This window comes from Macrotis lagotis, chromosome 1 (genome assembly GCF_037893015.1).
Source record: "Macrotis lagotis isolate mMagLag1 chromosome 1, bilby.v1.9.chrom.fasta, whole genome shotgun sequence".
NCBI classification, from domain to species: Eukaryota; Metazoa; Chordata; class Mammalia; order Peramelemorphia; family Peramelidae; genus Macrotis; species Macrotis lagotis.
The window spans coordinates 582,535,902-582,775,368 of NC_133658.1; the positions used below are offsets into that span (position 1 = coordinate 582,535,902).

The window sequence follows — 239,467 nt, forward strand, 5'->3', positions numbered from 1 at the left end:
TAACTTGCCCCACTGGTGAGTGTCTGAGTCTGGATTTGAACTCAGGTCTTCTTGAGTGTTTCAGTGCTCTAGCTACTTCACCATCCCACATATTCCAGAAGAAGTCACTAAGGCCTGTATTAGGAGCAGTGACTTGCCCAAAGTCACACAGTGGATTTAATGGGCTCTGAAACTGAAGAGTCCTAGTTGCTATCCACTGTTCTTTCCCTTAAATCACATTGCCCCTGACTTTTATCTTATTGGGACATTAACAAATCATACATGTATCAGCAGACAATGATGCATAGAGGGAAAATATTTAATGCAAACACACACAAAAAGTGCATTTCTAAAAGAAAAAAGGGGAAGTTCAGATATCCCCAATTTAGGAAGTAGGCAGTTTCCCAGACCAGACCTCAGAAGCCTATGTTATTGAATCACTCTACCCCAGCCCTACCTTTTAAAAATGAGAATGGAAGAAGTTTTGAGGGAGAAGAGACCAAAGGAAAGGAGAAGTGAGGTCAAAATTCAGTTAGTAAATATAGAGCAGCAGCATCTCTCAAGGCAGGGAGGCAAGTGTGGTCTGGGGGGACAATGAAAAGGCAAAGTTATGGTATCATGCAGAGGATGCTGGGATTTGGAACCAAAGGGTGTGGTTTTAGATACTGACTCTGCCCCATGACCTCGGGCAAATTATTTAATCTATATAGGCCTATTTCCTTCTAGAGGAGGTTGGGCTAGATATCCTTTAAAATCCCATCAAATTGTAATACTCAAATCCTTTGATCCTATTAATCAATTAAGGCCAGTGAGTCTATTAGTAAGGATTCAGTTAATTTGGATTCAGATAAAAACTTTCCAAGAAAGAAAGGAGTTCTAATCCTGGAGAGGCTGCATCTGGACCATGGAAACAGCTTTTTTATTATTTCAATCAAAGGGCCTTGCATATACAATGAAAAAAAGGAAATAATTTTAGGAAAGCATTTGAAAACCTTTGAAGTGCTAAATCAATGCTGGTTATTATATTATTATTATTATTATTATTATTATTATTATTATTATATAGTCACAATGGATCTATATTAGGATCTTAGGATAGTATAAGATCCATAAATAGTCACTGACCCCACATATGTGCAAGACTCTATTATATAAATTTTGGGGAACTATAGACTGATACAAGTCCTTCTCTGGAGTTTACAAACTAATGATAAAGACAGGTCATATTCCCATGACAAGATAACTGATAATATAATGGATTCCCAGATAGCCCACAAGGCCTGACAATTTATTCAGGCTTAGAGAAAATAGGAATATTTTTATTCCCATTTTACAGATGAGGAAACAGAGGTTCAGAAGGACACATCAGTGGTCCCTAAGTAGCAGAACAGACAAATTCATTTTACTTCCAATGCCCTTTCTATTATACCATAGTGCCTTTCTACAAAGCAGGTGCCTTAGGGTAGGTTTAATGAAGGAGCTGTCTTGAACTGAACCTAATAAAAAGAATAATGATGGGTTGCATTTATATAGTACCTTAGGGTTTGCAAAGTGCTTTACCAGCATTATCTCATTTTATCTTCATAAAAACCCTGGCAGGTAGATGTTATTATCATTGTTATTACTATCTCCATTTTTATAGATGAGGAACCTGAGGCAGACAGAGGTTAAGGAGTTACACAATAAGGGTCTGAGACCAGATTTGAAATCAGATCTTCCTTGCTCCAGGTCCATCCATTGCAATACTTGACTACCTAGAAAGATAGTCAAGAAATGGAAAAGTTTAGAGGAGCTGTGAGGAAACCTAAGGCATAAGAAAAGACATGAGCAAGGTTCTTTAGAAGGGCAGTGTATAGATCAATCTGGGTGAAGAGGTGAAGAGGATCAGTCTTGGAAAGTAAAGAGAGTGTGGAAAGGTCTTGAATGCCAATCTAAGAAGTTTAAGTTTTGTTCTATAGGCAATGGGAACCATTAAAGGTCTTTGGGTGGAGGAATCAAATGATCAAAGAAGTATTAATCTAATAAAAGTAGCTAACATTTATACAGTCTTAAAATTTGCAAAACAATTCTCAAATATTATTCCTTTTGATCCTCACAACAGACCTGGCAGGTAGGTGGTATTATTGTCCATATTTTACAGTTGAGTAACTGAGGGAAACAGAAAATTGCCCAATGAAAAGACTGAGAGTTGTATAAAGAGATTAAAGGAAAACTCCTGACACCTTGGATTGATCCTTTCTGGAGAATTGATGGAAAGACATAGATCAGAAATAGGCCAGGTAATAAAAAAAATAGGTCAGTGGTCATATAGTCAATGGTGGGAATACTCATAGATATCATAGAAAGAAAAGTTCATAGATCAGAGTGGAGAATGGAGGCAAGGAAGTCAAGATAAGAGACTATTGTGGGAATCCAGACATAAAATAAGAAAGATATGAATTAATTTAGTGATAGTAGGAATAGAAAGGAAAGGAATAAAGGGGAAAGACCTTGTGATGGGAAAATTGACAGGGTTCAGGATTGGTGACTGGATGTGAGACAGAGGAATCCATGATGCCCATCAAAGCATGATTGAGCAAAAGGTAAGTCTAATTCAGTTTAGCTAAAACAAACAAACAAACAAAAAAATTCATGAAGTGTGTTCTAAGTACCAGCCACAGGGGGATACCAAGACCTAAAAGAAACACTCAAGGAGCTAAATTCCTTTTTAAAAAGAAATCTTAGTAGTATTTTATTTTTTCTAATTACATATAGTTTCCAACAGTGAATTTCATAAAATTCCAAGTTCTAATTTTTTTCCCTCTGTCCCTTCCCTCCCCTCTCCAAGACAACAAGCAATCTGACATTGGTTTATACATGTACGATCATGTTAAACACATTTCCACATTAGTCATATTGTGAAAGAAGAATCAGAAAGAAAGAAAACCATAAGAAAGGAAAACATTTTTAAAAAGGTGAAAAGTCTCCAATTTACATTCAGACTCCATCAATTCTTTCTCTGGTTGTGGATGGCATTTTCCATCATGAGTTTTTGGAACTGTCTGAATCATTGTATTGCTAAGAAGATCTAAGTCTATCATAGTTAATCATAATACAATGTTGCTATTGCTATGTACAGTGGAAGATTTTATATTTTAATGAAGATCTAGTTTTGATTATATTCTAGAAAGACATTTGGACACAAAGGGTAGAACTAGATTTTATTTATTTTGCCTTTGTACAAACAGAGAAAGGGAAATATCAATGTAGCCTGTGATGCGGAAGGAAGGTTTCTTGACAGAGAGACGTTCTGATCCTCTAGTCAAGATCTTGAGTCTGAGTTCCAATTCTGCTTCCAGTCCTTGTACAGCTATGGGTCCACGGGGAGCAACCTCAATTTCCTCTTTTTTTTTTAAATTTATTTTTATTAAAGATATTATTTGAGTTTTACAATTTCCCTCAATTTCCTCTTTTGTAAAATAGAGATCATATAATAAATGAAAACCTACCAGATAAGGTTATTTTGAGGATCAAAAGGAGATAGTGTCTATAAAAAATGCTTGAAATACTACATAAATGTCAGCTATTATTAATCCCCAGAACTCAACCTGAAATTGTGTTGGAGGGAACAGAAGGGATGCTTTAATATAGCCTTGAGTAATAGGCAGGAAATTATCCACAGTTCTGAGGAGGAATGGGCTAGGCTGCATACCACCCACTTCAAACACCCTTGCAGATGTTATGGAACAGCACCATGAGGCAGTGGGCAGGGGGTTATACAGTATTAGAAGAGGGGAAAACCCCCATGCAAGAACACTAGTCAACCAGCCAGAGTAGGGGAGGATTCCTGGTTTTGTGGCTGTCCCAGAAACCAGCAGAAAAACAATCCTAAAATACGCCTGTAGCTTGGCTTCAGGCTCTGGGTTTGGGTATGTTATTTGTTAAAAGATGGGACCAGGGAAAGTGATGGACCCAGAAAAGGGAGATAGTTTCAAGATAAATCCTTTGTTACAAGGGAAGGTGATTGAAGGAGTCATTGAAAAGCGATCCTGTGGGGAAGATTGGAGATAGGAGAAAATATCAATAAAGCATGTATTTTTTTAATGAATAAATCTGATTTACAAATAGGCTCCTCTCACCCCACTTCTGCAAGCCTATAATCAAGATGGAAGAAAAACATCCCAGGAAAGCTATTCCCATGAGACTAGTGGGTGGGGGAGAGAAGAATAGGGAAATGGCAAGTCATTCTAAACCAGCTAAACAGGGAGTCATGGAAATCTTTGTGCAATGTGATCTTTGGGAGGGTAATAAATGCAGAATGAGTGGGATAGAATGAAACATGTAGGGAAGGTTCACTTCTTCATTTAATAATAACTGACATTTGCATAGTCCTTTGAGATTGCCAAGGCATTTTTACACTTGAGCCTCAAAAACTATCCTGTAGTTGTGTGTGTATGTGTGTGTGTGAATATATATATATATATATATATATATAATGACTACATAAATACTAAATAAGTGGCAAAATTGATTAAGGCTAGGTAAGAAATGAAACAAAAACAAGTTAAAGATCATAGTTTTAAAAGGTCAAGGTCTCCCACTGCATTTAGGGCCATCTCCAGTCATCCTGATCTTTATCTGGCCATTGAAGCCCATTGACTTTAGAGGAGAAAATGAGACTGGTGACTTTGCACAGCTCTCCCTCATTTTTAAATTCAATTTGCTTGCATATCACTGGCACCATCTCTCTGATGTAATGTGTCCTTTGAGAACAAAGGACAAACAACAACAGTAAATATTACAATTATTCCAATTTATAGATGAGGAAACAGGCTGCTGAGGAGAGTTTAAGTCCCCTTTCTAAGGTTCACACAACTACTGAGTTTCTCAGGTGGGATTGGAATCCAAGTCTTCCTGATTCCTTGTTCAGAACAATATCCATAACACCAAGTTGCCTCCCTGCCCTAGGCAGGAGTTAGCCTGGATGGTTTCATTTCATGAAGGTGATGACCAGTCGGAGGATCAAGAGACCTAGGTTCTGGCCAACTCTGCCACTAACCTTTCCCACTCAAGATCTGTTTCCTCCTCTACAAAATGGGGAGGTTAGATGGGACAGCCAGCATTTGGGCTCTATCTATGAGTCCAAAATGTGTTTGCGTTTTAAGTCTTGAAAGAAACTGAAAAACTGAAAAAGGTTTCTGTGGATGTTCTTGCTGCCAACAGACTAGGAAGGAGGAGGTTAGTGCTTCCATGCTTTAAACCCATGCAAAGGTAACGGAATAAAATGGCATTGTGCTTTGTGATGTTTGTCTGTAGCTAGAATTTCCTCCCTGAATGAAGGAATGAAGTTTTAAGTTCTTAGTTTAAATCACACACTTTACTAAGCTCTAGGGTTACAAACCTAAGTAAACGGGGCAGACCCTTGCCCCCGGGTCATATGTTCTATCTAATATGTTTTAATAGGGGAAGGCCACCCACAGAAAGGAAGAGTAGCCCTGGAAGAGTGTTTTGGATGGGATATTTAGAAGCATAATGATTGGAGTTCTAGGGCAATTTAATTGATTCTGGAGAAAAGCTTAGTTAGGCATTTGAATGAATAGTGAACTGGATTTCTCAGGTTGGGAGAAAGGTGGCCCTGGAGTAGAAGAGAGAAAGGAAAGGGAGTGGATCAGTGAAGTTCACTTGTCTTTCATCTTCTGAGTAGATAAGCCCCGGGAGTTCTCTTATCTACACTTTCCCATACATATTCTTCCTTCTTCATTGGCCTGGAGGGATGCTATCCTTTTCTCCGCCTATCTAAGCAAATCAATGCACTCTCCCTAACTTCCTCAGCTTCTCCCCTTGAGGCAGCAGCAATACCTTTTCATCCCTCCACCCACTGACTTTCACATTCAAGCAAAGAGCTTCTGACTCTTTGAGGGATTGATTCCTACACTTCTCCTTTCTAAAGAACCAAGTACAAAAAGTGGGGAGCTGAGGCCAGGTGAGGCCCTACTCTTATAGAGCTTGAGGCAGCCTGGAGCAATGAAAAGCCCAAACGCTTTTACTACCTATCTCCTGGCCGTTGTAAGATAAATACTTTTTAAAGATTTAAATGATTTGGAAATTGGAGTTCTTATCAACTGGACTTTGCTTGAAAAGCTCTCTTAGTTCTCCATGGCTTGAGATAAAAGTTTGACTTTGTAGGTCCTCGGAAGACTGTCTTTCCAATCTGAGCCTTGGTTCTGGGACTTTTTCTGTCCCCCCCCACCCCACTCCTCTTACTTGTTGTTTCCCTTATAAAACTGACATGTATTTTTCTTGTACATACTTAACATATGTCTATGTTGTCTTCCTTAACTAAACAAAAAGTTCCCTGGAGACATGGGCTTTCTGCTTTGTCCTTTTTTTGGTCTTGTTTGATGCCTGACACTTGGACATTTAATAAATATTTGTTTATGGATAGATGGTGACAGGAGATAGAGCGCTGGGCTTGGAATCCAGGAAACATCTTTGTGAGCTCAAATTGAGCCTCAGACACTTACTAGTCCTGAGACTCAGGGTGAGTCACTTTACCCTCTTTGCCTCAGTTTCCTCATCTGTAAAATGAGTTAGAAAAGGTAATAGCCAACTACTCCAATATCTCTGTCAAGAAAACTTCAGATGGGGTCATGAAGAGTCAGATACAACAGAAACGATCGAACTATTTCTGACACAAGCCCTCCATCCCTACTCCTCCGCTATACTTATTCAAATCCTATCACTGAAAACCGAATCTGAGTCCCATATCCTCTACAAAACCTTCCCTGACCATTGCAGCCTATGTTTTTTCCATCACTTTCTTAATTCTAGACCACCCAGACTTTCTGATTTCTGAAAAATAAATGCTCACATTGAAAATCTAACAATCATCTTTTGAGACCCGTTCAAGCTGACTCCAGCCTAGTTCTGCTTCCACCCCAAATCTATGACCCTGTGGATTAAAGAACTGTATTATATAAGTATATTGGAGTGGGGCCAAACATAGTGGTCTGAGGGGAAAGGTTGCTACGGACAAAAGTCTTAGCAATGGTTTTCTGAAGATTACATCTCAGTTTGATTTTAAAGCACGTATAGCAATTGAACAAGCAAAGGGGGAAGGAGGACATGCTGGTCAAGGGATCAGTCTTCATAAAATTATATAGGAAGAAAAGAGTAAGGAATTGGAATAGAAAATTCTCCAATTAGGTTAGAGAGTAAAATAAGTACAAGATAATAAATAATATAAGGTTGCAAAAATAAAGTGATGTCAAATTGTGGAAATTCTGAATGCACAGGAATTGTTTTAGCTTATAATTTTTGTATATATTTTTGACCATTCATTTTTAAAATATAAGTACCAAATTCCCTCCATCCCCTCACATACACACACTTTGATAAGGCAAACAATATAACATCAACTATACATGTAAAATCATGCAAAATATTAGCCATAGGGTCGGCTAAGTGGTTCAGTGGATAGAGCACCAGCCCTTGAGTCAGGAGTACCTGAGTTCAAATCCGGCCTCAGACACTTAATAATTATCTAGCTGTGTGGCCTTGGGCAGGTCACTTAACCCCCATTGCCTTGCAAAAAAAAAAATCTTAAAAAAATATTAGCCATGTTGCAAAAAATATCAAGAAAAATAAGTGAAAAAATTATAGTTCAATTTGCACTCAGTGTTCATCAGTTTTCTCTCTGGATGTATATAGCAATTTTCATTGTGAGTCCTTAGAACTATATTGATTAGAGTAGTTATGTCTTTCCCAACTGATCATTGTACAAAACTTCAGTTACTGTGTACAATGGTCACTCCTGATTTTGCTCACTTTACTCTGCATCAGTTCTTATAAGTCTTCCCAGGTCTTCTAAAAGCATCCTGCTCATCTATTCTTACAACACAATGGTATTCCTTTATAATCGTGTATTACAACTTGTTTAGCTATTTGCCAATTGATAGCCATCCCCTTGATGACTAATTCTTTACTGCCTCAAAAAGAGCTGCTATAAATATTTTTGTATGTATGTATTCTTTTTCTTCTTTGATCTCTTTGGGTTACAGACCTAATAGTTGTATTGCTGGGTCAAAGGGCATGCACAGTTTTATAGCCCTTTGGGCATAGTTCCAACTGTTTCTCCTGAATGGTAGGACCAGTTCCACCAGAATGTTAGGACCAATAGTGCATTCAAGTCCCTATTTTCCCACATCCTCTCCAGGATCTGTCATTTTCTTTTTTCTGTCATATTAGTCAATCTGATGATTGAATTGGTATCTCAAAGTTATTTGAATTGAATGTATAGGAGTTTGACTCCCTGATTAACAAAAAAGAAATATGGACTTTTTTTTTTTCTGTAGATGGTGACTTCTATAGTTTTCTTCCTGAGTTCATAAATTGGGTACAAAGGAGTCTTTGTGACTATAGGGTCAAATTAAGAATATTTGTTCTTCTTCACCTTACAGTAACTAAAATAAGAAATGGGGTAAGGATTAAATCTACTGATAAATCTACTGAGCAAAAGCCAAAAAACCACCAAACAAACAACGGGTGAGCAAACTCTCTCTTCCTGGGCAGGTCAGCCCCTTTTCTGAACCTTAGATAGTAGTAGAGAGAACTACTGAAAAGTTAAATGACTTGCCCAGGGTCACCTACCCAGACTGTGTCAGAGGCAGACCTCAAGCCCAAATCTTTATCTGCTGCACAGTACTGCCTCTTGGTGCTCTGCCCAAAGGAATGCACATTTTTATCTTAGGGGTTCTCAGGTCTCAAATCACTCTGGCTATCATCAATTGGCCAACAATATGTCCTGGGCCAAGTTCCACTTGGTCATTGTTTCAGTCATGATTGGCTAGGAGTGAATGTAAATAGCAATTGCTTCCATTTGAACCAGAAACCATGAGGATCTTCTCCTCCCAGATTATTATTATTTTTTAAACTAGGTAAAAGAAGCCACTCTGCCTCATTTCTTACTTAGCCTTAATCACTGAATGGGCATTGATTGCTTCAAACAAATTGAGACCTGGGAAAGACCTTTGCTTAAAAAGGCCAAGGTCGTCTTCTACATACAGGGTCATCTCCAGTCATCCTGATCCATATCTGACCACTGCTCCCAGATGGTTCTGGAGGATAAAATGACACTGGTGACTTTGGACAGCACCTCCTCATTCAAATTCAATTCACTTGCATGTTGTGGTATCACCTTCCTGATGTCATGGTCTTCTTCTAGAATGAAGGACAAATAACAACAGCTGCATCTCAAATTACAAATAACTGTTTTCTAAAAAAATCCAATAAGATTAATATTTGCCAATGATCATGAATTAAAAAACAATCAGAACCTAGTCCTTAACCAGAGTGTATGGGATGTAACCCATGTCTTGACCCTCCCTCCTACCCTGCTCCTGCTCCATTCCCTGAATATTCTGAGAACCCTGACAGGAGGCTTTAATCTGATTATTTTTATTATAATTATTATAACATTTATTATATTATTATAAAGAGCTGGCAGGCACCTCTCGTGCTTTCATCAGAGACAACCCTCTCTTTCTGCTCATAGTCTCATAGGTAGCTTAAACAGAGAAGGATTTGAATCTATACCCTCTGAACTCAAATTCCAGTGCCATTTTCCCTAGGTTATGCTTGTTCTAGAACATTTTTTCTTTTTTTCCTTCTTTTATCTTTCTTTGACCACTCCACCCAAGACTCCCATACACTGGCATTACACTGAACTTGCCATTCCTACAAGACTGTTGTTTAGTCATTTCAGTCGTGTATGACTCTTTGTGACCCCATTTGGGGTTTTCTTGGCAGAGATGCTGTGGAGTGGTTTGCTATTTTTTCTCCAGTTCATTTTACAGATGAGGAAACTGAGGCAAGCAGGGTGAGCTGACTTGCCCAGGGTCACACAGTAATATGTCAGATTTGAACTTGGATCTTCCTGACACTAGACCCAGTGTTCTATCCATTGCCAAACTAGCTGCCCTTCCTAAAGGATATTCAGGTGGAAATGTCTGTAGGCATTTGAGAATATAAAAGTGGAGTTAAAGAGAGAGTCCAGTGTGCCTAAGAAGAGAAAAGAGCAAAGAGTCAAGGACAACCTTGGGGAATGTCCACAGGTGGATGAAGATGCCGAAAAGGAGTGGTCAGAGAGGTCACAGAAGAACCAGGGAAAGGCATTGTCAGAGATGCTAAGGTAGGAGAAAGCTTCCAGGAGGAGGGAGTACTTCACTGGGTCAGCTACTAAAGAGTTCAGGTAGGTCAAGGAAGGCCCTTTTTTTATGGTCCAGGTCAAAGAGACTGAAGGAAAAAAAACTACCTCCTGAGGACTGGCCAGGAGAGGAGCTCCGGGATGGAGGGTCTGTGTCTCTTACAGCAACCCAACCCTCAGGGAGTCTCGGGAGTGGCCCAGAACATCCCACTGGTCAAAAGGCTCTTGCTGCTAGTGGCTTCACTCCCCACTGGGCCAAAACAGGGTGTAACATAAACCAAAATGTTGCTCCTTTTCCCTCTCTTTAAAGTAATCTGACATCTGTATTTCTTGGATGTTTTATTTTTTACTTCTCTTTCCTGCCACAGGATATTGGAGGGGGGAGGAAGGAAACCCACCTAATCTTAACAGACATCTGAGTCTTGAAAGCAAGGTCCTCTACATTAATAGCCTCAGTGCCACCTAAGGATCCAGTCTTTGCTCTCTGACTTAGATCCAACACATCACGACTGAGATGTTATCCCTAGCATGACCACAAACCCTTCTCTCAAAGCCGCAGACTGGAGAACCCAAGAAGCTGCATCCCTAACACTTTAGAGGGGACTGGGGGCAATTAGAATGTCCAATCAAGGCAGTGATTTTGAGCTTCAAATACTTGTAAAAGAATGAGTATTAAAAACTATCTTTGCATTTAATTGGGGGGGGGGGGAGAGTTTTGATGGACCAGCAGCCTTGTAGTGTAGAAGATGAAGGTCAGAATTCCAAAGAGGGAAACACATTAAGCAGGTAGAAGAGGCTTCCTGGGACTGAGCATATCCACTTCCGGATGACTAAGGGTCTATCATAGGCTCATGGTTTTGGAGATGCAGGGGACTTTTGATGTCATTTAATCCAACCCTCTTCATTTTACAGATGAGGAAACTTAGACCCAGGAAGGTTAAATGACTTGCTCCAATTCACAAAGAAGTAAGCAGAAAGAGGCAAGATTTTTCTCCGTACCACAAAACATTTCACCAAGCTCATTCCCTTTAAATCAGAGCTTCTTAACCCTTTTGGTGTTCCCCTGTGATAGTTTGGTGAAACCCATGGACCTCTGCTCAGAATGTTTTCTAAAATAAATTAAAATAATAAGATTATAAAGTAAATTAATTTTATTAAAAAAGATCATTTTTTTTTCCCATTCAGGTTCACAGATCCCCTAAAACTTATTCACTGACCCAGTGAATCCCAGGTTAAGATTCTATGTACCTAGTGGACTCCAGTTTAAGAGCTTATGGACCTAGTGGACCCCAAGTTAAGAACCCTGTGACAGATGAGAGGAAAGCAGTAGGTACAGGTGGAGAGGAAAGAACTAGAGATTAGATTCTGAAACTCATAGTAACACATGATTATAAAATGCATCCCAAAAGTCTTACTGAAGTTTTAAGTTTTAATAACTGGGGTTAACTAATATAGAATGCCTAAAGGAGTAGAGGCAGTTTGGTTGGTTACTTTTTTGTTCTGGGGAAGCAACTGGTCCTGCTTGGAGTCCTTGCTGTCCAACAGCAGTGATTAGGGGTTGATTAACTCCTTCAATTCTCTGGATCAACCTAGTGGGTCCTCACTCTTTGAACATTAAAGGAGAATTCAAAAGGCAGGAGGGGGCCTTGGGAATCATCTGATTTAATACCTCTATTTTAGCTTTTATTTTTTTAAATATAAATTTTTTATTTATTTTCCCATTATATACAATAGTAGTTTCTACCTATTTTTTTCCAATCAAAATTAAATGCATTGTGAGAAAAAATGTATCCTTAAGGGAGAAAGAAAATATTAGAGTTAGTAAAATTATGTAAAACACAAGATGACTTTTTTAAAAATTGAAGGTAATAATTGTTCTTCATTGAAACTCCATAGTTCTTTCTCTGCAGACAGATGATATTCTCCATCATAGATCCCCTAAAATTGTCCCTGATTATTGCACTGATATTAGGTTTTATTTTTAAAAAGTTTGCTGATGTCTTTTGTCTACATCAAAATTATTTTTACATATAAAATATCCCAATTTCTATAATCAAACTCTCTTTTGTAAAAGGGGAAAAAAAGCCATACAAAATCAAACAATGCACCAACAGTTTCTAATAGTATATGCAACATTTCATATCCTTCCCTAGAAGGAATTATTAACCTAACCTAAGGTCTGTTAATGTGTGTGTGTATGTGTGTGTGTGTGTGTGTGTGTGTGTGTGTGTGTGTTTTAATATTTTCATAGTTGCATTCCAGTATATTTGGTCTCCTTGATAATCAAGTATATTTTTATTGTATGTATTTGAACAACATTCCCAGATGGTCAAAGGGATCCAAGGCCTTTAAAAGATTCCCTTTACCCTCAAAAGGGGAATTTTTCTCATTCCCTGTTCTCTGAGGCCAAGACCAATAATTCTAATCAATCAGATCCATCTACATGCCTTTCACTTTAAAAAAAAATCCATCATTATAGTCATTGGGTATATTCTTGACCTAGTTCTGATCACTTCATTCTGTATCAGTATATGCAAGTCTTCCTATGTTTCTCTGAATTTCTTATATTCACTGTTTTTTTTTCTTTTTAGTAGTACAATAATACTCCATTAAAACCATATACCAGATGAGTTAGGTGGTGCAACAGATAGAGCACTGACCCTGGAATCAGGAGTAACTGAGTTTAAATCGTCTTGGATAATTACTGTGTGACCCTGAGCAATATACTTAATCCTGATTGCCTCCAAAAAGAGCTCCAAAAATTATATTATATAATGTATTCTGCCATTCCCTAAACAATGAGTATACATTTTGTTTCTAGTTTTTTCTTGTCTTAAAAAATTTTTGCTATAAATTTTTTTTTGTATATATAGGATCATTTTTCCTTCTCTAGCTTCCTTGGTATCCAATAATAGTATCACTGGATCAAAGGATATGAATAGTTTTGTGATTTTGGGGAAATAATTATAAGTTGTTTTTCAGCAGGCTTAAACCAGCTCCACCAACAATGTATTTATGTGCCTCTTTTTCCCATTGACCTTTCAACATCAACTATTTGTTTTTAATCATCTTTATCAATTTGATAGGCATGAAGTAAAACCTTGGAGTTGTTTTAATTTGCATTTTTACTATTATTATAACATGGAGCATGGATGTTGATAATTTGTTGTTCTCTGACCTGCTCTTTCCACTCAATTGGTTGATCTTTTTAAAAGTCATGTACTGGTAAATAAATCTTGGTTCTTTGCATTTGTATCAATTCCTTGTTTATCTTGGATGCCATACTTTTATTGTAGAGACTTGATGCAAATTTTTCCCAATTAATTTCTTCTTTTTTCTAGTTGTCTTGATTTATTACCACAGAAGTGTTACAAATTTTATACAGTTGAAATTGTCAACTTTGTCTTTTATAATCTCTTCTAGCTTTTTATCTAGTTTAGAATTGTCCCCTGGCCACATAATTGTGAAAGGTAGCTTTTTCTATTATGCTACAATTTTTAAAATTATTTGATCTTTATATTTAGTTTGAGTATCAAATTGAAGCTTATCGTGAAATATGATATAAGAATGCTGAGGTGAACCTAATTTCCACCAAACTGATTTCCAGTTTTCCCCATAATTCTTGTCTAACATGGTGTGCTTTCCCCAGGAGTTTGTGTTCTTCGCTTATCAAACATTAGACAAATTTAATCACTTGATTCTGGGTCTTGCTTATCTAACCTGTTGCACTATTTTTTTTTTTTTTACAAATAGGAGCAAGGTGAGGACCAGAAAGATTAGGTAGCTTGTTGAAATCCAATTAATCAGTTAGTTGGTCAGCTGAGACTACAATCTAGCTGCCCTGATTCCCAGTCTGCTAAATCTGATGAGATCAGTGAAGAACTCATGGAATAGCCTGAAAAAATACCTTCTTTCCTTCTCCCCATCCTTCCATCTTCCATCTCCCTCCTCATTCTACATGTCTTCCTATTCTTTTGGCAAATGACCTCTGAAGGTTACAGGCCAGAAATATGATGGCATTCCCCCAGACAGAAGAAATCATCAGTTTTCCAGTTCTCCTTGCTCTCTTTGTCTCCTAGATTCTCACTTGTTCAACTGCCTCAGTTCTTTTTAGGTCTGGGTTGGTCTGTTACCTCTGCCACCATTGCACCAGGTCTATAAAGGAGTCTGATTTTCACTGATTAGGTATACTTGTACTAGGTGAGAAGTTGAACTGTATGAACTCAACCAAGGCTCCCAATTCTATAGATAAAGAGACAAAGATAAATTCTCCATTCCCAACAACTCCCTAAATTGTTCACTAAATGCATGGGTTTATTTTTAGTTAACCTTTCTACCTTGAGACTTTCTCATCATGGCTTTGCTATGTCATGAGGAGACATAAAAAATTAAGGCTTTTGGGGGAGTTTTGTGGAAACTGCAGATGATATGATGGTTAGCAGATGACACAGAAAAAGTTTAGAACCTCAGAGATGCATAAATATATGTTCAGTATAATATATGTATTATATATGTATAGTTTATACTAAACTATACATATAATGTAAATTAGTATAAATTTAGTGTAACACAAATATATTATTGTATAATATCAACATTCTATCTTTTAATACCATAATAATTCATGCTTCTTCTCTGGTACAAAGGAAGTACCAAAAATTTTACCCAGATTTGCTAGATCAGGGGGTGGTGGGAGGAAGGAGACACATCCCTCACCCCCACAACATGGACAAGAAGGGATTTTAGAATGTGATTTCCAACTGTCTTTTTTTCTATTGGGTCACACAAGAGATAAGCATTTCCCATCCTAATATCATTTTAGGATACCTTTTCCTCCTTGGAGAAGGAGGAAAAGAATTTTCATCTTTAACTCAGTTTCCTCCTCTATACAAAGAAGGGATTAGATCTTGATGATTCCTAAGGTACTTTATAACATATGATTTACTGTGATTCTATGAACACTGTGACAAATGGATATGGTCTAGTGGAAAGTGAAGCAGCTGAGTAGTTCCATAGTGCAAAGAGCCCCAGCCTGGAGTCAGAGTCCTGAGTCAAATTCAGCCTTAGATACTTACTGACTGTGTATAAACCATTAATTGTGAAGTCACTTCACCCTGTTTGTCTCCGTTTCTCCATCTGTAAAATAGGAAGGAAATGACAAACCACTCTAGAACCTTTGCCAAGAAAATCCTAAATGGAGTCACTGAAAGTCAGACACATCTAAAATGATTTAACAAAATGGTAGAAAGAATTCCAGATTTGGAATCAGAAGACCTGGGCTTGAATCCTGTTCCTCACTAGCTGTGTGAGGCATCTTCTCCAGGCATCATCCATAAAATAAAGAGATTGAATGAAATTAGCAAAGTTACTACCAATTCATTTAAATAGGCCTTGTTTTTCACATTATAAATTGAGGGGGGTCATATTAGATTCTGGGGTTAGGTGACACAGTGGATGGAGCACTGGACTGAAAATCAGGAAGACTCATCATGAGTTCAAATCCAGCTTCAGATACTTGAAGTGCATGACCCTGGGCAAATCACTTAACCCTGTTTGCCTCAGTTTTCTCATCTTTAAAATGAACTGGGGAAAGAAATGGCAAATCACTGCAGTGTCTTTACAAGAAAACCCCAAACGGGGTAATGAAGAGTAAGACACATTTTTGACTGAAAGGGCCCTCAAATGTCCCTTCCCATCCATAGGATCCTGCAACAAGAAAACTCTTTGTTGCCTGTGGAAAAAGGCAAATTAATTCACTGTTGCTGGAACTATGAGTTGGTCCAATTAATCTGTAAAATAGTTTACAAATATACTTCAATAGATGTATATAGAATAAATTACTAAACTGTTCATACTTTTTTTTTAAGGTTTGGTTTGTTTTTTTTTTTTTTTGCAAGGCAATGGGGTTAAGTGGCTTGCCCAAGGCCGCACAGCTAGGTAATTAATAAGTGTCTGAGGCTGGATTTGAACTCAGGTACTCCTGACTCCAGGGCCGGTGCTCTATCCACTGCACCACCTAGCCATGTTCATAGTGCATACTTTTTTAACCCAGAAATTCTACTACTGGAGTGGAGACTATTAACAACAAGGAAAGAATCATGTGTACAAAAATAATCATAGCAGTATTATTTATGACAGCAAAAACCTTGGGGTGGGTTGAAGTGGGTGCTTTCATTGGGAAGTTCCTGTAACATCCAAACAGAATGTTATCATTGGATTTAAAAAAAAATAGAAAGAAAAAGAAACAAAATGAGAGACTAAAATAGATGACTTCCTTCTCTGGGGTCTCATGATACTATGACTCTTGATCTAAGTTGGGAAATCTTTGTGTCATTTATTCATAGATAAAGGCTATGGTTTCTGTAAGGGGTTGGAATCCTGCCTTCACCTCTAAAAGGTTTCTTCCCCTTTCTGGGTTTGATATCTTGCCAACTGGCCACATACCCTCTTTGTCCAGTGACTCCCATGCTCAGCAACCTTCCATGGCCACTGTTGTTTCTTGCTTCTATCTTTGATTTCACACTCAGCACCAAGCAAAAGCAAAGAAAAAAAAAAACATCTAACCATCAGATAGAAAGCAGAAGCAACAAGGGACTTTCCTAAGGACAAAATTTCCCCCTTCCTTCTTCAATGACCTTCTTTTCCTCCACTAAATCTTCTCCCTCTCTCCCCTAGAGGCAAAAACCTCAGGAAAATGTTTTGTAAGCTATTCTCAATCGTTTTAGTTATCTGACCCTTGACAGATGAGGAAATAAATATCCTTATTTATCTCCCTCTTTAAATGGAAGCTCCTTCGACATTGTACACAATAAGAGCAATGTGGTAATGATGATTAAATATGAAAGTCTTTGCTACTCTGATCAATACAATGATCCAAGACAATTCCAAAGGACTCATGATGAAAAAATGCTACAACTCCTAGATAGAGAGCTGATGAACTTTGAGTACAGATTGAAGCATAATTTTTTCATTTTATTTTTCTTGCTTTTCTTTTTTGCAAAATAACTAATATGGAAATATATTTTGCATGACTTCACACAAATAATGAATCTCACATTGCTTGTCTTTTCAATGGGTGAGGGAGGGATGGGAGTGAGGGAGAGAATTCAAAAATCAAAAATTTATTAAAGATTCTATTTATTTTGAGTTTTACAATTTTTCCTCTAATCTTACTCCCCCCCCAGAAAGCAATTTGGCAATCTTTACATTGTTTCCATGTTGAACATTAATCCAAATTGAGTGTGATGAGAGAGAAATCATATCTTTAAAGTATAAGAGATATCAAGATCAGACAAGTTAGCAGGTTTTTTTTCCTAAATTAATGTGTTCAAACTCCATGGTTCTTTATCTGGATACAGCTGGTATTCTCCATTGCAGACAGCCCACAATTGTCCCTGATTTGTTGCACTGATGAAATAAGTGTGTCCATCAAGGTTTATCATCAACCCCATGATGCTGTTAGGGTGTACAGTGTTTTTCTGGTCCTGCTCATCTCCCTCAGCATCAGTTCATGGAAATCCCTCCAGGCTTCCCTGAATTCCTATCCCTCCTGGTTTCTAATAGAACAATAGTGTTCCATGACATACATATATCATAGTTTGCTAAGCCATTCAACAAATGAAGGACATTTACTTGATTTCCAATTCTTTGCCACCACAAACAGGGCTGCTATGAATATTTTTGTACAAGTGATATTTTTACCCTTTTTCATCATCTCTTCAGGATATAGACCCAGTAGTGGTATTGCTGGATCAAAGGGCATGCTCATTTTTGTTGCCCTTTGGGCATAATTCCAAATTTCTCTCCAGAAAGGTTGGATGAGTTCACAATTCCACCAACAATGTAATGGTGTCCCAGATTTCTCACAAACCTTCCAACAATGATCACTATCCTTTCTGGTCATATTGGCCAGTCTGAGAGGTATAAGGTGGTAACTCAGAGAAGCTTTAATTTTCATTTCTCTAATAAGTAATGAAGAAATCAAAAATTTAAATGAACATTAAAAATAAAAATGCATTTAAAGAAAGAAATCAGGGGTAGGGGGAAGTTCATGGGCAAGAAGAATGGAAGTTCCCTGAAAGTAGGAATTGTTTTAATCTTTTCATTTGTATCTCTAGTGCCTAGGAGATATCTAGAATAGAAGAGTTACTTATTAAGTATTTGGATTTATTAGTTAGATGAAGGAATGAATGAATGGAGTTGAAGGTCACATAGTGAGTTAATAAATTTGCAACAGGACCAAGACTAGAATTCTAATCTCCTGACTCCAGTCCAGAGCTTAAGTTTGAACACATTTTCTCTGTCCACTGTGATTCCTGGAACTGGGTTTCATTAATATCAGCCACAACTGACCTTTACTAGGGGCTTGTTGTGGGCAGGGCACTGTGTTGGACCCTAGGGTACAAAAGATAATTGTGTGGCAGACCCTGCTTTCACTGAACTGAAAGCCTAAAGTCCAGGAGAGGGAGAGAGGTAGAAATGTCATGTCTACAGATAACTGCCCAAAGTCACAAAGGTTTAATACATCAGAAAGCCAGACCTTGTCTCCAAAAATCACAAAATCCTGGCAGTGGCGAGATCAGTTGGGGGGGGGGAGTCCTGTCTCCTGCCCCCTCACCCCATGGTACAACACAGTCTGTGCCCTGGCTGGAAGAGGGTGGGATGCATGTCTAAACTTTTCATGAAGAGTTTACCATTTTCTGACTCCTTAGACAATATTTCCTACTGACTACACTTCTCCTGCAGAGACAAAGGCTGAAATAATACGCTCATCCTTCCTCTCCCCCTCATTTCTTCTTAGCACTCATCTTCCCCCCAGAGCTACACCACATTTGTGCTAATGAGGCTTTCCAATAGAAGAAAGAGGAAACAACTTTTAAGAAGGCAGTCCCAAGGGTGGGGGGGTTGGCATCAGGGCAAGGCAGGGCAGAGGGCAGGGTAGGGGCAGGGCTGGATTATCAGGGCCTTACTGCTGGTCAAATGCTAAAATGTCTCTGGGAAATTGGCCAATTTATTATCAGAAGTGAGCCTCTCTCTAGCTTTAGGTACTTTTGGGGGGGGGGGCGGTGCTCATGGCTGATCCAGTGGTTGCTCCTATCATCTCTGCTCCGTTTTTGGTCCTCTTGAAGGGCCACAGGAGCAAAGCCAACTTTTCTGGCTTTGCAAGAAAAAAAAAAAGGAAAGGAGGTAGAATGGGAAGGAGGAAGCAAAAAACAAGAAGGGAAGGGAAGACCCATCTGGGGTTGTCTTGGCAAAGATGCTGGAGTGGTTGACCATTTTCATCTCCAGCCCATTTTATAGATGAAGAAACTGAGGCAAAGAGGGAGAAGTAGCTTGCCCAAGATCACACAACTATAATGAACACATCCTGCCGATTCCAGACCCAGCTGCAGGACCCTAAATTCTCTTGCCTGTGCTGCTGCTCTGCCACTTATCATCTGCTGCCATGTACCCTTTATCTTTTGAGGTCTATGCCTGCCTCTCCAATTAGCACCCTATCCTGGCTTTAAAACTAAAAATAGGCAGCATTTATAGAGCTCTTTAAAGTTTACAAAACATTTTACAATGTCAGCTCATTTGATCTTCACAAAAAGCCCATGAGAAAGCTACTTTTATTATCCACACATTCCACATGAGGAAACTACTGGATGTAGAATATTTTTTTCCTTCCTCCTTTCCTTCCTTCCTTCCTTCCTTCCTTCCTTCCTTCCTTCCTTCCTTCCTTCCTTCCTTCCTTCCTTCCTTCCTTCCTTCTTTCCTTCCTTCCTTCCTTCTTTCCTTTCTTCCTTCCTTTTTTTGTTTCCTACTTTTCTTTTCCTTTTCCTTTTTCTTCTTTCTCTTCTTTCCCCTCAATAATGAGACGATTTTTAAGTTCCCTGATCCTAAGTCTACCTTAGAACAATGGTATATTAGAGTTGGAGAGGATCTTGGAGATCTTGTTCAATTGTTTTACTTTACAGACAAGGAAACTGAGATCCAGAGAAAAAATTAGCTTTCCCAGTCATATAGCAAGTCATCAAAAGAGCTAGGACCAGAAGCCATGCTTCTTGGATCCTAATTTTCCTTGTTAGTATTGTACTGTTTCCAGGGGTATACTGCAGTCAGTTCAACATGCCTTAGGGAAAGCTGGTTAAATTTTCAGTGTAAACTTTCAGCTTGAAAATCAATAAATGATATAAATTAAGGTTTGATTTATTGTTTTATTGTCTAGTCTTCTGAGTTCCAGGCCCAGAGTCAAAAAGACTCATCTTCAAATTCCTGACTCAGAAACTTATCATATTAGTGACCCCAGGGCACATCACAACCTTATTTGCCTCAGTTTCCTCATCTGTAAAATGAGCTGGAGAAGGAAATGGCAAACCACCTCAGTATCTTTGCCAGGAAAAATCCAAAAGGTGAAGAGTTGGACACAACTGAACAGGAAAGTGGTTTTAAAAATGTTAGCAATGCAGATTAAATTTAATGCAAACATCTGTTTTTCCACCTTTGGAGATAGTACCTTTAAATTTTTAATGACACACCTCTGGCTCTTTAACTTTCCAGGTTCAGTTTCTTGGGAAGCCTAAGATACTTCTTTTTAGCTAAAGTGTCTTTTTCTTTCCAAGGAAATCAGGATTGAGAGCAAGAGCGAGTGAGAGGGCGTGAGAGAGAGAGAGAGAGAGAGAGAGACAGAGAGAGAGAGAGAGAGAGAGGAAGAGGACGAGAGTTCTTTCTCTACCCAAATGACTTTCTGCTAAGGGGCAGAGGAGAGTAGAAGGGGTTTCCAATGGGAACCCAAAGCACTCACTCTAAAGTGTAAGAGAGGTTAGAGGAATTATCTACCTGGGTGGAAAACCCTAGGTGGAAAACTGTTTTACCAAACTCCCCAGGACCAGACAAGCCATGGGAGCTGGTATGTTCATATGATTGTTTAGTTTAATCTCATTTTGTAGATTAGAAAATTGAAGTTGAGCGACTTGCCAGAGGTCACAGTGAACAGCAGAACTAAACTAGCCTTCTGAACCCCCAAACGAGACCAAGTTGTTGGGAAGAAACTTGCCCCAACCTTCTCAGAGGTCTTATTTGTTTGAGAGGGTTTGAGGGTTGGTTTGGACCTATTGGGGGGGAGGGGGGAGGAGTGGAAGTGGGAAGAGATAGAACTCATAGTCCTATGTATGCCTTATAGGTATCTTCAATTCCAGGGATTAAGCAGACAATTACTGTCACCGTAAAATTAAGGATTTACTGCTCTCTCTTGGTCAGAATACCTCTTACATTTCTATTGGGTGGGAGGTGGGGGTCAACAGAGTTTTCTGGGCCTGGTCTGGGTTATCAGCCCCATAAAGGCTGGACTGTCCTGATAATTCTCCATTCTTATCAGGACCCAAGGAAAGATGGGTGGGGTGATGTGAGTCTAGGGGTTGGAGGTGGAGGAGAGGAAGAAGTGATACTGGAGGGGGAGGATTCTACACCCAAATTATCCTCTCCAGCTTTCAACATGGAGACCCAGAGATTAATTAAGAATGGGTTTTCAAGTGGACTGAACCAGCATCTACCCTGGGATGGCTGAACAGAGTAGGCTAGAGAGTCAGAAATTTCACTTCAAAGTGAGGGAAAGTGCTTCCAAATGAGATTAAGGAGATAGAACTGGGGCAAGGTGAGAAGATCTCAATACTTTTATACCAAGTACTTACTGCACAGTGAGCTGTAATGTACATTTTTTTTTTTTTTAGTTTTTGCAAGGCAATGGGGTTAAGTGGCCACACAGCTAGGTAATCATTATGTATCTGAGACTGCATTTGAACTCAGGTCTTCCTAACTCCAGGGACAGTGCTCTATCCACTACACTACCTAGTGGCAAGATTCCTAGGCTTACTAGGAATGGGCACTTGTTAGAACTTCTCCACGGGGAGAACACCTTGGGCTGGTCCAAGTAATACAATAATTATGTGATTTTGCCAGAGGATTGCTTTTATTTCAAACTCAAGGCACAATCTCCTTGGCAGGCCTTACTCTGGAAAAACACAGAGAGTAATGGGAAGGTCTAGGAAGAAAGTTGAAGTGGAGCTTTATATAGAGAAGCCTAGGATTCCATTACTGTCCTATAAGAAATGACGACCAGGAGGATTTCAGAAAAATTGAGCAAAGTGAGCAAAAGTGGGAGAACATTGTACAGCAACAACATCACTGCGATGAATAACTGATAGACTCAGCTTTTCTCAGAAATACAATGATTAAAGACAAATCTAAAAGAATTGTAATGGAAAATGCCATCCACATCCAGAGAAAGAACTATGGAGACTGAATGAATATCAAAGTCCAATATTTGCACCTTTTGAAATGTTTTTTCTTTTTCATGGTTTTTCCCTTTTGTTCTGATTCTTTTTTCACAGCATGACTAATATGGAAATATGTATAACATGATTCTGCATGTAAAACCTCTATCAGTATTTGCTATCTTAGCATGGAGGGAAAGAAGGATGGGAGAAAACTACAAAAATGAATGTTGAAAAGTGTCTTAACATATAATTTGAAAAATAAAGTATAGAATTCCAAAAGGAGATTAGCCATAATATGGCTTATTCTTTGGAACTATGACTTGGAAAGTTTGAACTTTTGGAGTACAAAGTAAGGAGTCCAAACAATGTCAGCTCTCCAAAGTCCCTTGACAAGGTGGCTAAAATGTTTATGAGCCCAAGTTTGGAGATATTTACTAACTACTTTAGGAGCCTACTAGATATTCAGTATTTTTCAGTTATGTCTGATTCTTAGTGATCCCATTTGGTGTTTTCTTGGCACAAATACTGGAAGAGTTTACCATTTCCTTCTCCAGTTCATTTGACATATGAGGAAACTGAGGAAAACAGGGTTAAATGATTAACCCAAGGTCACACATCTAGTGTGTGAGGCTGGATTTCAACTTAGTTTTTTTGACTCCATGCCTGACTCGACTGCATCCTTTAGCTGTCTACTACTGCACATTAGCAACCCTATGATATTGGCCCATGCTATAGTCTATAAGTCAATCAATTATCTCAACTGGGAGATAAAACTTTAGGAGATGAAGAATTTGGGGAGGTTATGAACCCTATCAAGCCTGGATTGAGGTATCTCAGGTCACCCCATCTTCTCTCCTTCATTCCTTAGCCTAGGCTGTTACTGGGGTTCTTGGACCATTTTTTCCTTCTCAAGACTCCTTCCTAGGCTAATTTTAGAAACTAGAGCTCCCTCCTTTCCTAGGTTGGTCCCCAAGCAAAGAAGAAGATATAAGAACAATTTTGAGCATTGCTCCTTTCTAAGCCAAGTCCTGGTCTGAATGTAGTTAGGTCCTGGTGTGTGTGTGTGTGTGTGTGTGTGTGTGTGTGTGTCTGTGTCTGTGTGTCTGTGTGTCTGTGTGTGTGTGTGTGTGTGTGTGTGTTCCCTCACTCTTACACAGAAACATGAGTATGAAATGACTCTTAACTACTAACAGGATATTTAGTGGTTTCAACTTTACAATGTAAGCAGAGGAGTCAGGTATTTTTAAAGTATTGTGGGTTTTTTTTTTAAAGTAATGGGGACCTCCTAAGACCAGACTGGGGTTGCTTTTTATCATGAAAATATGTATAGTGAAAATGTTTTATCTGGGTGACAAGGGGTTGGCATGGGGCATGGCTCAGAGGCATCTTGAAAGGGTTGGGGCTACAGACTCAGGGTCAAGGGAGAAAGGGATACCTGACATATTGATTAGAAATAAGAGATATATTGGTACATTGTGCCCCAGCTCAGAGATGGGAGGGACCTGGAAGTTATGAGGTCCAAGCCTCTCATGGATTCTTAGGGGGAGACACTAGTTGGATAAAGTGAGATGGGTGGCTATTAGAACAGGTTACAAAAAGGATGATCCAGGAACTCATAAAGGACCTTACACCTGTGGAAATCAAGAAGATACTAAAAGCAGAATTCCTACTGGAATTGGAGGTTCAAAGGTGCATTGAAGTTCCCAAGGGACATCTGTGATATTAATGGAAGAAAAATGCTGTATTTAGATCTTAAGACATGTTTTGATTTTTTTTAGGTTTTTGCAAGGCAAATGGGGTTAAGTGTCTTGCCCAAGGCTACACAGCTAGGTAATTAGCGTCTGAGGTCACATTTGAACTCAGGTACTCCTGACTCCAGGGCTGGTGCTCTATCCACTGTGCCACCTAACCGCCCCTTAAGACATGTTCTGATCCTGACTCCACTACTTGCCAATTGAAATACTTGATGTTTCTCCTTCTGGAAGAAGATTATGACATCAGGGAAGTGATGTCATGACAAGATGTGAATTGGATTTGAGTAAGGGGCTGCTGTGTTAAGTCACCAACTTCACTTTCTCCTCCAGGGGCATCTGGTCCAGTAGCCAGATATGAAGCAGGACTAGACCTTACTCTTAAGACTATATTTGATGAGACTATTTTCCTTTGCAGATTTTACTTCTTAATTGAAGTCAACCCACTGTACTTTAGCTATTTAAATTTGGGGCTAGATCCTGAAATTTTAAAATATTGACTCAACTCACTATTCCTGACTTCCATACCACCTCAGTTCATAACCTTCCCTATCCTTAGATTTTACAGGTGGGACCAGCCCTGATCCTCTACACATCACTATGGTTAACTTTTTTTTTTGTTGGTTTTAATATTTGTATAAATCTGTTTCCCTCCTTTCTGGACCAAAGTCAGTTCATTTATATTTTATTTCACCTACATAAAAATGGGATGGAATTGAGAACAGTGGGATTGATTTTCCTGAGTGGACTGACTGGCATAACCCTGGGCTTCCTGGCCAGGGTCTGGAATAAATGTAGAAGAAACCTAACAAGGACATGGAAAGGACCTTTTGTTGTTCGGTTGCATGTGACTCTTTGTGACCCCATTTGGGCAATTTGTTGACAGAGATACTGGAGAGGTTTGTAATTTTATAGATGAGGAAACTGAGGCAAATAGGGTTAAGTGACTTCTCTAGGGTCACACTACCAATAAGTTATCTGAATCTGGATTTGAACTCAGTCAAATGAATCTTGCTCAATAAAAGCCCAGTACTTTATCTATTGTGTCCCCTAGCTGCTTTACAGTGAAGCCATCTCTATCTAGCTCAACTTCATTTTACAGGTGAGGAAACTGAGGTCTAGGATTGAGTCTGAGGTAGGATTAGAACATAGGTCTTCAAGACTCCAAGTGCAGCCCTACACCACATGTAGACTCATGGGTATTCTTTTGGGTGTCTCCCCCACCCCCCACCAAAAATAAATCACACATTTTTAATCTTGTGTTGTTGATGCTAACAGTGACTAGAGGGAATGGTCTCCGTAGCTGTGTGTAAATCCCAACAGAGGTAAACATGGTGGGAATGGGAGACTCAGTAACACCAAGCATTTCATAACCCCCAAGGTCCTAGACCAAGAATGAGATGCACCATCCTGGCAGTCATAAATAACTGTCTGCTGCCCCCTTCAGCCAGAGAGTAGCAGCAGTCACATCAGTCAGGAGAGGCAAGTGTTGGCTGTCTCTTGGGACAGTGTCGATATTCTTCTTTGATGAATATTTAAGAACCACAAAATATAGGAACTAGAAGAAAGGTTTGTTTCAATCTAAGTTATTCTCATTTTACCGATAAATAAATGTGAACTCAAAAGAGTGACTTCCATAACGTCTTCTAGGCAGTAAATGACAAAGACTGATGCATCCATCCAGTGTCCTTTCCACGTTGCTCTAGGAAGTTAATCAAAGGATATTTAATAGGTTCTCCAAGGGAATCAAATCCTCCCATCAGTGGGAGCCAGAATAGGATCTGAGAATGGCCAGTCCATCATACTGTGGCTCAAGGGAGAGAGCCCAGGGAAGCGTGGTCTTGACATAACACAGCTTCTTGGCAAGGGCCATCTCCAGGTGAGTGTCTCCCCAAAGCTTGTCTCTGGACCTCTTTCAGTGGAGGAATAACACTCACACTCTGAAGCTGAACAAAGAGGGAGAAACAATTGGGGACATACCCAAAGTGCTCTGAGAATTCCCCCCACCCTGAAACTCATCTTCCAGTTCTCATACACACAGACAGACACACAGACACAGACACACAGACACACACACACACACACACACACACACACACACACACACACACTCCCTTTTCAATATCTCAAGGTTACCTTCATAGAGCAAAGGATAGAAAGGGACCTTAGAGTTCACTGTCTTCTTTTACAATGAAGAATTTAAGACCCAGAGAGAGATTACTTAGCCAAGATCACATAGCTAGTAAACTGGAGAGCTGGGGCTAGAAACCATAGCTCTCGGCCACCAATACAAGACCCTCTCCTCTCTACCTGGCTGCCTTTTCACATCCCATGAGGGTCACAGTGAATTAGGATAGGGTGAGGCTACTCCCCCTCTACTCCACTTCCCTCCCCCACCCCGAGTCTGGACATACTTCAGGCAACCTTTGTGTTCATCCATCCTTTATCATGGATAGAGAGATGTAGTGACCAGTCTGGACCTTTGCATCGGAAAGACCCAATATGCTCAGCAGAGTCTGTCACCCTAAATTTAGTATCTCCTGGGGTCCTCCCTTCCTGGACCTCCTCATAATTACATACACCCTTCCCCTTCATTCCTTACCTTTTTTTTTTTTTTTAGGTTTTTGCAAGGCAAACAGGGTTAAGTGGCTTGCCCAAGGCCACACAGCTAGGTAATTATTAAGTGTCTGAGGCTGGATTTGAACCCAGGTACTCCTGACCCCAGGGCTGGGTGCTCTATCCACACACCACCTAGCCGCCCCTCATTCCTTACCTTTTGCTGAGAGGCTGCTTCCCCATCCTCCAGTGGATCTCTCCCAGACCTCCACGGTTTCATGTGGAAGAGTGGGGGGGCCAGGACAGGAGCAGATTGGGAGCCTGAAGCATTGACCAGGTGAGATCTTGGTAGGTTGGTAGGGTGAAGGCCTGGAACATCACTAGAAGAACGAAGAGTGGGCACAGAGATAGTGTAGGGACAAGACACTCTGGCTGAGTGAGAATAAGACAAAGGAACCGGACAAGGGGCAGCATGCCACTGAGAGGAATGTAAGCTGGGGATTCGGGCCCTGCCTGGCCCCACCTCCCTCTGTAAACGGAGAGCTTCTGCCATGTACCTAGAAAAAGGAAACAACACATCTATGCTCTCTCGTAGAACTCTAATGTCTTGGCCCTAAATATTGGCATTGCTTCAGGATGAGTTGCTTCCAATATCCCCACCCCATCCTTTGAAGGTAAAGAGCTACTTCTAGAGAAACTGAGTCCAGGGAAGACTGGGAGGGAGTGCAAAGCCAGGAAGCAACTCAGCTCACAAGCCACATCAGGTTTTTTTTAGTTTCTTCTTTTTTTTTTTTTTAACAAGGCAGTGGGGTTAAGTGACTTGCCCAAGATCACACAGCTAGGCAATTATTAAGTGTTTGAGGCCAGATTTGAACTCAGGTACTCCTGACTGCAGGGCCAGTGCTCTATCCACCACACCATCTAGCTGCCCTCTACACTTGTTCTTTATGAGAAGCCATGACGAGAGGCTTGAGGAAAGGAGCAAAGAATGCAATTTGATGACTAGAGAAGGGAGGGGGCCAAGGAAGGGCTAGGGAGCTTGGCATGGCCCTTCCATCTCTGGAATGACCCACTCAGGTTGGGGCCCCAACTCACTTAGGTCCCAGTGGTGCACAAAAGGTTAAATACCAGTTGCTGGCACAGCCCTGGTCAAATGGATTATATCCCTGCAGATATCGGCACTGGAGGGGCAGGAAGAGAGGGGTGGTTAACTTGCTATTTAGTGAGGTTGTCTTGTCCTTCTAAGTCATCTGATACACTTGTCTTAGTTTTTTCCCCCACTTCCCACAAACTTCTCATTAGAATATAAGCATCTCAAAGGCCCTAGGCTCATCTCATCTTAGGGTCATCGCCCCAAAGCAATGCCTTCCTTGCAGAGAGACTGGCTATGTGTGATGAATATAATAAAAACTGTCATTCTAAGATCTGCAAGGCATTTCATATGGTATCTCATTTTGCTTTCAAGGTAAGGAAGGTAAGCATCCTTAAGGTTCCCATTTTACAGATGAGAAAACTGAGGCTAAGAGGAGGTGACTTGACCAGAGTGCCACAGGGCCCAGGACAAACTTTGACCTCGTTCTTCCAGATTCCAAGTGCAGCATTTTAATCATTGGGACACTTCTTGAGAACCCCCCCACCCCCACCCTCCCACCCCCACCCCAGCCCCAGGCCAAGGCTCAAGCCCCAGTTGGCCTCTGGTACCTTGACCTCATAGGAACGCTCAGCGGAGCTCACCGACAGAGCCTGCATCCCCAGTAGCAGCAGCAGCGGCAGCATGAAGGCAGCGGCAGGGATGGCCACCACAATCCTGGGGCTGGGCTAAGGGGGGGAACTTGTACCTCCTCGTCCTTCCCTGCTGCCCTCATCTCCCTTCCCCGTCTCCTTAGTCCCTTTCCTGGTTTCTTCTCTGGTCCATTCCTATTCCTTCTGCCTTACCTGTCCCTCCCTCTGACCCATCACCCCCCATTTTCACTGCCCTCCTCTCTGATCCCTCCCCTTTTTCTCATTCCTCTTCCTGGGCCATAGTATCTCTCTTTAAACCCTTGCCTAGATTTACTCCTCTTTCCTGACCACTCCTTGCTCTCCCCCCAATTCTCTGATTGGTCCTCCCTCCCTCACCTATCCCCCAGGATCATTAACCCCACCTTCCCTTTCTATCCTCATTGCCCTTCCCCATCTTAAGCCCCTTTCTCTATCTGTATTCCTCTCCCCTGGCCCCCTTCCTTCTGCATAGGCCTATGTCTTGATTATCATCCCAGTTTTGCCTGCTGCCCCTTCCCCTCCTCTGCCCTTCCCTTCAGACCCCATCCTTTTTCATGAAGCCCCAGCCTCAGTGGCCCCGAAGAGGATACGCAAAGGCCTTATCCACGGAGAAGGGCTGTTGGGAAGTCTGGATGAGGAAGAACAGGCAGCTGGAAAGCAGGGATCCAGTGTAGAGGCAGAGGGAGACCACCAGCAGCATGAAGCAGCGGAAGTTGCGTTGGCCAATGCAGTTGTTGACCCACTTGCAATGGTGATCAAAATCCTAGGAGGAGAGGATGGAGGGGAGTTAGGAGGCTCAACTAAGGAATACCCAAAGCTCAAAGCCCTCTCCCTTTCCTTACACTTCCCCACTTTTAAACCCTTTCCTTTGAACTCACTTTTTTTGCCCTTCTACAAATAGAAAGAGAGACCAATTAGTCCATAAATTTAACTCCTTGGCCTGGTAAGCCTGGGGTTGTGAGTTCATTCTTTCAGAAAGGTAGCCTAGGGCCATGAAGAGAAAAGTCAGACCAGAAATCAGAAGACCTGGGCTCTGGCATAAGAAAGTATGCGACTCTGGGCAAAACCCATCACCTCTCAGAGTTTTGATTTCCTCAACAGTAAAATGAGGATGCTAATTACACCTTTCCTGCCTATCTAACTAGAGTTGGTATGAGGATCAAATGAGAAAATATAATAGCTAGCAATTACATAGAATTTTAAGGTTGAGGTTTTCTACTCATTATCTCATTAGAACATGAATGAAAAGTCATTTGATAAAAAGTGTTATAAATGAGTTTTAGATTATTCTGAGAATGACTCTTGGCCTGGAATTCTGGGTTTTGTTTCCCAAAGACTTGAGTCAGCAAGGAACAGAATTTTTTTTTTCCTGGCCCTACACTGCCTTCCCCATTCCTTGCTCCCACCTTACCCCTTATGCAAACTCTCACAAGCACCCACACATGGTTTTCTCAGTTGAGAATAAGAGGAGCAAAAGCCCTAGCTTTCTCCTAGTCCCAAAAGAGAAATAAGTGCATTTGTGGAAATATAGAATGTAAGAATCCTAAGTCATAGGTTCTTAGCACAGCATCTGCGGTAATTGAGTAGATTTTACTTTGGTGGAATAAAAATTTTTGTTCAGTCAGGTCTGATTCTTCATGATCCCATTGGGGATTTTCTTGGCAAAGAGACTGAGGTGTTCTATAGTTTCCTTCCTCCATTTCATTCAATAGATGAGGAAACTGAAGCAATCAGGATTAAGTGACTTGCCCAGGGTCACATAGTAAGTGTTTAGGGTTGGATTTGAACTCATGAAGATTAATCTTTCTGACTCCAAACCCAGTGTTCTATCTACTGTCCAACTAACTGCCCTGGATCAAACTTACATTCCCATTTTTCATTGCCCCTCTCCCTGAAATTTATCATTTCCTTCAATTATCAATTTTCTTAAAAAAACCACAAAGATCAAAAGACTTTGCCAAACTATCAAAGAAGGGTGTCATTGACTCAAAAAAGGCTACAAACCCTTGTATCCTAACCCGTCTGAACCCTTAAGGAGGATCCTTATTGATCATCTCCCTGATTCAGTCCTCTCATTTTCCAGATAAGGAGGTGGCCTTCTGGAGAGGTGTTGGGAGCCAGGGTCTCAAAGCTGTTTGACATAGTAGCAGCAAGAAGACTCAAGGCAGTCACATTGCCTGATGGAACAATATTTCCTTCTTCAACATATATATATATATATATATATATATATATATATATATATATATATATATACCATGCATACCAATATTTATAGGTCTATTATTGATTACAATACTTACTCATCCTAATAGTGGAATGACTATAAAGGAAGGATTTCAGAGAAATTCCTTGAATAAAACAGATAGTAAACTCTGTCCAAATTTAACAGGACTGCCTCTCCCTGAGACATACAAAAGGCTTCAACATTATGAAATCTCTGGAAAACCCAACACTGGGAATTCCAAGGAGGGAAAACAGATACAAGATGGGTCAGATAGAATTCCAGGGAAATTAATAGCTTTTCCCCCCTTACCATACACAGGAATATATGAAAAATATGGTGAGAAAATAGTTAGTACAGGTGACTGATATGTGAACTCCAGCAGCCTTAGTTTCATGGGAAAGAATAAAAAAGTCACAGAAACTGTGGTTTCCACCAACAAGTCCTGAAAGAAAAATTGGTTATTGTAAGAGTTAACAGATGGGTGGACAAGCATAAAGACCCTCACTATAGATTGTTAAGGAAGTATATCGAAAAACATTACTTACAGAAAATATAAAAAACTTTCCATTAAAAGAATTGCTTAATTAATAACTTTAAATGAATTAACTATTATACAATATAGTAATAAATAAGGTAACAGACAGGTTGAGGTCATCATGGTTTGAGTAGGGATAAGAAATTCAATTAACTATATGATTATTAATTAAACTTGTAATCACATGATTAAAACTTGTAACCATCTGAACTATATGATTGATGATGAAAATTGTACACTTTTGTAACCAAGGAAATGATCTCAGCTTGCTTGCTTGAAACATACATGATTCTGAGACTATAAAAATAAATCCAAGCAGCGGACAGTCACCCTGCTCCTGCCTTTAACCCCTGTGTTGACTCAACTCATTTCACGGACTCTATCCCTCCTGTCAGGTTCCAAGGACCCCGCGGAGGCTGGACCCCTGCAGAGAGGAATCTAGAGTTTAAGACTAGGAGGATTCTCAGGCTGACAAGTACAACTCCCTCTTCATAATTTAGAGATGAGGAAACTGAGATCCAGGAATTATTCCCAAGGTCCCACAGGTAGTGTGTGTCAAAGGTAAGATTAAATCCACATCTTCTGAGTCTAGACTCAGTGCTTGTTCCACACCATGCTGCTACCTGAGGTCTCATAATTAGTGACAGGACTGGAAATCAAATCCAATCTCCTGATATCCAAGGCCAGGGATCTCCTAACAGCACGATATTGCATCTCTGTTTTTTATAGACATACCCGATATGTATATACACAGCTCTCCTTCTGTGGTGGAGCTAGCGGATATGTGGAGTGTTTTGGAACAGTCTTAAAAGCTTCATGTAAATGTATTTATGTGATGCAGTGGGAAGCTGGGCTAATGTATAGAAAAGTCCACTAGATTTGCTGTCAATAATCCTTTCAATGTCTTACCTCAATGAGATTATGTTGAGGAGGAAATGTGAGCCATTGATAATCCATTTGTAATTTGGCTTACAGATTCTGTAGGTGGGGGAGTCATGAAAACAGCCCAGATGCCCATCCAGAACTCACCTCCACACAGATGTTGCACCAGGGACAATGGTAGGTCCTGGGAGGACGGTGGTAGCAACACCTCTGGCACCATTGCAGGCGGAAAGCTCTCCTGTTCACCCACACCACCTTGATAGACAGAGGGCACTGCCATTCAGAGCCTAGGGATGAAGAGAGGGAGGAAGCACCCAATGATGCTTACATCCCCACAACCAATTGGTCACCAGTGGACTAGAACCCTGGAAGCTTCCATGGAAGGAGGGAATAGTTCACGGAGAAGAGGTAGAACAGAGATAGTCACAGGTGGCATCCAGGCCCAGGGGACATCCCTACAGAGACACCTGAGTGTATGAAGCATGTGGCTTTTCCAGCAGGAGTTGTTTTGATTTAGAAACCAGACCTTTAAAGTCATGGTTGGCCTGCCCTTTAAGGTGGAGTTGAGGAGATGAGTGGGGCAGGTAGGCAAGGGGAAAACAAAGAAAAAGGGGTATTGGGAAGGAAAAGCAGGACCCAGGATGGGAGAAGGAACACGTTTTCCTTCTCAACCTGATTCACACCTACTAGGTTTTTCTTCTTCTGTTCCACCTAATACTCCTTTTACTCTTTTCTAAGAATCAACAGGAAAATCATCCAGACCAATTCCCTCCTTTTACACATATAAAAACCTATTCCCCAAAAGGGAGAATGATATTCTAAGCTCACACAGTCAAATAGTGATTGAGTCAGGAAGAACCCCTAAGTCTCTTGGTTCCCAGTTCAGAGCAGAACCTCACTTTGGCCTCAGAAGTCCCCTGAATTATAACTTGAAATTTTGGGTTTCTAGAGGCAGAAAGGGTAAGGGTAAGTGCTCTGGGGAAACTGAGGCACCAAGGGGGACATTTCAGATTTCAGTGACTTGCCTGATCCATGGCCACCAACCCTCCTCCTTCCTGTCCCCTTTTACTTCTTGGAAGACAAGGTCTCAGGCAGGCAGGGGGGACCTCACCTCGATGGAGAATGCCAGGGTCAGAGAAATTGAGAAAAATGAGACTGACCAAAGTGGGAACAAAAAGGAACCCGGTGATGATGGGAGACACCCAGTCACCATGCTGAGCAAGCCACCTGCAACTGAAAATAAAACCAACCTCAGGCTAAATTTCTATTCCAGCTTTCCCTCCATTCCCCTATGGATTTTCCCTCCCATCCCAACTCATCCCAGCCCCCAGGATCCAGTAGGACTAAAAGAAGATGTATTGAAATAAAACTTCCAGAATTGGATATTATCTCATTCATCCCACCTAAGTCAATGTCCTAATATAATATTAGAAAGGAAGTGGGCTGTTCTAAGGCAATAAGGGAAAGAGAATTTTCTTTCTTCTTGGTTATTCTGATGAACAAAGTTCAATGAGTATGGTCCATTTCAGTATAATGGCCATTTTTTACTCACCAACCACTCAGTCAAGGTCTTGAAGTATCTGGAGAATGACATTGAGGTTACCCTGGACCAACCCAGATGACTAAAGAGAATAGCAGGGGCATTGGCTTGGAGGAACGTAAACATCTTACTGATTGGGAGCAGTCAAAGATATCTGTGAGATGCTATGATCTCCATGAGAGATGAAGAACCATCTAGTAGACCCTCCCTATCTACTCAGAATTCCTTCAAAGGGGAGGGGTCAGCCAACTGGGCCATGGAAAAGGCAAGATGCCTGTGAGATTGGGAGCAGAGAATCAAGAGAGATGCACTCACGGAAAGGAGAAGAACAGACCACTGATGGTGATCAACAGCACAACATTGAAGGCAGCAAAAATGCTAGACATAGCCCAGGAGTGAGGAACAGTCCTATGAGGTACTGCCATCCTCCTGGCATGCATAACCAGGCCCCTAGGGCCCCTAGGGGAGAGTAGAGCCACTGCTTGGATCTCTCCCCGCTGCTGGCTAGCCATGACCTGTGTCTGAGCTTCAGAATTCTATGACCAGAAGTTACCAAGTCGATGAAGACCAGAAGGAAGAAAATACTATGTGACATCATAATGGTCAAGGAAACTCCTAGGCTAGAGAGAGAGAGAGACTCTTAGATATTTTCATCTAGTTCTCCTGTTTTATTTGCCTAATCTGTATCCCCTACCAAGCCCATTGTCCAAGTTCTGTTTCTGTAAGGGATTATTCTCATAAGAATGAAGAAAGAAAGATAAAAATAGAGAGCATTTATTAAGTGTTTACTAAGAGTGTCATTTTATTTTATTTTCATTTTTTATTTTTTTAGAGTAAGTCATTTTAAAATGACAGTAGGAGGGGCAGCTAGATGGTACAGTAGCCCTGGAGTCAGGAGGACCTCAGTTCAAATTCAGTCTCAGACACTTAATAATTACCTAGCTGTGTGACCTTGGGCAAGTCCCTTAACCCCATTGCCTTGCCAAAAAATAAAATAAAATAAAATGACTAGACAAAAATACTTGGGAGGCTACTTGCCAAGACAAACCCAAGAATTATATGAACATAATTACACAAAGTCAGATCTAATCAACTGGAAAAATGACAATAGTTCATGAGTAGGCTGAATCAATATAACAAAAAATGACAATTCTGACTAAATAAATTTATTCAATGCCATACCAATCAAACTACCAAAAATCATTTTTTTAGAGCTAGAAGAATAGTAAAAGGTCAAGAATATCAAGGGAGTTAACATAAAAAAAATTATGAAGCAATACCTGTACCAGATATCAAACTATATTATAAATCTATAATCATCAAAACTAACTGGTCCTGGATAAGAAGTAGAATTTGATATAACCAAAGACCCAAGATTCCTGGTTAAGAACTCATCTATTTGACAAAAACTGTAGGAAAACTGGAAAAAAGTATGGAAAAAAAACTAGATATAGACTGATATTTTACACTGTATACCAGGATAAATTCAAAATGAGTACATGATTCAGATGTAAAGGATAATGCTATAAGCAAAATTAGGAGAGCAAAGAATTACTTGTCAGCAGTTAGAAGATGTATAATGAATAATTTTTATTTATTTTTCCAACTACTTGCAATGGAAATTTTCAATAACCATTTTTTTTGCTAAGTTTTGAGTTCATTTTTCTCCATTCCTCCCTTCCTTCCCCCCTCCCGACAGAAAGAAATCTAATATAGGCTAACATATATAACCATGTTAAACATAGATCCATATTAATCTTGTTGTGAAAGAAGAATCAACAAAATGGGAAAAAATAATACCTAAAATAACTTTTAAAAATTGAGGATAGTTAGCTCTGATCTGCATAAGAGGAATAATTTTGATCATATTAAAATTAAGCATTTTTACATAAACAAAACCAATGAAAATAAGATTAGAAAGAAAACAGAAATAATTTTTATAGCAAAAAGTCTTTGATAAGACCTCATTTCTCAAATATATAGTTGAACTGATTCTAATTTATAAGCTATCAAGTCATTTCCCAACTGTTAATGGCTCAAAGGAAATGAATGGGCAATTTTCAGAATGCTCTAAACTACTATTGAGAGAAATGCAAATTAAAACTACTCTGAGATACCAGCTCAAACCTATTGATCAGATTGATTCATATGACAGAAAAGGAAAACGATAACATTTTTGGAGAGAAATTTGGAACTATGCCCAGTAGGCTATAAAATTGTGTAGGCCTTCAATCAAGCTATACAAATACAGTTCAAAAAAAAGGAAAAAGACTCCACTCATACAAACATATTTATGGCAGATCTTTTTTTTTTTTGTGGCAGAAAAGAATTGGAAATTGAGGGGATGTCCATCAATTGAGGATTGGCTAATCAAGTTGTGGTATAGGAATGTAATATAATACCATTGTATTTTGAAAAATGATGAGCAGGATGCTCTAAGAAGAACCTGTAAAGATCCATACAAATGATGCAAAGTGAGCAGACCCAGAACATGATGATCAGTTATGCATAACCTATCTATTCTCAGCAATATAGTGATCCAAGATACTTCCAAAGAACTCATGAAAAATGATATTCACATCCTGAGGAAGTCTGAAGAGATGAAGCATACTATTTTCAGTTTATTTTTTCATGTGTTTTCTTTCACAACATGATTAGTATGGAAATATGTTTTACATACGCAAACTATATCAAATTGCTTACCATCTTAGGAAGGAGGGAAGAGAGGAAGGAAGAAAATTTTAATTCAATTTTTTAAAATGAATGTTAAAATATGACTTTACATGTAATTGGAAAAGTAAAATACTATTTTAAAAATATAAATGGGTCATTTACCTACAGTCTAAACCCTGAAAGAGTTTTTTGGGGCATTTGGAAGTCAAGAGATTCACCTACAGTTATATAACCAATGTATTCAGAGGCATAACCTAGAACTCAGATCTTCTTAAATTTGAAAGTTGAATCATTTCTTTTTTTTTTTTTTTTAAGATTTTGGCAAGGCAAATGGGGTTAAGTGGCTTGCCCAAGGCCACACAGCTAGGTAATTATTAAGTGTCTGAGACCAGATTTGAACCCAGGTACTCCTGACTCCAGGGCCAGTGCTTTATCCACTGTGCCACCTAGCCGCCCCTGGATCATTTCTTTTATAAAGATTTTATTTATTTTGAGTTTTACAATTTTACCCCATTCTTGCTTCCCTCCCCCCACCCCCTACAGAAGGCAGTCTGTTAGTCTTTACATTGTTTCCATGTTATACATTGTGGATCATTTTTTGTAATTATGGTCAAATTGTCTCAGTCGTGTCCAACTCTTTGTGACTCCCTTGGGTGGGGTGGGGGGTTCTTGGCAAAGATACTGGTGTGGTTTGCTTCTTCAGATTATTTGACAGATGAGGAAACTGAAGCAATCATGGTTAAGTGACTTACTCAGAATTACACAGGTAGTAATTGTCTCAGGCTAGATTTGAACTCAAGAAGAGGAGCCTTGCTAGTTCCAGACGCAATATTCTATCCACTATACTACCTTCTACCTGGTTGTACTATCTCTCCAATATTGTATCATAGTTTTTTAAACTTTCCTTGATTCCCCACTAACAACCTTCTTTCTAACTCCACATCATGTAGTAACATTATTATGCAAAACTAAGTGTTATGGATGTCTGTGCTGCTGTCTCATACCCCGTTCTAGACAGTAAGTTCTATTGGGATTGGTCCTAAACTAAATTTTATATTCTTCCCAGTAGCTACTTCAATTCTCTTCCCAAATTAAGTGCTGAGGAAAGTTGAATTAAGTTGAATTGAAATAGAATTAAACTTGATTACAGTCTCAGTTAATACAATGTACAGAATATGTAGTAAAATTTCACATGAAACCATAGAATCTGATATTTTTATTTTTAGTTTTTAGTTTTTGCAAGGCAATGGGATTAAGTGACTTGCTCAAAGTCACACAGCTAGGCAATTTTCAAGTGCCTGAAGCTGGATTTAAACTCAGGTACCCCTGACTCCAAGGCCAGTGCTCTATCCACTGTGCCACCTAGCCACCCCTTGATTTTTTTTTAAAAGAAAAATAATATTAGTTTTATAGATGAGTCCCACAGGATGGAAAGGATGCTAACATGGATGAGATCACAGTTCCAGTGAAGTGTAGGTCAAAAATATATATTTTAGTAAAATGATAACAACAATTTATTTTCTCTACATTACCTTCTAATCTCTTTTCTGTTTATAAACTTGAAAAAGTATTGTTCTATAGTCTTATTTTTTTTTCTTCACTTTGTGTCACTTTGAATTTTCTCACACTTCTCTATATTCTTCATATTTTTCTTTTTGCTAACCAAGGAGCATTCCATTTCATTGATATACTGCAGCTAACTGCGTGTTAGAAAAAAGACCATGTTAGAAACTCAATTTAAACAGTGGGAGAGAAAAGCAAGAAAGTGCTTTGATCTTATATACAGACTCATCACAATCTCCTTTAAGAATGAAAGATCATGAGAGGGGCAGAACACACTGAAAGACTGAGTGATACATTTTCCTAATCCAAGATAACTAAGAAGTTCTGGGGGAAAGGTGTGTTTCACCAGGACTTGGGCTTGGAAAAAAGCCCCAGTTGCAGCTCAGCGCAATCCAGCCCAGCCCAGTCCAGGGATCACTGGGAACAGCTTGAAGGGATGGTGAGAGAACTCTGGTACACCAGAATGAGTGTGGAGTGAGGAGCACTGGCCTCAGAGCAGCCCTGCTGGGAGAACCTGCAGCAGGAATCTGGGGAAACCAGCCTGCACCTCCAAAACACAGCCCACAGATGGTAAGGGGGTCATGGGAGGCAGCAGAAATCTCTCTGCTCTCCCTGGGGCAGGACTCTGCTGTTTGCTCACACTCAGATCCAGGTTGCAGTTTGGCTTTCCATACTAAGATAGCAGGGACCCTCCTCACAGCTCCAGGGCAGAGGGGAGCACCTATTGTCATCTATGTATCAAAGCACAGGCAAGAGAACATAAGACCTTGGAGGAATAAAAGTCCCAGTGGGGTGTCCCAAAAAACTCCCCAAAGCGGGTGTCCCAATAATACTCAAAAGTTCAGGAAGTACCCCAAAACCAGGCACAGGCTGGATAAATGAGTAAGCAGAGAAAAAAAGAGGAACACAATTGAGAAATTCTTTGTCTATGATCCCAAGAAGGATCAAACTACTCAATGTGAAGATGAGAAAGTACAAACTCCTGCATCTAAAGACTCCAAGAAAAAATGGAAGTTGGATTCAAGATATGATAGAGCTCAAAAAAGATTTTGAAAATCAAGTAAGGGAGATGTTGTGGCTTGCTTAGGTCTTTTGGGGTAGAACAAAGAAAATGAGGTAATTGGGGGATACACAAGCAATGTGTACATGCAGCATCTTGTGTTACAGGATAAGGGGGTACATTGGGGGGGAGGTGGTAAAACACAACTGTGTCTAGCGCCCTTGGTCTGTGGGGTGGAATGTCCAGCTCCCAAGGACTCTGGTGCACCTTGTCTCTCAGGTCAGTGTGCCAGCTCCTGCCAAGTGGCGGTCTGTTAGAATAGCCTGTGTTCCCACAGGGAGATAGAAGAAAAATTGGGAAAAGAAATGAGAGAGATGCAGGAAAAACATGAAAATGAAGTCAGCAGCTTAGTCAAGGAGATCCAAAAAATGCTGAAGAAAATAAAATGTTAAAAATCAGCATAGGTCAAATGGATAAAACAGTTCAAAAAGTTATTGAGGAGAAGAATGCTTTAAAAAGCAGAATTTGCCAGATGGAAAAGGAGATAAGAAAGCTCTCTGAGGAAAACAAATCCTTCAGATATAGAATGGAGCTAATGGAAGCTGATGACTTTACGAGAACTCAAGATACAATACTTCAACACCAAAAGAATAAAAAATTAGAAGAAAATATAAACATCTCATTGAAAAAAAACAACTGATCTGAAAAACAAATTCAGAAAAAATAATTAAAAAATTATTGGGATACCTGAAAGTCATGATCAGGAAAAGAGCCTTGTCATTTTTAAAGAATTCCTACAGGAAAATTTCCCTGATATCCTAGAAGCAAAGGGCAAAATAGAAATTGAAAGAATACACTGATCTCCCCTGGAAAGAGATCCAAAAAAAAAAAGCAAAAAAACCAAACCCAGGAATATTATAGCCAAGTTCCAAGACTCCCAAGTCAAAGAGAAAATATTACAAGCAGCTAGAAGGACACAATTCAAATATAGTGGAGTTACAGTAAGGATCACACAGGACTTAGCAGCAACAAGATTAAAGTCTTATAGGACTTGGAATATAATATCCTGGAAGACAAAAGAGTTTGGAATGCAACTGAGAATCAACTACTCAGCAAAACTGAATGTCCTTGGGGCAGCTAGGTGATGTAGTGGATAAAGCACCGGCCCTGGAGTCAGGAGTACCTGGGTTCAAATCCGGTCTCAAACACTTAATAATTACCTAGCTGTGTGGCATTGGGCAAGCCACTTAACCCTGTTTGCCTTGCAAAAACCTAAAAAAAAAAAAACCCCAAAAAACCTGAATGTCCTCTTCTAGGGGAAGAGATGGGCTTTTCAATGAACTAGGGAAATTTTAAATGTTTCTGTTGAAAAGACCACAGCTGAACAGAAAGTTTGACCTTCAAATACAGGATTCAGGTGAAGCATAGAGAGTGGAGGAGAGGGGTAAATTATGAAGGACTTAATGATGATGTACTGCATGTATTCCTGCATAGAAGAATGAAACTGATAATACTCATATGAACCTTCTCATTTAATAGAGCAAGTAGAAGGAGCTTTTATAGATGAAGCATGGAGAGAGAGAGCTGAATTTGAAGATATAATATATTGTAAAAATGGAGTCAATGGCTAAAAGGGAAATGCACTGGGAGTAAGAGAAAGGAGAGGTGGAATAGGCTAAGATATTTTGTATAAAATATTTTTTTTCAATGAGCTTTTGAAATGATATGGAAGGGGGGGAAGGTGAGGGGGAATGAGGGAAACTTCACTCTCATCAGAAATGGCTCAGAGAGGAAACAGCATATACACCCAATAGAGTAGAGACATCTAGAGTAAAAAGGAGAGAAGGGGGAATGGAGGAAGGTGGGGGAGAATACGGGTGATAGAGGAGAGGGTGGATCATAGGGGAGAATAGTCAGACATAATACATTTTCTTTTTTACTTCTTGCAAGGGGCTGGGATTGGGTAGCCTGCCCAGGACCACGGGGCTGGGTGGTTTCTGGGTCTCAAGGGTGGTATGTGGGTTTGGGGCCTCTTGGCCCCAGGGTTGTTGATCAGTCCGCTTAGCCACTCAGCTACCCTACAGCACATTTTAGAAGAGAGACAGAAGGAAAGGAAAAAAATATATAATATATTATAGTGGGGAGGAATGGATAGAGGGAATTACAATCAGCAACAGCAACAGTGGAAAAATATAGAAGTAACTTTTATGATGGACTTATGATAAAGAATGTGATCCACCTGAGACACAGCTGATGGTATCAGAACACAGACTGAAATACATTTTTTTCTCTTTCCTTTACTTTATTTCTCATGAGGGTCTATATTTCTTTGGGGGGGAGGGGGTATTATGTCTACCCTTTTTGTTTTCAAGTTTTTGCAAGGCAAATGGGGTTAAGTGGCTTGCCCAAGGCCACACAGTTAGGTAATTAGTAAGTGTCTGAGGTCTGATTTTAACTCCTGACTCCAGGGCTGGTGCTCTATCCACTTCAACACCTAGCCACCCCTATGTTTACTCTTAAACAAGAATAGTTTAGTAATGTTTGTGGTGGCAAAGAATCGGAAATTAAGTAAATGTCCTTCAATTGGGGAATGGCTTAACAAAATGTGGTATATGTCTGTCGTGGAACACTGTTGTTCCATTAGAGGCCAGGAGGGATGGGAATTCAGGGAAACCTGGAAGGATTTGCATGGACTGATGCTTGGCGAGATGAGCAGAACCAAAGGAACTTTGTGCACCCTTGCAGCAACATGGGGGCCTTGATGGACTTGCACATTCCATTAGTGCAACAGTTAGGCACAATACTTTATTTTTCTTCCTTAAGGATATGATTTCTCTCTCATCACATTCAACTTAGATCAATGTATACCATGGAAACAATGCAAAGACTAACAGACTGCCTTTTGTGGGGGGTGGGGGGGGAGGAAGCAAGAATAGGGGGAAAAATTGTAAAAAATTCAAAATAAAATTTTAAAAAAATCATAAAAAAAAAGAACGGAAGATCATCAGATTTGTGGGGAATGCATCTTTTTCCCGTCTTTCTTTTAAAAGAAATGCTTAATGATATCTTTTGTTTTCATATCACTTTCATTTACAAATGTCTCTTCCTATCAATTCTTCTCAGGGAGTCATCCCCAAAGATTAAAAAAGAAAGGAAAAAGCAGTTTAGCAAAATATCAATATATCAACTCATTCTGAGAGTATATGAAAATCTCTAAACCCAAAGTCATATGTGCAAAACTGCTAAAGGTTAATCTGTGAAAATAATAGTTTATGGAATATAGTTGGGGATGACCCAGTCCAAAAGGTGAATAGATCACTGGACTTGGAATCAGGAAGACTTATCTTCATGAGTTCATATCTGGCCTCAGACACTTATGACCATGGGCAAGTCACTGAACCCTGTTTGCCTCAATTTCCTCATCTATCAAATAAGCTGGAGAAGATAATGGCAAACCACTTCAGTATTTTTGTCAAGAAAACCCCAAATGGGAGTCACAAAGAGTGAGACTCAACCAAGCCCTAGTTCAAATAGCCAAAAGTTAGGAAGAATTTATGAGAAATAATTATTTCCATTAGTCTAGTGTGTCTCTGAGGCAAAACCTAAGGAATGCCTGAGGAAATCTGGCCAATATTCTTTGGTCTCTCCTTCCTTTGAACCTCACTGGTAGCTAGGCTCTACTCCTACTCAATAGGCACCTATATCATTATTGTTTCTATAAGGACAACCTAATGTAGTGGAAAGGCAAGGACCAGAAGACAGAAAATGTGTGCTCAAGTTCTGACAATGACACTCATTAGTTGGGAAATTGTGGGTTGGTAGAAGATGAGAGGCTATGGAAAATACAGATAATTTTCAGATTTGGCAGAACCATTGCTAGGCAGAAGATGAGTAGGATTTATTCTTTGTGAGTTTTATTACTTCCCAATCCCCCTGGAAATCGATGTGATATTAATTATAGAAATTCCATAGTCACACAATAGGGAGGAATCCACAAGGATTTACATCACTTTCGTGTCCCCTAGTGTATACACAAAGCAAATCCACCATAACACATACAGGGACCTCAAAGACCAACTGGTCCAACCAATGTTGAACAAGGATCTCTTCCACAATATACTCAACAAGGGATCCTTTGCATTTTTTTCCTTGAAAATTTCCAATGGGGGAAATCAGTCCTCCTAAGACTGCTCATTCTACTCTTGGAGAGAACTAAATGTTATACACTTTTTCCTTGCCTCAAGACTAAAATTCACTTCTTTGAGAATGCCACTCCACCCTTTGGGGTCTAATTCCATGGGACAACTTTTCAAATATTTGAAACCAAAAGATTGCTTTTCTCCAGTTCCTTCCAAAAATCTCCATCTAGCATAAGCTCAAGTCAAGTCTTCAGGGAATCCAGGTTATCTTCCTCTAGGTATTGTGCCATTTATCAGTGTCTCTCCTAGAATATGATGCTCAGAACTTGGAGGAGGGAAGGGGAAGGGAAATAGCATGTTTTAAGCTCCTATTATATGACTGGTGCTGTGCTAGGTATTTTTTTAAGTTTTATTATTTCATTTGATCCACATAACTTTGTGAGGTCAGTGTTATTATTTTCTCCATTTTATAGTTGAAGGTTTCTTCAGAAGTTAAATGAGTTGCCCAGGGTTACCCAGCTAGTAAGTGCCTAAGGCTGATTTTGAAGACAAGTCTTCCTGACCTCTATCCACTAGTCCCCGCTAAGTTGTTTCAGAACTGAGCATAAAAGGGCCGCTAGATGGTGGAGTGGATAGAGCACTGGCCCTGGAGTCCAAACAAAGAATTGAGTATAATACTCTAAACATCATCTAACCAGAGCAAAGTAGATACCAGCACCTCCCTAGGCTTACACATGATGCTTCTCTCAGTGGTATGCATCTTGGTTACCATGTCTCATTGTTGATGAATTTATTTTGAATTTAGGATTTGATCAAATTCTTTGATCAGAAGTTTTTTGAAAAACATTTCTTGGGGGACAACTAGGTGGCTCAGTGGATAGAGCACCCACCCTGGAGTCAGGAGGCCTGAGTCCAAATCTAGCCTCAGACACTTAATAATTACCTAGCTGTGTGGCCTTGGGCAAGTCACTTAATCCCATTGCCTTGCCAAAAAAAAAAAGGCAAAAATAAAAAAAAAATTTCTTGTGTCATGGACCCCTTTGGCAGTCTTATAAAATAATGTATTTAAATGCATATAAGATCACCTAAATGAAGACACACCCACAGGACATGGGGAGGGGTACAATTTCTAGGAGAATACCTTCTGCTTTCCCCCCATCAGAGGCAAAGAATAACCTCTTTTCAATTGGCTTAGTTACCAGACTGGTACAATTTCTCTTGCCATCTGTGTCCTGTTCACCTAAAGACAGTCATAATGAACTAATTCAAGTGAGGAGGAAAGCCCTTCTCCTTTAGGTCCTGTGACCCCAAGAAATGGGTTTCATTCTAGTCTGGTTTATTTTTTTTGTTATTCAGTCACTTCATGACCCCATTCAAGGTTTTCTTGGCAAAGGTACTGGAATGGTTTGTCATTTCCTTCTTCAGTTCAACTTAGAGATGAGGAACCTGAGGCAAACAGGGTTAAATAATTTGCCCAGGGTCACACAGCTAGTAAGGGTCTAAGGCTAGATTTTAACTCACAAACATGTCTTTCTGACTCCAGGCCTGTCTGGAGAGTTAAGCCAAATTATTTTGAGTGACTATTTAAGAAGCTCTGCAATGTTTTAGGACTTGGCGAAAAGTGCCATTCATCTACCCTCAGGATCATCTGGAAGACTTCATCATATACAGAGGAAATTATTCTTCAATGTGGCCTCTTTTCTGGATCTTCTCCATGGCGGTAAGAAGCAAATACTTTTAGCTAGCAGACATTTCCCTGCTTTATGCTTAGATTGATATTAGGGATCAAATTAAGAATCAGACATTTATTGAAAGGGACTATTTCTAATTACAGATTTCCAAAAATCTTGAATAATTTTGACAAATGTACAGGACATACCTTCACAGAGAAGATCATTTATGGTGGAATTTTGCTTAACTAAATTAGATTATTTTTTAAAGGTAACAAAAATAAGGATATTAGAATCAAAGTCTTTCATTAAACTGTGATGGTAAAGTTGAGGCTTATTGTGGAATATCATTTGTGAAAACTTTCAGGGCATCTAGGTGGTACAGTGGATAGAGAACCAGCCCTGGAATCAGGAGGACCTGAGTTCAAGTGCAGCTTCAGCTACTTAGTTATTGCCTAGCTGTGTGACCTTGGGCAGATCGCTTAACCCCATTACCTTGAAAAAAAAAGAAAACTTTCTTATATCCTTTTATTTCCTCATTAAGCATACTCTTTATTTAGATGTAAATTATTTTCATAAAATTTAGTCTACATGAGTGTTGGTTATTGATTTTTTTGACTTTTTTTGAAATAATAAGGTGTCAGATTTTTTTCCTCTCTTCTGATATGCTCCCCCCCTTTCAGTTAGTTTGAATATTGATCCCTCATTACCCTCAAAATTATGTGGATATCTTCTTTGCATATTTGGTATAGTCCTACTGGTTTTTATGTCTTTTTTCCCCCAGTGACATTTATACTTCTTTTGGAATACTAAGGACTATGTGGTTGAGTTCAGATATGGTGACTCCACTGTCCTAGATAGGATAAAAATGTTTGTTATAAATACATTTGAAGATTTTTTCCTATCATTTTTCTATTTTTGTCCTTCCTCAAGCAGCAAAGAGATGAAGATGTTTACCTATAATGGATGTACAGGACTTGTAACAATAATTTTGATATGCCCTACTCATAATTGCTCAGTTTATATTGATTTGATGAGTGTCAGTGATTGTATTAGTGAATTAATCAGAATAGAATTAAGATTAAGTTGATTAAAGGACAGCTAGGTAGCTCAGTGGATAGCACACTGGCTCTGGAGTCAGGAGAACTTGAGTTCAAATCCAGCCTTAGCCATGTAATAATTACCTAGCTGTGTGACCTTGGGCAAGCCACTTAAACCCATAGCCTTGCAAAAAGTAGAAAAAAAAGAAAGAAAAAAAGTTGATTATGTATGTATGTATGAGTTATATATGTTAGGATCAAACAACTTTGTGTATTAATGATATTGATATTCTGCATTAATGGTATCATTGTAGATTATAGGATAAAATCATTCTAGTGTCTATCATAGAAAAGCAAATTCATTTAATCCTGAAACTTGCGGATTATAACATCAACATCCCTCAACCCCATGAATCACTATCACTGCTCCATTATGACCTTTCCTTTTGTCTACCACTTCCTTATTCCCTAGGATACCCCTGACCAAAACACTGGATATTTCATTTCCTATCAAAACCTCTGTTGAGGTGGTAGGCAGAATGCCTTGATTAGGTAAAAATTGCAACTAATGACTCAGAAGTCATTTGTTGATACCACTACTGGGTCTCTACCCTGAAGAGATTATGAAAAAGGGTAAAAACATCACTTTTACAAAAATATTCACAGCAGTCCTGTTTGTGGTGGCAAAGAATTGGAAATCAAGCAAATGCCCTTCAATTGGGGAATGGCTTAGCAAACTGTGGTATATGTATGTCATGGAATATTATTGTTCTATTAGAAACCAGGAAAGATGGGAATTCAGGGAAGCCTGGAAGGATTTGCATGAACTGCTGCTGAGCAGAATCAGAAAAACACTGTACACCCTAACAGCAACATGGGGGTGATGATCCACCTTGAGGGACTTACTCCTTCCATCAGAGCAACAATTAGGGACAATTTGGGGCTGTCTGCAATGGAGAATACCATCTGTATTCAGAGAAAGAACTGTGGAGTTTGAACAAAGACTAAAGACTATTACCTTTAATTTAGAAAAGAAAAAAACCATTATCTTATTATGTAATCTTGCTATATCTTATATTTTATTTTTCTTACTTAAGAATATGATTTCTCTCTCATCACATTCAACTTATATCAATGTATACCATAGAAACAATGTAAAGACTAACACTGCCTTCTGTGGGGAGGGGGAGGGAAGGAAGATTAGGGGGGAAATTATAAAACTCAAAAAAAAAGTCTTTTAAAAAAAAGTCATTTGCTGACAAAGTGATTGTGATTGATGACATGCCCCTCAATGAATCATAGTTTTCCCAATTTCTGGTGTTTATCAATCATGGAACTGAACTGCTTCATTCTATTTTTAGTGTTCTCTCAAGTGTATAAAAGTAGCTAGTACCCAAGAGGGAGATCTGATCATGAGAAAGGTCTTGGACCTAATTAATTAGAGACATCTGGACTCCCAGATAAATTGAAAATGCTTGGAGTACTTCAGTGTTCTTTTGTAGTACATTGAATTGGAATCTTGGGGTCACAGGGTCACTCCCTAAAACATTTAGATATTTAATAGGTTTAAAGAATGTATATTACTCCAAGACTGCGCACAGATCTGTCCTTCCTGGACTTGATTCATTTTTTTGCCTCAAAGGTTTATCACTAGTAGTTCTAAGGGTATAGCTGGGAAGGTCTAAAGATGTGTAAAAAATATTTATAGCCCTATTTGAAGTGGCAGAAAATAAAGATCTGGGGGGATACCCACAAATTGGGTATTGATTGAAAAAGTTATACTATATGATTATGATGGAATACTATTGTGCTCTTATTGTAATAACTGACCAATATTCCAGAGGACCAGTGATTAAACATGTTGCCCACTTCCAATAAAGAACTCAGAGTACAGAATGAGATTAAATATTTTTTGAACATGGCAATGTGGAAATTTGTTTTTTACTATATATTTTATAATGGATTTTGTTTCTTTTATGTTTTCATTTGGAGGGAGGGGGTTAGGGTGAGAAGATAAGAAGTTATATCTTGGATGAGTAAAGCAAAGAAAAAAATTTTAAAATATTGAAGCTGTGGCAGCTAGGTGGAGTCAGGTTACTTGGAATCAGGAATACCAGGGAGTTTGAATATTACCCAATATGTGTGACTCTTGGCTAGTCTGTTAACTGCTCTCAGTCTTAGTTCCCATGATTGTAAATGAGGATAATGAAAGCATCTAACTTACAAGATTGATGTGAGAACCAAATGAGATAACATATATAGTAGTGATAAATACTAATAATATTCTGTTTTGAGTGTTTGATAATCAAGTTGAGATCTCATTTAGTCTGGTTAGTCTAAAAGAATATAAATCTGATATTGATCTCAATTCTATATTGAAGGATTAAGAATCACTTTTGGAGTGTCTCTCAGTTTAACTTATCTGTCTGCTTGTCATTTGTAATTACTTCATTGTTTTGACTACTGAGTAGTTCTGGGCTGGGTCTGCTTAAAATGTGACATAAATCTCACTACTTCTTTTAGTGGGCAGTGATCTGATCAATCTGGTTTGTGAAAATTGCCTATAGATTCAGAAGATAAATCATTCTTGATTGAATCTACTCTTGATTTGGGAGCTCTAGTGTGATTAAACTCTTGTGATAAAGAAAAATGAACAAGTTGTAAAAACAGACAAAATGCTACATCTTTGACCCGGGAGGCTCTCTTTTTAGTATGTATTTTTATTTATTTCATTAAATAGTTTCCAATTACTTATAAAAAAATAACATTCTTTTTTTAGATTTTGAGTTCCAAGTTCTCTTCCTCCACCCCTCCCCTATCTTTTATTGTTGTTCAGTTGTGTTCAACTTTTATAACTCCATTTGGGATTTTCTTGGCAAAAATACTAGAGTGGTTTTCCATTTCTTTCTCCAACTCATTTTTTTTTTTTTTTAGTTTTAGCAAGGCAAATGGGGTTAAGTGGCTTGCCCAAGGCCACATAGCTAGGTAATTATTAAGTTTCTGAGGCCGGATGCTGCCCCTCTCTAACTCATTTTATAGAAGAAACTGAGATGAACAGGGTTAAGTGTTTTGCCTAAAATCACTCAGGTAGTGAGTGGCTGAAGCTGGGTTTTGAACTCAGTTCTTCTGAACTCCAGGGTTGTTCTTCTATCAGTGGAGCCACCTAGCCATCTTCTTTCTCAAGAAGTCAAGTTATTGGATATCAGTTATATATGTGAAGTCATGCAAAACACTTCTTTATATTAACCATGTTGCAAAAAGAAAAAACAGACAAAAAATCCCCAAGAAAAATAAAGTTTAAAAAGTATCTGTACTCAGAGTTTATCAGTTTTCTCTCTGGAAGTGTATAGCATTATAATCATGGATCCTTTGGAATTGTCTTAGATTGTTGTTTTGATCAGAATAGCCAAGTCTTTCATAGTTGATCACAGTTATCCATATTGCTGTTACCATGTACAATATTCTCCTGGTTCTGGGGAGGATCTTTTGGAAATGAAATCCCATTAAATGAAAAAAAGTGCAAAAAAAAAGGTGGCTTAGCTCTACCAGAGCTAAAATTATATTATAAAGCATAAGTCATCAAAACTGTCTGGTACTGGCTAAGAAACAGAGTGGTGGACCAGTGGAATAGACTATGTGCATTAGCAGAAAATGATTATAGTAATCTGCTGTTTGATAAATCCAAAGAGTTCAGCTATTGGGATAAAAACTCTCTCTTCTATAAAAACTGCTGGGAAAATTGGAAGTTAGTATGGAAGAACCTTAGATTAGATCAACACCTCACACCCTATACCAAGATAAGATCTAAATGGATACAGGATTTAGACATAAAAAACAATGTTATAAGCAAATTATAAGATCAAGGAGTAGTTTACCTGTCAGATCTATGGAAAGGGAAGCAGTTTATGACCAAGGAAGAGATGGAGAACCACTAAAAACAAACTAGATGATTTCGATTACATTAAATTAAAAAGCTTTTTGCACAGACAAAACCACATCAAAAGAAATGTAGTAAACTGGGAAACAATCTTTACAACTAGTATTTCTGACAAAGGACTCATTTCTAAAATATACAGTGAACTGAGTCAAATTTTAAAAAAAAGCCATTCCCTAATTGACAAATGGTCGAAGGATATGCAAAGGCAATTCACAGATGAGAAGATCTAAGTGATGCATATTCATGTGAAAAATTGCTCTAAACCACAACTTACTAGAGAAATGCAAATTAAAGCACCTCTGAGGTACCACCTCACACCTCTCAGACTGACCAATATGACCAGAAAGAACAATGATCATTGTTGGAAGGGTTGTGGGAAATCTGGGACACTAATATATTTTTAGTGGAGTTGTGAACTCATCCAACCTTTCTTGAGGGCAATCTGGAATATGCCCAAAGGGCAACAAAAATGTGCATACCCTTTGATCCAGCAATACTACTACTGGGTCTATACCCTGAAGAGATGATGAAAAAGGTAAAAACATCACTTGCACAAAATTATTCATAGCAGCCCTGTTTGTGATGACAAAGAATTGTAAATCAAGTAAATGTCCTTCAATTGGGGAATGGCTTAGCAAACTGTGGTATATGTATGTCATGGAACACTATTGTTCTATTAGAAACCAGGAGGGATGGGAATTCAGGGAAGCCTGGAGGGATTTGCATGAATTGATTCTAAGTGAGATGAGCAGAACCAGAAAAACACTGTACACCCTAACAGCAACATGGGTGTGATGATTAACCTTGATGGACTCGCTCATTCCATCAGTGCAACAATCAGGGACAATTTGGGGCTGTCTGCAATGGAGAATACCATCTGTATCCAGAGAAACAACTGTGGAGTTTGAACAAAGAGCAAGGACTATAACCTTTAATTTAGAAAAAAACTGATATTTTATTGTCTGATTTTGCTATCTCTTTTACTTTAAATTTTTTCCTTAAGGATATGATTTCTCTTTCATCACATTCAATTTGGATCAATGTATACCATGGAAACAATGTAAAGACTGGCAAATTGCCTTCCGTGGGGGGTGGGGGAGGGAAGTAAGATTAGGGGGGAAAATTGTAAAACTCAAAATAAATTTAAAAAATCTTAAAAAATGAAATCACAAATAAGCTTAAGTTAACTACTGAAGCTTCATAGACAAATTAGTTGAGATTATTTATAATTATTGAAAATCTAAAACTGATTTCATCTTTTTGTCAAAAAGTGACTTCCACAGTGCCCCTGGTTAAATAATAAGAGATATAAGTTTCAATAACTAGAAGAAGAGACCAAGAATTTGTTTCTCATCTTTATGCTCCTTATTTTGGTCAGATTGGAATTATAACAAGGGAATGGGATAGGAGTGGGCAAATATTTCCCTTTCGCAGAAATTCACAGGAAATCTGTTTCCCAAACATTAAAAATTCATGAAAATATGGTTCAAAAACATTGAAAAATATTCTAGTGAGTTTTTGCAGTAAGGGATTCTTTTGTTATACAAAACATCCCATTAAACTCTTTATTCCCTGGAGATAGTCTCTTAGAAGAATCACCAGAGAAGAACAAAAAGGGAAAAGAAAAAAGCTTTATCTGATGTTCAATGTCATCTCTTCTTTCCAAAATAGCTTGTTTAAATAAAAAATAAATTATAAAAATTTTATTAGAGAAAAAGAATCCTTACCTTTCCATTGTGAACAATTTAACAAAACTAAATTGTCTAGGTAAATTCAAAGCAAATTCCCATAATAGAAATTGAAATAGACTTTGTTTCTGTGGGAAAATTTCTGAATTGTAAAAAAGGTCCTAGTTAATTCCATTCAGATAGGGTAGGAAATCTCTTAACATAGTGGAGACCTCTTTTAATATAGAAATATTTGGTAATTTGCTGACTAGGACCAGTCTATATTTGTACAGTCTTGTAACAGGTCTTTTGATCTCTAAGGAGTATCCATTTTGAATTGTGGGAAAAGTGTTAACAATTTTTGTTTAACTGATATGTTGCTAATTCACAAAGGAGAGATTCAGTGGAATGAAGAACTAATTCTGAACCATAATTGGGAAATATAAAAATATGAGGAAATGAGAAATTAGTAAGCATGCTCTGAAATTGTTTAAAGTGTTAAGTTGGTAAGTTTAAATTAAAGTCCATAGAGAGAAAAGGAAAAAAATTTCAGAAATTTTGGGTCCCATTGAGATCAGAGAAGAATTGGAAGATTTCTATCCTAGAAAATTTGTGAAAAATATTTGGAGATGTTCTTTTAATCAATTTAGAAGTGTCTCATGATCTGAGAATAATTTTCAGATCTTTGGATTTTCTTGTTGATATAGGAAAATATCTGAAATTGTAGTATGATTAAATTTAGGCAGTTACCAAGGGAAGTTAGCCACGAGTTTGCGTGGAAGAACTTTATTGAATTGTTTGAATCTAGCCTTGGGTATGGTTTAATGCTTAATTGAATCACTTGCAAAAAAAAATTGACCTTTTTTTTTTTTTTTTTTTTTTTTTAGATTTTGAGTTCCAAGTTTTCTACCTTGTGCCCTTCCCCTACCCTTGTTGTTGTTCAGTTGCATTCAACTCTTTGCGATCCCATTTGGGATTTTCTTGCCTAAGACATTAGAGTGGTTTTACATATCTTTCGACAGTTAATTTTATAAATGAGGAAACTGAGATGAACAGGGTTAAGTGATTTGCCTAGGTTCATACAGCTAGTAAATGTCTGAGGCTAGATTTGAACTAAGGTCTTCTGAACTCCAGGATTTCTACTCTATTAGCAAAGTCACCTGGCTGCCCTCTAGAAACCTTCCAGAGGATTGGACTTCCTTTTTTGGGTCTCCTCTCTACTGGATAACTTCTTAAATTTTTTCTGTTTTAGGATTGTTCTCAACTGACAATTTGCTGAAAAAAAATTGCATCCCTAATAGTCAAATATGAGAAGTCAAAGATTCACCTGGTTCATGGATGATGAATAAATTTCTGTGATCACAGGATTGAGGCAGGTAAGACCTGACCTACATGGGTTCAATTTTATAGCAAGAACCCTAATGAGTACCTTAGAGTTGGAGTGGAATTACAGATAAATTGCCCTTGACTCCTCATCTCAGTCTTAGTACCTTCTTGACTCAATTTCTTCCGAATAGCAAAATTTTCCACCTGATTAATCATGAACCTGGCTAAGATACCCAATGAATAATGTGAAACTGTTGCATGATTGGCTATTTCAAAATAAAGGTTAAATATGATTTTTTACAGAGCTAAGGAAACTTTATCCTGTTATGGTTATGTCAGATCAGTCTGCACCTTCTTCTTTCATATCAATATTCTATAACAAGGGTAGGTGAACTGTATGATGAATCCTATTGTTGCAATATGCAAACATCTCTGAATTACAATAATGAGATGCAAATATGGAAGGCCTTACTGTTTTTAAATTTTCTAATTTGAATTTGTGGTCCCTAATAGTTATATACTCATGAATAAGATTAGGTTCTTAAAGCATCTTATTTTTCTGGATGATATATATCCCTTAAAGTGGGGATAGGACAAAGATGTGAGGTTAATTTGGAGTAATAAATTTCACTTTGGGAAAGCAACAAGATTAGATTGTTTTCTCTAAGAACTATGACATAAGACAATATTATACTTTTGGTCATTATTCTTAATAAAAACAATTGTTAGCCAATCATACATAGATATGAATGGAAATAATTATTTATATGCATACATATACATATGTGCAGATGTATGTATACACATAATTGTCTTTTAAACCTAGTTAAGCAGAGTCATAATTTTATATATTCCCTAAAGAAATGTACCTAATTAAAAAGATACAATATGTAAATTCTGGAATAGGTCTCATTCTCAAAGTAGTTCTGGAGAGATGTCCTGGAAAATCCTTTTCAATGATTCTAACTCACTTGCAGAAAGTCTCTAGGCAATATCACTAAAACTTGCTAATGATAAGACAATATGATTTAGTAAGGTTAATACAGTTTCTTAATTTTGGTTTTCCAGTAACTAGCTCATGTGGGGAAAATCAGTTCAAATCTTATGAAGCTAATCTTTTTTTTTAAATAATCCCAAACAAACAAGTTTATTTACAGGGCAATTATACAATTTCATTCATTCCATTTGTTTATCACATTTATGAGAAAATTTCCCAAGTTATAAATCTTAAAAAATACCCGAAACCATCACAATAATAAATTTTTATTTTTCACCTCATTTAAAAGTTCTTATTTTAGACAGATTCTTGAACTGGTGGTTCATAGCCATCAGCCCTTTCCACTTTTGTTCCTGTTTCATCTCCTGAAGGTTTTCCAGAGCCACCACCTTTACCATGCAGCTCCATTAGCTTTCCCAATTCAAATTTGGGCTTCTTGAGCATCTTGACTTTTCGAACAAACACATCATGGAGAGGGTAAATGGACTGGCAAGCCTTTTCTATGTCTTTTCCAATGCTGTCTGGAATTAGTTTGTTGACAACTTCTTTCAAGTCATTTGTCTGCACTTCTCAGGTCATGATTTCCATCATTTTCTTACAAATTTGACGGACCTGTTGGTGCTGGGCATAAGAGGTCTTACGGATCTGGTTGTTGTGCTTTTTAGTAAAACCAACACAAAAGAGGCAGAGCAAGTAGCCATTGGTAGTTTTGACATCAACATGGGCTTCAATCATGGTCTGCCACTTTTTGACCATAGAGCACATCTTGTCCCAGGTAAGATCCATCCCATGGAAATTTGTCAAACATTTTTTACCCTGAACATCTTCAGTAATTAACTTGAACTTGCAAAAAGCAACCTCATCATTCTGCAAATCAGCAAGGCTCACTTCAAAAACTCGACCCTTGAGACCATCAGAGGCAATTTTTGTTCCTTGAGTTCTTGTAACCAGTGTCTTGCCGATATTGCGAATGTTGAACATGGCTGGTGCTTTCACATCATACCAATCCATCTTTGAAAATGGATCCACCACTTTCTTCTTGGCTCCTTTTTTACTGCCTTTGGTCAGCCGCTTATTCTTGCCCACCGCCATGATCCCGCTCTGAAAGCCAAAAGCTGAAGCTAATCTTGTACTTGACCTTTTGTCCATTTTTCTGATGTCATGGTCCTCTTTAAGAATGAAGAACCTGGGTGACTAGGTAGAACAGTGAATAGAGCACCAGCCCTAGAGTCAGGAGTACCTGGGTTCAAATCCGGTCTCAGACACTTAATAATTGTTCTTTCCTGCTATTGCTTTCAATTCCTGGGAAAACTACCTGTATTGAATAGTGCATTTGCACAAATCTAAGCTCCTGATGCTTACTCAATTTGATCCCTCTAACTATGAAACATTGAAGAAAGTTCATTATCAATCAAGATTTCTATTCCTTTTTAAAATAATTCTGTCAGGGTGGCTAGGTGGTGCAGTGGATAGAGAACCGACTCTGGAGTCAGGAGTACCTGGGTTCAAATCCAGTCTCATACACTTGATAATTATTTAGCTGTGTGGCCTTTGACAAGCCACTTAACCCCATTTGCCTTGCAAAAAAAAATTATTCTGTCAAGCTCTAGATAAAATGTGTGTTTGGAAGGGGGGCATGGTGGGGGATGGTGATGTTATGGCTCTACTGACATTATTTTAATAACCTTTCTTTGAAACTTTAACCTGGTTCTCTGTTTCTATAATTGTGCTTCCCTTGTTTAGGAAAGCTAAAAGCATCAAAGAAGGGAAATTATGAGAAATTTTTATCGTATTGTTTATTGCAATTATGGAAAATTTTTTACTACATTAACCCTATATGAATTAGAGACCAGATTTGTTTAATGCTCCAGAAACCTTCCAAGAAATGGATCACCTGTTTTTGAATCTCTCCTCTGATGGAAGACTTAAACTTCTTTCTAAAACTTTCTTTCAGGTTTGAGTTTGTTCTTTATTGACATTTGCAGCATGAAATATTTGAATATGTTTAACTAAAATTCTGTTCTTGAAAAACCAACAGAAAGAAATATTTATATCTTTATGTAGAAACTATAAAAATCATGATTTTGTGACTATGTAACAGAATCAACGGCTTGACAAAGGAAACAAAATAATACTGAAGAAAATAATACTTTAAAAAACAGTATAGTTCAAATGGTAAAAAAAAAAAAAGAAGCACAAAAATCCATTTAAGAAAAGAACTCCTTAAAAGTAGAATTGGTCAAAAGAAAAAGGGGGCACAAAAGATCACTGAAGAAAACAATTCCTTAAAAAGTAGAATTGGGCAAACAGAAGTTAATGACTTTATGAGACATCAAGAAACAATCAAACAAAATCAAAAGAATGAAAAAATTAAAGAAAATGTGAAATATCCCATTGGAAAAACTTGGAAATTATATCCAGGAAAGATAATTTAAGAATTATTGAATTACCTGAAAGTAATGATAAAAAAAAAAGAACCTAGACTTCATCTTTCAAAAACTTATTAAGGAAAACTGTTATGATATTCTAGAACCAGAGGGTAAAATAGATATTGAAAGAATCTACTGATCACCTCCTGAAAGACATTTCCAAAATGGAAACTCTCAGGAATATTATAACCAAATTCCAGACCTTCCAGATCAAGGAGAAAAATACTGCAATAGTCAAAAAGAAACAATTCAAATATCATGAATCACAGATAGAATAACACAAAATTTAGCAACATTAAAGGATTAAAAGGCTTGGAATGTGTTATTCTTACGGCAAAAGAGCAAGGATTTTAATCAAAAATCATTTAGCTAGACAAAGTGAATATTCTACTTCTGGAGGAAAAAAATGGACATTCAGTGAAATAGATATGTGCAGATGTATGTATACACATAATTGTCTTTTAAACCTAAGACATCCTGATGAAAAGAGCAGAACTGAATAGAAAATCTGACTTTCATATAGAAGACTCAAAAGAAGCATAAAAAAGTAAAGAGGAAATTAAAAATTATAAGGGATTCAACAGTTAAACTATTCATATTCCTACGTGGGAAAATGATACTTATAATTCCTAAAACTTTCCCATTAGAGAGTTGCATGTGATGGTATGATTATCTAAAAAAAATAAAATTAGGGGATAAAAAAGAAGAATGCACAAAGGGTGAAAGGGAAAGAGATAGGTAGAGTGGGTTAAATTATTTACATAAAAGAAGATGAAAGATTTTAAAGGAGAGAAGAAAATAGGGGAAGCAGGGAAGGGAGCACATGAAACGTATTCTTATCAAAACTGGTTCAAAGAGGGAATAATATATACACTCAGTTGGATGTAAAAATCTATCTTACCATACAGAAAAGTAGGAAAGGGAGGGGGGCAGAGCCAAGATGGCAACAAGAAGGGATCCAGTCTTAGGCGCTCTCCAATAAAACTCAGCAGCTAAGGACTCTAACTAAACTTTCAAGAGACAGAACCCACAAAGGGACCCAGTGAGGCAGTTCTCCGACTCAAGGTAACCTGGAAAAGAGCAGAAAGGCTCTGCAACCCGGGGTCGGAGGGGTTGCCAGCCAGAGGGGTGGCCCGCCAGAGCCAAAGAACCTCAGCCTCCCGGAGCCAGCCCCAGGGCGCTGGGAGCTGCGGCTCACAGCAGCTGGGGAGTCCCCTGAGCTGCACCCCGAGGAACACCAGGCACAAAGTGGGGGAACAGCGGGACCTCTGCCAGAGTGAGCACATGGAGCCCAGCCCTCAGGGCACACAGCCAGTAGCTTGGTTTTTCTGCAGCTCAGAGCCGGAAACAGCAGCAGGCAGAGCCTGTAAGCAGGAGCCCCCAGGGCATGAGCCCATTGAGCTGAGGGAGGGGAGTGAAGAGAGACTGCAGAGCTCTGTCCTCTGCCCCTGGAACAGGACTCTGGGGCTCTGAACACATTCAGATCCTGATCCCAGTGTAGGCCCCCCCAAAGAACAGCAGGACCCCCCCATCTCGGCCCCGTGGCAGAGGGGGGCGCTTATGGTCATTCACAGACCAGGAGGGAGGACAGAGCCTCACATATTGAGACCCTTGTGGGAGTGCCCCAAAAGCTCAGGAAGCACCCCAAAACCAGGCCCAGGCTAGGAAAATGAGCAAGCAGAGAAACAAGAGGAAGACCATTGAGAAATATTTTGCTCATGAGCCCAAGAAGGATCAAAATACTCAGTCTGAAGATGAGGAAGCACAAACTCCTGCATCTAAAGTCTCCAAGAAAAACAGAAATTGGGCTCAGGCTATGACAGAGCTCAAAAAAGACTGAAAATCAAATGAGGGAGTTAGAAGAAAAACTGGGAAAAGAAAGGAGAGAGATGCAGGAAAAACATGAAAATGAAGTCAGCAGCTTAGTCAAGGAAATCCAAAAAAATGCTGAAGAAAACAGCATGCTAAAAACCAGCTTAGATCAAATGGATAAAACAGTTCAAAAAGTTATTGAGGAGAAGAATGCTTTAAAAAGCAAAATTAAAAAATGCTCTGAGGAGAACAAATCCTTCAGACAAAGAATAGAATTCAGGGAGATTGATGAATTTACCAGAAATCAGGAATCAATACTTCAAAACCAAAAAAAATGAAAAATTAGAAGAAAATGTGAAATAGCTCATTGAAAAAACAACTGATATGGAAAACAGACTTAGGAAAGATAATTTAAAAATTATTGGAATACCTGAAAGTCATGATCAGGAAAAGAGCCTTGACATCATTTTCAAAGAATTACTACAGGAAATTGCCCTGATGTTCTAGAAGCAGAGGACAAAATAGACAAAATAGAAATGGAGAGAATCCACTGATCCCCCCAAGAAAGAGATCCCAAAAAACCAACCCCTAGGAATATTATAGCCAAGTTCCAGAACTCCCAAGTCAAAGAGAAAATATTACAAGCAGCCAGAAGGACACAGTTCAAATATCGTGGAGCTGCAGTCAGGATCACACAGGACTTAGCAGCAACTACATTGGAAGCTCGTAGGTCTTGGAATACAATATACCGGAAGGCAAAAGAGCTTAGAATGCAGCCAAGAATGAACTACCCAGCAAGGCTGAATGCCCTCTTCCAGGGAAAAAGATGGACTTTCAATGAACTAGGGGAATTTTAAATGTTCCTTTTGGAATGGCCAGAGCTGAACAAAGGGTTTGATCTTCAGATACAGGACTCAGGTGAAGCATGGAGATTGGAGGAATGGGGGGAAAATATGAGGGACTTAATGATGATGAACTGCATGTATTCCTGCATAGAAAAATGACACTAATAATACCCATATGAACCTTCTCAGTTAATTGAGCAGGTAGTGGGAACTTTTATAGTTGAAGCACAGGAGAAAGCTGAATTCGAAGATAAAATATGGTGTAAAAATGGAGTCAATAGAAAAAAGGGAAATGAAATGGGAGAAAGAAAAAGGAGAGGGGGAATAGGCCAAGATATTTCACACAATAAGATTTTTTTTATTACAATGAGCTATTGCAATGATATGGAAGGGGGGGAGGCAAGGGGGAATGAGGGACCTTTGTTCTCATCAGAGGTGGGTAGGAGAGGAAACAGCAAATATACTCAATGGGGTATAGACATCTGGAGTAAGAAGGAGCGGGGAGCAGGGGGAAGGGGGGGATGTGAATAAAGGAGGAGAGGATGGACCATGGGGGGAGAGTGGTCAGATATAACACATTTTCTTTTTTACTTCTTGAAAAGGGCTGGGATAGGAATGCCTGTTCAGGACCATAGGGCCAGGTGGATTCTGGGCCTAAGGGGTGGTATGGGGGCTCAGGGCTTCTTGGCCCCAGGACCAGGGATCTGTCTGCTGCGCCACTCAGCTACCCTACAGCAGAGTCAGAGTAAAAGGAGAGAGAAAATAGAGTACATGGTAGTGGAGAAATACGAAAGGAGGGAGTCGCGATCAGCAATGGCAATGGTGGAAAAATATGGAAGTAACTTTTGCGATGGACTTATCATAAAGAATGTGATCCACCCACAGCAGAGTTGTTGGTGTTAGAACAAAGACTCAAGCACATTTTTTATTATTACTATTTGGGGGGTGGTGCAGGGCAAATGGGGCTGGGTGGCCACATAGCAGGGTGGTCTTTGAGTGTCTGAGGCTGGATTTGGACCCGGGTGCTCCTGGCTCAAGGGCCAATGCTCTGTCCACTACCCAGCCACCCCTACTATTATTACTATTTTATTTTATTTTGGGTCTTTTTTTTCCCTCTTTTTGGTTTTTGCAGGGCAGTGGGGATCAGGTGGCTTGCATGTCACACGGCTGGGTGATTGTTGGGTCTACAGGGCAGGATGTGGGCTCGGGTTCTCGTGGCTCCAGGGCTGGTACTTTGTCCATTGCGCCACCTGGCCATACCTACAATTATTACTATTATTTTTTTTAATTTTAATTTTTTCTCTCCCCTTTACTTTATCGCTCAAATAAGTCTATATTCATGAGGGGGAGGGGTATTTTGTTTACTCTTAAGAATATTTTATTAATGTAAAAAAACATTTGTACAAAATGAGAATAAAAAAAGAAAAAAAGAAAAAAAGAAAGAAAAAAGTCAAGGATGGGGGAGTTGATATAAAGAAAGGTTTGGGGGGAAGGAAAAAGTCAGAAGCAAAACACTTTTGAAAATAGGGTAGAAAGGGTGGTGGTGCAGTGGATAAAGCACAGGCACTGGAGTCAGGAATACCTGGGTTCAAATCTGATCTCAGACACTTAATTACCTAGCCATGTGGCCTTGGGCAAGCCATTTAACCCCATTTGCCTTGCAAAAAAAAAACCCTAAAAAAAATAGGGTAGAAGGAGAGAGAGAGAGAGAGAGGATAAATAGGGAGAAAATAAGATGGAGGGAAACAGTTGATAATCTTTACTGTGAAAAAAATTTATAGTGAAAACATTATAAAAATTTATTAAGACTTCTCAAACATATAGAAAACTAAGTCAATTATGGAAATAAGAGTCATTTCTCAATTGAAAAATGGTCAGAAGATATGAACAGGTAGTTTTCCGACAAAGTAATCAAAATTATACTCATATGAAAAAAATACTCTAAATCACTATTAAGAAAGAAATGCAAATTAAAACAACTCTAAGCTACTACTTCACACCTATTGTATTGTTTAATATGATATAAAAGGAAATTTACAAATGTTGGAGAGGATATGAGAAAATTTAAAATCTAATGTACTATATGATTGTATATTGATTGATTCAGGTATTCTGGAGAATAATTTGGAACTATACACAAAGGGTTATGAAATGTGCATACTCTTTGACCAAAAAAACCACTACTCGGTCTGTATCCCAAAGAGATAAAAAACAAAAAGGAAATGGATCGTTGTGTACTAAAGTATTTGTAGCTGTTCATTGAGTGGTAACAAAAAATTGGATATTGAGGGGATATCCACCAACTGAGGAGTGACTGAGCAGGTTGCTGTACATGATTGGGTTGGAATGCTTTAATTGTGCTTTAAGAAATGATGAGCAGTATGTTCTCAGAAAAACATGGAAAGACTTACATGAATTGATGCAAAATTAAATGAGTTGAATTAGGAAAATATTGTGTGATGAATAACCTATTTTCAGTAATACAACGATCCAAGACAATTCTGTAGGCCTTATGATAAAAGGTGCTGTCCATCTCCAGAGAAAGAACTGGTAGAACCTGAATGCAAATCAAAAATACTTTATTTTCTTTATTTTTCTCAGGTTGCTTGTTTTTTTTGTCTGTGTTTTCATTTGCAGAATGACTTACATGGAAATGTGTTTTACATGACTCAAAATTTGAAAACAATGACAAAATTACTTTTACATGCAATTGGGAAAAATAAAATATTAAATAAGAAGAAAAAGGAAAAAAGAAGACAAAAATCTGTTTCCCTCATTTTGGAATGTACCTCAAAATTTGTCTATGGAGTACTTATTTTAGGAAAGTACTGAATTGGGAAATTATCTCCTCTTTGAGTACATGTAGTGGGTTGATGCTGCCTAATTAAAGCTACCACGATGCAGAAATTATAGAGATAAAAGTCTCGATTTTACTATGTTTAAGCACATGTTCAGGATGCAGAAAAACATCCCTGAATAAAGATTAGGATTCTAATGAAGCTTTTTATAGACTAAATTCTGTCAGAAAGGCAGAAAAATAGATTATTTTACAAACTGCTTTCTCATACATTCATTTAGGATATAAAAGTTTAAAAGACAAGTTCATAATCCCATGCTTCTTTCAGCATTAAAAAACTGAAAAATTTAAACAGAATCATAATCTCATACATCCCTTATAAAAACAAATCTAGTTAAACAGGCTCTACAGCTATTCTAAATCAAGTTACAGATTAAACTCTGTTTCTAGTATTTGCAACGAACTGATTGAGTCTTTCCATAATAACTTGATTACTTTGGGAAGTTTCTTGTCTTTGGAATGTCAAAAAAGTCTTCCCTTTATTTTATCATACTATGGGACAGATTTTAGCCAAGAGAGGTTAATATTAACTGAAAACAGTCCATTAAATAAAAATGGCATAATAAAATGTACTAAAAGGAAAGTGAAAGATTCCTATCATAGTATCCTATCTGTCCTTTTATCTTAATCTTATCTGAAAAAAAAAGGTTCTGCTTCCTTTGGCCTTGAGTAAACTATGCTAACTAAAGCCATATTCTTTCCTTTGTAACAATTTAAACATTCTTTTTTTTTTAAAAAAAAAAAGATTTTATTTATTTTGAGTTTTACAATTTTTCTCCTAATCTTATTCCCTCTCCGCACCCCCCACAGAAGGCAATCTGCCAGGCTTTTCATTGTTTCCATGGTATACATTGATCCAAATTGAATGTGATGAGAGAGAAATCATATCCTTAAGGAAGAAACATAAGTATAAGAGACGGCAAGATCAGACAATAAGATACCATTTTTTTTCCCCTAAATTAAAGGTTATAGTCCTTGGTCTTTGTTCAAACTCCACAGTCCTTTCTCTGGATACAGATGGCACTCTCCTTTGCAGACAGCCCCAAATTGTCCCTGATTGTTGCACTGATTGGAATGAAGGAGTCCATCAAGGTTGATCATCACCTCCCCTCCCTGCATGTTGCTGTTAGGGTATACAATATTTTTCTGGTTCTGCTCATCTCACTCAGCATCAGTTCATGTAAATCCTTCCAGGCTTCCCTGAATTCCCATCCCTCTTGGTTTCTAATAGAACAATAGTGTTCCATGACATACATATACCGCAGTTTGCTAAACTATTCCCCAATGGAAGGACATTTACTTGATTTACTATTCTTTGCCACCACAAACAGGGCTGCTATTTTTTTGCTGAATATTTTTGTACAAGTGATGTTTTTACCCTTTTTCATAATCTCTTCAAGGTATAGACCCAGTAGTGGTATTGCTGGGTCCAAGGCTATGCACATTTCTGTTGCCTTTTTGGCATAGTTCCAAACTTCTCTCCAGAAAGATTGGATGAGTTCACAGCTCCACCAACAATGGATTAGTATCCCAGATTCCCAGAACCTTTCCAACAATGATCATTGTCCTTTCTGGTCATATTGGCCAGTCTGAGAGGTGTGAGGTGGTACCTCAGAGAAAGCATTATCTTTTTGCTTATAAATTTTATTTTACCTTTCTGTGCTTATTTCTAGGAAGGATCCTGGAAACAATATTATAATGAGTCTCACTTAAAGTGTTATTTTTCTTTTTCCTCTAAGAATGATTGTGGTATTTAACCCTATATAAGTAAAACAGATCTTAATGGAAAATACATTGAAATCTGGCATTAAAGTGAAATGTTAATCAACTGTAACAATAAGAACCACTTTTGAAATCATAAATGAAAATGAATTTTGATTATTATATGCTAATCTTCGATTACATCTGGTATAGAATACCTAGCTAAAGAAATAGATGAATTGATTTTTTTGCTAAAATAATTCAGAAATGCATTCAACTGGATTAATATAATTTTCCTGGTAATAACTTTTGATTTAGATCTATGTTTTAAATTTATGTTATTCTGTTATTCTGCTTAATTTCTTCTATTGTGCTTTTGGGAAATCATTATATAGGAAATACTGGTAATTTGTAGTAATTTTACTAATCTGGATAACAAGAGTGCCCTTCTGATTTAAAGACTGCCTCTAATACATAGAAAAGACTTTTCTTTTTTCCTTGGAAATTCCATTGGAAGACTAGGGGATATGAAGAAAAGTGAGTTATGACACTAAGGGATTTAAAGATGATAAGGAATAAAGAATAGGTTCACTGTGAAAGTCCTTAATTTTCTTAGTAAAGTAACAATCAAGTTCCTAAACTGAGAGGGGTAAGTATGAGAGCCTTAAGGAAAGAAAGATTGTGTTTTAATAGTTTCTATGAGGAGTGTGATAGGAAATCATTAAGAAGACATAAAAACATTGGGTTCCTGTAGTGATGGCCCAGTTGAAGTTAGATAACACAAATTTATGATGTATTCAATTATCTCATTTATATGATTTCCTCTTTCAATATTCAGAAGCATATGAGTAGGAGTTGAGGAAGAAGATGATGGCTATGGTCAAAGGAATGTCAAGAGTTTTTTGATCAATGAAATGGAATGTGAATAATGTGAATAATGATAAGATCTTGAGGTCATCAAGACATAATAGAAAGGCAGCTAGGTAGAAGACAGCTAGGTGGCACAGTGGATGGAGCACTGGCCCTGGAGTCAGGAGGATCTGAGTTCAAATGTGAACTCAAATTCTTAATAATTGCCTAGCTGTGTGACCTTGGGCAAGTCACTTAACTCCACTGCCTTAAATAAATTAAATTTTTTAGAAAAAGAAATAATAGAACTATTCCAAGTCCTTAGTCCTTCTATTAACCCTGATACATATATACATATATCATGCCTCACTACATTTGAATGTAAAAAGTTTACCCTTGTATAATCCTTTATCACTGCTCATTCTTGTTTATCTTTATATGTTTCTCTTCACTCCAGCTTCAGAGATCCTCCACAGTTCTGTTCTTTTCATCCAGAATGCTTGAAGATCCCATTTTCCATCTGTCCTGGATCTGTTACCTGGACCTGGGCAGTGGGCAGCAAAACTATCAGCTGGAACTTGTCCCTGTTACAGTGCCCTGGTATGGGTCTGGGGTTGCCTCATTCAGCTCTTAGACTTTCTCATGCAATCATTCTCAGGTTCTCTCTGGATGCCATTATCCTTGTGCAAAGAAAATATTCATGGTCTGTCAATCAACAAGTATCTCATTAAGCATTTATTATATGTCAAATACTCTACTAGATACTGAAAATATAAGTACAAAGAATGCAACAGTCTCTGATCACAAGATACATTCTAATTGGGGAGAGAAGGACATAATATATATATATATTCATAGTTTTATTTATTTTACATATATAAATATTCAATTGTATAAATGAATAAATTATGTGTGCATATACATAGATACATAAACTTACATGTATATATATATAGTAGTTAAATATCATAATTCTAGAGGGAGATAACTAGCAGCTTCATGAAGAAAATGATGTTTCAACTGCTTCTCAAAGGTAAAGAAAGACTGAACTGGAAAAGTGATGACCTCTAAAATGGTTGATGATAGGAACTAGCAAGAAATAGGGAGAAAGTCAGTTTGGTTTGATTGCTTTTCTAGTTTTTCCTGTTGTATTCTGAATACTGATGCCTTTATTACTCAGTCAATCATTTATTGGTTCTCAAACTTTTTGGACTCAGAACCCCTTCTTACTCTTAATTTTTTTTTTTAGGTGTTTTCAAGGCAATGGGATTAAGTGGCTTTCCCAAGGCCAGTTAGGTAATTATTAAGTGTCTGAGGCCAGAATTGAACTCAGGTACTCCTGACTCCAGTGCTCTCTATTCACTGCACCACCTAGCCACCACTACTCTTAAAAATTATTGAGGAATTCTCAGAGAGCTTTTGTTGATGTGACAGGGTTTGCCTGTTTAGAAATTAAAACATATTAGTATATTGCTGTTGAAAAATGAAAGAATTCAGGTAAAAGATCAACTCTGACCCAGAAGAAATTTTAGGGACAAAAAGTTTTAAGTATTGTTGTGATTAGCAGACTCTAAGGAGCAAGAGACTAAAGATAGGAAACCACCAATCCCTAAGCAGCCTAAAAAGCCACCATGAAGGATTGAGCAGTAAGGAAAGTTATAGTAATAAGATCAATGACATAAGCTGCCATGAGAGGATGAGTAATAAGGAAAAAATAAAGGAGCAAGGGATTTGGGGGGGAGGTGGAATTATGCTCCCCAATAGCCAGCTAGCTTCAAGGAAGACAATTCAATTGAGGAGTAAATAAAATTATAAGGATGACTAGGGATAGGTTGGGGGATGGGGGACAACTCAAAGAGTTGAGATAAGATAATGAAAGATATATTGATGAAGGGTAGTAGTTCAAAAACTTTAATTCTTTCAGGGTAAGAAATCACTGAGAGGTCAGGTTCTTCACTAAAATTTCATTGACCTCATCTCACTAACTTGAACAATAAAATAGAGGTAGGGGAAGATTCTTGGTCAGCCCAGAGGGTACAGATTAATAATTATAAGAGATATTACTCTGTCCAGTATTTCCTCTATTTCAAGTATTGTTATAAAAATAGTTTTTTACCTCTGAGCCTCATGGAAAGATCTTGTGGGTCCCTGGACCATATTCTGAGAGTCACTGATTTAAAGTATCAACCATTAAGTTTTTTTAGACTTTGTGATTCTTAGTATGCTCTGTTGCTTTTTCCACCACTTTTTCACCTTCACTGAAGAAATAATACACCCAGGATGGAGGACTAACTTGCATCTTTCTTTAATCTGTAACAGTGGCAATTAAGTGGCAAAGTGGATAGACCACCAGCCATGAAGTCAGGAGGACTTGGTTCAAATCCACCCTCAGACATTTGCCACTTACTAGTTGTGTGACTTTGGGCAAGTCACTTAGCCCTGATTGCCTTGCATCCAGGGTCATCTCCAATGGTCCTGATTCACAGATAACCACTGGATCCAAGTGGAGAAATTGAGGCTAGTGGTTTAATACAGCACCCCTTCACTCAAATCCAGTTCTCTTGCTTCTCATGGCCTCACTCCCTGATGGCATGGTCTTTTTCCTCTTTTTCCTCTTTTTCCCCTTTCTACTCTAGACTAAGTAAGAAAAGTTTTTGAAAGCCATTTAATGAAGTGAAATAACACCAGATAAGAAATCTCTCCTTTTAGATAAGGGATTTTGTTATTGAGAAGATAAAGATTGATCCTGTATCATTTTCTTATTGATCCTACTTAAAATTAATTCTTTTCTCTTGAAACTGTTTAAATCATGGTTCTTTGTTTCTGAACTTAGTTCAGAGTTCAACTGGTCTGTAATAAGGTAAGTTTAAAAATTCAGCTTTCTTGCCTGTAGGAATTTAACTGATCTTGGAGAATGTGTGCAGACAGAAAGGGAATTTGGACTTGATATCTTTAATCCTCCAAGCCACCTTTCAAGGATGTCTGCTTGCTGTCCAAAAGTCTGTATCACTCTTTTGTACCTGAACTCAAATAAAGAGCACTTCTTAGTCTCATGAGAAAAAAAAGAAAGTCATTGCTAGTCCCCACTATCAAACTTCTCATCAATCATATTATTCCTGTATCTCAGCTCTATAACCAACTGTGTTGCCCTTAATCCCATGATATCGTCTACCTTACTCTGATCTTTGTTCTATTCTCCCTAAAAATTGTAGCAAAGGAACTGTCCTTTGGCTTGGGGTCTTTGGCATTGATGGAGGCAATCCATCAACCCATTTATTGACAGGTAGCAATGCCCCTGCTAATAAATGTTCTCTTGTGCAGAGCTCCACCTCAGTTTACTGTTTTGTTAAAATTCAAATGTGACATTGTGTTTTCTGTATTTTTTCTTTTTTTATTTGTTAACATTTTGTTTTTCAATTATATACTTGTACCTAACATTTTTTCAAGGCTTTGAATTTTACAATTTCCCCCTCCTCTTCCCCCCCTAGAAGACTGTCTGATAGTCTCTACATTGTTTCCATGCCATACATTGATGTAAATTGAATATAAGAGTAAAGATAAACCTCCTCCCCTCACCAGGAACATGAGAAACCTCAAGAACAGAGAGAGAGAGAGAAAAAAAAAGTACTTCAGTCTGTGTTCAGTTTCCAGTGGCTTTGTTTCTGGGGTGAGTTGCTTTCTTTATCATAAGTCCACCAGAGAAGTTGCTTCAATATTTTTTCCCACAGTGGCTATAAGTAGCTGTACCTCCACTCTATTTCTCCTCACTCTCATTTTATTCTATTCTCTCTCTCCTTTCATCCTGTCCCTGTCCAAAAGTGTGTTGTATCTGAGTACCCTCTCCCTCAATCTTCCCTCTCTTCTATCACCTATTCCCCACTTCTCTCCCCCATTCCCCCTTATCCCATCCCTTTCTTCTTATTTTTCTCTCCAGGGTAAGATAGATTTTCTCACCCTATTAAGGGTGTATGTTATTTCTTCTTTAAGTCATTTCTGAGGTGAATGAAGGCTCACTCGTTCCTCCTTGCCTTCCCCCTTTCCACTCCATTGAAAAAGCTTTTTCTTGACTCTTATATGAAATTTCTTAGCTTCTTCATCTCCTTTTCCTTCCACCCAGTACTTCCTTTCATCACCCACTGACTCCATTTTTTAAACTATATTATACCATTATATTCTGCTCCTTCCTATGTCTTGTCTTTATATGCTTCTTCTAACAGCTCTTATAAATGGGAAAGTCCATATGAGTTATCAATATCTTCTTCACATGCAGGAATACAAACAGTTCAATATTATTAAGTTCCTCATAGTTAGTCCCTCTATGGTTCACCTGAGTCTTGTACTTGGAGATTAAACTTTCTGTTCAGCTCTGGTTGTTTCAATAGGAAAGTTTGAAAGTCCCCTGTTTCATTTTTTTTTTTTAGGTTTTCATAAGGCAAATGGAGTTAAGTGGCTTGCCCAAGGCCACACAGCTAGGTAATTATTAAGTGTTTGAGACTTGATTTGAACCCAGGTACTCTGGACTCTAGGGCTGGTGCTTCATCCACTACGCCACCTATCTGCCCTATTCCCCTGTTTCATTGAAAGTCCATCTTTTCCCCTGAAAGAGGATGTTCAGTTTTGCTGGGTAGTTGATTCTCGGTTGTAAACCAACATCTTTTTTTTTTAATTTAATATTTATTTATTCTCATTTTGTACAAAAAATTTTTTTATACATTAATAAAATATTCTTGTTTAAGAGTAAACAAAATGCCCCCTCCCCCTCAAAATATAAACTCACTTGAGCGATAAAGTAAAGGAGAGAGAAAAAAATTAAAATAAAAAAAATAGTAATAATTGTAGGTATGACCAGGTGGCGCAATGGACAGAGCACCAGCCCTGGAGCCAGGAGCACCCAAGTCCATATCCGACCCCATACACCCAACAGTCAGCCAGCTGTGTGACATAAAAGCCACCCCAACCCCACTGACCTGCAAAAATAAAAAAAAAAGAAAAAAAAAGACCCCAAATAAAATAAAATAGTAATAATAGTAGGGGTGGCTGGGTGGCGGACAGAGCACTAGCCCTTGAGCCAGGAGCACCCGGGTCCAAATCCAGCCTCAGACACCCAACAATCACCCTGCTATGTGGCCCCAGGCAGGCCACTCAGCTCCGTTTGCCCTGCAGCCCCCCCCAAAAAATAATAATAATAATAATAATAAATGTGCTTCAATCTATGTTCCAACACCACCAACTCTGTCGCGGGTGGATCACATTCTTTATGATAAGTCCATCACAAAAGTTACTTCCATATTTTTCCATTGCTGATCGCAACTCCCTCCTTTCGTATTTCTCCACTACCATGCACTATATTTTCTCTCTCCTTTCACTCTGACTCTGCTGTAGGGTAGCTGAGTGGTGCAGCAGACAGATCCCTGGCCCTGGGGCCAAGAGGCCCTGAGCCCCCATACCACCCCTTAGACCCAGCATCCACCTGGCCCCATGGTCCTGGACAGGCCATCCAATCCCAGCCCCTTGCAAGAAGTAAAAAAGAAAATGTGTTATATCTGACCACTCTCCCCCATGGTCCATCCTCTCCTCCTTCATTCACATCCCCACCTCTTCCTCCTGTTCCCCCCTCCTTCTTACTCCAGATGCCTATACCCCATTGAGTATATATGCTGTTTCCTCTCCTAGCCACCTCTGATGAAAGCGAAGATTCCCTCATTCCCCCTTGCCTTCCCCCCTTCCATATCATTGCAATAGCTTATTGTAATAAAGAAAAAACTTATTAAATGAAATATCTTGGCCTATTCCTCCTCTCCTTTTTCTTTCTCCCATTACATTTCTATTTTATCTATTGACTCCATTTTTACACCATATTTTATCTTCAAATTCAGCTTTCTTCTGTGCTTCATCTATAAAATCTCCTTCTACTTGCTCTGTCAATTGAGAAGGTTCATAAGAGTATTATCAGTGTCATTTTTCTATACAGGAATACATGCAGTTCATCATCATTAAGTCCCTCATATTTTCCCCCTCTCCTCCAATCTCCATGCTTCACTGAGTCCTGTATTTGAAGATCAAACCTTTTGTTCAGCTCTGGTCATTCCAACAGGAACATTTGAAATTCCCCTGGTTCATTGAAAGTCCATCTTGTTCCCTTGAAGAAGACGTTCAGTTTTTCTGGGTAGTTGATTCTCAGTTGCATTCTAAGCTCTTTTGCCTTCCAGTATATTATGTTCCAAGCCCTACAAGCTTTTAATGTAGTTGCTGCTAAGTCCTGTGAGATCCTGATTGCAGCTCCACAGTATTTGAATTGTGTCCTTCTGGCTGCTTGTAATATTTTCTCTTTGACTTGGGAGTTGTGGAACTTGGCTATAATATTACTAGGGGTTGTTTTGTTTGGATCTCTTTCTCGGGGAGATTGGTGGATTCTCTCCATTTCTATTTTGCCCTCTGCTTCTAGGATATCAGGGCAATTTTCCTGTAGTAATTCTTTGAAGATGATGTCAAGGCTCTTTTCCTAATCATGACTTTCAGGTATTCCAATAATTTTTAAATGATCTTTCCTAAAACTGTTTTCCATATCAGTTGTTTTTTTTCAATGAAATGTTTCACATTTTCTTCTAATTTTTCATTCTTTTGGTTTTGAAGTATTGAGTCTTGATTTCTCATAAATTCAGCAATCTCCCTAAGTTTTATTCTTTGTCTGAAGGATTTGTTTTCCTCAGAGAGTTTTCTTATCTCTTTTCCCATCTGGCCAATTTTGCTTTTTAAAGCATACTTTTTGTTTAATTTAAATTTATTTTTATTAAAGATATTATTTGAGTTTTACATTTTTCCCCCAATCTTGCTTCCCTCCCCCCTCCCCCCCACAGAGAGCACTCTGGCAGTCTTTACTTTGTTTCCATGTTGTACCTTGATCCAAATTGGATGTGATGAGAGAGAACTCCTATCCTTAAAGAGAAGAGAAGTCTAAGAGGTAACAAGATCAGATAATAAGCTATCTGTTTTTTATTTCTAAATTAAAGGGAATAGTCCTTGCACTTTGTTCAAACTCCACAACTCCTTATCTGGATACAGATGGTACTCTCCTTTGCAGACAGCCCAAAATTGTTCCCTATTGTTGCCCTGATGGAATGAGCAAGTCCTTCAAGGTTGAACATCACTCCCATGTTGCTGTTAGGGTGTACAGTGTTTTTCTGGTTCTGCTCATCTCACTTAGAATCAATTCATGCAAATCCCTCCAGGTTTCACTGAAATCCCGTCCCTCCTGGTTTCTAATAGAACAATAGTGTTCCATGACATACATATACCACAGTTTGCTAAGCCATTCCCCAATTGAAGGACATTTACTGGATTTCCAATTCTTTGCCACCACAAATAGGGCTGCTATAAATATTTTTGTACAAGTAATGTTTTTACCCTTTTTTCTCATCTCTTCAGGGTATAGACCCAGTAGTGATATTGCTGGGTGAAAGGGTATGCACATTTTTGTTGCCCTTTGGGCATAGTTCCAAATAGCTCTTCAGAAGTGTTAGATGAGTTCACAGCTCCACCAACAGTGTAATAGTGTTCCAGATTTCCCACATCCCTTCCAACAATGGTCATTATCCTTGCTGGTCATATTGGCCAATCTGAGAGGTGTGAGGTGGTACCTCAGAGAAGCTTTAATTTGCATTTCTCTAATAATTAATGATTTAGAGCATTTTTTCATATGGCTATAAATTACTTTGATCTCCTCATCTGTCAATTGCCTTTGCATATCCTTTGACCATTTGTCAATTGGAGAATGGCTTTTTGTTCTAAAAATATGACTCAGTTCTCTGTATATTTTAGAAATGAGTCCTTTGTCAGAATTATTAGTTGTAAAGATTGTTTCCCAATTTACTACATTTCTTTTGATCTTGGTTAACAGTGATTTTATCTGTGCAAAAACGTTTTAATTTAATGTAATCAAAATCATCTAATTGGATATTGATGATGTTCTCCAACTCTTCCTTAGTCCTAAACTGTTCCCCTTTCCATAGATCTGACAGGTAGACTAGTCCTTGATCTTCTAATTTGCTTAAAGTATTGTTTTTTATGTCTATGTCCTGTAACCATTTGGATCTTATCTTGGTAAAGGGTGTGAGGTGTTGGTCTAATCTAAGTTTCTTCCATACTAACTTCCAATTTTCCCAGCAATTTTTATCAAAGAGGGAGTTTTTATCCCAATGGCCAGACTCTTTGGGTTTATCAAACAGCAGATTACTATAATCATCTCCTGCTTTTACACCTAGTCTATTCCACTGGTCCACCACTCTATTTCTTAGCCAATACCAAACAGTTTTGATGCTGATGCTTTATAATATAATTTTAGATCGGGTAGGGCTAAGCCACCTTCTTTTGCACTTTTTTTTATTAAGCTCCTGGAAATTCTTGACTTTTTATTTCTCCATATGAATTTACTTACAATTTTTTCTAACTCAAAGTAATTTTTTGGAATTTTGATTGGTAGGGCACTAAACAGATAGTTTAGTTTTGGTAGAATTGTCATTTTTATTATATTAGCTCTACCTATCTATGAGCAGTTGATATTTGCCCAGTTATTTAAATCTGATTTAATTTGTGTGAGAAGTGTTTTATAATTGTTTTCAAAAAGATTCTGAGTCTGTCTTGGCAAATAGACTCCCAAATATTTTATACTGTCTGAGGTTACTTTGAATGGGATTTCTCTTTCTAGCTCTTCCTGCTGTTTCTTGCTAGACATATATAGAAAAGTTGAGGATTTATGAGGGTTTATTTTATAACCTGCTAACATTTCTAATACAATATTAAATAGTAGTGGTGATAATGGGCATCCTTGTTTCACCCCTGATCTTATTGGGAATGCCTCTAGCCTCTCCCCACTGAGTATAATGCTTGTTGATGGTTTCAGATAGATACTGCTAATTATTTTAAGGAACACACTCTCTAGTGTTTTTAATAGGAATGGATGCTGTATTTTGTCAAAAGCTTTTTCAGCATCTATTGATATGATTATATGATTCCTGATAGGTTTGTTGTTGATATAATTGAGTATACTAACAGTTTTCCTAATATTGAACCAACCCTGCATTTCTGGAATAAATCCTACTTGATGATAATGTATTATCCTAGTGATGATTTGTTGTAATCGTTTTGCTAAGATTTTATTTAGGATTTTTGCATCTATAGTCATCAGGGAAATAGGTCCATAATTTTCTTTCTCTGTTTTAACTCTTCCTGGTTTAGGTAACAGTACCATATTGGTATCGTAGAAAGAGTTAGGCAGAGTTCCATCTTTCCCTATTTTTCCAAAGAGTTTATATAGGATTGGAACCAATTGTTCCTTAAATGTTTGGTAGAATTCACTTGTGAATCCATCAGGCCCTGGAGATTTTTTTGGAGGGAGTTCAGTAATGGCTTGTTGAATTTATTTTTCTGAGATAGGGTTGTTTAGGTATTTAATCTCTTTTTCATTTAACCTGGGCAACTTATATTTTTGTAAATATTCATCCATTTCACTTAGATTATCAAATTTATTGGCATAGAGTTGGACAAAATAATTTCAAATTATTACTTTAATTTCCTCCTCATTGGTGGTGAGTTCACCTTTTTCATTTATGATACTAGCAATTTGGTTTTCTTCTTTCTTTTTTTTTAAATCAAATTGACCAGAGGTTTATCAATTTTATTTGTTTTTTTCATAATAATAACTTTTGGTTTTATTTATTAATTCAATAGCTTTTTTGCTTTCAATTTTATTAATTTCTCCTTTAATTTTTAGAATTTCTAATTTGGTACTTAATTGGGGATTTTTGATTTGTTCTTTCTCTAATTTTTTTAGTTGCATGTTTAGTTCATTGATTTCCTCTTTCTCCAATTTATTCATATAAGCATTTAGAGCTATAATATATCCCCTGAGAGTTGCTTTGAATGAATCCCATAGGTTTTGGTATGTTGTTTCCTTATTATCATTATCTAGGATAAAATGGTTAATTCTTTCTATAATTTGTTTTTTGGTCCACTCATTTTTTAAAATGAGGTTATTCAGTTTCCAATTTGCTCTGGGTCTATATCTCCTTGGCCCAGTATTGCATATGACTTTTATTGCATTGTGATCTGAGAAAGATGTATTCACTATTTCTGCCTTTCTTCAGTTGATCATTAGGTTTTTATGTCCTCCTAGTACATGGTCAATTTTTGTATAAGTTCCATGTACTGCAGAGAAAAAGGTATATTCCTTCCTATCCCCATTCAGTTTCCTCCATAAGTCTATGATATCTAATTTTTCTAACAATCTATTTACCTCCCTAATTTCTTTCTTGTTTGTTTTATGATTCGATTTATCTAGATCTGATAGAGGGAGGTTGAGGTTTCCCACTAGTAGAGTTTTGCTGTCTATGTCTTCCTGTAATTCTTTCAGCTTCTCCTCTAAGAATTTGGGTGCTGTCCCACTGGGTGCATATATATTCAATACTGAAATGACTTTATTGTCTATGGTACCTTTTAGGAGGGTAAAGTTTCCTTCCTTATCTCTTTTAATGCTATCTATTTTTGCTGCTGCTTTGTCTGAGATAAGGATTGCTACCCCTGCTTTTTTTAACTTCAGCGGAAGCAAAATATATTTTGCTCCAACCTTTTATCTTTACTCTATATGTATCTCTCTGCTTCAAATGAGTTTCTTGTAAGCAGCATATTGTAGGATTCTGGTTTTTAATCCACTCTGCTATTTGCTTACGTTTTAAGGGAGAGTTCATCCCATTCACATTCAAGGTTATGATTACTAATTCTTTATTGCCCTCTGTGCTATCTTCCCTCTGTTTGTATTTTTCCCCCCTTTCCCCCCATTTTGTCCACATTCCCCAGTCTTTTGTTTCTGAAAACCACCCCCTTCAGTGTTTTTGCCCTCCTATATCACACCCTCCGCTTTCTTTCCCCTTTCCCTTTTTCCCTTTTCCCTTCCCTTCCTTTTGTTATTTCCCCTTATTTCACCCACTCCCCTTCCCTTTCTCCATCCCCCCTCCCCTTTTCCCCTTTTAATACTTGAAAGGTTAGATGTTTTATAAGTTAACTGAGTATATGTAGGTTGACTTTAAGCCAAATCTGATGAGAAGAAGATTCAGGTGTTTCTCCTCTGCTCCCTACTTCCCCATTATTACCATAGGTTTTTTGTACCTCTTAGTGTAATGCGGACTTCTTCTAAGAGGTTTGTTTCATGTGATAGATGGGGAAGAGATCAGGAGACTTCAGAACTGTGCCTGTCCTCTCTCCGCCATCTTGTATCTTTTTTTTGTTTGTTTGGGTTTTTTTTAGGTTTTTTTGCAAGGCAAATGGGGTTAAGTGGCTTGCCCAAGGCCACACAGCTAGGTAATTATTAAGTGTCTGAGACTAGATTTGAACCCAGGTACTCCTGACTCCAAGGCTGGTGCTTTATCCACTACGCCACCTAGCCGCCCCCATCTTGTATCTTAAAGCATTCTTCTCCTCAATAACTTTTTGAACTGTTTTATCCATTTGACCTAAGCTGGTTTTTAGCATGCTATTTTCTTCAGCATTTTTTGGATTTCCTTGACTAAACTTCTGACTTCATTTTCATGTTTTTCCTGTATCTCTCTCATTTGATTTTCAAAGTCTTTTTTGAACTCTGTCATAGCCTGAGCCCAATTTCTGTTTTTCTTGGAGTCTTTAGATGCAGGAGCTTGTGCTTCCTCATCTTCAGACTGAGTGTTTTGATCCTTCTTGGGCTCATATGCAAAATATTTCTCAATGGTGTTCCTCTTGTTTCTCTGCTTGCTCATTTTCCCAGCCTTAGCCTGTTTTGGGGTGCTTCCTGAGCTTTTGAGACACTCCCACAAGGGTCTCAGTGTGTGAGGCTTTGTCCTCCCTCCTTGTCTGTGAATGACCATATGTGCCCCCCTCTGCCATGGGCCTGAGGTGGGGGTGTCCTGCTGTTCTTTGGGGGGGCCTAGACTGGGACAGGATCTGAATGTGGTCACAACCCCAGAGTCCTGTTCCAGGGACAGAGGACAGAGCTCTGCAATCTCTCTCTCTCTCTCTTCACTCCCCTCCCTAGGTTCAATGGGCTCATGCTCTGGGGGCTCCTGCTTACCAGCTCCTCCTGCTCCTGTTTCCTGGATCTGGACTGCCTTGGCCATGCTGCTAGCTGTGTGCCCTGAGGGCTGTGCTTGCTCTCTCTGACAGAGGTTCCCCCCACCCACCCCAGTCGCTGTTCCCCCAAGTTGTGCCCAGTGCTCCCCAGGCCTAGGTCAGGAAACTCCCCCACTGCTGTGAGCCACAGCTCCCAGTGCCCTGGGACTGCCTCCAGGAGGCTGAAGTTCTTTCGCTCTGGTGGGCTGCCCCTCCACCCCCAGGGAGCAGAGCCTGTCTGCTCTTTTCCAGGTTACCTTGAGTAGGAGAACTGTCTCACTGGGTCTCTCTGTGGGTTCTGTCTCTTGAAAATTTAGTTAGAGTCCTTCATTTGTAAGTTTTATGAGAGAGTGCCTAAGACAGGATCCGCTCTTGTCACCATCTTGGCTCCCCAAGATTTTTACCTTCCAGAATATCATATTCCAATCACTACAAGCCCTTAATGCAGAAGCTGCCAGATCCTGTGTAATCCTGACAATGGAGCCGCTGTAGTTAAATTGCTTGTTTCTGGCAGCTTTGAGAATTTTCTCTTTGGTTTGGGAGTTTTGTAATTTGGCTATAATATTCCTGGAACTTTTTCTTTTGGGATCTCTTTCAGAAGGTGACCCGTGAATTTTCTCAATTTCTATTTTACCCTCTGCTTCTAGGAAATTTTGCTGCACATCATCTATTTATTTATTGGGTTTTTGCAAGGCAATGGGGTTAAGTAGCTTGCCCAAGGCCGCACAGCTAGGTAATTATTAAGCGTCTGAGGCCGGATTTGAACTCAGGGACTCCTGACTCCAGGGCTGGTGCTCTATCCACTGAATCACCTAGCTACCCTGTATTATTCCTTAAAAAATGAAATCTAGGCTCTTCTCCTAATCATGGCTTTCAGATAATCCAAAAATTTTCAAATTATTCCTTCTGGATCTGTTTTCGAGGTCCATTGTTGTTCCAATGAGATATTTCACATTTTCTTCTAATTTTGGGATTTTTTTGGAAGAGTTTATTTCTTCCTGATATATTGCAAAGTCATCAGCTTCCTTTAGTTCCATTCGACATTTGAAGCAGTTATTTTCTTCAGAGAGTTTTTTTAATCTCCTTTTCCAGCTGGTCAGTTCTGCTTTTTTTTTAAAGGCATTCTTCTCATTTACCTTTTGTTTTTTCTCTAACAATCTGTTTACCTCTTTAATATCTTTCTTGTTTCTTTTATGATTCAATCTATCTAAATCTGAGAGCAGGAGGCTGAGGTCTCCCACTAGTAGAGTATTGCTATCTGTGTCTTCCTGTAGTTCCTTCAGCTTCTCCTCTAAGAATTTGGATGCTATCCCATTGAGTGGATACATATACAGTATTGAAATCACTTTATTGTCTATGGTACCTTTTTGGAGGATATAGTTTCCTTCCGCCTCTTTTAACGCTATCTATTTTTGCTGCTGCTTTGTCTGAGATAAGGCTTGCTACCCCTGCTTTTTTTTCACTTCAACTGAAGCAAAATATATTTTGCTCCAACTCTTTACCTTTACTCTATATGTATCTCTCTGCTTCAAATGAGTTTCTTGTAAGCAACATATTGTAGGATTCTGGTTTTTAATCCACTCTATTTGTTTATGTTTTAAGGAAGAGTTCATCCCATTCACATTCAAAGTTATAATTACTAATTCTTTATTGCCCTCCATGCTATCTTCCCTCTGTTTGTATCCCCCCCCCTTTTCCCGTTTTCATTTGCCTTGTTTTGCTTTTTCCATTAGCCCTAAACTGGTTTTTAACATATGATTTTCTTCAGTATTTTTTTGTATATCTTTCATCAAGTTGTTGATTTGGTTTTCATGATTTTTCTGCATCACTCTCATTTCCCCTCCCAAATTTTCCTCCATCTCCCTTAATTGCTTTTCAAAGCCTTTTTTGAGCTCATTCATAGTCTGAGTCCATTTTCTATTTCCTCTTAGATATGGAAGCTTTGATTTTGTCATCATCTCAGTATGTGTTTTGATCTTCCATGGGACTAAAGTAATTCTCTACGATCAGATTTCTCTTTTTCTGTTGTTTATTCATTTCCTCAGCCCAAGACTAATTTACAGCACTTCCAAGGCTTTGGTTTTTTTGGGGGGACACTCCACTGGGACCTTTATTCCTCCAAGGTCATATGCTCTCTTGCCTGTGCTTTGATATGTAGATGGCTCCCCTTGTACTTCCCTCTGCCCTGGAGCTATAAGGAGGATCCTGCTATCTTAGTGTCAAATCCAGACTACAACCTGGATTTGAGTGTAGGCAAACAGCAGAGTCCTACCTCGAGGGAGAGCAGAGAAATCTCTGCAGACTTTCCTTACCTTCTATGGCGGTGCAGGCTGCTTTCTCCAGATTCTCTTTACAGATTCTGTGGCTTGTGCTCCCTCACTCCACACTCATTCTGGTGTAGCAGAGTTCTCTCACCGCCCCTTCAAGCTGGTGATCTCTGGGCTGGACTGGACTGGGCTGCACTGCGGCTGTGGCTTTTTTTCAAACTCCCAGTCCTAGTGAAACACACCTTTCCTGTGGAACTTCTAAGTTATCTTGGACTAGGGAAACATATCACTCAGTCTTTCTGTGGGGTCTGCCCCTCTAAATTTTGGCTAGAGTCATCATTTGTTTGTTTTTTGGAGTTTGGGAGAGAAGGAGCTCCCGGGAAATGCTGCCTTCATGCCAGCCATCTTGGCTCCGCCCCCTTCTCTGTATTTTCTATAAAAGCAATGAATAGTTGAAATAGGACACTTCTAGAAATTGAGCCAATGTGACTTTCCAGGGATCCACTGAGCAGGAGGTGGGGGAAGGACAGGTTTTTTTTCTCTACTTCCCTACCTTTGACCTGAGACAAGCCCACCATTTTTGAAGATCTGGAAGATATTAGACTTTCTAGTTTCCCAACAGTATCCTATATGAATCCAAAAATCATCTAGCAGTAGTGTCTGCATCATCAGGAAGAAAGGACATACAGGATTCATGACTTCACAAAGAGTCTAGCAAAGTCAAGGGTAATGCCAAGGGTAATGACATAATTGCAGAACCATATTCACAGAGCATAAATGACTTAGAAAAAGAAAATTAAACTTCCTATCTTCCTATGAGGAAAGCTGAGTCTCTAAACAATTTCAGAACATATGGGATTATCCCCATAGAGATAAAGGACTTTGTGCCTGATGCCTAAGAATAATTTCATTCATGGGATGCAAGGACTTCTAACTCCCCAAAACTATGAGTTACTGCTTTGTCATATGTTCTCTCTTAACTTGAACCCACTTTATCTTGGTACTTCTGGAAAAGAATGCCATAGAACCTTTGTCTTCATTGTATCATCTTAGTAAATAACTATCCCTTTCCAAAATCTACTTAAGGCTGGCTACTTGCTCTTATTAAGTCATATCTGACTCTTTGTGACTCCATTTGGGGTTTTCTTGGAAAAGATACCAGGATGATTTGCCATTTCTTTTTCCTCCTCATTTGACAGGTGAGGAAACTCAAGCAATTAGAGTTAAATGACTTACCAGAGTCATACAGTCATATCTGAACTTACAAACATGAATCTTCCTGCCTCTAAACCCAGGCACCTATCTTCCTGTCTGATTCATTAATTTTCAGTTGATAGTAGAGACGGGGCAAAGGATGAATACCATTGGGGACTTGACATTAAATAATTGCTACCAAAACCCCAAAATTATTCATAAGAACCTGATAGGGAGAAGCAGCCAAGTTATAGGGACACAACTTATTAGTGGGATTGGGAGTTGAGATAAGGATCCTCAGGGGTGGCTAGGTGGCGTAGTGGATAAAGCACCGGCCTTGGAGCCAGAAGTACCTGAGTTCAAAATTTAACCTCAGACACTTAATAATTACCTAGCTGTGTGGCCTTGGGCAAGCCACTTAACCCCATTTGCCTTGCAAAAACCTTAAAAAAAAATTGAGATAAGGATCCTCAATGCTTACATTATACTAATATGAGAAGTATGAATTTTGCATTCCTAAAATACTAAGGTCTAGCAATTTTCTTGTAGTATATTATGATTGCTTTTGGTTTTTTTAAATTTTTTTATTTTTAGCAGACCTACAACATATGCCTCCTTTGTTAAGACCAGACAACTGAGAGAAGTAATTGTTTTTCTATTATATTAATAATAATTATCAAATTACAATAAGGTTTTTCCTTTCTATTTTTTCATTCAGGGATGAATCCTTGTGAGTCTTTCAGCCAGTGTTTGAAAGAAAAAGCTGACAGATGAGATTGAATAATCCTCAGGGTTTATCCCTGATAATACTCCAAGAAATTTTAGATAGGACCCCACCCAACTGGAAGACTTCACTTTTGTAATCAAAATTTAATCTAGGTGAATTCCAGCCACAAAGCATCAAGTCCATTATCCTTCTCACTCCTCTATTAGAATCCAAGGTAATCCAGCACGGGAGAAAACCAACTAGAATGGTTTGGATAGAAATGGATTCCATTGTTATAAGGAGGAGCTGAAGATTTTTAGCCTACTGTATAATTAATATGAATACCTCTCCTTATTAATTGCTCACTAATGAGGGTTGATTTTCACCTGTCAGAGATACTCCCCTCCCACAACAGGTCTTTCAATCATCTCCATTGCTTGGTCTTTGGTTGTGGAGAAAGATCAATGATCATTACTTAACTGACTATTAGCTAGTCTAATTAATAAATTGAACATTAATTACTCAGAAACTCTGTCTCTTTGGATTTTCATTTGTTACACACCTCATCTGAGATTCTTTTCCAAAATAAGCTATATCATGATTTTTTGTTTTTTGGGGGGGTTTTTAGGTTTTTGCAAGGCAAATGGGGTTAAGTGGTTTGCCCAAGGCCACACAGCTAGGTAATTATTAAGTGTCTGAGGCCGCCTGACTCCAGGGCCAGTGCTCTATCCACTGCACAACCTAGCCACCCCTAGCATGGTGTTTTAAAAAAAAATTTAAATATTTCATTTTTTCCAACTACATGCAACAGTAGTTTTTACCAATCAATTTTCTGCAAGATTTTGAGTCTTAAATTTTTCTCCTCCCCTCCCTTTTCTCCCCTTTTCCCTGACAGAAAGCAATCTGATATAAGCTTTAAATTTATAACCAAATAGCATGATTTTTTTCAGGATGCTCTTAATATAAGCCTTATCCTCAAAATAAGCCCCAGTTAAAATCATCAGTCAGATAGACACAATTACTACTTCCATTGCAACAAATGATGGATATATTGAATTATAAAATAATATCAATATATAATTGAATATAAATAATATTATTGACATTAATACTTAAAATAAATGATAATATAAATCATAATTTTTTGTAAGTAAACAAGTGAACACTTTTGGACAGAGGAACTTGAAAATTATTACTACCAATTGGAGTACAGACACAAATAAAGTGTGTACTTGATAACATCTGAGGATTTTCATGTTTTATAGACAATTTGTGCTGACTCTCTAGTTCTGCTTTGGGAGTTAAACGACCACCCTAGTGGTTATTGAGTTACAATTTAACTTTATTAATGATTTTATAACTTTCCCAAACAAATCCTAAAATTTGAACTCAGGGATCACTTAGATTTTTCTCTAGAACAGAGGGTTTTTAGCTCCAAATTCATGAATTTATTTTAAACAAATTTTTATAATTGTATTTCAATATAATTGATTTCATTTGTAGTCTTGTATATTTTATTTTTCACCTTGCGAACAATGATTTTTTCCCTTTTAAAATATATATGTACATAGTATACACATATACTATATATTATATATATATTTGATTTATCCTATTTGACCTATCAATCAGGGAATTTATCCTAACTGACCTATCAGAATCAGTGAATTGGGTGGCAGTCACCTTTCACATAAATATTAAGAGAGTCTACTGGTAATCAGAATAGATTAGCAATAGTCAAAGGTGAACCTTGTTTTATAAAAGCTTCCTCTTAAATTATAATTTGCAAAAATGAACCCTCCTATCTTTAAGAGCAGATAAATGTGAATGTAAAAATCTCAACTTAAGAAACAGACTCTTATAGTTTTTTTTCTCCTTACTCCTAATTCCTCTTACACAAAATGACTAATATGTAAATATGTTAAACACAAATGTTCATTTACCTTTTTTTATCAAACTTGTTCACACACACTCCCCCCCAAAAGGGAAGGGGGGGAAAGAAGGGAGGCAGTAGAAAAATGTACAACTTGTAAATTTGCAAGTAGATGAATGTTGAAAAGCAACTATAGCCTGTAATTGGAAAAATAAAATAAAATATCAATGAAAAAAGTCAATAAACTGAAACAGTGTTAAAGAAAAGAAACAAAGAGACAAAGACTATCCTGCTTGTCTCCCAAAATCCCATAGATAGAGCATCTCTGACTTGGAAGGTTTGTGAAGGTCTTTTAGAATAATTAATGAGGCACCAAAGTGTAGAGTGAGAAGGGGAACTTTCCTGAATTAATGAAATTATTGATCATGGTTCAGTCCTTAAAAGGCTTGACTGGAAACATGAGTCAGAAGAGAGGACTTCTTTGTTGGCCAAGTAACTGAAAATCCAGCCTACCTAAGACTCTGCCTTCTGATTGTGCAAATGTCTAACCATGCTTCCTCAGAAAACCTTTGCAGTTCAGTACCACTAAATTCCCTTTCATGCATGATTGATCACAAGCTTTGATGAACAATAAACATATACATTAACCTGTTTATCTTTTATTAAAGCCAGATTCTAGGAGTTTACAGTCTTTAAAAACATTATTTTCTTTTAAGAAAGATTTTATTTATTTTTGAATTTTACAATTTTTCCCCTAATCTTGCTCTCCCCCCCCCCCCCCCACAGAAGGCGGTCTGTTAGTCTTTATTGTTTCCATGGTACACACTGATCTAAGTTGAATGTGATGAGAGAGAAATCATATTCTTAAGGGAAAAAAAGTATAAGAGACAGCAAAATTATATAATAAGATAATGTTGGTTTTTTAAAATTAAAGGAATGAGTGAGTCCATCAAGGTTGATCATCACCCCCATGTTGCTATTAGGGTGTACAGTGTTTTTCTGGTTCTGCTCATCTCACTCAGCATCAGTTCATGCAAATCCCTCCAGGCTTCCCTGAATTACAATCCCTCCTGGTTTCTAATAGAACAATAGTGTTCCATGACATACATATACCACACTTTGTTAAGCCATTCCCCAATTGAAGGGCATTCATTTAATTTCCAATTCTTTGCCACCACAAACAGGACCACTATGAATATTTTTGTACAAGTGATGTTTTTACCCTTTTTCATCATCTCTTCAGGGTATAGATCCAGTAGTGGATTGCTGGATCAAAGGGTATGCTCATTTTTGTTGCCCTTTGGGCATAATTCCAAATTGCTCTCCAGAAAGGTTGGATGAATTCACAGCTCCACCAACAATATATTAGTGTCCCAGATTTCCCACATCTCTTCCAACATTGATCACTGTCCTTTCTGGTCATAATGATCAGTCTGAGAGGTGTGAGGTGGTACCTCAGAGGTGCTTTAATTTGCATTTCTCTAATAAGTAATGATTTAGAGCAATTTTTCATATGATCATGGATAGCTTTGATTTCCTCATCTGTAAATTGCCTTTGCATATCGTTTGACCATTTGTCAATTGGGGAATGGTTTATTTTTTAAAAAATTTGACTCAGCTCTCTGTATTTTAGAAATGAGTCCTTTATCAGAAATACTAGTTGTAAAAGTTATTTCCCAATTTACTACATCTCTTTTGATCTTGGTTACAGTGGTTTTGTCTTTGCAAGAGCTTTTTAATTTAATGTAATCAAAATGATAGTTTGTTTTTAGTGATGTTCTCCATGTCTTCCTTGGTCATAAACTGCTTCCCTTTCCATAAATCTGACAGGTAAACTGTTCCTTGATCTTCTAGTTCGCTTATAATACTGTCTTTTATGTCTAAATCCTGTATCTATTTTGATCTTATCTTGGTATAGGTGTGAGGTGTTGGTCTAATCCAAGTTTCTTCTAAAAACATTATTCTGAGAGGGGTCCAGAGGTTTAAAACTCCCCAATCTTCAGTCTCTAGAGGCTAAATTGTCCCTTTTACCTGAAAGGAAGGGGGAACTAGAAAGGATTAGAGAAGGTACCACCTCTGAGCTTGTCTAGTGGGATTTCTATCCCATCCTTTTCTGAACTATGAGAGGAAAGACATAGCACAGCCTCACAGGAGTTCCACAAATTGACTCAATAGATGTGATTGGAGTCAGAAAGATCTGAGTTCAAATGTGACCTTAGATATTTAGTAGAGGTATGATCACGAGCAACTCACTCAACCTTTGTAAAATGAGTATGATAATAATATTTGTCTCCTGGGACTGCTGTAAAGAGCAAAAGAAATCATAATTGTAAAGTTTCTTTTACAGAGTGAGCTCTATATAAATGTTAGGTATCATTATTACACCTATTGCTACTCAAGGTTTTTGTGAGGAAAGTTTCATGCTATAGTATAGAATTGTTCTCATTATATTATTTTTTCCTATATTAGAGTCTAAGCCTCTAAAGAGTAAGAGTATCTCTCTAGTCTCCCAACAAAGAAGCTAGTGGGGCATAGTGCACAGAGAACTTGGACTGAAGTTAAGAGGATTCATCTTCTTGAGTTCAAATCTGGCCCTAGATACTTTCTTGTTGTGTGACCCTGGGCAAGTTACTTTGCCCTTCTTGCCTCAGTTTCCTCTTCTGTAAAATAAACTGGAGAAGGAAATGACAAATCACTCCAGTATTTTTGCCAAAAAACAAAACAAGCAAAAAACAAATGGGATCACAAAGAAACAGACACAATTGAATAAATTTGCCTTGTCCAGGAGCAGCTCAATAAAACTTCTCTGTATCCTCAGACAAACTGGTTCTATATTCTCAGACAAACTCCTCCATCCCTAATGATCCATTCTTCATAGAAACTCTTGGGTTCTCTTTTTCCCACTTGGTCTATAGACCTAATACTCTCCCTGTCCCTAGCCAGGCTGCCTGGCTAGGATATATAGGGATCTTCTGGGAAGAAGTAGATAGGAAACAAGTCCTCTCTCTTTGATTAAAGGAGTGGAAGGGAAAATGAAGCAAAATAGAAAATCAGAATGCTTTAGGGCCTGATTTCTCCCAAACCCACAATTCTTTTTCTCTTTCTTCCAAATAAAATTAATAATCCATTTTTACCTCCTACTGCATGCTATTTCAATTTTTTTTTAATTAATCCAGAAATCCTTCTGGAATCTATCTCTGATGTTTATTGCCTGTGTGACCTTGGGAAAGTCTCTTAAACTCCCTGCTTTCTTTCTCTGCAAAATGAGGGTGTTTAGATTAGATGACCTCTAAGGCCCCTGCCACTCCCCCCCCCCCCCAATACTTTCCTCCAATGCTGCTTCAGGTCCCACTGGAAGAAAAGTGCTAGGAAGCAACCTCCCTGCCCTGCCCTCAATCCAAGCACTGGGCAAGTCTAAAGTTCAGTATTCTGAGCAGTTAACCTCAAGGCCTCCCACCTTAATTCTGGGTTGAATGACCTAGGGGAATGTTTGATTGGGGATGATTTTCCGGAGGCTGAGTCAGCTTGTCCTACTGTCAGGGACAGGTGGATGTATCACTGGTCAAAGACAGCAGAGAGGCCAATACCCTTTCCCTGTCTCATTGCCTCCTCCCTTATAGTACTGCTACCTCACCCTCCCTCCTTCTGGGCACTCTGCTCATTCCACGGGGTCTCTCCTTGGAGTCAAATCAAGTCAGCAAACACTGTGCTGGGAGCTGGGGAAAATAAAGACAAGAAAACCTTGCCCTGCTTTTAGGAAATTCAGTCTTTTAGGATAATCAATATTTAAATAACTATGGACAAGCAAGACAATAGACACAGTATTATGATCAAGGGAAATCAGAAAGGTTGGCTGTAGGATATGAAGGAAATCAGGGAACAGAGGTTGAGGAAAGAGAGAATTCTAGAAATGAAAGATCCACCAGACCAGTGAAAATGACCCAAGTCTTGTTCCAGAATGGCAGGATCAGTATCAGAATATGTGGTGGAGTGTAAGGCACAAGAAAATTGGAAGAGTAGGAAGGGCTTTGAATGCCAAACAGAGGATTTTCCATTTGATCCTGGAGGTAATAGGGAGCCACTGGAGATTATCGAATGGATGGAATGGTAGAATGGAGGGAAGAGAGACCTGCACCAGAATAGAGGCAATGGTAGAGGAGAGAAGGGGAAGAGAGTAATATAGAAGAGATATTACAAAGGTACAGTTGACAGGTCTTGCTATCTGATTAGATACGGAAAGGAAGGAAAGGAGAGAAAAGTGAGGAGTTGATCTCATCCATCCTATAATCCGGGTGACTGGGAGAATAGTAGTTTTTTTAATAAGGAAGTTAGAAGGGAAAAGAAAATATAATGGAGAAGGAAAAATGAGGCTCTGAAAAGAAATTGTAATGATTATGTTTTGATGTATTGAGTTTAAGTTGTCCAAGAGAAATCAAGTTCAAGTTCAAGTCAGGTCTCTTCCTCCTCCTGAAAATCTAAGATGTGTTTCTTTTCCCTCAATTTAGAGAAATGTTGGTGAGATGGAAAATCCCCATATGGTTAGATTCTCTTTCTATTTTAACAGTAAGCACCCTGGAAGCCTCTGCCCACCAATATCTCTGTCCTTCATCAGTGATACTTCAGTCAAAGTTGTGGGGTTTAATTAGCCCAATATGTCTGGTCAGAGCCCCTACCTGCCTCTTTTCCCCCTTCCCAGCTTCTGTTCTCTGAAATGTAGCTCCCAAGCATGGTTCTTTGATGTGAGCCCTAGGTCCAGATGAAAAGGGATGTTTAAGAAGAGAAGAACTTGCCTGGCAGATGGCTCATCAGTGTGTCCTTCCATTGGACTCTTGAGTCAGAAGACATGTCAGCAAGCATTTGATTAAGCACCTACTGTATACCCTTGTGCTAAGCCCTGGGTATACAAGAAAGGCAAAATCAAAACCAAAACCTGTCCTCAAGGACTTCATAGTCTAAGAAGGAAAACAACGTGCAAGCAACAATATATAGACAAGATAAGTTGGAGATAATCATCAGAGAGAAGGTCAATAAGCATTAAGAGGGATGGGCAAAATATGACCAGAAAGGACAATGATCAATGTTGGAAGGGATGTGGGACATCTGGGACACTAATGCATTGTTGGTGGAGCTGTGAACTCATACAACCTTTCTGGAGAATAATTTGGGATTCTGCCCAAAGGGCAACAAAAATGAGCATACCTTTTGACCCAGCAATACCACTACTGGATCTATACCCTGAAGAGATGATGAAAAAGGGTAAAAACATCATGTGTAAAAAAAATTTATAGCAGCCCTGTTTGTGGTGGCAAAAAAATTGGAAATTAAGCAAATGTCCTTCAATTGGGGAATGGCTTAGCAAACTGTGGTATATGTATGTCATGGAACACTATTGTTCTATTAGAAACCAGGAGGGATGGGAATTCAGGGAAGTCTGGAAGGCTTTGCATGAATGGATGCTAAGTGAGATGAGCAGAACCAGAAAAACACTGTACATACTAACAGCAACATGGGGGTGATGCTCAACCTTGAAGGACTTGCTCATCCCTTCAGTGACAATTTTGCAGTATCTGCAATGGAGAATACCATCTACATCCAGAGAAAGAATTATGGACTTTGCAAAGACCAAAGACTATTACTGTCAAATTAGAAAAAAAAAGTTAGATTATTATTTAATTTAGGTTTTTTAGGTTGTTTTTTTTTGCAAGGCAAATGGGGGTAAGTGGCTTGCCCAAGGCCACACGGCTAGGTAATTATTAAGTGTCTGAGACCAGATTTGAACCCAGGTACTTCTGACTCCAGGGCCAGTGCTTTATCCACTACGCCACCTAGCCACCCCCTATTATTATGTAATTTTACTATCTCATAACTTTATTTTTCTTCCTTAAGGATATGATTTCTCTCTCATCATATTCAACTGAGATCAATATTTAACATGGAACCAATGTAAAGACTAACAGACTGCCTTCTGGGGGGGAGAGCAAGAATGGGGAAAAATTGTAAAACTCAAAATAAAATCTTTCTTAAAAAAAAAGAGGAATGGGAAAAAGCTACCTGTAGAACATGAAATTCTTTATGTGTGCATGTGGTGTGTCTAGTTTCTACAATTACAAGCTAAAACATTTAATATTTTTTAGAAAAGATTTGAATTTCAAATTCTATTCCTCCATCCCCTTTCCCTTCCTTTAAGCAATCAGATATAGGTTATATATGTACAATCATGTAAAACATTTCTATATTTTGTATAAGAAGAGTTGAATAAAAGAAAAAGATTGAAAGACAGCATGCTTTAGTCTTTATTCAAACAAAATCAGTTCTTTCTCTGAAGGTGGATAGTATGCTTCACCATTAGTCTTTTGGAATTGTATTGTATTGCTGAGAATAGTCAAGTCATTCACAGGTTTTTCATCATATAATATGATTGTTAATTGTGTATGATGTTCTCTTGGTTTTGTTAAATGAATTGATTTATTTTAAGTTTTTCCAGGTTTTTCAGAAAGCTTCCCGCTTGTCATTTCTTATAGCCCATCACAATCATATGCCACAGCTTGTTAAGCCATTCCCCAATTGATGTACATTCCCTCAATTCCCAATTCTTTGCCACCACAAAGAGGCAATAAATAGGTCCTTTTCCTTTTTTCTTTCTTTACTTTCCTTTTTTTTTTTTTGAACGTCTTTGGGAGAAAGACTTAGCAATGGTATTGCTGAATCAAAGGGGATGCACAGTTTTATGGCCCTTTGAGCATAAGAACCTGGAATTCTGGTGGGATGTAAAGAAAGACAAGGAAGCCAGGTGTAGATGAGGAGGGAGAATTCCGGTTGGTCTCCTGACCAGGGAACTCATGAGTGAGGAGAAAAGAATTCTGCTCCTTGGGATGCTCTCCAGGTAAGATAGAAGTCTCCCTGAGACTCAACAGCCCTGAAAAGTCACTAGAGGAAAAGGGTTGTTAGCAGGGATGGGGTTTATCTGTGGGAGTGAGGAGATAGAAAACACAGGAAATCAGGGAGGAGCCAGGACCTGGGGCATTCAACTGCCCCGAGAGGATTATATTTCTCTGGGAATGAACTCTGACACCAGGAACTTGGTTTGACAGGAAGGAGGGCAGAGAGGGAGTAGGGTAGGCGCAAAAACCACTCGCTCCACACTGAAATCTCGGGAGCTCAGCCAGAGCACACATTGAACTTCGCTGTCACCCACTCTGCCAGACCCTGGATAATGGAGCCAGGGGAGACCCAGCTAAACCTTGACACCAGGTAAGTGAGAGCAGCTCTGAAACTTAAAAATGACCAAACTCCAAGCCTCCCCTTACTCCCAAATAAACTCCCTTGTATATAGGTAGCCCCCCCCATTTCTACTTCCCACAGAGGAAACCTTCACATTGAACCCATTGCTGGTCCATAAAGGAATGAGCTAGCAGGTCAGCTCAGGGAGAGGGACCAAGAAACCCCCTTGGTCATTGCAGCTCCGAAGAGACTCAAGCCGCCTGGGCACAATGGTTCTGCTTGACCTGCTGCCCCTGGCTTGACACTTCTCCCATATGGAAAGGAGTAATTTTCTCTGGGTCATTTGGTTACCCCAGACTAGAACAGATGTAGGTGGATGAGAGGAGCATAGAACTGTGCCACTTACCTGTGGGAGGACGAGGCTTTCCTGGAGAGTAGTCCCGGACAGCAGCCACAGAACCTAACTAGTGCTAGAAGAAATTTCACAAGTCAGCTAACCCAGCATTTTATAGATAAAGATGCTGGGGGCCATGGAGGTTAAGGGACTTGCTCTAGGTCACACAGATAGTAAGCATCAGATGCAAAATTTGAAACCAGGTCTTCTGACTCCAAAACCAACATGATTTCAAATATACCATGATGGTAATTGGTGGTGCAGTGGATAGAACACTGAGCCTAGAGTAAGCAATACCTGAGTTCAAATCCATCTCCAGACATTTACTAGTTGTGTAATCCTTTGGTGAGTCACTTAAAACATTCATCTGTCTCAGTTTTCTCAACTGTAAAAATGGAAATAATAACAATGTTGACCCCACAGGATGTTTTAGGATTTGTTAGGATCCAATGAGGTAATATAGGTAAAAATACTTTAGCAGGCACTCTATAAAGGCTTATTCTCTTCTCTTCCCCCTTCTCCCACTCTATAAGCCTTGTCCTTAGAGTATGATAGGTCTTTCAGAGTCAAGGTAATTATTAGTCCTCCCCGGGTCAAGGATCTCTCCACAGGGCTTTCTGTAGAGTGGGAGAAACTGAGAGCATAAATGAGATCTACCCACAGAGGCAGTATGACATACCAAAAAGAACTCTGCATTAGGAGCCAAAGACCTGAATTCAAATCCTAATTCTGCTCCATCATAGATTTGTGACAAGCCATTTTACTTTTAGGGGTCTCTCTTAACTTATCTGTAAAGTGAAAGGATTGATTGTAGAGGGTCTCTAAAGTCTCTTCTAGATCTGAATCCATAATGAATGGAGAGAACATGTGATCATTCAGGGAGTAGGTTGGTCCCATGTATATAAAGTCCCTCTGTGCCCATCATGATTTTGAACACTGGAGTTAGTGAGACGTATTTCTCCCCTAGGTTTTCACCCAGTCTTTTCGAGGTGCTGACAATCAACTATAGTGTTCCCGTGGAATGCCTTTCTGATCCTCCCACTGCAGCCCAGCTCCTGACTAGTGAGTCCGACTTTCCCCCCTATGAACACAATCTGAAGGGGGGGAGGGGGGAGGGGGATGTATGAAAAAAAATTTTACAGTTAATTTATACAGAGTATATCCTTGGAAGGTGTAAAATGGCCATCATTTATTTACTGGAGAACTAAAAAAACTAATAGAAAAATCCAGCTTTGTAAACTTATAGAATCTCTAAGAAAATATAAATGGGATACTGATTGCAAGCTTTTATATAGTATATAGCTCAGTTTATTTTCTTTTTACTTTATTTTGCTTAGTTTTGTTGCTTGATTGTATTTTTAAATCTATAACTCTCCATTATGGTATGGCTCCAAAGCCTCATCACCCCAAAGCCCCATTCAACAAACTTCAGTGTCTCTCTATTACTTCCAGGATTAAATACAAAATCCTCTTCTTGGTCTTCAGAATCTTTCATCATCTGCCTCCTCTCCTATCTTTCCAGTCTTCTTACATCTTGTTCCTCACCAGCCCCCTCCCCCAATCATATATTGACACAGGTCTCTTTGATGCTCGCATATCAAGACACTAGGGATCTCTCAGCTCCAGGAATTTTCACTGCCTGTCCCCATTCCTGAAATCTCTCCCTCATCATTTCCACCTTCTGGCTTCTCTTGGCATCCTTCAAGTCTAGCTAAAAATTTGTCTTCTCAAGAAGTCTTTCCTGATTCCCTTTGATTCTAGTGCCTTCTCTCTGGTGATTATCTCAATTTATCCTGTCTATATTTTGATTGTTTGCACATGGACATATGATATCTTCCCCCTTAGACTGGAAGCTCCTTGAGAGCAGGGATTGTCCTTTGCCTTTCTCTGTATCTCCAATGCTTAGCATAGAGCCTAGCCCTAGGATGCCAAGAGGAGCACAATAAATGTTTATCAATCGTGACAACCCCCCCCTAAAAAAAAAACACTCCCCATCAAGTTTTGGAAAATAGGTTCTAAAAACCTAGGAGATTGGTGAGATTTAACTTTATTTTTTGGGGGCGGGGAAGCAATCAGGGTTAACTGACTTGCTCAGGATCACATAACTGTCAAGTGTCTGAGGTCAGATTTGAACTTAGGTCCTCCTAACTCTGGGACTCTATTCACTGTGCCATTTAGCTTTCCTGCTAGGACGACTTTGGATATGAACCCACAATGGACTTTCTGCTTTTCATCAGAAAACCAGACAAGCTAAATTTGGAGAGGTTTATTACCACAGGTTCATTAATTAACAGTTGGTAATCTTTCTCTCTTACATCAACTCATGAAGAACATTTACTGAGGTGGTGATGCTACACTGTAGAGGGTTTTGGACATGAATCAATAAAGGGAGTGTCCATACTGATGATTTCACTATTATATTTATAATGATCTGATTTTTACAGTATTGTAATAATTTTTCTCAATAGCCTTTCTATTATTTCATAGTATTGTTCAAGAGACATTTAATAAGCACTTCTTTGTATACTTTTTTATCTTCTATGTTCATAGAAAGGTATTTATAGTAGAAAGATCTCTCTAGTTCAAGATTCAAGTTGAACCTGACACATACTACCTATATGAGCCCAGGCAAGTCAGTTTATTTCTCTGTGCCCAAACCAAACTTCTAAGGCTATAAGGGAGAAGTGAGCAGCAATGGGGGAAAGGGGTGGGCAGACAAAGAGAGATAGAGACAGAGAGACAGAGAAATAGAGGTAGAGACAGAGAAGAGAGACACAGAGAGATAGAGGGAAAGGAAGAGAAGGAGAGGAGAAAAGAGGGAGAAGAAGAGAAAGAGGGACCAAAAAAAGGAAGAGGGAGATGGAGATAAAAATAGAGGCAGAGAGAGAGAGAGAGAGAGAGAGAGAGAGAGAGAGAGAGAGAGAGAGAGATTGCTGGGATAAGTAACTATATTAATGATTTTCTTCTATATAGATATGAAACTAGATTTGAAATTTTGGGGTAAAAGGCAGTTGTTTCCAGATGTCACAAAATTGGAAACGAAGGGAGAATTCTGCTGGGGGCAACTAATTCAGATGTCTCTGTCTCTCCTCCCGTCATCAGTTGCTTGAGTTGCTAGTCTACTGCCTTCTCCTGCATGAATCCCAGCAGGCAGATGAGCTCTATATTTCTCTACAAACTTACTCTTCTTTTAGCACTTTAGTGAAGAATTAAATTCATCAGTTGAATTGTGTCATTCTGTGGATCAAACTAGAATTAGATTAAGCCATGCTAGATTGCAATGAAGGGTTAATAAATACCAGTAGGATGATTAATTGTCCCTGGGTGTCTAGTTTTATATAAAATGTTCTTTATGCTCCAGTATCAAACATAAGGATTTCCCCACAGAAGACACTTGGAGCATACAGCCCCACCAAATAAATGTTTATTAAATTAAAAAAATGCTCTTTATGCTTATCTACTATATATATGTAGTATAGAATTCTTTATTGGTTTTTTTGTGATTGGGTCCTATGGGGTGAAGAGAAAGGTAGGAAATTATTGTGAAATGATGGTTATTTACAGAACAAAAATATTCATACAATTTTAGAGGAAAAAAATCCACACCATTCCCTTTTTTTTCCTCCTATGAACCATTGATAAGACATCATCCCTGTTCTCAAGGACTTCCCAGTCTAATTAGGGAGACAAGTTACATTGACATTGAACAGTTAATCATTTACTATTTTTTATTTCAATGCAATTGTTCAAAGGAGTGGGATAGACAATAAAAGGAATTCGGAGGAGGGAGAGATCAGTGTGGGTGGGCAAAGCCTCATAGATAAGATGGACTATAAAAACTGAGTCCCAAAAGAAGAGCAAAAATTGGTTTGATGAAGAGGAAATGAGGCAATCCCTCCAGATGGGAGTCATAGTAAGAATAACAGGGCCAAGAAAAGAATTAGTATCCCAAAAGAGTGAGGAGGTTAGCCTGGTTGGAAAGAAAGGTTTCCTTTGGGGAACAATAGGAAATAAAGGAAGGTTGTGTAGGGTAAGTTGAAGTCAATAGTATGGAGAACTGGGGCGGCTAGGTGGTACAGTGGACAGAGCTCTGGCCCGGGAATCAGGAAGACAGGAATTCATATTTAACCTCAGACACTTAATTACTTAGCTGTATGACCTTGGGCAAGTTACTTAATCCCACTGCCTTACAGAGAGAGAGAGAGAAACCTTGAAAAACAGAGAAGTTTGGACTTTATTCCTTAAGCAATTGAAAGTCATTGAAAGTTTTTGAGGAAGGGAATGGCAGGATAGAAGTGGGAAGTTAGAAGAATTTATCAGTGTGCACAATAACATATATATATATAGATAGATAGATATAAATGAATGAATGGATGGAATGGATCAGAAGAAACAGAGAATATAAGCAAAGAAGCTAATTGAAGGTTATAACTCTAATACAAAAGTAAAATAATGAGGTCCTGGATTAAGGTAGAGATAATGGGAATAAAAAGAAAGACTCAGACTTAGATAACATTATGAGGGAAGAATCAAAAAGACTTGGGAACTGACCGTATATATATATATATATGAAATTGTAATCAGAAGTCAAAGAAGACCCTAAGGTTGAAAGCTTCCGTGGACAGAAATAAGGAATTCTAATGGGAACTATTTTGAAGGTTGTTTCAAAGCAACTTTACACCTATATTAATAAACTGTTAAATATTTACTCTCAATTTTGATCAAAGTTTATTTCTAAATCAAATTTCTAAATTTAATAAAATAATTTTTAGTATAAACTGAGATTTTTCTTAAAGAATTATAAAATTACTGCTTCCTAAGGGAACATTAAATGAAATATTTCTGGGCTTAAAATATATTAAAACAAATACTCAAAGGAATTTGTGATCACAAAATTTTGAAAGTTTCTTCTAGTGAAATCAATACATGCCTGCTCATGATTCTTATCCAACTCTTCCCATAAGTTCTCCACAGGGGGATTGTGGAGAAGCTAGGAAAGAAAGGTGTGCTGAAGTCCTCTCTTGATTTCTCCTAACATCACAAGGCAGAATGTTCTGACTGTTCCTTCAACCGTGAGAGCAACCTATCTTTTTTCTATAATACAAATGGTGACTTCATTGCTCCTATTTCCTTTGGAGTTTCATGTTAGTTAAATGTCAAAACATGCTCATACCTACATATATGCCTCTCCCTTGTCCCATTATTTCTTTTTTAATTCTTCTCAATCTACTGTATTCTATATCTTGTATCACCAACAAAAGATAGGCCCTTATTTTTATGGGAAGCTTGGGATCACTAAAGAAACTTGATAATTTCCTGAAGGTAATTCAACCCACTTTCCTCTTCCTGTTAAACTCATGGTCCATATGACTCTCTGTCCCAGATATGCTTACTGTTGGACAAACTCTATATAAATGTGCTTATAAATGCATATTCTAATCTAGGAAGACACACGTCATCCACTTGTTTTTTCCTGATTAAAATATATTGATGGAAATATTAGTCCAGGGGACCTGAAAGCCTGGAAAAACCCAGCAATAAGGAGAGGGTGAGGGTTGATGATATTTTGGTACAAAAAGAGAGAAAATTAAGCCTTTTTTTTTTAGGTTTGTGCAAGGCAAATTGGGTTAAGTGGCTTGCCCAAGGCCACACAGCTAGGTAATCACTAAGTGTCTGAGACCGGATTTGAACCCAGGTATTCCTGATTCCAGGGCTGGTGCTTTATCCACTGCGCCACCTAGCCGCCCCATGAATTAAGCCTTTTTTAAACAAAAAAATATAATTTTTAAATAAATATATTTTAATAAATAATAAAATTTCATTTTAATATTTTAGGAGGAAATTATTTATAACTAACTTTTTTACAGAAACTTTTTCCAAAGCACAAGAAACATGATTTGGGGGATTTTGGTTTAGAACAAATTGAATGTAGAATTGATTAGAAGGGAGGGAAGGGATTATTAGTGAAGATGTACTGATCTGACTTTATTAGGTTATTAGGCAACTCTTCTCTTTTTCTGTTGAAAAGAAGTAAGCCTAGGTTTTCCTTAATTTGACCCATGTTTCTGGACCTTAAAAGTTCCTTTTACTTTTACATCTGTGATCTATTATCTTGTATTTCTCTTCCCTTTCTCATTCAAAAAATCTAAGAAATAGCCATTTACCCTTGTCTCCAATCACTTTCTCAACCCCTCACCATCTGATTTCTGATCTCATTATACAGTTAATTCTTTCTCTAAAGTACCAATGATTCCTTCATTACCAACTCAAATGGCCTTTTCTCAGCTCTTATTCTTCTTGTCCTCTTTGCAGTTGCTTTTTTGTTATTGTACAATCATATCCAACTCTTCATGGAACATACTGACCATGGGGTTTTCTTGGCAAAGATGTTGTTCAATCTTTTTCAGTTGTGTCCAACTCTTTGTGACTCTATTTGGGGTTTTCTTGGCAGAGATCCTAGAATGGTTTGACACTTCTTTTTCCACTTCATTTTATAGATAAGGAAACTGAGGCAAACAGGGTTAAGTGACTTGCACAGGATCACACAGCTAATAAGTGTCTGAGTCCAGATCTGAACTCAGGTCTTCTGAATTCTCATCAGGACTCTATCCACTAAGTCACCTCATTGCCTTCCCTCTGTAGTATTTAACATATTAACATTTTTTTAGGTTTTTTTTTTTATTTTTTCAAGGCAAACAGGGTTAAGTGGCTTGCCCAAGACCACACAGCTAGGTAATTATTAAGTGTCTGAGACCGGATTTGAACCCAGGTACTCCTGACTCCAGGGCCAGTGCTTTATCCACTGCGCCACCTAGCTGCCCCTACATATTAACATTTAAGAGAGGCAAGTATAGTTTCAGTTTTGTCTTTTTATCTTGATGTCTATAGGCACTTAATAAATGCTTGTGAATTGTTTGACCTCCCTATCCTCCTAGATATTTTCTTCTCTCTGGATGTTTTGACACTAATTTCTCTTGGTTTTTCTCTTATACATCTGACCACTCCCCAGTCCTCCTTTGCTGGAGATCCATAACTGGCCATAATCCTGCCCCTTAATTGTGAATGTATCCCAAAGGTCTCACCTGCACTTCTCTCTTCTATAGCTCCTCTCATTGAAGTCAATTACCACCTATATTCAGAGTATTCCCATATGTGTGTGTGCATGCTATATATTTAAATATGAATATATTTTTGTATTGGTGAATGTGTGTCTATATGTATGTCTCTAAACACACAAACACACTACACTTTTGGAGGGGAGCTGCAGTCCCAAATCACCAACTCTCCATCAGAAATTTTGAACTATGCATAAGTATCTTAAGTACAACATATCTAAAATTGAACTCAATTATATTTCCCTGTAAGATCTGTGACCCTGCAGAGATAGGGAAAGAAGAGGACAAGGTGCCATCGCCAACTAAGGTGCTTCCACACTGGACTGAACTCACATTCTGGGTGAGACCTAAAAAGAGAAGAGGTCTAACTTTTATCACACTCTCTGGTTCATTTTGTTCCTGTCCCTCAGAATAGAACTATAGGAAAAATCAACAAATTTTAGGAAGAAATCACATCTAGATTGTTCCCAAAAGGGATTAACAAGGTCCTTCTAGAAAAAGAAGTCAATATACAAAATCAATTAGGTATTGGTCAATTATTGATTGTTCCCATTCACAAAAAAACTGAAAATACAAAAGACTTATAAGCATCCAATGTCAAATACTTAAAATTTAAAACATTAACGCACAATTTCCATCATACTATCCTGGAAAATAAAAACTCCAGGGAGACTTGCAAGACTAGTGGAATGGCATTTTATTTTTCCTAAGATCTATATTGTTTGAATAACTGGCTCAAGGTTCATAATCTTTAGGAAAGCCAGGGCATGGTTTAGTATCTTTCAGCTGTAGCATCCCCCTAGCAGTTTTACTCTGAGAAGCTGTTGTGGAGATTGCCTCCTGCTAGGTAACCAGTAGACAGACCCCAGAGTTTCTGAATTCTTGTGCTTATGAGGTCATTGCCAGGGCTAGACATAGCCATCTCAGGATCTGTTTAGTCACTTGTTTTCTTGAAAAGAAACAATTAGATCCTGAAATTTAATCTCAGACAAGTAAAAAGGCTCATGCTATCGTAGCTATATAAGAACAATCACCATTTTGGGGTAGGTGGGGAGGAAAGGAAGTAGACGAGTTTAAAGGGTCCTGGTATCCTGGACAAATGGCAATAATTGAACTATTTCTCTTTTTAGATACCCATTATTTATTCATAGCCTCCCCAAACAAGCATGCCCTTGCATAGGTATTCTTTTTTTTTTTTTTTTAGATTTTTCAAGGCAATGGGGTTAAGTGGCTTGGCCAAGGCCACACGGCTAGGTAATTATTAAGTGTCTGAGACCGGATTTGAACTCAGGTACTCCTGACTCCAAGGCTGGTGCTCTATTCACTGCGCCACCTAGCTGCCCCTTTTTGTTGTTTTTTTAATAAAGATTTTATTTATTTTGAGTGTTACAATTCCCCCCCATCTTGCTTCCCTCCCTCCACCCCCCACAGAAGGCAGTCTGTTAGTCTTTACATTGGTTCCATGTTATATATTGATCTAAGTTGAATGTGATGAGAGAGAAATCATATCCTTAAGGAAAAAAATAAAGTATAAGAGATAGCAAAATTACATAAGATAATAGTTGTTTTTTTTAAATTAAAGGTAATAGTGTTTGTTCTTTGTTCAAACTCCGCAATTCTTTCTCTGGATACAGATGGTATTCTCCATTGCAGATACCCCAATATTATCCCTGATTGTTGCATTGGTGGAATGAGAGAGTCCATTAAGGTGGATCATCACCCCCATGTCTGTTAGGGTGTACAATATTTTTCTGGTTCTGCTCATCTTGCTCAGTATCAGTTCACCTTGCATAGTTATTCTTAAAAATTACAGAAGTTTTGATTTATTTACTATGAGCCATTTTTCATAAAGTCTGGTGAGTGGGTAATTCTGTCTGGGTCAGTGCCCAGTTTTCTTTGGTACAGCCTCACCCCCACCATCATGCAGACTAAGGAACCAATCAGAAGCTTCTTGTTGAGAATGCCTTTCATCAAGAGATCATGATGATAGTGTGTCATACCAGAGAGCAGATTCAGTTCTCATATGCTCCCTAGGATTGCTTGTTGACCCCAGCCCACTCAAACTCATTCCCTTAGATGTACCAGTCTTCATCAAAAATTTATTATTTACTATGTGATGTGCTGGACACCGTAAACACAAAGGCAAAAGAAAGTCCCTTATCTCAAGGAGCTTACACTCTAATGGGAGAGATAGCATGCAAACAAATGTGTAGCAGAAAAATAGGAAAAATTAACTGGGGGAAAGCACGAGAATTAAGAGAGATTGGGAAAGACTTCCCGTAGGTGGGAATTTATTTGGGACTTTAAGAAAGACAAGGAAGAGGAAGAACATTCTAGGTATGGGGAGTTATGAGAGAAAAGAATCAAGAGATGGAATATCTTGTTTGGGAAAACAGAAAGAAGAGCACATGGTCCCACCTAAGATGTAAGAAGACAAGAGAGGAATGGTGGGGAGGAGGAGGCTAGGCTATGAATGGTTTTGGATGACAGAGGATTTTTATTTGATCCTGGAAGTGATAGGGAGTCATTGGAGTTTATTGATTATAGGATGGGGGTGCATGTGACATGGTCAGTCCTGAACTTTAGGATGATTGCCTTGGCGGATGAGTGGAGGATTGACTGGAGTGGGGAGAGAAATGAAGCAGGCAGACACTCCCACCCCCAAACTCCACAGACACTACTGTGATAATTCAGGTGTGAGCTAATGAGGACTTGTACCAGATTAATGGCAATGTCAGAGGAGAGAAGGGGCTGTATTTGAGAAATGTGGCAAAGGTGACATTGAACGGCCTTGGAAACAGATTGGCTATGGAGGGTGAGCAGGAAAGTAATTAGTCAAGGATGATATCTAGATTTCAAAGACTGACAGAAGACCCTTGACAGTAATAGAAAAGTTTGGAAGGGTCCATCATGCAGTCTAAGGAACCAACAAGGGGTCCCTTGTTGAGAATGCCTTTCAGCAAGAAACTTTGAGCAAATATTAATATATGTGCATGTATGTATATATGTATGTATAGATTCTCTGATTACAGGCTTTCCCTCTCTCCCTCTGCCTCCCCAAGAACATAACATAATGTCCAATTCCTCTACCTCTCATTTCTTCTGGGATCATCATCCCTGAATTAGCTGTTCTCTTCTTTTTCCCCCACCTCCGCATCTTGGTAAACCTGTTCGATTTCACACTATCCTTCTTTCTTGAGTCTCTAGCTCCCTTATTATTGATCCCATCATTTCTTATAGCACAGTAGTAATTCAAAGTTCCATTTTAGACAATTGAATTTAAGGCAGTTGAGTCACAGAAAGATTAGGGTGGAATAAGTGGTAAATTTGACTGTTTATAATAATTAAATCGATGGGTACTGATGAAATCATCAAGTGAAGTAGTGTAAAGGGAGAAGAAAAATGGGCCCAGGAAAGAACTCTGAAGGACATCAATAGTGCCTGGGTATAACCCGAACGAGTAAAGGAGCAAAGGAGACTGAGAAGGAACAGGTGGATAGACAGGATGGGAACCAGAAGGGAATAATATCCCAAAATCTGAGAGCGAAGAGAGAAGAGGGTGAATGGCAATATCAAAGGCTGGAAAGATATCAAGAAATTGAGAATTGCCATGGGGTTTGGCAAATAAGAAGTCATTAGTAACTTTGGAGAGAACAGAATGAAGAGGTCAGAAGCCAGACTATAGAAAATTAAGAAGAGAGGAGATAAAGTGGAGGCATCAAATGAAGACAATCTCAGCTCTCAAGTTTAGCCACAAAGGACAGAAGATATACAAAATGATGATTAGCAATGATGAAAGAATTAAGTGAGAGCTTTTTGAATTATCTGGAGATATGAATATGCTTCTAGACAGTAGGGGAAACAGCCAGTAGACAGGGAGAGAAGATAAATAAGAGGAGGAAATGTGTTAGAGGAGACAGGATAGAATATCACTTTTGGAGGTGAAGGGGTTTGCCTTGGCAAGAAGGAGTGCCACTTCTTTGTGTTGGACAGGGATGAGGGTAGAGTTAATGGCAGAAGGTAACTGAGTGATATGGGAGAAGTGGGAGCTCTTGGTGAATGGTCTTAATTTTTTCTGTAAAACAGGAAACAAGATCCTCAGCTGAAAAGGTGGTAAGAAGGAAAGCCATTGGAAGTTAGAAGAGGGCTAAAAAGATTTAGAAGAGCCATTGTGGTTAGTGAGGCCTACTTGAGGTTGTAAAACATAAATTTGTAGAGGACCCTGAAAGAATAGATGCATAATTTTTTCCCACCTTTGTTCAGCAGCATGTATATAGGAGAAAAGTTTGGGAGTGATCCAAAGATGAGATTTGACAGGGAACAATGAACAAAATGATAAGGGGGCTAGAGACAAGAGAAAGGAGGATTGTGTGGAATTGAATAACTATCAAGATGCAAAGGTGGAGCAAAAGAGTGCAGTTAATGCAGGCATGATGGTCCCAGTGAGAAATGAGAGGTAGAGGAATTGGAGCTCATGTTTTATGTCTAGGAGAGGCAGGAGGAGAGGTGGCAAGTCTATGATCAGAAGGAAATTTCAGTGCATCTGTGGGTGATGGAAAGATCAAGGGTATGACTGCCTTTCAGAAATCTTTTTTTTTTTTAGGTTTTTGCAAGGCAAATGGGGTTAAGTGGCTTGCCCAAGGCCACACAGCTAGGTAATTATTAAGTGTCTGAGGTCAGATTTGAACCCAGGTACTCCTGACTCCAGGGCCAGTGCTTTATCCACTGCGCCACCTAGCTGCCCCTTCAGAAATCTTTATAACGTTTTTCTAGTTTGGTCGAGGCATCAACTCCATGTAAATAAAATGGTCTAGATGAGGTAAATATGAGAGCAATGTCAGAGATCTCCTTGAAGGACTAGACTTTGAAATAGGAAAAAGGAAAAAGGAAAAAACCCTGGATCTCTTCAGTAACTGGTTATTTAATTTGAGAAAAAGTATTTTCTTTCACCTTGAATGACAAACAGGAAAATTTCATATTTCATCCTGGAAGTGATAAGAAGACACTGAAATCTACTGAATGGAGGAGAGAGATGAAGATAGTAATAACATGGTCAGATCTATATTTTAGGAAAATCTCTTAGGCAACTGAATAAAGGATGGTTTGGAGAGCAGAGAGACTTTGAGGCAGGCTGCCCCACCAGTAGGTTATTGGAGTAATCTAGGTGTGAGGTGATGAGGACATACCAGAGGTAGCAGTGTCAGAGGAAAGGAGGCTGATTTGAGAGAAGTAACAAAAGTGATACCAAGAGACTCCAGCAACAGATTGAATAGGAGGAATGGTGGAGTGAGGAATCAAGGATAACCCCCAAGTTTTGAGACTGAAGGACTGGAACTATGGTGTTGCCTTCAAAAGTAATAAGAAGTTCGAAAAGGGGATGGATTTGGAACAAAAGATAATGTTTGGGGTTTGTACATAGTGAGTTTCAGATAACTACTGAAAATTCAGTTCAATATTTCAGAAAAGCAGTTGGAGATGCAAGCCTAGAGGTCACTGGAGAGATTAGGCCAGGACTGGTAGATTTGAGAATCATCAGCATAGAGATGATAATTAAATTCATGTGAACTGATGAGATCATCAGATATAGTAGAAGAGAAGAGAGCCATGGGTAGAATCATGGTCAGGTCAGAGGGCGGTGACTAGGATGACAATTCAGCAATAGGGACAAAGAAGGTCTTATAGGGAAGACAATGACCAGAAGAGAGCTGTGTCCTTGAAACCAGAAGAGTGGGTGACTAACAATGTCAAAGGCTACAACAAACTCAAGGAGGATGAAGATTGAGAAAAAGTCATTAGTAAATTTGGAGGGAGCAGCTTCAGTGAAATGATAAGATTAGAATCCAGATTGTAAGGAATTAAGAAAAGAAAGGACAGAAGAGATCAACAACTTCTTAGGACTTAAGAGCTTACCCAGATGTTTCCTGCTTCTCTGATTTGAGAATAGTTAATGCTGACGAGTATTTAAAATATAAAATAGAAGTCCATATTTTAGTTAGCTCTCTATTGGTGTCAACAATGAATGACACAGTTTCCTTGTTCAAATTTACATTGCATATTTCCATTGGAAACTAGAATTATAACTTACATGTAATTATGTAATAGTGTGGTTTTGAACATGTGACCACTTCATGGGATTTATTATTGGTACTAATCTCCCTTCCAGGGGAGAACTGTAAAACTACTGAACAGGCTTTGCTGACCATTTGCTCTGTGAGATCTTGTCATTCAGGCCTTTTTCAGTCATGCCCAACTCTTCTTGACCCATTTGGGGTTTTCTTGGCAAAGATACTGAAGGAATTTGCCATTTTCTTTTCTAGTTCATTTTACAGAGGAGGAAACTGAGGCAAACAGATTAAGTGACTTGTCCAGGTTCACACAATTAGTAAGTGTCTGAGGGAGAGATTTTAATTCAGTGATTCTTCCCAAATCCAGGCCTGGCTCTTTTTCTACTGAACCACCCAGCTGCCCCTTGTGACCTTGGCCAAGACACTAAAATGTCCCTAGTGGCAGCACTTTCAATATCTGAACCCCAAGGTTGCTTTGAGATTTGGATTAAACCTATGTAATGTACTTTGGAAATGGCAAAGAACTTATAAGCCATACTTACTTGTTGCTATTATTATTCTATCCCAGAGTTGAACTCTGTGGAGCTGGCTATCATAGGGATCCTGACCCTGTTCACTTTGGGCTCTATCATCATCTACCTGGAGGATGCCATTTACCTGTACAAGAAAACACGGTGCTCCATCAAAAGGAAGACCCTGATATGGAGCAGTTCTGCTCCAACGGTGAGAGACCCACCAACTTGGAGAGGGGGGCAGAGCAGGAGAATGATCAATGATAGGGCAGCCCTTGAACTCAGCTATACAAGTCTCTGAGGATTTATCCTCCAGAGGGCAGGAGTACCATTCAGTTCATTTCTTTCGACTAAGATTGATGAAATGCTTGCTTCGTGGAAGGCACTATATTTTGTGAAACTCAAAAATAAGCCTCAGTCCTCAAGGATCTCACATTTCACTGCTTCAGATACTTGTAGCTGTGTGACTCTGGGTAAATCAGGTCATCTTTGTTCTCCTCAGTTTCTTCATCTGTAAAATAGTGATAAAGATAGCACCCACCTCCCAGGATTGTTGTGAGGATCAAATGAAATGGTATTTGCAAATCACTTTGTAAACCTTACAGCTCTATATAAAGTCTAGCAATTGATTATTATTATTATTATTATTAATATAAAGCAGATCTATAAAAATTTGAGATGATAGAAAAGCGCTAGCAATGAGAGACCTCAAGAAAAGCTTTGTAGTCAGTGATACTTGAGCTAAGCCTTGGAATGAAGGTAAGAATTTTGAGAGGCTGAGATGAGGAGGAAAGGGGAAACCAAAGGACATGGAATATCAAGATTAATGGAAAAGGTGATAGGCCATTTAAGCTGAGAGGCAGAGTACATAGAGAAGAGTAATGTGATATAAGACTAGAAAGGGAGATTAAAACCAAACACAGCGCCCTTAGACACTAAGCTTAGGAGTTTTTATTTTACTCTAAAGGCAATAGAGGACAAGTAAAATCTTTTGAGCAAAGATGATAGAACCCCTTTAGGAAATTTGGAGAAGGGAGTTGCATTCTATAACTTACATGTAATTATGTAATAGTGTGGTTTTGAACATATATGACCACTTCATGGGATTTATTATTGGTAATAATCTCCCCTCCAGGGGAGAACTGTAAAACTACTGAACAGGCTTTGCTGACATTTCAGTAGAAGAATAGCACAATGGAATATCTAGGTGGACTGTTCAACAGGTTGTGGGAATGTAGTTCAAAAGGGACATTAAAAGTGTATACATATGGGGCCGCTAGGTGGCACAGTGGATAGAGCATCGGCCCTGGAGTCAGGAGTCCCTGAGTACAAATCCGACCTCAGACACTTAATAATTACCTAGCTGTGTGGCCTTGGGCAAGCCACTTAACCCCATTGACTTGAAAAAAAAAAAACCCTAAAAAAAAGTATACATATTTACAGATTTGGGAACACCTTCATAGAAATAATAACTGAATCCTTTGCAAGTGGTGAGGTCACCAAGGGAGAGAGGAGTGAGTACTGGATAAAAAGAGAAGAAACCTACAGCAGATCCTTGAGGGACATCTACACTCAAGGAGTAGGATATAAATGATCCAACAAAGAATAGTTTCAGTAAAGTGGTGGGGAGAGAAAGCTAAACAGATGGGGGGTGGGGAGAGGAGAGGAGAGAGAGAGAGAGAAGAATAAAAGGGAAAGAGAGAAGCAGAAATAAAGAAAAATGAAAGAAAGAAATAAAGGAGGGAGGGAAGGAAGAAGGAAAGAAGGGAGAAAGAAATAGAGGGGGACGAAAAATGAGGGAAAGTGGAAGAAAGGGAAAGAAAAAGAAAGGAAAGCAGAAAGAAAGAAGGAAAGGGGGAAGGAAGGGAAGGGAAGAAAGAAAGAAAAAAGAAGGAAAGAATTAGAAAGGAAAGCAAGAAGGGAAGAAAGGAAGGAAGGAAGGAAAGTAAAAAGGGAAGAAAGGAAGGAGGAAAGAGATATTTTGCATTTGTAGTGATGCTAGGTGGAGCCAGAAACAAAGCTAGCATTTATTTTAATGACATGCCCAGACCAGCAAGATGTGAAAAATGGGATGGTGGAAGGAGAAAGGAAGTACACAAGGCTGCAATAGGATGGATGGGTACATGTCCCAGGGAGGTTCGGGGCTGGTTGGATATTGTGGGTTGGTTGAGTTTTCACTCACTCCCTAAGCAAGGACAGCTCTGGTCTCAGGGTGGAATTCCAAAACTGCATGGATTAATTCTCCCTGGGGAGTTCTGATCTGGAGGAAACTTTCAGGAAAAGAGAAGTGGAAGAAGAAGACAATTCCTGACATTGTCCAGAAATCCAAATCCAAATCTTGGACATTTGCTTTTTAACCAGTTTTTCACTTTTTCCAGTCCTCTTCTGAAGTTCCATCCTTCAAACAGTATCAGTTCTTCAAAAAATAGAAATAAACACTTAAAAACCACCTTTGCTCCTAAGGTCTGAAATTTCTTGTCCTTCAAAATTCTTAGCAGTGCAGCTCTCCATCAAATGACCTCACCTTCTTAAGTACTGTAGATGAGGCCATCTGCTAAGAACAGGGGGAAGGGCAGATTTGGGGGATTGAAGGGAGATGGTTTGGAACAACTATCATAGAGACTGTGATTCAGAACAACCTGCCACTTTTATAGATGAGGAAACTAAGGCACTCAGAGAAAAAAATGGCTCATTTGTATTATGCTTAAGGTGCTAGTGGGGCACCCGGGTGGAGACATCTCACAGAGAGAATACAAGCCTAGAACAGGGAAGATATTAGGAGTGGAGGCATAGATTTGGGAGTGAGCTCATAGATGTTTCCACTACAGTCATCAGGTTAAACCAGTGCTAGACCAACTAACCGTTCTCTTCACCTTGCACCACACCCACCCAAGAAACTGGATTGGGGCTATAGAGGACAGTAAGAGATGCCTTGTCCTGGGACTGAGGCATACTCCCTCTCCCAACTCATTGTCTCTAATTTTTTCCAAGTAGGTAGTGTCAATATTTTGCTGCTGTGGGCTCTGGATCCCCCGCTCCCTGATGTTCGTGGAGATGGCTGTCACCTCGTAAGCATTCTGGTACTCCTCTGGGGTTTGGCTACTCCCTCTAGCACCACATGCTAAGGACAGATCAGACTTGGGGCTCTGAGCTTCCCCATTATTTGAACTAGTCACAGCTTCTACTCTTTCTCTGTAATTTCTCCCCAACAAGGGGCTGATCAGAGGACTGCCACCCCAACCCCATTAAAGATGCTCCTGATCATTAGATGATCACTTCTCAAACTGGTGATTATTAAGCTTTTCAGCCCATGGTATCCTTTTCTTATTAAGGGGCATTATTCCTTGTCCTGTTTCTAGAATCAGACATTTCCTTTTCCATTGTCCCCGATCCTATTCTGCCATCTCCCTCTATTCCACACCTAAGGTCAGTCAGTATCTGTTCCCTTCCCCTTTCAGCAGTGACATCTAAACCCAAGTCCTCACAACCTTTCTTTCCTGCTTCACAATTTCCTTTCCCTAGGCAACATATCTCCTGTTCCTTCCTAGGACAGCTAACCTCCCTTTCTTCTTCTCTGTTCTCAGGTATTATGCAATTTGCTTTTACTTGATGATGATGCTTATGGTGGAAGGCTTTGGTGGAAAGGAAGCAGTGCTGAGGACGCTGAAGGACACCCCAATGATAGTCCATACTGGACCTTGCTGTTGTTGCTGCCCTTGCTGTCCCCGCTTCATCCTTACCAAGTATGGGAGAGGGAGACAGAGAGAGATGGAGATGAGAGAATGTTTGTAGATTAGTACTCATGAGAAAACTACAGCTCAGTGTGGGTGAAAAGGTTGGGAATCACACACCCAGATTTGTGAAAAGACTTTTCCTCTAGAAATGTTGCTTTGCCAAGCTGGGGACTCATGTTGAGGCACACTAAAGTGGTGGAGGCACACTAAAGTACTGACCTTGTGTGTGGAACTGAGCAGCTACTGTGGCTGTCTTCCTTCTCTGAAGACAACCAAAGGATTTTACAGGGAAGCAAAAGGGGGATGGACTCTGAGCCAATGTCCCCCTCCCATTCTTTTCAGGAGAAAGCTGCAGGTGCTGATGCTGGCCCCATTCCAGTATGCCTTCTTCAAAATGGTCTTTGTTTTGTTGGGTTTGATGCTGATACCTGATGGCATCTATGATCCGTCAGATGTAAGTAGGAGGGGTCTAGGGAATGGAAGCAAAACTCAGGAAGAACCTTAATGCACACCTAGTTGAACAAATGAGGCCCTTCCCTGTTCTCGTGGGTTAGAACAAAGTAGAGATTGTAGGGGTTTATGTGGGGAATCAAGACCTCAAATTATAGTGCTGGGGGAAAGGGCATCATGGCCTTTCTCACAGTGAGAAAGAGTTCTGGGCAGAATTTTCTCACTGACTTTTCTTCTTTGACCCACCTAGATCTCAGAAAGGAGCACAGCTCTATGGATGAACACTGTTCTTGGGGTGTCGACCTTACTGGCACTCTGGGCCCTGGGAATCCTCTTCCGTCAGGCCAAGTTACATCTAGGCGCTCAGAACATGGGAAGCAAATTTGCTCTCTTTCAGGTAACTAAGTGCACCTATGTTGTCAGTTCCGTCACCTGAAAGCTCTCTCAGCTTTAAAGCTGTAAAATCTATAAAGCTATAAAATTTTGACCTTGTTCCCAAATTTCCCAAAAAGGAATTCTGGTCATTCCTAGGGTTCCTCTAGATTTGGGAAGCCAGAAAATTAATCTGTCCTCAATTGAACCAAGGATGAGAAGAATTAGGAAGAGGGAAAAGGGGATAAGAAATTATAACTGGAAGAAAATGTGAAGGGGAAAAACATTCAGAGTATCATGATGTATAGACAGAAGCCTTGAATATTTGCTGTGTTGTTTAATCTTCGTTGTCCACTCTTACTCGACCCCGTTTGGGGGTCTTCTTGGTGGAGATACTGGAATGGTTTGCCATTTCCTTCTGATAATTTTACAGATGATGAAACTGACAGAGTTGAGTGACTTGCCCTGGGTCACACAAGTAGTAAGTGTTGGGGACTGGATTTGAACTCAGGTCTTCCTGACTCCAGACCTGTCACTCTACCCACTGCATCAGCTAACTACCCCTTTTCTGTATTACAGTCTTTCAAATGCTTGGAAGTAAGCTTGTCATGTTTCCTCAAGTTTCCATTTCTTTCAATTGATTTCAGAAACCTGCCTCAAGATGCTCTTGAGCTGTCAGTGGTCAGACTTCCAGATTTCTAGCTATCAGCATATCTTGCACCTGATTAATAATTTAAAAATCCTATCCAAGTTCACTTGGATCTCTGCCAATACTCAAAATGGAACCTCCTTTGAGATTCCCTTTCTTTCCATTATCCTCCCTCTTATCCATTAGAACTTCTGAATTATCTTGAATTCTCTCCTCTTAGTCATCCCTTACTTTCCAATTATGACTGCCACATCTTCCTCTATATTTTTAATATCTCAAGTCTTACTCAATATGTCCAGTGCCACTGCTTTAAACTCTATCCTCAACTCCCCAGATGTAGACTAATACAATTAAAAAACAATGAGAAGATTGTTCTCAGTGGTAGGGGAGAAGTTTAGTTAAGATACAATCCTAGATCACAGAGTTTACAATAGGGGATACAAAATATACATACAAAAATGTAAAATATAAAAGAATACGTAGGCATCCTCCCAAGTTCTGTCCTGGGGCCTCTTTTCTTTTCACTCTATATTTGTTGACTTCACCAGCTGGTACTAATACAGATCTCTGGGAGCTGAGGGTCAACAGTTTGCTTCAGGGGCAAATAGGTCCAAAGTTGGGAAAATAGAGCAGGTTAAAGCATACATGTTATGTGGCACTGAATTGGGCCTATGAGTGGTGGCTTCACTTCTGGCCCAAGGGAGGTCGGAAGACTAAGTCTCAAAATAAAAAAAATAAATTATACAGAGGGCAATTGGTCTAAGTAACCTGTAACCAAAATAAAACTCCAATGAAAAGGAGCAAAATATATCAAGAAATTACAGAATAGGAAAAGAAGAGGGACTGGGTAAGAGGTGAGGACAAAGGGTGACAGGTTAAACAGTCAGTGGTCTACTGGCAATCTCTCAGTATCTGGTAAATTCAAGAAAGAGTTCCATAGGAAGAGCAGCTGCAAAGTTCTATTTCCCCAGTTAGATTCAAATTTTGTTGAGGGCAGACATCATGTTTATATATCATGTTTATACTTCTTTTTATTCCAACAAAATTTAGATTATGTTGCTAGGGATGTATCAGAATTCAATTGAATACTGTTCTAAAATTAAAAAAAAAACTTCCTTCTGCACTCCAAGGTCACATGGGGATTACCCATGTACTATGACTGTGAGATTCTGACCATGATTATATGAGGGGATAGAACTTGCTCTTGATGAAACTAAAAACATTCATGCATTGGAACATCCCTAGGTTAAACAGTAGTTATTGGAGTGAGGAGTGAAGGAAGGGTGTAAAGTTAATGAAAATTGCATTATATATATAACACTTGAAAAGTAGGTGCTTAAATAAGTGTTGGTTGACTTGATTAACCAGTGGATTAGCCAATTCAACTTTTCTGCTGTCTTTTCTGACTGCGCATTTTTATGTTTATGCATTAGTGCAAGTTAAGTCAGGGTGTCATGAGTTTCACATCAGTATGTATTTGCTCTTGATGAGCAATTTAGGCCTAATGTTTGATGAAGGAAGAAACTGAAAATTATAATAAGACATTTTCCAGTATACATAGATTTTAAATATCTGAGTCTCTTATTCTCTTATCATTCCTATAGAAACATGACTGTACCTATATACAATGAAAAAACCAGATGAAACCCTCTAAGTCTACATATCCTCACACTGGGAAATCATAGAAATTTATTCTCTTCATGTAGAATTACAAAATCTCCTTTGGAAGGCATTCAAAGCATCATCTATGATATTCCCAGTCATCCAGTCTTCAAGTGAAGAGAACTAACTCCCAAGACAACCCATTCAAAATAGGTGCAATTTTTTGGAAGTTCTTCCTTAAACTAAGCCTAAACCTAACACCATCAGTTTTCACCTACTGTTCTCCTTGTCCTGCCCTTCAAAGACAAGCAGAACAAATTCTTCCTTCCATATGACAGTCCTTCTATACTTGAGAAAAATATAACATGTCCCTCTATCTTCTTTTCTCCTTCAACTTATGTCCCATGACACAATTTCCAGTTTGCTCTCTGTTGTGGGTTCCTCTCCCCAAAATATACTTCTTCCCACAACACAATGGATATTCTGGAATGCATCCTTGTTTTGCTCTCATTCACAGGTACTCCTTGTACTTACTGCCCTGCAACCCTCCATCTTCTCAGTATTGGCCAGTGTTGGCCAGATTGCTTGTTCTCCACCCTTTTCTTCTAAAATCAGGTCACAAGGTAAGTACTTACACATACCCTTACATTAATTTCTAAAGGAGGGGTGGGAAGTGGGAGAGGTAGAACAGGAAAAAGGCAAACAAACAAGAAGTAGAGAGTCTCTGCTTCTGTCTCCAACTCCTAAAAATGCTCACTGTGGAAAAGGGTCTTTAAGAAGTCAAAATCACCTTCATCCTTTACTCTTCTGCCTTACATAGGGAGAGAAAACTGAAATAGTTTGAAGCTAGCTATGTGCCCAGACAAGGAGAGTATTCAAGGACTCTATAATCATTACAGTTTCTATCATTTAATCTCTGGGGTAAAAATAAATGTCTTTATCAAAGGAAAGGCTATGCTAACAGCAATATATTGTGTAATAGGATAGTTTAATCCATAGTTACACTATATACATTTTTTAAAATTTTTGCAATGCAATGGGGTTAAATGACTTGCCCAAGGTTGTGACCTTGGTGTCTGAAGACAAATTTGAACTCATCCTTTTAACTCCAGGGCCAGTGCTCTATCCACTGTGCCACCTAGCTTCTCCTACATTTCCTTTTTGGTTTTTGCAAGGCAAATGGGGTTAAGTAGCTTGCCCAAGGCCACACAGCTAGGTAATTATTAAATGTCTGAGACCGCATTTGAACCCAGGTACTCCTGACTCCAGGGCCGGTGCTTTATCCACTGTGCCACCTAGCCACCCCTACATTTTCTTTAATATCCTCATGAAACTGATCTTGGGAGTCATAGAGGACTAGACTAAAAGTCAGAAGACTTGGACACCAGTCTTTGCTCATCTCTTAGCATTCTCCATCTTCTCAGCAATCTTAACCTCTCTAGACCCATTTCCTCAATTCCAAGATAAAGATATCATCTCACAACATCATTATTGTAGTACTATGCAAACACAGGGTAGCATATTTTTTTTTATTCTTGGGCACTGCTGTCTATATGTAGTCATTTAGTTGTTTTTCAGTCGTGTTCCATTCTTCATGACTCCATTTGAGGTTTTCTGGGCAAAGATATTGGAGTAGTTAGCCATTTCCATCTCCAGTTCATTTTAAAGATGAGAAAAGCAAGGCAAATAAAGTTAAGTGACTGGCCCAGGTCAGTTAATAAGTGTCTGAGATCAGATCTGAACTCAAGAAGATGAATCTTCCTGACTTTTTTGACTACAGGTCCAGTGGAAGCTGAGTCTTTCTGAGTCTAGACCCAGATATATATGTTCTATCTACTGCACCACCTCGCTTGCCCTGCTGCCTACATAGCCAAATGTAATAATTACGATTTTAAACAACCAATCTCCAGGAATATCAGTTTGATAATAAGTTTGGATTACTGAAAGAGTAAGGTTTAAACTTACTTTCAGGGGGGGCTTTGATGCCCTAGTATCAATTAGGCCTAAACTGGTAATAAGAAATCTTGCAAAGAAGTTATCACAAGAAATGTAGTCAGAGATTTGAAAAACCAACAATCCTTTTCAACAAGACAGTTAGGTGGTGCAATGGATACAGTGCTAGGACTGGAGTCAGGAAAACACTCATCTTCCTGAGTTCAAATCTGGCCTCAGACACTTAGAAAAGTTGTGTACTCTATGCAAGTCATTTAACCCTATTTGGCTCAGTTCCTCATCTGTAAAATGAGCTGGAGAAGGAAATGGCAAACCACTCCAGTATTTTTTGCTATAAAAACACCAAGCGAGGCCATGAAGAGTTGATCATGACTAAAACAAATGAATGAACAATCCTTTCCATGGGGTACTTGAAATTGTCAGCAAGATATTGCCTTTCTCAGTGCAATCCTATGTGATATTTTGTAGTGATGAACTGCCACCTTCTGGTAGTAGAGACCACTCTGATGACCGTACTGACAAGAATATACTATCGGAAGCAAGACAATAAGATGGGGTTTGAACCCTTCTCTTCTCTGGACCAATCCTCTGAAACCGAAGCTTAAATGAAGACAAACTGGCTCTCTCAAATGATGGCTTCTTCCTTTCTAGTCCAGAGGTGACAAGAGCAAGGAAATTATCAGGCTGAAAATAACTGCAGAAATTAAGTTGAATATTTTAACATGATAAAGTACTGGTGGGGATAAGGAAGAAAAAAATTTATTTTGTAAAAAAAAAAAAAAATTAAATGGGGTTTTAAACTCTGAAAATGTAAGAGTTTTGTTTTAGGGGATGGGGGATGTTGTATACAGAGGTCTCAGTCCAACCTAAAATCAGAATACTCAAAAGTTCATTTGTACATAAAATGTCACTGTAAACAATATGGGACACAGTCCGAAGAAAATGAAAGGCAAACTTACCAGTCTTTGCCAAGAGGCAACAGATACTTTGAAACTGCACATAATTAACACAATTCACCCAAAGACTTAAAGAAATCAGATGGTGGGGTTAAGAACAAAATGAAAATAGAAAATATCCCATTTGTATAGCATTACAAAACCATTATTTAGACACTAGGACTGGATTTCATTTCTGTGCAGCAAAAATACCAGGCTTATCCCTGAGATAATACAGTTATCCAGCTTGTATAATATGATAATACAAATTAGGAACAGAGAGTTCTACTAGGGAAAAGAAAATGGGCAGACAGGTACCAACTCCCCCTCCAAACAAATATTTCTCCACACAAAGTCAATAACACATGAGATGAAAACATTGGTTAAAATCACTTTGCATTTATTTGGCTAAATGACAAAAGCCAAAACAACTTTGAACAGATTAGCAATACACAAGACAGAAACTGATAAGACTAAACACCAATGGAGGAAAACTTTCCTTAGGACTCTATGGCATCACTGATGATGCCAAGACCTGTGTTTCTTTCCAAGACAATTCCTTTCCCCCAGGAGCCTCAACCCCAAGACAATCTAAAATGACAAATCTTTGTTTATGGAGTCAGGAAGGCCCAATTTAATCTGAACAAATTTAAACCTGAGTCATTTCAACTTAAAACCTATTGTAAAACAGATGCTTTCACTTTTTACCTTCCTGTCCCTGCCAAGTATAAACCTACATAAGACTTTGGCAGAAAAAAAAAATGCTGTGGTTTTTTAAAAGGAAATTAGTATTTTAATATCATAACCCCAAGACCATATTGCATTTATTAATCTGGAGAAACAATAGCTAGGAGGGACCATTCTATATCCCATGACAACCTGTTCTCCAAGAGAAGAAAAAAATACAAATCATTGTGGTATGACTCTGAAAAATATAGATTCATAGAAATACTTATATTTGATGAGTTTAAAAAAAATACAATTACTTACAAAACATCAATCTTTTTTCTTTTTTTCCCCATCTGCATTGGTCAGGCTCCCTATGATACAGAGAAAATTCTTGAGAGCTATGGCTTTTGAGAAAAGGCATGGAGAAAAAGGCAAATGTAGTTGATTTGAAGAGATTATGAGATTCAAAGTGAGGTCCTAAGAGCATCAAACCCCTTTTTTTTATCAAACTCAGATCAATGTAATCCAAAGATGGAAGAACAAAATACTGTGTAAAAAAGTATTATGGAGATGAGCCCCCATCATTGCTACTTGGCCCCCCCAAAAGGAAAGAAAAATGTTAATTATGGTACAGCCTAAGGTGTTCTTGTGGCAGAGAAAGAAGTTATCTCTTCCCTTTATTAGTTATGTGTATAATATTTTGTTGGATTTTTTCCCCCTCTCCATAATTTAAAGAATTCTCTGGCTCATGTTTTCACTTAAGCATTTGATCATGGTCTGATTTTTGTCTTCTCAGGAAGAAGAAAAAACAATCTCCTGTTTTCTCATGTAAATTCCCATCATTTCCTCACTGCTCTGGTAACTGATATCTGCCCAGTACACAATGAGGTCACTATTAAAATAGCCTATCTTTAATGTCAGTCTCGTGGCAACTTTAGGGCTGTCCACAACATCTCCTTTTAACCTGCAGATTACTTAACTCTGATCCCTCTATTAAGTTGATGCCACATCTATCTTATCCATCCTATTTGGATCAACTGCTTTCAGACACTGAAAAACAGCCCAACACCTTCATAGAACAAAGGAATAATCATGGTACTCTCCCCTCTATTATCATTAAATTAGATTAACCATTAAAGAGGTATCATTCCAGTAGCAACTGTTTTCCTTTCTTAAGTTTCCCCTTTTTCATCTAGTTTGTTTTTAAGTGATGTTCTCCATCTCTTCCTTAGTCATAAACTGCTTCCCTTTCCATAGATCTGACAGGGAAACTAGCCCTTGATCTTCTAGATTTCCCCCCTTTTCCAGGTATCCAGACAAACATCTCTGACCACAAAAGGATTCAAACACTATTTGTGTTTAGACAATGTCTATTTGAGACAAGTCAAAAAATAATGCTGAACATAAACTCAGGCTTTCCTGTAGAAAATTTACGAAGAGATTACTTGCTAAGGAAGGAGCATATTCAAACAAAGCATTCTATCAATTATTGGCACAGGAGTCTTATCAGCTAAAATTCCAAAGTCAACATACTTCTGGCAAACAGCTAAAAGGAGGAAAAACGATATTCTGAGGATCTCTTTTTGTAAAGAGAAGAAATTGTAAACTCAAGATGCTTAGGACATTCCAGAGGATGTAGCACAAAAGATCTTGGGGTCAGATTTCAGCAGTAACACTTCCCCCACCACCAGCCTTCAAATACACAGCCTCAGAAAATGAAAAATCTGTACCAGGAAGAATGTTCTAGACAGAAACAATATCACTATTAAGGGAAGCCTGCCTGGCTGAAGCAAAGAAGTTAAATTAATACTTGATCAAATGAAGCTGTGAAGCAGCCTAGCAAGGGAAGAAATTGATTTTAAATGCTTCAGAGGATCCCAAACCAAAGCTCATTAGAACCAAAGACTCCAGAATAAAAATGGGGCTTCATCAGAAACACAGTTTCCATAAGCCACTGGGGAATCCAGGGGAAGTCTCCTTCTATTCATTTCCTTCACTTTGATATGTCAGCAGCCTCTCCAGGCAGCTTGAATCTGAAGAATTCAAGCTGCCTTGCTGGGTAGATACAGTGTAAATCCTATGACAATTGCTTGTCATCTAGCAGGCACAAAAACAGGTTTTATTAGAAAGTGTTCATGTGGGAGGCAAACAGCCCCAACACATGGACAAACACAGAAAGCAATTTGCGGTTTTCATAGCTGAAAACACTAAAACTCCACCCCCACAAGGGGCACTGATGAGCAACCGAGCAGAGCCAAACACAAGCAGCCTTCCCCTCCGGCCCACTAGAGGAGCCTGGGGACAGTGGCTGCTCTGCCGGTCATCTGGTTGAGGAGGCAGGATGGTGAAGCTGAGAGAGGCACATGCGCAGCAGCAGCACAGCCTAAAGCATCTGCATTCCTGAGGGCTGAGCCCCGTGAATGAGGGGGGTGGGGGTGGCAGGGAGAGATGGAGATCCGCACCTAACTCAGGACTCACTTCTGGGAAGAGAACAGAGGCTCTGCTCTGCTGGAGAGAGGCAAAGAGCCCCAACTTGCTCTGTCTCTCAGAGGGGAGGGAGAGAGCAGGAGGCCTGATAAAAGTGAAGAAAAGAGGAAAGATGTGGTTCACTGTTAGAGAAAGGGAGGTAGGCCCTCAACTCTTTGCTCCCAGTCTCCAAGGTTCTTCTACACTCATTAAACATGGGTGTGGGAACACAGATTAACAGAACACACAGAAAAAGGAAAAATCCTACATCTGGGAATGGTGGGTCCAAGACTTTCCCCACTGGAATTCAGTTTATATGCTGAATTTCCATATGCATGGGTACATGTGTGCGCACACTTATACAAATATCAGTGTGCTCTGAGCTCTAAAAAAGCAGGCCACAGAGATGGAAAGAGGTGAAAGTCCATCATGGGCTCCTAGGCAGCTCGGTAAATGAGAGATGACTTTCTGAAACTGCTTGATGACTTCTCCCTTACCTCTTGTCCTCAAGGATCACAAGGTAGTTTATTTCCAGCGGACCCACCTCAAGGAGTGAAAAGAGACAGACCCAGAGACCCTCCTCCTCTGAGACTCCCTACAACACAACACCTCAGCATATTTGCCAACAATAAGCTTAGGATATCTGTGACTTCAAGGTCAGCTTTGCCTTCAAAAAAATAAAAGAAAAAATGGAAATCAAATTATAAGGAAGTTCACATTTTCCCTAAGACACATCCGGCATGGCTCACATCAGGTATGAGGACTTGGCAAGTCAGTCTGTTTCAGAGCAAAAATAAAATTATAGTCAATGGGGGGGGGGGGGAGGGAGAAAGGCCTCTGGAAACAATACTATCTCTTTTTCCTCTCCTGGTTGGGGCTCCACTTATTACATTTAAAAGGCTATTTTTTTTAATTAATAAAAACTATTATTTTCCCTTCAAGATTATCTGAATGCAAACAGTAAAGCAATGTCCTCGTGGAGGCTGGTGCAGGGAAATGGAAGAGAGGCTTCTAAGGCAGTCCCTCCTGTTTCTCAAGGTGATGCCTTTTTGGAGAACAGGCTATTTTTGCTCTCCATCCCAGGTTCTCCTTCCCTTGCCTACAACTGTCCTTGAGTTTAGTGTTGGAATTGACAATTTGAAATTCAAAAGACAGCTGGAGGTGACAGGACAAAGGAAGGAAGAAGGGAGGTATGATGGCAAATTAGTCCTCTTCATCATCATCTTCACTTATGTCATACTGGACAGCCTTGTGTACCGAGAGATTCGCTGGGGAGGAGGATGGAGAAGTCTTGCCAGAGAAGGGCCATCGAAAGGAGGGAGAAGGGGAACGGTCACGAGTGGGGCTGCTGCTTGGGCTCTGCTTGGGACTGATGGCTTGAAGCATCCGGCCCTTTCCTTCCTTCAGCATATGCTTCTGGGGATAAAGATAACAAAAGGTTAGTGCCAGACCACTATTAACACAGATTGGTAGATTTTGAGCTAGAAAATAACTAGGAGGGGCAGCTAGGTGGCCCAGTGGATAGAGTACCCACCCTGGAATCAGGAGGATCTGAATTCAAATCCTGCCTCAGACAGTTAAAACTTACTTAGCTGTGTGAACTTGAGCAAGTAACTTAACCCCATTGCCTTACCAAAAAAAAAAAACAACTAGAAGAGCAAATACTCCAACTCTCTCATTTAAGAGGTGAAGAAACTGAGGCCCAAGAAAGCCATGTGACTTGCTTTTAGATCATAGTGTTCTTTAGTAAGTACCTAGTGCCTCAGTGAATCATCCTGGGCTTCTAAGTAATCACCTTATATTGCAGGATGACTTTCAGCCACTTTAGAATTCATAATCATAAGCTTGGCAATGGCTCTGGGCATTTCCTAGGCATAAATTTTAAAAAGGTTCTATATTATAGTAAGAATCCTATAAGTAGAAGAGACCCCCCCCCTGAAAGTCATCTCTACAAAAATTCTACCTCTAGACAGTATTACAGATCAGTCCACTTAGACTGAAAACTATCTATCATAGTCTTAAAAGTTTCTGAAAGTCTCTTGGTGGGAGCAGAAGATCTTTAAATTTCCCTTTCCAACAACTCCTTGAGAAATCTTTTTGGAATTTAGCCTAAATCTTTATTGTTGAATGAACATATATGCCACTGTCACATGATTTGGAAAGGACACTTTTTCTTTCAAGGCAAATTCTTTAATATTCAGGCTTATATAGATGTATTTCCTAAAAGTGAGAATTTAACTATTTTTTTTTGGCTTTTTTTTGGCAAGGCAATGGGGTTAAAGTGGCGTGCCCAAAAAAGTAAGTATTAAGTATCTGAGGCTGGATTTGAATTCATGTACTCCTGACTGCAGGGCTGGTACTCTATCCACTGCACCACCTAGCCACCCCCTGAATTTAAGTATTAACATTCTTCTTTTGACCTTAATTATAACACTGAAGCAAACGAAATGGAGTTAAGACAGTACATCTTTTGAGGATGTGGATATCTAAGACTGAAGAAATTATCAAGAACATATACAACTGTATCAGTTATCAAACATTTATCCCTAAAAAAGACTAATCTTTTGATGTTCTTTTTTATTGTTGCTCAACTATTTAATAATTTTTTTCAAGCAGCAGGAAAACTATCCAAACGTTTAAAAGGATATACTCTCTAACTGGTGAGGAAGGATCATACCAGTGCTCCTTCTGGGCCAAACATCTCCAGGAAGTTTCCAATGAATTCTCGGGACTTCTCCTCCCACTTCTGAATGAGGTCAATGCTTTTCTCCTCCACCTTCTGCACAAACTCCTTTGACTTCTCTTCTACATCTTTAACCTTCTTCTTTACTTTGTCTACACGTTCCTGTAAGTGATATTTCTTCTCCTGGAGAAAGAAATAACTCTTGAAAATACTCACTCTAGACTGGGCTATAAATGGAAAAGTATGTTTCTAACATACCTTGTTTATAATTTCCTGTATTAAGAAAATCATCTTCATTCATATCCTATCCCAATTTGTTTATTTTAGTAGATAAATATGCATTTTAGTCTTAATGATCATCTTATACCAATTTCTTCATACATGTCTGGAATTCATAAACAACTTATTCATCCAGAGAGAGGCAGACACTTAATGTACAAAAAATATTTATAGCAGCTCTTTTCACTGTGGCAAAGAATTGGAAATTGAGGGGATACCTACCCATCAACTGGGGAATGGCTAAACACAATGTGGTATATGAATATGATGGAACACTACTGTTCTATCAGAAATCATGAGGGATGGGACTTCAGAATAGCCTGGAAAGGGTTGCATTAACTAATGCTTAGTGAAGTGAATAGAATCAGAAGAACATTATCCACACTAACAGTAACATTGGGTGATGATCAACTATGATGGACTTATTCATTTCAGCAATACAACAGTCACAGACAATTCTAAAAGACTTGCAATGGAAAATACCATCTATATCCAAGGAGGGAACTGGAATTTATAGGCAGACCAAAGCTTACTATCTTCAATTTTTAAAAGTTGTCCTGGGTATTATGGCTGGGTTTTTTTTTTCCTGTTTCAATGTTCTTCTTTCACAACATGACTAATATGAATCTATATTTAGCATGATTAAACATGTATAGCCTATATTAAATTGCTTTCTGTCAGGGAGAAAAATGTATAAAACTCAAAAACCTTACCAAAAAAATGACTGTTGAAAACTATTCTTTGTATGTATTTGGAAAAAAAAAAGAAAAAGAAAATGACAAGAAAATGCTAATTACACAGTTTAAAAATTTGATCTGGGAAATGGAGGCAGATTTTATCTATCCCCAAGGGCCTCCAATTCAAAGTTTGCCTCCAAAACTAGCTTAGATCTTTTCTCATTCTATGATTCAATTTGTTCTTAAGTAAAATGTCAGAATTAAATACTCTTTGGTTCACAGAAAACTTATAAGGCTTCCATGGATTACCAGTGTCTATTGCCTGAATAATTTAAGATTTGAAGATTCAGGTATCTTAAACTGGATAAAAAGTCAGCATAGTCTGGTACAGTAGTAGTCCAAAGTCCTTGAGGATATCAGAGGCCTTCTCAGGGGATCCCCAAGGTAAAAACTAGCTCCATAATAATACCAATATATTATTTTCCTATTAAAATGCCTCCCCTTTCCAAATTATATACCTAAGGACAGTTTTCATATGTCAATCAAAACAACATATGGCAATAGATTGAATTCAGAGGCAGATAGAAGAGAACTTAGTTGGTCTTCTATTAAGTCAGGTATTAAAGAAATGTGCAAAACTGGACAAAGCCATTCTTATCATTAAATTTTCCTGCTTTGAAAAATATGGTATTTTTCATAAAAATTTGCTATTTATATTATGATGTAATGGATTTATTATTTTTAATTGAATTAGTAAACATTTTTAAAAGTTACCAGTTTTAATGTCTAATATGATAAATAATAGAAATAACCCATGCGAATACTTTTTGGGGTCTTCAATACTTGTAGCTTGCCCAATGCCACACAGCTAGGCAATTATTAAGTTTCTGAGACCAGATTTGAACCCAGGTACTCCTGACTCCAGGGCCGGTGCTTTAGCCACTGTGCCACCTAGCCTCCCCTCTTCAATACTTTTTAACATAAAATGGGGGTCCCCAAGACCAAAAAATTCAAGAACTACCAATCTAGTGTAAAGGGTATTGGGATTTAAAAGCAAAGGCCTTAAATCCAATGCTGATCCTACCATTGCCTAGCCAAATGACCTTGAGCAAATCACTGAACTTTCAGTTTCAACTTCTTTATCTGTAAAATAAATATATTAACAGCATCTACTACCTCCTTGCGTAGTTCTGAAAAATCAACAGAAGTGACTCATAATGTATAAGAAATCTCTTTGTGACCATAAACTATAATATATAAATATGATCTAATAATTGAGTTTCTAGTACCACTGTCATTCTTACATTATAAACTCCAAAGAGAATTGTCTATGAAGAAATAAATTTTAAAGGTAAAAAAATGTTCAAATATCAAATTTATTCAATGATTATAAATTCTAAATATAAAATCATTTTTCCTTTACATGAATTATAGCAATATTTTAACTCTTTACACATAAACTGATTTATGGACCTTAAACCAATTCTCTATATATTCGTATATATTAGGGAGGGTAGAGACCAAATCTATATAATTCTCAGTGTACTGAGTTTAGTGCAATGTCACTAAATGCAAATAAATTTAACAGCTTTAAATTGATGCTAACCTAGTGTAACATGAAAACCAAGCCCTGTTCAGCTGGCCTGGGCTGGTACACAATCTATGAGGCCCTAGAGGAGCCAAGGGGCTATGACTCACATTGATGAAGCTGACATTGAGTTCCTTGGCAGTGTATCCCCGCTGCAGATTCCTCCTTGCATATACGTCATAGTCCCGAACGATGCGGGTGATGATGTCTGATGTGGATATACCCTCTGTCCTCTGTGTTGGTGCGAACATGCCTAACACCATGACACATACACACACACAACATAACACAAAACACACACATACACACACAGATGATAGGACTTTGTTTAGCCCAGGATGATGGACTCACTTGCTGATCAGTACAGTCACAGCATTGTCACTGTAAAGTCTGGGAATCCCAGGCTTCTCTGTACCAAAGGGATTCTTCAGACATAAAAAATGATTCCATAGAAGGGGAAGGCAATATATTATGGAATGGGAACTGTGAGTTGAAATTGAAGAGAACACAGGACACTGGGATTAGGAAAATTTTGGGATCTGAGACACAGGCAACTCAATATATGCAAACAAGTTTTCCTGAAATTAAACCAGGTGATAAAAGGAAGGCAAGGGCAGAGAATGTTGAGAACCACCATGCCAAAAGACAGGCCTGGGAATCAGGCTCTCAGTTCTACTTCAAGCCTTGTGTGTGAAGAGAGATAAGTCACAATCTTGGAACTAGCTTTCTCTGCAAAGTGGTATAGTACATTTTCTCCAGTTACTAATGATGCCCCACAATTTGAGAATCCACCACTGACTCACCTGCTTCTTTGATGTGTTTGTAAACATCATCACTCCCAGCAGAAGAATATGGGATGTCATCATGGGCTACAAAATCAATCTGAAAATAGGAAAATATTTAAAAAACCCAGAAAAACTACCATCTGAAAAGAGCCAGTAAATCTTCCTAGGGAAGGACACTAATCAGAGGTTGGGATCCAACCTTTGTTATATTCACAAAATTTCTAATTCATTCACAAACTACACAATCAACAGTCCAACAACCTCATCAGGGAATGGTGGCAAAAGTGAGATTTATTGGCTTCAACAATTGGACACACTGTGGAAATCTGACTTTAAAACTACCACCATGCCTTTGCCTAAGGAATGGAGTATGGTCTGTGTGTCTTCTAGAAAACTCCATAAGTACCACATTGGTCCTATGAAAGATACGAAAACTCTTCTATTCCCAAACCCATAAATTGTTCATCTCTAATTGATTGGTTCTCTTTTCATTATTCAATGAAATAAGATGAAAGAGTAGTTAAAAATTCTTTTATTGCTAATTTAAAAGAATTATAACTTAGCTCCAAAAACCAAATTCAGAAAAAGCCTTTTGATTTCAGAATTAATCTTACTGGATAATTGGATAACTTTTTTTTTTTTGCAATATGTATTGATGTGGAACAGCAATCTTTTAGGTATTCTAGAGCAAATTCATCTTTATTTACTCCCTTTTAAAGAGGAATGGGGGAAAGGTATGGATCTAGTGACTGCCACGGGTCATTGGCCAGCTCCCTCTGGACTTTAAAGAAGTTGCTTACAATCCAGTTAAGTAGAATCATCATGAAAAATCCAAGGAAATGTTCCCTGAGTCTCAGTGCCCTAAGAAGGAAGGATGGGTAACCAAAGGGGAGAAAGAGAAAGGTAGGAATCTTAATTATCAGTTAAGTAATAATTAGTTGACAGCTGAGAGCAAGAATTAGAACCAGCCTAAGTTACCAATGCAAGAAAAAAGTAAAGCAAGGATTCGTGGGAGAAATGAGAGATCACTGAAGATCAACTTCCTAATTTTGCCTAAGATCTACTTAAACTAAACCCCTAAAGATCATCCCACAAACTACTTTTTCTTTACTCCTTTAAAATGAAGCACATGATTTTTATCCATTCCCAAGGGCCTCCAATAAAACCCCCCATCCCTAAACCTTCCTAATTCTTGTTTCACAATATCTCAGCCATAACTACTCTTCATTTCTCCATCTAGTAGATTCCTATAACATTCTATCTTAATTAAATATATGACTTTCATCAGTGTAGGATACCCTCCAGGAAGGAAAATCTCTCTATGAAGGCCTGCCCTTAATCTTCAATTTTAAAAGTATTAAAGAGCTCTAGGGCACTAAGAGGCACTAAGAGGCCCAAGGTAATATCTGGATGAGACCATGTTCCTTAATTTATCATGCTCAAGATCTTTCATCCTGACCTAAGCCTCCTCACTTTTTACTCCCACTTTTTTCCAGCAATGATGGCATTTTTCATTTCACACAGAAATTAAGATAGGACAAAGAATTACAGTGCTCAATTCCTAAAGAGAAAACCATACCATCTTCTGTTCCTCTTCAGACTTTTACTCCCAAATTAACAATAAACCAAATCCAAAATAAGTCAAATCAACATAAAGTTCTCTATGTCTTTCTTTGGTTCCTGGACATCAGATCTTGAGGAAAGGTCTGGGATTCCAGTGAGTACCTGTAAATATTCTATATCCTATTCCATAGGAGGGGGAAGGATAAGCCTAGGTGCCACATTCTTGAGAGTGGAAGGGGATGGGGACTGAAGAATGATCACATATATCCTGTCTCTTACCCGATGCTCTGCCAGGAATTCAGGTGTTAGTGTCCAGGGGGCATTCCTCACCACCTCATCCACATAGCGGCAGTGCTGAACTGCATCGTAGCGTTCACTTTCATTCATCACCGTGAAGCCCTTGAAATTGTGTGTCAGCTCATCGCTGCAAACTGAGTCCATGGGCACCAGTAAGTTATCAAAACAAAATCACTTCTACTTGCCCATCCTCCAGTTTGTATTCTTTTCCACCTAGATTTTGAACCAATCTCTTCATGCTGAACGGTTTTCAATATATAGCAAGCCCAAGAATCAAAGGGTTGGATATGCATTTTATCAACCATAGATGCACATCCCTCCACAAGAATTCTATGGACCTTATATGTTAAGAACTTTCCCAGAATGGATACAAAAAAGGCTTAGGAAGGAATAAATTTAGTTTAGTTCTTTGCTCTAGCACAAATTAGCTGAATGTTCCTAGTTCAGTTGATTAGTACCTACATTTACAGTTGAATGGACAAACCATTTTGCTTGGAAGTACCCCAAGTGGTCCAATATAAAAAATGGAAACCTGGGTCAACTGGACAAAATACAATGACGCTCCAGCGACTCAAGAAACTGAAATTAACAGTGAATAAAGCAATTTATGGAATCTCTATTCAGTAAGCAAAGAAGTTTTATTCTTTGATTTTGGTTGCTTCTGTGTGTTTCAGTATTAAAAAGAGAGGAAGAGGTACTTAATATTTGTCATCTCTTTCTGAACAAAAATCAAAAAACAAAATCTTTCCTTACCTCCCACAATAAGGTATGTGTTGGGGAATAGGTTCTTTGCTTGCATCAGAGCCCGGGCATGACCAGAGTGAAATAAGTCAAATATGCCATCAGCATAAACTCTTACAGGTCGATCACCTTAAAAATAAAAGATAAGAATGCCTCATTAAAAAGAACTGATTCATCATCTTACATTCTATAAATGGTCTTAGCTTAACCCTCCCCAAGACAGAGTCATTAGATTCAACAACTATCTGACTACTATGACTACCAAATAATCTGGAATTTGACACCTCCCCCTCTACTTGCCTTCTGAAGTGTCTCTGATCATTCATTCAAACTGAGGAGATTAGAGATAATATCCCAAATTTTTGCTGTAGTAACCAAATGTAAAAAGTCATACCATTAAAAAAACAAAACAAAACTAGAATGAAAGAAACTATGCCTAAGAGAAGAACTGTTAAATACAAAAGAAACAGGGTGATAATAAAAATGAACTGTTTTAATTATATAAAACTGAAAAGTTTTTCTACAAATCAAATCAATTCAGGTAAAATTAGAAGAAAAATTTTGTAGCAAATATCTGACAAAGGTTTAAAACCCAAATTTTATAGGAATTGATACAAACCTATCAAGAGCACAAACTATTTCTCAAAAGATAAGTGATCAAGAGATATAAACAGGCAGTTTTCTTTTGCCCTTAAAAATTTTGTTTTTATGTCACTCACATTTCCTAATGGGGCAACAAGGTTACACAGTGGATAATACAAAGTCTGGAGCCAAGACTCATCTTTCAGAGTTCAAGCCTGGTCTCAGACACTAGCTGGGTGACCCTAGGCATATCATTTAACTCTGCCTTAGTTTCCTCATCTGAAAAATGAGGTCAAGAAGGAAATAGAGCAAACCACTCCAATAGTTAACCAAACCAACCACTTTGCCAAGACAACCTCAAATAAAGTCACCAAGAGTTGGAAATGGCTGAAAGAACAGCAAAAACAAACATTTCCAAATATATCTCTTCCTTGTCCCAGAGAATCATCCCTTAAAACAAAGAATAAAAAGAGGCAAAAAAAAAACCCAAAAATCAATTCCACAAAACTAAGCAATACATTTGGAGTTTTCCACACATAGACAAAGAAAAGTGCCTCCTCATATCTTTCCTTTGGGGTAAAATTAGTTGATTATAATCACCAGTATTTTATTTCAATTGTTTTGTTATTAATGTTCTTTCCATGTCCATTAAAAAAATTTTTTTTCCATGCCCATTTTTATAACAATGTCAGAATTCCAATAAAAGAATGGTCATGTGTCTGGTCTCTTTCTTTTCTGTGAGAATAAAATGAGATAATATTTGTAAAACACACTTCACAATCTTTAAAGTATTATATTAATACTATCTGTGGCTGTTGTTATTGTTTAATCTGCAAGTCAGTTGCCTCAGACAATTTGAGACCTCAGAGAGAATTTAGCTTAAAAACACCAAGGTCTCCCTCTGAATTCAGGATCATCACCAGTCATCTTGATCTCTAACTGCCACTGGACCCAGATGGTTCCTGAGGAGAGAGTGAGGTTGGTGATTCTGCACAGCTCTACCCCACTGAATCCAATTCACATGCAAATCGTGACATCACCTTTCTGATGTCATGGTTGGCCCTCCTTTACAACAATCCAACCTGGTTCTGCTTTGCTTTACTTTGCATCAGTTCATAACTCTTCAATGCTTCTCTGTATGCATCAAATTCACTGTTTATTACAACCAGTAATATCCTATTATATTCATGTACCACTACTTGCTTACTTCTTTCCCAATCAATGTGCACCTTCTTTCTTTCCAGTCCTTGACTGCTATAAAAGTATGGCCATAAATATATTGGTGTTTATCAATAACTTCCTTGTGGAATATGCCTAGGAGTGAGATCTCTGGAGTCAAAAGGAATGAGTTATTCTCTTATCTGTAAAATGTTCTAAGCTTGCTTCTAACTCTAAATCTGTGATTTATGATGATGGTTGATGTTTGTCCTTCGTTCTCAAAGATGAACATGCTATCAGGGAGGTGATGCCAAGATATGCAAGCAAGCTAGATTTAAGTGAGGGGATGGTGTATAAAGCTACCAGTCTCACTTTCTTCTCCATAATCATCTGGGTATATTGGCCAGACAACCAGAAATAGACCTGAATAAGTGGGAGACCTTGGCCCTTTAAAGTTAGGTCTTTCCAGCGCCCAGCTAAAAGATACTTTCTATATTAAAGTCTTTTCCAATTCCCCCAAATGGAAATAATTTTTCACACTAAAGAATGCCTGCAAATATTAGTCTGTATTTCATATGAACTTAGGATATATCATCATCTGTGATACTAAATTGTGTATGTGACTTATCTCCCCTATTTAACTTAATTTCTTTACTTATCTATCTGCACTACCATATCAAGCATAGTGCAAACATGTAATAAACGTTAAATTTAAATCTGTTGAAAATGTAAAGTCTAAAAAGAAAAAAGAGGTGACCTAGAACCAAGAGACTGGAGAATACCTGTTGAAGGGAAACTGAAGGGCATAAAATAAATTGCACTGGTCTCTGATACAAGGCCACAGTTCTAGTCCCAGAGGGCAGCAGTACACAGAGCATTGCTCTTGGAATCAGGAGGACAGGAGATTGAATCTGGCCTCAGACACTTGCCACTTATAATCTATGTGACAAGTCACTTTGGGTAAGTCATTTAACCCAGATTGCCTCCATCCAGGACCATCTCCAGTCGTCCTGATTCATATCTTGTCACTGCACCCAGGTGGCTCTGAAGGAGAAAGTGAAGCTGGTGACTTAGCAGAGCCCCTCTCATTCAAATTCATGTGTTTGTCACAGCATCACCTCCCTGATATCATGGTCCTCTTCAAGAATGAAGGACAAGGGGCAGCTCAGTGTCACAGTAGATAGAGCATGGGCCCTAGAGTTGGGAGAACCTGAGTTCAAATCTGGCCTCAAACACTCAATTACCCAGCTCTGTGACCTTGGGCAAGTCACTTAATGCCACTGTTTTACAAAAACCAAAAAAAAAGAATGAAGGACAAAACATTAATATTCTTAGTCCCAGAAATAGCACTGAAACCTGTCACTACTATGGCATTACAAGATTTGTCACATTTTTGATGAAATGAACTATGAATTCAGATGGACAGTTTTGTAGGATAATGATTTACACTAAGTAGGAAAGAATGCTCATCACTCACTAAGGCTGAAGCAAATAATTTGGATGGGCTTTATTGATGAGTTAAATGATCTGGCACTTATGGATTTTCCATTTATTTTTAACTTTGTCTTACCAAAAGTAGTCCATAATTAAGTCTGCCAACTGCTATGTTTGGTAATAAAAACACTTTGTTCATGGTTGAGCACAACGATGAACTCAGAACTCTCTTCAGTAGGGGAAATGCCAAGTGTTGCTGCCTCCAAATGAATCACTTATCACATGATTAAATTTGACCCTTGAACTAAATGTCTGTTGGCATTTTGGAATTTGACTCCCCTTATATTGTTACAGTCACCATGTTTCTAATCTGGGTTTGTTACAGTCAAGTACACGAGATAATTTATTAAGTCACTGACTCACATTAAGTGCTCTACTTATCAAATGATTAGAAGTAACCAGAAACTATCACATCACAGAAGAAAACATTAAACATGAATAGAGCTCAGCTATTTGGCAAAAGTAAAGCACCTTATGCAGTCTGTCCTTTTGTAAAGACTCAGCTGGGCCAGGCACCTTTCACATACTGTCCACAGTATTAGCACTGATGTTATGAAGTACTCATTTATAATAATTTACTACTCTTTTTTAAAAAAAAAAATTTTATTTTTTCCAAATAAATATAGACTATTTTTAACACTCTTAAAGTTGGAGTTCCAAATTCTTCTCCTTCCCCTCCCTTCTACCTAAAATGGTAAACAATTTGACATAGGTTATATGTGTGCCATCAGCAGAAAATATATTCTCAAAAGAGTCATATTGTGAAAGAAAAAACAGACCAAAAGAAAAAAAAATTAAGAAAGTAAAAATAGTTTGTTTTGATGTACATTCAGAGTTCATCAGTTTCTTCTCTAAATGTGTATAATATTTTTCATCATGAATCCTATAGAGCTGTCTAGGTCCACTGTATTGCTGAGAAAACCTAAGTCATTCATAGTTGATCATCACACAATATTGTTGCTATTGTGTACAATTTCACTTTGCATCAACTCATAAGCCTTTTGGGGAATTTCTCAATTGCACCTGCACAATAGTATATTTATATGGCAAAGTTTGTTTAGTCATTGCTCAACTGATGGGTTTCCCCCAGATTTACAAATTTTTGGCTATACAAAAAGAACTGTTAAAATATTTTTGGGAATTTAGGTTCTTTCCCCTTCTTTATAATCTCTTTGGGACAAAGACCTAGTAAGTGGTATTGTTGTATACCCAAGGATATATACAGTCTGGTTGCTCTTTGGCCATAGTTCCAAATTGCTCTTCAGAATTCAAAGTTCACAATTCCACTAACAGTGTATTAATGTTTCAATTTTCCCCACATTCCCCTCTAACAACTATCATTTTCTTTTCTGCCATTATTAGATAGATAGGTTTGAGGTGGTACCTCAGAATTGTTTTAATTTACATTTCTCTAATCAATAATGATTTAGAACATTTATTCTTATGACTAAAGATAACTTTGATTACTTTGTCTGAAAATTGCCTGCTCATATCCTTTGACCATTAATCTCCTTAAAAATTTGACTCTCTCTATATATTTGAGAAATGAGGCACCTGTAAAGATTGTTTCCCAGCTTTCTGCTTTCCTGTTAACCTTGTTTTGTTTTGCAAGGCAATGGTGTTGAGTGACTTGCCTAAGGTCATACAGCTAGTAACTATTAAAGGTCTGAGGCTGCATTTGAACTCAGGTCCTCCTGACTCCAGGGCTGGTACTCTATCCACTAAATCACCTAGCTGTCCCTTTTCCTGTTAATTTTGATTGCACTGGTTTTATTTCTGCAAAAAACTTTCAATTTAATATAATCAAAATTATTTTGCATTTCATAACACTCTTCCCTTCTCCAAAGAATTGACAGGTAAACTATTCCTTTTCTCCTGATTTAGTTACAGCATTACCCTGTAAGTCTTTTGACTTTATCTTGGCATACAATTTAAGATGTTGGTCTATACCTAGCTTCTGCTACAGTTTTCCAGTTTCCCCACATTTTTTATAAAGATTTTATTTATTTTGAATTTTACAATTTTCTTCCCTATTCTTGCTTCCCTCTCCCCACCCCCCCACAGAAGGCAGTCTGTTCATCTTTACATTGTATCCATAGTAAACATTGATCTCAGTTGAATGTGATAAGAGAGAAATCATACCTTTAAGGAAAAAACATATAGTATAAGAGATAACACAATTATATAATAACATAATTTTAAAATTAAATAATTTTAAAATTAAAGGTAATAGTTTTTGGTCTTTGTTCAAAATCCACAATTCTTTCTCTGGATACAGATGGTATTCTCAGTCACAGACACCTCCAAATTGTGCCCGATAGTTGCGCTGATGGAATAAGCAAGTCCAGTAAAATTGACCATCACCCTCGTGTTGCTGTTAGGGTGTACAATATTCTTCTGGTTCTGCTCATCTCACTCAGCATCAGTTCATGCAAATCCTTCCAGGCTTCCTGGTTTCTAATAGAATTCCCCACTTTTCTTTTTTTGTCAAATTTTTGAGTTCTTAATATGTTTAGATCTGATTTTATTTGTGAAAAATTATTTATAATTGCAGTCATATAGATCCTGGGTTTATCTTGGCAGATGGACTCCCAAGTATTTTATACTGTCTACAGTTATTTTTAAATGGAGTTTCTCTTTCTTAATCTTGCTGATGGGCTTAGTTGGTAATAGACAAAAATATTAAAATTCTGCAATTCTGCTAAAATTGTTAAATTATATCAACTAGTTTTTTCTCTAAGTACATACCATCACACCATCTTCAAAGAGTAATAGTTTTGTTTCCTCAATGCCTATTCAAATTCCTTCAATTTTTAATTCTTCTCTTATAGTCCAATACTTAATAACAGTGGCGATTAGGGGCATCCTTGCTTTGTCCCCAATCTTAATGGGATGATGTCTGGTTTATCACCCTAGGGATATTGCATGCTGATGATTTTTGGATATTACTTATCATTTTAAAGAGAGATTCCTTTGCTCTCTAGGATTTTTATTAGGAACGAGAGCTGTAATTTGTCAAAAACTTTTTTCAGCACCAATTGAAATAATCATGATTTCTATTGGTATGTTATTGATATGGTCAATTATTCTGATGGTTTTTCTCATAATGAACCAACTTAAATTTTTTGTATCAATTTAAAATTGATCCATAGTTTTCTTTGTTTTGGCTCTTTCTGGTTTAGGATTAGGTACAATATTTGTGTAATAAAAGGAATTTACTTATTTTTCCAAATCGTTTAATAAAGTATTAGAATTAATTTTTCTTTAAATGTTTGGTAGACTTCATCTGTGAACCTATCTGCTCCTGGAGATTTTTCCTTAGGGAGTTCACTGATGCTTGTTTTACTTTCCTTTTCTAAAATGGTGTTATTTAGGTATTTTATTTCCTCTTCTATTAATCTAGGCAATTTATATTTTTCACAAATATTCATCAATTTTACTCAGACTGTCAGATAATTGTGGAAGATATTTCCTAATGACTGCTTTAGTTTCTCCTTCAATGGTGGTGAATTTACTTTTCATTTTTGATACTGGTAATTTGGTGGTCTTGCTTTTTTTAAAATCAAATTAACCAATGGATTATCTATTTTATTGGTCTTTTCATAATCAGCTCCTGGTTTTATTAGTTCAATAGTTTTCTTACTTTCAATTTTATTAATCTTACCTTTGATATTTAGGATTTTTAATTTGTTCTTTTTCTAGTTTTTTTACCTGTATACTCAATTCGTTCTTCTGCTCTTTTTCTATTTTATTTATGTAAGAATTTAGAATAAAATTTCCCCTAAGAACTGTTTTGGGGGCATTCCATAAATTTTGGTATGTTGCCCCATTGTTGTCATTCTCTTTAATAAAATTATTTCTTGTTTCTATGATTTGTTCTTTGACTTAATCTTTTTTATTTTCCAACAACATGCAACAGTAGTTTTCCACCAATCATTTTTTGCAAGGTTTTGAGTTTTAAATTTTTCTCCCTCCTTCCCTTCCCTCCCCCCACCCTACAGAAAGCAATCTAAGTTCTACAAGTGTAATTATGCTAAATATAGAACCATATTAATCATGTCGTGAAAGAAGAATCAAATCCAAATTGAAGATAATAAGCTTTGGCCTGCATTTTAATGCCATAGTTCCCTCTCTGGAAATGGATGGTATTTTCCATCATAAGTCTTTTAGACTGCCTTTGACTACTGTACTACTAAAATGATCAAGTCCATCATAGGTGATTAGCACCCAATGTTGTTGATAGTGTGTATAATTTTCTTCTATTTCTGCTCATTTCACTCAGCATCCACTTGTGTATGACTCATTTACTTTTGAGGATTAGTTTATAGTTAATTTTTAATCTATCTTTCCACTGTCCTTTCTTATTTCATTTTGATCTGAAAAGGATGCAATTAATATTTCTGCCTCTCAACATTTGATTTTGAGGTCTTAATGCCCATGATACATGGCCAATTTTTGTGTAGGTTACAAGTAATGCCAAGAAAAAAGTATTGCATTAAATTCAATATTCAATAGCATCCATTCAATATTCTCCAGGTTTGTCATATCTAACTTTTCTAAAATTTATTCTCGGGGCAGCGAGGTGGCTCAGTGGATAGAGCACCAGCCCTGGAGTCAGGAGTAGCTGAGTTCAAATCCGGCCTCAGACACTTAATAATTACCTAGCCATGTGGCTTTGGGAAAGCCACTTAACCCCATTGCCTTGCAAAAAAACCCCTAAAATTTATTCTCTTTCTCATCCTCTTTCTTGTTTATTTTTTTGATTGAATTTATGTAGTTTTGAAAGGGGACAATTGAAGTTCCCCTCAACTATAGTTTTTTTGTCTATTTCCTCCTATAATTTACTTAACTTCTTTAAGGATTTAGATACTGAGGGCAGCTAGATGGCACTGGTTCTGGAGTCAGGAAAATCTGAGTTCAAATCCAGCCTCAGACACTTAATAATTACCTAGCTGTGTGACCTTGGGCAAGTCATTTAATCCCATTGCCCTGCAAAAACAAAAACAAAAAAAAGATTTTGGATGCTCTGCCACTTGGTACGTATATGTTTGTGGTGAATATTACTTCATTGCAAATGATACCTTTTTTGCAAGATGAAGTTTCCTTATCTCTTTTAATTATATCAATTTTTACTTTGTCTGAGATCATGATTGCTACTCTGATTTGTTTTTTACTTCAGCAGAAGCCTAATAGATACTGCTCCAGTCCCTTTACCTTTAGTGTGTGTGTGTGTGTGTGTGTGTGTGTGTGTGTGTGTGTGTGTGTGTCTCAGTTTCAAGTGTAATTCTTCTAAATAACATAAGATTCCATTTTTTTTTTATCTATTCTGCTATCTACTTCTGGCTTTACAGAAAAGTTCAACCCATTCATATTCACAGTGTTTTTCCTTTCATCCTATTTTTTCTCCTATTTATCCTCTCTTTTCACACTTTCTCTCTTCATCAGTGTTTTATTTCTGGACCACAGCCTCCCCAATCCTCCCTAACTTTTGTCAATTCCCACCCCTTATTTAACCCTCTCTCTGCCTACTTTCTCTGTAGGGTAAGGTATGTTTCTATATCCAAGTGATTTGTTGTGCTATTCCCTTTGAGCTAATTCTAATGAAAATAAGGTTTAAGCAGTACTTACCACCCACCCTCCCATCTTCTCCTCCACTATAATAACTCTTTCATGCCTCTTCAAAAGTGAGGTAAAGAGTTTTCATATTTATAATAGTTTACTAGTCTTAAATTAGAATGGGACAGACAGACACACATGATGAACCATGTATAAGAAAACCTTTTCCTTATATACTGGCAGATTGAGGATGAAGCGTTTCAAATACTGCCTGTGTTGAATAATAATCCAACAAATGTTTAACTGTTTCCTCTACTCTACTACCACAGACTGAGGTCCAGGTCCAGTTCAACAAACACAGCTGCCAGGAAACTCTCAGTACAAATTCTCATTAAAATGAAACAAAAACAAGAACACAACTATACACTAAAGAGATCAAAGAAAGAGAGAAAGGACCCATATGTACAAAAAGTTTTACAGCAGCCTTTTTTTTAATGGCAAAGAACTGAAAGTTGAAGGGATGGCCTATTAGCTGAACAAGTTATGGTATATGAATGCAAAAGAACACTATTATGCTCTAATAAATAATGATGGGGATAATTTTGGAAAAACCTGGCAAGACCTATATGAATTGATGCAAAATGAAGTAAAGAAAAAATTCTATACAGTAACAAGCATTATAGTGAAGATACTTAGCAGTGACCAGTTTCAAAGGATTCAGAATAAAGTATGCTGTCAAACTCCAAATAGAAAACCAATGGATGCAGAATACAAATTGAAGGATTTTTTTTTCTCTTTTTCTAGGGTGGGATTCAAATGTCTAAAGCAGAAAACTGTTTTGTAAGACTATACATATTTATAATGGGTCTTGTTTTCCTTGACTTCTCAATGGGTGAGGGAAGGAGTATGGAGAAAAGGAAATTTGGATCTGAAGAAAGGTATAAAGAAAAATTTGTAAGCTCACTTACCAAGGCACAGAAAAGAACAAAACACTCTTTAAAGAAATGAAGACATACATAAATAATTAGAAAGATATTAACTGTACATACCTGAGCCATGCCAATATAATTAAAAAAATGACATTATCTAAAATAAAATGAAACCATCTCTTCTTATAAGAGCAAATGCTTTCTAAAAGGCCAAGAACATTCCTTACATTTCAGTTAAACAGTTCTCAAAAGAATTGCAATATATTAACATATGAAAAATTACTCCAAGTCATTACTAATAAGAAAAACAAACATTTACCTCATAGCTGGGGAATAGATAGCATAGCTGGCAAAGATGACAAAAGATGGAAATCATCTGCGTTGGGGGCATTATGGAAAGAAAGGCATACTTTTTCACTGCTGGCAGTGAAATTAGTATATTAGTAAATATATATTAGTAAATATATATTAGTAAATTATTATAGCTATTCTGAAAAGCAATTTGGAAAACTAAATTGACTAAAATGTCTTTATTTTAATGGCAAAGAGTCAGAAGACAAAGGGATGCCTATGGGGGGGGGGGGAACAGCTGAACAAGCTATGGTGTAAGAATGCAATGGAATACTATTATGCTCTAAGAAATAATGATAGGGAAAACTTCAGAAAAACCTGGCAAGACCTGTATGAAGTGATGCAAAATGAAGCAAGTAGCACAAGAAAGTCAATGGGAGAGAAGTACTATAGATGTGAAAATATTCATAACAAGCACTTTTTAGGGCAGTAAAGTACTGGGAAAAAAAGAGAAGCAAATTGTATATATGAATGTAATAAAGACTGTGCTAGCCAATATAATGTGCTAGAAGAAATGATGAATATGAAGTCAGAGAAGCAGAAGATAATTATGAGCAATACTGTCTCATAAAACAGAAATGAAGTGGCAAGTAAAATGAGTTTAAAGAAAGATTGGCAAGACAAGTCATCTCAAAGGTTTAATTTAGGAAAGAAAGTAAAAAGACAACAAAAAGGGGGGGGGTAGAGTACCAGTCCTTGGGCAAATCACTTAACCCCACTGACTTGCAAAAAAAAAAAAGACAACAAAAGGAAGGAAAAAGGGAAAGATCTGTAAAAAGTATTATAACAAACCATTTCCTCCATCAAATTCCCATCACAATTTCTCAAAGAATTAAAAAGGAGGCATGGAGGCAAATGGAGAGGCGTTTGGTGGGTATAAGTAGGCTGTAACGTATAACTAATGAAGGAAAAGTTATCTTCAAGGAATTATATGACAGAAAAACTGGTAGAGATCACCTGACAATGTGGATGAGGAGAAGGGATAGCTCTTAAGAGGGCAGCAGTCAGAGCAATCCCCTGGATATCCTTTGATGGCAGGAGAAATCAAAGAAGGCTTTCTAGTTCATTGGACAGGCCCCCCTGAGACAAACTTACAGAAGGACACAAACTCTCTAGTTCTGTCATTTTTCAACTGTCCAATTCCTTGTGACCCCATTTAGAGGGTTTCTTGGCAAAGACACAAGATTCTTGCCATCTCCTTCTCCAGTTCGTTTTCTAGATGAGGGAACTGAGACACATAGGGTTTAAGTGAGTGTTTGGGGTCACACAGCTAATAAGTGTCTGAGGTTAGATTTGAACTAACAAAGATGAGTCTTCCTGACTCAACTCAGGCTGTTTATTATCCATTTCATCTCTGACCTGCCTCCAACTCTTCATGATTTATATTTTAAAAAACTTTAAAACTAATGATAGCAATAAAACTTTATAGCACACAAAAGAGAAAGAGATTAGAATTTCATCATTGTGGTTCTGTCCAATGTAATTTTTTCCAGTCTTGCTAATTACTTTCTAATTACTATATACTTTTTAGTAAATAATTCAAGATCTTTCTCCCTGGAGGCAGCTAGGTGGCACAGTGGATAGAGAGGCAGCCCTGGAGTCAGGAGGACCCGAGTTCAAATATGACATCAGACACTTAATAATTGCCTGGCTGTGTGATCTTGGGCAAGTCACTCTCAACCCCATTGCCTTAAAAAAAATCTTTCTCCCTTCATTCCATCTCCTGCACTTCAATATTCATTTTAATAACCTAATCATAATTCTAACCACCTCCCTTCTTCACCCATCTTTGAGACACATGTTTACAATCCCTTGGAATTATACCAATTCATTTAGCTATTTTCTCAGCAGTATGATGATTCAAGACTATACCAAAAGACTTGTGATAAAAAAATGTTGTCTCCAGAGAAAGAACTGCTGGTGTCTTGAACACAGACAGAAGCATACTATTTGTTGCTTTCATTCATTTTTTTCTAGTTTGAATTTTTTCCCAAATACTGGCTAACATTGTAATACATCTTACAGGACTGCACATGTATAGTGGATATCAGACTGGTTACCATCTCAGGGAGAAAAGGTGGGAGAAAGTACAAAAAAATTAGAAAGTCAAATGTAATTGGAAAAAATGTTATTAAAAATATTATCAACTCCAATTATATTAAATTATATTTAAAATTATATCCTTAACCACCACTACTTCCTTTCTCTTCCTGCCTGCCTTCCTCCTGTCTTAAAATAAACCTACTCTTTACCCTTACTGTTTATGGCAATTGACACACCAACACATCCATGTTTCCTATTTCCTTTCTGTAGGGGCATATGACACATCTTGACAATATTTCTTCATACTTAACAGTCTACATTAGGGACTCATTTTTCCCATAACAATTTTTCTAACCTTCCTAATTTCTTCATTCTTAAAAAAAAATTAATTATTTTCATCCATATGCACGTGTATTTTTTAAGTTACAAAATTGCCTTCTACCTTCCCTTCCTAACCCCTCCCCTCAAAGACAGTAAGGCTAGCATTTTATATACCTATTTTCATAAACATGTTAACAGATTAGTTATTTTTGGTATGAGGAATTAAGATTAAGGGAAAGAGAAACATAAGAGATAATTTTTATAAAGTTTTCATCAGATTCTGAAGGGTTGGTTTTTTTTTTATGTTTTGTTTTGTTTTTCTTCCTCTGAATGGGGATAATATAGTCTATAGCCAGTTCTGGTTTCTTATAGAACAAAAGTATTCATAGTATTCATGTACCACGGTATTCCATAGTATTCATGTACTGAGGTGTTGTGAGGTGATACCTCATTGTTTTAATTTGCAATTCTCTAATCAATAATGATTTGGAACATTTGTCATATGATTATATATAGCTTTAATTTCTTCATTTGAAAAATGTTCATATCCTTTGACATTTATCGATTGAGGAATGACTTGTGACCTTATAAATATGATGCAATTCTCTATATATTTTAAAAATGAGACCTTTATCAGAACTCCTAGTTTGTGAAGATTGATTCCCATCTTTCTGCTTTCCCCTCTAATTTTGGCACCATTGATTATAATAGTGCAAAATCTTTTTAACTTAATACACTCAAAATCATTCATTTTGCAGCTTACGTGTTCTAATTCTTGTTTGATCATAAATTTATCCCCTTTCCATAAAACTGATAGAATATTTCTTGGTCTATTAATTTATCTATGGTATAGTTCTTTTTTTTCAAGGCAAATGGGGTTAAGTGGCTTGCCCAAAGCCACACAGCTAGGTCATTATTAAGTTTCTGAGACCGGATTTGAACCCAGGTACTCCTGACTCCAAGGCCGGTGCTTTATACACTATGCCACCTAGCTGTCCCTGGTATAGTTCTTTATGTCTAAATCCTGGACCCATTTTGACCTTATTTTGGTATAGGGTGTGAGAGATGTGGATCTTTGCCTAGTTTTTGCTATACCATTTTCCAGTTTTCCCAATAATTTTTGTTAAATAGTGAGTTCTTACCCCAGAAGCTGGTGTCTTTGGGTATGTCTAATAGTAGACTGTTGTAGTCATTTACTGTGACTTCTTTTGAACCTGTCCTAATCTACTATCCATTACTCTATTTCTTAAACAGTACCAGGCAGTTTTGATGATTTATAGTAATAGTTTTTGATCTGGTAGAGCTAGGTCACCTTCCTTTACATTTTTTTTTCATCAGTTCCCTTGCTATTCCTTAACCTTTTGTTACTCCAGATAAATTGGTATTATTTTTTACCCAACCATGAGCATTTGACATTTTTCCAATTATTTAGATAATGACTTTATTTGTGTGACATTTTATATGGGTGATTTATAACTGAGTTCATACAGTTTCTGGGTTTGTCTTGGGAGGTAGATTTCCAAGTATTTAATGTTATTTATAGTTATTATAAATGGAATTTCTCTATCTCTTGCTCTTGGGCTTTATTGTTCATATATAAAAATGCTGATGATTTATGTGAGTTTATTTTATATCCTGCTACTCTGCTGAATTTGTTAATTGTTTCAAGGAATTTTTTAGATGATTTTCTCAGGTTCTCTCAATATACCATCATATCTTCTGCAAAGAATTGAAAGCTTTGCTTCCTCATTGCCAATTCTGATTCCTTCTATTTCTTTTTCTTCTCTTATTGCTACAGCTAGCATTTCTAATACGATATTGAATATTAATGGTGATGATAGGCATCCTTGTCTCATCCGATTTTATTACAAATGTTCCTAGTTTATTCCCATTACATATAATATTTGTTGTTGTTTTCATTTATTTATTTATTTGTTTGTTTTTAGATTTTTGCAGGGCAAATGGGGTTAAGTGGCTTGCCCAAGGCCACACAGCTAGGTAATTATTAAGTGTCTGAGACTGGATTTGAACCCAGGTACTCCTGACTCGAGGGCCAGTGCTTTATCCACTAGGCCACCTAGCTGCCCCTAATATTTGTTGATGTTGATTCTTCCTGGTTTAGGTATCAACACCATGTTAGTGTCATAAAAGGAGTTTGGCAGAACTCCTTCCTCTCCTATTTTTAAAAATAGTTTCTGTAGAATAGGAATTAATTGTTCCCTAAATGTTTGGCAGAATTCACTTGCAAATCCATCTGGATCTGGAGACTTTTTCTTAAGGAGATTATTGATGGTTTCTTCAATTTCTTTTTTTCTGAAATGGGTTTTTTAAAGTAATTTATTTCCTCTTCTTTTAATTTGAGCAGTTTTATTTTTGTAAATTCCTCCATTTCACTCAAATTATCCAATCTATTGGCATACAGTTCAGCAAAGTAGCTTCAAATTATCTCTTTAATTTCCTCCTCATTGGTGGTTAGTTCACCCTTTTTGTTTTTGATACAGGAAATTTAGTTATCTTTTTTTTAAAAAATCAGATTAACCAAAGGTTTGTCTATTTTATTGGCTTTTTCATAAAATCATCTCTTAGTTTTATTTATGAGATCAAAGGTTTTCTTGCTTTCAATATCATTAATCTTTCCCTTGGTTTTCAGAATTTCCAATTTGGTATTTAATTGGGGGAATCTTTAATTTGTTCTTTTTCCTAGCTTTTTTAGTTGCATACCCAATTCATTGATCTCTTTCTCTATTTTATTCATATAGGCATTTAGAGATATAAAGATATCCCCTTCAAAACTGCCTTGGCGGGGCAGCTAGGTGGCCTAGTGGATAAAGCACTGGCCCTGGAGTCAGGAGTACCTGGGTTCAAATCCGGTCTCAGACACTTAATAATTACCTAGCTGTGTGGCCTTGGGCAAGTTACTTAACCCCATCTGCCTTGCAAAAACCTAAAAAAAAAAAAAAACCTGCCTTGGCTACATCCCTTGGTATGATGTCTCATTATTATCATTTTCTTGAATATAATAACTAATTATTTCTCAGGTCTTCCTGACACCAGGGCTAGAGCTCTATTCACTGCACCAACTATCTGCCCCTTATTATTTCTATTATTTGCTATTTGATCCACCCATTATTTAAGATAATGTTATTTAATTTCCAATTAGTTTTTGGTTCATCTTTCCATGACCCTTTATTTTTATGTAATTTTTATTGCATCATGGCCTGAGATGTATTTATTATTTCTGCCTTTCTGCATTTGATAAGGATTTTGTGCCCGAATACATGGTCAATTTTGGTACAGGTGCCATGTACTGCCAAGAAAAAGCTATGTTCTTTTCTATCCCTATTAAGTTTTCTCCAGAGGTCTATCATATATACGTCTTCTAAGATTTTATTCACCTTCTTAACTTCTATCTTGGTTATTTTGTTGATAGGTTTTTATTTAGTTCTGAGAGAGGGAGACTGAGGTCTCCCTTTATTAAAGTTCTGCTGTCTATGTCTCCTTGTAACTCACTCAGCTTTTCCTCTAAGAATTCAGATGCCTATAACACTAGGTAGTAATGGTATAGCTTCATTACCAATCTTGCCTTTTAAGAAGATGTAGTTTCTCCTTCCTTATCCTTTTTACTTTATCCGAGATTAAGATCTGCTACCCCTTATTTCTTTACTTCAGCTGAAGCATAATATATTTTGCTTCAACCTTTTACCCTGTATAGACTCTGCTTCAAATGTGTTTCTTGTAAACAACATATTATAGGATTCTTGTCTTTAATCCATTTCATTCCATTCACATTTACAATTAAGATCACTAATTCATTATTTCACTCCATGCTATCTTCCTCAATTTATATTTTTCTTTCCTTTTTTCTTATTCCTCTAATCAAAATTTTACTACCTTTCCTCTTTGACTTTTCTTTAAAAATTTAACTTTGTTTATGTGCACTTAAATCTTCACCTTCCCTTTTATCAGTCCCTTCTTCCCTTATCTTTCCTTTTCCCAGGCTCCCCCCTTCCTTCCTGTAGATTAGGGTAGATTTATTAAACCCAAGTGGGAATGTATCTTATTCACTCTCTGGGCTAAATCTATCAAATAGAATTTACTCAGCATTCACATTCTCCCTTCTTTCTCTCTAAAATTATAAATCTTTGTGCCTTTTCCTTTGGTATTATTTATCACTCTAGGACTATTAATCAAGTATCATCAAACACATTTTGATTATTTGATTACTTGATAAGGAGCATTGTCTCAGATTATAATTATAATCATTTTTTCTAAGTATCTTTCAAGTACACACAATCTTCCTCATGAGCTACATCATTTTTGAACAGTTTGTGTCCCTTCCCTCAGACCTATTTTCTCTCATACTTTATTTCCCCCTTCCCCTCCCCCACCTAAGGTTGGGTATTTAAAATCTTGTTAAGTGAAGCAAGGTTTCCTCTCCCACTTTACCACCACCCCCACCTCCACCCAGGGTACTTAACCCCTTATTTTTTTTCCCATTTAAAGATTTTATTTATTTTGAGTTTTACAATTTTCCCCCTAATCTTACTTCCCCCCACACACAGAAGGCAATTTGTCAGTCTTTACATTGTTTCCATGATATACACTGATCCAAATTGAGTGTGGTGAGAGAGAAATTATATCTTTAAGGAAGAAACAAAGTATAAGAGATAGCAAGATCAGATAATAAGATATCAGTTTTTTTCCTAAATTAAAGGTAATAGTCCTTGGCCTTCGTTTACTTAACTCCTTATTAAGTGAAGTATGGGTTAAGTCAAATCCTGATCTAATTAATGGCAAGAATCTTAAAAGATCTCTGGAGGTCTCACCTGAGAATTTTACAAATAATTCTAAGTTACAGAGACACTGACTCAGAACCTCACAGTTTAAGAGGCGCTCATTAGACAAGGTGCTAAGTGCAGAAGAATTAAAGTGGGTCAAAGGATAATGAAATACTGAAGTTTAAATTTAACACCTCTGCTTTTCTTCAGGGCTTTTTGTCTCAAATACAGTGATGCCATCTTGGACTTCCTTCAATGGGGAGATAAGAACCATATCCATTAGGTTCATTCTTTTCAAATATATTCTACCCTTTAATTATTCTAAGAGAAATAAAGTTCTACAGAATTAGAAGTGGTATCTCTTCCCTTTTAGGGTTATATACAATTTGATGGTCTTAACCAACATTTGTTTTATTTTGGTTTTTTCTTCCCCTTTTCATTTACCTTTTTATGCAACTCTTGGTCATGTATTTGGTGACTGAATTCTCTGTTCAGTTCTGGTCTTTGTGTCAGGAAATTCTGGGAGTCTTCCATTTCCTTGAACATCCATCTTTTTTTCCTGGCAGTATATGCTGAATTTTGCAGGATAATACATTCTGGATTATAATCCCAGGTCCTTAGCTCTATGAAATATGTTTTTCCAGGTCTTCTGATCCTTCAGTGTTGAGGTTTGATAGGTTCTATTTGAGTCTGATTGTGTTTCCTTTGTATTTGAATTATTTTCTTTTTGCTGCTTGCAATATTCTCTCCTTTATTTGAGTGTTCTGGAATTTGGCTATTACAGCCAAAGTTTTTATCTTGGTTTCTCTTTCTGGAGGGGTTTTGTAGATTCTTTCAATGGTTATATTGTTAGCTTAACCTAGTAGATTTGGACAGTTTTCCCTTATTTTCTGCATGATGTTTTCCAGGTTCTTTTTCTTTTTTTTTGATGGAAGCTTTCTGGTAATCCATTGATTCATAGATTGTATCTATTTTCCAGGTCATTTGTTTTCCTGAAAAGGTACTTTACATTTACTTCAATTTTTTCAGCCTTTTTATTTTATTTGATGGAATCTTGTAGTCTTTGTAGATTCGTTGGTTTCTATTTGTTCAATTCTAATTTTTAGGGTTTTACTTTCTTCAATTAGCATTTGTAATTCCTTTTCCACTTGGCTATTTTTAGTTTTTTTTTATTTTGGGTTTTTTTTAGAAAGATTTTATTTTTGAGTTTTACAATTTTTTCCCTATTCTTGCTTCCCTTCCCCCCACCCCACAGAAGGCAGTCTGTTAGTCTTTACATTGTTTCCATGCTATACATTGATCTAAGTTGAATGTGAGGAGAGAGAAAACATATCCTTAAGGAAGAAAAATAAAGTATGAGAAAGCAAAATTATATAATAAGATAACGGTTTTTTTTTTTCTAATTTGAAGGTAATAGTCTTTGGTCTTTTTTCAAAGTCCACAATTCTTTCTCTGGATACAGATGGTATTCTCCATTGCAGATATCCTAAAATTGTCCCTGGTTGTTGCACTGATGGAATGAGCAAGTCCATCAAGGTTGATCATCACTCCCATGTTGCTGTTAGGGTATACAGTGTTTTCTGGTTCTGCTCATCTCACTCAGCATCAGTTCATGCAAATCCTTCCAGGCTTACCTGAATTCCCATCCCTCCTGGTTTCTAATAGAATAATTTTCCATGACATACATATACCACAGTTTGTTAAGCCATTCCTCTATTGCAGGACATTCATTTAATTTCCAATTCTTTGCCACCATAAACAGGGCTGCTATGAATATTTTTGTACAAGTGATGTTTTTACCCTTTTTCATAATCTCTTCAGGGTATAGACCCAGTAGTAGTATTGCTGGATCAAAGGGTACTCACTTTTTTGTTGCCCTTTGGGTGTAATTCCAAATTGATCTCCAGAAAGGCTGGATGAGTTCACAGCTCCACCAACAGGACACCTAATTTCTTCCTTCCTTCCTTCCTTCCTTCCTTCCTTCCTTCCTTCCTTCCTTTCTATCTATCTATCTATCTATCTATTTATTTATTTTAGGTTTTTGCGAGGTAAATGGGGTTAAGTGACTTGCTCAAGACCACACAACTAGGTAATTATTAAGTGTCTGAAATCAGGTTTGAACTCAGGTATTCCTGACTCCAGGGCTGGTGCTCTATCCACTTCGCCACCTAGCTGCCCCCTAATTTCTTCTTAATAAAAAAACATATCACAACTCACAATACTTTAAGGGTATGACTTAAGACTCCTACTTCACTAAGAAGACTGAGGACTTCTAATGACCTCATTCAGTCCTTCCTTGTCATTTCTCCAACTTTGTCTTATTTAATAACATTTTTTCTTCTTTTCCCCTCTTTACCTTTTCATGTATCTCTTAAGCCTCCTGTTTGTAAGACCAATTTTCTGTTTAGCTCTGGTCTTTTCATCAGGAAAAGTTGAAAGTCTCCTATTTTTCTCCTAATTTTGTTTCAATACCAACCACACTCTCAATTTTCCTCCTAACTCTCAACCACTTCCCTCTCTCTCTCTTGATTTTATCTTGGTTCTTCTCAGAACCTTAGTAGGGATATTCTCAAGGATCTGTCCTAACTCTTCTCTCCCAATTGTCTCTTCTTTGGCAATCTCATTCACTCTCATATCGCCATATGAGATATCTTATGGAGATCAGGCCTAGGTCTGACCCTTTGAGGGCTAAATCCATACCTCACTCTGGAACATGTCCAAAAACTGGATTTATTATCATTCTCCCTCAATTTGCTTCTTTTTTTTTGACTTCACTACTGCTGCCTGACCATCATTAATTAAGATTTCTATATTTGTTACTTATCTTTGATGATCTCCTATTCCAAACCAATTTACCAGTTTTCCTCAATTCCAGCACTGTTATAGGTCTCTAATTAGTCCCCTCCCTCCTCCTTATTTCAAATGTTTCCTTTCTGGCACAAACCCTCACGATAATGAAATTTATTTGGTATATATTTATAAGTATACATGTCAGCTCCCGGATAGAATAGGTGTTCCTTAAAGGAAACAAATGTGAATTCTTTTTTGTCTTTGTTTCCCCAGCCTTTAGCATAAGACCTAATATACAGTAGGTATTTAATGTAAGGTTGATGATTAACTGACTGATGAAATAACCTCCCTTCAGGTTCCTACATTCTAATTGGTCTTTTTACTGATGCCAGGAAAATCTTTCTTATGCACAGATGTGCTCAATTACATTTCTGAACAAAACAATTTCAGTAATTCACTACTACCTATTAAAACTTCAAACTAATTTGCTCAGCATCATGGTCAGCAGAAGCCAAAGTTGTTCTCAATTCTTGAAATGCCCTCCTCTCCTTCCCTAACTCCCTGAATTCTTACCCATCTTTTTTTTTTAGGTTTTTGCAAGGCAAATGGGGTTTAAGTGGCTTGCCCAAGGTCACACAGCTAGGTAATTATTAAGTGTCTGAGACTGGATTTGAACCTAGGTACTCCTGATTCCAAAGCTCTATCCACTGCACCATCTAACTGACCCTAGAATTTTTAAGGTATTGGGAATATGCACCTCGTTTATATTTCCCTGTCTTCCCTTTACTAATGGACAAAGAAAATATCTTGGTCAGCTAAGTCAATGAAATAAGTCAATGAAATAATATGGACCAAGGTCCTGCTCTGCCATCAAGAGGCCTCTGACTGGTTTCAAGTGAGTCATAAGTTGCATGAATGAAACTGCTCCATTTATCATGTCCCACTAAGCAAGTTCCAAAGACAATTTTCTAGAAGATGTCCCTCTCCTCATCTTAAGGACTTGAATAATTACATACTCCATATGTAAAGCCAAGATAGACCAAGTTAATCCTAGGCAAATTTAGGAAATTTAGCATCACCCAAACAGAATAAAAAAAAGAAAGAATTTTAAGAATGAGGATGAAGGGGGGTGGCTAGGTGGCTTAGTGGATAACAGCACTGGCCCTGGAGTCAGGAGTACCAGACACTTAATAATTACCTAGCTGTGTGGCCTTGGGCAAGCCACTTAACCCCATTTGCCTTGCAAAAACCTAAAAAAGAATGAGGATGAAGGCTGGGCCAAATGCCAGATTTTGGAACTTCAAATCAGTATGTAATACAGTCACCAAGGAGTGAAGAGTAATTGAGATGAATAAATATCTGCATAAAAAAAAGATGAAGCTGACAATGTTTGAGGAAAGATTGGGGGCAGGAAGACTGACAGCAAAATACTGCAATTGTCCAGGAACAAGACAATGAGGAGTTAGACTAGGGTTGTGATAGGAGGAATGGAGAATGCATATATGAGAAGCTGTAAAAGTAGAATTAACAGTAATTTGCAACTAACTGAATTTTGGCAATAGGGAAGTTAGCTGACAGAAATTTTTAACTGAGGTTATAGAGAGAAAAATAATACCATAGAGCAAGGTATATTGCTACCCATTTCAGTATATAACCAAGCCAACAATCTGGAGGAGGAAAGTACAACCGCAAAAAGTTCGCAAATGAATGAAGCTCAGACAGGATGGAATATGTCCTTCCAAACAGTAGCAAAACAGACTTTTATATATTTAAAGAGTACAATAACTATTATGCAAATTTATACCATGCAAATCAATGTTTTGTAAATACTATGAGATACTGAAAAATGAACAAGAATAAGGAAGCACATTTAATGTGAAATTTACTTACAAGGAGTCCCTCTCCTGGCCTCTTCCATAGTTACTCTGGCATAGGGCTTACTGTAGTCAAGCTCAATTTCATCTGAAAATGGGGCTGGCTCCTTTAACCCCTTTAAAAAGAGTAAAGGAAAAGAAACAAAGTCAAGTTTTCATTGAAGAAAATGGATAGGGGCGGCTAAAAACATAAAAAATAAGAGAGGGAAGGATCTTAAAGCTCAGCTTCAAACAACTTCTGGGGATCTGTACCCCTATTACTCTTTCCTGTCTTTTATTCGGTAAAGATTGGTCCCAAGGGTGCAGGCCCCTTTCACCCACACAAACACTCTGGCATATCCTGAGCATCAAACTGGAATGGGGCTGGGCTGGAGCCTAAGGGGGTCAGGCACTAATTATGAAATAGCTAAAGGGAAGGGCTATGTGGCCTGTGAGTCATCTGGTTCCTTGCTGCTCAGGAGATTTTGCCTTGCAAAAACTAAAAAAAAAAAAAAGATGACAATGAAATTACTAGAGGAAAGGCAAATTAAAAAAACCCAAACTTTAAATTAAATAACCTGACCTCAGTGAGACTACATGGAGTAATCTAATCTCTTTTTAACAAAGGTGAGGGAGGTGGTCTTTATGGGATGAGGTCAGAGATCCAGGTAGAGGTTTTCATAACAGTTCTTTTTTTTTACGGTTTTTTTTTAGTGTTTTTTCTTTTGCAAGCAAACGGGGTTAAGTGGCTTGCCCAAGGCCACACAGCTAGGTAATTATTAAGTGTCTGAGACCGGATTTGAACCCAGGTACTCCTGACTCCAGGGCCGGTGCTTTATCCACTTCTCCACCTAGCCGCCCCCATAACAGTTCTTAAGGAATCTCTTCCCCACTTATGTTCTTGAGTTTCTCAAACACTAGATTTGTTTTCTTATTACTTTGGCTTCTTGTTTAACTAGTCTAGTTCACTGATTATTTTTTTTTCAATTTTTAAGCTATTATCAAATAGTTTGGATAATTATTTATACTGGGAAATTCTGGTATTTTCTCCACTGCAAATAAAGCCCAATCTAATTTCAGAAAAAACTTTTTAATCATATTAAAGAAGAAACTTTCTATATCTATGATTTTTTAATGGTTTTCAACTTACATGAACTTTTGCAATTTGTCATATATATATATGACTTGAATATAAATGTTTAATGTCATAAAAAATTAGAGGAGAGAATTCTTAGACAAACAAAGGAGAGAAAGACAATCATAAAACTGAAAACAGATGAGTTAGGTTACATTAAATTAAAAATATTTTGCACAAACAAATCAAAGCAGATAAAAGTATAAAAGTAATTGTTAAAAAGATAATTTATATCAACCATTATTGATAAACATTTGTTTGATAACAAGATATAAGGGCTATACTATACTATCACAGACAGAATAAGTCTTCTGACAACTATATGGATAAGCAATCTTTCTACTATTTAAGAGAACATGCAAAACTGATCTCACTAATATTATATCAATTTCTCCTCAAGGTGAGAAATGTCAAACCAAAAAAATCCCTTGTTTACTTACAATTGAGCAACGAGGTATTTTGACAAGAATCCCATCTTCTTCTGTTGCCCCATTGGGTCCAGTTGATTCTCTCCTCCTCTTCCTTGAATTCAATTTGGTTGAAGTTGGTGCATCCATTTTCTCTAACCTGGACACAGAAGATTTCCTTCTTATTTAGAAAGAAAAGGCAAGCTAACATTTCAGTGACACAAAAAAAAAAACATATACTCAGCAAATGATCAAATCCAAATCTTTCTACACAAGACTGACCAATTTTCTTTAGCATAAACAGTAATACTCAATGAGGCATAGTAGCTGGTAGAAGAGTGAAATATCTGAAAGGGTGGTCAAACCCTTATTCCTCCCCTTCTTACTCCCTACAACTCCATTTGTGTACATAAAATATACTACATATTGTAGCTTACAAGCATGTTTGTAATCACACTGTATTTAAATTCTTATTGCAAGTCAAAGATTAGAATTTCTTAGCTTAAAAAGCAGGTAAGTTCTACTACTGTTTATATCTGTGGCAGATTTCTGAAGGTATAGTAGTGCACAGGAAACTTGGTGAAATTGGTCTGGCACAGAATAGGGACAAGTTCCACTCCCCAACCCCTCTACCCCAAGATAAGAACAAACTGAGACATTTGCAATCTAGTGCATGAGACTATACTTTGATCAAAATCCTATTCTAATCAAATGTTTATTTCCTGAGAATATACCCCAACCCAACCCTTACTGATAATGAAGTAATATGCTGAAGCAAAGGTAAAGTGAATTGAATTCTAAGGACAGAACTTAATAACTTAAGGATTAACATGCTAAATAAACAAAACCTCATGTAATGAAAGTTCATCTTCAAATAAAAGCAAGTTAACTGTTGAGAGATACAGACAAACGGATAGTCAGAGACTGCAATTTGAAAGCATAAATTTACAGCCTAGGTGGCGTAGTGGATAAAGCACCGGCGCTGGAGTCAGGAGTACCTGGGTTCAAATCCGGTCTCAGACACTTAATGATTGCCTAGTTGTGTGGTCTTGGGCAAGTCACTTAACTCCATTTGCCTTGCAAAAAAAAACTAATAAAAAAATAATATAAGCCGATTCAAACTTCTCCTCTCTGTCTCCTCTTTCTATCTCTCATTCATTCTTCCTTTCAACCAGCAGTTACTGAGTTTCCATGATAGAGCTATAATGGATGTTGTGGAAAATTTAAAAATTATATATTTGGGATACAATCCCTGTCCTCAAATATTTTTCTCCCACTGCCAAGCCTAACTTCCAACTGGAACCTTGAGGTTCACCCCCCTTTTCACTAAGTCTAAACTGCTTTTGCTCATTCTGTGCACTTTCTAGGCTACCAGAACTGAAGCAATGCTTAGGCATAACTACTGGGCTAGCTACAGACAAAAGGAAAAGGCATTGAAAAATCCAAGAATCTCTAGTATAAAAAAGTAGTAGAGATGATTAGAAGAATGGGGGCAAAAAAACAATCGCAAGTACTCACTGAAACACAGCCTCAAACAACACAAAGATACCAGGTCATAATATCAATCAATGACCTCTGGTACAGTTTTCAAAGGCTCTACTGGCCAGGGTTCTGGTGTAGCAAATTAACTTTAGGTAAAATCATAGAACAGGTGAAATCTGCCTTTGACTTACTTCTCTTGAAAGCTAGTTAAGTATTCCTTACTAAGGGATAATTAAAGATTTAGCTGATAAGGTTCAAGATAGTATCCCTTTCTAGGGTCATTTGCATTTTTTTTTTTTTTTTTACAAAAGGACCCTAAGGCCAACAAATTAGCAGCCAAAAGCCAGGAATCAGACTGGCTATTAGACAGTGTACCTTTGTGCTTCCCTACCCCCCAACTCCCCACAAAGGGCAAGTTGCTCATATTTTGATGTGCTCTTGCCTAGTATAGTGTGGGCAAAAAACTTTTTGAATTGAATTTGCCTGAGCACATCCTGAGCAGGAGCTTCTAGTGGAGGGCTATAACCTAACATTTGTCCTTTATTCTTAAAGAAGATCACAACATGGGCAGCAATGGATACAGCAGCAGTCCTGGAGTCAGGAGGACTTGAGTTCAAATCTAGCCTCAGACACTTAATAATTGTCTGGCTGTGTGACCTTGGGAAAGTCACTTAACCCCCAGGACTTTTTGAGTTGTATCCTCTGAGTCTAGGAATTGGTTTGTTAGGCTTAAACCAAGGCAGTCTCTAATTAGAAGCAGTTTTCTGAGTAGTAGAACATCTAGGTGGTAAATGTGGTGAAGGTCTATATTTGATAAGTTGGTTAATGTCCATAGAATAGTTATTCTTGTGATAACTGGCCTTTATAGTTGACTTATCAAGTCATCCTTGAGGTGAGTATCTCATGAGAAATGTAAGTATATATATAGACACACACACACACACACACACACACAGACACACACGTAGCTGGGGAAGCAGCTCCTTTCAAATCATCCTCTACCTTCCTGTTAGTAGCCCTCCAGGGTAGCTTAGGTGATGTAGTAGATAGAGCCCTGGCCTTAGAGTCAGGAGGACAAGAGATTGAAGCTGGCCCCAGACACTTGTCTGGAAGTTTCCTTCCTTGACTTTGCGCACAGAACAAGGGTTGTTTAACTTTTTTATACTGTAGATCCCCTTTCAGAATCAAGTTTTTAAATGCATAAAATAAAATGTTATTATAAAGGAAACCAATTATTCTGAAATATATTTATCAAAATATTTTTTAAAAAACCAAATTCATAGATGCCAAGTGAAGAACTACTCTTAAAGAGAGCACCCACCTAAACCCTGTCCTGTTGAGTTGGAAACTTTTGAAGGAATCTTTCCCAAATTACTCTGAAATTAAAGAAAAATAAAAACTATACATTTCGTTACTTTACTCTTAATTTGTGTCCTAATTAAATGTTTTTCTGTTTTAAAAACTGATATTCTCATCAATACCAAGCAGTCAACCAGTAGGGCACAAACTGCGGTATGACAGCATTCCAAAGGTCCACAAATCCATGGATCACAGGTTTAGCACTAGGAGGGAACTTAGAGGTAATCAAGTTCAACACCTTCATTTTATTGATGAAGAAACTGAGGTTAAATGACTTTCCTAGAGTCACACAGATGATCTCAGATATTTTTCCTGACTTAGAGGTTTTCCCAATTTTCCTGACTTCAACATCAGCACTCTACCCACTTTATTCCTTATTGCCTCTCAAAAAAAAAAGGAAAGGATTCATTTTCTAATAATCCCAAAGCAAAATGGTAGAAAAATGAAATAATAACCATAAAATACAGGATAGTTAAGTGTCATATGTTTGCTCTTATCATTACTAGTATCAGATAGAAATTGTCAGAATGCCAGTAACAAATCCTCCCTAAGGAAGATGTCTGGACTAAATGCTAAGAGTTAAACAATTCTATGTAATTCAAATAGTAAGAGGAAAGTAAGACCTACAAAAATATATTCTAATTCTTCATGCCTAGAAGTTATCATGAATCAAGGCAAGCAACAGATAGGTTCTTATTCTTTCATCATTTATCAAGTGAGGAATGATTTATATTCTTATAAATTTGACCTAATTTCCCATATGTTTGAGAAATGTTTATCAGAAAAACCCTATAAAAATGATTTATTCTAGTTTTCTGCATTTATTCTATTCTGGTTTTGCTTGTGCAAAATCTCTTTCTTGGTCATTAATTCCTTCCTTAGATCTGAGGTGGTAAAATTTTCCATGGATCTCCCAATTTGTTTATATCACCCTTTCATATATAAATCATGAATCCATTTTGACCTTTTCTCAGTATATGGTGTGAGTTGGTTGTTGAATTTGGCGAATCAGTTGTTAATTTATTTTATATGTTATAATAATTATGTCCAGAAATCTCCAAAACATTTTGGTAAACTGGGAGGCCTTTCAAAGAACTTTTTACACAGTCTGGCCTTTTTAATAAACTCCTTGAAGCATATTATATGTCTTTGATATATTGTATGCTTTGGTTTTTGCAAGGCAATGGGGGTAAAGTGACTTGCCCAAGGCCACATAGCTAAGTAATTATTAAGTGTCTGAGGCCAAATTTGAACTCAGGTTCCCCTGACTTCAATGCTAGTGCTCTATCCACTGTGCCACCTAGCTGCCCCCTGTTGAATATTCTTACTATGATCTCCTCAACCACTAGTATCCTTCCTCACCTCCATGTATTTAATAGTCTTGTATTTATTTTTTATTTATTCTGTATTCATATACATATATTTAAGATTGTTAAGTTCCTTGAGAACAGGACATATTTCATTTTTGTTCTCAGTATCACCACTGCTTAGCTGATAAAAAAATAGGCACAAAAAAAGATTGCTGATTAAGAGGTTCAACTAAATACCAATATGTGGCTCTAGTACCAAAGGTTCCTTCTAACTAAGGCTTAAAATACTACTAGTATGGCTGACAAAAAAAAAAAGCTTGGAATCTATTTCCTTGCTTTTTTTTTTGTTTTTTAGGTTTTTTTGCAAGGCAAACCGGGTTAAGTGGCTTGCCCAAGGCCACACAGCTAGGTAATTATTAAGTGTCTGAGACTGGATTTGAACCCAGGTACTCCTGACTCCAGGGCCGGTGCTTTATCCACTATGCCACCTAGCTGCCCCTATTTTCTTGATCTTTAGACCATACAATACCAGAATTATAAAAGATAGAAATGAATTATTCATAGTAAAGATAAATTTTGCCCCCAAAACACAATAATATACAATAATGTGCCTTTCTATTAACTTGAAATAAAGTTTCTTGAATTTTCTGTTAATGTTACTACTTACTGCATTTGTATTTCCAGCTTAGTCTCTTTTGAGGAATGCTCTCACAATCTTTAAAATAAAAAAAAAGATTTTTAAATCAATATATAGTCCTTTCATTTACTACAATTTGACTAATTTTGAAACACTGAATTGAAACTAGATATTGACAGCAATTTTTTTAAACATAAAATGGCATTATCATTGAATTGTCTGTTTAGGAAAATGCCTTATGGCTTTCATTACAGGTTTTTAGATGATCGTTTGTATTATTTGTTGGCACTTTTTTTTTCTTGAAGTAGTGCCTTTTTGTATATACAATAGTTGATCTATAAGCATTTGGAAATCTATACTCATGAGTTTTTATCATATAATTCACTCATTCTAGAGAAGCTACTTATAATTTTCATAAAGTGACTTACAGATCACTACAAGAATTCTACCCTTAAATGTTATCACCAAAATCTGAATTGAGCTAATCTACAGTAAAGCTATTAAGGAATGAAATGCCAGATTCCTGTAATAAATAGATTTTCATTAATATTGTTAATATTAGAGCAAGCTTTGACAAAGTGCCTGAAGAGATATAGAATATATATAGAGAGAGGGCAATTTATTTTAAGGCCATATTAAAGCAGTTCTGTGACAGTAAAAAGGAATTTGATGAGAAGCAAAATAAAATACACAATGAAAAAAATCAATATATATATAAAAACTAGACCTTAGATATGATCTTAAAAGTTTAGTGCTAAGCTTTAAATGGAAGAAACACTTTTGCTTTTAAAAATTCAAATCACAAACTTCATGAGAGAAATGCACTGAAGGTATAAAGGAGCAAACACATTTGTATGAATATTTAAGGATTTTTATCAGACTAAGAATATATGTGTTAATAGGAAATAAAGTATCATCCTATTATCCATCCAAACAACACAAACTGTTAAAATAGATATTATTATTCTGCCTTTCAGGAAGCCAACTACTAAAGTCAGGAGTTATAAAAATACAATTATGTGCCTTTAAAAGAAAAAAACTTTAAAAGTTCCAGCAGATGGGGATAGTACCTCAAGAAAATTCTTCAGGAATAAAGTAAGATGTAACATTCTTTAATTTCCAGAACAAAAAGTGAGAATAGTTTTCCTTTAAAAAGTGGCACCCAATGATTTCTCTCTCAACATATTCAATTTTGATCAATGTATAACATGGAAAAATGTAAAGATTGCCTTTCTGTGGGGGATGAGAGGAGGAAAGCAAGATTAGAGGGAAAATTGTAAAATTCAAAAAAAAAAAGGAAAAATAGGAAAAAAAGAACTTTTTTTTAAAAATGGCATCCAGACAGCACTGGTTCCCTCCCCAACTCCCAAACAACTAAACTTTAGCTAAGAAATAAGATTTCTTCAAAATATACAGCATTTACCTCTTTTGAAGCAGCATATTATGGTGGGAAAAGCAGTGGACAGGGAGTCAAGATATCTGAATTAGAGAAGGGAGGGGAGAAAGAAAAAAGGAGAGAGTAGAGGAGGAGGGGGGAAGGGGATGGCACAACAGGGAAGAAGGCAAACAGTAGTAAGAGGAAGGAAGGGGAGAAAAAAGGGGTTAGGGATAGAAAGGGTAAGAGGAAGGGATAGAAAGGAGAAAAGGAAGATGGGTATACTCTTTATCTTTTAAAAAAACAAGGATACTGAATTAGGTGATCACTAAGTTCCTTTCCAGTTCTAAAAATTCAATGATATAATACAGAGTTCTAAAAAAACAAAGAATGGCCCTACTGGTCAATTTATTCACTGAATAACTGAGTGCTTGTACTTGACACTAAAACTCAATTTCTGAACTTTACATTTGTGTCATCAAAAAAGATAATCTATTTGGATGTAGAATTTGAAAGGTTGTGAATTTTAAGGTAACTACACAAAGTTTTCATTACTGTAGATGAATGTATATATATAGGGGTATACAAACATATATATGTATACACATATATATTCGTACTAAAATACAACTGTGAAAGATGAATACATTATTGAGCAGCTAGATGGTACAGCAAATAGAGTGCCTCATTTATAAAAATAAGCTGGAGAAGGAAATAGTGAATTACTCTAGTATCATTGCTAAGAAAACCCCAAATGGGGTCATAAATTGTCAGGCACAAATGAAATAACCAAAAACAACTAAATAACAAAAAGTACATTCTAAGAGAGAATTACATTTTTTTCATATGCCCAGAGGAGATCAAAGAGGAAAATTATCCATATAGAAAAAAGTTCATATATGTGCACACACGTGTGCATACACATGTTTACATGTGCGCATATATACATACACACGTGTTTATGTGTGTGCATATATACACGTATGTTTATGTGTGTGCATTTATGTACACATATGAAGGAGTTCAAATATCAAGAAACCATAGTCAGGACAACACAAAACTTGAAAACTTCAACTATAAATGAGAGGAGAGCTTAGAATACAACATTTCAAAATGCAGAAGACACAGCAAATAGACAAGACAAAATAACTTACTCTGCATAGCTGAAGGGGAAAAAAAACGGGCCTTAAATAGAATAAGGACTTTTGAGCATTTTCGATAAAAATAGGCAAAGCTGAGTAGGAAGAATGCACAAAAATCCAGAGAAACCTAGAAGGATAAAATTATCTGAGTAATTGGAAGTCATTATATGATGATGCACAATTAACACTCTAATAGTGAGAGAAGAAAAATATGTCCTTTCAGAGCTTCACTGTCTTCAAAGGGTACTGAGGGAGTAAAAGAAAAAACAAGAGGTCTTGTTCTGTTCTAAGGGGGTGGAGGAAAAAAATAAAAGAAATATACTAGTGTACAAAGAAGGAAAAAGGGGGCAAATTTTCTATTTTTCCTAATTGATTTGAGTGAAAAGAATATTAAGGAAGGGATGGGAAGAACAGGCATCAGATGAACCTCACTCTTAACCAAAATGGACAAAGGAAAGTAAATCTCACACACATACTGTTGGGTGTCATCAGTCTTACGATAAGTGAAGATGGAGAAAAGGAGGATAATATCTCACAAGGAAAACTCAAGAAAAATCAACTGGAGTATCAGGTGGGAAGGGAGTTACAAGGTAAAAAAGAAGTGTGATCTATGGGAGCACCCTGAACTGAACTGTGGTTATATAGTGTGTACCATAATAACAAAATAATCAATTTCAGAGAATCCTGGCAGTATGAAATGGTGTAGATTGTGAAGTAAGCAGAAGCAAAAGAACAACGAACAATTTATAGAAAGGCAAAAACGACTCTCAAAGATTTAAGGAAGCTGATCAATTCAATGACATTAAGTTTCTGGAGAACATAAGATGAAGCTTGTTGCTCACCTCTTAAAGAGGCAATTAACTTTGACTATAAAAAGTGACATGAATTTTTCGACGTGGCTACTGCATGTATTTGTATTGCTTGACAATACTTATTTGTTAGAACACATTCATTTTCTGAGAGGCTGAAGAGAAGGAGATTAGTAACAGATATTTTTTAAAAGGACTATTGAAATATTTTGTAAAATTCGGAGAAGAAAACAGAAGAAAATTCTGAAGGAAGCACAGACAAGCAGAACAGTCTTGAAAGTAATTATATATAATTTATTATATACTTTTTTTAAAAAAGCAAGCAGCAAGAAATGTAGACTCATGGTTTCATATATAATCCTCTTGTGTTTGGCTTAATATATGGAAATGGGTTTTTTTGGTATTTAAAAACAGAATTTAAAAAAATTAAAGAATTTGTACAGTGAGAATAAATGACATAAGCTATAATACCTGTTTTTGATTATTCAAAGATTCTTTAAAATCTACCTCTACAAGTTTAGTTGAGTTTCTGATAGGTATATAACACTGTATCTTTTAATATTTTGCATAATAATTAAGTTGGGTCTGGAGGGAACATAAAACTTGTGATCAACTAACAACTTAATTATGCAATTAATTCTTTGAAACCTAAAACAAAGCTTTACATTTATTTTCAACTTTAACTGGGTTTAAGTCCAGAGTTCTGGCAGTCAAGTTCATTCTTTATAATGAATATGTATGAGGAACCCTCAAATTTATGAGCAATTGGAAATGGCTATTTGATAATGCAGCATTAACAAAATCGCTAAAATTGGCCAATTCCCGGAAATTTCTACATTAATCAAGATGCTGTATAAACAGCTATGCACTTACCCATAAAGTTAACAAGCATTAAAAAAGTTATTAAAATAGTCCTCAGCTACTATTCTTTTCAAAAAAGGAAATGAGGTTATTTCATCTTGACTTAAGTGTTATCTAATAATTACTTACTGCTCTTCTAATTACTTACAAGTTATTAATATTTCTGGGGACTAAATAAAAAAGGTTTATTGGTGTGTTGTTTCTAAAATCCATCCTCTTGCCCAGAGCTGCAACTGATTGATAATCTATCCAAAGTAACCATTCAGCAGTAGTTCTGAAATCAATCTGCACATTCCACTCCTTCAGCAAATTTTCAGCAGTTTCCAAGATTTTTAAAGAGGCAAAAGTACTACTACAAACTTAAAAGTGAGTGAGCCTGAAAAAATGTTTCTTTCTAACTTCCAATTGATTGCAAAAAGATGTAGGCCCATGACATTCACTCAGAAATAGACTCTTAAATATATGTGCTGACCATAAAGTCTCTAAAACACCCCCAACAAGCAAGTGCTTAACTCTCCACTAATTCAAGTTCCTACTCCTCTTTATCAAAATTTAGCTACATTACATGCATTTTGGCCCTCCTCAAATCATACCATTTATTTTACAAGTTTCTCTGATAACAACGGTCTCGTATCTAAGACGTATAAGAACTTATTGAAATTTGTTATATGATTCCCAGTAAATAAATGGTGAAAGGATATGACGAGGCAGTTTTCAAAGGAAGAAAAATTATCAACAGTGAAAAGAAAATATGCTTTTACTAATAATTAGAAAAGTGTAAATTAAAGCAGCTTTGAGGTTCTATTTCTACCCCCCCACATACATTATTAGTCCATTTAAAAAAGTTGGGAGCACCTTCAAAAAAATAAATACATAAATGTACTACTGATGGAGCTATGAGACATCTGGCCATTTAAGAAAGCAATTTAGAACTATGCTCCCCAAATTACCAAAACTATATATATATATATATTAACCCAGCTATTAGAACTATTCCTGCAATAAGTAAAAGAAAGATGAAAAGGACTATGTATAATAATATTGAGAGCTGTTCTTTTTCATAATAGCCCCAAACTGAAAACTAAAGGGATATGTACCCATCCATTTGGGAATATTTAATAAATTATTTCCCAAAAAGTTCTTGCCACCAAAGTCCTTGCTACTGTCAAACAGTTCATCATCAGAAACTGAAAAGATTTCAGTGGGAATGACATTTATAAAGAAGCATCCATTTTGCTATTACACCCTAAGGACCAGGGAATTTTTCCATTTGGCTTGTTTATGTTGTTGTTTGTCCTTCCTCCTTAAAGAAAACTAATGACATCGGGAAGGTGAAGTCTTGACTTGCAAGTGAATTAAATTTAAGTGAGGCAGAGTTATGCAAAGTAACCAGTATAATTCTCTCCTCTGGAGCCATCTGAGTTCAATGATATAGAGTAGAACAGGAGATGGCTGCAATGTCAATGAAATTCAGGGAGTCCTTAGTTTTTTTAATCTAAGGTCTTTTCTGTGTTTGTCTGGGGCAGCTAGCTTGGAGATTAAACAATAAGCATCACTTTAAAGTTTTTCAACCAAGTGTTTTACAGATATTATCTCATTTTATCCTCACAAAAACTCTGGGAGGTAGATGTTAGTATTACTCCCCACTTTACAGCTGAAGAAATAGATTTTTTTGGTTCATTTATTTTTGAATTTTACAATTTTCACCCTAATCTTCCTTCCCTTCCCCCTCCCCCACAGAAGGCAGTCTGATAGTCTAAACATTTTTTCCATGCTATACACTGATCAAAATTGAATGCCTTGAAAGAGAAATCATGTCCTTAAGGAAAAAACAAAATATAAGAGATAGCAAGATCACATAATAAGATAATGTGCTTTTTTTTTAATTTAAAGGTAATAGTCTTTGGTCTTTGTTCAAATGAGGAAATAGATTCAAGATAGAGGTTTAATGACTGCCCAAGTCACACAGTGATTTTAATTCAAGTTATTCTTACTCCAACTCTACATATACGAATTGTCTTCCCCATTACCACCTGAACTTCTTAATAACATAAATTGTATCTTGTTTTTCTATTTGTAATCTCAGTGCATAGCATAGCACAGCACTTTGAACATAATAGTTTCCTGCTTTATTTATTCATTTATTATCTTAATTTAATAGAGTATTAATGGTGAAATGGACAATTTCCAAGGAAATGAACAATTTCCAAGGAAACTGGGAAAAACTCTGTAACCTGAAGAAAAACAAAGTTAGCATAACCTAGGAGAAAAATTTAAATAATGACAATATTAACATTTAAAAAAAAAACTCTGAAAAACTTTAGAACTCTGATCAATATACAAGGAAATTTTACAAGTCCAAAGAACTGAAGATAAACAATGCTACTTCGCCTCCTGCCAGAGAGGTAACAAACTGAAAAAGCAGACATATAAGTTCTGGCATAGTTAATGCGGAAATATGCTCTTCCAGGCCTTTCATGTTCTGATGAAAGTTTTATTTTTCAAAGTTTTTTGTTCTTAATGGAGGGAGCAGTTGGAGGGACAGAGTGTTTACTTGTTGAGATGGTTCAATTGTGTCCAACTCTTCGTGGAGGTTTTCTTGGCAAAAATAACTTAGGGGTTTGCCATTTCCCTTCTCTAGCTCATTTTAGGATGAGAAAACCAAGGCAAACAGGATTAAGTGACTTGTCTACGGTCACAGAGCTAATGTCTGAAGCCAGCTGTAAATTAAGATCTTCCTATCTTCAGGCCCAGCATTCTCTCTACTGTACCATGGCTATATGCCCCTTGTAAAAACAATTAAAAAAAAAAATTTACTCTACATTTGTACTTATTTAACATCAAAAAAAATGTTTCCTCAAAAGATAAACAATGATCTCCTTGTGATCAAATCAAAAGACCTTGATTCAATCTTCCTAGACTTCTCCATCTGTTTTATATAGAAGCTCTCCTTTCCTTCTGATTTCATTCTGTCCAGTCTCAAACACTTTGTTCTCTTGTTCTTGATCTCGAACCATCACCTATTTCCTTTGATATTTCTCCTTCTCCTTGTCAACCTTAGAGTAGATGTTTTCCAAGACTCTATCCCCAAAGCTTTTCTCTCTATATTTCCCCCAACCATCTTATTTATTTTCAAACCTTTAGTTTGTAACTTTACCCAAATGGCTTGCCAAATCTTCATATTTAGCCCAACATTACTCCTGAACAGCAGACCCAAATCTCTAAATTCATATGACATCTCCATTTACATTTCATTAATATTCAAAATCAACATTATCTTAAATGAATTTAATATCCTTCCCTCAACACAGTTCTTCCTTCAATTGTCACTATTTCTCCCTGTGAAATCACCATTCATCCTGCTTTCCAAGGACTCACTTGTAGGGTTTGCCTTTACCCTCTTCCTCTGACTGCCTAATTCCTCCTGGAATCTCAATTTTAAGTAAAGCATCTTTCTTTGATCAGCTATGTCTTTATTCCTCTCCAATGATTCCACACACACACACACACACACACACACACACACATACACACACGAGTCTCTCCTGCTTGTGTTTATATTCCCAAAGCTTAGCACTGGGTCAGGCTTATTCTCTATTCTGTTCTTCTCTCACTTGCCTTCCTCCTTTCCTTCTCAAAAATTTTTCTCAGGTCTTCCCAACTTCTTTCTTTCCCCACTTTTCATTTCTCCCAATGCCGTCATCCTGGTACAGACCCTCTTGACTATGTTTCTAAACCATTCCAACTGTTCCTTTTCACATTAATTTCAAGTTTCTCAGTGTCTAACAGGAGACAACATAAAAACAACTATAAACAAATGGTAAACACATAACTAACTTATCCTTTATTTTGATGCCAGTTCAATCTTCTTCATGACCTAATCATGCCACTCTCATTGCTTAGAATTCTTCCATGGCTCCTTAATTGCTTATAAAATCAGGCCAGTAAAATAACTCTGAAAGACTTAATAATTCTGATCAATGTGATGGCTAACCAACCACAATCTAGAAGACCCCTAATGAAATAGCTTCCCATCTTCTGACTGAGAGGTGATAGGCTCAGAATGCAGAATGAGAGATCTCTTTCTTGGATATAGCCAATGTGAAAATTAGTTTTATTATTCATGTTTACAGGATTTTATTTTTCTTTTTTTAAGTGATGGTGGTGATGGGAGATTTTTCTAAAGTTGAAAAGTAATAACTGAATTTCTAAAAAGGAAGAAATTACTAGTCTAAAATTAGGTTTTTTTTTTCCAGAGGCTAGCACCACCCTATGTTTCTAATTCTATCTTATATTACTTCCCTCCTTTATACATTTCCTGGGTTGTTCTGTTTGCATGATCAGTTTATTACTTTGTCTGGAATGCCACTTTACCCAACCCTCCAAATCTCAATTAAAATTCTATACATATGTACTTTAAAGCTTGGCATATATATCATGTTCTCAATGAAGCATTCCCTGATCCATTTTGCATTATATAGTCAATAATGATTATTCCTTGAGAGCTTGTAAACATACATGTTCTCTTAAACTTATCAAAGGACTTTGTTTACAATAGTTCTATTTTTTTTTTTTTAGGTTTTTGCAATGGGGTTAAGTGGCTTGCCCAAGGCCACACAGCTAGGTAATTATTATTAAGTATCTGAGGCCGGATTTGAACTCAGGTACTCCTGACTCCAGGGCTAGTGCTCTATCCGCTGCACCGCCTAGCCACCCCTTTACAGTAGTTCTTAATAAATATCTGTGGAAGTTAAAGTTGTCACTAAATAGCTATGTGAGAATGGGCAAATATCTGTGTTTGCTATTTTGTTTTTAATTGCTTGTATGTTGTTTCCTGTTATGAAATATAAAAAAAGATAGTAGGGACTATCTTTTCCTTTTGTGTTTCCATAGTTGGCACTTAATAAATTTTTGCTGACTGACCAAACTATATTCCCTGAGCCTCAGTAAATTCCCAGTATCCTCAGTAAAATGTTTTAAACTAATTAATTTCTAAAATCCCCTTGAATGCTAAAATTCATTATTCTAAGTCACTAAGTTATGTGACTTTAGAATAATCACTTAAATTCCCTTGACCTCACCTTCTTCATTATTTATATAAAGTTTTTATATCATATGATCACAAAGGTACCTTTGAGGTTTTTATTCTATAATTCTAAGAACTGTAGATTATAAATTTTTTTCTTCATTTTAAACTTTAATACAGGGGTGGCTAGGTGGCATAGTGGATAAAGCACCAGCCCTGGAGTCAGGAGTACCTAGGTTCAAATCTGGTCTCAGACACTTAATAATTACCTAGCTGTGTGGCCTTGGGAAATCCACTTAACTCCGTTTGCCTTGCAAAAAACCTAAAAAAAAAACAAACCAAAACTTTAATACAAAATGAGAAAAAAGAACAGTTCAATGTACACAGTGGAACATGGAGGATTCAACATAAAATCATGAATTTCCACTTCAGACTATTTACCTTTTTTTTTTAACTATGTAATAAATGCTACACATTTTCAAAGCTATCCAGCTTCTCTGTGATTCCTGGGCCTAGATGCCCTCTGAGGTCCCTTACAATTCTAGATTTATGATTCTATTAAAAATTCAGACAGCCTAAGGAATCTGTTGAGTTTTTAATCGTAACAAACAATGTGGAAAGATGAAGATGATGAAGTTTGCCAAGATAAAGCATCATCATTGAGCTGCACCTCTATATGTATAACCAACAGAAACCACTCATGCAAAAGATGTAATGACAAGTCCAAACAAGGAGATGGCTTTGAAAAGCAATGTTCTCACTTATACAAAAATATTCATAGCAGCCCTGTTTGTGGTGGCAAAGAATTGGAAATTAAGTAAATGTCCTTCAATTGGGGAATGGCTTAGCAAAGTGTGGTATATGTATGTGATGGAACACTTTTGTTCTATTAGAAACCAGGAGGGACGGGAATTCAGGGAAGCCTGGAAAGATCTGCACGAACTGATGCTGAGTGAGATGAGCAGAACCAGAAAACCACTGTACACCCTAACAGCAACATGGGGGTGATGTTCAACCTAGAAGGACTCGCTCATTCCATCAGTGCAACAATCAGGGTCAATTTTGGGCTGTCTGTATCCAGAGAAACAACTGTGGAGTTTGAACAAAGGTCAAGGACTATTAGCTTCAATTTAGGGGGGAAAAAAATCCCATTATCTTATTATGTAATTTTGCTATCTCTTTATTTTTCTTCCTTAAGCATATGATTTCTCTCCCATCACATTCAACTGAGATCAATGTATACCATGGAAACAATGTAAAGACTAACAGACTGCCTTCTGTGGGGGGTGGGGGGGAAGGGAAGCAAGAATAGGGAAAAAATTGTAAAACTCAAAATAAAATCTTTCTTTAAAAAAAATAACTTTGAGCAAACAAACTTTATTATAAATATTCAAATTAACTATAAAGGACATATGGAGAAAGATGCTATCTTCATCTAGAAATAAATAACAATGTATAGAATAAAAAAAAGAAAAAGCAATGTTCAATCATTTATGTATTATTTCTCTGCAATCACTGACCATTTTATACTTCTTTATACTGCTCTAAGTACTAATCATACCCAGCACAGTGTCCTAAAAGTAATTAAAAATAATAAAAATTTTGACTGAAATTCAATTTCAAGAGGAAAAAAATAACAATCCTTTAATACAGTTTGTTTTGATTAAGAAGTAAAAGGGTTATGAAATGGTTCTTTAGTGCCACTGTAGTGGTTTGGGGGAGTGAGAAGGAGGGAGGATAGCATTTTCCAGTACCTTATGGTATGATTCTGGTTTCCTGTCCACAACACTCACATTCATGAAACTGAATGAGATGAAGAGCAGCTGAGCCAAGAATATAGTGCCTCTCTAAATTAACAAGACTGAAATGGTTAGAACTTCTCGTTTCCTGTGGTTCCTCCCAGAGAGACATTTCTTTTGTCAAATGCCAACAAGCAGCACGAGGTACCGTGACGAAAGAGTCAAAGGAGCTGGGTGGCCTGAATATAGAATTGGAGTGAGGTGCTGCTCCTTTTAATAGCACAGTCACCCTATTTTCATCATTCAGATTTCCCATTCTTGTGGGTACAAGCAGCAGTTAGTCCATCTCCTGGCCCAGATTACTTCATCAAATTGTTAGTCAATCTTCCCAAAGTGGGAGTGTGTTCAGAGTTCAGAGATAGACTTTACTCTTTACAAGATCGGCATTCAAGATTCTTTTTTCTAGTTCACTTTTAAAAACTGGCTTTTCTTTCTGCTGACTCATTTCTCAGCACACACTGATTGCTTTGTTATTTAGTGTTCCAACAACGTCCCTAACCAGGCTTAATAGGAGGCTCTTTAAAAGGCAGAAACTGTGGAGTAGAGAGCAGATAGGTCTGATCCAGTAAAATTTTCCAAACTTCCTCCTAGAAAGGTCACATAAACATAGATAACTAAACATAATCTGTACTTGCTGCACAAAATGGAAATATATTAAAACAGCCCCCCCACACACACACATTCACCCCGACTTACCACCAAAACCCAGTTTCTACTAGCTAAAGTTAAAAGTTCAGACCTCTATTTTCTACCATTCTATTCAAAAGCAAGCACCAGCATGACATTACCAGGGTGTAAAGTTGTTTTAAGTTAAAATACTACATATGATAAACTGGAAATCACATATACTTAGTCAAACCAAAAAAAAAATCTAAATTATACTTTTTAAACCATATAGAAATTATCACAATGTACAGTAATTTTGCTTCATCCATCTATTGGATCTACAGTAATAATGCTTTCCTCTTTCCCTCAGCACTTTTCCAAATGATATACCAATAGTCACTCTCAAAGACAATAAAGCATTTAATACTGTGTCTTACTTGGGATTCTTAATTCACTAGTACTACTGGTAACCTTACAAGGGAATAGTGCTAAAAGGGACAGTTTTCAAACTCAGTTTGGAATGGTCCTGATTTTCTTATCATTAGCAATGTCATCTACAAGGCATTGAGGACTCTGAGGAAGAACCTGAAGTATTATCAGTCAAGTTCAAAGCTGTAGCACAAACCCAAGGCAAAACGTCCCTGGATTCAAGACCAAAGTAAAAGAGAGTTGATCCTACTCCTAGGGAGAGTCAAGTGTATGTTCTGGGTGGGTGGTAGTACTTAGGAGGAGGTAGTATGCTGGTTTGTGCCCCCAAATACCTATTATAAATAGATAATTCAGATGCAGTGGAAATTGTAGTTTTATAGATCTTCAATTACTCGATTTGAGTGGGGGGATAGATCTTTCTGATAAATAAATGGGAGTACTACTATGAAAAAAGTTGCAAGAAACATTCTCCATTTGACTCTGTTGCAACGAACCATCTGTTTAATAAGGATCACTAGAATTTATACAAGTGTTCCAAAGGGGATAATAATGCTTAAAAGCTGAAACTAGATTTTGGGATACTTTATATGTACAATTATAACATTATTTTGGGGGACCTATGGGGAAAGGTCCAAGGCCTGTCATTTTTATCATTGGGCAGAATTTTCAATATGGAAATTCTTTCCATTGACATCTTGTCTGTAAATTATAATCTTAAAGCCCTTGCGGGAGCACTAAGATTTTCTCACTTTTTCAATGTCACACACAGCTAGAATGTGTCAGCAGTAAATCTAAACTCTGGTCTTCCGTGACTCTAATGCTCACCCCCTCTCTATCCACTACTTTGGGCAGCTTCTATATACAATTATTCTTTTATACTTACTACATATTAAATGTGTCAAAGTTTGGATAAAGTCCAACACCATCCTTAATTAGGGAAATTTTATAGCCAATGTACTCATTTCACAGTACAGTCATAAGATTACAATGTCAACTCAGAGCTTCCTCTATCTCCAAGGCCCAAAAGTTGCTATTGACCAAAAGTTATGTTTCTTCAGTTTTCTAATGAAATCAGAGTTCATTCTTCCACAGAGAAAAATTCATGTGGCAGAAACTTCTAGGAATAACAGTTTATCCTAATTTCGCTCTAATGGCTGGATCAAAGCACTTCTAGCAATTCTTCCTCCAGATATTTTTAGGGGTTTTTTTGCCCCCCGAGACACTTTACCATATTTTGACTCAAAATATTCTATCTATCCCTAAATCCTACTACTCAAATAGAGTTAATTGAAGATCTATAAAACCACAATTCCCACTACATCTAAATTATCTATCTATAATAGGTATTTGGGGGCACAAACCAGAGTACTACCTCCTTTTAAGAACCACCACCCGTCCAGAACATCCACTTGACTCTCCCTAGATAGATGTTATTTTTAGCAGAACCCACGTCAAACCTAGCAAGCAAATAGCTGTGGACTTGATATAGAAGACCAATAAGTCCCTGTTTACCCTGACACCTATCCAAAACTAAGTGTAAAAAAACCTTAAACCATTACAACGGTCTGATTCAGTTATGCAGTTGCCAATTTGATTTATCTAGAGTAAAACAGACAACTCTCAATTATCAAGAGCAACTGACTGATAAAGTATCCCAAAAGAAGCCCTTAAAAGTTACTTACATTTAGTCTCAGAATATATGCTACCATTTTGGTTTGTGTAATTTCTATCTAATTATATTTTCCTTAAACTAATATCAAAATCAGTTTGTGTTCACTGAATACATACCAGCTAGAAATTGGAAGAAGCTGATCCAGATTTTAAATCTGCCTCAAATTATCCATTTAAATCTGCTTCAAATTATCCATTAACTAATTAGAAGATGATTATACACTACATTCACTTTTTAAAAAATTTCTCTTATGCATTTCTTTCCCATAATCCTAATTCCTCATATTGAAAATGACTTGTAAACATATTTAACACAAATGTATATGTATGATATTCACCTGATTGTTCACTACTGAGAAGAGGGGAGTGTGGGAAGGGAGGGTGTTATAAGGAAATTATTTAACTTAAAAATATACATATACATATGGATGAATGTTGAGAAACTTTCATAACATGTATTTGGAAAAATAAAAATATCAATAAAAATATTATTGTAGCAAATAATGATCACATTTTTATTAGTAAATAGAGGCAAAAGTCACAATGTCTAAATGATGGAGAAAATGGAGAGGTCACAAGTATTTTGTGACCAGTTAAGGTTTACAAAATAGATTCATAATCTTGCATAAAATGACAAACAAATGTATGGGCGAATGTGACTGATAATTAAAGATGATTTCTAAGGTCCCATCTAACAATAAGAGATATGAAGTGAGACAGGAATCTAAGTCCATTATTTCTTGATTATGCTCCTTTTCCAATATGTCTGTTAACAATATTACAAATATAGACACTGACAGAATCTCCATCAAAAAAGGAATTTCCTTCAGGTAGAAATTTGACCGATACCTTACACCAAATTCTGTAATAAATTCAAAATAATAAAGATCATATTTATAAGAAAAAATATAAGAGAAGTAGACTAATTTTCACAATTATGGGTAAAATGAATTTTTAATTAAAAAGAGACTGTTAAAAACCAATGCAAAAGACTTTAATCAGGTATGTCCAACCTGCAACCTGCTGGCTGGCCTCTGAAGCCCATTCATGTTCCATTTTGTTGTTGTGCTGGTTGTATGCTAGGGCTGCACTGTAGTCACGAATGGGTGCTGAATTCTGTATGTGACCCTTGATTTAGTTTTCATTAGGACCATGAGGTCCAACTCAACTTAGATAATTCTGACTACTTGAAATTACAAAGCTCCCACACAAAATTAATGAATCCTGGGGAAGGAAAGCACTGATTGGGGAAATAATTTCTGGATCTAATATCTCTAATAAGGGTTTGGTATCTAAGACATAGAGGTAACAGAAATATATAAAAGAACAAAAACCATTCCCTAATAGACAAACTACTAGTCCAACTGAACAAACAATTCTCAAATGGAGAATGATAAACTTTAATCATATGGAAGAATTCTTCAAATGACTAATAATAAATACAAATCTAAAAAACTCTGTATTTCATTTAATATTCAACAAGTTAGCAAGATGACAAAAGATGGGAATAGTCAATATTAGAGAGATTTATAGAAAGAGAGCATATTAATGCTTTTTGGGTGGAGTTGTGAATTTGTAGCACCACTCTAAAAAGATTTGGGGAATTACAATTATAAAGTAGCTGAAATTCCGTTCCCTCTGATCCAGAGATTCCTCTGCTTGGAAAGATTCAAGCACAAGCTGTAACTGATAAGAAGGTTCCCTTTACACATCAAAATTTTATAGCACCACTTTTTGTGGTAGCAAAGAACTAAAAAGAAAATAGATATCCACTGACTGAGAAATAGCTCAACAAAACCATGGTACATGAATAAAGTATCACAGTGCTTTAAGAAACAACTAAAGTTATGACTGCATACAAAGAATTACTATAAACTGATGCAAAATGAAGAGCCAACAACATAAACTGAAAGAATAACTGCCAAAAAACAGTGAAAAATGATGTTGCAAGGTTATGAAGAATAAATTCACCAACACCCCATGAGTGTTAATAAATGCAGACTTGTAATTCCTGCAGCTGGGAGGGGAAAGCTGGACATATCAAGAATCCTAAATCAGTGGGCTAACTGTATGGTGGGGAGAAAGTGACAGGGCAGTGAATTGTTTAAGGAGGGGATAAACAACCTTTGTCTGAAAGGAAATAGACCAATAGTGAGCACTGGAGTGGACCCCATACTCTCAGCCTGGGTGAGATAGGGAGATCCAGTCTCAAAAATAAAATAAACATTGCATGTATCACCAGGTTTGACTGCTCTTGGTCTGGGGTGTATTGATCAGTTTTATTGAATTTTCTTTCCTTTTTCTTTATTTAATAAAGACTGTTATGAGGACATAAGGTTCTCTTAAGGAATCTAGGAGGAAATCTAAGCAATGTAAAAATAAAAAAACACCAATAAAAATTGCATTTTTTTTTAAAAAAAAGGAACTCCCCTATCCCAATAAAGTAGGGGGAAATTTTTGAGAATAAGTCTGAAAGAAAACAAAGAAAAACAAAACATTCCTTATTTGGAAAAAAGAAGCATAAAGCTATTTTTTGGCATGACAGGATATCAATGCAATTAAGAATGATCAACATGATATTGTGCTAGGAATAGACAAGAAATGTAATAATGAGCGAGATAAAAATATTTTCACTTATTTCAACTATATAAAAAAGATTAGGAGCACAAAAGTAGACAAAAAGCAGAAATGGACATACAAGGATTAACTAATAAATTGTTAGTGGTTGTTTGTCCAAATTCATTTTAAAAATGTAAATTTAAGTGTTTATGAATTTTGTACTAGTTTCAAAGTTCAGAATAAAGTTGATTTTGTTTTTTTAAAGCACTAGAAGATTCTTGACCTGGGAGAACAAGAAAAACGACATAAATCTGTTCTGACTGATTCAGAAAGTAATTAGAAAGTGATCAGTCCTGCCACAAATTTGACATGAAATTCTGGCTAACAATTTTCTTCCAGTTTCCCTAATTATAAAACTGATGTGAGAATTACTTGCCCCTTCCCACCTCTTAAGGAAAATAATGAAGATAAAGTGGTATAATTAAAAGTTCTAGAATTGGCAGATCTGAATCTGTCCCTAAATAGCTGTTTAAAGTTGGGCAAGTTACTTAACATTTCTGTCTCAGTTTCCTCATCTGAAAAAAATAAAAAGCTTGGACTAATGACCTGAAGATCCTTTTCAGTTTTAACCATCTTTGATTCTAGGGCAGTAAGGTGGCACAGTGGATACAGCACCAGTCCTGGAGTCAGGAGGGCCTGAGTTCAAATTTTACCTCAGACACTTAATAATTGTCTAGCTTGTGTGACCTTAAGCAAGTACTTAACCCCATTGCCCTAAATAAATAAAATTTTAAAAAAGATAATCTATGATTCTATGGTTTCCAAATTTAAGCTAAAGGATATAAAATACTTAAATCAAAATATACTCCTATTACTAATTCTTTAAAAAAACAATTTAATACTGCTCTAAGACATTTATTTCTTATTAGCTATCTTAACAGCACTATCACAATTATTTTTTCAGAGAACACTCTTTATGTGTATATAAATTCTCTTAACTGTTCCAGTGTCCACTTCGAGAAAATCTGACGTGGAGCAAATCTTTGCTATGGCTAGGCAAAGAGTCAAAGTCTACTGACTCCAAAGTTCTGACTTGGATAACTTTCCTTAGGTAATTGCAAAGAAGAAAAGGAAATTTTCGGCTTAAAACAAAAATCTGTAAAGTCGATGGACATAGTTTGAGGTAAAGCTTGATCCTACCGATGGCTGGTTGTCATATTTATAAGACACCTTAAAGAAGCCTAGGACAAGACGGTGCAATCAGCTCCGCACAAATACGGAAGAAGCCAGCCCTTCCACACCTGCCTTTCACTCAATGTGCAGCACTGCCGGGCATTCTCGGGACCACAGGCACGGCTAACAGCGGCTAGCATGCGGGCGGAGGTGCCGGCCTCCTCGGGCGCCGCTGCTACTAATCGGTTGGAGCGGTTTTCCTGCGGAGAAGGCCGGAGGGAAGGGGCCGGGCTCAGGGTGAGCGGAGCTGGCCGCGGCGCGCTACCCACAGGAGCCCCGGGGCCGCCGCCCAGGCCGCAGCCCCGCGTCGGGCACCGGGCCGGCTCCGGCCTCCCAAGGCCGCCCAGCCCGCGGCGCCCGGCGGCTCGGGCCGCTCCGCACAGCGCGCCGCGCACAGGCGCTCCCAACCGCCGCCCCGTGCCCGAGGCCGGCCCGGCCCGGCCCCGGCCCCGGCCCCTCCGGCTCCCCCGCCCCGCCGCGCCTCGGACCGGCAGGGAGGCAGTGCGCGGCCCGGGTCCAGCTGGCGGGCCGGAGCCCAGCCGCAGCGCCGCGCCTCGGCCCGGGGCCGCGCGCCCGGAGCCTCCGCCGGGCAGCCCGCGCCGCCGCCGCCGCCGCCGCCCCGGCCCCTCCGCAGTGCGGCCCCCTCCCCCGGCCGGCTGCTTACTTGCGGCGCCCGCCGGCGCGGCCGCCCTGCCCTCGGCCTCGCGAGCTCCCTCAAGCGCCGCGTCACCGGCGGAGCAGCGGGGGAGGCCGGGGAGGCGGCTGACGCCACGCCGGAAATTCCCTCACGACTCCCGCCCGCAGAGGGCCCTCCGGCGCTCCCGGCCAGCGCCCAGGCCGGCTCCCAAGGTTCCGCGGGGCCGCGGGAGGGCCGGGCGGGCACGAGCCCCCGCCCCCCGCACACGCGCACGCGCACGGCAGCCCGCCGGCGCTCGGGGACGCGCCTCCCGGCCCCGGCCGCCCCGCCCCGCCCCGGCGGCCGGCCCCGGATCCCGGTGTTTTTATATTCTAGGCAGTGGGGCGCGGCGGCCGGCCCGGGCCGCACGGCGGGGTCATTAGTAGAGCCGAGGCCGCATCTGCAGGCCCTCCGGCTCCAGGGCCGGGCTCGCCCCGCAGGCTGGCAGAGCCCGGGGCGCGGCGGCCTCCCTGTCACCCCATCCTCCAGGTGGCGCGTCGGGAAGTCGGGTCTCGCGTGCCAGGCCGGGCCCCGGAGGAGCCGGGAAGCCGCTGCATCCACCGCTGCAGGCGGGTGAGGCGGCGCCGTGTGCCCGGCCCTTATTAAAGGAGCAGTGGTCACTGTGCCAAATAGTGAGCACCCAACACAAGCCTTACAAGTCACACTTTATTTTTTTAATGTAGAAGCTCCCGGTCTGAGAAGAGACCGCAGAGCAAATATCTAACTGTCTGGAAATGGATTGCATTCATAAACATTGAACAATCCTGCTTTGGGGGCTTCATCTTACTTTCTCATGTTAAATCATTAGGAAATCTAGAACACAGGATAGTTCAAGGGGCTTATAAGAGATCTGAAGAGGAAAATAAAGGGGAAAAGGAAGAAAGGGTTTATGACAGAAGGCATCATGTGGGTTCTAAATTTCATATACAAAAAGTACCCAAACTTCAACTGAAAAATTACAGACATTTAATCAGCCTCCGGTGCAGAGAGATCTTTGGACCTCTAGTTCTTCCTCTTTAAATATCCTAACCCTCTCTTGGGTCAAGCTGGAAGTAGAATGGGGTTACGAAAAAAAATAGGAAAGGGGCAGCTGGCTAGGTGGTGTAGTGGATGAAGCACCGGCCCTGGACTCAGTAGTACCTGGGTTCAAATCCAGCCTCAGACACTTAATAATGACCTAGCTGTGTGGCCTTGGGCAAGCCACTTAACCCCGTTTGCCTTGCAAAAACCTAAAAAAAAAAAAATAGGAAAAAATCCAGAAGGTAGGGCTCACCCATGCCAACTTCTGTGGTTTTCCAGTCTTCCAGAAAGCAGGCAGCAATTATGAGCTACTTCCATACAAAGTCCTATGTGTCTGCTCCTATAAGTGACATTAGAGAGAATGGCCAGGGGAAGATATATAGCAGATGCTCAACCAAGTGCCATACTATAAAGGCCATTTTGTTCTTTTATACCTTCTGAGTTTTCTTCTTAAAAGCCCACTTTAGGAAGCAACTTTACCCAGGGACTATCACCTTTGCCCTCCTGGTCTCTTCTTACCTCACCTTTTCACACAATCTGCTCATTGTCAGAGAAAGTAGAGTGAAAGCAATATGTAAATTCCTTGAATGCAGATATAGTTTGTTGGGGATCTTTGTAGACCCTCAAATCCCAGCAGGTTATTAAGAAATTGCTCGTTGACATTGAGAAAGGAGGAGAGTAAGCAGAAAACTAAACTAGAAAAGGTTCTTCAGAAAGAAAATGTTTAAAAGCTCTAGTCAGGTACATTCTACTGTGTGTGATTTAAAATATCATCTTGGTATACTATATTAATAATTTATCACTTATTTTCTGAATTTGCCTCATGTTTATAACAGGCAACAACCAAGAAAGCTAACTTAAATGAAGTATTACACCTTGTGTCATTGTCATTGATAGATGCTGAACTTTATGTGCATTAACACAAAGTAATTCACTTAGATACCCAGTGTCCCCAGCATAAGGATATATAATTTACTCTATTTCAAAAGTGATCAAAAAGACCTCAAGTCCAAGGTCACTTTTTTCTAAGCATCCAAATGTTAATAGACACTGACTTATAATGTGCATTACACACACACACACACACACACACACACACACACACACACACACACACACACAGATACATATATATGTGTATACAGCTATGATCAAAAATATTTTGGGAATTTATTTCACTGTTATTCATAAAGTCTTTCCTATAAGCTGCATGAATTAGCACTTTTCATGTAGTCATATGAACTGGATTTAGTTAAAGCTGAGCTTTTTTGCGTATATGTAGACCCAGACTATATTTATGGCCTAGAAAAACCACAGATATTTGACTACAGAATATCTTTAAGTTAAAGAAGAAGTTGGCCTGTTGAAACATTCAGTAATTTCTGAAATTTTAATGGCCTAAGAAAGAAAAAAAGTCTGAAATTGATTCCAGTGAACTGTTTTTTACCTTTTGGCCAAGAGCTCCAAGAAGGATCAGACTAAATAACAAAGTTGTTTAATATAGCTAGATGGGGTATTCACAAGATTGGCTCAGATGCTCACAGGTTCTTTTATTCTAGATTTCTTCCTCATGGCCAAAGCAGAATTCACAAGCTTTAGCCTGGTATAATTGCAGCAAGTATTACAATGTCAATATAACAGCAGAACTCAAGAGATTAAATAAATCATAAGGCTGGAAATGACTTCTGAAGTCTTGAAGCAAATTTAAGGGAAGTGACACTGTTACACCGAAAAAAAAATTAACAACACAACACTAGACTTTGTTTCCAATCCATTTACTAGCTTACCAAACATCCAAATGCAATATAACAAACAGAATGAAGTTAAATAGGGACAAGTACAATTTTTAGATTGGAGGGAAAAATCACCCAAGTTTAAGATAAACAGAAGAAAATTCTAAGTTTAGAACTGAGAAAAATTTCTTAAAAGTCAACTAACCCTGTCAAGGAAATGTAGACTCTAAAAAATGAAATGACACAACCTTCATTGATCTGACTCCTTGTCATTTGCTTTTTCCTTTTCACCACATTTACAACTTTGGCTGAAAATGATGCTACCACCAGTTAATCTTTTCTGAGTGTCCACTACACTAAGAATCACTTGATTTTAAAAAGTTAAAAGATCCTAAAAATCTGACCAACTGGACTGAATTAGCAATGTGGACACCAATAAAGTACTGATTTGGGATAGCTCAGGTTCTGTTTTATTCAAAATATGTGTCAATTCCAAGGGCACAATGAATAGAAAAGGCCCTTAACAGGGTTAAGTCCAGTAGTTTCCAAGTTATCAACCAATCTTTATTTTAATAAGACATGTTTCTTTGTTATAAACTCAGCACACAGAGCAAAGAAAAATTTCATCAATTCTTTTTTGGTTATATTTCTTTACCCTGCTCTTCAAAGGATCAATAGTAGAAACAGCCAAATGCAGCTACGACACAGAACAAACTGTCCTGAGAAAACAAGAGAAAATGTTTTTAGTGCTAATAAAAATATACTTGGAACACTTATGACTGACATCAAAAGATCACTTTTGGATACTTGGAAGGATTTTACCACAGATAGACCCTCTAACAAGACAATCTGAACCATTTCTAGCCTTCTCGTCCAATGCAATTATTTGTCCATTATAATTCTTCCATAGAGGATCTACTTAACCTAATGTTCTTTTAGTATATCAGGGTGACAATTTGCCACTCAAATTTTCTATCATCTCTTATCCTTGATCTGTAAATAACCCAACATCTTTTCTGATATCCTTGAAGATATCCTTTTCTCAGAATATTTAAAATTTTTAAAAAAGTCCTTTCCCCCAGAAAAACTAACGGTGAAAGGTAGAATTGCACTGTGAATAAGGAGAGCTATCCTCTGTCAGGAAGACCTAAAAATTCAGTTCCAGCCTCTTGACACATTTAATAATAGCAATAATAGTCACATGATCCTGAACAACCCACAAACTAAGTGCCCCAGGGAACTCTCTAAAAGAATGAGTCCTGCATTGATAGAGAAGTTTTCTCACCAGAAATTATTTACAAGATGAAATCAAAGAGAAAGACAACATCCAAAGTTGTTCCTAAAAGGATATGCTATAAGATTAGTTAAAAGAGTACTAAATCAAGAAACATTGGGTTCCAGGCCCCTTTCACCACTTAATAGCTGTATAATCTTGAATAAAATCAATTCAGTTGACTCAATTGTAAAATGAGGCAATTGAATTAAATGATTTCTAAAGGTTCTTTCCAGTTATAAGAATCTCTATTAATAAGGGATGAGATATTTAAGCACAGAAGTAATGATGAAAAAGCATACAGCACTGAAACTTAGTTCTAACAAGTAAGAAGTAAATTATAAGTGTGTGTCCAGAAGTGAAGTCTTTTGACAATTAGTATGAATTTATAAAGGATTTACTATGTGTTAGTTACTGTACTGAGGCTACAGCTCTAAAGATTAAAGTGAAAAAGTCCTTGCCCTCAAAGTGCTTGCTTTATTGACACATGGATATATATATATATATTTTAAATATACACACACGTAAAATACATAATACAAAATGACCATTTGTGTGGCACTCCCTTTGAGGTTCACGTGTCTATAAGTAGAGGGGGTAAGGAGAAAGCAATTAACTACTCTCTCAAAGGCCCCAAAGTAAGCAGTAGAAACTCACTACTATAATCCCTACCAGTTACTTCACTTATTGAATATTCAGGCCACTAAGTGAAGGCCAGTACTAAGATTGTAGTAGGAAAAGTAGCTGCAAAATATTTCCCTCATCAACCTGGGGGGAGCACACTTTCCCCCAGAGAGGTACCATACATACATGCATGAAAGAAAGCACTGACTTAATACCATAGTGTTAGGGAACACATGGAACCATAGCAACTCATCCCCTCAAGTGTTAGGGGCCATAATGTCTTTTCTTTTTCCTTAGAACCATCCTCACCTCTCCTAGATTAGCCTTTTCGGTTGGCTCTCCCTGATTTTGCTCCTCTCCATAACTGTGAGGGCTAATTCTCTCTTGAATCCGTAGTCAACTGTTTCTATGTCTGTCTAGAGAGCAAATATTTTTCATTTTTCTGTTATGGAAAATATTCACCCCTGGCAATCTGGTGAAGCCTATGAACTCCTCAGAATATTTTTAAATGTATGAAATGAAATAATAGAATTAGAAAGGAAATCAAAATGTTAGCAAAAATAAGGATATTTTTCCCATTCAATTTCAAATACACCCCGTAATCTAACTACAGCATATGCTATCAATCTTTTTTTCAATATATGAACTATTTCTTCTGATTTTCTTCCCTCTTTCTTTTTGAAAAATATTATAAGGGAATGATCTGGGGACAGGAGAGGAATACAAGCAATTAAAAACAGCAATAATTTTTTAAATAAATTTTAAAACTACTAATTACCTTTGCTATTCATCTATGAGGAATAAAGATCTAGTCCACCTCTACTTTTAGAAAGATTCATTCAAAGCATCTCCAAAAAATCCCGTTTTTAAAAATTCCTAAGGAAAATGAATCATGCTATCTATTTTCCTGTTAGAAAAATGAATTCAGAATATAGACTATAGCATACTGTATTGGCACTATAGTTGGTTGGAAGCACAGGTTGGGAGGTACAAGCAATGTACAAAATGAGAATTCATTTTATTTGATTCTACATATTTCTAACAGGCTTTTATTTTTCTTGCTTTCTCAAAAAGGGGAAGGAAGAGGTACAAAGGACAGAATATTGGTTTCTTCAGTTATTTAAAACTGATTTTATTTGCATTAAGAGCATTTTATGATTAAGTTCACATATTTCCTGGGTCTGTTTTGGCAGGAATACTCTCAGGTACATTATACTGTCTTCTTTGTTGCTTGTTCTTCATTCTTGAAGAGGACCAAACTTCGGCAAAGTGATATCATGACTTGCAAATGAATTGGATTTAAGTGAGGGAGGGCTGTGCAAAGTCACCAGTCTGCCTTTCTTCTCTGGAGCTATCTAGGTCCACAGGGAAGTTACAGATCAGAATTATTAGAGATGTTGATATTTTTGTGGGCTTATATGGTATCATATTAGGGTTAAGGTTAGGGCTACTTTCTAAAATTATTGAATTATTCCAACTAATTTATAAGTTGAATTAGGATTTTCTAAATATATCACATTGTCTACAAAAAGTTTATTATCTCATTTCCCATTCTGATTCCTTCAATTTCTTTTTCCTCTTATTGCTATTGATAGCATTTCTAAAACAATATTGAATAATACTGGTAACACAATGTAGTTTTCCTGTTTATTTCTTTTAATTGAATATATTTAAGCTTAAACTTTGAGATCATGAGCTATCTGTTTTTTTTTACTTCAACTAAAACATAATAAATTCTACTCTATCCCTTTAGTGTCTCTCATTTTTGTGTTTCTTGAAAACAATATATTGTCACACTGATACATTATTAGTTTTCCATTTTCTGAGTAAATTCATCCCATTCACATTTAGAGCTATTACTAGTTTTGTATTTCCCTCCATTCTATTTTTCTCACTATTATTCCTCTCACCCTGTTTACCTTTTTCCACTTAGAGGTCTAGTTTATGTCTAACCACTACCTTTGTCTTCTATTCCTTCATCTGCTGACCCCTCTAATAATTCCTCCCTTATTCTCTCCCCTCACTTTCCTAATTCTAATCTATCCATCCTTCTAAAAGTCCCTACCTTATCCTAGCCTCTGGCCCTCTGATTTCTTTATAGATCTAGAAGACATTTATAGCCTTCTAGATGTTGTTACATGTTGTTCCATCTAATTTCATCCCTATGAGAGTAAGGTTCCAGCAGTACTACCTCTCCACTCCTACTTGCTGCTTTTAATCAGTTCTTCCTTTCATACCTCATGCTTCATTGATGCTTTTGTTTTTTCTGTCAATATTTACCTCCATTTCGACCTCCCTTCCTAACCCTCCCTAGTAACAAGAAAAACACACAACATGTTGGCACTGTCTGAAACAGACATGTCTGTCCCTGTCTCATTCCCTGCCTTTAGTCTATAACCTTTCTATCAACAGATAAAGAGCATATCCTGATATTGACCTCACCTGGAGTTGCGGTTTTCCAGTTGTCACTGCCCTGAACACATTTTCTAAGTCCTTAAGAGTTGCCCCTCACCACAATGTAGTAGTTACTATTCAAATTATTCTAGGGGATCTGCATTTTGGCATCAATTCATAGAAGTCCTCCTTAATCTGTCTCCTTTGTCCTTTCAACACATTTACCTACTTCCCAATAGATAATTACTGCCACTCTCCAGTTCTTTGCAGCCAAAAAAAAGAAGAAAAATGGGTCAGTTATGAGTATCCTCACAAATATTCCCTCTAGTTCTTTTAATTCTTTAGGATGTAAGCCCAGTAAGGGCATGAAAAGCCCAATGTCTTCCCAGATTTAGTTCCAAATTGTCCTCCAGAATGACTGTACCAATTCACAGATCCACCAACTCCATCAGAACGGCTGTTTTCCAACATACCCTCCAATGATTGTCATCTCCTTCTACCATCCCTGCTAAAATGATGGATGGTAAACAGAATCTTCAGCTTTTTCAACTTTCATCTGTTCTATTTTAGCCATTTGGAGCATTTATTGACCTAGCTATTGATTATCTTGTCTAACCTCCTCTAAGAACTTACTATACATATTCCCTCATCATTCATTTAGGACAAGGACTCCTGCTCTCATATACATGAATTGGTTCCCTGTATATTTTGGACACTATAATTCCATCAGAGAAACTCATTACAAAGATTCCTTCCCAGTCAATTATTTTTATTCCAATTCCAGCTGCATTGCTTATACTTTTACAAAAGCTTTTTATATGTAATCAAAACTGTCCATTCTATCCTTTTGATCCCTTGCCTGATAGTCTCCCTAAATATAGCTGCAAAAGGTACCTCCCTTCCTTAGATTTGTTTTTTATGGTGGGACCTTTTATATCTACATGTATCTTTCTGGAGTTTATTGTTTTTTGGAGGTTTTTTCTGTTTTGTTTTAGGTTTTTGCAAGGCAAATGGGGTTAAGTGGCTTGTGCAATGCCACGCAGCTAGGTGATTATTAAGTGTCTGAGACAGGATTTGAACCCAGGTACTCCTGACTCCAGAGCCGGTGCTTTATCCACTGTGCCACCTAGCCACCCGAGTTTATTGTTTTATATAGTGTGAGATGATGGTCTTAATCTAATTTCTGCCAGATTGCTTTCTGGTTTATTTTTTGATTAATAATGTCAGTGTTTTTCCCAATAGTTGGGATATTTAAGTTTATCAAGTTCTAGGCCCCAGTTTTCCATTGTTTCTGGAATTTTGCATTACTAATTTACTTGTACCTCAATTAACTTTTCTATTTTTTAATCAATAGTAGTTTGAAAGATTACTGCTCCATTGCATTGTTTGAGATCAGGGACTGTTAAATTACCTTTCTTCTTTTTACATATTATTTTTAGCATAATTCTTTTATTCTGAATTTAATGAACATTCCTCTCCACCAAAACACATCATTTCCATGTATAGAACAGAAGATTACAAATGAAATTGCAAATTTTCTACTTTTCTTCCTTAATAAATTCAACAAAATACTTTTAAAGTTGTCCTCTATTTCCTTCTAAACTCCCTTTACTGCTCCTGTTTTTTTTTACAACTTTTTTTTTTTTTTAGGTTTTTGCAAGGCAAATGGGGTTAAGTAGCTTGCCCAAGACCACACAGCTAGGTAATTATTAAGTGTCTGAGATCGGATTTGAACCCAGGTACTCTTGACTCCAAGGCCAGTGCTTTATCCACTGCGCCACCTAGCCACCCCTGTGGTTTTTTTTAAATACCTAAAGACCCTCTGTTGTTTCTTTTCTTCTTCCAGGGCGATAATCCTATCATGAGGTCACTTCTCTACCCTCTTCCTTTCCCCAACAAATTAAAAAAAATCCTTGTAATAAACATGTATAGTTGAGCACACTATTTACAGGCCATGTCTAAACACACAGGTCTTATTTTTTACTTTGGATCTATTGAGGCAAACTATTTTTGAGGGGACGGGGGAGGCAATCAGGGTTAAATGGCTTGTCGAGGGTCAATAGCTACTAAGTCCCTGAGACCAGATTTAAAACTCTAAGTCCTCCTGACTTCAGGGATGTTACCCTATCCACTGCACTACTTAGCTGCCCCTTTACTTTGTCAAACTTAAAGTAACACTATCCAAAGACAAGATGCCTAACTATTCCTTTTCTGTCTCTCCTTTTGACTTCTGAGATCACTGGTTGCTCCTTCTACCTCTTTAACCTCCCCCTTCTCAGTCTCCTCTGCTAGCTCCTCATGCTTGAATTATTTAATTTGTTCTCAAAAACAAATCTTGTTTGATTTTTTTCTCTGTATGTGTAAGAAATTCTGGTTGTAAAAACTATTAATATAGTTCAATAATATTATCATTGGAATGCTTAAAGTTTAAGCATTGCAAAAAAACCCCCAAAATCCCAATGTCTAATGTCCTCCATGAAGTTTTCTTACTGTGTCCCTTATGGCCTCCTTAGTGTTATGACTACTGTTCTCATTAAGGTTTTCCTAGTCTACTTCGAAGGGTTTCTAAGCTTAGAGCTTCTGGGAAAGGGGGGTGGGGGTGGGAATAAGGATATGAGCCAAGTACTGTGCTAAGAACTTTGATCTGTACAAAAACCTTGAAAATCAGGTGCCATTATGACCCCCATTTTATAACTAAATAAACTGAGGCAAACAGAGATTTCAGTGCCTTGCCCAGACTCACAGAACTAATAAGTGTCAGAGGCTATATCTGAACTTGAATCTTTCTGACTCCACATCCAACACTCTAGTCATTGAGTTTTCTGGCTGCCTGGAAGGAATTTGCTGAAATTTCTCTTTGAAATTTTTGGTCACTGTTCCATCTGATGGCCTTTTTAGGCTCTACACCTACCTGGCCATCTTAAACTGAAATCTCCATCCCTTCTCTCTTTCTCTGTTTCATTCTCTAATGGTTATAAGACATGCCCAGATCACTCCCATTATTAAAAAATTCTCACTAATCTTTCCTTATTTGCAAGCCCTTATCCCTTTTATTTATGTTTATTAATATAAATATTAATTATCCCAATTTTCATGTCTTCTTTCACAGAACTTGTCCAAGGAAAAGTTATCTATAATCAGTGTTTCTATTTCCTCTTCTCTCACTCTTCAATCCTTTGCAAAGAGGCTTTTGATCTCACCTAATTGAAGCTGCTCTCTCCAAAGTTACAAATAATCTATCCCTTTCATTGCCAAAATCTAATGACTTTTTCTCAATCCCCATCCTTCCTGATTTTTCTATCACATTTGATACTATTGATAACTTTCATCCTAAATACTCTTTTCCTGGTTCTCCTACTTGTCTGTCTGCAAAGAGACTTTTCCAGTCTCCCTTATAGTGCCTTTCTTCTATGGTTTATTTCCAATTTATATTGTGTGTGTATATATATTGTTTGTGTAGAGCTATTAACATGTTGTCACTCCTAGAGAGCCTAATTTATCTTTTACCTTATATCCAAATTGCTGTTTATCCCTTTGTTCTTAAAGACCATTACATCAGGAAAATGATATCATGACATGCATATGAATTGGATTTGAGTGAGGGGGTGCTATACAAGGTATCTAGTCTTACTTTCTCCTCCAGAGCAATTTGGGTCTAGCGGCCAGATATGGATCAGAATGACTGGAGATGGCCCTGGATGCAATGAAGAGACCTAGGCCTTTTTAAGCTCAAGTTAACAGGTTTCAGTTGACTGACATTCAGTGATTAGGTTAGGTAAGAAAGAAATGAAGAATGGCCTCTTTTATCTAGGTTCACCTCCCTCCCCCACCAAAAAAAAACACAATCTGGAAGGGGAAGACCCTCAGAGTTTCTGGTCAAAACAGAAACAATTGCTGTCTACATTTACTCTTAGTCAATCAGGCATCCAAATAATGACCAGGTAAGACTTGGCCTGGGATCTACTATTGTTGGCCAATCAATGAGACCAGAGTGATTTGGGACCAGTACCTGGGCCATAATAAGTGTCTAATAAATGCTTGCTGACTTGATTTTTCATTCTTTTTTTGCAAAATGTATACTCTAATCCTGAATTCTAGGTATATCTCAAAACAGTTATCTTGTCTTTCTATAATATCTCTTTTCTGTCTAAACTCTTCAGTTTTCACCATGTCCATCCATTTCTCTTTCTAGAGCTCTAGTCCCATTATCACTATTATTGGACACTTCAGTCAAAATGTTTCATAGATCTCTCAAAGACTCAATTATGTCCAAAAGTCATCTCTTTCCCCAAAGGCTACTCCTCTTCCAAAATTTCCTATTTCTTTCAAGACTACCTCCAGCCTTCCAATAGCCATCTCATTTAAGCATCATCTTTCACTCCTCATTCTACCTTTTCTCTCAAATCTTGTCTTTTATGTCTCCACCCACCTGAATGATATTCACTCTGTGAATATATTCTGAGCAAATATATTCACCTTTAAATGTTCTAGCTAACTCTCTAGGTGTAAAAGCAGATAAGACACTGACTTCTACTTTCATCTTTCTCCTAGCAAATTCCTTTCTTATGCCCTGCAGCTTGGCAAATTTCTATTTCATAACTGTTTCATCTTTATAGTAACAAAATTGCGCATAGGGTGTTGGAAGTAGATGAGACAAAGATGAATCCATTAAGCTTTGAAATCCTGCTTTGAGAAAGAGCTGTCTGACTGGTGAATGAGTCCAGCTTCAAATAGCCACTCTATCTTCATAGTCAGGGACAGAGCAGATGGTACAAACTTGCCTTCCCCACATATCCCTCTCCCTTCCTTCTATCTATTTGCTCTGAGAACCATAATCAAATCATTATTCTCACTGCTTCTGGAAAAAAAAATATGGCTCCTTTCTCCATGTCTATAATTTCCTTCCTTAGTCATCATTCTCCTTTTACTATCCCCTCCAATTAGAACATGAGCTTCTTGAAAAACTAGAATTATCTCACTTCTGTATGTATTTCCAATGCTTGGCATTTAATATTTTTCATTCATTCCTTCACAGAGCCTTTGAAAACCCAGTGCCCAGCTCCAAGCCATAAGAAGACATCAGTGTACGGGCCTAAAAAAGGTATACCTAACATCTGGAAAAATAAGGGGAAAATAATTTCTTCTGCTAGTTGGACCCTTATAGCAGAAATTTATCACTGCAGTGCAGAAGTACATATTGAATCAATAACATGCTACTTTCAAGTTCACAATCACAAAGATTGCTGTGCTTATAAAAAGAATGGCCTTAATTGTCTTTTATTTGAAACATTTATCCTTAATAATACAAAACCACATTAAATATCAGTACCATTCTGATTCTGATTCAAAAACTTCATATTTAATATTTTTCACAATTGGATTTGAGTGAGGGGGTGCTGTGCAAGGTAACCAAAGCTCCAAATATACTTACATTCATAAAAACATCATGAGTGTAGTTGTCTGTGTCAGCATCCCAGAAACATCGAGCAGCCATACTAACCAGTCAAAAAAGAATTAGGAAACATCAATATGCTAGGAATCTGAATTAAAATTGGTATGAGCAATGAATCAGTTTTCTAAGCTTTTTTAAGATAGTTTTATTTATGACATCAGCTTTTTATTAAACATTTTTAAAGTCAAAAATAACCAAGTTTTTTTTTTAAGGTTTTTGCAAGGCAAATGGGGTTAAGTGGCTTGCCCAAGGCCACACAGCTAGGTAATTATTCAGTGCTCATTTTACCTTCACAAAACCTTCAGATCTCTACACCATTGGTTCTACTACTATGCTATACATAGTCAAGTAGCCTAGAAAAGAATTTGTAAGTGTGTCTCACTAAGCAAATTATATTTGTAGCAGGTAAACAACATTTTCTGATTCCTTTTCACACTGCTAAAATTCACTTGGTCCAGTCCCTTTAAGGTTGTTTTTTTTTTTGCAAGGCAAATAGGGTTAAGTGGCTTGCCCAAGGCCACATAGCTAGGTAATTATTAAGTGTCTGAGACTGGATTTGAACCCAGGTACTCCTGACTCCAGAGCCGGTGCTTTATCTGCTGGGCCACCTAGCCACCCCCCCCTTTAAGTTTTGCATGACAGTCAGTAAAAATTTTAAGTTATCTCTACAAATACAAGTGAAATAAGTCACCCAAGTTCTCATTTCAGAAATAAGTCAATCATGTGGCAGAGTAATACAATGCAAATTTGCCATAAGAGGAGGGAGAAGACAGAAATATTGTACAGGTAGATTCAATAAGACTATAATATATTCGAGGGTTAAGGGAGAGTTAGGAGTTGAGCACAAGTCTGATGTTGTACATTTATCTACATGAGTGTAAGGATGCTAGTATCTATGACAGAAATAGGGAAATTAGGACTCAGGGGGTGGCAAAAAGAATGGATTCTGTAGACATGTAGAGTTTGAAATGCCAACTGCATATCCAGCTTGAAATGTCCAATAGGCAGTTGGTAATGTGGGAGAGCCCCTCAACATCCACAATTAACTGTAGTTTACTATTCAGTGTCAGTCAGAATCAGTCTTTTTTCCTTTTATCATTAACATTTCATTTGGGTTGTTTTCATTTACTATAAGAAAAAGAATTTTGTTACAAAGCAATAAACCTAATGCATCCTTTCGGGAAACCCAAAAAAGAAGTGACATCAAACACTTACTTTACTCCTTCACCTCTTTGTTCTCCAATCACTACTTGCACCACCATTTTGTATCTGTCAAATCCCATTTCTAAAAAAAGAATGAGATTATGGAGTTATAAGCAAATGGAGTGAAATTATCTACTGAAAAGAAATTCACCAAAAACCAGCATAAGCAGCAAATCAGGAAGCATAAAGGTAAGCCCTACTTATCAATTAGTCTTTTTCTTAGCCAAACAAAAAAAAATGGTAAAATTTTTTTATAGAAAATTCCATTCAAATTTACTCAAAACAATGAAGCAACCAGAACCCAGATAATCAAATCACAGAACATAACTATCTTAAAATTGTTCAGCAAAACTATATTTAGTTCTGTTAAGACAACAAAAACAAATACGGAATGAACATATAAAGTGACCCTAATAACCTAGAAGTTACATTTTGCTAGAACAGTCAAGTAACCTATTTATTTCAAACATGAGAAGTTTTTTGCCTGAACTACAAGATATTATAAGGCTTTCAGGAAAGTATTCTCAGTATACCCTTATTTAATGCTTATGAATAGCTATTCTCCAAAATTTTTTTTAGTTTTTAAACTAGAAATTCCTAAACAAAGTTATTTTAGGGATGTTGGTTGAACCAAGGGCTTCAACTTTTTATGTTGGAAGATATTTTGTAAAAAGCCAAAAACTCTCTATATAAGGAACATCATATGGAACAGTAAATTACCCTGACTTTCAATATCAAGAGACAACTCTCAGAAAGAAGTCATATAAATTTGAGCGAAGTTAAGAGGTGAAAGTGAGAAAGGAAAAAAAAGTGAGGGGAGAGAGAGAGAGAGAGAGATCTGTCAGAACTAGGCCAGGCAGGAACACTTTTCCCCAGAAAGGTCAAGTTTTAAGACTGAATGCTATCAGATCAAGAACTTGTAATAGCTAATCAATTTTGAATAAACAAAATCAAAGCAACTTACTTTGGAATCAAGTAACAAATATTTAATGCCCATAGTGAACCAATGCTACATACTATAGGTAAAAGTATAATATAGTTCCTACCCTTAAGGGATTTATAAGAAAAGAGAAACTAAAACTAAATAATAGTTCGATCTAATAAGAGATATCATAAGGCATACATGATTAATTGCCAAATGAATAATACAGAAAATAAGTGTTACATGAGTTTTTAGTTTTCAGTAAGGTGGTCTAGAGGTGCTTTCCAGAACAAAGGCCTGGAAAGAGGAGGGGCAAAATCCCAGCTGGTGAGAATGTCATGAACAAAAGGCAGGAAAACTCAATGAGTAGATCACCTTAACTGGACCAGTATTCAGAAAGGTAGCTTAGAGATAAGACTGTGGGTGGCCTTGAATACTAGCTCAAGAAATGTGGCAGTTTAGTAGATAAGAGTCTTAAGAATACAATAATTCCATTACAAAGGGGTATACATACTGAGGAGAAGGGCCTCCTCCATTGCACTTGACTCCCAATGAGGTAAAGGCTTCTTGTCCAACAGGTATAGCTAAGCTTCTTATCCAACAGGTGTGGCTAAAAGTAGTTAACTTGATCTGTAGGAAGCAGCCATGATTTGGGCACAAAAGGATCCAAAATTTAAGCTTTTTTATATAATTCAAACTGCCAACTGTGATATTGTTTTTTTTCCCCTTATCCTTATTCTTTCCCACGAATTGCAGGCTCAGTAATAACCCCATCAATGTGTATTACTAATAGAGTGTCATCCAAATTATTTTGGGCAACTAGATACTGTTAAGCATGTGCCTGATGAACCATCAGGTTCCACAGCAAGAATATGAAAGAATGGATAAGAGGGAAATAAAATATTCTGAGAAATCATTGTGACTACCTTTTAATTTATTTTTGATGCTCTCTGATAAAAGCTTTGTGAGGGCAGGCATTTCACTTGGCTCATACTGAGCAGTTGCCAATTCTTCTTTGAGTATGGTATGGATACATTCTTTCACCATGGAGGGTCGGAACCTAAATGAAACAGAAAATCAACTACTGTGCACTGCAATCTGATCCAGGACTTTATTTCACTTCCCAACTTTATTCCATCCTTTACACAGTTTCAATATATTTCACTTTTTGGAATTCATCAATTTAAGATTTCAAAGATATTTATCAACATAAATGAACATATCATCTAGTACAATTATTTTACAAATAGAAAAAAATGAGTGAAATTGCTTATTCCAAAATCTGGTGATACTTGAAAGTCCAGTTCTGTGCTAGAGGCAGGTTACATATACTCAGCCTCAGAGTGTAGAGAAACTGTGATAGGTCTACTCTTCACTACGTCTTATTAAAAGTTAAAACAAAATTTTACACATTAAAAAATACAAAAAAGGTGAAAATGTTAAATAATTTTTGTTTAAATAGTTCTGATTATATATGTTTTTACATATTTTATTTTGTTGATGTTATTCTTTATATGTGTTAAGATTCTTTACAGAAAAACCTTTTTAAAAGCATTATTATTAATCTCAATTCTTTGGAATATAAGATCATAGCTCTCAGGTTCCTCAATTTCATCTTCACTCTTAGTTAAGAAAATGGTAAAGGAAATTTTATTAAGCTACTTGTACAATTCATTCATTCATTCATTAAAATTTAGTATGCAACTATATTCCTACTAGTAATTCAAAGAGACAGTCTGTCCTCAGGAAACTTGTACCCTGGGGTGAATATAACACACTAAAATAACTATAACACAAAGTAAAGAATTATGGGGGAAATGAGAAATATAGGAAAATAAGTAAATTTGTGAAGGGAAGAATGCTTTTTAGCTGGGGAATCATGAACAGCTATTCAGAGAAAGTGGCACAAATTTTTTTTTAGGTTTTTGCAAGGCAATGGGGTTAAGTGACTTGCCCAAGGCCACACAACTAGGTAATTATTAAGTACCTGAGACCGGATTTGAACCCAGGGACTCCTGACTCCAGGGCTGGTGCTTTATCCACTGCATCACCTAGCCGCCCCCAAAGTAGCACAATTCTAAAAGGCAAAGATGACTGAAAGTAGTTCAAGTACAGGGACCTGCCTATGAAAATGCATTAGCAGCACTGTTGGGGGTTCTATGACAACTCCACCAGCTAGTTAACCATTCTGAAAAGCAATCTGAAACTATGCTCCAAAAAAATTGTTAAACTGTGCATATACTCTCTCTCAGGAATGATTTATACTATAATAATGATGATGATGGTCTTTTATTCTCAAAGAAGACCATGGTTTCAGGAGAGCTGATGCCTTGACTAGCATAGCACATAAACTGGATTTGAGTGAGGGAATGTTATGCTAAGTCTCCAGTCTCAATTTCTCCTCCAGAGCCATCTAAGGTCCAATGGCCAGATATGAATTGGGACAACTGGAGGTGACCCTGAATGCAAGGGTTAAGTGACTTGCCCAAAGTCAAACAGCTAAAATGTCTGCTGGTGGATTCAAAATCCCATTTTTCTGGCTCCAAGGTCTCTAGGATATTGTATTTATAAATCAAAGAGATGAAATAATGAGGAAAAGGACATATTGTGTACCAAAATATTTGTCGCAACAATTTTTGTGATGTCAAAGAACTGTAAGGGGCAACTAGGCGACAAGTGGACAGTGCCAGGCCTGGAGTCAGGAAGACTCATCTTCCTAAATTCAAATTTGGACTCGGACACTTTCTAGCTAGGTGACCCTGGGCAAATCACTTAACTGTTTGCTTTGGTTTCCTGTCAGTAAAATGAGCTGGAGAAGGAAATGGCTCTAGTAATTAGAATGATGTGCAGTACATGTAGGTACAAATTCTAAGAGGTGTTAGAACTTCCTTAAGGGCAGATATTGTCTTGCTTGTCTATGTTTCTCCAGGATTTAGTGGAGTCCCTAGCAAATATTTAATTTATCTAAAAAAGCTTTAGGCAGGGAAATGCACACGAGAGCCCTGGTCCGGGAGTCAGAAAAACTTGACTTCAAATCTATCCTCTGACACTTGACAGCTGAACCCTAGGAAGGTGACTTAACCTGTTTACCTTAGTTTCTGCCTGTAAAATGAAGAAAATATCCCTTCCAGAGTTGTTTGTGAAGATGAAATGAAACGTTCTATAAGAAACTTTGCATTTAATATGTAAATGTTAGCTATTAATAATAAACAATTTTTCATTCACACATACTTTGTCTCTAAGGCGGGAATATCAACTCCGAGTGAGTGGAGAATTTTTTTTCCCTTTTTTAAGCCCCAGTGCCTGGGACACAGAAGGCCCTTTAACCCACGTTGGCTGATTCAGTGACAGCCCCCAAGAACCCAGGATCTTCCCCGTAGCGCAAAGAGCAAAAGCACCAAAGCCTTGGAGGGAAGGGGAGGACAGACCATCCCCCAGCGACTGGGGGAGGGGACGGCAGAGGAGAGGGGGGGCGAGGGGAAGGGGGAGGGGGAGGCGGTGGGGGAACCGGGGCGTAGGCAGAGCCCCACCTTTCTCCAAGCCCAGCTGTACCCCAAAGAAAAGAAAGGGCGCCTCAAAACTAGTTGGAGGGTAGGGCGGCCGGGTGGCGCGCTGGAGTCAGGAGGACCTGAGTTCAAGTGCGGCCTCAGACGCTTAATAATGGCCCCAGCTGCGTGGCCTTGGACAAACCGCCTTAAATAAAATAAAAAACAAAAATGTGCGGGGAGTCACCCACTGCGGCCCCTGCAGGGGCGTCCGCCGCAAGGCGCCCGGAGCCCCCGCTCTGCCCTCGCCTCCGGGGCTCCCCTCGGGGACCGCTAAGTGCCGGCGCGCGCGCGGCCGCCTCCGAAGCGCCGGCGTGCGCGCGACCGCCTCCGAAGCGCCGCGTGCGCGTCACCTCCGAAGTGCCGCGTGCGCGCCGCCTCTGAAGCGCAGCGTGCGCGCGGCCGCCACCGGAGCCCGCATACTCCTCGGGCCCCGGGGCGCAGCTTTTGGAGGTGGGGACGGAATCCGCTGCGGGCGCCCCAACCTTCCCTCACACGCGGCCAGCGCCGCCCGCTTCCCAACCCGGGGCCGCCCGCCCCCGGCCCGTACCAGGCCCCTGGCCCTGCCCCCAGTACCCGCCTCTGCTGGAAGACGGGTCGCAGGATGTAGGTGTTCTCCGACCCGACCTGGCTCTTCTCCCTGTCGCTCGCACCAAGAACGGGAGCCGAGATGGACATGGTCCCGGCCGGTGGGGGGCCCCCCCCGCACCGCGCCTGCCGCTGGACGGAAACCCGGGCCGCACTTAGCCCGGGCGCCCGGAGACCGTCTCCTAGCAACGTGGCGTCATTTCCGCCCCTCCTCTTCCGCGCCCTCTGGGGACAGTCGGTAAGAGGGCGTGCCTCGTGAGCGCGCGCCTGCGCGTGCGCCTGCGCAGCTCGGGCGGCATCCGCTCCTAAAGGCCTCCGGGTCCGGAAAGGAGGAAGATTGACGGGAGAGAGGGGAAGAGAGAAGGGGAGGGGGGCGGGGTCCCTCCAAGCCCGGGCCGGGACACCGAGCTGGATAGCACTTTAAGAGCAAAGGATACAAAAATGACATAATAATAAGCAACAACCAGGCTTCATTTACCTCTTTAAGGTTTGCGAACATATTTAATATATTAGCACCCCAGCCGACCCCCACCCACATTCCAAGGCCTACGCTCTACCCTACACCAGATCATTTCACTTATTTTTTTTTAGTTTTTAGTTTTTGCAAGGCAATGGGGTTAAGTGGCTTGCCCAAGGCCATACAGCTAGGTAGTTATTTAGTGTCTGAGGTGAGATTTGAACCCAGGTCCTCCAGACTCCAAGGCCGGTGCTCTATCCACTGTGCCACCTAGCTGCCCCACTTCAGTGGATTTTTGTATCTCTTTCATAATTGATCAATTATGATTTTTAAGGTGTTATTTTCTTCTGTATTTTTTTTTATCAAGCTGATAATTCTCTGCATAATTTTTTTTTAGGTTTTTGCAAGGCAATGGGGTTAAGTGGCTTGCCCAAGGCCACACAGCTAGGTAATTATTAAGTGTCTGAGGTGAGATTTGAACCCAGGTCCTCCTGACTCCAGAAGGCCGGTGCTCTATCCACTGCACCACCTAGCCGCCCCTTGACTTAGTTTTTTTTTTTTTAAAAAAGCTAATGTCTAGAAAGATCTCTCAGTCCCTCCTAGAGGCAGCTCTATACAAACTCAAATCCTGCTGACTGGGTACATGAGCTTGGGCAGCTCAGACTCAACTCTGTTTGCCTCAGTTTCCTCATCTATTTTTGGGCCCGGTGATAGCCACAAAGTACTCTGTCATCCTAGCTATTATCCCCAAGAGCAATCAGACCCTTGACCTTCCTGGCTGCCCCATGGGGGGTTGGGGCAGTTGCTGATCCGGATCATTCCACACTTCCCCAGGGCAGACCCTTAATTGTTGTTGGCCTTCAGATCCATTACTCTTCTTGTACATTAGGTTTATTAGAGTGAGGGGAGTGCTGTGCAAAAACATCCTTCTCACTACCTTTTCTAGAGCCTATTTGCCTGATGACAGGAAGCAGGGCCTCTGGTGGTGTCTGGATGCTGCAAAAATCCTTGGTTTTATGAATATAGTTCCCCTCCCTTAGGTGGCCTTTATGGGGAATAACATCAGTATGGTCATTTTTGGCAACAAATTGCTACAATATGGTATCTCTGGATAGTCTAATCATCAGTAATGTCCGTTCTTCTCAGCACTGCAACCATATTCCCCCTGGAGCCCAAAAACTCGTTCACATCGCTTGTTGGCATCTTTTGTGATCAGAACTAGTATGGCATCTGTTCAACTTTGAACTTCCCTCCAGCCTCAGCAAGGCTTTCAATGGTTGCTCTAGAGACTTCTTTGATGTTGAAACCAGGATGTGTGGGATTATTACCATTTATAAAATGAACTAGAGAAGGAAATAGCAAACCACTCTAATTTCTTTACTAAAAAATTCTCAATTGGAGTTACAAAGAGTGAAACAGCTAGGTTCTAGGTAGACAAAGACCAAAAAAAACAAGGCAACCAAGTATATGACACTTCATAAAGGCTCAAGAAAAGGAGCTATAATTCTGCTTGTTCTGAGGGATTCATCCCTGCTATCACAGCAACACTCCCTCCCCAATCCCCCCCCACTCCAGTAAATTCTTTGAGAGCACTGTCTGTCTATGCTTATAACAATTGCAATATTTCTTGTCAAATGACCCGAAATCTACCCCATACTGTCTCCCTTAATTAACTGAATGAAATCCATATTAAAAATCAACCTCTGTGGAGGGTGACCCATACACTTAGACTTATCCTTTTCTTTAAACAATGTATTTATTTTATTTTTTCTCACATGTAAAACATTTTAAATTCTTTTTTTTATTATTTTTACTTCCCCCTCTTCCCTCCCCTATACATGCAGTCATATAATCCATGTTGCAAAAAGAACACATAAAAAAAAAAGGGGAGGAAGAAAAGGAAAGTTAATAAAGTATGCTTCAATTTTCATTCAGATCCCACCAGTTCTTTCTCTGGAGGTGAATAACATTTTTCTTTTTTTAATATTTTTTTTTACAATTATATACAATAGTAGTTTCTACCTATCATTTTATGTAAGCTTTTGAATTTTACAATTTTTCTCCCACCCCACCCCCCACAGAAGGCAGTCTGATAATCTTTTTTTTCTGATAATCTTTACATTGTTTCCATGCTATATATTGATCGAAATTGAATGTGTTGAGAGAGAAATCATATCCTTGAAGAGAAAACGAAATATTACATATAGCAGAATTATGTAATACATAAGATACTTTAAAAAAATGAAGGTAATACTTTGGTCTTTGTTTAAACTCCACAGTTCTTTCTCTGGATACAGATGGTATTCTCCATTGCAGGTACCCTAAAATTGTCCCCAATTATTGCATTGATGAAATGAGCAAGTCCATCAAGGTTGATCATCACCCCCATTTTGCTTTTAGGGTATACAATGTTTTTCTGGTTCTGCTCATCTCACTCAGCATCAGTTCATGCAAATCCCTCCTGCTTCCCTGAATTCTCGTCCCTCCTGGTTTCTAATAGAACGATAGTATTCCATGATTTACATATACCACAATTTGTTCAGCCATTCCTCAACTGATGGACATTCACTTGATTTCCAAATTCTTTGCTACCACAAACAGGGCTGCTATGAATATTTTTGTTAGAGTGATGTTTTTACCCTTTTTTCATGATCTTTTCAGGGTGAATAACATTTTTCATTAAAAATTCTTTGAAATTGACTATCACTGGGAGTAGCTAGGTGGCGCAATGGATAGAGCACTGGCCCAGGAGTCAGGAGTACCTGGGTTCATATCCAGCCTCAGATGCTTAATAATTACTTAGCTGTATGGCCTTGGGCAAGCCACTTAACCCCATTGCCTTGCAAAAACCTTAAAAAAAAAGAAAAAGAAATTGACTATCACTGTATTGCTGAGAATAATAAAGTTATTCACAGTTTTACACATCATTCTAATTAGAATCTTGAAGTTGGTTAAAACTTCTCTATCCCACCACTGACAACAAATTGCTCTGTTCTGCTCTTCTGATTTTTGTGATCCTAAACTTCCTTCTGCTTAGGTAAAAAGCCCTCCCCCCAAAAAAAGGAATTAGTTGCTGTGGAGAGATGGGAATTTCTTCCCCTCCAGCAGAGACTAGAACACCAGTGGGGCCTATGGGGTGTTCAAAGAGTACTAGCACCTCTGCTGTGAGGGCTGCCCAGCCCTTTACAGAGAGCTACTCATCCACCTTTGCTGTCATGCAGTTCTCACTGGCTCCAAGAAGCTGTAGGATACACAGAAGCCACAGCCTGGTAAACCATCAGCAGAAGAGGTTGAGAGTAACCAATCAGCTTCAAACCCTTGAGTGAGTTGGGGGGGTGTCTCCCCGAAGCATGTGAAGACTCCCCCCTGATACCTTCTCTGAATCTAGCTGCTCCTCACAACCAAGAGGAGTTAAGTATATTTTTCTTTTCCATCACTTTCGGAGCCTCACTCAACCACTATGAATCAGCAACTCTCTCTCCTTTAGCATGTACTCTATCCTGTCCAGAGTTTTGCTAGTTCCAGATCATTTTTTTTTCTTCCCAATTAAGTCACCTGCCTCAAGTTTTCCTCCTTAAAAGCCTTTACCCCCTTCAAGGAAAAAGAGCTATAATGTATATGAAGTTTTACAGTTAACAAAGTACTCTACATATGTTATCTTATTTAGATCCTTTAAAAAGCCTTATAAGATAAATGCTGTCATTATCCCCATTTTACAGATGAGGAAACTGAGCCTGAAAGAGGTAAAATGATTTGCCCAAAGTCCCTCATCTAATAAATGTTTGAGATGGTATTCAAACTCAAGTCTATACCTGCTTCATATTTAGGGCTCTATCCTCTATACCAAGCTGGTCTCCCATTTCCTCTGCCTTCTCCACTAATTACCACTGGATCTATTCCTACACAGGAATGCTCACACTTTAGATCCTCCTCTCCATCACCCCATGCCCTTCACATACACAACAATGAATTTGCTCCAGATGCCAGAATTCCTAGTTAAATTTGGCACTTCCCTTGTTCTGAATTGACCTATGTCAACTATGATCAAATAACTTAATTTAAAATTATTTAAAATTTAGATTCAGTTGCTACACCATACCATATATTCCCTAAAGGTTAAGAAATCTGCCCAATATGATCAGTATCCAGATAAAGAACCATGGAATTTGAACAAAGTTCAAGGACTATTCCCTTTAATTTAGACCAAAAAAAACCCCTGCTATATTATTACCTGATCTTGTTATCTCTTATACTTTATGTTTCTTCCTTAAGGATATGATTTCCCTCTCATCACACTCAATGTACAACATGGAAACAATGTAAAGACTGACAAATTGCTTTCTGTGGAGGTATGGGGGGAGGGAAGTAAGATTGGAGGAAAAATTGTAAAAGTCAAAATAAATAAAATCTTTAATTAAAAAAAAAAAGAAATCTGCCCAAAAGGTAGAGATAAACAAACTTCAATGGCCTGAGCATAACCTGATTTAAAATGCATTGAAAATCTTTAGATCCTTAACCCCATTTGCCTTGCAAAAACCTTAAAAAAAAAAAAAAAAAACCAACTTTAGGTCTAGACTAGATCTGGAAAAAATGTACTGTTTGTCAAAGTACTTGTAATGTAATGTGGGGTTTGATGATGAAGAACTAAAGAATGGGTATCAAAATCTTGTGAACTCAGTGTCAAAGGTAGGCACCTACATAGTTGAAACTTGCTTGTTTTTAAAGATGTTTAAAACAGAAGATCAAATTGGGAGTTGATATAACATAGAAGTACAGTTTGGGAATTAGGAAGACATGAATTCCAGTCCTAATTCTCCTTTTTTTTTTAGGATTTTTGCAAGGCAATAGGTTAAGTGACTTGCCCAAGGCCACACAGCTAGGTAATTATTAAGCGTCTGAGGTCAGATTTGAACTCAGGTACTCCTGACTCCAGGGCCAGTGCTCTATTCACTGCGCCACCTAGCCACACCCCCAGTTCTAATTCTTATAAAAACTTTGTGACCATAGCAAAATCACCTACCCTCTTTTCCTCCCAGACCACTAAGAGGAGAAATTGTATAAGAATTGGCATTTTTTTCAAGAGTTTCCACACCACAACCTCCCCATACAACCGAAATCATAGAGCCCTCTTTCCCTCCTCCTCCATTTAAAAAAATAGACTTAGTTCCAAAGCCAGACTTATAACTCTGTTTTGCACAGATTAAATCCTTAATAAATGCTGTAGTTGACTCTGTTTGCAGTTCACTAAAACTTACAAGTATTTTTTAATGAAATTTTTGTTTTTAATCATACCTCCCCCATCTTCTATTTTTAGAATTGAGGTTTTTTAACAGACCAGGTTAAAAAATTAATATTAAATTCATATTTTTAACCCAAATATTAATTTTTTTAACCTGGCCTGTGACTAATAAGTGCAATAAACTGTAAGTGAAGAAATTCAACTACTAATAGTCTTAGAAAGTTTCCAAAGATTATAACCAGTCATTTTATGGTGGCAAAAAATTGGAAACCTAAGGAATACCCATGAATTGGGGATTGGCTGAACAAGACATAGATATGAATGCAATGAAATACTATTATACTATTAGAAATGATGATGAGGATGCAAATAGAAGCATATTTTGTTTTCTTTTTTATGAAATATAAATTTTTGCTTTTCTCCCTCTAATAACAATTATTTCTAAATGTAGGGATATTTCCTCTATATATATGTGAAAATGTCAGCTTTCTCCTTAGAAAGCAAGAAACTAGATAGAATGATCTAAAAAAAACACTACCTCCCTAAAAGGGGGGGAGAGGAAAGAGACAGGAGGAGGGAGGGGATTGAATGGGGTAAATCTCATTACACTAAGAGGTACAAAAAATCTATGGTAATAGTGGGAAAGAAGGGAGCAGAGGAGAAACACCTGAATCTTCTTCTCATCAGACTTGCTTAAAGTCAACCTACACTTACTCAGTTAACTTATAAAACATCTAACCTTTCAAGTATTAAAAGAGGAAAAGGGGAGGGGGGGATGGAGAAAGGGAACGGGAGAGGGGGAAATAAGAGGAAATAACAAAAGGAAGGGAAAAGGGGAAAAGGGAAAGGGGAAAGAAAGGGGAGGGTGTGATATAGGAGGGCAAACACACTGAAGGGGGTGGTTTTCAGAAACAAAAGACTGAGGAATATGGATAAAAGGGGAGGGAAGGGGGAAAATACAAACAGAGGGAAGATAGCACAGAAGGCAATAAAGAATTAGTAATCATAACCTTCAATGTGAATGGGATGAGCTCTCCCTTAAAACGTAAGCAAATAGCAGAGTGGATTAAAAACCAGAATCCTACAATATGCTGCTTACAAGAAACTCATTTGAAGCAGAGAGATACATATAGAGTAAAGGTAAAAGGTTGGAGCAAAATATATTTTGCTTCAGCTGAAGTAAAAAAAGCAGGGGTAGCAATCCTTATTTCAGACAAAGCAGCAGCAAAAATAGATAGCGTTAAAAGACATAAGGAAGGAAACTTTATCCTCCTAAAAGGTAGCATAGACAATAAAGTCATTTCAATATTGAATATATATGTGCCCAGTGGGACAGCACCCAAATTCTTAGAGGAGAAGCTGAAAGAACTACAGGAAGACATAGACAGCAAAACTCTACTAGTGGGAGACCTCAACCTCCTGCTATCACATCTAGATAAATCGAATCATAAAATAAACAAGAAAAGTTAAGGAGGTGAATAGATTGTTAGAAAAATTAGATATGGTAGACTTATGGAGGAAACTGAAAGGGGATGGAAAGGAATGTACCTTTTTCTCTGCAGTACATGGAACTTATACAAAAATTGACCATATACTAGGATATAAAAACCTAATGATCAACTGCAGAAAGGCAGAAATAGTGAATACATCTTTCTCAGATCACAATGCAATAAAAGTCATATGCAATACTGGGCCAAGGAGATATAGACCCAAAACAAACTGGAAACTGAATAACCTCATTTTAAAAAATGAGTGGACCAAAAAACAAATTATGGAAAGAATTAACCATTTTATCCTAGATGATGATAATAAGGAAACAACATACCAAAACCTATGGGATTCATTCAAAGCGACTCTCAGGGGATATATTATAGCTCTAAATGCTTATATGAATAAATTGGAGAAAGAGGAAATCAATGAACTAAACATGCAACTAAAAAAATTAGAGAAAGAACAAATTAAATATCCCCAATTAAATACCAAATTAGAAATTCTAAAAATTAAAGGAGAAATTAATAAAATTGAAAGCAAAAAAATTATTGAATTAATAAATAAAACCAAAAGTTGGTATTATGAAAAAACTAATAAAATTGATAAACTTCTGGTCAATTTGATTAAAAAAAAGAAAGAAGAAAACCAAATTTCTAGTATTATAAATGAAAAAGGTGAACTCACCACCAATGAGGAGGAAATTAAAGTAATTCGAAATTATTTTGCCCAATTCTATGCCAATAAATTTGATAATCTAAGTGAAATGGAGGAATATTTACAAAAATATAAGTTGCCCAGGTTAAATGAAGAGATTAAATACCTAAACAACCCTATCTCAGAAAAAGAAATTCAACAAGCCATTACTGAACTCCCTCCAAAAAAATCTCCAGGGCCTGATGGATTCACAAGTGAATTCTACCAAACATTTAAGGAACAATTGGTTCCAATCCTATATAAACTCTTTGGAAAAATAGGGGAAGTTGGAACTCTGCCTAACTCTTTCTATGAAACCAATATGGTACTGTTACCTAAACCAGGAAGAGTTAAAACAGAGAAAGAAAATTATGGACCTATTTCCCTGATGACTATAGATGCAAAAATCCTAAATAAAATCTTAGCAAAACGATTACAAGTCATCACTAGGATAATACATTATGATCAAGTAGGATTTATTCCAGGAATGCAGGGTTGGTTCAATATTAGGAAAACTGTTAGTATACTCAATTATATCAACAACAAACCCATCAGGAATCATATGATCATATCAATAGATGCTGAAAAAGCTTTTGACAAAATACAGCATCCATTCCTATTAAAAACACTAGGGAGGGTAGGAATAAATGGACTGTTCCTTAGAATAACTAGCAGTATCTGTCTGAAACCATCAACAAGCAATTATATTCAATGGGGAGAGGCTAGAGGCATTCCCAATAAGATCAGGGGTGAAACAAGGATGCCCATTATCACCACTACTATTCAATATTGTATTAGAAATGTTAGCATCAGCAATTAGAGAAGAAAAATAAATTAAAGGAATTAGAATTGGGAAGGAAGAGACAAAACTCTCACTCTTTGCAGATGACATGATGGTCTACCTAGAGAATCCCAAGAAATCATCCAAAAAACTACTGGAAACAATTAGCAATTTTAGCAAAGTTGCAGGTTATAACATAAACCCTCATAAATCCTCAGCTTTTCTATATATGTCTAACAAGAAACAGCAGGAAGAGCTAGAAAGAGAAATCCCATTCAAAGTAACCTCAGACAGTATAAAATATTTGGGAGTCTATTTGCCAAGACAAACTCGGAATCTTTTTTGAAAACAATTATAAAACACTTCTCACACAAATTAAATTAGATTTAAATAACTGGGAAAATATCAACTGCTCATAGATAAGTAGAGCTAATATAATAAAAATGACAATTCTACCAAAACTAAACTATCTGTTTAGTGCCCTACCAATCAAAATTCCAAAAAATTACTTTAATGAGTTAGAAAAAATTATAAGTAAATTCATATGGAGAAATAAAAAGCCAAGAATTGCCAAGAGCTTAATGAAAAAAAGTGCAAAAGAAGATGGCTTAGCCCTACCCGATCTAAAATTATAAAGCATCAGTCATCAAAACTGTTTGGTATTGGCTAAGAAATAGAGTGGTGGACCAGTGGAATAGACTAGGTGTAAAAGCAGGAGATGATTATAGTAATCTGCTGTTTGATAAACCCAAAGAGTCTGGCCATTGGGATAAAAACTCCCTCTTTGATAAAAATTGCTGGGATAATTGGAAGTTAATATGGAAGAAACTTACATTAGACCAACACCTCACACCCTTTACCAAGATAAGATCCAAATGGTTACAGGACATAGACATAAAAAACAATACTATAAGCAAATTAGGAGATCAAGGATTAGTCTACCTGTCAGATCTATGGAAAGGGGAACAGTTTAGGACTAAGGAAGATTTGGAGAACATCACCAAAAACCAATTAGATGATTTCGATTACATTAAATGAAAAAGTTTTTGCACAGATAAAACCAATGTAACCAAGATCAAAAGAAATGTAGTAAATTGGGAAACAATCTTTGCAACTAATGATTCTGACAAAGGACTCATTTCTAAAATAGACAGAGAACTGAGTCATATTTTTAAAATAAAAAGGCATTCCCCAATTGACAAATGGTCAAAGGATATGCAAAGGCAATTTACAGATGAGGAGATCAAAGTAATCCATAGCCATATGAAAAAATGCACTAAATCATTAATTATTAGAGAAATGCAAATTAAAGCTTTTCTGAGGTACCACCTCACACCTCTCAGATTGGCCAGTATGACCAGGAAGGATAATGATCATTGTTGGAAGGGATGTGGGAAATCTGGGACACTATTGCACTGTTGGTGGAGCTGTGAACTCATCCAACCTTTCTGGAGAGCTATTTGGAACTATGCCCAAAGGGCAACAAAAATATGCATACCCTTTGACCCAGCAATACCACTACTGGGTCTGTACCCTTAAGAGATGAGGAAAAGGGGTAAAAACATTACTTGTACAAAAATATTTATAGCAGCCCTGTTTGTGGTGGCAAAGAATTGGAAATCCAGTAAATGTCCTTCAATTGGGGAATGGCTTAGGAAACTGTGTTATATGTATGTCATGGAATACTATTGTTCCATTAGAAACCAGGAGGCATGGGATTTCAGGGAAATCTGGAGGGATTTGCATGAACTGATGCTGAGTGAGATGAGCAGAACCAGAAAAACACTGTACACCCTAACAGCAACATGGGAGTGATGTTCAACCTTGAAGGACTCGCTCATTCCATCAGTGCAACAATGGGGAACAGTTTTGGGCTGTCTGCAAAGGAGAGTGCCATCTGTATCCAGATAAGGAGCTGTGGAGTTTGAACAAAGTACAAGGACTATTCCCTTTAATTTAGAAAAAAAAAACAGCTTATTGTCTGATCTTGTTACCTCTTAGACTTCTCTTCTCTTTTAAGGATATGATTTCTCTCTCATCACACCCAGTTTGGATCAAGGTACAACATGGAAACAAAGTAAATACTGACAGAGTGCTTTCTGGGGGGAGGGAAGCAAGATTGGGCGAAAATTGTAAAACTCAAATAATATCTTTAATAAAAATAAATTTAAATAAAAGAAAGCAAGCAACTTTTCTGATTATATTTCTAATAATAATAATTATAAATTCCCCAGTCTCAACAGTCACAGGATGTCAGAGATATCCTGGAAGAAGAGAGAGATTTCCCTTGTTATATGGATGTTTGTAACATTTGAACCCAGGTACTCCTGACTCCAGGGCCAGTGCTTTATCCACTGCGCCACCTAGCCGCCCCTGTTTGTAACATTTGATAAGGCTTGGATGTCCTGAGTCAGGACATTCTTTCTCTCCCAGTGATATCCCTGACATCCCTGAAGCAGACCTCCTGAATCATAGGAGGAAACTAATATATGCTGTGATATCTTTATGAAAGAATATGTAATTACACTGGCTGCCACCAATAATTTTATGGTCTTTTGTCTAATTCATATAAATACTCTCCCTCCAAATCTTACTTTGAGTCTAGTTTTCTGTCTCATTCGTGAAGGACGATAGATCTAGTGAACCCAGTGAACACATATGTTAGCCTAATCTGTTTTGTCTGTATTAAACCCAAACTCTTGGAGTTTTTTGGTTTTTGGAAACACCTATGACGGAATTTATTTCACAAGACTATACATATTTGAAATCTATTTTGTTTTTCTTACCTTCTCAATGGGTGATAGGGAGAGGAAAGGTGGGAATTTGGAACCAAAAATGAAAGGAAATTGAATTTATTTTTTGAAAAGAGAATGAAAGAAAGTTCCCTGGGTCATTAAGAGACTCTTGCAACTCCCTGCTGGCCATCATTCTATATTATTCTAGATTGGATCTATTTTCAAAACTGCATCCAGATACATTTCACTGCAAACTCTAAGTCGTGATCTCTACTTTCAGCTCCCTGAGACACAAGAAATCCCCAATCAAATTTCTAACATAATATTATTGCTAGATTGTAGCGGACCTTGAATGTCAGGTTAAGGGGTTCTGATTTTATTCTATAGGTATAGATTTTATATATTGACTTAATCAAAGATTACCTATCAGAATAATTAATCCCATGGTAAATGTGTATGAACTTTATAAATTTAAAATTTTTTGTTTCCTAGAGCATATATTAAATTTAGCCAGGTACTAACACAATATTCCATTTTATGTCCCTTTCTGAATTTTTTTTTCTTTTTGTGTATTTCTTCATGTTTTACTGACTGCATGAGCTTCTACCAATAGCTGTTGGTTGCATGTTGGCTCCCTCATTAGAATATGATCCTCTTGAAGCCTCAGACTGTATTTTGCCTTTCTTCCCATTCTCAGAGTTTAGCACATAGTAAATATTTAATAAAAGCTTTTTAACTCAGTAAGATAACCTATATCCTATTTCCGTAGAAATAAAAAATTAGTCCAAAATCAACTTTCTTCAAACAGCAGTGCCCAGTTATGAACTGTTAAAATGAATAAGTTTTTAAACATATTTCTGGACAAAGATTGCTTTTTTTTTAAGCTTCTAATTAAGGATTATAAGTCTGAATGTTAGCTCTATCAAGGTCTGTTTCTCTACATCCATAAATCTGAATATTGACTCTGTATATGTAAATTAGACTGGTCATCCTCTAATTGCATCAGTAAATACTCCGTGCAGTTGTGTCAACAATCAGAAAAAGAGCAACCTAAGAGAGCAGGAAATTTATCTGGTTATCTCTATAAGAGCCCCCCCCCCCCAAGTACCTGTACTTACGACATTTTAGAAATGGAGAAATCCCATGTTTTATATAAATTATAACATATTTGGTAAAGCATAATTATCCTAAGTCAGAGGAGACACTAGTCCTATTAATTAATTGGATTCCTGTCAATTCTGGCAGAAAACAGATCTCATGACTTGGGAAGGGAATCATAAATGTATAATGTGACATCTTTATGAAAGAATATGTGATCTCATTGGTTATTGGCAGGAATTTGTTTTGTTTTGTCTTTTATTGACAGAAGTTTTATGTTTTCTTTGTCTGATGTTTATAAAAAGGATCCACAAATTTTCACCTCAGGTGATTTATTAGAACTGGTTCTACTCAAGTATATTTGGAACTTTAGAGAAATAATAAAATAAAATAATAATAATCAACCCTTGATGTTTAAGCCTAATTATGTTTGTTTGTTTAATGCTAAACTATGGGATGTTTGATATACTTATTATGCAAAAGCCTTAATTTCTGTTTGTCTTGTTTAAGGCAAACCTCTTAAGGCTTAGCACACTTATGTTTAAGCATAATTTCTGATTTTTGTCTGAACCAAGACCCAACTCTGGTAAGAAAATCTGTTTAGGTTTTGACAGGATCCAGAACTAGCATTACTCAGCTTTGATCTAGACAGTGAAGTAGTCGTTGCCCGGGGTAACTTATCGGAACAGATATATTGGCTCCAGGTTGATATTTACAAACAGAAGTGTTCTCAGGATGTGGGGAGGCTCTTCAAGCAGTGTCCATCTCAATTCTGACACCAGGTCTGTATCCCTGAGGATGATTTAAACTTTCATTTCAGCCATTCATTAAGATGGAATACTTTTTTAAAATAGTATTTTTATTTTTTCCAATTACATGTAAAAATAATTTTCAACATTTATTTTTTTTTAACTGGGGTTATGGGGTTAGGTGATTTGCCCAAGGTCTCACATGTAGTAAGTATGAAGAGTCTGGAGTTTGGATTTGAATTCAGGTTTTCCTGATTCCAGGGCTGGCATTCTATCCACTGTGCCACCTAGCTGCTCCTTCAACATCTGTTTTTTAAAAATTTGACTTCCAGATTTTTTTCTGTTTCCCTTCCATTTCTCTTCCCCAAATATTAAGCAATTTGATATAGGTTATATATGTGTAATCATGTAAACATATTTCTATATTAGTCATGTTGTGAAAGAAGAAACAGACCAAAAGGAAAACACATACATACACACACACACACACACACACACACACACACACACACACACAACAAACAAAGAATAAAGTGAAAATAGCATGCTCGATCTAGATTCAGACTCCATCAGTTCTTTCTCTGTATGTAGATAGCATTTCTATCATGAGTCTTTGGAATTGTATTGCTGAGAATAGCTAAGACATTCAGAGTTGACCATCACAGAAGTGTATAGTGTTCTCCTGATTCTGCTCACTTCACTCAGCATCAGTTCATGGAAGTCTTTCCAGGTTTTTCTGAAATATGCCTGCTTATCATTTCTTATAGCACAATAGTATTCTATTGTACTCACATCCGATAACTTGTTTAGCCATTCCCCAGCTGATAGGCATCTCCTCAATTTCCAATTCATTACATCACAAAAATGGTTGCTATGTAAATTCTCTTGCACATGTAAGTACTTTCTCTTTGAGGGTATTTTTGTATAAAAAAAAATCTATTTAAAAAAGGATTACTTAGGGAATAAGAGCTAATAGTAAGACTATTTCCTCCTTTCTCCCTGAGACTTTAAAACCAAGGTGCTCAGATATCTTGTTCTTACTACAAAGTGTTCCATTACAAAAATCTTCAGCCTTTCCTTCATTTCATTTTTGCTGCTTATATGGTACAGTAGAAAGAACACTGGACCTGGAATCCCAAATACCTGAGCTCAAATTCAACTTCAGATACCTACTAGCTGTGTGACACTGGACAAGCCACTTAATATCTGAATGCCTCAGTTTCCTTATCTATAAAAAGTGTGATAAAAGTGCTTACCTCACAGAGATGTTGTAAAGATCAAATGAGAAAAATTATTGTAAAGTAGCCTGTACATAGTAAGTACTATATAAATGTTAACTGTTATCCAGAGCAATAAGGTCTGCTCTGGAAAAAAAAATTGGGAAGGGGGCAGAAAAGGAAAAAAATAAAATATTCTTGCCCAGTTGCCTAAGAGTTTATAACTAGCTCTGAACTTTGTCTTTCATAATAGTAAAAATCCTACTCATTCTATTTTCAAGTGAATAAATTCTTTAGATATATTCCCAGAAAAGAAAAAACAAATAAGAATTCAGAGGACTGGGGGCAAAATTAACCAAGAAAGAGATTGATGAATTACTATTTGAAGGCCCTTTCAGTGCCTAGGACACTGAAAAAGAGACTGATATTGGTGATATTGGCACAGATGCCCAGTGAGCTATTCTGATAGTTCAAGCTTTGAGCATCACCTAATGATTTGATGAGAGATTGCAAGTTGGTTTATTGATAGACTTCACACATGCCCAGTTGCTGAGCTAGAGGCAGCTCAAGTTTAGCACACTGGCTCATGGCTTGTACTGATAGGGCCCTCTACGGATTTGATCAAGCTATGCCCCTAATCCCATTGGAAGCATTGTCCTATATGTGCAGGGAAATAGATTTTTTAAAAAATTTACTAATTTAAAATTTTTTATTAATTTTTTTGGTTACATTTTGAATTCCAAGTTGTCTCCCTCCTTTCTTCCCTCCCAACCACACATTAGAGATGGTCAATAGTTGATATAGACATATACTTAGAACCATACAATATATCCTTCCATTTAATAATTCTTTCTTTGAAGATAGAAAGCATTTTGTTTTCATAAGTCCTTCATAGTTAATATGAATATTTATATTATTTGGAGTAATTTAGTCATTCATAGTTACTCTTCCAACAATATTACTATTAGTATATACAGCATTGGTTCTGCTCATTTCACTCTGCATTATTTCATGCAAATCTTTCCATTGTTTCTAAAATTAACCTACTTATTTCTTTTTTAGGAGGTCAGGTGTTTTAATTTTATTTATTTATTTTTACAATTATATATAAAGGTATTTTTCAGTATTCATTTCTGTAAATTTTTCTTCCTCCCACTTTTTTCCTTCCCCCACCCAAAAGATAGCAAATAATCTGATATACATTATACACATACAATCTTGTTACACATTTTTCTCTATAAATCAGGTTGTAAAACAAGAATCAGAACAAAAGGAAAAACCACAAGAAAGAAAAAATAAATTTAAAAAAAGTAAAAATAGTATACTTTGATCTAAATCCAGATTCCATAATTTTTCCTCTGGATGTGAATGGCATTTTCCATCATAAGTATTTTAGAATTATCTTTGATCATTGTATTGTTGAAAAGAGTTGATCATCACATAATGTTGCTATTAATGTGTACGGTGATCTCCTAGTTCTACTCATTTCACTCAGCATCAGTTCCTGTAAGTTTCTCCAGGTTTTTATGAAATCCATCTGTTCTTCATTTCTTATAGAACAATAGTATTCTATCAGATTCCTATACCACAATTTGTTCAGTCATTTCCCAATTGATTAGGCATTCCCTCAATTCTTTCCCACCATGAAAAAAAGAACTGCTATGAATATTTTTGTACCTGTGGATTTTTTTCCCTTTTTTATTATCTCTTTGGGATGTAGACCTAGTAGTGGTATTGCTATATCAAAGGTTATGCACAATTTGGGCATAGTTCCAAATTCTCTCCAGAATGGTTGGGTAGGTTCACAGCTCCACCAAGGGGCATTAGTGTCCCAATTGTCCCACATTCCCTTCAACATTTATCATTTCCTTTTCTGATAGGTGTGAAATGGTACCTGAGAGTTGTTTTAATTTGCATTTCCTGCATTATGCATTATTTTTCTGAAAAATGCATTAAATTGTATGCATTTAAATTGCATTAAATAATAGTGATTTAGAATTTTTCAAATAACTATAGTTTTAATTTCTTCATTTGGAAACTGCCTGTTCATATCCTTTGTATTGTCATTTCTTTTAGCCTAGTAGTATTCCATCAAAATTAGAAACCACAGGGGGGCAGCTAGGTGCCACAGTGGATAGAGCACTGGCCTTGGAGTCAGGAGTACCTGAGTTCAAATCCAGCCTCAGACAGCCTTAATAATTATCTAGTTATGTGAGCTTGGGCAAATCACTTAACCCCATTGCCTTGCAAAAAAAAAAATAGATACCATAACTTCTACAGATATTCCCCATTGATGGGCACTTCCTCAATTTCCAGCTCTTTGCCACCTCAAAGAGAGCTGCTATAAATATTTTGGAACATAGAGATTCTTTTCCTTTACCCCTAATCACCAAGGAAAACAGACCTAATGGTAGTATTGTTGGGTCAAAGGGTATATACCCAGTTTTATAATTCTTTGAGCATACTTCCAGATTGCTCTCCAAAAATTTGGATCAATAATACCAACAGTGTATTAGTGTTCCAATTTTTCCACATTACCTCCAATATTTGTCATTTTCCCTTGCTGTTTTATTTGTCGATCTGATAGGTGTGAGATGTTATCTCAGAATTGTTATAACTTTCATTTCTCTAATTAATAAAGATGTAGAACTTTTTTTAAATGACTATATATAGATTTGGTAGCTAGGTGATATAGTGGATAGAATGCTGGGCCTAGAAGAGGACTCATCTGTCTGAATTCAAAGCTGGTCTCACAAACTTACTTGTTGTGGGACTCTGGATAAATCACTTAACCCTGTTTGCTTCCATTTCCTCATCTGTAAAATGATATGAAGAAGAAATGTCCAACCACTCCAGCATCTTTACCAAGAAAACCCCAAATGGGATCACATGACTGAAAACAACTAAACAGTAAATATATAGCTTTAATTTCTTCTTCTAAAAGCTAATTTTATATCCTTTGAAAATTTATCCACTGGGGAATAATTCATATTCTTATAAATTTGATTCAGTTCTCTATATATTTAAGATATGAGGTCTTTATTCAAGAAATTGTCTATAAAATTATTTCCCACCAATTTTCTACTTTGCTTCTAAGCTTGGCTATTTTAGTTTTATTTGTACAAAGACTTTTAAAATTTAATACAATCAAAATTATCCATTTTCTGGAGTCAGTGGCTAAAGGGGAAATGTAATAGGAGTAAGAGAAAGGAGAGGTGGAATAGGCTAAGATATTTCATATAATAAGTTTTTTTTTATTACAATGAGCTATTGCAATGATATGGAAGGGAGGGAGGCAAAGGAGAATGAGGGAACCTTCGCTTTCATCAGAGATGGCTAGGAGAGGAAACAGCATATATACTCAATGGGGTATAGACTTCTAAAGTGAGAAGGGAGACAGGGGGAAGGGGGGGATGTGAGTGATGGAGGAGAGGGTAGACCCTGGGGGAGAGTGTCAGATATAACACATTTTCTTTTTTACTTCTTGCAAGGGGCTGTGATTGGATGGCCTGTCCAGGACCACAGGGCCAGGTGGATGCTAGGCCTTAGGGGTAGTATGTGGGCTCGGGGTCTCTTGGCCCCAGGGCCAGTGATCAGTCTGCTGTGCCACTCAGCTACCCTACAGCACATTTAAGAAGAGGGACAGAGTGAAAGGAGAAAATATAGTGTATGGTAGTGGGGAAGTACGAATGGAGGGAGTTGTGATCAGCAATGGCAACGATGGAAAAATATGGAAGTAGCTTTTGTGATGGACTTATCATAAAAAATGTGATCCACCTGAGACATCTGGTGATGTTGGAATACAGACTGAAGCACATTTATTATTATTATTATTATTATTATTATTATTATTATTATTATTATTATTATTATTTGGGGGGGGGTTGCAGGGCAAATGGGGCTGGGTGGCTGCCCAGGGCCACACAGCTGGGTGATTGTTGGGTGTCTGAGGCCGGATTTGAGCCCAGGTGCTCCTGACTCCAGGGCTGGTGCTCTGTCCACTGTGCCACCTGGCTGCCCCTATTAATATTATTATTATTTTTTTAATTTTAATTTAAATTTTTTTCTCTTTATTGCTCATGCAAGTCTATATCTTTTGGGGGGAGAGGGCATTATATTTACTATTAAACAAGAATATTTTAGTAATTATAAAAAATCATTTGTACAAAAATAAGAATAAATAAATAATTTTTAAAAATTATCCATTTTCAGGGGTGGCTAGGTGGCGCAGTGGATAAAGCACCAGCCCTGGAGTCAGGAGTACTTGGGTTCAAATCTGGTCTCAGACACTTAATAATTACTTAGCTGTGTGGCCTTGGGCAAGCCACTTAACCCCATTGCCTTGCAAAAACCTAAAAAAAAAAATTTATCCATTTTCATTCCACAATATTCTCTGTCTTCTTTGTTCATGAATTCTATATGGTCTATGCCTTCCAATTTACTTTTAAGCCTTTTATGTCTATATCATATATCCATTTTGACCTTATCTTAATAAGTGGTAAAAATATTGGTTTATACCTGTTTCCACCAGACTGCTTTCCAGTTTCCCCCAGCACTTTAAACCAAATTAATGAATTCTCATCCCAAAGGCTCAGATCTCTACATTTATCAAACACAAAGTTCTATAATCATTTACTATTCTGTATTATGTGGCTATTCTATTTCACCATTATAACATTCTATATGATTACCACCTTACAATATAGTTTTAGTTCTAGTAAGAGATGTCTGTCCTTTATATTTTTTCCCATTAATTGCTTTGATATTCCTGTTTTTTCTTCCTCCAAATAAATTTTGGGGTTTTTTTTCTAGCTCAGTAAAATAATGTTTTGGTAGTTCAATTGAGATGACACTGAATAAAATAAATTAGTTTAAATGGAATTGTAATTTTTTATCATATTGGTTTGGCCCACCCATGAACAATTAATATATCTCCAGTTATTTAAATCTGATCTTATTTGTATAAAAAAATGTTTTACAGTTATGTTCTTATAGTTTGGTAGTATATTCCCAGGTATTTTATTTGTTTAAGTTTACTTTAAATGAAATCTCTATCTAGCAGGGTTTTGATGAAGTTATATAGAAGTACTGATGCTTTTCACGGGTTCATTTTATATCCTGCTACTTTGCTAAAATTATTGTTTCAACTAATTTTAGGGTTAACTCCCTAGCATTTCCCAAGTATACCATCATATCATCTACAAAAAGAGATAGTTTTATTTCCTTAATACCCATTCTGATTCCTTCAGTTTCTCTTTCTTCTATTATTGCAAGCATTTCTAGTACAATATTGAATAATAAAGGTATCCTTACTTTACTCCTGATCTTAATGGGAAAGCTTCTAACTTCTCTTTTAAAGATAATGCTTGCTGATGGTTTTAGGTAGATGTTTATCATTTTAAGTAAAAACTCCATTTAGGGGCGGCTAGGTGGCGTAGTGGATAAAGCACCGGCCTTGGAGTCAGGAGTACCTGGGTTCAAATCTGGTCTCAGACACTTAATAATTACCTAGCTGTGTGGCCTTGGGCAAGCCACTTAACCCCATTTGCCTTGCAAAAACCTAAAAAAAAAAAAGATTAAATTAAAAAAAACAACAACAAAACTCCATTTATACCTATGTTTTCAAGTGTTTTTAATAGCAATAAATGTTATGTTTTATCAAAAAAAATTTTGCATCTATTGATATGATCATATGATTTTTGTTATTTTGTTATTGATATAATTTATTGTTAATAATTTCCCTTATATTGAACCAGTCTGCCTTCCTGGTATAAATTTCACATGGCCACAATGTATAATCATCATGATATAATATTATAGTCTCTTAGCAAGTATTTTACTTAGGATTTTTGCATCAATATTCATGAGTGAAAGTGGTGTATAACTTTCTTTCTCTGCTTTGCTCTTCTATTTTAGGTATCATCACCACATTGGTTTGGTTTTACCAAACTCCTTCTTTACCTATTATTCCAAATGATATTTCTTTTTAAAAGTAGATTTTATATATATATATATATATATATATATACACACACACACATATATATGTATATATATATATATATATATTTCTTCTTATTACTTTAGGCAATTTATAGTTTTAGAAGTATTCTTCCATTTCACTTAAATTGTAAAACTTATTGGCATATAAGTGAGCAAAATAACTCCTAATAATTGTTTTAATTTCATCTTCACTAGTGGTACCTTCACCTTTTTCTTTTTTGATACTAATGATTTAGTTTTCCTTTTTTAAATCTATTTTATTGTTTTCCCCCCAAAAATCAAATATTAATTTTACTTTTTAATTCAGTAGTTTTCTTACATTCAATTTTTATTAATCTCACCTTTAATTTTTATAATTTCCAATTTGGGCTTTAATTGGGGATTTTTAATGTTATTTTTCTAGTTTTTAAATTGAACACCCAGTTCACTGATCTGCTTTTTTTCTGTTTTGTTGATGTAAGCATTCAGAGATATAAGTTTTCATCTGTTTACTGTTTTTGTTGCATCCCATAAGTTTTGGTACGTTTTCTCATTACTGTTATTCTCTTTAATAATATTATTTATCATTTCTGTGATTTGTTCTTTCATTCTTTCCTTAGAATTAGGATATTTAATCTTCAATTAATTTTGAATCTGTTTCCATGACCTTTATTAAATTTAACTTTTATTGCATTATGATCTGAAAAAGATACATTTATTATTTCTGTTTTTCTGCATTTGACCATAAAATTTTTATGACCTAATATATGGTCTATTTTTGTAAAGGTGCCCCACACCACTGAGAAAAAGGTATATTTTTTTCTATTTCCATTCAATTCTCTCCAGATATCTATCATATATAGCTTATCTAAGATTTTATTCATCTCTTCAACTTCCTTCTTATTTTTTTTCTTAGATTTATCTAGTTCAGAGAGGGGAATGTTGCTATCTTTTTCCACATGTGATTTATTTTACCTTTTCCTTTACAAATTTGAATGCTATAGCATTTGGTACATATATATTTAGTGTTTATATTACTTCATTATCTTATGTCTTTCAAGAAGCTACCTCAAAAGGGCAGCTAGGTGGCGCCAGGCTAGGTGGCGCAGTGGATAAAGCACCAGCCCTGGAGTCAGTAGTACCTGAGTTCAAATCTGGCCTCAGACACTTAATAATTACCTAGCTGTGTGGCCTTGGGCAAGCCGCTTAACCCCATTTGCCTTGCAAAATCCTTAAAAAAAAAAAAAAAAAAAAAAAAAAAGCTACTTCAGTTTTAACTTTTTCAGAGATCATTATTGCTGGCTCTACTTTTTTCTTACATCAACTGAAACATAATACTTTATATTTCAGTCCCTTATTTTTAATCTATTAGTGTTTCTCATTTTTAAATGTGTTTCCTTGGAAACAAAATATTGTTGGGTTCTGGATTTTGATCCATTTAGCTCTCTGTTTCCATTTTATGAATGGCTTCATCCATTCACACTTAAAGTTAAAATTGCTAGTTGTATAGTTCCTTCCATCCTATTTTCCCCTGCTGTTTATGCCTCTCTTTCTCCTTTTACCCTAACCCTCCTCAGAAGTCTAATTTTCTTTTGACTACTGGCCGCCTAGTCTACACACCCTTCTAAGAGACCCTCCCTTAATTTTTCCCCTTGACCTCCTATTTCTCTGTAAGTTAAGAAGATTTTTATACCCATGTAAATGTATGTTATTCTCTCTTTAACTCAATACTATGAAAATAAACTTCCCTCACTGCATGCCTTTAACCCCTTCCTCTATTCCACTGTAAATGTTCTTCCATTCATGCCTCTTTTGTATGAGATAATTTACTTCATTTTACCTCTCCCAATCCAAATTTCATTTTCCCCACCATAATCGATGCACCCTGAAATCTTTTATATTTGTATACTCTTTCTAACTACCCTAGTGATGCTAACATTCTCAAGTGTTATGAATATTATTTTCCCACATAAGAATAAACAGTTTAACCTTATTAATTGCCTTATGATTAGACTTTTATGTTTACCTTCTTATGTTTCTCCTTATTCTCATATTTGTACACCAAATTTCTGTCCAGTTCTGGTCTTTTCCTCAAAAATGCCTAAAATTTTTTTAATTCATCAAATATCCATTATTTCCCCTTGATGTATTCCACTCAGCTTTGCTAGGTCGTTTAGTCTTGGTTGCAAACTCAACTCCTTTTCTCTTCAGAATATTATATACCATGCTCTTTGTTTTTTTAAGGTAGAATCTGCTAAAGCTTTAGTTATCCTGACTGTAGCTCTACAATATCTGAATTGTTTCTTGATAATTGCTTATATTTTCTCCTTCATCTGGGAACCTTGAAATATAATTATGGTGTTCCTGTGAGTTTTCATTTTGAGGTCTTTTTTTCAGGTGTGATAGGAGGATTTTTTCAATTTCTATTTTATCCTTTATTTCTAAAACTTCAAGGCAATTTTCCTTAATAACTTCTTAAAGTAGTGACTTTCAAGTAGTTTCAACAGTTCTTATATTATCTCTCCTTGATCTGTTTTCTGGGTCATTTGTTTTTCTCATGAGATGTTTTATTTTTTCTTCAATTTTCTCGTTCTTTTGATTTTGTTTTTTTCTTGCTGTCTTATGTCATTAACTCTTTCTTGTCCAATTCTAATGTTTAAGGAATTATTTTTTTTCAGAAGATTTTGGATCTCTTTTTTCCAATTGGTTGACTGTCTTTTCATTATTTTCTTGATTTTGTTACATTACTTATTTCTTTTCATACTTTTTCCTTTACAAGCTCTTCTAAGAACTCTTTTTGGACTTGTGATCATTTTACATTTTTCTTGCAAACTTTAGAAGGAGCTTTTTTGACTTCATTGTCTTCTTCTGAGTTTGAAACCTGGTCTTTTCTATTGCCATAATAATTACCTACAGTCAGATTCTTTCTTTGTTGTTAACTCATTTTTAAAAATAGACAATTTCTTGCCTGTTAACTTGATGTTAGGGCTTTCATATCAAAATTGATAACTTATGTCCATTGGGAATATAGTAAGGAGAACAGGGAATTAAGTAGAGAGTGTTTCTTAATTCATCTAAGTACCAATTTTAAACATTTGTCCTTTATCTTGTGTTTTCTTCAACTTTCCTTGCTTCTATAATCAGCTTCTTTTTGGGAAGGAGGATAATTTGAGGAGGACATCTCCACCAAGATTGGAAGTTAAACCTGAAACCAAATAAACCAATAAGTCCAAGAAGAAAATGATAGAGTCAAAGTTTTCTCTTTATGAGAAATACAATAGAGATCAGACTTTTGGATTCCTTGTCTAGCCTAATGAGCAACTTCTGAAAGTCTATCTACTTTCTTTAGCCTCTTTCTCAAACCAAATAGCCTTTAAAGCTACAGTTCCAAGAGGAAAGCAGAGAAAGTGTGCATCAGAGGACCCCTGAAAAGTTCTGCTCTCTTGACCATAGGCTATATTAAAGGGTAAGTGTTCTGGGCTCCTTGCTTTGAGCCCTCTGGTTTGGAGTTCTGCAGGATATGCAGTTCCCCCTGAGCTAGAGCAATCCTAATATGGAAGTAGAACAGCATCTATATTTCTTTCTCTGCCTGGCCATTCTCTCCCCCAAAAGACACACCCCACCCCACCCCACCCCCACATGCAAACTTTACCATGACATTTCAGCTGCACTCCAGACCCTGATGATACTGGTTTCACTCAGCTTCCTTTTACTCACCCACCCTATCTAAATAGTTTAAATTCTCTTGGAGGCTTCTTGCTAGTAGATAATTTGCATCTGATATGTCTCTACTAAAATAACAGGAATCACCTGAGTTCAAATCTGACCTTAAACACTGAATAATTGCCTAGCTGTGTGACCTTAGACAAGTCACTTAACCCCATTGCTTTGCAAAAACTAAAAAATGTAAAATAAAATAACAGGATTGTCCTGAAATCTTTCTTTTTGGGATTCTCTTCTAACCTAACTGTCCTCTCCTTTGCTTTTCTCTAAGTCCTTTGCCTTCCTGATCCACAAATATCTTTTTGGTCTTTCTAGATATTTCTTATAACTTAGAATTTCCACATACCCCCCCACACACACACTCCACTCTAATACACATATATTCACTTATTCATATTCAGTTCCACTGCCTAACTACTTGGACCCTCTGCCACTATCTCATAGCTCAAGCAGACATTGAGTCCTGATCTTGAACCTAGGAACACCTGAGCTCAAATCATTCTCCTAACACTTAATAGCCATGAACCTGGGTAAATCACTTAACTTTTCTCAAGCTCAGTTGCCTTTTCAATAAAATAGGGATAGCAATAGAACCTATCTCATAGGGTTTTGTGACTCTTAAATAAGATAATATATAAAATCCTTTCACAAACCTTAAAGCTCTATTTAATGTTAGCTATGACTAATATAGAAATGTGTTTTACATGACAGCTCATATGTAACTTATTTAAAATGTTTACCTTTTTAGAGGAGGGGAGAAGAGGGAGGAAGGGAGGGAGAAAACTTGGAATTCAAAATTTTTTTTAATGATTTTTAAATTGTCTTTACATGTAATTAGAAAAAAATAAATATTATTTAAAAAAGAATTGTATGGAAAGAAAAATAAATTAATGTTAGCTATTATTAATTTTTCAAGGATTCTTTTTTGTTTGGGGTTTTTTTAGGTTTTTGCTAAGGCAAATGGGGTTAAGTGGCTTGCCCAAGGCCACACAGTAGGTAATTATTCAGTGTCTGAGGTCAGATTTGAACTCAGGTACTCCTGACTCCAGGGCCAGTGCACTCACTGCACCACCTAGCCACCCCAATTTCTCAAGGATTCTAAGGAGGAATCTAGGAGTTGCTAAAAGAAAAATATACCTCTGTCTTCTCAAAGAAGTTGCAGAAGAGACCCAAGAAACTGTTGATTAGTTGAGCTAAAACCAGGAGAATCTGGATGACGCTGATAACCAAAAGTGTTGAGAAGAAAATTACATGCCAAGTGACAGCTCTAGGTGGTTCAATGCAGACCGAATCCCAGAGGAAGCGGTCATAAAGGTAGTTCCTATCCCCAAAAGACAAGAAAAACAATACTTAGAAAATTTAACAAATTAAATTAAGAAGCCTCAACAGCCTAGAAACAGGGATTTCATAAAGCAGAATAGGTACAGAACTCTAATATAAGAAGTTAAGGTTTTCACCTTCACTGAAATCAGAGTTAGAGGTAAATAAGTATAAGACTTAAAATCAGAACCTAAAAAAGGAATTTTTGTGCCAGAAAAGTTAGATGCTCTAATGAAACTATCAGTCTTTCAAAAAGCACTTAATTTTTTTTTTTTAGATTTTTCAAGGCAATGGGGTTAAGTGGCTTACCCAGGGCCACACAGCTAGGTAATTATTAAGTGTCTGAGGTCAGATTTGAACCCAGGTACTCCTGACTCCAGGGCTGGTGCTTTATCCCCTGTGCCACCTAGCTGCCCCCCTCAGTAAACATTTTAAGAATCTGTCATGTTAGATGCTATACTAGGTAATAACAATAATAATGTTCTTCAGTCTCAAAGACTATGACATCAAATAGCTGTCATGACATGCACCTAATTTGGATTAAAGTGAGAAATGTTGTGTAAAGTCACCATTCTCACTATCTCTTCCAGAACCATCTGAACCCAGTGGCCTAATTTAGAAGTAACAGGATGCCTGGTGATTATCTGTATGCTATGGGAGATCTTGGATTTTTGGATGTAAGTCTTTCCCAGATCAGCAAGGTACTACATTGCTGCAGTATCAGCAGGTTTAGGTCAAAGTTCCACAACTAGTAGCTTCATCCCTTTGGTTCCTTAACCAAGCAGATACATCCAATGTATGGACTACAGTTCCATTCATATTAGATGACAAATCTTTTTCAATAAGATTCATCCAAATCGGTGGGTGTTCATCCAAATGTTCTATATTAGTGGGTGAACAATCTAACACTTGGGGAATTTTGCTTCACGATGATAGTGACATCAACCAGGATACAAATATATTGAATAAAATTATCTCAGCTCTAAAAAGAGTTTATCCACTCCATTCATTCTAGCAAACAATCTGTAATTAAACTCAATGCTGCATAGTCTCCAAAAATTACTAAACTATTTATATTCTTTGATCTAGAAATCCCACTACTAAATACATACCCTAAATGAAAGAGAGATAAATGTCCCATATTATAACTGCACTTTTTATGACCAAAATAACAACATCAAAGAAATGGAAGCAAAGTGTCCACTGGGTAAAAGCAGAATGAATTGTGGTGTGTGAAAGGAATAGAATACTATCCCAATGTAATTAACAATGAATATTAGGACTTCAGAGAAATATGGAAAGACTTGTATAAACTCATACAGAGTGAAGAAAGTAGAACCAGAAGGACAATGGACATAGTGATCACAATTCTATAAACAAAAGCAATAATAAAACAATATTTAAAAGATGATTGAACCGAGATTAAATGCAGTCACCAATCTTGGTCCTAGGGGACAGAGGATAAAACACATTCAATAGAGGAGACAGATGAAATCAGTTATGATCAAAGTGTTGATTGCTTGTTTTATTTTTTACTTAACTCTTTTTTTCTTTGTTAAAAGAAAAGGTTTTCTTGTGGTTAAAGTATAGACAAGAAATTGCTGTTGTTCAGTTGTGAGTCCAACTCTTTGTGGACCATACTGTCCATGGAGTTTTCTTGACAAAACTATAATGATTTGCCATTTCCTTCTCCAGTGGATTAAGGAAAATAGATGTCAAGTGATTTGCCAAGGGTCACACAACTAGTGAATGACTGAGGCTTCATTTGAACTCAGGTCTTCCAAACTTCAAACTCAGCCCTCTAACCACTTAGCAACCAAGCTATATATGTCAAGAAATTAGTGGGGCATAAATGACATTAGTGGGGTAGCCAGATGGCCCAGTAGATTGCCAGATCTGAAGTCAAGAAGACTCATATTTCTTAGTTCAAATGTGACCTCAAATACATACTAGTTGTATGACCCTGGGCAAGTCATTTAATCCTTTTGCCTCAGTTTCCTCATTTGTAAAATGAGCTAGTACAAGTTAAGAAAACAATGAGAAACTAAAGTATTCTCATTTCCTGGGAATGGACTGAGGTTGTAAAGCTATCATTTGACTTCTGAAGTCCCATCCTTCTCCAAATCTATGATGATGCTTTGATAATCTTCCCCTTTACCTGTCATTCAGGCCTTTAAATGGATAGCCATACTTGGAGGCTTGTGTCTCATTGGATGAGAGAACATCAAACATACAGAAGGGACCGTCCTTCAGGGCCACACCAGATGTGATAAAGCAAATAAAGGCCCCCAGAAAAGCCAGGCAGCTTGCCAGCATGGAAACAAGCATCTATAATAGAGGGAGGGAAAAAAACAGTGAAAGTAAGTCTGAAACAGTTACCTACTAATATACAGTATAACCCAGGCAAGTCATTGTGCCTCCAGGTTCTCTTCCCACCCCACTGATATATTGGTTGTTCATTTGTTTTTCATGGTGTCCAACTCTTTGCAAACCTATTTGTGGAATTTTCTTGGCAAAGATACTGGAGTGGTTTGCCATTTCCTTTTCCATTTCATTTTATAGATGAGGAAACTGAAGCAAACAGGGTGAAGTGACTTGCCCAGGGCCCAGGTTCATAAGGGTCTGAAGCCAGATTTCAATTCAGGATGATGAGTTTTCCTCAATCCAGGAACACTGTATGACTTAGTCATTTTATTGTTACATATTTATGGCAATTCACTCCTCCAAAAACTCAGGATGTGAGTGCTGGAATGTCAGGACTTTCTCACAGAAGATGAAAGAGAAGCTCCAGGATTAAAGGCTTTTCTCTGTATGGAATCCATCTACATCTAGAGCTGTAGGTACTATATATAGGACCTCACCATGTCTTTACATCAGAAGCTATTATAGATTACGTTAGTTCCATGCTTGATCCCACCAGGTAGATTGACTTTTAATGCTTACTAACAATTGCCCCAAAATATGGCCAGATTTTACCATCTAAATTCTAACTTCTTGTTCTCGAATTCTCTCTCAAAACAAATATAGGAGAGAAAAAGAAGAATTGTGATCAATCTGCAAACAGCTCTTCTCTAGTCAGTAATTCTGGTAGCTAGCTCGTTTGTCATTTGCATTCCTAACAGGTAAGTAGCTTTAGCCTATAATGTAGTTTGGGGGCATATAGGGGGCTTAGTGGATAGAGTGCTGAATCTGGAGTCAGGTCCTTACTGAGTTACCTTGGACAAGTTCTTAACCCTATTTGCCTCGGTTTCCTCATCTGTAAAATGAGGATGATACCAACAGCATCCACCTTCATGGGTTGTTGTGAAGATCAAATGATCTTGTGAGTTAAAATGATAAAGCATTTAACACAGAATCTGACACATAGTAATAAATGCTTATAAAAATGTTAGCTATTATTTTTTATCATCATTATTATCTCTGCTGACTTCTAGCTCACTTCCCAAATCTTCTAATTTCTTAAAGGAATCATATTAAATAATAGATCATTTAAAAAGCAGATATAAAGTAGTTTCTCCATTAAAACCAGCCCAAAGGACACAGAAGGTATGCACATGTTCCAGAAGGTTTTGATTTTAAGTGAAAAGACTCCCAGTGAAGTCTGGAAAACAATCCAGAACTATGCAAGAAAAGACACTTAACTATTCATTCCTTTTGATTCAGAGATCTTACCTCCAATTATATATCTGAACAACATCAAAGACAAAAAAGACTCCATTTATGCCAAAATATCTACAATAGAATTTTATTGTGTGACAACAAAGAACTGGATGAAAAGTGTCTCTGTGTGTGTGTCTCTAGGCATCATTTGGAAAATGAGACATAAAATCTTATATAAATTACAATGGTGTATTATTGTGTACTCAGAAGTAAGAAACATGAGGAATACAGAGACAATTTCTATAAATTAATGCAGAATAAAAGAAGTAGAATTAATAAGAAATACACAAAATAATTATAATAATGAAAATGAAAAGAACACCAAAATGAAGCTGATTGACTATAAAGATCAATCCTAATCTCAAAGATGATAAAGTACTTCCCTACATTTGGAAAAAAAGGTGGAGGACTATAAATATGAAATATTGAATATATTCTTGGACATAGTCATTGCATCAGTTACTTCTGCCTAATCATTTTCCCTTTTTCTTTTATGAGGAAGGGTTCACTGAAGAAGAGAATGGTTGTATCCAGAAATGATTGGTATAAAGAAAGTATCATCAAACTCTTTTTAATAATTATATTTTCCAGGTGGAGCCAAGATAGTGGAGTAAAAGCAGCATTTCCTGGAAACTCCTTCCCCCCAAATACTCCAAAAGCCATTAAATTATGACTCTAGTCAAAATTTAGAGGGGCAGAACCCACAGAAAGACTGAGTGATACATTTTCCCAGTCCAAAATAACTTAGAAGGGAAAGGTGTGTTTCACCAGGACCAGGAGTTGGAAAAAAGCCCCGTCCATAGCTCAGTGCAGCCCAGTCCAGCCCAGCCCCGGGGATCACCCACAACAGCTTGAAGGGGAGGTGAGAGAACTCTGCTGCACCAGAATGAGTGTGGAGTGAGGAGCACTGGCCTCAGAGCAGCCCTACAGGGAGAACCTGCAGCAAGAATCTGGGGAAACCAGCCTGCACCTCCAAAACACAACCAGGGGGTCAAGGGAGACTGCAGAAATCTCTCTGCTCTCCCTGGGACAGGACTCTGCTGTTTGCCCACAGCAGATCCAGGTTTCAGTTTGGGCTTCCATATTAAGATAGCAGGACCCCTCCTCATAGCTTCAGGTCAGAAGCGAGTACCTGTGATCATCTACACATCAAAGCACCGGCAAGAAAGCATAAGGCCTTGAAGGAATAAAAGTCCCAGTGGGGAATCCCTCCCCCCAAAAAAAACCCCAAAGCCTTGGAAGTGCTGTAAATTAGTCTTGGGCTGAGGAAATAAGCAAACAACAGAAAAAGAAGAATCTGACCATAGAAAATTACTTTGGTCTCATGGAAGATCAAAACACATGCTCAGATGACCACAAAAAATCGAAGCTTTTGTATCCAGAACCTCCAAGAAAAATAGAAAATGGGCTCAGTCTATGGATGAGCTCAAAAAAAGACTTTGAAAAGCAATTAAGGGAGGAAAAATTGGGAGGAGAAATGAGAGCAATGCAGAAAAATCATGAAAACCAAATCAGCAGCTTGGTGAAAGAAATACAAAAAATACTGAAGAAAATATTATATTAAGAACCAGTTTAGACCTAATGGGAAAAGTAAAACAAAAGGCAAATGAGGACAAGAATGCTTTAAAAAGCAGCCAGCTGGAAAAGGAGATAAAAAAGCTCTCTGACAATAATAACTCCTTCAAATGCAGAATGGAACTAAAGGAAGCTGATGACTTTGCAAGAAAGCAGGAAGAAATAAAACTCTTCCAAAAAAAGCCAAAAATTAGAAGAAAATGTGAACTATCTCACTGGAAAAACAACCAACTTCAAAAACAGATCCAGAAGAAATAATTTAAAAATTATTTGACTACCTGAAAGTCATGACCAGGAGAAGAGCCTAGACTTCATTTTTTCAAAAAATAATACAGAAAAATTTCCCTGAGATCCTAGAAGCAGAGGATAAAATAGAAATCGAGGGAATTCACCAATCACCTCCTGAAAGAGATCACAAAAGAAAAACTTCCAGGAATATTATAGCCAAATTCTAAAACTCCCAAGACAAAGAGAAAATATTAAAAGTTGCCAGAAACAAACAATTCAAATACCGTGGCTCCATAGTCAGGATTACACAGGATCTCTCAGTCTCTACATTAAGGGCTCATAGGGTCTGGAATATGATATTCCACAAGGCAGAAAAAGATCTTGGTTTACAATGAGAATCAACGACCCAGAAAAACTGAACATCCTCTTTCAGGGGAAAAGATGGACTTTCAATGAAACAGGAGACTTTCAACTTTCCTATTGAAACAACCAGAAAGTTTGAACAGAAAGTTTGATCTCCAAGAACCATAGAGGGGGTGGATGAGAAGGACTAACTATGAGGAACTTAATGATATTATATTCCTTCATGGGAAGAAGATATTGATAACTCATATGAACTTCCTCTTTTATAAGAGCTGTTAGAAGGAGCATATATAGATAGGGCACAGGAAGGAGCAGAATATAATGGTATAATACATTAAAGATGGAGTCAACAGGTGATAAAGGGAAGTTCTGAGAGGAAGAGAAAGGAGAGGAAGAGCATGCTAAGAAATTTCACATAAGAGTCAAGAAAAAGCTTTTTCAATGGAGTGGAACAGGGGAAGGCAAAGGGAAATGAGTGAGCCTTCATTCTCATCAGAAATGGCTCAGAGAGGAAATAACATACACAATTAATAGGGTGAGGAAATTTATCTTACCCTAGAGAAAAATGAGAAGAAAGGGATGGGATAAGGGGGAATGGGGGAAGGAAGGGAATAGGTGATAGAAGAGAGGGAAGATTGTGGGAGAGGGTACTCAGCTAACAACACACTTTTGGACAGGGAAAGAATGAAAGGAGAGAGAGAGAATAGAATAAATGAGAGTGGGGAGAAATAGAGTGGAGGGAAATACAACTAGTAATAGTAACTGTGGGAAATATATTGAAGTAACTTCTCTGGTGGACTTATGATAAAGAAGGCAACTCACTCCAGAGACAGAGCCATTGGAATCTGAACACAGACTGAAGTACATTTTTTTCTCTCTCTCACTATTCTTATCTTCAGGGTGGGGGGTATGTTTACTCTTATGACAAAATTATTGTAATAATATAAAATAAACCAAAAAATATTTTCCAATGGTAATTGTGAAAAAATAAATTTTAATTTTAAAAATTGCAATTGTTTTTATTTGTTCTTGTTTATAAAAAAAACTGTCTTTTCTTAATGTATTTCTCCTGTACCTGCAAGCCATCCCTTGTAGTAAAAAAATGAAAAAGAATAGAGGGAGAAAAGTAGTTCTGTATAACTAACCAATGCAACAACCCAATCTGATAGGAGTACTACTCTATATCCTCAGTCCCACACTTTTGCAGAGAAGGAATTTCTTCTCCTTGGCCAACCTTGAGTATTATAATTATAGAATTCAGTTTCTTTGTTCTATTCTTCCCACTTCTATTATTGAAATTTCCATGTTTGTTTCCCAAGTTCTACTTATTTCACTTTGCATTCATCAATCAATATTTATTAAGTGCCTACTATATATCAAGCACTTTGCCAAGTACAACAAAAATATAAAAGAATCTCTACCTTCAAGGAGCTTACAATCTAATGGGGAAGACAACATGCATATAAATATAAACAAAGTAAGATATAAGTAGAATAAATCAGAAATAACTGACAAAAGAAAAGTCCTGGAATTAAGAGGGATTGGAGAAGGCTTTCTGTGAAACAGGGTGGGAACTTTTTTTCTGCCAAGGGCCATTTGGATATTTATAACATCATTTGTGGACCATACAAAATTATCAACTTAAAAATTAATCTTCTATATTTGGTCAAACTATTAATTCACCCCTAAAAAGCTTCTAGATTTATTGAATTTCAAGTACCGCCTGTAGTTGCCTTGGCCATGTCAGACCAAATGATTTCCTATGCAAGGGATTTTGTCATTTTAATCATTTTTAACTCATTGCCTTATTGCTTTCCAAAATAGTTGAACAAATTTACAACTCCACCAAGAATGTATTAGTATACCTATCTTTCAGAAGCTCTTCCAATATTGACTATTCCCATCTTTTGTCATTTTTGTCAGTTAGGTTTGAAGTAAAACCTCAGAGTTTTGTTGATTTTCATTTCTCATATTATTAGTAATTTGAAGCTATCTTTCATAAAATTGTTGATAATTTACAATTCTGTTAAGATTAAAAAAAGATCTTTGACCTCTTATCCATTGGAGAATGACTCTTGATCTTTTATATTTGTGTCAGTTTTCTATAGATCTTGAATATTAATACTGTAACAGATATCTGTTGAAAAAAATCTCAAATTCCCAAATTAATAAGGGCAGAAAACATCACATAATAGAAGAAAATTACATGGACAGAACATTTTAAAAAGAGGACTTTTGGGGAGTTCCTCAACCCCAAGTTTCTAAGATTCTCCTAGAGTAATTCCTTCCATCTTGGTCTATTTGACTGGAAGTCAATAAATCAAGAGGGAAGGTTAGAAGATAAGAAATTTAATTAACATCACCTGATAGGCAGTTGCCAGGTAGATTGTAATGCTTAGAACAAAAGAAGATATACATTCTTATATGGTTTTACACAGTCTGATGGAAATTACTAGTTGGAAAAGAAACCCAGCAGGTGAGGCTGCCTAGTCACCTTCCCTCATTTGGGATGTTGAGTAGTAGGTACAGGGAAGCAAGTGATCTTTTGGGGTCAAGAATGTTAACCTTAGGATCTCAGAAATTGCCAAAGATAAGGTTTGTTCCAGTGAGATGCTTTTTCCTTTGCTAAGCATATCAAATTTCCTGGTAAGGGATCTCTAAGGTAATGGAAATCACCTTCAATATAGAAAATAATAAGGATTGTCCTATCCTCATTAGCCTGAGAATTTCTATTTTCATAATCTCCTAGTTCTTTTTTTTCCCTCTAAGGTTACTTTTTCTGGGAAGATGATGTTTTCCTCACACTTACAGTTTAGAAGTTTTATTCTGTATATTTCCTTTACAAAACCTAAACCAACATGAAAACCAAATTAATAATTTACATGTTGTAAAAACTTGTTGTGAGAAACAATACTTTGTCAATTGATATTTCTGGATATCTGCTATATAACTTTCTCTCTTTCTTTGAGGTAATCAAGGTTAGTTGACTTGCCTAGGGTCACACAGCTAGTAAGAGTCTGAGGATGGATTTGAATTCAGGTTCTTCCAACTCCAGGGCTGGTGCTCTATCTCTGCACCATTAGCTGCCCTCTGTTATGTAACTTTGGGTCTCAGTTTATATATCTGTAAAATGAGGGGCTTGACCTGGATTCTAAGTTTCCTTCCAGGTCTGACATTTTATGAAATAAAATAACTCGAAGGTTTTTTATCTTCACTGTAGCTGATGATAAAAATCTCTCTCTATTATGTAAACATATATTTAATATAACTTAATATATGTATAATTATGTATTTATGTATTATCATATGTATATATGATATACATATATACTATATAAAGCTAGCTATAATATATATAGTTGTATTATATATCTAGTAATAAACTAAAATAAAAAGATATAAGCATCACAACATTTTAAGAACTGGAACAAAAGAACCACTTACACTTTTGCAGGGTCCAGTGTTACTGAAACAGCCCCAGCGCCAGCCTAGCAAGGTGATAAGAATGGATGCAAAGAGCACCTATGGGAAAAAAGATGGGAGTAGAAGGAGAATCAGGTTTCTAGCAGTTCTTTGGATCCCACCTTTATGCTCAGTAGGCTAGTCAAATACCTGAAATATGGAGGATTATCCAGTATTATTTGGGGGGAAATGGGAGGTAATTGGGGTTAAGTGGCTTGCCCAGGGGCACAAAGCTAGTAATTGTCTGAAACTGGATTTGAACTCAGGTCCTCCTAAGTTGAGGATCCATGCCAACTAAGCACCCCATCTTATTCAGTTTCATACTACCAAAACACAATGCATTTAAGCCCTGTCAGACCTTGCTGATAATAGTTCACAGTTCTTATCCCAGTTAGAATATTCCCTATATTCTCCAAACTACAATTTGGTAACCAGGTCCCCCCAAATTCTTCTCTTCTCTATTTCCCAGTTGTGCTTAAAGTCTTCTCAGGTCTCAGATCAGTGTGTTGGATCTTCCCTGATCTAATTGCACACCCACCGTAAGGAAGAGCAGAATGGAGAAAAGGATGTCTGCTTACCATCAGACCCCCTCCCCAAAGGCCTGCACCCCTAATGGCATGCTTGCCTATAAGGTCATTCTTCAGATAAGTCACTTTCCAGTCAGGAAAGAATAGAGCAAGGTTGGCACCAGCAGCAAGGTGAGCTGAGATGCCAAGGCTGACCCCCAAGATGCGGGAATATGATCGAGAACACGTCATCAGCAGCTGGAGTAGGAACTGTACCCTAAAAGACAGAATAAGAGGGAGAGGTTATCAAAACTTCAGCTTTCCATTAACCTTCCCCTAACCTCTTATCTCTGACCAATTTTATTTCACTCCCTCCAGGCCACTGAATGTAATCCTGGAAAGCAACAACTGGCAACAAAGGAAAGGAAATTAATAATTACAAAAATGTGCTAACACCTTGTTATCCCCAACTATAGCCCTAAGGAGTCTGGATGCACCTATCAACTAAGCATTTTCTGTCCAAGTGAACTGTAGAAATAGTCTTCCTGGAACCCTAGCTGTCTCTTGTTCTGTATTACATCTCTAAACTTTGGTGATTGAGTAATAGGTGATATTGAAATGTTTTCTTATATTGAGAGTGTGGGGATCCTGAGACTCTTCCCTGGAGCTGTCTGGCAGCATCTGCATCTGAGAAGATGAGAGAAGGATGAGCCAAGCCCTGGCCTGGCTTGCTAAAAGGTGTAGATCTTGAGGTAATTGTCTGGAGAATACAGAACTGAAAGAAAATGAAAAGTACCTACTTAGCAGTCCCACAAAATGCGTACTAAATGGTTCCACAAATTCTCAAGGGAAAACAAGAGTATTTTATTACTGTTTATTCTTTAAGTTTTGTTTTGTTTTATGGTCAATGCCTGCTAGTGAGTATTTTGTAATTTAACATTTCTTTTGTATACAATAAATAGCTTTTACATTGGATTTCTTTCTATTTTCTCCTTTTTTGGGAAAATCTCAGATAGAGGTAAAACCTAAACTTTACAAACTTTTCCCCAGGGACAGTTAGGTGGCATCGTGGAGAGAGTACCTGCCCAAAGTCAGGAGGACCTGAATTCAAATCTGACCTCACACATTTGACACTTACTAGTTGTGTGACTCTGGGCAAGTCACTTAACTCCGATTGCCTTCCAAACCCCAGAGCACTAGAGTGGGATCAAAAAAGAATTCTCTATGGATGGCAAGTTTGACCTCAATCCATGTGTACAAAGCTGAGACTGATCTGTTAGTGGAAAATGAAAGTACTTTTCCTTTCATGTGATTGACTGGGTTAGTATAGTGGTTCCTGTATTCCCTATTGCCTTTTGACATTGAATTGGACCCAAAGTGGAACAGGAGAAAGATGGAAGATTGGATTGAATTTGGTAGTATGTTCAAGGATTCCAAGACAATCCCCATATTTTAAGATCGCATTGGTGGTGAATCTTAGGTTACTTTGCTCTATCTCAAAGTCTCCCTGTCCCCAGGTGACCCTTCTGAAACATAAGCCAGGCCTTGCTCAACTACAGCTGCTTGAGGTTGATACTTGGCAGTTATCCCAGTAATGGAAGAGGAAGCATTCCAGTGTTAATTGTTTTTTCTAGAGCAAAATCGTGATGAGGTTTTTTTTTATTTGCCCCAAGTTCAAAATTCCTACTCTTCTTTTATTGCCCTCCCCAATTACATTCTATACTTTGATTCTTCACTATAATATGTGAAACTTGCCTATTCCTAAAATAAATACACCTGCAATTTGTAGAGAACAAAAATATTCTGTGTATGTATGTTGTGGATGTTCAGTCATTTTTTTCAGTCATGTTGGACTCTTTGTGACCCCATTTGGGGTTTTCTTGGCAAGGAAACCAGAGGGGTTTGCCATTTTCTTCTCATTTTACAGATGAGGAAACTGAGGCAACCAGGCTTGATGGCTTTCCCAGGCCTAGTAAGTGTCTGAGGTCAGATCTGTACTCAGACCTTCCCAACTCCAGGTCTGGCATTCTTATCCACCACACTACCTAGCTGCCCTATGCATGTATATGTCATAGAAAAAGGAAAGTGCATTTCTTTTGTTGTAGCCTTCTTTTCTGCCCCAGCCCACCCCACAATATGTCATGTCTTAATGGATTAATGATCTTGCCTCCCCTTAATTCTGGATGGGTCCAAGACTCCTAGATGACAAGCATCCAGAACCTTTGTTCATAGAGCCCTTTATTTTGCACCATCTCCTGAGTTATGGTTACTAGCCCTGATTTGTTGTTGTAGTTCAGTCATGTCCAACTTTTAGTGATCCAGTAGAACACCCCACAGCAATACATGAGGCTTTCTTGGCAAGAATGCTGGGGTGGTTTGTCATTTCCTTCTCCATTGGATTAAAGCAAACACAGGTTAAGTGACTTGCCCAGGGTCCACAGCTACTAAGTGTCTGAGGTCAAACCTGACCTTAGTCTTCCTAACTCCAAGTCCAACACTGTGCATTATGGTACTACCTAGCTGCCTTTAGACCTTCCATAAACAGGAAAGAATTGGAAGTACTTCAGGTGTGATTTAGATTCCGTGGGATGGAGAAAGGAAACACAGGAAACTTGAGTCCTAGGCCATGCACTCTTCTCCCTTACCCTGTGCCACACAATCTCATCCAGGAGCTTTGTCTTTTCATTTGGTCAAAACCTTATTTATTTTGGACAAGGTTCTCACAAAATTTTTAAAGCGAGCAAACAGGGTCAATGTATTCTTTTAAAAAGTTAAAAGATGGGGCAGTTAGGTGATGCCGTGGATAGAGCACCAGACCTGGAGTCAGGAGGACCTGAGTTCAAATGTGACCTCAGATACTTGCTAATTGCTTAACTGTGTGACCTTGGGCAAGCCACTTAACTCCATTGCCTTGCAAAAATAAAAAAAAGTTATACGATTCTGAGAGAACAGGATAAAAGTATAAAATTCTGAAAAACAAATATGTGACATTTTGGATAGTATAAGACCAGAACATCATTCTACCCAAGAAATTATTAAATCTTTTTTTTTTTTTTTGGTGTGGCAAGCAGGGTTAAGTAGTAAGAGTCTGAAGTCAGATTTAAAATTGGGTCCTCCTTTCTCCAATGCTCTATCCCCTGAACCACCTCACTGCCCCTCCTGGGATTATTAAATTTGAGGCAATTTAAATTCTGATTTTGAGGGTACCAAGAGAAGGTATGTATGAAGAAATTGTTTGTTGGGGCAGCTAGGTGGCATAGTGGATAAAGCACTGGCCTTGGAGTCAGGAGTACCTGGGTTCAAATCCAGTCTCAGACACTTAATAATCACCTAGCTGTGTGGCCTTGGGCAAACCACTTAACCCCATTGCCTTGCAAAAACCTTAAAAAAAAAGAAATTAAGTTTGTTTCAATGGAATGAGTCAGTTCAACACATATTTATCTAATGCCCACTGTGTGCAGGTTATTTGTGCTAGACATAAATAAAATAAAAAAGAAAAGAAATAGGTTTAGATAAGTTGATCTTTGCCTTCTTAGAGTTACAACCTAGAAAGGGAAGAAATTTATTTATTGTTGTTTAGACATTTTCTGTTGTATCTGATTCTTCATTACCCCTTTTTAGGGTTTAGAGTTTTCTTAGCAAAGATTCTGAAATAGTTTGTCCTTTCCTTCTCCAGCTCATTTCACAGATGAGGAAACTGAGGCAAACAGGAATAAGAATGCTAGGTCTTGCCCACAGTCACACAGTGAGTAAGCATCTGTGGTCAGATTTGAACTCTAGTCTTCCTAACTCCAAGTCTGGCACTCTATCCACTATACCACGTAGTTGCCTGCTAATGGAACGAATCCATTATAGGTTTCTTCCAGACATCAGGAGCCTACATCTGAGGATGCTGAGGGTCAAAGGTCAATCATGAGTGTGGACATAAGCCCTTAACCTTGAGAGAAGACCATACATAGTCTTCAGGTCACATGCCATCTAACCAATCAGCACTCAAATTTTCAAGAATAATTGAAGAACCAATAGAAGACCCACTGATAAAAACAGATGTCAGAAATGTAACTTTTTCAGTCTATAAGCAGGAACCACCCAACCTCATCTCAAATTGCTGCTACAGATTTATCCTGCCTCCCTCACATGAATCCTGGTCCTTGTGTAGGACCAGGAGAGTAGGATGTACTTTGCCTAGCAGTACCTGGCAGCTTCTGAATTATTCCCTTTTGTCCCATCCAATTGGAAATCTAGCCTATTGTATCTCATCAAAATGAAATGGAAATGAATTGTGTTTTAGGTTTTCTTTTCATCTTCTGATGTCATGGGAATGTTTACTACATAATTATTAATTTAGAGAGCACTAATTCACTGCCACCTGTTGGTGTTTGGTCATCTCTCTAACCCTATCAATTTACCTCATGAGCCCAGGAGGGGAGAATATGAACAAAGGCAAAAAGGTCAGGAAAACACTTGCCTTTAAAAGCTGACTCATGGTAAATGGTTAATAAATGCTAGTTGATTGAATGGTGGGGGTATGGAATAATATGGGACAAAGCTGGAAAGGTAGAGTGGTGTCACATTTTAAAGACCCTTGAGTTTCTGGCAAAGACATGAAAAAGTAATGCCAATTATAATCATTTAAAGTATAGGACAAGGGCTGCTAGGTGGCGTAGTGGATAAAGCACCGGCCTTGGAGTCAGGAGTACCTGGGTTCAAATCCGGTCTCAGACACTTAATAATTACCTAGCTGTGTGGCCTTGGGCAAGCCACTTAACCCCATTTGCCTTGCAAAAAAAAAAACCCTAAAAAAATAATAAAAAATAAAAAAAAATAAAGTATAGGACATCAGGATGGTGTCATCTTTCTGAGTTCAGATCCAGCCTCAGACATTGTTAACCTGGGCAAGTCACCTAACCCTGTTTGCCTCAGTTTCCTCATCTGTAAAATGAATCAGAGAAGGAATAGCAAATCACTTTAATATCTCTGCCAAGAAAACTCCAAATGGGATCATGAAGAGTGAGATGTGATGAAAACAACAATATTGAAGATGCAAGCAGCTTGTTATAGCAATGATTTCTGCTCTTATAATTCTGTATTGGTCATAACCTGACTATATACAGTTTTGTTTGTTTGGCAAGGCAATGGAGTTAAGTGACTTACCCAAAGGCACAAAGCTAGTTAATTATTAAGTGTCTGAGACCGGATTTGAACTCAGGTTCTCCTGACTCCAGGCCAGTGCTCTATCCACTGTGCCACCTAGCTGCCCTAAAACCCAGTTTTGACAGATAGTTTCTAGGAGAATGTTTTGATTTTTTTTAAAAGAAGGTGGTCATCCCTAGAGGAACATGAACTCTAACTGAGGGAAATCTGCCCTTCCCATATCAACATCACTGAAAAATGCAAAACTTATTGTAAGATGCTGTTGTGTAAAGTCAGAAAATTTTAATATTCTAGGATTTGGAACTGGAAGAGTCCTTAGAGATAATCTAATATAATGCTCTCATTTTACGGATGAATAAACTGAGGCCTGGAAAGGAACAAGGATTTCCCCAAAGGAAAAGGTTAGCAGTAAAACCAGGGCTTGAACTTGTCTTACAAATCTTAATCTAAAGTTTTTTTCCACATCCTCATGCTGCCTCTACATTTTGCTCCATAGAGAATTTTAGCCTTTATTTTACTAGGGAAAAGTAATCAGTTTTCATTATGACTTTTGTAATTTTGACAACTGTGACCTTTATCTTCTTAGGGTAAGTTTTTCAGGAAATTGCTTCATTAAAGCAAATGAACAAATATTCAAGATCATAGTTGCATTAATCATCACTTTGGACTTTAAATAAAGAATTTTAAAGTTTCTTCTTTTTATGTAGTCACTGAGTTTAGACAATAACTTCTTCATTATCATATTGTTTTCCATAGAAAAAATTAAAGATTTTTGATGACATACATTTATAATGGGTTTGTTTTTCTTATCTTCTCAATGTATGGAACTGGGAAAGGTGAAGGAAAGATAATTTAGAACTAAAGTAAAATGAAATTGAATATAAATTGTTTTTAAGATTTTGAGAAGTAACCTGAAGGTATCAAATATTTTAGATCAGGAAATCTATGTCATTAGGATAAGATTGTTATACAGAATAGTGACGCTATTGACTCAGAGATTCCACTACTGGGGATATCCTCAAGAAAGGGTCAAAGACAGAAGCAAATTCAATACATAACAAAATATTTTTAGCAGCACTTTCTGTGATGGTAAAGATTTGGCAATAAAGTGGGTGGTGACTGACAGGGGAATGACTGAACAAACCATGGATTTCATTATATGCGTATGAATGGGATACAATAATATTGGGTAACAAGAGAGGAAATTCTGATGATTCAGAGACACATGAGAAGATTTATGTGAACTAATGCAAAGTGAAATAAATAAAACCACAACTATAATAATGTAAACAATTGCTACAAGGAAGGTGAATTCTTAGTAACTAATTATTAAATGTTTGAGGCTGGATTTGAACTCAGGTTCTCCTGACTCCTAGTCCTAGAGAATAGATAATGTGACTTGCACACTTCTCCTTACCAGAGAGTTGAGTGGATACAAAGGCAGAATTTTATAGATATTGCCAAACCACTGTCCTGGTGATTTTTACTAAACTGGTGTTCTTTGTTATAAGGGATGTATTTATTTCTGGGGTGATGGGAAGAGAAGAGACAGGAATAAGCATTTATATAGTATCTCCTATGTGTTAGGCCCTGTGCTAATAATTAGGGCTTTTTACAAATATTTCATTTGATCCCCCTGCAAAATAAATGCCATTATTATTCCCATTTTACAGTTGAGGAACCTGAGACAGATGAAGTGTAGGGAACTTGCCCAGGGTCACACACCCAATAAATATCTGAGGATAGATCTGAACTCTGATCTTCCTGATTCCAGACCCAGGGCCCTTTCTACTGTGCCTTGGTATGAGAGCAGGCACTAGAAATGACAATAATATAAAAATTAAATAAAATATTTTAAAAGATAAAGATTGAAGAGAAAGCCAATCAGAAGATCCCCTTGTTGCATGGTTTTCCTATTTTCACTTTGTGCATTCCCCTGAATCCAGAATCAATATTATTTTCCTTGAGTATTACAAAGTACAATTTCTTAATTTTTTTAAATTAAAAATTGATTCTCTTTCTCTTTAATGTTCCATTCCACTTGCAGGTTAAAGGAAAGAGAAGTCCAAAAATATATGTCTCTGTTTGTATCTTGGGTGGTTAACTGTAAGGAGGTACTGTGCCTCACTATCAATCTACATTTCAATCTTTATGAAGTGCACCTTGGCTGCAGAATGAAGCACTTTTTTGAGTTGACCAGTACAGGAATTTGTATTTTGCATGACTGTGCCTATTTGTCACAAGAGTTTTGCTTTTGCTTTTTCTTCCCCCTGCCCTCTCGGGGATGGATCAGGAGAGATAGAAAAATAGGTTTTTAATAATTAAAAAATGAAATTAAAAAATAAAAATCTTCATCACATACAGAGATCATCATATTCCATGGTAAATTACTTCAACAGAAGCCATCCTTGTTAGGATACTAGAAAGACTGGGAGGGTAAGGTGAGAAGGAGAGGGAGTTGCTCTGATGTTCTGTAGGAGAAATGAAATACCTTTGGACATCAGTGCCAGCTAAGCTGTAACAGAGCCAGTGTCTGTTGATCAATTCAAAGGTTGCAGGGAGGGCTTTTAGCAGGAAAGATTCAAATGAGCTCAGAATCAGGGGAAATAACTGCTATGAATACTGGCTCTAGATCAGGGAACAACGTTTAAAAACAAAAAAGAAAACTAGAGTTGATCAGCATAGGTTGTCACACTAAGAGAGCCTGAGCAGCTCACACGTGGAAAGGATGGAGATAAATACTTATTAAGCTCCTGCTATGTGCTCAATAAAACATTATTTCATTTCATTACAATGCGAGGCAGGTGCTACTATTATTCCTATTTTAAAGGTGAGGAAACTTGAACCTTGTTCAGTGGCTTTTCAGCCCTGCCTGACTCTTCATGACCCCATTTGGGGTTTTCTTGGCAAAGCTACTGGAGAGGTTTGCCATTTTTTTCTCCAGTTCATTTTATGGATGAAGAAACTGAGGCAGACAGATATTAAGTGGCTTGACCAGGGATACACAGAAAGCCAATGGTTTAGGCAAAATTTGAACTCAGATTTTCTTGACTCCAGGCCCAGGATTTTATCCACTGTGCAACCTTGTTGTCAGAATAACTTGGCTATAAGTTGTATGTGATTTCAACATTGAATTTTTTTCTTTGCATTTAGTCTTCATAGCATGTGAAGCTCATAATATTTTACATTTACACAGCACTTAGGGTCTATAAAACTCTTTTATTAGGTCAAAATATTAAAATGATAAGAGAAAACACTGCCGAAAACCACCATACTTAGAAGCAAGGGGACCATTGGGAAGGAGCTACTATTGTGCCTCAATACAGATATGAATATAGAATTTTTGGATAGGAAATGCATGTCAACCCTGACAAGCTGTTTGTGGACCTGAAACCAAGAAGCCTTAAGGGATAAGGCCAAGAAAGATCTTATCCACTCCATTTCTCTTCAGTTTTACCCTCCATACAAAATCCAAGAGCCCAAATAGGGCTGTTCTTGGATAAAGTTGTTAACTGTCCTAAATTCCCATGCATCCTTTCTATAGCCTTCTCTAGTCCAATCATTTAATAAGTATGTGCAATGTGGTAGTCATTGGGTATACTAAGACAAAGTCAAAAGGACCTTGTTCTTATTCTTTGCTGGAAGACATATAATGGAAATAGGTGTATATAAATGCATGATGGAGTATTATGAACAAACTATTATGCTAGTCAGTGCAAAATAGCATAGGTAAGAAAGTCCCTATTCTCCAGGTGCTCACATTCAAATAGGGAAGATAAATTCATAGAGGAGATTTTAGCAGCAAGTCAGAAGGGCAGGTCCCATGGTCCTTAGGGTATAGTCGCAAAGCAGAAGATAATCTCTTTTTTATAATGTCATTTCCATTGATCAAATCATATTTTCTGATGCAAGCAGCTGCCAGGTCAAGTATGTCCAAAATGATGACTGGGGGGAAATAGGATGGATGTTGGTCCATGGTTTGGCTGCTCTTGTTCTTTGTCTTTCATTCTCCAAAAGGACCATGAAATCTCGGAGGTGAGAGAGGGCTGTGCAAAGTCTCCAGCCTCCCTTTTCCTTTCAGTCACCTGGGTCTGGTGGTCAGATATGGATCAAGATGACAGGATATGGTTCTGGATGCAATGGGAGAACCAGGCCTCCTTCTTAAGCTGAGATCTTTAACAAGTCTCAGTTTTACTGAGGCAAGATCCTTTCAGTGATTAAGGCTAGGTAGTAAAGGAGGCAGAGAATGGTCTCTGAAACCTAAGATTTTGGGTTCAGGGTCCTGGCTCTCTCCATCAAGGGCCAAGGTTAAGTCTAAGGCTCAATCTCCTGGGCTCTCTCATCAAGGTCTGCAGGGAGATGGTGATGGTGGTTTGACTTACCTAACCCATACCACTCCTGTCTCTCCCTTACTGCTTTAAAGATTTGATATGGGAGACAGCATCACCAACCAGAGAGCCCAGGATAGACTTTCCACATAAAGGAGATGGTACATAAAATGAGTCTTGAATGAAACTAGACATCTGAAAAGATCAAAACAAGGAAGGAACACATGCCAAGCATGGGAGAGAGCTCAGGCAGATGGAACACCTAATACAAGGAACAGGTTGATTGGAACATAGACAATTAAAGAAAAGAATGAAAAACCTGAAAATGTAGGCTGGAGCTAGGTTGTGAAGATTTTTAAATACCAAACTGAGTAGTTTCCATTTTATTCTAGAGGCAATAGGAAACCACTGAAGGTTGCAGTTATTTTTATATTTATCTTTGAAGGGGAATTACCTGCTCAGATTTATACTTTAGGAAAATAATTCTATTGGTTGCATAGAAGATGGATTATAGGGGAGAGGCGTAGGAAACAGGAATCTAATGAGGGAGTTATTGCTATACCAGACCCAGAATCATGAGGACTTGAGTTCAAATCCAGTCTCAGTCACTTATTATGTGAAGTCATTTAACACAGACTGCCTCAAAAAATAAATAAATAAAAGGAAACTATTGCCATAATCCAAATTAAAGCACATGAGCACCTGAATTAGGATGATTGACTGCTCTGTGTGTAATCTATAGAGGTTAGGGGGAGAATAAATGACCCCAATGTATGAGGCAGCTAGATGACACAAGGGAGAGAACAGGACTTGGAGACAGGAAGACCTGAGTTCAAATCTTGTCTCAGACACTCATTGGCTGTGTACCCTCTACCCCTCAGGCCCCTCTGATTGAATAAAGGTGCAGAATGGACCTTCCATTTCAAAAGGGCATCTAGGGCAGTCATCTCATCATTTCCCACCAGGGTGCAAGACTTCCTGTACCCCCCCCCACACACACAGGATACTCTCCTCCCATCCTCTTTTCAGTTTTCTTTTAGGTGTTATCTTCTTCAGTTTGACCATAAACTCTATAAAGGGCAGGAAATGTCTTTTATCTTTCTTTACCTCAGTTTCCTCATCTATAAAATGAGCTGGAGAAGGAAATGGCAAACCACAACAGGATCTCTCCTAAGAAAACCCCTAAATAAAGTCACCAAGAGTCCAACAATACTGAAAACATCTCCACAACAAGAAGTGTATCCCCAGGGCTTAACACAATGGCTAGCACATAGACACTTAAATGTTTATTGGCTGGCTACTCAGAGCAAGTCATTTAATTTCTCTAAGTTTCAGTTCCCTGGGTCTATTATTTTGGGATTGTTAGCATCAAAAGAGTCTTTCCTGCCGGCAGCAACAAATGAGAAACACTTTCAAAACCTTAAAATGTTATTTAAATGTTAGTGATTATGATGATACTACAAACCAGAGTGACTGAGAACATGAGGATGGAGGGGTCCATCAACAGAAGAAGCAAAGGGTATAATGGAGATGCAGGTGTAGGGAGAAAAATCTTGAGTTTGATTTGAACATATTGAGCTTGAGATGACAATGGAAATACTTTGTTGGAGATTGTTCAACAGGAATTGGTTATATGGACCTGGAGCTCAAGAAAAAAAAGTTTGCCTGGATTTTTATAGATCTGGGAGTCATATGCATAGAGATGATCATTGGAGATGGTGAGATTACAGAGAGAAAAAAAAAAGAGACTGGACAAAGGCTAGGTTAGAAATCAGGACACTTATGATAATCCAGCCAAGGAGCTGAGAAGGAGCTGCTAAGAGATATCAATATCTAAAATTGAGGGAGAAGAGAATATCCAAGAGCATCAGAGTCAGTTGCTACAGAGGGTAAAGAGCATGAGAACTGGCCTGGGAGGTGGGCTCCTGGGGGAGCAGAGGCTGATCTCTCTTTAGTCTGGAGTTCTGGCTGGGGTTGGTTAATTAGATGGGTTGTCTGCTCCTCTATGCTTAGCTGTTTGGCATTGAGCTGTTTGTTGTTCAGTCTTTTTCAGTTGCATCCAACTTCATTACCTCATTGGGGTCCTGGCATGGTATTCTGTTGGCATCTCTGTTGGGCCACTGTTCTGCTAGTATCTGCTGGTCTCAGCAAAGTGATGCTCTGGTGGTTACCAGGGATATGTCTTGATGGGCATCATTGCCCACTACTATCTTCTAGGCTCATCTTTTCAGAGTTACCCAAGGCACCTTGACTTTAGTCTTCTAGAATCTGGGTTATTGGGGCTAGACACTATCAGGTAAGAGATGAAATAAGATAAGATAGGCTCATTTGTTTTTCTAGTCCAAGTCATCACATCTAGTGAATGAAACTAGATGGGGTACCCAGAAGATAAGATTAGGACTTTACCCTTTAGACACCTTCTATTACAGATAACTAAACTATCTAAGGAGGGTTTAAGTACTCTTAGATAGTTCTAAAACGACCAAATGAATGAGCCAGAACAAAAGGTAAATTTAGGAGACTGCAGGTACCTTATCTTTCAGATTACTTTCAATCTATTCTGTATATACGTAATATAACCTAGCTAAAACCTTTTATATAAATTGAAGCTCTTTATGGGTACATGGCACTAATTAACAGTTTATTGATTAATTTTTTTGATAAATTTAATCTTAGCTAGGTGGATAGTGCACTGGCCCTGGAGTCAGGAGGACCCGAGTTCTTAATAATTACCTAGCTGTGTGGCCTTGGGCAAGTCACAGAACTGCCTTGCAAAAAAAAAACAAACCTAAAAAAATTGATTTTGGGTTGGAGTGATCCATTCCATTGGATGTGTACAATTGGGGGGGGGGGGGCAAGAGGTGATAAATATAGCATCCCTAATCAGTTTCCACAATTCACTCTAACTTTCATATTGCATGTCTCCTCCATAAAGCAGATTTACTTGTTGGGTGCTTCTGTGTTTCATTGTACTATATGCCAGAATTTTTCTAAATCTGCATTGTCATTCCCCCTTGACAAATTCTTATTTTCCAGTTCTCTTTTTTTCAGTATCCCTTAAAAAAACCATTTTCCAGAACCCAATAAGGAAATCTGCTGTATTGAAATTTGCAACATGAAGGGTAGTCAGAGTGATTGGTGGAAACTGGTCAGTCATGCTATATTTCTCATCTTTTCTTCTCTCCCTTCCCCAGTTGTACACACCCTGTTGGGGACCACCAATGGAATGAATCACTCCAACCTATAAATAATTTTTTTAAATCAAATAATATTACTCACTGCCATGGGGAGGGAGGAGGGAAAGGAGGGTGGTAGAAATATGTGGAACTCAAAAATTTTCAAAATGATAAATGCTGAAAACTATCTTTGCATATAACCAAGAAAAATGAAATGATATAACATAAAAATAAAATAAACTGTTAAAAACCAATCAGTAAACATTTAATAAGTGCCTACTATGCATCAGACACTATGCTAAATCTGAAGATTCAAAAAGAAGCAAAATACATTTTTTGCCCTCAGGGAGCTCCCCTTTTAATAGAGAAAACAGTGTTTGAAAATACTATGTACATATAAGCTATATACAATGTAAATGGAAGATGATCCCAGAGTAGGCAGTGCCTGTGAAAAACCTACTGGCCAAGGTGGGCTTTAAGCTGATATCTGAACAAAATCAAGAAAGTCAAGAGGAGAGGGAGAGTCCTCTAGACATGCAGTCAAGGGATAAGAGTATGGATTGGAAAGAACAGCAAGGTTGGTTGGAGCCAGATCCTAGAAGGCTTTAAATGCCAGGTTAAAGAGTTTGATAGGAAGCCACTGAAAGTTTCGAGCAAAGAAATGAGAGAATCAAATATGTGTATTAGGAAGACTGTCAGTTACTTGAAGGATAGATTGGAGAGAAGAGAAGGGAACAGAAGGGAAATCAACATTGGTTACTGTAAACACCTTTTTTTATGCTTTCTAACATTCTAATTTCCAAAACTACTTACATTAGCTATCTTTTTTCCAAATAATATTTTATTTTCTATTTAGTGTTTCCCACTAAATATTAAGTATTTTAAAAATATTTCCTGAAATATTTTATCTTTTCCCATTACGTGGAAAGACCCATTTTAGTGTTCATTTTTTAAAAAATTTGAGTTCCAAATTTTCTTTCCCCCTCCTTGAGATGGTAAGCAATTTGATATAGGAAACATATGTGCAAACATGCAAAATATGTTACCATATTGGTGATGTTGTGAAAGAAGGCCCAGACCCAAAGTGGGAAAGGAGAAGGGAATAACCATGGGAAAAAATACAGAAAGTGAAAAATAGCATGCTTTGATCTGAATTCAGACTCCATCACTTCTTTTTCAGGAGTTGGATAGCATTTTTTGTCATAAGTCTGTTGGAATTGTCTTGGATCACTGTGAGAATAGCTAAGTCATTCACAGTTGATCATCATGCAATATTTTGGCTACATTTTAAATTGATATTTTCCTAT

General features: G+C 37.6%; 5 protein-coding genes across 15 annotated transcripts; 1 reads left to right on the top strand and 4 right to left on the bottom strand.

The window, feature by feature from the left end:
* Positions 1-25,767: 25,767 nt before the first annotated feature.
* Positions 25,768-34,185, bottom strand: ZDHHC19 (zDHHC palmitoyltransferase 19). 4 transcript variants are annotated; one of them, XM_074214762.1, is made up of 8 exons: positions 33,987-34,185; positions 33,243-33,358; positions 32,279-32,418; positions 29,078-29,250; positions 28,428-28,533; positions 27,822-27,907; positions 26,944-27,283; positions 25,768-26,116 (listed from the first exon to the last, which is right to left on the bottom strand). In XM_074214762.1, the coding sequence occupies exons 1-8, from the start codon at positions 34,181-34,183 to the stop codon at positions 25,982-25,984; spliced, it is 1,293 nt and encodes a 430-aa protein (XP_074070863.1). In that variant the 5' UTR covers positions 34,184-34,185; the 3' UTR covers positions 25,768-25,981. The 4 variants fall into 4 exon arrangements, with proteins under 4 accessions (XP_074070863.1, XP_074070864.1, XP_074070865.1 ...); XM_074214763.1 differs by having other exon boundaries at positions 28,461-28,533; positions 33,243-33,364; XM_074214764.1 differs by having other exon boundaries at positions 26,944-27,106; positions 33,243-33,364.
* Positions 34,186-53,900: 19,715 nt separating this feature from the next.
* LOC141521557 (small ribosomal subunit protein eS1-like) lies at positions 53,901-54,792 on the bottom strand. Its single transcript, XM_074234242.1, is given in 1 exon segment — positions 53,901-54,792. A coding segment is annotated over 1 exon segment (795 nt). The 5' UTR covers positions 54,776-54,792; the 3' UTR covers positions 53,901-53,980.
* Positions 54,793-89,417: 34,625 nt separating this feature from the next.
* SLC51A (solute carrier family 51 member A) lies at positions 89,418-113,224 on the top strand. Its single transcript, XM_074214773.1, has 9 exons — positions 89,418-89,599; positions 90,931-91,025; positions 103,712-103,866; positions 106,650-106,723; positions 107,240-107,398; positions 107,732-107,843; positions 108,090-108,236; positions 110,980-111,085; positions 112,884-113,224. The coding sequence occupies exons 1-9, from the start codon at positions 89,562-89,564 to the stop codon at positions 113,018-113,020; spliced, it is 1,023 nt and encodes a 340-aa protein (XP_074070874.1). The 5' UTR covers positions 89,418-89,561; the 3' UTR covers positions 113,021-113,224.
* Positions 113,225-116,970: 3,746 nt separating this feature from the next.
* LOC141507266 (choline-phosphate cytidylyltransferase A) lies at positions 116,971-190,453 on the bottom strand. 8 transcript variants are annotated; one of them, XM_074214772.1, is made up of 14 exons: positions 190,216-190,453; positions 187,017-187,150; positions 185,181-185,250; positions 183,946-184,008; positions 171,458-171,534; positions 151,080-151,098; positions 148,529-148,673; positions 146,991-147,090; positions 125,111-125,227; positions 124,340-124,491; positions 122,516-122,594; positions 121,823-121,965; positions 119,163-119,351; positions 116,971-117,901 (listed from the first exon to the last, which is right to left on the bottom strand). In XM_074214772.1, exons 1-14 carry the CDS (start codon positions 190,311-190,313, stop codon positions 117,689-117,691), a joined length of 1,599 nt encoding a protein of 532 aa, XP_074070873.1. In that variant the 5' UTR covers positions 190,314-190,453; the 3' UTR covers positions 116,971-117,688. The 8 variants fall into 8 exon arrangements, with proteins under 8 accessions (XP_074070873.1, XP_074070866.1, XP_074070868.1 ...); XM_074214765.1 differs by lacking the exons at positions 151,080-151,098; positions 183,946-184,008; positions 185,181-185,250; positions 187,017-187,150; positions 190,216-190,453 and adding exons at positions 153,314-153,361; positions 170,866-170,993 and having other exon boundaries at positions 148,529-148,655; positions 171,458-171,553; XM_074214767.1 differs by lacking the exons at positions 151,080-151,098; positions 183,946-184,008; positions 185,181-185,250; positions 187,017-187,150; positions 190,216-190,453 and adding exons at positions 153,314-153,361; positions 170,862-170,993 and having other exon boundaries at positions 148,529-148,655; positions 171,458-171,553.
* On the bottom strand, positions 190,420-225,773 carry TM4SF19 (transmembrane 4 L six family member 19). The gene is made up of 5 exons (XM_074211469.1): positions 225,575-225,773; positions 224,979-225,056; positions 217,867-218,036; positions 215,526-215,709; positions 190,420-190,641 (listed from the first exon to the last, which is right to left on the bottom strand). The coding sequence occupies exons 1-5, from the start codon at positions 225,752-225,754 to the stop codon at positions 190,420-190,422; spliced, it is 834 nt and encodes a 277-aa protein (XP_074067570.1). The 5' UTR covers positions 225,755-225,773.
* Between the last annotated feature and the right edge of the window lie 13,694 nt (positions 225,774-239,467).

Excerpts from the sequence above, each read along its gene's own strand:
- ZDHHC19 (XM_074214761.1), bottom strand. The coding sequence starts at position 34,183 with ATGGCTAGCCAGCAGCGGGGAGAGATCCAAGCAGTGGCTCTACTCTCC. Across the intron at positions 27,284-27,821 it reads TGTGCACCACTGGGACCTAA|GTACATGGCAGAAGCTCTCC; the intron begins GTGAGTTGGGGC and ends TCCTTTTTCTAG. Across the intron at positions 26,117-26,943 it reads AAGCAGCCTCTCAGCAAAAG|CTTCAGAGTGTGAGTGTTAT; the intron begins GTAAGGAATGAG and ends CTCTTTGTTCAG.
- SLC51A (XM_074214773.1), top strand. The coding sequence starts at position 89,562 with ATGGAGCCAGGGGAGACCCAGCTAAACCTTGACACCAG. Across the intron at positions 103,867-106,649 it reads GGAGCAGTTCTGCTCCAACG|GTAGTGTCAATATTTTGCTG; the intron begins GTGAGAGACCCA and ends TTTTCCAAGTAG. Across the intron at positions 107,399-107,731 it reads CCCCGCTTCATCCTTACCAA|GAGAAAGCTGCAGGTGCTGA; the intron begins GTATGGGAGAGG and ends CATTCTTTTCAG.
- LOC141507266 (XM_074214772.1), bottom strand. The coding sequence starts at position 190,313 with ATGTCCATCTCGGCTCCCGTTCTTGGTGCGAGCGACAGGGAGAAGAGC. Across the intron at positions 171,535-183,945 it reads ACTCATGATGTTTTTATGAA|CTGCTCCGCCGGTGACGCGG; the intron begins TGTAAGTATATT and ends CGGCCTCCCCCG. Across the intron at positions 125,228-146,990 it reads GGCCAGGAGAGGGACTCCTT|GTGATCGACCTGTAAGAGTT; the intron begins GTAAGTAAATTT and ends TTTATTTTTAAG.
- TM4SF19 (XM_074211469.1), bottom strand. The coding sequence starts at position 225,754 with ATGACGTGTTCTCGATCATATTCCCGCATCTTGGGGGTCAGCCTTGGC. Across the intron at positions 215,710-217,866 it reads TTTAAAGGCCTGAATGACAG|GAACTACCTTTATGACCGCT; the intron begins GTAAAGGGGAAG and ends TTTTGGGGATAG. Across the intron at positions 190,642-215,525 it reads ACTTCTTTGAGAAGACAGAG|TGCTATCCAGCTCGGTGTCC; the intron begins GTATATTTTTCT and ends TTGCTCTTAAAG.